Below are 268,739 nucleotides of genomic sequence, written 5' to 3'. Positions count from 1 at the left end.
GTGCTGACTGCACAGTGGTGCCAAGTTGTGGAAATGGAAAATGAGACAAAGTTAAAAGCGACAACATAAGAAATTTGTTTGTTTATAGTTAGCAGTGCTGTCTAGCAAAAAAAAACGAAATAAAATTATATTTCTATAATCGCAAATTTTTTTGAAAATTTTCTGCATATTTAAAAACATTTTAATGCACTTATTTTTTTCTGCACGAAAAAATTAAAGTTCTTTTCGAATAAACGCATTTTATTTCGAATCTCTCGCAGTTATGCAACGAAAAATTTCGGACTCCATTTTGTACAGCGCTTGGTGCGTATCGAAAACAGTGCAGACTCTTAGGGATGGAACATTTTGAGTATGCCGAATAAAATAAAATCGAACTCGAAAGCTCAAAATGAAAGACAACTGCAACAGAATAAATAACTCGATGCTGTACGAACTCAACTAACACAACTTTCAACTTTAATCTTATCAGGCGTAATAGCTGTCATGCGTTGCAAATTGTTGAAAATTATTTCCGTTGCGTTGTTTTCCAAAAAAGCGGAAGTTGTAATCCATTTGGCCACATACGTTGGACGATCTAATCATAAAGCAATATGAATTTATTTGCACGCTGGCAATGCCTCATAATGAGCCAAATGACACAGCTGTTGATTGATTGCCAATTGAGTAGAGCGAGCGAACAAGAGAGAGAGGTGGGAGTGGGAGGCGAGAGAGAGCGAGAGTGAGTGTGAGTGTGGGCTGGCCTGTTGCTCGTTAGTGGGCAGTCAGGCCAGCCAGCACTCAGTGTGAATTTGACAAATAATTACGCAAAGCAACCTGCTGTGCCAACAACAGCGAGCACCTTAAACAAACAGACAGCCGAACCAGCCGCCAACCCCCAACCCCCAACCCCTAGCTCATGGCTTTGCAGCTAACGCACAATTCAATTCAATGCCAGTGACATATGTGCGTAGTGCGACTGATGGATGTGTCTCACTCTCTCTCTCTCTCTCTCTCTGCTGTCGTGTTTTTGTCTGTGGCGCGACAAATCGCATAATTGACCCAAATTCAAAACTGCCAGCAAACTTTTTTCTGGGGTTGGGGCGGCTCTGACATTTGCTGCATTTGTCGGTTTTTAGTTTTTTTATTATGTTTAATTGGCAGAGCATGCAACAAACTTGTGGCATGTTTGATATTATAGCTAATCATGCTGCTGCCGCTGACAGCTTGTGGAATTTACAATCATTAACCTGAGACAACAGCAAGATAATTTTAAATATTTCAGCAACATTGTAACATTTTCTATTGCTTAATTAACAACACCCGCGAGGCAACTCAATTCCCAGAGCACATCAAAATTAACCAAAAATTGCAAGCGCATGCCAAATTCAATTGACAATTGTCTGTGTGTGTGCGTATGCGTGTTTCGAAAATTGCGTATACGCAAAATTTATGCAACGTGTGCAAATTAAAAGCTGCATGTCCTTTTTCGAAATCAATGCGCCGCAAATTGTTTTAGTCTAATTTAGCTTGTCAGTGCAAGTGCAAAAAGTCACTGGAATTTTAATATGAAAATTGTTGCGTCTTATGCGCCGAGCGTGTGGCATTTACATAGCTGCCCACAAAATGCCAATAAAATACGCTCGAACGAGAAAATTCCATTTGTATGGCAGCCGAAAAATGAAAAAGGCAAAAATATTTCACACTTCCGTTGTGGCGGGCAAGTGGAACAAAGCAGCCAGAGCGACCTCTTGGGCCCACCTGCGCGTCTGTCAGCAACGTCAACAGGATATGACAGACCTTACCCCCCTCGACACTTTCAACAACCCGCTTGGCTACTTGTTTGCACATATTTTCCCAGCAGCAGCAACTTCCTGCCACAGCGTGTTTCACAAATTATGTTGATGCGGCTTTGGCGGAGACCGAGACGGAGACGAAGGCAAATATGTTTATGCGTTGCCAAAGTCCTGCCAAACATAAAACAGACGTCCGCCCGCCTGTGCTCAAAAGTCTGTCTGTCTGGCTGCTTGCAACACACATAAGACTTGCAACATAAAAACCATAAAGTATATGTCCATATTTATATAAATTGAAAAACAAAAGGCGCAAACACCACGCGGCAGACGTATAAACAAATTGAAAGAACTTTTCAGCTAAGTGTAAGTGTGATGAATAAAAAACAAGCAAGTAAACTTTATAAAAAATTTAAATAAAGCGAGCATGAGCAATAATAAATAATAATAATAAAAAAATAAATACATTTTCAGCTAAAGTTCAATAAACTTGTCCACGCTTTGGTTAGCATAAATATGTTTTCCACATTAAGAGTGTTGAAAGTGAATTGAATTTTTACTTCGAACTTATATTAATTTTTAAATAAATATTATTTGCTATTAAGTATTTAAGCATTAGCTGACTAAACGAATTTAAGCTTTTCATCTATTATTATTTATTATTATTTCAATAAGCTTTTGCCCGCTTTGATTAGCATAAATTTTTTTTCAACATTAAAAGTGAAGTGTTGTGAATTTTACTTCAAACTTATATTAATTTTAAAATAAATATTATTTGATATTAAGTACTGTCTGAACAAATTTAATCTTTCTAACTTTAGTATTATTTTTTTTTTTTAATTTTAGTGTAGAATATTTTTTTAAATTAAAAAGTGACGTATACGCAATTTTTACTACATTTTTTTTGCACAAGGCACTTTTTGTGCTTCACCCTTTTTTGTGTAATAAACTGTTTAAAAAATTGCGCAAGTGTTGAAACCTGAGACAAGGTTTCGCCTATAAAATGAGGCTAAGTAATTTGCTTAAAATAAAAAGCCAAGGGAATTTCAACCCCACGCACTTGACTTCAACCCTGCGCTCAAGCCAAATTATGGTAATAACAATTTAAGACTTAAACGTTGAGGCGGCTGCAACACACACACACACACACATACATACACATATATATATATTGCAGTCTTGGTCAATTGATATGGACGTTGTATGGTTATTGATATTGATGTGAATAGCCCAGGCTTAAGTGACAACAACAAGCTCAAAGCTTGAAGCTGAAGCTGCTGGGCGGGCAACGTGGCCAATATCCGTTGTGTCTTGATAATCTTTGTCGTGAAGCAGTGAGTTGGGGCTGACTGCGTGGCATGCAGCATGCGGCAAGCTAAAAAATATGAGCATGAAAAGTCAGTACACAGGACATGGCCAGGCGGAGTAATGAACCTGGCGACTGGCGACAGCGACGATGACGTCGACTTGTTTGTGCTGGCGATCGATGCAGTCGGCCCACTGGAGTGTATTAAAAACAAAGTCACAGAGTGCGTTACACACAGTGCAGAAGCTGCACACACACATAGACACAATGTTGTGTTGTGGCTGCCAAAGTCAATGAACAGCGACAGGGACAAGGACAATGCGACAGGCGGCTCAACAAACACAGACGACACAGCAAAATGGGCAGAGCGGGGGGAGCGGGGCCAGCGTGGCTATCACAGGATATGAAGCGTGTGGCGAAACTTTGCCACAATTAGGATGCAGCAAGTGCTCGACTCTCAACTCTCGACTCCCGACTACTCCCTGAAGCAATAAAAAAGTTTAAAGTTTTACGTTTAAAAATGCATTTCATAAATTTCGAGTTTGCAAGACTGACGTCAACAGCGACGCCGGCAGCGACACGTTTCCGCCATTTTGTGTGTGTGTGTGTGTGGCAACTTGTTGCTGCTGCTGCTGCATTTGAAAAGCTTGACAACTCTGCCTGCCAAGCAAACACAGAAATTTCCGCCAGACACACACACAACTGACATTCAAAACGACGCCTCATTGCAACTGTATGCGTATGTGTGTGTGTGTGCGTCTGCAGGTGCGCAATCTATTTATATTTATGTGTGTGTGTGTAACTTTTCATTTTCAATTAGTTACAATTACATGTACAACTGACAGTTTTTAGTTAATAAATAACAAAAAAAAAAAAGCAGCAGCGCCAACTTTTGTCTAAAAATAAAAATTGTTCATTATGTTATTTTGCTTTTGTTCATCACTTTGTATGCGCCGCAGGTGTTCAGCATTGTTGTTGTTGTTGCTATTTTTGCTGCCACACCCGCTCACAGCTTCTGCCACAGTTCACATAATTCTTACCACTGTGGCTGGCTGGCTGCTGCTCTCAAAAATTTATTTTATTTATAAGCATGTCTGACTCTTGTAAATAGTTGAAATAATTGCATTCATCATAAACAAGGCACGAAATATTTTCGTATTTTCGAAATATTCAAATTAAACACAATTAACTTGATTGAGCAACAATTACTCGAATGGAAGCGTGAAGAAATTTCTTAATGCAATTATTTAACGCGTCTGCATTTTGACACAAATTGTTGAAATTGTGAAGGAAATTTGAATTTTTATTTGCCCGTCTAGAGATATAAATTTGGGAATTTATATGAGCTTTGCAATAAAAATTATCAAGATATTTTTGAAAACATTTTTAAAGAATTTAAATATTTGGAATTTTTTAGTTCTTCTAAACATATTAAATAAATAATTTGATAAATAGAAATTTCAGTATGAATACAAATTAAATAGAATAAGTACAATTAATATTTAGCATTTTTTTTTTCAAATTTAAACATAGCCTGTGTGTTGATAAATAGAAATTTATATACTCTTTGGCATTTAGTTGCAGTTTAATTATAATATGAATTTCGATCCTTTAAATGAAATTTGTAAACATTTAATATGAATTCCGTTTTATATATGAAAATCTATTTGATTTTATAAAATTATAAAATTCCAATTTATTCATATGTAAATAAATAATTGCATTAAGAATATTTAAAGCAAAAAGCTCTTTTTGTTTTTTGAATTTAAAACCAAGTTAAATCTCAACACTAGGCAAATATTTAAATCTCCGTCTGCATTTGACACAATTTGCCAGTTTAATTTCTATATCCTGTGCCAAGGACACTCTATCAGGCAGCGAGTTTAACGTTAGTTGTCAAAAAATAAAAAAAGAAGAAGCAGCAGCCAGGCCGCTAAGTGGTTTTATTTTAAATCTTTCACGTACACAACACGCAGCGGCAACAATAAATACAAAACAAAAGCATTTGGCACCCAGAAACGAAAGCAAAAAAAAGTAAATGGGGCATGGAGACTGTGGCGCCTCAGCCTTATGACAACAAGTTGCTTTTAAAAACTCAAACTGTCGCGACAAGTAGCGCAGGGAGCAATTCTGCTTCTGATTCTGATTCTGGTTTTGTTTTTCAGCTGTTTTGTTAAATGTCGTGTCAGTCTTCATTTGTCACTCCCAGACGCGAGTCCTTGTACAAATCTCGCTAAAGTTGGCTTAAGTGGCTTCGTTGTCAGAGTCGCTGCCGAGTTCATTTGTGCCACACTGTGTGGCATGAAATATGAGCGAATTTAAGCTGCGCTTTAACGTCAGCGAATCGCCATTGCCATTGCCTGCGCCTTTGCCTGCCTGCCTGCCAAGCTTATTGATGGACGTTTAAATTGCAATTGAAATTGAAAAGTTGCCAGACACGAGCTACTTGGCTTTGTATTTAGTCTACATCGAGTAACTATAAATATTTATTATGCACTTTCAAGGCCTAATGCTGATTAATTTATCAATCGATTTCGCTGCTCTGGCAGCCTTGACATGAAATGTCAGCGTTCAATTTATGATTACACCAAACAATTGGGCGCTATATCAAGTTACGTGGGGCTCAAGTTAGTTGCTAATTATTTTTTTTTTTTTTCGCTGCTGCGATTCGACACAGCAATCAATAAAAGCCAAGTTAATAGCAAAGCAGCTTGCTTGGCTTAGCTAAGGAAATGCGTCAATCTAAGTCAAAGGTGAGAGTGGAACACGAAGATGTTAGGACATGGATAGAATATAAAATAATTATTCTACAAAATTGAAGAATTTTAGCACAAATTGCACTATATAAAAAGAAATACAGGAAAAATGCTTAATAATTTGAAATTTCGCTGCCAAATTAGCAAAATTCGTTTGCTATTCAAACAAGTTTGGAACATTTGATGATAAACTGAACTGAAGTGATACATAAACTGCAAATATTATAAACAGATTACAACAAAGCTAAAGACAAAACAATACTTTCAATAAAAGTTTCATAAACGTTTAACATTTGGCTAAGCTATAAGAATTCGAAGGTTTGTATGTAGAATTAAAGGAAACACAAATTCCAAAGCATTGCTACAAAATATATAAAAAAAATATGCAAATGATCAAAATAAAAAAGGAGAAAGGCTATCAATGCAATTTTGAAGTTGAAGTTGAAGTTTGTTTAAGATTTGAGCATATTATAGAGTTGAAAACATTATTAATGAAACTTTTGGTTATAGATTCTAATACAAAATCAGCTTCAAACATAAAAATTTAAAGGTATGAAGAATTAAAGAAAACACAAATTCGAAAGCAAATGATAAATAAACACGAGTGAAGCAATCAATGCAATTTTAATAAAGTTTAAAATTTGAGCACATTTCAACTCTAATATTGTAAATGGAACTTTTGGTATAGCTTCAAACATAAAAATATATTTTTAAGCAGCATACAAAGCTATGCAAATCAGCTGGCGTCTATTCAATAAATAAAAAAACATACTAATAGCTGTATAAATAAGTTGAAGTCTTTAGTGCTAATTTTTATGCCCATACGCTGTTTAACTAGCGCTGCTTTTATCTTTAAATGACACACAAAATTAATTGTGTTTTCATTTTATTGAGCAGTACTAATTTGCCTGCTGCTTTAGCAGCTTTGGCTGTGAATTGGGGCATGCAACTGCGCTGTAGCCGTTGCCTTTGTGGTTACAACGACCTTGCCTGGGCGCCTGGTAGCTGCTGCTTGCAAATAGGAAGCCGTGGCCATCTTGTTTAATTCAAATTGGCAATTTACGGTTACATTAACCCACAATGCACAGCTCATAAATTAGCCAGCAACTCAGCACCTGGGCCATAACACTGCTTGCAATCGGCTAAAATGCAATGTGGCCCAAATGGTTTTGATATGCTTGGAATTTTCCATCACTCAACCCAGCCCGACCGACCGACCGACCACAAACAGTGCCTCTTGGCACTTTACACACACATAAACACTGCCTGCGTTTTTCAGCGTTTTCTTATTTTGCGTATTTTAATAGCTGCAGCTATTTGCAATTGAATCAGCTTTGGCTTTGGCCGCTGCCTGCGCCTGTTTAGATGAAAAGTTAATACGACGGCTGCTGCTGCTGCTTTGATGCTGCATTTGATTATATAGCGAGTGGGTGGGTGGGGGGTGGCGTTGCTGATGTAACTGCACAAATATGTGAGCGCAGGTAATTTTTCTGTTGCTAAAATGTGTATATTATTTTCTTTAAATTTTGCATTAAATTTAGCGCAACAGCTGACAAAGCTGCTGAAATTTTTATTTTTCCTAGCATAGCAAAAAAAAAAAATATAAATTAAGCGCGCATAAATAAACAGCAAGTCGGAAGAGCTGCGAAGAACTTTAACTCGCATACGATTTTCCATTTTCCGCAGCGCAACAATTAAAGTGCCATAAAAATTTTCACACGCATCAATAAACTAATCCCTACAAGTATAAACTATATATCATTAGCAAACACACACACACACACACACACATGTGTGCACTTTAAACAATAACAATGCTTAAATTAAATGTCTGTGCTGTGTAGCAACTAAAATAATTTAAATGCTAAATGTCTAAGATCCGCAGCTGCATAAATAAAATTTAGTGTCAATTTACTTTACGACTAAAATGAAATACAACAGCATAAAATTAGTTTAAACAGTCGCAGAACATTTGCTGTCTGCTTAATTTGTTTTCAATAAATAAAAACTCTAGTTATGAATTTCTACGCTAAATCAATCAGTTTGTTATTTTTATTTAACAAAAACTTTAATGCAGCATTAGCAATGTTTATTTAAATATTAAAAGAGGCCAAAAGCTCAGCAGCTAGTGCTACATAATTGAATATTATAAGTTAACTGCATTTATATAATTAAATATATATTTTAAAAAAAATTTTAAAAGAATTTTTTTTTTTAAATTTGTATATTTTATTATTATTATTATAAAATTCGCAATTTTATTTAGCTGTGTATTTTGGTGTTAATTAGTTTGTTTTAACAATGTGGCAATTTACTAAATATATTTTTTATTTTATTAAATATATAAAAATTTTTTTACGTATGTAATTATTTAATTGCAGTTATATTTGCATGTTATTTTAAAAATTTCACTTTAATTGCACTTGTGGCTCTCAAATTTATAGTTTGGTTTTATAAATCATTGAACAAATTATTTGTTTGTTTGATCATTACTTGATTTAAATTAAATAAATTTGGCGCTAGTTTTTAAATAATTTCAACAGGAATTTGCAACATACTCAAACTAATTATAATACCCAATTCACATTCATATACAGCTGCTAAATCAGCTTTATGCCACTTGCTTATACCCATAATAATGCTCATAAAATTATAATAAAAGCCTAGGCAATAAAAACTATTGCCTACTTGTAGGCGCTCAAGACGCAATTGCATATTAAACAAGCTACACATCAATATTTGTTGTATGTGCCACACATAGTAGCAGCTGCCCCCACAAAGGGCGCAAAAAAAAAACTAATAGCAATAAATGTTGGGATTTTAGGCAGTAAAAATTGCGCCCAGCCCAGCCCGTAAACTCGCTGCTGTGTGTGTTTAACAAGTTGTTAACATGTTGTGTGCATTGGTCGGTAAATCGGGCAATCGACTGTAAGCCACAGAGCAAATAAACACAGAAGCACAATTTGCGGTGCAATATTTTAACAGTTACGCTCATTTCATAATTTGGATATACAATTATTTAAGTATTTTGCATAATCAATCAAAGCGCATTTACTAATTGGCACTTGGCCCAATTCAAAATATTGCGCCTGGACAAAGAAAGATTTATGGCCAATTATAGTCGAAGCGTTTAGGCCAAAGCAGATGTTTCACATACTTTAGCACATACCTCACACACACACACACACACACAAACACACAGTCGTAATTTCATTATTTCAATGCCAATCAGACTGTGCGGCAAGAATAATTCACTGAATTTAAAATTGATTGACCATTCTTCAAAAAAAAAAAAACTCGCGCGCACATGCGGCGTATACTTAATGCGCATTTTAGTTATGCGGCATGCACAAAATACAAAGAAATGCGTACGCAGTTTTAAGCTGCTAATGTGCATAGCAAATTCCAAGAATTTATTTGCCTAAAGAACTAAATTTTTACTACGAATTTTACAAGTTTCATTTCTACGAAGTTTTTAATACAAATGTTTAGCTAAAGCAGCGTTAATTTTTATAAGAATTTAGTAGAATAAATTTAGTGAGCAGCAATAAGAGCAAACATATCTAGAAATATTCAATTGGTATAAATTTATTAAAAGATCAGGAGATCTAAACTGCAATAGCTAAAGAGCTAAAGAGACTGCGTAGCAGTTTTTGCTTGAGATTTAACCAATATAAACTTAAAGAAATGAAATTACAATTGAGTTTCATTTTAAAATTCTTTGCTAGCTTCTTTGCCTTGCAAATTCTACACTTGTCTCTAAGCTTATTTATTTATGTTTTGCTGCCTAAATATTTAATTAATTGCTATTTAAATTTTGGCATATTTTGCAATTGCTCATAATCAATAGATCAAATCTGCTATAGCTAAAATTGTTTATGAGCTAAAGAGACTTTTGCTTGAGTTTATAGCTAAAGATTTCACTTCTAAATTAAAAATGTGCTGCCTTGAATTCTACATTTATTTATTTTTGCTTTGCTGCCTAAATATTTAATTAATTGCTATTTAAATTTTAGCAACTAGTAGCGGCTTTTAATAAACTTAAGCAACATGCGCTCATATTTTAGCCTCAAATTTTTTTTTGGCGCACTTAAGCACAATTTATAAAAATGTCATTGCCTTCGTTTTGAGTTTGGCTATTGTGTCTGTCTGTCTGTCTGTCTGTCTGTCTGCTCATTATTATGCTGTTATTTATATATCAGCCACGAGTCTACGTCTTCGTCAGGGCATAGCCAATAGGGAAATTATGTTGCGTGTTGTGTGCAGTTTAAGCGAGTTTAAGAAACAAAACAAAGCAGCCTCGAGTCAAACAATTTGTTGGGTTAGGGATTTTGCCACGTAAATGATTTGTTTTGTCAATTATTTTGTTAGCCACAACATGCAATACGGGTTAACAGCAGTTAAGCGATAAGATCAAAACAATGCAGTTGGCAAGTTTTAATTGAGTGGGCGTGGAAACAGCTGCGCCTATAAACTTGTAGCTAATTATTTTTAGCTGTTATGAAACTTTAAACAAATTTCAATGCATTTTTATTTATTATTGTGTTTTTTTTTTTTTGCGACAAAGCCGCAGCATGTCATGTTAGCAATTGAATGATGGATTGTCTAACAAACAAACAGCAGCACATGTTCAATATATTTTTTAAAAATATTTTACCTCTCAGAGTTGCGCTGTTTTTTTTTTGATTTTATTTTAACACTTTGGCAGCTTCATTAGTTTAGCTAATAATTTAATTCATTGCACGCAAATTTTGCGACACTAATTGCACTTTTTTGACTTGAGCACAGCACCAAAATCGCGATAACTCAAAATAACGCAAGACACACAGACACTAAGGAAATTGTGAGCGAGTGTGTGTGTGAGTGAGAACACGTCCGTTTTGCTTAGCGTGCCGTTGCCAACTGAAACTAACGGCAAATAGCGAATGCCAAACGAAGTGCCGAACTGCTGTGCGCTTCGTTGCTTGTGGCTCGGCACGCGTCGTTAACGAAGCTGAAAAGCCGGCAAAACAAAATGTAAATAACAGGCCAACTCGATGGCTAAGAAGCCGAGTGGTGGGGCTAGAGCCGAGCAGCCGGTTGCCGGCTTGCGTTGCCTTATATCGTATACGATATTTGCTGGCAGTGCATGACGCACTAAACCAACCCAACGCAGTTAACCTCGACTGCCCCGACAAGTTGTTTTTGTGGCTTTTCGGGGTTGTTAGCATGTAAGTGTGTGTGTGTGAGTGTGTGTTCGTGTGTGTGTGTGTGTGCGTTTGTTTGTGTACACTTCGGCTTGGCCTGCAATTGGCGGGAAACTTTGTGTATTGCATGCGAGTTGTTAGCAACATTTTGTGGATGCTAAGTGAGCGCTGCCTTAAGCTTAGTCTAGCTCTAAACTAAACTTAGTGCTGTAATTTTTTAATATAACTATTAAATATCTTTTTTATTGACTCACATATTTTAAGCGCATTTATTTTGTTTTAGCTGCCTTAGCAACATTTGCGTTTTTCTTAAACTTCAACATTGCTCATGCGCCCTGTTTGACCGTCTTTGCTGCTTTGGTTGGCTTTCTTTGTTGTTTTTGCTGCTGCTGCTTATTGTGTGCGTGTGTGTGTGTTTGTGTGTGTGTCTACTCTAACCACTAAACAAAGCTTACGAACGCCTTACGCCTGCAAAAGTGACAACCTTTCAGTTTTATCGTTAGCTCAAGCCTCGTGCTTCGCTTTGCTATACACACACATACATGTGCGTCTGTCTATGTGTGTGTGTGTGTGTGTAAATAATGTAACTGTAAATTAGCGTGTTTGACACAATGTGGGCGTGGCCAATTGATGCGTTTAGTAGGGCAATCTGTTTAACATTGACTTTTGAACTTTTTAAGGCGCCAAAGCATAAACAAAAAATTTACAATTTTTTTATTGCTGCTGCTTACAACATTTTTTACATTTTATGCATTTTGTTGTAATTTGGCGCATGCCTTAAAAAATTAAATTGGCTGCGCTGCAAGCTGCTAGCTAAATAATTAAATATTTTGCATAAAACGCGCGCAGGCAGTCAAAGTTTTTTATTTAAATGTACGAAGCTTTGTTGTTGTTATTTTCTGTTAATGATGTTGCTAGCAGCTCATTTTGGCAATGAACCAAAAATAGGCAACAACAACTGATCTGTGGCAGGTGCGAAAAGACTCTGATCAGTAATCAGCGACGGATTCAGCCCCGCCCCCTTGTGGGTCACACTCGCACGCAGTGGCGGCGCCCCGCGCTTTTTATTTATATATTTGATCTGACTAACAAGCCCCAGCACCAGCAGCAGCAGCGGCAGCCACAGCGACAATTCGCCCATTATTTCCAATACGAATTTATATTTACTCGCGCACCACCCAACCACCCATCCACCCATCCGCTTGTTTATTTGCCAAGCGTCTTTTGATTTTTATTTTCCAACTGCGAGAGCCGCAATAATTGCGCGTAGTTTGCCTTTGTTCTTTAGCATTTGTTGCTGCAGTTAGCACAGCCAAGATCGATGATTGCCAGTGACGTATTAAGTAGCTATATATATATATACATATGTGTGTGTGCTTGTGTGTCAAAATTTATATTTACACTTGTGCTACATTTAGTTATGTGTTTCGAAATTTAGTGGCGTTGATCTTTTTTAATAAAAAGTTAAACTTAAAAGCTTCATTTGAATTTTTTAAAAATATTTAAATAATTGTGAAATGTTTTAATAGCTTTTTAATTTATTTCAGTAGCATTATAGCATTATATTTGCCTTTGCCGTATACTTGTTAAGTCCTAAGCATAGCTTGAATTTTACTAAAATTATGCCAAATTTTCTAAAATATATTTTAAAAATTTCTGCCTATAAAATTTGTTTAGATCTATCGATTTAGAAGCTTCGTGCATATATAAAACAAAAAGATATGTATAAAAGTTAAGCAATTTATCATCTGAATTATGTTTTTCTAATTGTAAAATTTTTTAAAATATTTTTCTTTATTTCATCTGAATTATGTTCTTCTATTTGTAAAATTTTTAAATATATTTTTTTTTATTTCATCACCTGAATTATGTTCTTCTATTTGGATATTTTTAAAATTTAATTAATAATTTAATTTAATAATTTTTAAAAATATTTTTCTTTGCATTGTTCTTTATGTATTATAAAAAAATTTAAAACAATGTATTAGCCAAAATGTTTAAATATATTTAGCAACTATTTTTGTATTATGTTGTTAGCTCTTTTATAATAAATGTAGCCTGACTCTCAAACAACTTAATAAGCAACTAGAACTGTCAGCTAAACTTGCCGAACTGGCGACGACGAATCAATCAAGCTAATTAATTTATGCGCACCCCCCCACAGCGCCTCGACAGCATTAATTGCAACTTAATTTAAGCTTATGTCGAACAAATGTAATGCGTGCCATTTTCATAAGCTACGAGCGAGACATTAACATGAAAATATACACATTTCAAGGAAAATATCACTTACGACAGTCATTCAAAATAATTGCATAATGAATGGGACTAAAGTTTTGCGCTGTGCCTTTTGCTAATCAGTACGATTAATCTAGACGTAGTTTAGTCAAAGGCGCACACGCTTAATGTTAATTTGGCGGCATCAGCAGCAGCAGCAGAGTCAGAGTCAGAGTCAGAGTCAGAGCCGAGGGCACGAGTAGTGCAATTAATTTGCTTTTGGCCACACGCTGAGCGTAACACACAAGCAGCGAAGGTGATTGTGGCAAGGATGTCCTGTGGCTACAGGATATGCGGCTCATTACCATGGTGCGTGTTTTTGTGTGCGTTTGCGTGTATTTGAGTCGCATTGTTGTCATTTATATGTCTCAGAGTCATGACGCAAGCTTCAAAGCTTTAATTGACAGTCTCGAAATATGCGAGCACACACAGTGGGTAACAACATTTGATTGACGCAAACTAAAGAATTTTTTGGCTGAGTCAGCTCTAAGCGGAAATGTTATGCGCGCTATTAAAATGTATTTTTAATCAAATTATGGCAGCTAAAAGTTGTTGAAAAATTTAAATTTTCTTTTTTGGCAATTTGCAGAGTAAAATTCTTTGTGTGTGTGGCACATTAAGCGCAACATGCCGCATACGTGCAGCTAAACAACCGTTAAATATATGCACACCCCTCTCAAGAACACACGCACACCCTTAACGCACACACACACGCACACGCACACAGCCAAAGACAATTAGTAAAAGCCAAGCGCACACGTTTACCTTTTACTCTGCCACCCACCCCACCCGCTTAGCTTACACCCCCCACAGCATATTTTTTGTCCTACTTCGTGACTTTTGTTGCTTGCTGCGGCTTCAGCTTTTCACACATGAGCTTCGCTGCTTTTTATTTCATTTTCATTTTTATTTTTATTTCCCCACTCGTCGTCGCTCTGTTTGTTTCACTAAAATGGCAAAAGGTGCGCGCGCCCATAAAGTCAAATTAAATAAAAGCCAAAGCCAAAGCGAAGAAAACCAAATTCACTCAATGCCATCCAAGCTTGTGGCTTTGAGTTCTTAGCCGCTTTATCTTACATTTGATTAAGAGCTGGGGGGGGGATTTCATTTACTTTCAGCGCATCTTTTAAAATGGGCATGCAAATGTTTTTCACATTTTGTTTTTTTTTTTTCAAACAAATGTGCTGTGTGTAATTTTGTGTGGCTAATTAAATGCATAAGTTGCAGAGACGCTAAAAAACTGATTAGCTGCAAAATTGTTATAAGCAACACACTTGAATGTGTGTGTGTGTGTGTGTGAGCCATGAAAATAAATTGGCATAAAAAACAATTGTGCTTGCGACTTTGCTTAAATATTTAAGCTAATGCTGCTTTAGTCAATGTTTAAATAGCAAACAATACTAGAGTGCGTGGCTTTTCAGCAAAAATCCTTACATATAGTTTGGCAAATGCATTAACTTCTTTACAATAATTTTAAATTCATCATTTAAAGACAAATTAAATTTATATAAAATGCTTTAATTATATAGAAAAAGTCGAAGCCTTAGAAACTAGCACTTGCTTTCTTTAGTTTTATATATTATTTTGTATAATATGTATATTCTTCAGTATATCATTCAATATAATTTAACTCTTTGAACTAAAATTTCGTGTTTCTTCAACTGATTTGTCTTTAATGTTTTACAAAAATGCATTAGCTACTTTTTAATCAAGTACAGCATTTAAAATAATTTAATTTTTTCAACTACTACACATAAAATTTCTTTACTCTTCAACTGCTTTGTCATTAAAGCGGTCATAATACTATTTAAACCAATCTAATGTTTACAAAAATGCATTAATCAAGTACAGCATTCAAAATAATTTAATTTTTTTAACTATTATTCAAGTTTCTCTGCTCTTCAGCTGCTTTGTGCTTAAAAATATTTAAACAAACTCAAGGAACCCAAAATATCACAATAAACTTTCTCAAACCTCGCTTAAAGTCAAACCTGCTGCCAAAAAGTTGCAATTAGCCATAATGTACAGGCCTAACACAATGAATGTTGCAACATTAGCAGCATCAAGTGCGCCATTGCCACATCATCTGTAGTAAATACAAAAGGCAGGCAACTACTTAATGTGGCACATGTGTGTGGCTTGAGCTTTGACTTAAATTAATGAATGCAAGCAACGCAAGACCACAAAGTGACTACAGGACACGCACCACACGCACACAAAGACACACACACACACACGCACACAGCGCTTAAAGCAAAGTCTAAGCCCTCTAATCGAATTAGTGAAATTAATTTTTGATGATATTGAAATTAGTTGCAGACAGCCAAAGAATTTAATGCCCCCCAGTACTGAAAATACTTTTAGTTGCAAGTTTGGCTGCCATGGGTGCATAAATTTAGTTTGACATTCCACTTGGGCTCTCAGGTTAACCAACAACAAGCAAGTCAAACGTATCGATAACGTTGTATACAAGAATTTTCTGTGGGGAGGGGGTGGCAGGCTGCCGCCCTCCCTTGTTGATTTTCATTGTGGCTGCCACTTGACTCGCTCTCTCTGGTGTGGCAGGCTACATTATTAATGACTCTACGACATGTGTGTCAGCTTCGCTAAGTTTTCGTTGAAAAGCAATTTTATTTACTTTTTTCGGAAGCGCCCTTGCTCTTTCTATCGCTATTGCAGTTGCTTATAAATTACTGCTGCTATGTGTCATGTTATTATTTATTGTGTGTGTGTGTGTGAGTGTGGAAATTAAATGCCAAAATATGTTAAATATTTAATAGCAATAAGAGGCGACAAAAGTGAGCAAAGTTAAACATATAGTAAATGCTTTAGTTGCGCATACTAAAATATTTAAGAGCGCAGCGCATAGAACAGTTATTGATAAAAGTCTCACTCACCCCGTTCCATTGCTCGCATTTCAATTCCATTTCTAAGTTTGCCATTTCCAATACACACAACTTTCCAATGACGCGCGCTCTCGCTCTCTTGCTCTCTTCATTGCTGCTGCTCGCTTAACAGACACTGATCGTTAACAGCGTCTTAGTCAGCTGCATAACATATTATGTTATTTAGCATTTCTTAGTGGCTGAACGTTCACTTAACAGCCACTGATCGTTAACAGCGTCTTAGTTAGTTGCATAACATATTATGTTAATTAGCATTGCAGCTGATGTTATGTTATAAGCAGACACAACTTTAACGCGGCACTGTTGTGGCTCTGTTTGCTTATTTAAAGTCCTTGGCTTAAAGTGTAGCTGCCGCTGTCTGCAGTGTCCTTGTCCTTGGCTAAAGCACCAGCGCATAGAGCAGACAACAACATTTTTTATGGGTGTTGCAGCTGGAAAGAGAGCGCAAGTGTTTGCATGTCAGCAAGTAATAAGCACAAGGGCCATAATAGTTATTCCTATATATATATATACTCTGAATTTTTCGCCTAAAATGCCGCCGCGCGATTACTTGAGAAAAGCGCCTGTGAGGCGGCAGACGTTGTTGTGGCTGCAACGGCTGTGTGGCAAGCAAAAAGTCTGCGGCCATAAATGTTGGACATTAACGGGTAATTTTCTTGCAATTTTGTAGTCGTTAGCGCTTTGTGGCAAGGACAGCGCCTCAGCGCGTCAGGCTTGCAACCGAAAATTTAATTTGCAGCAGAGACTTGCATAAATTTCAGCAGCAGCAGCAGCTAATCAGCAAAAGTTTAGTTTGCAAACTCTTAAAGCAAAAAAAGTAAATTGTCATAAAAAATAAAAGTGTTTAGTTGGGGAGCTCAACAAATTGAAATGGAAATCCATTAGCGCCGGACAAATTTGTAATTTCCGCTCTTTAATAAAAGTTTGCACACACGCACACTGGTCAACAAGGGGGGTGTGTGTGTGTGTGTGCGTCTGTCGCCCTTTGAGGTGTGTTACGGTCACTGGTAATTTCATTTACCTTACTCATTTAGCACGTTTTTTATGCTGTAACGTGTAGGAGTTGGTGGGCGGAGGGGGGCGTGTAGTTTGCCCGCCTGTTAGCATGATAAAAATCACATACACACTCCTTGAAAATTTCAACAGCACGCGATGTTGTATGATTATCCTTGAACCAAAAAATAAACCCACACCCCCCACACAACACAGAACTGGCCTTTGTCTGTTTCGTGCTGCTGCTGCTGGGCGGCAACCATAATGTCCTTTGACTTTAGCTTTTCGCCAGAAAAAAAAAAAAAAAAGAAAAGTGTATATAAAGTAAAAGAATTTGGCTCATAAATTTTTATATTATTGTCTGCTTGCGGTCGCTTTTAATTTGTACTACACATGCAAGCATCATCCTAACTTTAAGCTGCTAAATTATCAACTCAACTCATCTGAGCGCTCGCCTAATGAAATTCCCATAAATGAACAGACAAACTGGCAATCAAAAGCCAAATCAACGCCCCTGAAAAATATGTTCACATTTGTTCAGCATATTTAATAAAATTGCAGCCTGAGGGGGCGGCATAAATTATTCAATTTTACACTATGAAATGACCAGTCAACGCATTTTGACGGGCAATAGTCTCTCAGCTAAAGTTGTTGCCACAAATTTTGTAGCAAAAAAGCTTCAAAAGCATTAAAAATAATAATTCGTATGCTAAAATTATATATTTTTAAAAAATTAACTATGCAATAAGCAAAAGCTTGAAGAGCTTGATGATAAAAATAAATTAAACAAAAAGCAAAATGCACTAAAATGCAGAATTAACTGCAAGCTATAAATTTATATTGGCTTTGAGCTACTTGCTTGAGCATGAAACCAAAACAAAATTATTTTAAAAAAAATTTTGAAACAAATTAGATGCATTTTAAAACTTAATTTTATATAAAGCCATTATAAGCAGGAAAAAGTAAATGTTTTATTTTAAAATAAAAAATTAAATAGAAGCGAAAGATTCTTGTTGAAAATCTGTTAGGATAACATACAATGCACACATGTAATATGTTACTGTTAAGCTACTTATGTTAGGTGTACACTGTAGATTAACAGTCACAAGCAGTCGTTAAGTATATATGCGTTTCTCTTTCTATACAAAACTTGACCAGACATTCCTCTGACTCGGGGGAATCTACTCAGCCAACAATTCTAATTTTTAAATGTTATAATATAAAAATTGTACGTAAATTACAACAAATTATCTATTATATTATATGTTAAAGACAGAAATAGAGATAGAGCAAGTGTGAGGCCTTCAATCTGCTAATTGATGATGCTGAAAACGAAGCTCAGAACTACCAAAAATATTTGTTACTCTATTATTCTCGATGCTCTTTTCGCAGTTAGCAGCCACCGCATTAGCTCTGCCATATGCTGAAGCAGGTGCACATGCCTGCTGTGCAGAGATCTGAGTAGAGTCTCTCTGGGGTATGTCAAAAATCAACGCCAGTTAAAACGTGTGCCAGCCAGACTGGCAGTGTGTTCTGGTCTGGTGACCAAACACTGACGCAGAAGTGCGACCGTCTGCCGCCTGCCACACGCTCCAAACCCAAAACCCGAAGCTTAAACATTGTTTAATTTACATTTATCCGCACGCTTAGCCTAACGGCTAAGTTCGTTTACAGGTGTGTGTGTGTGTGCGTGTGTGCACCTCAGGGATTCACACACACACACACACATACAGTGGGTAACAGGAAGCAACTGACACTGTACAAAATGTTAAACACTTGGCAACATTTTGCTTAAAACTTTTGCAACGTTGAGGCAGCTTTGCTTGCTATTTGCGGTTGCAACTAAACAAAGAGCGTTGAGTATATGAAGCAGCTTAGATACACTTGAAAATTTATAACAAAGTCGTATTGTTTATGTGGCTAGCGTAAGGTTTTGCAGCCGTTTGAATTAATTAGAATTTAAATTGTTTGCTGCATTTGCATAAAGCGCCAAGGACTTCAAGTGAGAGTATAAAAAGTCACAATGCAACAACAACAGCAAGAAGCGCAACAACAACAACAACAACAATTGTAGTCTAGTAGTTGGGAAAAAAGGTAAACGAGCAAACAAAAGGCACGCCCGGAAATGGCAAAGCTGCTTGACTATAACAACTAAGCCAAGCCAAGCAAGCAAACCAAACAACCCAACTGCAGTTCAGGGGGGTGCGGAGTGCGGAGTGCGAGGTGCGGCGCTACTGCCTGCAGGCTCCAGCAGTTGGCCAACTCATTGTTGGGTCGTTTCGGTTGCCAGTTGGTCGTCATGGTGAATCCTCAGGTGTTTTGCGCACACAGTTTACTACGTTTTTTCATTTAACCAAACGCTGGGGTCCATGTTTAGGTCGTTTGTTCTCTCCCAGTCGCTGCTCTGCTGTTGTGTTTGGTTTGTGGTTTTTGGTCAGTGGATGCGTGTGCCACGATGCCAAGCATGTTGTTTCAGCATAATTAAAAATTCACATAAATTTAGCTTAGCGCCACACACACAGATACACGTGTGAGTGTGAAGAGCGAGACATTCTAATTGGGTTAATTATGTGTCGCCTGGACTTTAAAAATGTTAACTGCCAGGTGAGCTGCTGTATTTATGAGCTCCTCGTATGTGTGTGTCTCACAGTATATTAACAACAAATTATGTTGTTTGCCACACTCTCACATGTGTCAACAGTGCTGCTTTCGTTTTAGACAACTTCATCTTAGTCAAGCTTCATTAAGTGCAAGCGGTCAAAGCTTTAAATTAGCAATTAAAAGTTAATAAGCTTGCTAATCAACTAGCACGAAGGTAAACTTAAGAGCGTAACAAGTTATGGGCAACTAAAATAATAATAAAAAACTATAAGCTACAGTATGCCCTAAAATAAAGTCAAGCTATAAGCTTTTAGCAAATTAAATGCAGTATAAAAATATTAGATAAATAGTAATGATAAAAGAAAATAGTTGTGATATAAAAAAAATTGAGTTTGTTTTTTGAATATAATATTTGAAACTAATTGTGAAAATAGTTTTTGTTAATCAAAGACTATAAATAAAAATAGTAAATAAATATTCTACGCATAGAATATATATCTATATATGCCATAAAAGATATAAATACTCTACGCATAGAATTAACGATTGTCTATATATTCCATATAAATGTACTAAGCGTTCAGTTATAAGAGCATTATCTGTACTAGCTATAAATCATATAACAAAGCTATATCAACACTTTCATATCCAAACTTTGACTTCAACCTAAAGTGTCTTAGCCTTGTCCGCTTACTTATGAGTTAATTTTACAACAATTTGAGCCTCTTAATAATGCAACTTTTCATTTAAAAGCTTTATAACACATGCTCAGCTACGATTTGGGTCACATTTGTGCTATTTTATGGTCAATGCTATTGCATAATTTAGTCAACAATTTAATGGCCCTGAGCTTTTATGACTGCGACAACAATAAAACGGATTTGGCTTAAGAAAATTCTATACAAATAATAAAACATAATAATAATAATCATAATGCGTACGAGCAAAACCCAAAATATGTAGCGCTCGAAACGTTTTGTGACATTTAACGACAGCAAAAAGCAAAAGGCGCACAAAAGTATGCAACACAACACACACACACATACATGCATAATGGCAAATGTCAACAGCAGTCAAGAGCGGAACGAGGACGACGACGACGACTCGCTGTGGAAACCAAAGCAAGACAAAATTAATTACTCTACGTGGAAAATGTAATTACGAAAATATTTAGCCACAAGCTGAGCGGCATGTCGACCCCAACAAAATGCCATTTGTCAAGCCTTGTATATGCCAGAGCGAGCGAGAGAGAGAGTGAGCACCCCGGGTTGTCCGCTGGGATAGATTTCCTTGAGGTTTTAATGTGTGTTTAGTCTCAAAGTAAAAAAAAAAAAATAAATACTCTGCAGTCGTCTCATTGGCATCAATAATACCTATGCCGCATATAATTAATGATTTATGCCGCAATTAATCAAATTAATCAAATTTTCATTAAACTTTGACGCAGTGCAGACAAAACCGGGCCAGCTGGCTCTAAGGCCTCACCCTTTTTTTTTTAATGTACATATCTCTTGGCCAGGCTTATTTTGTGCGTGCCATATGCACATTAATTCTCCAACTTTTTACCCGCAAGCGCGTGTGTGTGTGTGTGTGTGTAAAAAGTTTGCTTTATGGCCCACTTACAAGTACCACAGTTACCACACAGAGCGCTTACCGTTACGTTCTTACCGTTTTATAGCGGTAATTATGCACTGTCAGTTTGCATACCTTGAAAATGGGCGCATGGAAATGCAAATGCAAATAAGCAATTAAACTAAGTATGAAAAGGTAAATACCACTGAGAGCGCATTCCATGCCAATTCCCAACTCTGGAGATGACTGCAGGTTTTATTTTTATTAAAGCTGCAGATAGAAATGTTATTCCATAAATTTCAATTCTTTATCAAACTGAATAACGTCTTAATCAATTCGACAAGAATTTGATAACCTTACAGTAAAATCTTTTTCAACTGAGTTTGTTTCCATTTTCCGTTGATTACAGAATGGAAGTTATTCCTGACTACAGTAAAATCTTTTAAGTCTGTGTCTGTTCCCATTTTCCTGATCTGTCCAAAAACTTTGATAAATATTTTGCCAATCGTAATATCGTAAGAATAAGATCAACGTTGAAATTTAGCAATATGATAAAAGGAAGAAAAAATCAAGAGAAGTATACAGGACCAACAAAAGATAGTTGGAAGATTGGCTTCTTGCTAAGTTAAAAGATTACAATACAAGCTTAAGCATAAACATCTTCGCTACAGACAATTATTAAATACAGAATTTCGTTTAATATTAGAGAAATTGAAGCAAATAAATTATTAGAACTATCTGCAGCTAGTTAAAGCCATTTAACTTATCAGCACTGATCATAGCAGTTGATGAGATTGTCAACGACAGGATGATAACTTGATTGTTTTAGCTGGCAGCAGCTAAACGGCGTAAATTCAATAAGCGACAAAGCTGATGAGCAAAATGCGAATAGCCGAGACTAAGGGAATGCCATGAAAGGAATATGCCGGATGACAGCAAAAGAGCAAGAGGGAGGCAGCTTGGGAGAGAGTTGAGGTTTGCAGCTCGATGACAGCCGGCGGCATAAACACGGCCAATAGTCGTTGTTGCCAGCAGAGCTCGTTGCAGCAGCAGCAGCAGCCTTGACTGCTCTACTTGCCACCACTGTGTGGTGCCGTCAGCGTTAAACCGCAAAATTTAATTCCCTTATCAAAAAGTGACAAGCGTGCGTATTTAATGCAATTTTGCAGCGCATTTAACATGACGTGTCTGCATGCCCCTCCAAACAGTAGTGAGGTTAGCTTGAAGGCACAAAGAGAGTGAGAGAGAGAGAGAGAGAGTGAGAGAGAGCAATGGCTATTTGGCCATTAACTAGCGGAAGTTGTTTACTTGCAAGCGAATATTTTTAAAAAATATTTTTCTTTATTTCTCTGCGCTCGTTTTTTTTTGTTGAACTGAAACCTCAATTTGCGCGGCCGCAACTTCCTTTTACGCTAAATTACAATTCCGTTGATTGCATAAGGCTCTGTTTAACCCACCCACGCTACTCCCACTTTTCGCCAGTGCGGTAGCTAGCTACCAGCAGCAGCAGTAGACAGCAGCTTGTCTGAGCTACATTGCTACGCGTTATTCACACTTTACGCCTAGATTTGAGCGCCATGAATCCTTTAACTGTTTTGCATATTTGCAGTGAGCCTCAGCTCAGCACCCCACTCACTCTGCTTTTTGTTTTTGTTTGCTAGTTTGCATTCATTGCGAAAGATAAAAATAATGAACATAGCAAAGCAAAAGTCGGCGGAAAAAACCAGCGCACAACTCAACAGCAGCAGCAGCAGTCAAAGTGCTGACCTCTCCCTCACTCCCCCTTGCCACCTAACGCTCTTTTGTAGCTGTCTGTGCGTGCAGGCCTCGTCTACGGATTCGGATTCGGCTTCAGCGCCACGTTTTTTGTCGGCATTGGATTTATTGTGCAGCACCCAGCTAAAGCTACCATGCACGGCTTTGTGTGTGTGTGTGTGTGTGTAAGGGGGCGTGCCTGCTAGTATCGCCGGGCAATGCATAAGGCAAATTGCTTGTAAGTTCAACTCTCGTATTTTGCATTGTGCTTCACTTCCGACAGTTAAATTAAAGCCATTGTCTGTTTGTTGCTGCTATTGCAACTTGCAACTTGTTTGTGCCACCGCCCGCTTGGCCACACTGATGTAACAATTGCCTTAGCGCAGTTTTATCTGCAACAAGCCGCAACAACAAACTTTTGGCCTCGCAAACGCTTGAAATACGACAAGTGAAAATAATTTGTTAGCCCAAAAGTGCGCTACAAATCTTCGAAAGACGTCGCTTGCCACAAAGCTTGCCACACACTTGCTGCAGCTACAGACTAAATGAAATTCTAGTTGTGTAATTGTATTTGTAAGCGCGCTGCGGCTTTAATTAGTCAAACATGCGTCAGCAAGTCGAGGAATCGCCAAATCTTGGCTAAAGCGCAGCATGAGAAGCGCTAAGAAAGACGTGAAAGCTTCTAAAGTAAAGACAAGTGCAGCGCTGTTATCAATTAAGCAAACAAATATTTTAAATAAAAATAAAACTTACCAACACATACATAAATATGTAGAGCAATATAGAGCAGCTTCAAATCCAAAGTGATGACTTTTAGAAAAATGATTATTTAAATGACGAAGTAAACAAATTAATAAAAAAGTGTTCCAATGAATCCAGTTGCCATAAACTGAAACAAAAAGAATAGAAATTATTATGAAGTTAACAAATTAATGTATTTGAATATAAATGTGCTATTAAACTATTAATTTTGAGCAGCTTAAGAGCTCAAAGCTGCAAGACTTTAAGTCTGCCAAACACAACTTTGAGCTGCTTTTCAATCTTTTCTAACTATCTATACATCTATCTAACACACGCATATTTAAGTGCTGCAGTTTGATTTCGATTAAAAATGTATGTCGTTGCTACAATAATGAAAACACACACACACACACTTGTAATATAGCGAGCATGCAAGTTGAGGGGCTTTGGTTAGTGAGCGTTGAAAAATTGCATTCATTATGTGGCTGGCAGTGGCACAAAAGCTTGGCAAAACGGAAAACAAGGCTAGAGAGAGCCTGTGGCGCAGACACCACAATGACACAGAAAGTGTGCAAATGAGGAAACAATGCAACAATATTAGTGGTGTGAAGCATGCGTGGCGAAACAAACGGCACAGTGTAAATGCAAAACGGATGTGTAAATAATTTAGACGAGTTGCCAGCACTTGCACATACTTATAAACATTTGTTGTTACTTTGTATCTTTTTTAGTTTATGTATCATTAAAAAAGCAGCTGAAGTATAATGAAAGCCATGTGTGGGGGCCAAAAGGGAAATGTGCCATTTGCCAACTGCAAAACAAACACAGGAGCGAGTAAGCGTGCGAGAAATGCAATAATTATATGCATACAAAAGATACACACACACACACACACACACAAAGCTTTTTTGACATGCTGCAAATTAAACAGAGAAACTCAACATAGAAATTACTTTTTCCTTTAGTTTTTCTTTTTCTTTTTTTTGGTTTTACTGCCAGCTGCATACAATCAAATGCAAACGGAATTAAAAAGCAAAACGTATAACGGTAACTGGTAACTGTTACAGCAAACTATTGCCACCCCACCCCCACCCCCACTGCCCGCATCTCTTGCGGCTTTGTAGCTAGCTGTTGTAAGCCTGGTAAACCTCTAACGGCATTTGCATAGAGCTACATAGTATAACCCAAAAATACAAGCAGCAAAGAAAAAAAAAAACTATGTTAATGTGTGAGCTATGCGCTTACCAGGCGTATACGTTACTGCCTTGAAGGCGCCTCTAGCACGAGGGGGGGGGAGTGTCGTGCAACCGCAGACATTGAGAGTGTCGCAAACACTGGCTGCCAACTATGTATATGTGTTTGTCTCTATAAATCTCAACGGATGTGTCGTTAACTGCCGCAGGCTAAAGGTTTTCATATGCAAAGAGCGAGCGAGCAAGCGCTAGCAAGAAAGAGAGCGCGCTAGGCAGCAGACATGAGCTCAATTTTACACGCTTCGTTATTCAATTAGACACTTGGCAGACAAACAGCCCCCGAACATAATTTTGATTGATGGCTTCATAATGACGCTGATTTATCATATTTGTATGCAAAATCAACGAGTTGACTGCACATCATAGAGAGAGAGAGAGAGCAGGCACATCTTTTTTTTTATAATTTAAAGCTAGCTGCATAAACTTTTATATATATGCATAGTTAATCTAGCATGCATATTTACGTTTGTGTAACGTTAATTGCTGTGTGTTTGGCGTTGCTTTGGCAACAATACGCATGCAGCTTGACCAAGAGTTGTCTACAGCAAGCAGCTGACTCGGCGTATACGCAATTTTTGCGCTTTGGTATTGTTCTTTTTCGACTGACTGAAATCCAGCTTAAGCCGCTGGGCTATCTGTTGTGTTGATATGTATGCAATTTCCATTGCCACGCACACACACTTGCAGACGTCGACTGCAGCAAATAAAAGAAGAATTGGGTCGTACTACTGCAGCTGAGCTGTTGGCAGTGGTACATGCGTACCTGGCTTGCGGCTTTTGCCGCTGGTAAACACTCAAATCCAATTAAATTTAATACGACTTACTTGGCTTTGTTCTGAGTATCTGTGTGTGTGTGTTTGTGCTTTTGCCATTTGCTTTGCACGCGCTCTTTTTCTCACTCTCTGCTCTTTAGCTTTGGTTTGTTTTTTTCTTTTTAATGTTATTACTACTGCAGTGGCAGTGGCGCTGCGCTGCGCTATTGTTTGCTGCTTACCTTTTAGTCGCCATACACTTGCTTGCTGCTTGGCTTAATTAAAGCTTAATTTCTCAAATAACATTTGCCGCTACAAATGAGCGCAAACAGGCTAATTGAGTTTGCTTTGCACATGTGTGTGTGCGCCTTGTCAACGTTTGTTGTTCAATAAACTTTAATTGGAACGTGTTAAAAATAAATTATATGCAAATAGCAGCAGAAACTTCACAGCACGTGCACGATAAGCAAAACAAACAGCTGTCGATAACGATCGCTGCACAACTCGTTCAATTGTAACAGATGACAGTTGCTGACTAATCTCGATATTCGCAACGATAGTTTTGCAACTTCGCTATTCCTTTCGATAGTTTTGCAACTGCAAATTCAAATTGCCAACGTCTTATGTAAATTTGCTGCTAATTTTTCAATTACAACTAGCTGAGTGGAGCAATTAAGAAAATTGGCCTGCGGCAGCGCGCTCGTTTTAATTAGCCAATTGTTGGGGCTTAACACCTTAACAACAAATACACTTGAAGCACATTGTAAATATTTGTTGGCGCCAAACACAAGCGCTGACCTTAAGCCAACAACAACAACAACAATTACAACAGTAGCAACAATAGCAATCAATTTACAGCTGAAGCGGCTTGGGGGCTGGTGCGATGAGTCGTCAAGTTCAAGCTGTTAACCCCTTTGTGGCCAAAACGGGGGGTTGGGCGCTTCAATTACTTTTTGCACGATTTGATTTTACATTTAACGATTTTTCGCACTTAATTAGAAGCGAGTGTCGATGTCAGTGGCAGCGTTCGCTATGATTTGATTAAATGTGAAGATGAATTTTAATTAAAATCTTTGCGCAACAGTCCAACAACCCAACCACAAGCCCACAAACACCACCACAGTGGTATGTATAGTATTTTTTGACACTCCAAGCCCAAAGGGGTTTATTTTGTGGGTGTTAATAGAGCAATAAAGCCGCAAGTTCATGCTGCTGCTTATGGCAGTTTCGTTGGCAAGTTTTATATTCACCCCTGCCCGCTGCTTCTATTGAGAGGGAGACTTCATCATTGTCAGCATTTAATTTATGCAAAATGAAAATTAAAGAGACTTGGCGTCAAAACTTTTCGCCAGCAAAAATATTTATGCAAATGGCTTTGTAATGAATTTTTGGTAACTACTTAACCAGTAATAGCAATTTGCCATGGCGGCCTTAGCGCTATCAATTTCAATTAAAGTCCATTTGGCAGCTTTAAACTTAATGCTGGATGGACTGACAAATGCTTGGGCAAATAATTTTGCATAATATGGCAAACAATGCGGCTTTATCTTTTGTCAATACGCAATGCATGTACAACTTTAGTCAAAGTTTTTTTACCAAAAGCCAAAACAAGCAAAAGTAAAATTTTTTTATAGAAATAAAAGCCGCACACACATTTGCCGGCAGACACGTGCAGTCTATGAATTTTAGATGTATTTAGTTTATAAACGGGAAGATATGCTTTAGTACATATAAGTTTAAAACAAACTATAAAATGTAGCTAAAACTTGCAGACAAATGAAAACATTAGTTGGACTTACCCAACCGCTCAACTATATTAATTAATTTTAAAAGAATTTTAGTTAATGCAAAGCTTTAGCACAGCAAACACCTCAAACGTTTTTACAGTGGGTAACAAAACTTTTTCGCACTGTTGCTTAGCTGGGAGTGAGTTAGCCGCCCTCTGTATGAGCGTGGGCGTGGCGAATCGTTGGGGAAGGCAGTCAGGCCTGTTGCCTGTCGCGTCCAATGGGCCATTCAAAATTACGAGCCAACAGTTTCCGCAGTGTTTTTTGTCATTTCCATGCGCTCATTGTCAGTTTTAAGTAAGCAACTTTGCCTGCATTGTTGTTCTTGTTGTTGTTGTTGTTGCTTTTGTTGGTGGCAAACTTTTTGACCAAAGCCTGCCTACAAATGCAGACAAATATGGGAAAAACGCATGAAATGCAATAAATTTTCAAATATATTTTGTGTGCGCGCGACAGAAATGTGAAGTTTTTGCTTTTTTTTTAGGCACAAACGCTTTTGTTTTTATTTTTTATGCACTGGAATTGCAAGCAAGGGTATGAAATAATAAACAAAGAGTTAGGACTACGGTGTGACGTTAGAAAGTAAATGCGCAGCTTGAAATTATTAAATTTCAAAAACTGATAATATAGCAAAAGAGTATTTAAAACTTTGGTGTTATGTTTGCAGTTTTACTTTTGCTTTGTGCCAAAAATAGATAAAGCTTCATTCAGCAAAAACAATCAGAACTGAAGTTGTATGTAGCGTAACATAAATCAAATAGTTATGGCGCAAGTCTAGCTGACAAATTTACGAGAAGCTCATAAATAGATGAAAGTTATGCATGTCGATAAGGCAAGCAAATTTGACAGAACTTGAACTTTTGAGGCGTAGAAAGTACGTTAAACAAATACTTAAAAAGTATTTCATTCAAAAAAAAAAATGCAATATAACATTGACTACTTCAGACTGCAGCCAGCTATGCAAGCTATAAATTTAAAGTTTTGTCTACTACTCATTGTAAATTTTGAGAGATTTTCTAACGAAACTCAATCGTGACATACTGACATACACAAACATAGCGTGCGCTTGATAACTGATAAAACTGATAAGAATAAACTGATTTATTTTTTTTGGGTTTTTTTATAATCAATCAGCGCAGCGCTGCTGTACATTGCGCATACGTCAAGTGTTGCGCGCTATATAAAAAGACAGCGTCGTGTGCTAAGAAACAGTTAATAGAAGCTTGCAGCTGTGAAAGCAAGTTAAGATGTTGTTGAAAGTGTTGACGCTGCTGCTGCTTTGCGCCACCTTGGGCTGGGCTAAGGAAAGCTACGAGGGGTGAGTCAGCAGCAAAAGTTATTATTTTTACAATTAAAAATATTTGCTTTATAGCTACAAGATCTACGATGTAACTGCGCGTAATAATTTTGAGAAGCAGCTACTGCTGCGTTTGGCCAACAATGTGGACTACGATTTCTTTGAAATGCCGCGTGCGCTGCATGCGCCCGCTAGAGTTATGCTAATGCCCAAGGATCAGCCTGGCTTTGAGTCGCTGCTGCAGCGTTTCAATATGGAATATCTGGTGGTTAGCGAGAACTTGGCCAGATCACTGCAGCAGCAGCAAGGCGAGCGCTTGATGAGCTCACGTGCCACCGAAACTCGCGGCATTAGCTTCACTGCTTTCCAGCGTCATGCCGACATCAACGCTTATCTGGACTCGCTAGCCAAGGCCTATCCCAGTCGCGTTAGCGTGAAGGTTGCTGGTCAGTCGTATGAGAAGCGCGATTTGAAAACTATAACCATTTCGAATGGTGATGGCCGCCAGGGAAAGAATGTCATCTTCTTGGATGCGGGCATACATGCGCGTGAGTGGATTGCTCCAGCGGGCGCGCTTTATGTCATCTATCAGCTGGTGGAGAACTTTGTTATGTATCAGGATTTGCTTAAGGATTACGATTGGGTTATACTGCCTGTCGTCAATCCCGATGGCTATGAGTACTCGCATAGCACTACACGCATGTGGCGCAAGACGCGCAAACCCGTTACCAGCACCTGCAGCGGCACCGACGCCAATCGCAACTTTGACTTCCACTGGGGTGAGGTGGGCGCCTCCAGCATCGCCTGTGCAGATACCTACAAGGGCAGCACCGCTTTCTCCGAGCCAGAAACGCAAACTGTTAGAGATTTGCTGCTGGAGCTGAAGGGACGCGGCAAGTTCTATCTGACGCTGCATTCTTATGGCAACTATCTGCTTTATCCTTGGGGCTATACTTCGTAAGTAGCGTCAATGCATAGCGCAGCCTTTATTAATTTTAACTAACTTTCAGTGATCTGCCCGCTGACTGGCGCAATATTGATGAAGTTGCTAAGGCTGGCGCTGCTGCTATTAAAAAAGCGACTGGCACTAAATACACCGTGGGCAGCTCCACCAATGTGCTCTATGCCGCCGCTGGGGGTAGCGATGATTACGCTTATGCCATGGCTAAGTTCCCCATTTCTATTACAATGGAACTGCCAGCTGGTGGCACTGGCTTTGACCCCACTCCTGCACAGATATTGCCGATGGTTTCCGAAACCTGGGAGGGTATTCATGCCATGGCCAAACAGGTCATCGACAAATACTAAGCGCCAAATAAAACGCAAACATATTTTCTATAGCCACATGCTGTTTTTGTATACTGATTAGTCACAGTCAGGTAGCTCTGCTATCGTGACCAAGTGCAGCTCTAGCAATGACACACTTTGAAGCTTTTAATTGGGTTTATCAAGTGGCGCAGACACAAGGACGTAGTCAAGTATGAAATGGCGCAAGCAATTGTTGCAAAACTAAACTAAAATTTATGAAATTGCATAGAAAATAATATACTGCCCTTAAATTAATTACGGGCTACGCCCATGACAGCTGCATAATCAACGCTAGAGTAAAGTTTGGTGCTTTCTGCAGAAATTTTGGGAATTTTCCAAAGATTGGAGTTGCATTTCAAACAAAGAATGCATTTAACAACTTAAGATTATACAATTGATTTATTGTGAACTTAAGTCAGTCAACAATAAACAAATAAAATACAACTTTTGTTTAGCAATATTCAAAAAACAAATTCTTAGAACTTGTATTTGTTTTAGGGATTAAGAGAGGAGATGCTAATGCGATAATAGTTTCAAATTTCAGTTACTGCTAATTTATGTAGCCTGCCCGACTATACAAATTGTTGAGTCTCATATACGAAATTCACCTAGCCCTGGTCAGCAACAATTTAATAATGTATGTAACATAAACAGAAGCATATAAACGATAAAAGACACTAAAGATATAGACGCCATATGAAAGTCGGCAATAGCACCAATTAGCTGATAAATATGTCGTTTAATCGAGCTGCCAAATAATATTAAATTTTTGAGCTCATAGTCTGTTCGACTACTCCGTACAGATGACAAGCTTACGCTTCATAATATTGCTGCTACAGCTGTGGACTGTTTGCGCTTGGGAGGATTACAAGGATTATAAGGTGCTGGAGCTGCAGCCACGTGACCTGGCTCAACAGCAACTGTTGCTAAATCTCGACCGCGAGCAGCCACAATGGGATTATCTAGGTGGCAGAAGAAGTGCAACAGACACAAGCAGACGTGTGCTGGTGGCGCCACAGCAGCTGCAACAGCTGCAGCAACAATTGCAGCTGCATGGCATAGAATATAAAGTGTTGCTGGAGGATTTAGCGCCACATGTGCGTGCACAGCGCGCAGAGAATCTGAGCAGCAAGGCCAAGCAGCGTACACACAGAATCGATGTCTTTGCTGCATTTTATAATCATAGCGAGATCAATGCTTATATGGAAAGCTTGGTGCAGCTTTATCCCAAGCGCGTGCAGCTGAAAACCTTCGGCTGGAGCTATGAGCAGCGAGCGCTTAAGATTTTAACCATTAGCAATGGTGATGGCAGACGCAATAAGCCTGTAATCTTTATAGATGCCACCATACATGCTAGAGAATGGATTGCACCCTCCTTTGCGCTTTATATAATACAACAGCTGCTGGAGCAGGCGGAGAATGCAGATCTTTTGCTTAACTACGACTGGGTTATCATGCCTGTGGTAAATGCTGATGGCTATGAGTTCACCCATTCGGATTCACGCTTTTGGCGCAAGACGCGCAAACCTACGCCAATTGAGGAACATATCGGCACAGATATCAATCGTAATTTTGGTTATAAATGGGGTGACGATGCGGGTTCCTCTGGTGATCCCGCTGAGGAGATTTACCGCGGTGAGCAACCCTTTGATCAGCCCGAAACTCAAGTACTACGCGACGCTTTGCTGCACTACAAAGATCGCTTGGCTTTCTATCTATCGCTGCATTCCTATGGCAACTATCTTCTATTGCCCTGGGGGCATACCAGGTATACCTCACTATAATTCAATCTATCAATGTATTTTATCGCTTAACCCTTGCAGCTCATTTCCCGACAACTATTTTTATATGATGGAGATTGCCGACGCGGGCGCTATGGCCATAATTCAATCCACAAATGGCATTTATAGCTATGGCAGCGGCTATCATCTTATGTACCCCACATCGGGTGATTCCAATGATTTCGCTGTCGCTCTAGCCAATGCTACTGTTGCCATTACAATGGAGTTGCCTGCTGGTGGTTTTCTTGGATTCGATCCTTGGGTTACACACATTGAGGGCATCGTTACTGAAAGTTGGGTGGGTGTGCGTGCTATGGCTTTGGAGGTGATAAGTCGCGGTTATCAATAAAGACGGATTAATGTTCAACAACTTTGTTTAGGGCTTAGATTAGATACTGATAGTATTACAGAGAAAGAAAACTAAGTATGTGGGAATTTCCCGAAAATACTAAGAAAAATAACCGTTGGACTTAAAGCATTTGAAAGAGATGAAACAAAAAAAAACTCTTTAGCTGCAGTTTAATTTCAGGACATTTTTCGTTCGTTAGCTTTTAAGCCAAATGTAGTTTGGACTTCTAACTATTTTGCTCAGTGTAGCAACTAATTCATTAATCTCTAATTAGCTATATATTCTTGGCTATATAAAGCTTTAGTTTTCGGCACGCGTCTGCATAAAATGTTACGTTACGGTTTGTTACTGCTGCTCGTATCCGCTTTGGCTTTGGCCAATCAGGAGCAGAGCTATAAAGGATATTATGTATATCAGTTGAAACCCACAACAGAGGCACAAGTCAAGCTGTTGCTTGAGTTAAGTCAGCAGGGCTACGACTTTACGCGCTTGAGCCGCAAGGACGCACGTGTGGTAGTGAGTCCTGAACAGCGGTCAAGCTTTCAGTTGCTGCTACAAGAGCAAGGCTTAAGCTATGAGCTGCTGAGCGATAATCTGGAGGCAGTGCTTGCCAAGGAGTTTGCCCAGCGCTCTCTAGTGCCTTTGAAGCAGTCTGGCAAGGGACGTCTGAGCACTGAGCGTTATTACAACTATGAGGAGATTATGAACTATATTGCTGATCTGGCAGCGCGTTACCCAAAGCGTGTCTATGTACGCACTGTGGGTTGGTCCTATGAGCAGCGTGCTCTTAAGACCATCACTATCACCAATGGCGATGGACGTGCCAACAAGAAAGTTGTCTTTGTGGATGGCTGCTTTCATGCACGTGAATGGATTTCACCCGCTTCGGTGCTATACATAATTGATCAGCTAGTGGAACACTTTGAGGAGAACGCTTACCTGCTGAAGGACTTTGATTGGATTATACAGCCTTTAGTGAATCCTGATGGTTATGAGCATACGCAAACTGGCAGCACAGCTCGCATGTTCCGTAAGACGCGTCAGCCATATCGCCAGCTGGGTTTAACTTGCTATGGCGCTGATCCTAATCGTAATTTCGATTACCACTGGAATGAGGAGGGCGCTTCCTCAAGCCCCTGTGTAGATAACTATGCGGGACCACATCCTTTCTCCGAGCGAGAGGCCATTGTCATTAGAGATTTGATTAATTCACTGGCAGATCGTGGTGTTATGTACTTAAGTATGCACTCCTATGGCAATTATCTGCTGTATCCTTGGGGCTGGACAAGGTAAAAACAGTATACAATAACTAAAATTATACACAACTAACTTTAATGTATATTCTACTTAGCGACTTACCCAACACTTGGCAAGATCAGGATGATGTTGCACGCGCTGGCGGCGATGCCATCAAAGCTGCTACTGGAACAGACTATACGGTGGGCAGCGCTACAAACGTTCTCTATATAGCTTCTGGTATTAGCATCGATTATGCTTTATGGGCTGGCTTTAACATATCCATAACTATGGAACTCAGCGGTGGCGGTTTGCTTGGCTTTAATCCTCCAGAAAGTTCCATTGAGGAATATGTAAGCGAGACTTGGATCGGTGTACGTGCAATGGCTGAAAAGTTAATTGAAAAATATTAAGCAAAGGACTACGCAATTCGAAAGCTATGCTAGATTATAATTGAACTTAACTGCGGCCATAAACTGTGTTATAGATTAAAAAACAATAGACCATAAAAATGTATTTGTTTTTGTTAATAAGTAAAAACTAAACAATAAGAAAAACTACGCTAAAATAATGGTATGAATGGATATGAAAGAAGCAGAGAATTCTTATCAAACATAATTTTCAAATAAATCTAAAAATTACTATACTTTGTTTTTTAAATTAGCAATAATATTTTAAGCTCAGCCCATCAGCACTAAAAGCTTAGCAATAATTATTTTTAGTCTATCTTAATATAAACGACGTTTTTGGCTTCGTATTTCTGATACAAGCAATTTCTAAGGCCGTTGAGCTGATAAGACGTAGTAATAAATAAGAACAGATTAATGTTCAACAACTTTGATTTTGTCGAATCGATTACGGCAAATGTTAATCTATGATTTACAGTTGGTATTAACTAAAGGCGTTTAGATTAGATAGTAACAGAGTCTTGCACAGAACGAAAAGTAAAAATGACTTTAACAAAAAGAACTTGTTGCTTCGAAAGCATTGAAGGAATTTATAAATGTAAAGATTTAAAATGAACTTATACATTTCGCTCAGTGTACTTTCTAATTTACTAATCTCTTGGCTTAGATAAGACTTTACTTTAGCTGCATATATGGGTCTATATAAAGCTCAAGTTTGGGGCACGCGTGTGCATAAAATGTTACGTTACGGTTTGTTGCTGCTGCTCGTGTCCGCTTTGGCTTTGGCCAATGAGGTGCAGAGCTATAAAGGATATCATGTGTATCAATTGAAGCCCACAAGCGAGGCACAGGCCAAGCTGTTGCATGAGTTGAGTCAGCAGGGCTACGACTTTACGCAAATGAGCCGCAAGGACGCACGTGTTGTAGTGAGTCCTGAGCAGCTGTCAAGCTTCAAATCGCTGCTACAAGAGCAAAACTTAATCTATGAGCTGCTGAGCGATAATCTGGAGGCAGTGCTTGCCAAGGAGTTTGCGCAACGTTCTCTAGTCCCATTGCCACAGGCTGGCAAGGGACGTCTGAGCACGGAGCGTTATTACACCCACGAGGAGATCATGAACTATATTGCTGATTTGGCAGCGCGTTTCCCCAAGCGCGTGTTTGTGCGCACTGTGGGTTGGTCCTATGAGCAGCGCGCCTTGAAGACCATTACCATCACCAATGGCGATGGACGTGCCAACAAGAAAGTTGTCTTTGTGGATGGTGGCTTCCATGCCCGTGAGTGGATCTCACCCGCAGCCGTGCTGTATATGATTGATCAGCTAGTGGAACACTTTGAGGAGAACGCTTACCTGCTGAAGGATTATGATTGGGTTATCCAGCCTATGGTGAATCCTGATGGCTATGAGCATACGCAGACTGGCACCACAGCTCGCATGTTCCGCAAAACTCGTCAGCCCTATCGCCAGCTGGGTTTAACTTGCTATGGTGCTGATCCTAATCGTAACTTTGATTTCCATTGGAATGAGGAGGGCGCTTCTTCAAGCCCCTGCATGGATACCTTTGCCGGACCACATGCTTTCTCCGAGCCAGAGACAATTGTTATAAGAGATTTGATGCATTCGCTGGCAGATCGTGGTGTTATGTATCTCACCATACACTCCTATGGCAACTATTTGCTGTATCCTTGGGGCTGGACTAGGTACAAAATTATATAAAATTTCAAAGGACATTGTACTAACTTTAAATTAAATTTGCTTAGCGACTTACCCGACACCTGGCAAGATCTGGATGATGTTGCACGCGCTGGCGGCGATGCTATCGAAGCTGCCACCGGCACTGTCTATGAGGTGGGCAGTTCCACAAATGTGCTCTATATTGCTGCTGGTGCTAGTGATGATTATGGTTTCTATGCTGGTTTTAATGTATCCATTACAATGGAACTCAGCGGTGGCGGCTCGCTGGGCTTCAATCCTCCAGAGAGCTCTATTGAGTCATTCGTAAGCGAGACCTGGATCGGTGTACGCGCCATGGCCGAAAAGCTTATTGAAAAGTATTAAACTGAAGAGTGCGCCAATTCTGAAACATTTTGTTACTCTTGACTTAGTTTCTTTTAAGAGTATTTATAACGACAACAATAAACTGTGTTCTAGATTAAAAACAACTAGACCGTAAATATATATTTATATTTGCTGTTGATCAAGTGAAACTGCACTGTTAAAAATTTATGAATCGAAGATAAGATATAAGGTGGGAAAAAACGTTATCACATTAACCTCTAATATAAGATAGAGTGTAACAAATTTCTTTGGAATTAACTTGAAAAGGGATTAGAGATAAGCTGATTATTTAGGAATTATTGAAGAGCAGAAGCTCAAAACTATCACTTTGGCTATTTTTAATTTCAGCTGTATAAATAGGTTTTTAAATTTATCATTATTGCCACTTAAGAAAATAAATCATTGCGCACTTATACAAAAATTAGATTAAGCGGCTTAGACAACATATATATAGTTTTCTTTAAGTGTACTGTGCCTTATCTTTAGCACCTTACAATAATTTTTGCACTATAATCTAAGCAAAACGTCGATTTCATTTTATAATGATTATTTTACAAGCAATTTGTAGATAAGCTAATATTTTTTAAAGTGTATTGATAGCTGAACAAGTGATTAGAAATAGTTTAGTGCTAGCCAAACGCTTGAGTTGCAAAGATGAAAGGACTGTTGCTGCTATTATTAAGCTGTTTAATATTATTTGTTACACAAGCTAAAACGAGTGTTTATGATGGGTAAGGCAGCAGTTTTTTATAAAGCTCAGTTAACTATATTAATTGTTTAGCTACAAAGTGTATGAGCTGCAAGGAAGCGAGCGTAGCTTTGATGTGAGCCAACTGCTGAAGCAACTGTCGCTAAATGAAAGTTACTATGAGCAATATGCGTCCAACGTGGTGCTAGTGCATCCTCAAGCTCAGCAGGAGCTGCAGCAGCTGTTGGCTAAGCACAAGCGAAGCTACAAGTTGCTTTGCGAGAATGTGGGTGAATCCTTGGAACGACAATACAAGCACCTTCATTTGCTGCGTCATCAATATCCTTTTGAAGAAAAACTAAGCACGGAACGCTATTATTCCCACGCGGAGATAAATCTTTATATTGAGCAACTAGCAGAAAAATATCCGCAGCGTGTGTACGTTAAAAAAGTGGGCAAAAGCTACGAGTGACGCTGGTTAAAGACCATTACTATAACCAATGGCGATGGCCGTGCCAATAAGAATGTCATACTAGTCGATGGTGGTTTCCATGCGCGCGAATGGATTTCGCCAGCAACTGCAGTTTATATAATTGGACAGCTGGTGGAGCAGTTTGATACGCATGCTGCGCTACTTTTGGATTATGATTGGGTTATTCTGCCTGTGGTGAATGCCGATGGTTATGAGTATACGCAGAGCTCGCAGGATGCGCGCATGTGGCGCAAGACGCGTCAGCCCAGCAGCGAACTTTGCATTGGCACTGATCCGAATCGTAATTTTGGTTATCATTGGAATGAAACAGGCGCCTCCGCAGATCCTTGCTCCAATACCTATGCAGGTCCCAAGGCATTTTCGGAGCCCGAAGCTATGGTGGTGCGCGATCTAATACATACTTATGGTATATCAAAGCGTGGCAAAATGTATCTTACCTTGCATTCCCATGGACAGTATCTGCTTTATCCTTGGGGCTACATAGAGTAAGTCTTTGCTATTGTATGCCAACAACAATGCTTATCCTTATTGCTAACTTGTAGTGAATTGCCTGCTACGTGGCCTGATCTTGATGAAGTAGCGCGCGCTGGTGCAGATGCTATTAAAGCTGCTACGGGCACTGTCTATCAAGTAGGCTGCTCCACTACTTTGTTGTATCCTGCTGCAGGCGCTAGCGATGATTATGCTTTCAATGGTGGCTTTCCTATAACTTATACGATGGAGTTGCCTGCAGGTGGTGAGAATTTATTCGATCCTCCAGCTGAAGATATTGATCGCCTGGTCAAGGAGAGCTGGCTGGGCATTGAAGCTATGGCACGTCGCATGATTGTCAAGTATCCGCTTATTAAGGACTAGACTTAACATAATAAACTTGTATATACTTAAAATTAAGGAACGGGGTAACAAAACACGTTAGTTAGGGTACATTGTATCTTCTGTCTCTAACTCACATTGCTACTTTATTAGCTAACAACAAGTATATTAATTAGTTAAATTAACAAATATAAATTCAAAATAATTTGCTTAAATACAGACGACTCTCTCTAATACAGACTAACATGGCGTATGAACTCCACAAAGCCGGCAAATGTCTCCTTGCAGACGTTCAGAATGTCAAAGGTCGCCACATGGAACTCTTCGCCGGGCAGCTCAAGCGTGTAGGACAAGGGTATGCCCAGTGTGCCATAGGCAAAGTCATCCAGACTGCCAGATGCCTCATACAGAATGGAGGCTGAGGTGCCGATTGTATAGCGTGTGCCGCGATATTTGCCGATTTGGTTGGCGGCGCGTAGCGCCACCGAGCGCAGCGTGTTCACAGTGGGTGGCACGGCACCTCTGCAGGGGGGTGGAGAAGTAAAGAATTTAAATGTAGCACTGGCGGAAAATATTCAGTTTTAATTGCTTTTGGCAATTAATTGAAAAGTAAATTGAATTTCTTGCTTGGACAGCGCGCGGCAACCCCAGCGGGCTGTGGGCTGGTGAAGCGCCGAGTCCAAAAAACATGACCATACACAATACACACCTCGCAAAGCCGTAGGGATAAAAAATGAATTTGCCGAATGAGTGCACATCCAGGCTGAGTTTCACACGATGACGATTGAATTCCAAATAGCGAACCACTGCCGCAGTTTCCGGCTCCGAATTGGGCTGTACACCCGAATAAACCTCCGAGCAGAGCTAAAGGGTGAGAATATGTAAAAACAAATAGTGATTTAATTGAAGGTCAAAGTCAAACGCAACAGGTGGACTTACATTCTGGCTTGCGCCCTTAGAGTTCCAGTGATTGCCAAAATTACGATTGATGTCGACGCCGGTGCAGCCATGGCCAGCATAGCGATGACGATTCTTACGCCAGAAACGATCCTGTAAAACAAGATTAAGTGAGCTTGCATGTAAAGTTGAGCTGACTTATAGAGCTTACGGTTGTATGCGTATATTCATAGCCATCGGGGTTAACCAAAGGCACAATGAACACCTCCACATCATGCAGCACACGCTGGAAAGCTCTCAGATTGGTCAGGAGCTCGTAGGCCAAGTAGAGCACCGTCTGTGTTGTAATCCACTCGCGACCATGAGTAGCTGCCTGTATGTAAGCCACTCTACGTGGACGCACGCGTTGGTTCAGGCTAATAGACAGACCAGCAATGTGGCGACCCTCATTACTGCGTCCCAAGGATTCGTAGCGACAGTGCAGAGGATAACGGTTGGCCAGTCCACTCATAAAGTTCAGAATCTCATGATAGCGTGGAAAATGCCCAAAGATGCCTCGAGACTGACGACGCTGGCGATTATGCGAACGCTGCGTATCGCAGTCACCCGACTGGCACTCCTCATACTCATCACCATAGCTGGTGCTATTGCCCTCCAAGGCAGCCATGAGCTCCATCAGCGGCTGCATTTGATACTGCACGCCAAGCTGCGATAGACGCGACTCGAATTGCGATTTAAGCTGAGGCGCCACTGTCAGCACGGACATGTTGCGTGAAAGCAGCCAGAAGTCCACATCCGTATCGGTGGTCTGCAGGTCAACCATATAGCGATAGGCAGCCTCGTCGTCATGATGTAGCGTATACTTGGTATAGCTATGAAAAAGAATTAATATTAAAGTTAAATAATGCACTTGTAAAACAATTTTAATGCTTTTGGCGCATTTGCACTCTTTAAGTGTGACCATATTCATTTTATTTTTTTTTAGCTTCATTGAAGTACTGTCGATAACAGTGCCCTATCGATAGCAGGTAAGTTCATTTTGAATATGAAAAATACTTCTGTTGAGTACTCATCGCACATATTTATAAACACATTCATATTTCTAATTACCTACAAGGTCGTGTGTAATGAGTAATTTAATTCGTTTAAAATATTGCAGCTACGGCCCTTTAAAATACAATCATTTTGAGCCAATTAAAAATTTGGGAAAATCCGCCAGTCTCAATGGCATAAATCTTAAGCTAATTGAATTACAAAAATTAATTTGCGGCGCTACGCAAAGAAATGAGTTGTTGATACACAAATTTATGCAGAAAGGCAAAGCAAAGCAGAGCAACATTGTTGTTGTTGCTGTTGCTGTTTGTCTGAGCAATTGGCGTTTTGCCACCTCGCAATGAAATTTGTGACCAATTTATCATTTTCAAAAATTCCACAACGGCAACAGACAAGACGATGAAGGCAACAAGCAGCAGCTACAAATATTGAAAATCTATGCATATTCATCAAATAGCAAAAGCAGCATGAGAGGGCGGCAAAGCTGGGGGCGGGCAGAGTACAAAACAGAAGACAAAGACGAGGCTAATCACGTGTGGCAGACAATGATATGCATGTGTATAAATAATTTAATTAAACACCCGCCAACAATGTTTAGACTCACACACGTACAGCTTGCATTTATGCTTGTGTGTGTGTGTGTGTTTAGCTTAATATGCATACAGACAGCTAAACAGCGTTCACTTTAAATGTTTAAAAAAAAACCCTAAACCAAACTGCATCGTTTTTACATAAAGAAACTGTTAACATTTGATTAGTTTAGCTTAACACCATTAATTTGTTATTTGTACTCAATTTGTAAGCTATTGTTGTAGCCGAAGCGACCTTGTCAAAAATCGTAAGCAAACAAATTATATTTTATGCATTTATGCACAATCATAAAACATATACTTATGTTGAAATCTTTACGAACAACGCCCGCTAACAACGGAAGGAAGCCAGCATTTATGGCCTGCTAATTAAAGATCAAGTTACTCATACGCCCCATGTGCCAATACTAACAATAGTTCGTTGCTCGCAACGTTTTGGCAAACATTTGCTTTGTCCAACACTTTGGCATTTACATACATGTTTGTTTGCCGCATCATGCTGCGCTGTTTAAACAACAACAAAAGCAACAACAATAATTTGCAGTCAAGTTGGCTAGAGGCGTAATTGTTTTGGTTTTTTCTTTTTTGTGGTTTTTGTGCTATGCACTTGACCTTGACATCTGGACATAGTTAGGCAAATTATATTTATTTAACTAATTTGTTATGCACTACAAATTAAATAATAGCTTACTTTTGTTATCTTGCAGTTGTCTATAAATGGATTAATTCTTTAAAAGTGCTTCAAACTTGTTTTCGTATACATAAAAATTATATAAAACTTTCCTTAAGCAGGCACTAGAAACATTTGTCATCGATTTCACATTAAAATACTTTTAAAAAACACTGACAAGACAACATGCTGAAAGAATTAAAAAAACTTGTTTTAAAAACCTCTCGCTATGGAGTGCTAGTCGCACTTTTGGCCATACCATATCTTTGGTTTAAATGTAAAACAAATGAAGTCAACACATTCGATGTATGCCTAATGTACTTTAGCATGGCTATGGGTGTCGCCAGCCTAAGCGGCGTGGTCTAAACAAATTGTAAGTAGCAGTAGCAGTGGAAGATTTAATACGCGCATAAATTACTGAACTCTGTAACTTAAAAGCCTTTATATATATTATGCTAATTTTTATTTTTGTTTTGTTAAAACCTAAAATTTAATGCATTTAATTACCCTTCATAGCCAGCCAGATTGTTGGAGCTAACCAAAGCGTTGAGGCCGAACAGCAGCAACAGCAACAAGCTGCTGTTGCACACGATTTTAAAACACATACTGCACTTGAACAATTGACTTGGCAGCTGTTGGTGGATTTAATTGTTTAAAACAAATTATGTATTAATAAATGCAGCAGCTTAACATGCAAACTGTATTTTTACACAGCACAGCAAATAAACTTTGTTTAAACTTATGTAATGCACATATATATGAATGTTTTATATAATTTTTAAAGAGCGCGCTTTAGTTAAACGCTTTGCCACGCCACGCTGCGTTCGAAGACTGTCGAGCTGCTGGAGACGCGTCTGCGCAAGAAGACACCGCTTATAGCCGAAAAACGCGCAAAGACGAGCAGCACGATAATGATATTTATGCTCATATATTGTTTAGAAAAGTGAGTGTCAAGGTCAAGTTGGCACCGACGTAAGAGCTGTCGGGCTCTAAGCTTTACTTTTGATCACTTTTTATATTTTTTTATATTTATTTTGGATTGTAGTCTTGTAAACACGTCACGCGACTCGTATGCGGAAAGCTTTTATGTGTTACCAACTATCGCGGGGGCACGCGTCTCGGCTTATTAAGAATCTTTAGCTTGATTAGAATTTATTTAAAAGCTTTGATAGATTTTTGCATAATTTATGCAATTGGCGTTTGCTTCTTTAAATTCGTTGGCTGATAACTAGTTCTTTGTTAAATTACTTTTATTTATTTTTAAACTATTTCGTTGATTCTATTTTGTGCTTTTGCATCCGCATCTGCGGGTTCTTGAAACCTATCTGAAGCCGTTACTTGTTTATTTACTGGTTTTTATAGCCCAGAACTTGTAGATACTCATAGACGTTTGTCTGTGAGTTATGCTCTGGGCAACATTTATAGCTTTGTCTGCTTAATGTCAATCGCTCCAGTTCAACGAATCGATCGATGATTCTACACGAGAAGAAAAGCATTAGCTGAACTTTCGTTTTTCAGCAAGGTTATGTTTATAATTAAAGCCGGAAGCTATAAAGCTTTAACCTATGCTGCTACACCAAAAGTTCATTAAATTATCAAGTGGCCTGTAGCTTCAATTTAATACTATAAATGGTTCATCATCAGGGCTAACATTTGCAATTAACAAACGCTAAGCTCTTCATTTTGATTTTTCCAAATTTAACTTTGGATTTAAATTTGTGCGTAATTATAACACTTGGCTGTCGCTATTGGCACTTCCGGCAAAATGCAAACAATCAACGATATTTTGATTTAACGCCGCTTCATCATAAACTATCAATATATATAACTTAACTAGCTGCAGGCAATTGAATAGATTGCTTATATTTCCGTTGCCCCCAAAAGAAGTAAAACAAAAAGCAAATTTGCATTTTAAATTCGGTTTGGTTTAACTAGCTAAGCGCTTAAGTAAGTGAGACTTAAAAGCTAGAACTTGATTCAACTAAATCATTTTTTGTTGTATACTATATAAACTAATACGCAGGCCATTCAACTTTCCTTCGCTAACGCGTGCTTGAATAATCAAATAAATATAATGAGACATAAGCTCACTTTTGTTGACTTAATCCAGAGCCTAAGGCAGAACGAGCTTATAAACTAGAAATTCATAAGCTAGACTTGAGCGAAGCTGAAATGCTCTTAAATTGATAACATGTATATGATCTCATTTTTTAATTTAATACAAGTTTATTTATCACAACTTGTTACTCAAGCATGCCAAAAATTGTGCAACTAATATTCAGAACATAACTCTTAAGCAATCGCTTATTCCCTAAGCCATATGAATGACACAATTAACATATGAAATACCCTAGAGTGAGATATCCAAAGCAAAGGTGCGACCTTAACCATGAAAATTAATCATTACCGCACAAACAAATATTGAAGCAAAGATTTCAAAACATTGATAAGACGCAAAAGTTTTGTTTATGCATAATTTTTAATGTTGTTTATGGTGGGAAACGAATATGGTTATATGATATGCAGATTGGGATCTTGCAAAATGAAAATGGATTAGTGTGCTCAATATTTTAATTAAAACAAATGCAGCTGAAAATGCTGTAGCAACCCTCGCTGCAGAGCATGCAAATCAATTAACTGAGTAGAGAGTAAATAGGCTAATAGGTCAAGTATATGTGCGGAATGCTCAGTTTGTCTGGATCGCTTGCTGAAGTTACAACAGCGCTAAGTGGAAAACTTAAACAATGGTAAGTACAAGAGAAAACTCTCTTTACCAATCTAATTACATTCTTTGCAGCTGACGTCGCTGCAGCTGCTGTTGCTATTCCCCCTGCTAACAACCGTGGGAGAAATGAAGCCAACCAACTTTTACGACACTGACTATTATCAGCCCAAAGTGCAGCTACGCTCTGAACCGTGTGCGGATAGCCTTAAATTAAATAGTTGGTTCAATGATCAGGTGACACGCAATGCCAAATTAACGCGTCTAAATCAACGTCTCAAGCAACTGCTAACAGCTTTGCACAGCAATGAGAGTCTAGAAAGAGAGCAGTGCTGCTTCTACGAGCAGCACATAATGCAACGCGTCTTTGTTCAAATCAATGCACTGGGCAAAGGAAAAACGGAAAACTTTGTTATGCCGCTGCTGCAAACTACTGGGGAAATGGGCAAGGATCTGGTTAACATAATGAAGCGCATGAAGCTAATGTCGCAAACAGCTACCAAAGATTGCTGTGAGAATACGTCGCAGGATTTGCTGAAACTGCAAGAGCAGCTCAAGCAGCAACTAGAAGAATTTGAACAATCTATAAACGCGCAAATAAAAGATTTTCCCAAAGTGCAGCACGACTTTGAGCAGCAGCTAAAAGAGCTGGCAAGCAAACAAATGCAACAACAACAGCAGCTCGAGCAATTGGAAACGCTGCAAACTAACAAAACACAAAACGCACACGAGTTTGCCAACAAGTGTTGCCGCGATATGCAAGAGCGACTGCAGCAATATAATGTGGAGCTAAAGAGCGTCAAAACACAAACGGCAAACAAAGAGAGCGAGCTGGAGCTGAAGCTCAAAGAGCTGCAAGTAAAGCAAATAGCGCAGGCGGACAGCATAAAAGACATAAAAGAGAAGCTAGCAGAGCGTGCGCAGAGCATGCAAACAGTGTTGCAAAACTGCGAAAAGAACTGCGGCAGTCAAATGCAAACAGATGCAGTGCTGGATGCACAAGTGGCGCCCAAGTTTGAGCAACTGCAGCTAAAACTTAACAAATTGCAGCTAAATATAAATAATATGCAAACAACAAATAGTGCACAACAGTGTCAAAAGTTTGAGCAGCAGCAAACTGAGCTGCAACTCAAGCTGCAGACGCTAGAAGCGAAGCTTAAAGAGCTGCAAAAGCCGCAGTCGCGCACTGAAATCAAAGTGCTGCGCAGCGACATAGACAAGCTACAAAGTAATATGCAACAGCTGCAACAGGAAACTGCCACAGCCAAAGACTGTTGCAAGCACATTGATAAAATGGAGAAGAACATGCTGGAAATGAATCTCCAAATGCAAAACATGAACAACAGCTACAATAGTCATATGCAACTTGTCAACGCTGATGTGGACAGCTTGAAGCAACGTCTCAACACAGCGCTGGAGAAGCTCAACGAGCTGCACGCCAAGGCAGCTAATGTAGCTGATAGTGCCGAGTATATAGAACTCAAACGGCGCGTCGATAACTTGGACACTAAGCTCAAAGATGCGCTTGCTGATCTGGATATAGCTAAGCTTGAGCTGAAGCAAGTTAGCAAAAAGCTGGAGGATACGCAAGCCAATGCCAACGCACAGCTACAAAAGCTGACAGCTACAACTGACGCACAGCACTTGGCAGCAAAGGAATTTAAAGCCGAAGCACGTCGTAGATTTGAAGAGCTGCAGGCGCTTTTAAAAAACCAAGTGCAAAATAATAATGCGGCAGTTAAACTCAATGAATTGCATGATTTGCTTAAAGAGATTATCAAGGATGATCCGCCAGTGAAGAAAATAAAATTACGCGTAGATAATCTCACCGAAGCTTTGGTCAATGCTACATCGAATCTACTTGAGGATCAAAAAGTCGTCGCGGACTGTTTAGCACTGTGCAATGGATTGGATGGCGTAGATGATTTAAAAAGGCGCGTGCATAAACTAGAGGTAGTAATCAAAAAGTGCCCAATAAATCCAACTCCAACAAAAGCACCCACTACTGGTGTGGGTGTCACTACACGCCAAGAACATGGAAAAAGTGTGGATTCTCTCATTGGTGATCGCGACGTGCTCAACCATAACAAATAAACTAAAAACAAACAAACAAATGAAGCTTGCTCAACTCTTTAAAGTTTTATTTTGGATTTTGTGTGTCACTGGGTTAAACGCGAAAGTTGTTTTTATTTTTCTTGTGGCCCCCAGTTTGTAATTGCTGGAATTTTATTAATTTCTAGCCTGTTTTATGACAGGCTTAACAACGGGCAGGACGAACAGCAACAATAACTAAATACCCTTTTTATTTTAGAATTATAGATTATAGCAGAAAATTTTGAGTGCACTTACTATAAAATAAAATGCAACTATTATTTAAAATAAATTGACATATTTACTTGCTTAGCTTTAAGCGTATTTTGTATTCGTTCTATTTCGATTTGCTTGCTGTAATTTTTGTGGCCCGTAGAAAAACTTGTAGCCCCTTTATTTTGGCCAACATGCTAATGACATAATGTGCATACTTCAGTACAGCTAACCCATGCCCAACAAAACTAGTAGAGCTGTCCGGGAACCCTTGCGTGTCACTGCCATGTAAAAGCAGCGCACAATTTCGGGCAAGGATTTGTCAACGAGCAACGTATCGACTGCCAAAATACGCTGTATAAAAGCAGCAGCTATAAAATTAATACATTGCATAAATAGCACATTTAAAATACATTTAAAATTTGCCTACCATTATATAGTATGTATATAAATGTTGTTAGGTGGTCTAGCAAACCCTTTCACTTTATGTTTTGTTAGCTAGACGTAAATATATGGCAGTGACTGTGTCAGGAAGTTGACTAAAAGACTGTTAAATGAAAATCAACACGAAACTCGTTCCGTATAAATCAACTGGTTGCCTTATAGGCGCAACAAAAAAAATACATATATATGTCTATCTATATATATACACATATGTCTGCTGTTAGCTCGCATTTTTGACTTTTGCGTTGACATGACGTTTGCTGAGCCAGTACAAAAATTACACTGAGCTGCAAAAGTAAAGCTTAGCACTAAGTTACTCTAAAATTTCTGAGTTCAATGCTAGTATTGCCTTTATTTCTAACAGTGTGCTAACGCTTTAAGCTGTATTTTCTAAGGCAGCACGCCAAATATTATTTCTTATGCCTTGTTTATTTGCCTGCGCTTTTGTCTGGCAAAAAGCAAACTGACATTTAGCATATTTGCGTTTTGTGGCAGTCAATTGCAGCCTGAGCGGGGGTGCCGCTACCCTTTAGTAGTTCAAGCCGGTAAAATTCAAATCCAATTCCGCATTACATGCTATATACCCATGCTCAACTTATTAAACGTTGTCGCTGTCCCAATTTAGCAAATGCGAACTCTTTTTTCTAAGTATGTATATACAAAGGATAGCGACAGGGAATCCTGCCTGCCAACCATCCCGACCAACAACACCACCCACGCTGCTATGTTGCGGCTGTGCCACTTTGTTTGCCACTTTCCTAGTTTAGTTGATAAAAAGAGTTTCCAACCAAGTGTTGCCACTGGCGGTGCGAGTTCCGCACTATGGCTGCCACTACCAAATGGTCCGCACGTCCCAGAGTGCTGCTCGTGGAGCAGCTGCTGCAGATTCAGTGCCAGGTGAGTTTCAAATAAAGCAAAGGCTAACAACAAAAATTTTACTAATTTAAAGTAAGAAGTTGCAGCAGAAATTTCTTAGCTGTAACTCTGTATTTGTGTACAATTTTGCAATGCAATTAGCTTTTGTCAGCATGCAAATTTTATGTCAGCTACAAAAATTCTGAAATTATGTCAACTAATTTGATTTTTTTTTTGTTACGCTGTTCTCAAACGTCAAAATTATGCAATAAACAATTAATTTTTTGAATTTTTTACGCTTTCTAGCTGGCCTAGAATATTTTTTCAAACTTACGCCCAAACTGTAATCCTAAATTCTCAATATTATTGTAATAACCTGTCGTGTGCGTAGAATTGATCAAAAATTTTAAGTGCTAATTTCTATTTTTATATTATTTATAATAATTTCCCATTTCTACTCACCCAACATGCTAAACGCGAAACACAAACGCAACAAGAAGACCAAAGTCCGCACCGTGGCCAGAATCAGCGGCGGCGGCGCCGGCGGCAGCAGCAGCGTTAGTGGCGCTAGTGGCTCCACATCCATTAGTTTAGCACAACGTCGCGTCATTATACCACGTCCGGATGTGCTGCATAACTATTTGGAGTACAGCCAGGTGAATCAGTATTTGGACTACATTGTGCATCGCTATCCGCATTTTGTCAAGCTTTATACGCTGGGCACAACGCACGAGAAACGCGAGGTGCGCGCACTGGAGATCAACTGGAATAATCCGGAGAATAATGAGCTGCCTTCGCTGGCACGCATGCAGGCCACAAAGCGGGATGAGGTGTTCAAGAAAACAGGCAACAAGGGTCCGCTGGTCTTGCCCGGCGATGTCAATCGGAATATTATATTTATTGAAGCCGGAACGCATGCGCGGGAATGGATTACAGTCAGCACCTGCCTTAACTGCATCTATCAGCTAACGGAGCGTTACACCAGAAATATTGAGGTGCTACGCAATTTACGCTTTATTATAGTGCCGCTGGTGAATCCTGATGGATATGAGTATTCCCGTAAAACGGTAGGTCCTGAAAATGTTGAAAAATTTAATATATATATATATATGGGTGCTACAATATTCCAAATCAAGCTCTAACCAATTACAATCCCAGATCTGTTAAAGCTTAAGATTTCTGTAGTACAAAGTTGGTTTGAAACCTGGATAAGCCTTTTGACTACTTAAGCCGATACTTTTCCTACTACCATTGCTACTGCTACTCCCACTACTATTGCTACTACTAATTTTTCCTTTCCACTTACCCAATCAGAATCGCAACTGGCGCAAGAACCGAAGACCGCACAAAGGTTCCAAGTTTGTGGGCACCGATTGCAATCGCAACTATGACATCTACTGGGAGTGCGGACCGAGCAAAACCAATCGCAATACATACAAGGGCGAGCGTCCGTTCTCGGAGCCGGAAACACGTGCCATGCGCAACATACTCGACAGTTTGGCGCCCAACTTGTTGTTCTTTTTGTCACTGCACTCGTATGGTCAGAGCATTATGTATCCCTGGGGCTACAGCCGCGATCCGCCGCATCATTGGCGCGAGCTGAGCACGTTGGCCAATACCGGACGCACCGCCATCAAATCCTACAATGGGCGTGAGTATCGCACGGGCAGCATAAGTGCGCTTACCAAGCGCACCATCAGCGGTTCAGTAGTAGATTATGTCTATGGTGTGCTGAACGCACCTTTGGCGCTGGTTATGGAGCTGCCATCGCGTGCGCTGGGCTTCCAGCCGCCCGTTGAAATGATCAGCCAAATTGGGCATGAAAGCTGGTTCGGCATACGCGAGATGTGCAAGAGCGCCTTTGATCTGCGCAACAAAATCAATCGTAGTCCGGAGTCCAACGTGTTGCCCAATCCCAAGTTGCGCCCACGTGCCGAGGCGGGCGCTGGTGATAGCAAATTAGCCAGCGACGATAGCAGCGACAAGGAGCAGCACAAGGTGGCGCAAAAGAAAAAGAAACGCACCAAGCGTTCACTAATATCGCATCATGAGCAAATCCTTGAGCTGCAAAAGCGTCGCAACGCCTTGTTGACCGCCTCAGCGCCCGTGCGTCCGGTTACGGCGCCAGCAATTGTTACGCCCGCAACAACAAGAGCGGCGGCTGCATCTGCTGCTGCGACCACGTTAAGCGGTCAGGGGCAAGGTGATGGTCCAACGAACAGTTATTTTGTTAGCCGCATCAAGGCCTATGGTGCAGGTCGGATATAGTTGATCTAGTTGATTTATTCTATCATCAATGTGTGTGTTTTGTAAATTGCTTAAATTAAATGTGTCGCCAAAATTTGGCCGGGTCTTTGGACTCGCAAACGTGCTTTAATTACGATGTATTTTTAATTTATTCGCTTTTCTCCATGACTATGGATAACTTTTTGCTTGTTAATTATGTTTGTTTTGTACATTTTATCAAATGAAATAAGGAATTGTTCAGAGTTCGGCAAACAGAGTTGCACTGTTAGTGTATGTGTATGCGTGTGTATGTATGTGTGTTGCTTAAAACTAATGCATCGATGCATGCTGTAATCGATTGTTTTTATTTCTCTGCCAGCAGCGGAACACGCGGCGCTGCGTACTTCTGTCGCAGCTTCTCATACACTTTGCGATCCTACAAAGAGAAAGAGAGAACGATTATGTTAAGCTTTAACAGCGCAATGTTAGAGCAACTGTTACTGACCTGCTCGCTAACAGAGGGACGCAGCTGCTTTAGCGCTTCCATAAAATGTTTATTGCGCACACACAGATCCTCATCAGCAGACACTTTGCCCTCGTTGAGCGCTTGACGCAAGGCAAACATGGATGCCTGCTTAACCAGTCCAGCCAGATCAGCGCCTGTATAACCTTCTGTTTGCACAGCCAGCTGCTGCAGATCAACATCCTCCGCCAACACGGGACGCTTTCCGTTCTAAAGCAAATTTATAATTAAATTTACATTCTGTTTTCAGCTGCAGTCTACGCACCTTGGTCGTTGCCTTAAGTATGTCAACGCGTTCCTGCTCTTGCGGCAAACCCACATACAGTATGGTATCCAAGCGACCTGGACGCAGTATAGCCGGATCTATAATATCCGGACGATTGGTGGCGGCCAATATATAAACACCCTTGCGCTCCTCCACACCATCCATTTCGGTCAGCAGCTGATTGACAATGCGCGTGCCCGAGTTGTTGCCATCGCCGCCATCGGAACGCTTGGGGCACAGCGAATCAAACTCATCAAAGAAGATGACGCAGGGCGAGGAGTTTCTAGCACGCTGGAAACATGCGCGCACCGCACGCTCGCTCTCGCCCACATACTAAAAAATAAATTCAATTAATAATGTTATTTGCAAGTTAAAGTTGCTACGCACCATATTCATTAGCTCAGGTCCTTTGACGGATATAAAATTAATGCCCGCCTCATTGGCAATGGCCTTGGCCAGCAGCGTCTTACCACAGCCGGGTGGACCACACAGCAGCACGCCTGAAGGCGCTTCCAGACCCAAACGCTTAAGCATTTCAGGATATTTCACAGGCGCCAACACAGCGAGCTTCAGTTCCTCACGTATGTCATGCAAGGAGCCTATATCCTCCCAGGTGGTGTCCGGTACTGTAATGAAGCCTTCACGCTTGGCTGAAGGTTGCACCACCTTAATGGCGGCCAAAAAGTCATCCATGGTTAAACAAAAGTTTGGATCAGCAAATTCCTCTGGTGGATTATCAAGAAAATTGGTCAATTCAGCAAGGGTGGGCTCATAGAACTCATCGCTGACCAAGGGTGACGCTGTTGAGCTTGTTGGCTTCGGCTCTGGTGTTGCCGCATTGGGTGGCTTGTCCACATCCATGGAATTTTCTCCATTGGTAGTATCCGCAGCGGGCTTATCGCTTTCAGAGTCTGCAGGCTTAGCCTGTTCCTGGTCCTTAGTCTCCTCTTGCACTTCTTCTTTGTCTTTATTTATCTCTGCTGGTTTCTGCTGGTCATCAGCGGGCTCATCATCATCTAGCGTCACTGTTGTCATATTCATCTCGCTAGCCGCATGTAATTCACGGAATTTTCTTAGAGATCTTCGCTTAACCGCAATAGCAGCGGCACGGGACACTAAGGCCAATAGATCAGCGCCCACAAAGCCTGGTGTTAGCTCGGCTATTTTATCATAATTAAGCTTGGGATCAATAGACAATCCCTCGCACTGTATGCGCAAAATCTCACGACGCTCCTTGCGTGAAGGTATATGAATAGCAATCTCATGATCAAAGCGACCAATGCGACGCAAGCCTGGATCCAATGTATCGGGACGCGTAGTAGCGCCTATAACCACTACAGACTGGCCGAATTCCGTAGCCTTCAGCTGGTCCAAGCTGGCGATGAGCTGTGAGACAATGCGACGCTCCATATCCTTGGCAGCATGCTGACGATTGCCGGCGATGGCATCAATTTCATCAATAAACAAAACGCAAGGCGAATTGTCAATGGCTTGCTCGAATATATCGCGCACGCGTTCCTCTGATTCACCAGAAATGCCGCCAATAAGCTCAGTGGCGGTGACTTCTAATAAAGGCATTTTGAGTTGCTATAAAAAAAAAAAGAGATAAATTAGCATGGGTTGTTATATAGTTAAAAGCATTAACTTACACCTGCTATGGCACGCGCTAGATAAGTCTTGCCACAGCCAGGTGGACCGTGCAACAGAAGACCACGTGATGGCAGCAAGCCCAATTGAAAGTAAAATTCTGGCGACTTGATATGTATAAGCATTTCGCAGAGCTCCTTGAGTGTGCTATCCATGCCGCCAATATCGCGAAAACTTTCATTTGAGCGTGCTATCTCCAATTCCTTTTTGTATTTCCGCACGCGCAATGGATAATCACGTTGGTGTTGTTGATTCTTCTGTTGTTGCGGCAGCTGTTGTTGATGTGGATGATGCTGCTGTTGCTGCTGCTGCTGTTGATGTATATGATGTAGTTGCTGCTGATAATTAGAGCTAGCAGCATGAGCCGCATGCGAGTCTTTTGGCGTCAAAACTATAAGGCAAAACAATTAATTAAAATAATCAATTAAAAACAACAAGACTCACACTTCTTGACGTTAACATTGGGACCCACATTGGCACACTCCTGACGCATGCCTATAATGTTGCCTTTGTTAATAATGGGCGCTTTCCCTAGTGTTTTTTGGTATTCTAGCTTACTTTTCTTTGCCTGTACCATGCCCCCAGAGGGCGGGGCCTCCACCATCGTGCGTTTGAGCTGTTTGCCTGGAGTTGCATTCGCTGCAGCTGAACTGCCATTTGGCTTGTTCTCATCTTCATTCTCCTCACCGCTACTTATATCAATGGGTTCACTGCTGGGCTTGGCGCTGGGCAAGGGTTTGCGTTGTGGTGTGTACAAGTCCTGCATGAGATTGTTCATAATGCTGGTGCTCTGTGGCGTTTTCGAGTCGTCACTTAAATAATCGTCGTCCTCGTCGTCTGAGCTGCTGGCCTTGTCGAGATTATAGCTATCTGAGACTATGGAAAAGGCTGCAAAATAAAACAAATTGATTACAAACTGCACCAAGCATGTGCTCTCACCGACCCCTACCCTCGGTCCGTATTAAGCTGATATGACCTTTTACTTACAATTCACAACGCTTTTTAATTAAACTTTTTTGTCATGCGCACACACATTTCATATTTTTGCTTACCTTGGTGTACAAGTTGTCTGAATGGTCCGAATTTGCGACGTGAATACTCGGGATATTTTTGCATCAACTCCTTGGTCATCTGCTTCACATCCAAGTATGTTTCGTCAATGTGCTCTTCTATGTACTGAGAAATCAAAAAGAAAAATGTCGGCAAGTATTAGTGCGTCTCTCTAACCTTGCTTTTGCTTTTTTTTTTGCAAATGCAGTTTTTACTGCCGTCACCGCCTGTTTTGCTTTTGCCGGCTTGTTGTTTTTCGTACACGAAAACCAGTACTTACCAGCTGCACGCGATTTATTATTGTGGGATCATGCAGCAGTGGCTTATTTTTCTTCATATTACGCGCCAGTTCCAGCTTGGACTTATTTTTATTTAAGAAGAAAACGCTTTAGTTATTTTATGTTATACTCAACAGTGTTCAGTGTTGCCAAATAACAACACTCATATTTTGCTCTTATGGCAACACACATATTGTGCTCATATGGCAGCACGATATTTCCTAATGTTTTGTTGATATCGATGTTGCATCGCATAGTGTTGGAAAATCATGAATTGCGCAATGCAGTGAAAAGTTCAAATTTCATTAAAAAAAAATAATTATATTTTTTTATATCAATAAGTACATGCATATTATCATATATATAAGCCCACGTATGAAATTTCTAATACTTAAGGAATGAAAACGACTTACAATTGATGCTTCAATTTGAATTTATTCGATTTTGTGCGTTCAACAAAAACGTTCTTAATACTAAATAACTTAAATAAAGTTACTTTAAAGTTTAAACGCTTAGAATTACATAATAATGCATTAAAAAGTCTTCAATAATAAAAACTATAACTGAACGGAATGAGAATTATTATAAATTGTTTAACTAAAGCTGGTTTATTTTTATGAGAAGTAATATCTGGAGAGAACTACCCGGAAGGCACTACGAGTGAATAATACAGTTTAGAGTTGCTGTAACTGGAAGAAAATAATCTTTTTGAATTAATTTTGAGAAATAAAAATTATCAGTCGTTATAAACAAATAAGTCGAAAGAGCCAAAAATAATAATTACTGGAAGCCAAATCAGAGTAATTTCTTCTCTGCTTGCGAGGATCTGGAATCGCTATTAGGCGTAACTGGTATGACATTCACATTCACACCGGCATCAACAACTGTACGCCTTCGAGGTGTAGGGCTAGTTCTAATAGGCGTGGTTGATATAACTCCTGTATTGCTAATGCTTACAGTGCTGCCCATCGAGCGATGGGAGCTGAAATATTTGGAAACTGCAGCACGAGTGCGCGTATAAACATCCTGTTCTGATTTGTTATTTACATTCAACGAAGATCTATTCGAATAAATCGATTGTATGTTGCTCTGCCAGGAGAGCTGTGTGGCCAATAAGATGCGGTCCTTGACGTAAATGACTTGACCAACAAATGATTCTATCAACGAACCAAACGTATCAAATTCATTTGGAATAATGCCGTCCACGGTGCTCTCGAAGTAACTAAACATGGGAAACCAAATGCGCGTGCGGTTGGAATCACTTTGCATGAGAGCCTAAAAGAAAGTGAAATGAATTTAAGTTAAGAGTTATGTTTAATGCATATTCTAACTCACCCTATTGTTGGCTAGCGTATGATAGTATAGAAACAATCTAGAAGTTATATAGAATGCCACAAAAACATCTATGGAATAATGCTCATGAGCCGCAAGTATAAAAAATATACCAAACATGTTTAATAACCAGGTTAACGTATGCAGAAAGTAAAGATTGCGCGGCGTATCTTTAAGAAAAGATTGAAAGTTAAAACAAATATTTTTTGAATAAACAAACACTTACATTCAGTTATAAAAAAGTTAAGCAACGTCAACGCTACCGTATGACCACTAAACATATAATCTCCACAGGTTCTGACCCCCTGTATGGACATGCCCAGACCGCTCCAAATTCTGTAAGCGCGCGTCATGCGAATAACCAAAGCACCAAACATATCAATGTTCGGATCATCGATAGCAAAGTCTTTCTGATTGCACTGCAGATGAGTGCCTGGCACACTCAGCGACGTAATCAGCATGGTGACGCAACGCAAGAGGAAGACGGTGCCCGCCAAGGCGAAGAATCTGCGCAGCAAGGCCGTTCTGTATTTGTGAAAGATGAGCACAAAGAGCCAAATGGTGAATAAGAGCGAGCCGGTTATCTCGCACATGTTGAACGCCCAGGGAATGTGGGGCACGTTGTCGAGAAAGATATCGGGCAGCGGTGGATAGCGTTTCATGTCGGGCACACGCTCGTGCACAATCACCATGACAAAGCTGGTGATCCAGGTGACGACGAATGAGTAACCTGCCAAACAAACAAACAAATAAATGGCAAGTGAATGAGTAAATATGGCAAATCGAATTACATTTTGCTAAAAATTTATTGTTTACACTGGTGTCCAGCTGCAAATGCATATTCAATTACACTAACTAAACAAAAGAAAAGCCTTTTTACTTACATAAACATGTTTATAACGTGGAAATTGGTTAAACGACTGACCCTTGGTTACGACCCTTATATAGCTTAACCTTTCCTAATAATAAACTAATTACAACAAGCCATATAAAATGTTAGTAATTTTACTTTTCTAAAAATAAAGCCCCAAATTAAATTAGGCTCGCTCTTGAACTTTCTTTAAGCTGTCGCCGCTCTCTCGCACGCTCTCAAAGTGTTTTGTAGACATTTGTTTTTGTCATTTTATGCACGCAAAGTTACACAAAACCTAAACAAAAAATTCCACAACAAATAAACAAAACAAACCCAAGCTAAGCAGTGCGTGTGAGGGAGAGGGAGAGCATGCATGCATTTACATACTGATGTAAGCATGTGTGTGTGTGTGTGTGTGTGCGCGCGTCTAACCTCCAAATAAAAATATCAATAAAGTGCCGTCACTGGCGCAATAAAACTGTAACTAATTTTTAATTAAATGACGTACGTGTATGTGTGTGCATGCAATGGGTTTGAAGTATAAAAATGATATCAAATCAAGGTTACATTTAATTGAACGATAAGACCTCTGTTGAACCTCAACGCTTTCTATCATTCTCGCTCTCTTTGTTGCGCTTACCTAAGCTAACGGCTGTCTTGAAGTATTCCGGCGACACCACTCGTCTCTTTGCTTCTATGTACGCGGCACAGTCGGATATGTCACTTGGGCACTCGCCCAGTGGGGGCGGACAGGTGCAGGGATCGATTGTTGGTGCAGCTTGCAAAGATGCAAAAGGCATAAGAATATTGCCGCCGCCGGCACCGCCTGCGCCTGGCTGAAAGGATGCTTGTGTGAGCAATACCAAAGGACCATTGGTTGTCACATTATGTGTGGATGGGCGGGTGGTGTTCTTCTCGTCAACCTGACGCTGCAGCTGCTGCACCGCTAGCCAAAACTTTTTCAGCTCGCCAAAGGTGAGCTTATAGCCCAGTTTGTAGCGCAAGTCACGCACATCTTCCTCGCTCATGGCCAGCAACACTTGGCCATCGATGGCCTCCAGGCTGATGCAGTCGTAGAGCGTGCGCGAGAACTTTTCTTTACTTTCCCTGCTGAGCCATTGTTGCAACTCAGCCACTTGCCACTGCCACACTTGCAACTGTTCTGTTGATGTTGCTTTGTTGCTGTTGGTTTTGATCTCGCTTAGATTATGCATAGCCGGCGAGGCTTGCACGGTCTCCGCCTCCTCTGACTCACAAATTTCACTGTTGTCGCACATTGTCAAAGACAAAAAATTACGAGCTTTCTTTTCTTTTGGTTTCAGCAAATCACTGCAAGTTTAAATTTGGTTCTACTTTCCAATTGTTTACGCGCGTCAGCATTTTAAACTCAAGCCAGGCGTACGCCGCACATTATTATCCTACACCTTATCATTAAATAAAAGAGCAAATCAAGACTTGTTCAATTTTGTTGCACTTGAAATTTTGGCCTGCTTAGTTTACTTGTGTTTATTTAAAATAAGTGTGAGCGAGAGAAAACTGCTGAATGGCAACAATTTGCTGTCTCTTCTTTCTCTTCTTTTTGAAAACAAATTCGCTTGCGAGTATTATCTACAATATCGAACAAAACAGTGTTGCCAGGTGGTAGTCGCCCGCACAAGCTTTATTCTGAGGGAAAAAAGCTGAAATGGGATAAAAATAATATGCTGATTTAATCTGAGTTTATTTCTTAAAAAATCATCCAATACTTCATTACTGAAACATTCATAGTTTTTATTTAAAGCTAATTTGACAGCACTGTCATGTATCTATGAGCTTGAAAGTGATGCGAATAGTGTGAATGGCAAAAAAGAAAGCGCCAGTTTAAAAGCGCCTGTGCGTCATTTTCAAGTCTCTAAAAAATTTCAATGTGCAGGCAAAAATACAACAAACTAAATCTTCTTCAATTCATCGCGATTTCTTTTTTTTTTATTTTAATATAAAAATGGCATTTCTTTTACTAATATTAAGTTTAAATTACTAATGTAAATTATGTATGTTTTGCGAAATTGAAAAATATATAGTCATTGTATACATATCGAGTGAAAATTATTTATAATGAAAAAATGAAACGTTTTCTGCCAAGCGTCTTCTGCAAGCGTTCAAGTTGACTTAAATAATATAATATATATTTTTTTTTATTATTTTTGTTTTTACTTTTTTTTTGTTTTACATATTTAAAGCAAATTGAAAATTGCAGCTGTATGTTAACAAATCTTGGATTAAAGACAAAAACAAATAAAATTGTTTTTCGTTCTTTTCTCGCTCAGTTTAGGAAAATTATTATGCAAAAATAAACTATGAAAATGATATTTCATGAGTAGTTCTTTCATCTTTAGTTTCTTCATAATTGCTATGTTGAAATACAATAGTGTTTGTTTTCTTTTGTTGATACGTTTTTTATAATATATCTTAAAAGCTAGCTATATATTATCAATATTTCTTTTCTTTTCATTTTGTTAGCATTAATTTGTTGTTTTTTTTTTTTGTTTTTACTGTAAGCTACTGTTGAGGTTTCTTTGAATTGTGTGAGTTATTTTGTATGTTATGGATTTGTTTGTTGCACCGTTATTAGCGTTGTAAGTTACATGCGTACTATATATAGAATATTTGTCATTTATATTTAGAATTTTCGTTATATGAAAACGTAGATGTAACAATGTTTAGGCATTTGCATAAACTTGGCTTAGTTTGCAGGCATTCTTTACTTTTTTTTTTCAATACATTATTTTTTATATAAGTAATGCTAGTTTTAAACTATAACTCTTTCGTATTTCAAAATATATAATAAACAAATGTAGTATGATTTGTTTGTTTTTTAAATGAGGGCTTCTATGTTGTTTTTACTCCTTGTCTACTCTCTCTCTCTTTATGGGGCCGAGAGATACCGTCGCATAAGATCTTGGTGTTTATTTTTTTTTTATTGAGGTTAATCCGTGCTGTGTGCCTTACGACAAATCTGCAAAAGATAAACATAGTTAAATAAATATTTTATTTTAAATTTAAAGTTTAGCTTACAGCTGGGCGCTGCCTCATAGCGGCGCTGTATCTGGTCATATGTGAATTTAACGAAGGCATCATATTGCTCAGCCAGCTTGGTGGTCAGAACGGACTCGTAGCGTTCGCGCAGTTGATCCTCACGCTCCTTGATCATGCCCTCGCAGATGAGCTGCACCTGTTTGAATGTAAACAATGCCTTCTCGCCATGCTGACGCAGCATAAACTGACTGGGCGGACTGTCCGGGCGATGTGGACTCTCCGGTCCCATTTCAGAGCCACTCGATTCAGAGTCCTGCATGCGTTCCAAGGCGCCACTTGTTATTGGCAGCTGCTTGCGCTTGTGCAGTCTTTTGATTTCATTGCACAAATTCTCAGCCATTTTATCTATAAATAAATAAAATTAAAAACTGTTAAGCTTAAGTTCCTTTTTATACTCACCTGAGGACATCTTGGCAAGTGTGGTCTCCAGAAATGGGCTGGGCTCGTTACTGTCTTTGGCATAACGATTTGTGGCCGTGGAGCTAGAGGCTCCATCGCGTGAGGGAGAGTTGCTGCCAGCGGCGCCTGCCTGGCCAAAAGGATTGCAGCGTCGGCGTTTTGTGGGACGCTGATTAAGGGACTCCCAGTCCAAGGCGCGTTTAAGTGTTGCACATGCCATTGCAATAATAAAAGGCTATATATAACAAATATATATTTATATGTTAGGTGCTAGGGTTGGTTTATTGCCACACTGTTAACAGAGTTAGGTTTCAGCTGCAAAGAGTAGAGAAGAGCACACAACAAAATGGTGAAATTTTTGAACTAAAAACTGGTTTTAAGGAAAACAGGATTCACCTGACACACACTCACACAAACACGCACACATATGCACAGAGAAAATGCTGCAGGCAGCAGATTTATGAGCAATGGCAGCTGCTACAAGCAACAGAGACGCTGCGTAATTAACCCTAGAATGCTGGCTTGTAAGTAAAAAAAAAAATGGTATATACCAAATAAAAATGTAATAAAAAAAATTGTATTATGCACTTTGGAAAATCTACAAAAATACATGCTATGTAATTTTATTACGATTTTAGAAAATTTAACTCCAGTTCACTAAGGGTTAAAAGGCCGTTCACACAGCTCACACTAACACACTTACTTATATACTAACATAGCCATGCACGCGGTTTAATAGCAACGCAAAAGAAAACCAACAACAAAGCTACAAACTGACAACAACAACAACAACCAGCATGCGTATCCTTTTGACCTGTACCAGCTGTTTTTACAAATGCTGAACCTCTCGCTCACACACACACGCACGCACACGGACACATTCATAACTCGCGCTGTCAATGCACCCCAGCAATAAATACATTTGCTACCTCGCAATTGCTGCTTTTGATTTACTTTGCGTTGTTTTTGTTAAGCCTTTTTCCTTTTGTCAATAATAAATGATTAGTACTTATTTACGTGACAAAAAAAAAAAAAAACAGACATTCATTTCAAATAAAACAAAATGACAGCAGCTTATGTGTGCACGCTAGTGGTCTCTTTTGCGCTCACAGCACTCGCATTCACACACACTTGCAGCTGAGTTGGAATTTAGATTTCGTGAATTTTTTTTTTAAATGGAGTGCATATCATTATCAAGAGCCAGCATAAAAAGAGAAAAACGCCCAACTTTGGCATTTTTCACGCCTTTTGCACTTACATTAATTTGTATTTCTTTTGTTTCTTTAAACTTCCGCTGCGATTTCTGCACCACTTCACACGCGCTTTATTTACTTATTTATTTTTTTTTATTGTGCGCACGAACGTTTTAGTTTCAGTTTTAGATTAGTTGTAAAAGCTATATGTATTTTCTATTGCTTATCTGGTTTTGAGCAGTATTTCAAAGGCCACTGAAATGCACTGTGCTGAATAGCGATTATTGTAACTCTACAAATCGTTTGATTTGTAAGTTTTACTGTCTTTTTGCGATTTAATTTGTCAGTTTTTCTTTCCGTCGAAAAATGGACGACGACCGATGCAAGCGTGACAATGTTATTGGCAGCACCAAAATGAGTAACCAACCAGGGCTAAGAAAAATGAACCAGATAGTTCATTTCTGTTATGGCACGTACGCAAAAATATCGCATTCCCACAATATTATAATATACATTTCAGTGTATTATGTATACGTATTTTATAACAATGTTAAATATTATGTTACTAATAATATTCAATACTTTTCATATCTTTATTTATCTATCTAACTTTTAAATTTAAGAAAAAGGAATGTTAGACAATGTTAAGTCTCTGTGTACTACAAAATTTACAATTAAAATATTGTTGCTTGCAGCTTATAATAAATTTCATAATAAATTTTTATAAAATTTGTAATAATAAAATAGACGCATGGGTCGAGTTTTAATAAAATATTTTCCTAACCAAAAACTCTTTGGAATGTATTGGCTAAAGCTCATTGTAAATAATACACATATTTATAATTCAAAGCATATTATTATTATTTGAAAATTTGTAATATTTCTACATTTTATTCTTGTTTAAAAAAAAGAAATATTTTTTTGAGTTAAATTATGATGACTATTATGATCTGACTTATTTTATATTTATTTACAATAAAAGAAATAAAATTTAAATATTTGTTAAAAGAATACAGGGTTGTCGCAGAGTCTTTTGGCATTCTCCTGCAATTCACATTAGGTCACACTGAATAGAACGTCAAAAGTAAAAAAGGGATAAAACGAAGCGAATTTGTGCAATTAATATTAAATATTTTTACACTTTTATAGAATAAACATTTTATACGCGCTTACAAACGAATTGACTGCGTTTATAGCAACGATTTGCACAGTGCGTGATTAACTAATATAACATTACGTATCTGTAGGAGCAAGTCGCTGAGAAAGCCAACACAAAAAAAGCGGAGCAAAGAAAGAAAGATCTAAAAATATTTTTGTATCGCTGTGAAAGTCGAATATAATTAATTCGCGTAATAAATTAAGCTTTAAATCGTAACAACCTTATTTCAACAAAATGGTTTTGAAAGTGTACGTCAGCGGCATGTCCGGCAACAAGGAGGTAAATAATATTAATTAATTAGTGTCCCAGGTTCTAGGCGTGGGCGTCGGGGCGGGGTTGTTAATGCATATAGTATGTGTGTGTGTGTGTGTGTGTGTGATTGTGTTTGCTAGTGTCATGTTAATGGAATGTTTGGTTAGTTAAGCATAGCATAGATAAAAAAGAAATGACAAAATGCATATTCTATTTTACACTTGTTTATTTGCGTACTCGTACTACACTCTGCAGTAGTATGTGTGTTTGATGATGTAGTGTACAAGTGTACAGTTGAAACGTCATCTCTAGCGTTTGGCGCTCTCACTCTCTCTGCATCAACGGCATAGCAAGTGGGTATTTTGATTGGCATGCGTGTGTGTGAAAGAGAGTGTGTGAGTGTGGTGGTGGCAAGAAGCAGAAGATTATGACCACAAACATTTCCTTATAAGCCTATTTTATTGTCTGTGCTCAAGCATTCATTGATCATAGTTTTTTTTTTGTATGCGTATGTGTGGGTGTATGATTCATCCGAGGCTCTTTGTGCTTTATTCGCAACGTTCTTTGTGTAAACGACAATAACTCTTATTGAGGGCGTGAGTGCAATGTGAGAGAGCGAGAACGCGCAAGCCTTTGTTTATTGTTGTAAGCTTGTTTTGTTTGGGGCGCGTCAGTGTCTAAATGCATCAAATGAAATCATTGACAGCAATTCAATATCAAGAATTAATTACAATCAAATAGTGGTAAACTACAAAGATAAGAAAAAGAAACCCGTTTAATATAACTGTATTTATCTTATCTGCCAAAGAGAGAGCAAGTTGTGCTTGTTTTTATTTATGCATGGGTGTGTGTGTGTTTGGGCTTGCCGGCAAGTGAAAACCAGGGCTGGGAAAAAAGCAATGCGCATTTACATTTCAACTAAAGTTAACTCTTTAACTAACAAACTCTTATACCAATATTTTGCTTGCTCTCTTCTTAAGGTGAAGAAACGCCAGCAGCGTGTGCTTATGATCTTGGACAGCAAGAACATACAGTATGATACTGTTGACATCACAGAGCCCGGCAAGGAGAGCGAAAAGGAGATGATGCAAAACAAATCCACTAGCAATGGCGGCACAGTAAGCGATCCAGAGCCCAGACACCCATTGCCACCCCAATTATTCAATGATGAGGAGTACTGTGGTGACTATGATGCCTTCGATATGGCCAATGAGATTGATACGCTTGAGGTGTTTCTCAAATTGGCGCCCGCTGATACTACGGCCGTGAGTAGCGCTCAAATTGAGTTGAAGCAGGAGAATGGCAACGCCAAAGAGGACGGCGAAAAGGCTCCAGCGGAGGGTGAAGCAAGCGAGGCTGCTGCTGAGGAAAAGGCAGAGGTTTGAGCGAAATTTGTACTTTTCTGTTAACTGTTATGAAGCAACAACAAGCCTGCACAGAAGCAAAAAACAACACCAGCATCAGCAATGAAAATAATAATTAATAATATTAACTGCAACTATTACTAACGCGACGCAATCAGTAATGACTTTTTTACAACAGTAGCCATAACATAAAGATGTTAGCTAACAGCATTTTGACAGACAACAGTGCTTCACAATATTTTCACCACGACTGCGGTTCTCTTTAAGTTAAGCTACCTTAATACTTACACCAACATTCATATATAATTATGACTTGCATACTACACTCACAAAAAGACACACACTAACTTAAGCGATTGTGTTCACGCTAAGAGAGAAATGACAACTTTAATCAAAACATTAAAATATATATTTATTTGTAATTTAAAACTTACACTTATTTGTCTGTTAACAAACTCGAAGCGATTTAAGTTCTGATTTAACCCTATAAAGTGATTGGTTTGTGCGGCTGGCTGAGTTATGTTAATGCGAAAACATAAAAATCCGCTGCATATTTAGATACATAATGAGAATAAAAGTGAAATATATTTGTATTTACTAAAAAATATCAACAAACGCTTTTTTAACACATTCACACACCTATACATGTATATAAAAGTTCCTTATTGCTAAGCTAAAGCGTTTACGCCGTCGTTAACAGCGCATGTTATGTAACAGCGAAAGTTTTCTAAAACAAAAGCTAACGATTTGAAATTTCAACACTTTCAAAGAATGAGGCTGACGAGAAAACGAGTGAAGAAAAGGGAGAAGTAGATGAGGCAAGCAAAGATAAGGACAAAGATGATGAGGGTTGTGAACAAAAGGTAAAACAGCGTACGTTCTGAAACTACTGCATGAGTGTATGAACTTAACCTTAGAACCTTAGCTGCCTTCAGAACGCTAATTTTGGCATGACAATTGCAATTATAGAGCAGACTTTCAACGTGAAAATAAGTTTACCATATATTTACTTAACTGTACATATACTTTCCCCACTTTCAATCACCTTGAAAAATCACATCCACCACAAAACCCACCCCACATTCCTATGCACAACAGACTGAAACTGAAACCAAAGAAGGTAATGAGGAAAGCGAATCTAAGGATGAAAAGAAGGAAGCGTCAGGTAAAGTAGATGACGAATCAATGAACAATTACTATAACTTTTCCCAAAGATGGCGAAACAGAGAAGCCGGATGAAAATGAGGAGAAGGCTGACGAAAATGAAGCGGATAAAGAAAAGTCTGCTGATGCTGAGGATTCTAAAGAAGAGAAGGCAGATGACGGCACAGCGGAAGTGGTAGATGAGGAGGCCAAAGAAAAATCAGCCGACGCTGAAGAAGAAAGCAAAGAAGAAACGAAAACTACTGAGCAGGAAAAGGAAGAAAAGTCAGAAGACTCTGAAGAAATGCCAGCCGAAGAAATTGAAAAAGAAACAAAGGAAAAGGTAGATGCGTCTGAAAAGGAAACTAAAGAAGAGGCTGATGAAGAAGCTAAAAGCCAAGAAAGCTCGTCTGAAAGTGAAGAAGAATCTGATAAAGAAGAAGAACAAAAGGCTGAAGAAGCTGAAAAGCCTGTTGAAACCGAAACTGAAGCGACAGAGGCAATTGATGTGAAAAATGATATTGATGGTGCTGAGGACGCAGAGGAAGATGCCAAGACCAAAGCTGAAACCAAAGAGGAATCAACGGAGGAGTCTGAAAAAAATGAGGAGAAGGATGAAGCCGATGATGCTAAGCAAGAAGAGGAGAGTAAAGAAGTAGATAAGCCAGAAGAAAAACCTGACGACGCTGAAAAGAAAGCTGAATCTTCTTCAGAGGAAGAGGAGGAAAGTGAAGAGGAGGAAGAAGAGTAAACACTGCATATAAAACGAATTTTAAACAAACAAACGAACGAACCCATTGACCCAAGCAAACTCACCACACCACATTGCACCTGTAGTCTATCACCTACAACTCCCACACATATTCGCACACCCATTAGCAAATAATGAAAACACACATTGTAAATATAAAAAAGTAAACGAAGCTAATTAATTAAACAACAGCTGGTGGAGGAAACAATGAATAACGCGGACAGCTGGACAATAAATAACATTAAATACACAATTTGTATAAACTTTTTATTCCCACAGCAGATCAGCCAAGCCACAGCTGAAGTGACCTCAGCCATTCCCTTCCAAAGTCATCAAGTGGATGCCACAAAGGACGCGGCAACAATGCAGCTGCTGCAAAGTGAACGCGACGCGGCAGCCCTGTAGAGAAGGAAGCGAGATTACGTTTAAAATAATAAACTAAAATATATATTTGTTTACCCTTTTTTTATTTTCAAAATTATTTATGTTTTATATTATACTTCCACGTACTGAAACATACGTTTCGCAATTTTTCCCTTTTTTTTCTCATTTTCATATCATTTTCTTTAGTTGCCTTTGTATCCAAATACAGTTAAATATATAAAGTACATTTATAATTAATTTTAGTACAGACATTTAATTGAAAATGTTGTTTGTTTATTTTGTCACTTATTTATTTACGCACTAAACGGGCTTGCCTTTTAGATACCCCAAAGTTCCGTTACAAAAACTAGTTAAAACAAAGTGAAGAAACTAAAATGCACAAACGCAATATCAAAAATATTATTTAACTAACAAAAGCTGAGAAAATCAAATTACGTTTAAGGTTTCAAAAGTAGGAATTGTATAATGGGAAGGAGCAGCAGATTGTTTGTTGTGGCGGGGGGCTTGGTAGGATGTGTATGTGTGTGTCATGAGAATCTCTCTCTCAACGAAATGATAACTAATTGCTGTCCTCCTCATCAGATGTGTCCGTTGTATAATCGCTAAGATTCTCCTGCTGATCGTTGTGCTCTGGCTCCGATTCGCTGAGATCCCATTGTGGATGATCTGTTGGTGGTGCGGGCGCCTTTTGCACATCCAATTTAAGCTCTTGCTGCTGATCCATGCCAAGATAGGAATCTAAAACAGAAACACATTTAAGCTTTATATACTTGAAAGTAGCTGCAGTCAAGTCTTACCTGATCTCAGGCACACCGTAAAGGTGTAAACACCTGGCCAACGCGGAGCTGTAAACTTCAGTTGGATCTCCTCCTTCTCTACCAGATTTGTCACATGGTAGGGCGCTGTGAGCAGCGTGCGGGACTTGCGGTCGCAGATATAAGTCCACCAGTACTCTTGCTTCTCCTCGGGGAAATAGGGACAGTGCACAGAGTGCGAGACACGTGACTTGCCCTCGAGACGTTCACGTTTGTTCAGTTTCGCCTGCAGGCGCTCCCATTCCTCATCATCATCATCATCCAGCGAGGAATTGTTCTTTTGCTTATCTTCATCTTCGCTTCCAGAGCCGGCTACAGACTCCACATCGCTATGCTCGCCAGCATCAGATTCCGCCTCAGAGTTGCCAGCTGTTTGTTCATCCGCTGTGTTGGCTGGCGGAGCTGCAGCAGCAGTAGCTGTTGCTGGCTTAACAGGTGGCTTCTTCTTTTGCTGATTGGCGGGCTTCTTGCCTCCCTTGCCTTTGCCGCCTTTGCGGGGCTTGGCCCAGGCGGAGGCTTTCTTAACGGGCACCGCAGCAGCTGCAGCAGCTTCCTCATCATCACCCGCGCCCTCTTCTTGGGCACCCTCCTCCTTGATGCCCTGCTTCTCGGGCGCCTTGCTATCGCCAAACAAGCTTCTCATATCCTTACGTTCCAAGGTAACAGTAACGGTTACAATGGCGCCTGCGGTCACCACATTGGTGTTCTCATCATCAATAACCTCACAGCGTATGGAGAAATCGATCAACGGCATCTTGCCAAGCACACGCATAATGTTCTCATACTCAAGATCGGTGAGATTCTTAAGCAGCTGACGACTCTCCTCCGGCTTGAGCTGGGCAAACTGCTGCAGATTCTTGACATGACGTTTCTTGTTCATAAAATACAAATGATCTTCGGTAAGATGCGGCAACTGCAGCAGCGGCGATTTAAATTCCCACAAGGCTTGTATAATCATGGGCGACATTTTCATGCAATTCTCAATGGTTTCAATGCTGGGTAGACGTGGCACTCGACGCGCATAGGCCATCATAACCAGCTGATGCACACAGCTAACCATTTCCTGCACCAAATAGGGACACTTCTTGGCAATAAACTGACGATCGCGCTCTAGAGTGTCTGGATTAAGTGGAATGCGTGTGAGATGAGCATGGAGTACGGCACGTGTCTTGATGGAATACATGCGACAAAGCGGATGCTCCTTGCATTTCTCGTTGAGATTAGGCAGCTGACGTATGAGCTGCAAGAAAAGTGCGTTAAAAAGAGTTTTGCACAGCAAATTATTTTAACTACTTACCGCCGGCACTTCATCATTATCCGATTGTCGTTCAATCACCTGCGAATTGTGACGCTTGTCAAATTCCAAGCTGGCTGCCAGCACCATCAAGGCACGCTTGAGCAGCATATGGGGTGTTTTGTGTATAAAATAAAAATACATTTGTGTTGTATCCAGCAAGACTTTATCGCCACTGAAGCGTATCGAGCGATACCACCAGACGCCCACAGCGGAGGGCATGGCTATCATGAAGACTAGACCATAGAGACCCAACACCCAAACGCTATTCTCCTTCTCCACAATCCAGGAGGGCAACGCAATGCCAAAGCTCATGGCACCTGGACCGTCGGGATTGCCGTACTTTTCATAGTTCTCCTTGGCGACATCGTCGGTAAGCGCTTGATACGCTTTGCTTAGCATCATAAAGCTTTTTTCATCACCTGTCTCCTTGTCAGGATGCAGGATTTTGGATAGCTTGTAATAGGCCTTTTTAATCTCCGCCTGTGTAGCTGTGGGCGGTACACTAAGTATCTCAAAGGGATCAAAGCTAGCCATCTCGTAGTCAAACTGTGAGACGCGATAGGTAAGGAAGAGCAGCAAAGCCCATCCTAGCACAATGGTTACCTTGATGGCAAAGGACCTGAGCGCACGATAAGGTTCTGCATTGGCCAAAATAATTTTTTTCTTCAAGCACTGCTCGCACTGACATTCCTCTTTTAATTTACTGGAATCTGTTAAAGAGAGAGAGAACACAAGAGTAAGACAAGCTTCAAGAGAGCGCATGTAAGATAAGCTCAGTGAGCGCAGCAGGTGTGTGTCTGGCTGTGTGTGTGTGTATGTGTGTGCAATGAGCTGGCTCAGTGTGCTCTTTTTCTTGTTGTTTTTGCTGCAGCTTTCACCAACACGCACACGTTGTTAGAATAAATTAAATGGAACGTGTCCATTTGCAGCAGTCAGGAAAATCTCTTTCTTACACATACACACACAAACAGTTACATACATACAGCGATTATAATCAGCACTAATACTAACCTTCTTTCTTTTTACGTGGCCAATAGTAAATCGTCGTTGGTATCAAAACTAATGCCAAGAACGATAACACAAAATAATAAAAAGTTCCGCCACTTTCATCATATTGAAATTTTTGCCCCGCCATTATTGTTGTTTTTTCTACACAGGCGGCACTCTAGTTATTTACAAACGTTGCTTTTGGCTCCGTCTGCTATTTTCCTTTTTTTTATTTAATTTTCACCCCTCGCACTCCTGTTGCCTTTTGCCCAGCTGATGTGGCTGGCAATGCGATATTGTGGGCGTTTGCTCTACCTGAAACGTCAAGATTTGTTTAGTCAGCTGCCTCAGGGCAACATTTGGCCGTATATTGCGTTTTTCAACTTACTTATTTCACAAATAAACCGCAAATTTAAAAAACCCGTGCGTATTTACAACCCGTCTTTTTGACACGTTTGTGCAGTGTGACCGTAGCGCGTCAAGGGCGGCATATCTAATACGAAATCGAGTAAAAGCTATCGAGCAGCTTATCGGTGGCGAGTACTTTAAAATCACTTCATTTTATTGCGCTTATTGCAATTGGCAACACTGTTTTTTACTGTTGAAAATTTTGTTGTCGCGTTTGGCAGGTCGAAAACGTTGTCGGCAGATTTATTTAAAATTATAAATAAAAGATTCGTTTTTGAATGAAAGCTGATGCTGCAGCTGCAACGTGTTTGTGCGAAATTTGAAAACGTCAGCAAAGCGGGCAAGAAACCAAAAAGTAAATCAAATAAAAGTCAAGGTTTCAAAAAGGAAAACCAGTTATGTCAAAGTGTTTCCTTTTGCTGGCAGCAAACATAATTTTATGGCGAAAAAATTTGTAATAAATGAAAGTGCTGTGCATTGTGCTGAATTATATGGCCAAATCTACCAACTTGTTAACAACAACGGCAAAATAATTGCTAAGTTTCACCAAAAAGTGAATTTCTTGCAAAAAACAAAAGTGAGTATAAAAAAATGCAGTTTTACGCTGCCGCCGCAACTACGTTTTTGTATTTGTGTGTGTACAAAAGACAGGTAGAAGAGCAAAAAGAGACTCAAGGGCAGCTAGAAATTGAACGTGTGAGTTGTTCTTGTGCTAAACAGAGAGCGAGAGCGTATGTATGTGTGTGTGCGAAGAGGTATTTATTAAACAAATACATATGTTTGCTAATTTCTTAAAAGATTGCGCATTTATATAATTGCCAAAAATTCTACATAAGCACAACAAAAACAATGCGTTGAGAGGGAAAAATCGATAAATCAGCGCCGCTGCAGCTGTTGGGAGATGCGTGGCCAACAACAGTTTGGAGCTCAGCTCAGAGCGTAATTGGGGTAGGAATTACACACACACACTGGTAATATGCATGTATATGTGTGTACTTAATTGTGTATGTATGTTAGTCAGCCGCATAAAACAAATAAGCCGCTAAGCGTACTCTTGTTGCTTATTATTATTTTTTTTTTGGCGGCAGCTGTAACCCGTTTGCTAGCCGCTATCTCTTTTACACACACTTGTGTGTGTTTTATTTGCTTGCATTTTGCCACTTATGCATTTTGTGCAAATAAGAAAAATCAATAGAAAAAAAATAGAAACTGCTGACGCTGCTTGAAAAACCAAATAAACATTGAAGAATACACACATGTTATTAACCCAATTTTTTAAATGTGAGCCACCAGCTGCAGGCAGTTTAAACGGTTAGAAAGAGGAAGATTATTGGTAGGGGGAGAAGAAATGTGCGTCGACGCTGCTGCTGCTTCTGCTGCTATGACGGCATGCTTAAAATCAAATAAATTACGTTGAAAAAAGTTAAGTGAGTCATTTGGTTTTAGCCACTTTGCCTAAAATATTTAATTTAAACAAATGTATGCAGCATTTTCGCACGCTATGACAAATTCCAATTAGAGCGTGGGTGCCAGGCAATACCTTTAAATTGATCAAAAGTCAAGTGTGTAAAGCATGCGTCAGCTTATGGTTATCTATCCCCTCGACAATATCAAACAGCAGCAATTAAAACATTATCCAATAACAACAACAATGATATCATATTTTTGTCAGTTCTGCAGAAAATAGTTTGTGTGAAAAATGTTGCTATTTATAAAACATTTCCTTTGAATTTCCGCACATCGATCAAGCTATAGAATGTGCCTGTATTACCTTATCACGGCGCCAGCAGAAATTAAACAAAAACAAACGAAAACAAAAGCAAAAGCATGCTTAAAGTGTCAATTGTCAATTGCTTTTATTTACTTATGTTTTGGGGAGACCGGTGTAAATTTGAGATGACATTGCCGCTGTGACTCCAACAAGTAAACGTGTCACGCGCTCAGCTCCAATTGCTGACCTAGAATTGTCGTTCAATGTTTCTGCCATTCTTACGCTCACTCTCTATCTCGCTCTCTTTCTCTATGTTACGCTCACGCAAAAAAGTCGTTCACTTATTTAATTGTCAACGTCCATTGTTTGTCGGCTGCCAAAGAAATGACGCCATATTCAAAGAGCTTTACTTGTATGTGTGTGTGCGTGTGTGTGTTTGTGTGATTTGCAGCTGTTAAAAGGGCAAGTGCAGTAACAGCTGACATTTAACAGCAAGCAAATTTGCAGTCGTAATTTGAAAAAGCAATTTATGAAGTAACATATGTTTTACAGTTACGTAGCTTTCTAAATTTAAATAAAAATTATGTGAAACATGTGTTTTTAATTGCTTCAATATGAATAATATTGTGGATTTATAATTAAATCTTTAAATGCGCTAGAGCTTGTCTATCAAATAGACTTTGATCTCTTTAACAAAAAAAATTGCCTGCGCAAGAGCGTTCTCTTAAGACTTAGCTTAGTCGAACTGAACTGTCTGTTTATTTTGATTGCGTTTGTTTGTGTGAAAGTGAGACAAATGCGTTTTGGACACACACACACTAATACACAAGCACTGATACGTAATCAATGCGATGCGCTCTGGCTATTGCTTTGTTGTTTTTGTTTTCTTATCAGCGGGCCGCTCTTTTATTTATTTTTGTTTAGGCTAAACGGTTCGTTGAGTTTTGGGTCATTTGTATTTTTCCATCGTAAACTACCCAGAAAAAAATATAAATTGATCGAATGTTAGATATGCTTTAAGTGCGTTTTCTTCAACATAAACTCATTTGTGCTTTTGCTGTGCAGTAAACTCTTTGCTCACTTTTATTTACAGCGCATTTTAATTAGTTTTAAATTATTGGCTAGTTTTGCTCGCTGCACGCAACAAATTAGCTGTGAAAGCAAAATTGTTTACCCTTTCGCGTTGCTAATTAATGAAATTTAATTTATTTATCACTTTGTGATATCAGTGTGCCAGTTTGGCCCATTTAAAACTTAATTAGTTTAATGGCAAGCGTTGCAAATTAAGGCGAAACAAACTATGCAATAAATGCGCATCTTTCTAAACACACACACACCCAACAACGCGGATTAGCTTACAAAGCTGGAGAGTGTGCGTGTGTGTGTTCTCTTAGGTGTGGCCTTAGGCGGGTGTGAACAATTAGCCAGCGTTGCCACTTGGCAAAACGGTCACGCATACTGCTGCGGCTCATCTGCTTCTCTCATCACGTTTCCCTAGGCAGCAGGCCCGCCGCGATGCTAATCGCTAACAATTTAAGCTATTTTTGGGCACGCTGTTTACCTTGAGGAATGCGTAGGTCCCAATTAAAAGCTATTTATGGGCTGTGTTTTATATTTGGCACAGATTCTTAGATTAGGCGTGGGCTACTGCTGCTATAGGTCAGTTCGGTATGAATGCCCACCAATTGAACCCAATTGGGTGTTTAACGAGTATTATGCAAAGTCCCGTAAAAGTGACAGGCCACAACAAAATAACAGATCCATCAATCATTTGCAGCGGCGCTCAAATTGGCAAACGCATAAATCAAGCGAGAGAAAAAAACCAATTAAGGCAATCAAAACAGTAAAAAAGTAATATTTTAATCATTTTATTAACATGAGACATTTATGCAACGAATTTAGAGTACATCCTTAGGCCTTAAAACTTTGTACTCTTTCTCTAACTATCTTTTGTCTATCTCAAACTTCAACTCGACTGTAGTTTGCCGCGTCATGTACTTGTAACTTTCAAAACATTTTTAAGTGCTTTTTGGCACTGCTGCAGCTCCAAAACAAATTTATTTTTTTGCTTCTTGCTTTTGTTGTTTTTTCTAATTTGCATACATTTTGATTTTTTTTGCACGCGAGCCAGCAGCACTCGAAAGAAATCGCATGCAAATTGTAAAAAATTGATTTTTCGTCATAATTTATTTTGCTTTTCATATTTATTTAACGCCATTGCGCAAATTGCTTTAAGGTCTTGAAGGTTGTTTATGTGCATCCCCTCTGCGTTGTTAGTGCACATAAATTTCTTCAGATTGACTATATGGCTATAGCCTAAATGTCTTGGAGTTCGTGACATACTTATAAAAAGCGTTTACGATTATTTTTAAGGTGCTTAACCTGCTTTAAAACGCAATAAAAGTTCATTTGATTGCTATTGGGTTAATAAAATTAATTTGAGCTTTTATTTGCTTACGCCTAAGTTCAATGACTAATTGATTTGATGCAGCGCAGTTTGGTATGTTTGTTATAAATCACAAAATATTATGTTAAAAATGTGGACAACAAAATAAACTCAAGCATATAACTTGCTCATCAATAAAAAAAACTACAGACAATTAATCCATTTTTGGTTGGCGGCACGACAATGTGTCGTTGCTACACTGAGAGAAGTGGCATATAGTTTGTATATTAAAGTTTATAAAATGAGCTCAGTGAAATTTGACTGCAAGTTTTAATGTTAGTGGAAAACTGATAAATTAATTTTTGTCAGTGTACTTTTTTGTGTTAAGCTCTTGATGACGCTGTCTTTCTCTTTTGGTCATTTACCCTATCGGCGATGTGTAAGCTCCTTCTTCACCCTTTGTCACAACAGCCGAAGCGAATCAAGATTAATTGTTTTTTTTTTATTCGTTGTTGCTTTTTGGGCTGGTGCTGCCAAAATTGAGTTTTCTTTGCTTATTTTTATTCTTTATTATAGTGTCACTTTGCATATGATTCACGCGACTTTTCCGGCAAACTGCTTAACTTTGTTTTGGGCGCTTTCGTGACATTTTTTGATTTGAGTTTATTTTGTGTTGCCCCCAGGGGTGCATTAGCAACTGTTTGACATGAATATTTGTCAACGTACTTATTGTTGTCTCACTCTCTTTTATTGCAACACATTTGAATTGTACAACTCTTGTAGCTTACAACATAATTTGGCAAATTACGATTAGCAAATTACACACACAGACAGACAATCGCTTTTAATTCAACGCTTCGTTTAACTGTGGCAAATTGAAAGCTCGTTGGCCCAGCCGAGAGCCGCAATTACAGTAAATTGAAAAGTATATACAACTTCATAGGCAATAAAAAAAATAAAATTGGCCAGTGAGACAAACGCTAGCTTGGCTTAGAAGTTCATTAACCTCTCGCTCTCGCTTACTTAACTTTTGTTTTATGCGCTCGTCGCTCCTCTCTGTGTTCTTTGGCGTGGCTGCTGTGTTTCAATTGTTCTAAGCCTTGCCCTGTGGCGTTTTATATTATTTTTTTTAATGTTTTATAGTGTGGGCGTTGTGCGCTCTGCTCTTTGTGTTGCCTTTTCAGCACATATATCGTTTTCTATATAATTATTAACATTTAATTGCAAATTGCTGTGGGTTGATTACTTACTTAAATGCAAGTCCCCCACCAAGTCATTACTTTGGCACTAGTCATGGCGTAACTTTCGTTAAATGCATGCAAATTATTTGTAAAGCATATCAAACAACATTTTGCGCAATTATAATAAATGTAGTGGCATTTATTTTTATTTTTTACTTTGCGCAATAAAAGTTTATTAACATTTTGCACATTTGCTTAGCAACAATAAAATAACGGACGGTAGCAGCAACAACCGCAAAGAGTTGGTTTTAGCATTAGGCTGGCTGGCTGGCTGGTTAACGGTAACTGAGCTTTACAGTGTTGAATAATGATGGCGCACACTCACACACACACACACACAGCTGAAAGATTAACAAATGAGTTTTATGCAAATATCCAATGCCACGCCCACGTGTCAGTTGAAATTTCATATTTCCTTATGTGCAATTTCCACAATACAAGAACTAGCATGGGAGGGAGGAAGAGAGAGTCGAGATAAGCGCCAGCTGAGAGCTGCGCTTAATGAGCTTTTGCTGTTGTCTTTGGCTCTGAGCTTCAACGGTTTATCTGCATCTACAACTACATAGAAAGAGAAGAGGTGCAAATGAAACAAAAAGCAAGCGCCATAACTTTAATCATAAACAATGGAAAATTTACAATATGGAAAGTTGGAAGCTAGACGTACTATCAATGTAGTACAACTCACACACACACATACATACATACATAGAGCATTGTGAGTATGCTACAACAATGAAAACAGCAACAATAACAACTTCAATTAGTCTGTGTATGTGTGTGTAGCTGCGCTCTAATAATTATTTATAATAATGACTATTTTAATAGCCAGCTGCTAACAACATGAACATTTATGTTTGTATTCTATCAAACTCAAACTTTAAAGTAGCGCATTTAACAAGTCTGCTTAGCTTAAGCCACATGCCATTCTAATCTTTAACGCTGTGCAAATTTGTTTTATGTACAACATTCAATAATTTTTTTTGGGGCCTGGCTATCTTGCTCATGTCGCTGTCTAGGCGCTCTCCCTCTCTTTTACTGTTTGCTTTTAATTAATCTCTTTGGCTACTTTGTGTCAAGCAAAAATGTTGCTGAAAAAGATCGCAATCGTGCGCTGACCTTGAACATTGTTCAATGCGCCAAAGCTTAAGCATATAAACATGTGTTTGTTTTTATTTTTGTAGTGATAGTTACTGCATGCTTGAAATTTAGCGCAAAATATTTCTTGGCACGCAGTCTGCACACTTTTTGTATCTTTTGCATTTCTCATTTATCGTCATACATGACATGGCGGCTGCTGCATTTAATGCTGTCTCTTGCTTTTTGTTGTCGCCTCGAGGTCATAAATATTTCGTTTTCATTTCAAAAGGCACAGCACATAAAATTTAAAATTTTTTGCCTTTGCCGTTTCTTGTGTATTTGAATTTGCATATGCGTATAACGTATAAGATTTTTTCTGATTGCATTACAAACTTTTGTTATTGATAATTTGACTCAACGCCAGCGCGGCGGCAGTGACATCAGCCTGTCCAAAAATTTCTATCTCTCTCTCTCACTCTGCATCGCTCTATGCATTACAAAGCTCATTAACTGCGAGTCAATGTAATCATTAACTAGAAAAGCACGTACTAAAGCTAAACAATTATTTCTGTGTGTGTGTGTGTGTATGCCATAAAAATGTGTGTGCTATATGAATTGTTTATAATAAAGGCATAAAGTTATTTGTGGGCGCTGCTGCTATTTGGTGTGTGAGATCACAATGCGTGCATTGAACTTATGTATAAAGTTATGTACTTTGCTGTATGTATATTTTGTCTATATTGAGGCAGGTTCTTCTGTCTGCTGTAAGTTGTTGCTAGGCCCCCCTTTTTTTTTTTTGTTGTTTTTCTTTAAACACAACACACTCGCTGTTGCGTATCATCAACAGCATTTATTTGTTTTTATTGTCAAACAGACTCTCGCAGTCAACTTTTATTTTTATTTTCCGCATACAAAAGCAAACACTCTTTGCTAATTTGCATAAAGTTTCACACGCCGGCAACCACACACACACACACACACACACATGCACATTGCCCACCACTCTACATATCAATGCACTTGCCAGCAACTTTACATAGACGCGCGCTCTTACGCTCCCACACGACAGGCCCCAATGTTAGCGCTAACAGCAGCAGTGAGAGTGAGAACACTTTGATCTGCCTAGCTTAACAGCGCGCTGTTAACAGTCTTTCTTTAACTCTTCGATCGTGCGGGTGCGTTGTCGCTACAGCGCTGCGCGTTTTTCGTTTTAAACGAGTTAAATAAAACAAAAAATTAAATTCTGCTTTGGCTTGCTGATACATTTGCTACGCTTTGTTGGCGCTCTTTTGATTGTTAGTTTCTATTATTATTGCTGAAATTTCAACGCACACAATTTGTGATTAAGGCTTTATCAATAGCAAAAATATATTTGTGTGTGTGTGTAGATTCAATTAATTTTTGGTTGAACAACGCTCTTGACAAAAATTGTTTAAAAAGCTTCCGCCAACGTCTGTATATGGTAAAAACAATAACAAAACAAGCAAGCGCGGATTTGCTAATAAACATACTGTAATAAATGCAAAATAGTGCTGTGTAATTAACAAAGCGTGGGTCGCACACGCTATTTGAATAAATAATAAAAAGCGATATATACAAATGTCTGTGAACAAAATCCAGTTAAAAGAAAAACTAAAGCACAGACAAACACACACACACACACGCACACACATGCAAGCTGTGTATGCTAAATACATATGCAATCCACATACGTTCCAATAAGAGCTTGGCAAGCAGCTGTGCTTTGTGTTTTCACAGTTGGCTTGGCTTATGGCTTGGAGAAGATTTGAATATATGTTTTTTTAATATAAAAAGTGCCTTCATATTTTGATGCCTGATTGAGTTACAAATATATCGAGGGCTGGCAGTTAATATTACTAAAAACAGGCTTATTAATATATATTAAAGTTGTTTATTAAATATGCGTTTAGTTTTGACATTTCGACACACTTTAGCTACATTTTTGCATATGAATTTGAATTTATTTATTCATGCTGCATGTAAATAATGATTAATGATTTGGCCTGTTCTCAAATTTGACTAATGGCGCAGCTTAGAAGCTTAAATTATTGCCAATTCTTGCAGCTTAAAGCCGCTGCTCGTATCAAGTTCATTTAAATTAATGTCTTAAATATAGTTTTCTGACAGAGCTCGTTGATTACAAGACAGCGGGTTAAACAACAACAACAACAACAAAATTTAATTATAATTTTAACACAAGTCTCTACACATAACTGTGCAATTGTTTCATACGCTTGAGTTGATGTCTCTTGTTTCCTTTTGCTTGACAAAGGTCAAGCTTAAAGTCAATGTCAGCTTGGGCTGCATTTCATTTCATTTCATGTAAGGCAATTGTTGAGTCTCTACATGCGTTACAAGCTTAAATCATAAATTTATATTTATTTAATTAGCGTGTGCTGTGGTGAGCGGTCGTTGAGTTTCGACTGTTAATTTTAAATTATTATTTCTCATGATTTATTATCAAGCAGCGTTAATTTTTGATTGTTGAGCTTGATGAGTTGCGTTCAGGGTCAGCGCTTGGGCTTTGTTTAGAGTTCTTGTGGAAACTCTAGCCACACATGCGAGATTTTTATCCAAACGTCCTTTAAACGAGCCATAAAAATCAGGGACTATTGCTGCCTGACCTCGTTAACTTAAAGGCTTAGACTTACTTTCTGTTGGCGCGAAAGTAAAATTTCTAGTGTGTGCACGTAGAGCCGTCAAAATTTATTGACAGCTATTTATCTACCATTCCGTAGCTATTTTTGGTCAAGTGTCAGTCAGTCAATAAAATATTAGCAGCTGGGGAATATAGTTAGTTCGTTTTTTGGGGAGGGATAATAAATAATATGCGTAATTAATGTGAAGTTAACTGACAACTGTTAGCCTTAAAAAGTCAGTTAAGATTTATTGTTGAATTATTAACTTTGTATAAATAAATCTTAAATTAATGTAAAGCAAACAAGAATGTTATTGAGCAACATAAGCAACTGTTTATAAACTTTTGACGTACGTCAAAAATCTTTAAAACTTCTGCTGCAGACAATTCAAATTTCAAAGAAAATATTGCTTAATGTCTCTAATGGCGCACACTTTGTGTTGAACTCTGAACTTTGTGCACAATCAACATTAAAATTGATTACTCAATGCTAAGCATATATTTTAAGCTTATCACGATCTCTTAACCCCTCACGCACATCTCTAAGCAAACACGTCCCAGGGCATAATTTGTACAACAATTTATTGTAGCACAAGCTGTCGCTCTCACTCTATCTATGTGTGTGTGTGTGCGTTGTTTGGGCGTCATTTCCAGTTGTCGCCGTTGTTGTTAAGAAAACTGAAGGCGTTTACCTGGCTAAGACGCCAAAGGCGAAATTTTGTATACACATATGTTGTCAATTTGCAAACTCATCGCGACCACGACAAGTTGTCCAGACAGTTGGAAATTTAAAACGCAGACAAAGTTCAAAATCGAGTCTTTTATAAGCTTCTCCCCTCTCTATTAAGTTTATATAAATAAATGAGCTTCTTTATATTATTTTTTTTTATAACAAACTATACAACATTAATTTTTTATCTTCGCTTCGCAACAATGTTTCGCATTTATAAGCTTATCAATTTGTCAATGCACTTTAAACACACTTGACTGTCTTCCCCCTACTTTGTCTCTTACGCTTTTAAGCAATTAATTTTATTTCTTTTTTGGCGACTACTTATAACTCCAAGCACGTTATAGAAACTGAAATTCTGTCTATAAAGAATGACCGCATTACTTTCGCTTGCGTTTAGTTTCCGCTTTCCCACTTAGCGGCCCAAATGAGTTTTCAGCTGCCCACACTTCCTTATGTCTATAATATTTCCATTGTTGTGGTTTGGTATTTATTTAATTTTTACGCTTACCACACACATATATTTATTTACAAAAAGCTTACACAAGCTGTATTACAACAATACATTTGTTTATTATTATTATTTTTTTTTGTGTGCATAAATAGTCATCATCAGCTATAATAATAACAACAACAACAACAACAATCTCATCAACGCGTCAACTTGTTACGCCCATATTTGGCAGCAAAGATTCAAATCTAACGTCTATCTCACTCTTGCACTCTCTGCTTTATCGATAATTTATAATCTTTAAAACTTAGTTTGCTTAGAAAATATTTATTGCCTGTTGATTGTCTGCGAAGTTTGTTCTGAGCAACAATAACAATAACTTTAGCGCATTACTCATGCACCACACGACCTTTGTTTAATAATTTCTTACACACACATAGAATATATATACTCAATACATATATGCATAACAAGTATCAATAATAGGCAAATGAGTTTAATATGACAAAAACGTATATATAAACATTTTTATATTTTGTTAGACATTTTATTATTGTTGCTACCATTTGGCAGCAAACTAAGTGAATTGTTTTAAATAAATGTTTATTTATAGTTAGAAATGGTTCCCCACGAATTTCTTTATAAATAGCAAAGCAGAGCAAATCGATCTTAAAAGTTTTTAATTAGGGAATAAATTAAAGAAATTTGTTTTATTTAATTTGAGTGCCTCGCCCAGTTTAAATGCAGCATAAATATTTTTAAACTGAATTTATTTACAGTTGCTTCGAAAATAAATTCCAGCTCATTTCTTAGAAATTTCGACTAATCCCAACTTATAGTTGTTCAATTTCATATCAGCTTAACATATTAAATAGATCTTCAGCTTAAAATAGACTTAAGAGTGCGGAAACCACTTAAGTGTATAATTTTTTCATAAACTAGAAATTATAAGTACCATAGCTAATATAAAAAACTAGTAAAGTCTTTAGCATTGTGAACTTAATGCGTTTATATAATTTGCATACTTCATTTAGATTTGCACGATTTTTGCATTTGATAAACACATTTTCAATTTGCAATTAACAGAGAAAATATTAAAAAAAAAGAGCTATACGCTTTATAAGGCAAGTTCGTGCTTAGATATAAAACCAACTGGCAATAGAGTTTAATTCAAGGAACGTGCAATTAGCGCTAAACAAATGTTTTGATTTCAAAGCGATGTTGTTTTTTTTTCTCTTCTGCGCACTTAATTTGCATTTATCATAAGCTATAAATTACATAATTGCAGGCATGTTTAATGGGTGTTTTTTTTTATATTTTATAGACATCATGTATCTGCAATCTGTTAACCTTTGTTTCACTTTGTGTTTAGTCAGTGTGAGCAGTGGAAAGTTGAATGAACTTGAACTGAACGTTGATAAAAGAGTTTGACGCTTGCTTGTGTAATAAATATGCAGATAGTATTATATTATATTATATTTGCAAAAATTAGTTTTAGTTGCTCAACTCTCTCTTCGCTTTTACCTCAATCCTCCGCCGTATAAATTATGCCAACACACGTTTGGTTTCATTTCGCTTTTATAACATTCTTTCTTATGCTTATACTGTATTAATTTTCAAGTTTTTTTCTATACACGTCTCTTGTCCATTTGTTCAGTTGTCAAACGTTGTGCTTTTGTATGCTAATTTCTTAACGTGACATATCATTTATAATAAGAGCCCAAGCATTTTGCTCTTTTGTTGATTATACAGTTTACTATATATACCTATTTACACATATATTTAATTCACAACGCAGACTTTATTAATTTTTTCAGCTGCTTGCCTCAGCAAACAAAACAATACGTTTTTTTTTTTAGCTTTGTTTAAGTGCAGCGCATATTTTTACTTAACTTGCGTAAATATTTATATAAAGTACGCTGACGTTTTTAAAATTCTTTTTGCCACTGATTAATTTAAGTCGAACTGAAAACAAATTTCCATATGCACTTGCACTTGGCATTTTCTCATTTCCCCCCCCTGCACATTTAATAAATTGAAATTCTAGCTGCTTACCCATGTGGCACATTGACGGCGACAAAGGAAGCTAAGCACGCATTCAACTATAAAGAGACATTGAGGCATACAGTTGCAACTACATTTGCATTCTAACAATCTGTTGAGGGTCACACTATACTATAAGGCAGTAAAAGCTTTTTGTTACTGCGGTTTTAAAGGCGTAAGATACTTAATACTTGAGCACGTTTTGGGCTTAAGGGAGTGGCCAGCGGGGCGGCGGCATTGAGATTGATTATATTGATAAGGCACTCGTCATTTATTGCACTATAAAAAGAGTTTCCTAGACTTGATAATATAGATAACTCTCATTAGGTAGCTTCAGTATGCATCCAAATATATTTAAAGCTACTACAATAGTGTGAATTATTTTAGATTCTAATATGCTTTGGATTAGCATACTAGGAAAATTATAAACATCGATGAATTATATGGAGTAGTTTACTATATCTTAGTCTCTTATTTATGAGAGAGTTTTTTGGATAACTTCGACACTACATAAATAATGTTTGGTTCAAAATAAAGGTAAAGATTAAGATTAAGATTGAAATGACAATTTAGTGTAATTGAATATTATGACAGTATAACAGATAGTTAGGATGAACAAAATATATTAGAGATAAACTGCAATTGAGAAGTAGGAATAAAAAAATTACAAAATGTGCAAATGTTAATATTGAAATTAGTTATAACAGTATAACAGATAATTTAGATGAACAAAATATATTAGAGATTACCTACAATTAAGAACTAGGAATAAATAAAATAACAAATTATGCCAAATTTAATATTATAGAAATTAGTTATAACATTTAATTGAGATATACAGTATATAATAATATATTTTGTGAATAAGCTAAAATTAAGGAAGTATATATATAAATATATTATTAAAAAAAAAGGCGTAATAAAATTAATGCATTGCTTGCAGTTATTGTTATACAAATTATGACAGTTTGTAGCAATTAAAACTGATGCATTGCATTGCAATTAATAATTAAACAAGCTGAAATATAAAACTTCCGCTTGGCTGAGTCAACTGTACTTAAAATAATAATAATGATAAAAAACGATATGATAACCTAAACATTAAAAATAACTACATACATATATTTACTTAAAGTTTGCCAAGCATTGACTTAATCAAGTTTTTTTTTCTTACAACATTTTTATTTGCAGTTTAATTGTGCAACAACAACAACGAACAGCAGAACAAGTGCAACAATTGGCACAATTGGCAATAAATCAGCAGCTAGCAACGACAACGAATAATAAATAAGCAAAGCAAAAAAAATAAAAAAGAACGAAGGAGTAGAAGCAGCAGCAGAGGAAGAAGACGCGTCTGTCTGCTATTTTTGTAGCCTAAGCTAAAAGATACTTTTTTGCTGTTGTGAGATACTTTAGCGCAAGCCCACGCCATGCGTGGCTGGCAGCCATGTAAAGGCAACAACAATTGAAAGCAGCAGAACTCTTCAGCAGACACTTGAAGCTGTCACTTAGTTATGCCAAGCAGGCGCTGCACACAGCGGAAGCCAACAACGTTGTCGATGACTTGAAAGCGCAACTGCAATCTAAGCAGCTTGCAACAACAACAACAACAACTAAGCACAACAGCAACAACATCCTTTTACCCCCTACCCCCCACTCCCACGCCCAAGATGGAACCAGCGCCTGTGGCTAGGTCATTGGACCAACCAGAGCTCAGCAATGGCGACAGTCGCGACTCGCCGCAGCATTCACACTACTCGAATCTCAGCCAGAGCAGCAGCAGCGTTAACAGTCCCATTGCCGCCAGCGACAGCAGCTCGCCCAGCACCAGCTCCAGCTCAGCGCCACACTACAGCGAAGATTTGCGTGCTGCTGCTGCAGTGCAGCTTAAGCCGCCGCTGAAGTGCGCTGCAGCGCTGCCGCCTTCCAAGGAGGAGAAGCAGCGTCAAAACGAAGAAATTGTTTGCATGGAGACGAGCACAGTTTCTACCGAAACGGGCAGCTGGGAGTCTGTTTATCCACAGGGCGGCACAGTCCTAGGCAATGGCCAGTCGGCGCCCAATGATACGCTAAGCAACAGCGCTTGCTTCATTGATGCCTCCTCGCTGCGCGATGAGGATGAAGTCAACTCGGGTTTTCCTAGTTTGGAAGCAGCAGCGCTGCCGCCGCCGCCAGAGCTGCAGCTGGCGCAGTTCCATAAAGCCTTCGCCAAGTGCAAGGCGCCGCAGTCAGCGCAGCAACTTGCCTCCAATAGCAGCTCAGATGCGGAGCAAACGCCGCTGGACGATGACGCGCAGACAGATGCACATAATCTCTCCGATGAGGAGAAGCTGTGGCAACGCGAGCAGCAGCCGGCAAAGCCAGTGCCAGTGCCACGCCCACTGCAGCAACAGTTTAGCGTGCATGCGCTTTCGAGCAGTCCCAAGTTTACGCCGCATCAGCAGCAGCAGGATCTCAGCTATACCACAGACTACTCCAGCAGCAGTCCAGCGCACAGCAGTTTGATCTGCGCGCCGCCTGCTGCTACAGAGACGCCACACAATTCGCTCATGCTGCACAATACGGGCAGCAATCATAGCTCCATACATCGGGATTACACGCTGAGCAACTCGTTGTCGCATCAGCGCGACTCTGGCGCTTATTGCAGCGATGCCACCGACTCGCCGCAGCCGCTGGCGCTGCCACGCACGCCCAAGCGTGGCTCACGCTATGATGAAGCTAATCCCATAGTCTCGGGTGGCTCAGCTATAGAGGATTATCCCAAGCAATGTGACAGTCCCAGTCTAAAGCGACGCACTGAAGCTTGTCCTATAGTGTCTGGTGGCTTTGCGCTTACGCTGCCGCAGGATGAGCAGGATGAGGAGCAGCAGGTGGAGCTGCGACGCAAAGTGCTGCCCAGCTGGGTTGTGGACATGAGCGATTGTCGCTCGGAGCGACGCAAAAGCAGCAGCAGCAGCTCCAGTCTCGAACTGCAGCAGCGCACGCGTGAGCGCAGCGACTCGAACAGTTCGCATAAGAGCGGCTGTGGCTTTTATGTTTCACTAGAGGATATGGATCGCAAGCCCAAGGAGCAGCTGAGCAAAAGCTATCAGTCGCCCAAGGCAGCAAATTTCTTTGTGAATCTCAGCGAGGCGCAGCCAGCGCCAGAGCCAGAGCCAGAGCCTGCAGCGGATAAGAAAAATATATTTAGCATGTTTATAGATTTGGGTGAGCCCAATAAGCCGCGCTCGGCACAGCGCAAGGAGCCGTTTAATTTAGCGCAGCGACTGAGCAGCTCGCTGCATGTCAAACGCGAGGAGCAGTCGCCGCTCAAGAGCAGCGCCAGCTCTACAGAAACTTTAATGGCCAAGAGTCAACAGCAGCAGCAGCAGTCGGCGCAGCAGGCAAGCAAATCTTTAGACTACAGCGTTAATCTGGAGCAGGCGCCAGCGGCATCACCTTTGGCTGCCTTAAGACGTTTGCCACGCCCACTGCAAGAGCCAAGCAAGCGCCACAGCTGGGGGCAGGAGCAGCAAGCGCCGCCACCTGCTAATGACTGCAAGCGTAGCCAAAGCATGTCCACCAATGGACCACAGCATGGCCTAATGAGCATCATAGACAAGCTGCCCATAATAAGCAAAGCGAGCAGTCTAAGTGTGGACAGCTCATTGTCACCCTATGATGAGTACAGCGGCGGCGCCTTGAGCAGCTGCTCGGATGAGGAGCAACCGCTGCGTGGAGCAAACCGACGCCATCGACGTGATGCGCAGCTCAACGAAACGTATGATAAGAGCAGCAGCATTGCTTCGGTGCTGACCGAAGCTGCGCTCAGCAAGGATCTCTCACCCGCTTCGCAAACAGATACAGAGGAGCTAACGTTCCAGCAGGATGAGCAGGCAGCGCTGCGTGAGGTGCAACAGTCGCAACCGCAGGCGCAGCCGCTGCCACTTTTGGCAGGCAACAGTCGCAGCACTATGGAAACTATACTGGAAGCTAAGGAAACAGCTTCACCCAAGAAGCTAACCAATGGTCATACCATGGCTACGCTGCAGGCGCGCATAGAGCAGCAGAAGCAGCTGCTGGAGGATGCGGGCAGCGCGCCGCCGCCAGCGCCCAGCAGCTTTGTTAAGCTTTCGGATATGGATAAGCCGCTGGTTAAGACGGAGCACATGAGTCGCAGCGCTGGACAGCGTGAGTCGCAGCTGCGTGGCGGCAGCGCACGTCCGCATAGCTGGGCCATGACGCGCTCCACGGGCAATGGCGCGGGCATACAGCAGTTCGCCAGCTCTGTGGATAATCTACGCAGTCTGAGCAGATTGTTCCCAAACTTCAGCAAGCAATGCAGCAATTCCTTGCCTGGCAATATGGTACTCGAATCGGATTATATACAAACTGATCTCAGCGCTGACTCTAGCCTTGCATCCAGTTTCAGCCGCTCTGGCTTGGATGACAGCTCGCTCAGCTGCCGGCAGCCGCGTCGCCTGGGCGAGGATTTGCTTAAAATGTTTCTGCAGGAGATTGCTACGGATATGTTGGTGGAGGTGCATGGCAGACGCATTCGCGCTCACAAGTGTATTCTACGCAGTCGCTGTCAATATTTTGCTGCCATGTTGGCGGGCGCTGGCGCCGCTAGCGCTGCTCAGAGCGTCGTCTCATTGCAAGGTTATAGCTACGCCGCTGTGCACTTTGCACTTTGTCATATTTACTCGGGTGCATCGCATCCGCCAGATGGCATCAGTCTAATGGAGCTGGCTGCTCTAGCGGATCTGCTGGGTCTCGAAGGTCTCAAGGAGGTCACGTCACATGCCTTGAAGACGAACTACTGTCATAATTTCCATAAACCCTGCTCCGGCTGCATTGATGGCATATTACAAGTGCTGCCCGTTGCGCTCAATCATGCGCTGGATGATCTCTATAGAAAATGTTTGCGCTGGACCTGCCGCCACTATTTGAAAGTGTGGCCAACGCGTCAGTTTGCGCAGCTGCCGCCGGATATACTCGGACGCTGTCGCCAGCAGATTGTAGCCTATTTGGTAAGCTTCCTATTAATCCTATGCATTATCTATATTAACACATTTCGTATTGCAGACCTCCGAGACGGTGCTGGACACGGTGCTCGACTGCGATCATCTGTTGGCGCAGCTATCGGCTTATCGTTGGGGTCACATCTGTGAGCAGCTGGTGCGCGATATTCTGGACGCTGCCTATGGCTATATGGGCGATCATTTTGCCAGCTTGATTGCTAGCGATTCGTTCCTCTCACTGGGACACGATCGTAGTCGTCATATACCGCGTCTCGAGACGCTGCTGCTGCATACAGCGGGCGCTCTCACTCCCGAACAAGCTTGTCGCAGTTATCAGCGCGTCACGCGTCTCAATACGCTGCTCCAGGCTAAGCTTATACAAATGCCAGTCAATCTGGGCGAGCTGGCCAAGGAGCTGCAGGGCTTGCAGGAGGAACAGCTGGATTGGCAGCCAGAGTACATCAGGCTGGTCAGCGCGCTGGTCTATGCGGTGGAGCAGTGTCTCATTAGGCAGTGCGCCAGAGCTATGCGCATTACCGCCTGGCAGCGCATGGACTTGGAGCTGCGCAAGAAGGTGCAAACGCTGGCGCGTCTAAGCGAACCGCTGGACGTAAAGCGCGCTCAGGCCAAGCCTGTGGGCAAAGTCAACAGCTTTGGTGCAGGCAGCACACGCAGCCAGGAGCTGGCGCAGATTAAGCTCGCCATACAGGCGCAAACAAAACGCGCCACAACGCAGCAGAGCTTGCCACATGAAGTGGAAACGCGCGAGCGTCCAGAGCAGCGTGAGACTGGCAGTGAGTAACTTAAACAATTAAATAAACTATTTATATTAACATTGCTTGCCTTGCAGACAAACTCATGAAGTCAAATACACGCGCCTATGTGCCACAGGCGCAGCGCGCCAGCTCCCAAGCTGCAACCGAGCGGCATAGCTACAATCTGCCACGACGCACACAATCTGAAGCGCCCAAGAAGTCAGCACCAGTCAATGCAACAGTTACAGTCACTACAACAGTCAAGCCTGCCGCCGTTGCGCCCGTTGCAGCTGCGCGTCTGGGTGAAGTGCGTCCACGTTACTTGGAGCCGCGCAAGCCACGCAGCGCTCAGCCTACAAATGCTGCCAGCGTTGGACCACAGCGCAGCGCCACTAGCTCCAGCATTCCAGCTGCACGCAAAGCGCAGGCGAAGAAGAATCTGCACATCTCTTCCAGCGATAGTTCGCGTCAATCCAGTCCCGCTGCTGTGCGGCGCCTGGGCAACAAATCAAGCAACATGTCTAGCGACAGTTTGGCCAAGAGCGGACGCTATGCTTCCGATTTACGCGTGGATTCGCTGCCCGAAAGCATGAAGAGCTCGATTATAACCAACAAAACTATTTCACATGAATCGCTGTCGAGCAACTCGAAGCTGGCGCGTGTGCAGCAGCTCAATGGACATGGCAGCAATGCCAAGCGCATGCCCAACAAGTCTACGCGACAGCTGAAGCAAAGCAATGGCAGCAGTCCCAGCTCAGTGCAGACCACCAAGTCGGCAACCAGTCGTCACTCGTCGGTTAGCAGCAATCTAAGCACGCGTGGTGAAATCTACAAGCGCTCCATATCCGTGCCCACAAATGCGGAGGCGCCGACCAAAACGCGCAGCTTCTTGTCAGCCAAATCACGTGAAATTCTGGCTAAGCGCGCAGAGAAAAATAAACTGCAACAACAACAACAACAGCAGCAGCAGCAGCAGCAGCAGGTGCAGCAAGAGGAGCAGCAAAGCAAACTGCTGCGTGCTTCCGCTGGCCCATTGCGCTCTTCCTCACATTCCGCCGTTAGCAGCATGCTGCGTCATAGTATGCCCTCCAATATACCCACTAGACGCCCCAATACCTTGCAGCTGCGCAAGCCCATAACAAATGGCAGCACCACAAATGGTCATGCCTATAAGAGTACAGCACAGGCGGTGAAACAAAAGCTTGATTTGCTCATTGATGCAGCTGAGACGCAGCCGCAGTCCAAGCTGGAGCGCTCTAGCACCTTCTGCAAGGACAGCGCTGATTTGGATATAAGCGAACTGCAGATTATAGAATAAATGCTGCCAACTTGGGTAAGCTGGCGAACCCCACTGCCTTTTATTCATAAATTGTTATTAACATTTGTTTTCTTTCTTTTGCAGATGTATATCAAATATGCAGCATTTTGGCTAGGAACTATACCCAACTATATAAACACACGTCCCATAAGGCAACTCTAGTCAATAATAGCATGTAGTTGCAGACGCAATATTATACAGAAATTTATAACAGTTATATGCATATAACAAAAGCAAACAAAGCGAAAATAGTTATTGTCGTTTACACACAACTTCCCTAAAAAATACTTAAACTTACAAACTTAATTCTAGTGTTAACGTTTTTGGTGATATTATTTAATGTGTGCGCGCTGCTAAGCTCTGCTTCTTTTATTAACTTTTTATAAAAAGCTGTGTGCTACCAACAATTTTTAACAGTTGCTTTATATCTGCCCTGCCCCTTAAGCTGCATTTAAGCTCCGTAATTCTCACGCGCTGTCTTTAAAACTATTGTTAACGTTTTTTTTATATACTCTTTATTTTGTAATAATTATGCGGCAATGATTTTTTTCAACTAATTTATATATTTTTTAATTATTTGATGTATCCATATACTATATCTATAAAATAAACAGCAAGAAGAATATTTTATAAGCCAAGCGATACATATATATATATATAAATATATATTAATACAATGATACTGAAGTGCAAGTTTAATAAATGTGTGTATTTATTAAAAGTTATTTGAAAACAATTGTCGTCTTTACAATTTATATTTAAAATTCAAATTGCGCGCTAAATATGTCATTTCCAATATGAGTAATTCACAACACTGTCAATTAAATTTAGCGCGCCTAGCAACACTTACAATAAGCAGCTGTTATGACGTAGCCGCAGTTTGTTTTTATTAGTGCTAAATATTTAGTTAATACCCTAAATGCGTGTTTATAGTTTACAATTAGCTATTACGTGGGCGCGTTCTGCAACGAACTCGCCCACTCAGTGAACACATTGCGACAGTGAATAACAACACATTCATTGCTACAGTATTCATCCTCCCAATCGGGATTTATAATTGCCGGCTTTGTGCATTGATCGCGTGTACATTTCTGCACAGCAGCAGCCTCAGTTAACAGTTGTATTTGCTCAGGCGCCGGCTTTAAGTCTTGATTTTCATCAGCTACGCCATGTGCTGGCAGCTGCTCTGTTAGCGGCTGTTGTTGCTGCTGCTGCTGTTCCTGTTGTGGTGGCTCTACCGTTGGCGTTTCACTTAACTGGCGTTGATAATCCCGCATTTGACGGACATACTCGCGTTTTTCCACCTCATGTCGCTGATCGTACACAAGCTTCTGCTTATCATCTAAAGACTCCCACATGTTACCCGCTATGCTGGTAATCTGCTCCAACGTACAGCTGGGATTCTGTTGCTTAATGGCCGTCATTGTGTCACGAAAGAATAAGGCATAAGGTGCTAATGGCTTGGCAGGTGCTGTAGCCTGTTGTGGTTGATGGTTGCTGCTGCTGCTGTCGAAATCGTATGGGTCCATGTGCTGCTGCTGCGGCTGTTCCTCCGGCTCCAGGCTGTTCAGTCTGCTTATGCGCCGCGACTGCAACGAAAGCAAGTATGAGGGAAATATAAGCAAACAAAACGTACAGGTTATTTATACTATTTATTATGTATTCGTATTGTATTTTATATATTTCGTATGCTCACTAATAGTTTCTTCATCACAGCTGAATTCGAAATCTAAACTAAAGTATTAATCGCTCGCCCCAAAAGCCAACCCAGTTCACATTAAACTTATGTTTGTATGCATGTGTGTGTGCGCGAGACGCAAAGAGCGCCCAGTGGCAACCTGCTGATTGCTTACGTGTTTGCATGTGTGTGTCTGTGCATGCGTGCTGTTTGTTGATAAGCATTTTGTTTTCTCATTAATTAATTGTTGTTGCCTTGTATTTGTATCGATAAACCTCATGCGCTTACACACACACATACATACACATAAAAGCAAACAAATACTAGCTCACACACATGTATGCATGTATGCATTAGGCATCATAGCTTCAGTTAAGCGTTTCCAATTGGGCGCGCCTTTTACCCCACCCCCGCCACAAACTATTATAAAACGATTATATGGCACATCAATTAATCCAAGTGCTCAGCTGTAGCCGCGACTGCATAATATAGAATAATAATAAACGCTTAGGCTTCTCCTTAGTCCTCATTGCGTTCGCTTTCCGGTGTAGCCTTTGGGCGACTTACGGCAGTTTGTTGTTGTTGTTGCTGCTGCTGCTGCTGCTGTTGTTGCGTGGCGTGCTCCATGGGTGTATCCGTATCATTAAGCTCAAACACTTCGTCGCCGAATGAGGGCGTATGAAATTGATTCATAGCTGTGGCAATTGTTGCTTTATTGAAGCTTATAAATGTTAATTTGTTAATTAATATAATTCTATCGTGCCTTTGCAAAAATGAATGTGACCAGCCTTGCGACAGCTGACATAAAATGCTGTATTTTTTGCCCTAATACAGTGTTGGTAAATAGTATCGACTGAAGTATCGGAATATGTTCAACAAGCGCCATTTTTAGCAACTGAAATTTGTTTTCTGCGTCAAAAGTGTAAAACATTTGGTTTTTAACTATGCAGTAGGCCTTTCCAGTATTTCATTAAACAGATCATTAGACTACTAACTAACTCCTTTAAATTTCTATAGATTCACGGTTATGTTTGGTTGCATGGCTTACAAATATGTTACACAGCGCACAGCTTTAAAACCATTTTTACGTTTCAGCAGTGTCTCACCAACTTTATATACCACCAATAATGGTGCTGACAAAGGAGGCGGAAGCCAGAAGCCGCCAGCCAACGAGATGCACAAGTGTACGAAGGACAATAAGAAAAACTTTGCCTGTGGTATCAATGCGGAGTATATGGAATATCTGTTTACCAAATGGGTGCGCGATCATAAATCTGTACATGAGGTAAGCAGGATTCTTTTATGTATTTTTAGTAAATTGAAATTGCACTATTTATCAGTCGTGGCATGAGTACTTCAGCGAACTCTTACTGGGAGAGAAGCATGTGATAAAAAGTTCTAAGGCGAATGCGAATACCGAATTGAAGCCTCAGGGCATTGAGGCAAAGCCGAATAATGTTAATTCCAACGTTAAAAGCATTGAGTCTATGTCAAATAATGAAAATTCCAACGTAAAAGGCATTGAGCACAAGTCCCTTGAGCCAAATAATGCTGATTCTAACGTAAAAGGGATTAAGCCCAAGGCGCCAATAGAGAAGACAATAGAATCAATAAAACCAGTTGCACCAATAGAGAAAACAATAGAATCAATAAGACCAGTTAATAAATTTGTAGGTCTCTCATCCAAGAGAAAAATGAGCTCGGAAAGTCCACAGTCAGATGTTACCTCATACTTAAAGAAAGCTAAAGACAAGTTATTAAATCCAAATAGTAATAAGAGCAGCAGCACAAAAATAAACACTATGACAGGCATGGAGCATATGAGGAAACTACAACAGGAAATGAGAGTTGTAAGAGAGAAAGATATAGACGGGATTGCAGACACAGTTCAGGTTGACAATAAAAATAAAATTGCTCAAGATCAAAATACGGAAAAACTAAAGGAACTAGTTTTAAACAATGATAAAGAGCTAAGTGCTATGCCCAAAATTATCAAGGAGGAGACACATCCGAATAGCCAAGAATCCGCCCAACTGCAGGCCGGCAGCGATATCCTTAATCCACCAGATAATGAACAGGTGTCTTTGGGCACCATAATCTTAACACCCGTGAGCAATGAAGTTACCAAACGAATGCCAGGACAACCGCCAAGCGTAACAGAACTCATAGGCAAGCTGGCTGATGACGAAGCTCAACTAATGAAGGATAATAACAAGAGCTCCAATGCAAAGCTAAGCAATGAACAACGTATCAAGAAAGCTTTCAAGTTTAATCTATTAAGTAAAGATCTCAAGAAGGAGATAACAGCTGCTCTGGAACGTATAGAGAAGCAAAAGTTGGCCAAGAACAAAAAGTAGTAATCAAATGTAACTAAAATTTCAAGCTAACCAAATTCTAAAATGTAAAATAGACTTGTAAACTCAGTATGCTCAGCTTTAATACATCAATCGTTTAAAACAAAAATCAGAATGCGATAGTCTAAATTTCAACATTTTCAATTGAAACAAATTTTATGTAAAATTTTAAAACTGGGCCACGTTAAATAGTCGTATAATTGGCATTATCCATTCGCATTCCGACCAATAAACAAGAAATTCAATTAAATGGCAAACTAAGTGTGCCCAGCAAGAAAATTCCCAAAAAGAACCAGCCCATGATCTAAAATCATTTTTAAAGACCAAGAAATCTATCAAAATTTTCAGTGGCGCTCTGCAAATTTGAATTTTAGTCTGCAAAAAAAGAATGACACTGAATCGTTCCTGTGTGGAACGTCTGATCTTGATAAGTACTCAGAGATCCGGGTTTATTATGATGCTCTTCCGCGAATACACCTTCGGCGTCAGACGGCGTGGACTACGAATTCTAACCAGACTTAATGCCAAGCAGCTACCAGAAAAAAGGGAGCCAGACGCACTAGCCAATGGCACTAATGCAGTTTTTGTGGAAAGACTTTACTCGCAATGGTCACAAAATCCCAAATCTGTAGAAGAGGTAAGTAGCAAAGCTTTAAGAATTATCTAATCTAATTATTTCTGTATTGCTTTTAGTCCTGGGATGCCTATTTCAGCGGAAAGCGCAACACCTCTAGCGTCACTGTTGACAATAAAAAGTCTTTCAAAGCTGCAGGTTCCAGCACAGCACTTGCGGCACCCAAACCATCTGCTCCGCCTGCTCGCGAAGTTGCCTCAGCTGCAGCTGCTGCGCCCGCTTCGGCGCCTGCTGATTTTAGATACATAGACGATCACTTGGTAGTGCAGGCCATCATACGTGCCTATCAATCACGAGGACATCTTGCCGCTGATCTTGATCCGTTGGGCATTGTGGGACCCACAGGTGGTTCCTCTGTTGATGGCGCCAGGCGCAATGCTACACAGGCTGTTCTTAGGCAACATTATTCCTATGTGTTTAGTGAGTTAATTTAAACGGCTTTAAGTCACTCCTAGTTAATATTTATATTTTTGTTAATAGATGATTTAAATACGTCATTTAAGCTGCCTTCGTCTACGAAAATTGGCGGCACTGAGCAGTTTTTAACACTTAAGTAAGTATAATCTATACAAATATTTCAAAGTTTTAATTGCTTTACCTATGTAGAGAAATTCTGGATCGCTTGGAGCGCATCTATTGCGGTCATATGGGCTTGGAGTACATGCAAATACTTTCATTTAACAAATGTGATTGGATACGCGAACAGTTCGAGCTGCCCAATGCTGTAAACTTTTCAGCTGATGAGAAGAAGCTTATACTTGAGCGTCTAACGCGCTCCACGGGCTTTGAAAACTTTCTGGCCAAGAAGTTTACGTCGGAGAAACGTTTCGGACTCGAGGGTTGCGACATTATGATACCCGTCATGAAGGAGATTATCGATAGATCCACCAATGAGGGCGTTGAATCATTTTTCATTGGCATGGCGCATCGTGGACGTCTCAACGTGCTGGCCAATGTGTGTCGGAAGCCCATACCCGAGCTCTTGGCGCAGTTTCATGGTCTAAAGGCGCGAGAGTCCGGCTCCGGCGATGTGAAATACCATTTGGGTGTATTTAGCGAGCGTTTGAATCGCAAAACGAATCGAAATGTGCGCATAACAGTAGTGGCAAATCCTTCGCATTTGGAGCATGTAAATCCTGTAATGCTGGGCAAGGCACGCGCGGAAATGTATCTACGTGGCGACTATCAAGGCAACAAGGTGCTGCCCATATTGATACATGGCGATGCCTCCTTCTGTGGCCAGGGCATTGTCTTCGAGTCCATACACTTGTCGGATCTGCCCGCCTACACAACCTTTGGCACCATACACATTGTGGTCAACAATCAAGTGGGCTTCACTACAGATCCACGCTTCTCACGCTCCTCTCGTTACTGCACCGATGTGGCGCGTGTTGTCAATGCGCCCATTTTGCATGTAAATGCCGATGATCCCGAGGCTTGCATACATTGTGCTCGCGTTGCTGCCGCTTGGCGTGCAAAGTACAAAAAGGATGTGGTCATTGATATTGTCGGCTATAGGCGCAATGGCCACAATGAGGCCGATGAGCCTATGTTCACACAACCGCTTATGTATCAGCGCATACGCAAGGTGAAGCCGGTGATGGTGCAGTATGCTGAGAAATTAATCCGAGAGGGCATCATTACGGATGCGGATTACAAGGAAATGCAAACCAAGTATGAAAAAATATGCAATGATGGCTTTGAGGAGTCCAAGAAGATGAAATCGTTTTCAGTAAGTTTGCTTGCCATATTTAAATGCCAAAATATAAAAACGTTATGGTCTACAGTACTCCGCTTGGATTGACTCACCCTGGTCGGGCTACTTTGAGGGACGCGATCGTCTAAAAATGTGTCCTACAGGCGTTTCCGTTAAAACGCTGGAGCACATAGGCAATGTCTATTCCTCACCACCACCATCAGAGCATAAGTTTGAGGTTCACAAGTGAGTTAAGCCAGCTGTTTTAGCATTGACATGTCTTAACACTTGTTTAATCTTGTAGAGGCATCTTGCGTATCCTGGGTCTGCGTAAGAAGATGGTCGAAGCAAAGATTGCTGATTGGTCGCTGGGTGAGGCGTTTGCCATTGGTTCGCTGCTTAAGGATGGCGTACATGTGCGCGTTTCTGGACAGGATGTAGAGCGTGGCACTTTCTCGCATCGTCATCATGTGTTGCATCATCAGACGCAGGACAAGACCTGGTACAACTCATTGCAGCATCTCTATCCCGATCAGGCGCCATATCATATATGCAATAGCTCGCTATCTGAGAATGCTGTGCTGGCCTTTGATCATGGCTACTCCATGGCCAGTCCCAACTCGGTTGTTATTTGGGAGGCGCAATTCGGCGACTTTGTTAACACTGCCCAAGCGGTTATAGATACGTTTATAGCCAGTGGTGAAACCAAATGGGTGCGCCAATCGGGCATGGTTATGTTTTTGCCACACAGCATGGAAGGCATGGGACCGGAACATTCTTCAGGACGCATTGAGCGCTTCTTGCAGCTTAGCGATGATGATCAGGATGTATTTCCCGATACCAACGATAGCGATTTCGTTGCACGTCAAATAATGAACGTCAATTGGATTGTCACCAATTTGACCACGCCTGCAAATCTATTTCATGCTTTGAGGCGTCAGGTAGCCATGGGTTTCCGCAAGCCGCTAATCAACTTCTCACCCAAATCTGTGCTGCGTCATCCCTTGGCGCGCAGTCCATTCAAGGACTTCAACGAATGCAGCGAATTCAATCGCATTATAATTGATGAAAAATGCGAACGTAATCCGGATTGTGTTAAAAAGCTTGTCTTCTGTTCCGGCAAGGTTTACTATGATCTGTTTAAGGAGCGTGAAGATCATGAGCAGGCGGAATCTGTAGCGTTGGTGCGTGTGGAGCAGGTAAGCAGCACAGCCCACAATTTATATTGTTTATCTTAATATATTTTGTATCTTTAGCTTTCGCCGTTTCCCTATGATCTTATACTGAAACAATTTCAAGTGTATAAAAACGCCGAGATCCTGTGGGCACAGGAGGAGCATAAGAATCAAGGTGGCTGGTCCTATGTGCAACCGCGCTTCGAAACGGCGCTCATCAAATGTGAAAATGAAACGTAAGTTTCAAATATATATACTTACACACTTATTATTCAGTTTGTTGCCCTGCTTAACATTTTGGCAAACGCACAGCTCGTGTACACTCTTTTTAAATGCCAAGGCGCCGCATCGCGGCCTTGTGCTGTTCGTGCCACCGCCACGTTGCCGTTGCCCAATGATTCAGTATTCGGTCTTCAGGTGCGACGCGCCTTCAATGTGTCAATCGATGTGTCGTGACGATTTTGCCCTGTCAATTGCTTAGCCATTATTCAAATTCAAAATGGCGTCGCATTGCAAAATGACGCCATATCGTATACACGGGCAATCTTTAAACGATTTTCAAATACCCCCTGTCAAACGTGTGCTAAATGAGACGTACGCAATACCCCTCACCTTTCAAAATATCGTATACTAGAGATACCTTGGGTTAAAGAAAGAGAATGTACTTTGTATTGTAAGATGAGGGATTTCGAAAAGAACAGACGATTTTATGCTCTTCTAAAAAGATCTTTAGTAAATAGTTAGTGGATAAAATCTCCAGAAATGTTTGATATCAATCTCTAACTTCTTAAGATGGCATATCTTAAACTAAAGATCTAACGATTCAATAATAATCTTTTGTACTTAAAACGAATCTACGTAAATGTTTGAATTCAACTTAAGATCTCTAATTTGCAACCATCATAAAGTTGAAATGCGCTTCCATAAAGACTATGCCATTCTCTATAGCGTATTTAAATAATCTTACGAAAATAAATCTCTTGAAGGCCGTGCCGCTGTCCGTTCAATTTATATAGTAGACAAAAGACGCGCTAGATAAAAACATAGCTGCCCCCAAAATTTAATGTTTTGTTTATTTTCTTAGCTCGCCTTGACTTGTAAGTTGCAACAGATTTTTGATTTCGCTGACCTTGCGAGAGTTCAGCAGCTTTCTCAAATTTTATTCTCATTTCCTTGATGTAATGTTGTTGTTTTCGTTGTTTGTTGTTGATTCATGCCAAAGTTATTTGTGGCTGTCGCTTTGATTGTGAATAAATTGCAGCATGCCCGCCATTTGAAGGCTCCAATAATTATTTTCAATTTGCTTTTTGCGTTGTTAGTAATTAGCTAAACACAGCGCCGCCAACCAGCCCAGCCACCCCCTTTGGCTAGAAAACTAATGCACTTTGAACAAATTACGAGGCAAATCGTGGCAATGTCCATGTCGCTGTCGCATGTGAAACTAGCGCAAGGAACTTGGCACAGTTTTTAGTCAGCGTTTGATACTAAATAAATTTAACGCCACACACAGCGACACACTTGACCCCCCAACCCAACCCCTCGGCTAACCACAAAACTGTTTTGCATTAGCGAGTAGAACTTGCTACATGAAAACATTTGTGTAGAATATTTTATTTTATATATTTTATGTTTTAAATTATATTGTGCGCTGTGCGCCTGCTCGCTAGATTTGCAGACTGATTTATGGAAAGCGTTTTTATTTTTCATAAAAGTGAGCTGAAAATGGTTTTCCTTATTTCAAAATATATAAACACTTGGCAAGCCTTAGATTAAATACTATATACAGTTTTTATATATCACAACTTCTAAAAAAAAATAAGGGATTTATTATAATGATCAGAGGGAATTCCCTCTTGTTGCTGCCCAAATATCATATCACCATCATATTATATATATATACCTGCTCTCTTCCCATCTCTTCCTCTGTTGAGAACGCATCCGCCTTTTGCCAAAAAAGAATTTGAATGAAAATTCATACATAAAAGTCGACATACTGTTAAATCTCAGGAATGTACGCTCATATAGCATATAGACAGCCAGCCCAACATATAATCTATAAGTACTATAAGTATATTGTATTGTCTCTTTGTGCACTGGCATCTGGGCAATAATTTTGGGGGATTTTCTTTAGCAAGCGCCTTGACAATCAATTAGAATAAATATTCAAGGCTTTTTTGATGTTTTTCTTCATTTTTGCAAACATATTTGCGTTAAAGTTTTATTAATGGCACGCAAGACATTGATGAGGCATTCGATCTTTGTCAGCTTTCGTTGAGTTATCAAGATAAATAGAGCACAAAAAGCAAAATAGATAAATAGCAAAAGAGAGAGAGAAAGAGAGAGCGCACAGACTGTGCCTTGTTTGTTGCCTATTTTGATTAAAATTCATTCATTTGAACACGAGAGGCCAAAAATGTATAAATAGCAATTGCCAAAAAGGCGAGGGAGGAGAATTTGAGCAAAAACAAAATATTGTCTATAGAATAAAGCACAACTTTGAAATAAACAAATTCATAAAAATTTTATGAGTAATTGAATTTGAAATGTTGTTGTTGTTGTTGTTGATGCTGTTGCTGCTGTTGATGATTGCCACAAATGGCAATGTGTTGATGTAAAGAATTTTAAAAGCGCATAGTTGAAATATTTTGTGTTTATTAAACATTAAAATATAATTGCTTAGCATAAATAAAATTGAAAAAATATAGTGGCAACGATAAATTTTATAACAAATTCGTTATCGTTGAAAAATTAAAATAGTTAAATTAAAATTAAAGAAAACTCGCTGCTTTGCTACACGTTTAACTAAAAATGAACAGCACAAAAACAGCTACACGTTACTGCACACTCGTTGCTTTACCAACGAGTTAATTCAAATTAATAGAAGGCAACTTGAAAATTTTATAACAAATTCCTTGCTTGCTTAAATAATTCCTTGATATTTACATAGATACAAAAATTAGAGCACTAAATACCTAACACTAGGATGAACTAAGACTAAGCTAACATAGAGACTAACTAAAGCGACAAGTACACACTAAAACATAACTGAATGTCAGTAAGTTTTTGAGATCCTTAAAAAATTGTCTATTTTGGCAATTTTTTAATTCCACTCAAAGTCTTTCGGGTTGGGCGACGATCACAATTTGGCGGGTTTTGGGTAGACTGCAATTAAGTTTTATACCATATTCCATATGCTATAGCTGCGCGCGCGTCGCTCCTCCTCCACTACCTGCTCATAGTCAATCTCCAGATACTCTTTGCCCACAAACTTGACCTTGCGTCCCGTATTCTTCTTCATATAGCTTATATGCGCAGCTACCTCCTTGCCCTCAATATCGAGCAAGTAGGAAATGCTGGTAATGCGCTCGAGCACGCGTCCGCGCTTCCAGCGCACTTGAGTCTTGCGATAACGCTCGGCATAGAGCACCAGGTCGCCCACTTTATATTCACGCACATGCAGGCAGGACTTGAGCATCGGTGGCTCTGGTTCAGGCTCGGGTTCCGACTCAGCCTCATCGTCAGTTACATAAGCAATGGTTTTCTCAATGGTTTCAATTTCAGGCACCTTGGGCTCCTCCACCTCTTGTTGTATAAAGAAAGTGTCGCCTATGGAGAGCTTACGCTTCTGACGCTTGATAATGACTTTCTTTTTGATTTGTCTGGGTTTCTTAGGTGCAGGCAAGGCTTCTTCAACAGCAGGCTCTATAACGAGCGGCTCATCTGGCTGTTGCTCTGCTTGCTGCTCAGGTTCTGGTGCAGCAACTGTTGCTGCTGCCGGCGCAGTCGGCTCTTTTGCCTTTTGTATTTGCTTCTTGGGCGGTGTTAATTTATTGATTCTATCAGTTAAATTGCTTATTTTATTCTTATCTCTGAGTATATTGTTAAGCTTGATGCCCTCATCCACTTCATCTTTGCTCTTGACCAGCGGCACCTTTTCCTTGCCTTTGTCTATGGAATTTTTGCGCACTAGTTTCTTCAAATGTGTCGTCGTCTTTTTCTTGACCGACAAACCACTTTCATCGTGTGGCTGCTGCTGCTCAACGGTTTCGATTTTTACGGGCTGCACCGGACCCGTCAGTACTTTCAGCTCCGGCATGGCGTTGAGACTGTTCTCGGCTGTTGATGCGTCGCTGTCTTTTGTAGCAACGACTAGTTGTTGTTGTTCTGATTGCTGTTGTTGTGGCGTTGACTTTTCATTCAATGTCGTCGCTATTTGCGGCGTTGCTGCAACGCTTGCGATTGGCGGCGCTTCAATGTCAGCTACGCCGGCGACAGCCACCTGTTGCGTTGTTGTTGTTGTTGTTGCTGTTTGCTCGCTGGCGCCTGGAGCAGCTATTGACTGATTAATGGGTTCCTTGCACGCGTTTAATGAGCTGTTAATTAAGCTGGTTGCAGTTCCTGTTGCAATATCCTGTTCGGCTGTTGTGGTTGCTGTGGGCACCACCAGCACCGTTTCACCCACTAGCTCGGCTAATTTCAGGCTGGCGCGTCTGCTTGGCTCGCTAGCTGCCGCTTGATTAGTTGCTGCTGCTGCTGCTGCAATTGGCAATTGTTGAGGCACAGCTATTGCTGCTGCTGCTGTCGCTGTAGTTGCTGCTGCTGTTGTCGCTTGGCCTGCTTCGCTGCTGATTTTGGCAATTGTCTTGGCAGTTTCATTGCTGTTGACCTTTGCAGCTACAAGTTGTTCATTTATTGCTGTTGGCGGCAACTGATTGCTGCCGGAAGCAATTGTTGTTGCTGCTGTTGCATTGGCAATGCTGCTCGTTAATTTCAGCTTCTTCTTACGCTTGATAATTGCCTCCGTATCGGAGGGTCGCCTTTGTGTTAGCGCATCAAGCTGCTCGGGCTCGATGGGCACATCAATCTTTGATGGCTCCACAGCAGCAATTGAAGCGCGTCGCGGATTACGCAGCTTGACAATTACTTTCTTCTTGCTGCCGCTAGTTTTCTTTGGCTTGCTGTCTTCACTTTCCGCAGTTGCTGTCTCTGTTTGCTTGGCTGACTCATTTGGCAATGCTGCTGTTGTTGTTGTGGCCTCTAGCCCCTCAACGGGTTGTTGCTGCTGCTGCTGCTGCAATGGCTCGTTGATTGCAGGCGTCTTTGCTTCTTTTTTCGACTTAAGCTCACTTTGCACCTTGGCTAGAAATTCCAGCTTAGCTTGCACTTTGTCCTTTTCTGTTTTGATTGCTGATTGCTGCTGCTTTGGCTGCAATGTTGCTATAGCTGGCTGCTCTTGTTTTGCTTGTGCTTCCTTAACTGATTGCTGTTGCAATTCAACTGCTTGTGGTTGCTTCTCGGCAACTGTTGCTGCCTCTGCAATATTTTCTAACGTTTTTATGGGCTGCTTTGTTTCTGCTTGCTGCAATTTTTCTGGCTGTTGCTGCTCTGGCTTTGATGCTGCTGTGGCGTTTGCTGCTTGTGCCTGGACTTCCGTTTTCGTTTCTATTTGCGCTTGATTAGTTTCTTTTTTAATATCTGCGTCAGGAGTTGTTGCTGCTGCCTGCTCCTGCTCTTTGGCTTGCTCCTCCTCCTTGGCACGCTCCTCCTCCGCCTCATCAAAGTAGCTGCGCCTGCGCACTTTCTTTACAAAACGAAATGTCACTGGTGCTGCTGCTGCTGCTGCTGGCTTCGCTTCCTCCGTTTGCTCTGCCGTTGCGTTTGTTGCTCCCTCCACTTCGCTGTCCGTGCTGTATTGCTTGATGACATTCTTAACCTCGCTAAGTGAGGCTGTGATGCGCTCCTTCAGCTTATTCAGACGCGCCAGCACTTCCTCAGGTGTTTCCTCTACAGATTCCTGCGAGCGCATGCGACGTTGCCGACGCAGACGCGTGCGCTCCGGCAGCAAAGAATCCACATCAATCGAAACATCTTCACGACTTGTAGAGCTGCGTTTTAGCTCGCCCAGCAAAGGACGCGAGCTGCTTAGTGGAGCATCGCGTATACGACTCGTTGTTGTTGCAGGCAGAGCAGCAATGGTTGCTGATACAGGTGCTACATAGGCTGTGCTGCTGGAAAGACGTTTGGGCAGCGTTTCGTTTAAAAGCGCGCTGCTTGTATGTAAATCGCGTATACGACTCGTAGGCGTTGTATTTGCTGTTACAGGAGCAACAGTTGCTGTTGTATTGGACAGTCGTCTAGGCAGCGTTTCAGTTAAAAGTGCGCTGGGTGTAATTACATCACGTATACGACTCGTGGGCGCTAATGTTGCTGATACAGGAGCAACAACAGTTGCAGTTGCTGTCGAGTTGGAAAGTCGTCGCGGCAGCGTTTCAGTTAAAAGTGCGCTGGGCATATCACGTATACGACTCGTTGGCGCAAGTGTTGCTGCTACGGGCGCAACAACAGTTGCTGCTGTTGAGTTGGAAAGTCGTCGTGGCAGCGCTTCCGTCAAATGCGCGCTGCTCTTCAACAGATCGTACTTCATCTCCTCGCTATTGTTGTTGCTGCTGCTGCTATTATCATCCGCTGTTTGCTGCTGTTCCTCAATTTGCTCGCTTAACACTTCAGCAACGCTGTTGGCTGTCGCTTCACTCTCGTCACTCACTTTACTGATGGTCATGTCCACGCATTCGCTAACCGCACGCTGCGTCACCGGCACGCTCCAATAGTTACCCGTACTTGTTGCTGCGGGCGTGGCAATCAGCTGCACCAGCTCCAACAACAAATCAATCAAATCAAGCTGACTGGCGTCAAGCAAGACAACACTCAGCGCACACTTGAGCAATTCTATTCCTGGACGCGACGCGGCCTCGTTTAGGGTTACGTGCACGTTGGCTGGGATCAAACCGTATGGCAAACTATAATCTATCTGCTGTTGCTGCTCTAGCTGCTCTAGCTGCTGACCATCCACTTGCTCTGACGACGTTTCGCGCGCGTCTGTGTAGAGCTCTTCTATTGTTTGACTTTGCTCACTGGCTAAGCATATTGACTGTAGCTGTAGCTGTTGTGGTCGCTGCTGCTCTTTAGTCATATTTAGCTCATTATGAGTGAACGTTGCCGCTAGTTTGCTTTGCTCACCGAATTTACGTTTATTTTTGGCAACATTCATGGCGTCGTGTCGCCGCCCAAAGGCGTCATTAAAATTTTCCGCCTGTTGATGCTCAATTTCCTTTAGCTCGCCAACGCCTGCCACGTTCAAGTTTAAAGCATTGAGTTCATTATCATACGCAACAATAGCTACATTGTCATGATCATCAACAACAACAGCAGCAGCAGCAGCAGCAGCATCATCATCTGTCGTAAGTTCCAGTTCCGTTTTGTGCGTCACTGTTGTTGCTACTTTGGAAAAGCCAACTAATTGGCTTTTAATTGTGGGAAATTCTTGTAGTTCTTGTTGTGCCAAACATTTAGTGCTGGCATTGCTTATAGCTTGTTTAACATTCTTGCGCTTTAATTGGCAAAGCAGCGGAAATTGTTGTGGCAAAAGCAATTGTTGCTGACGTACAGGGAATTGTTGCTGTTGCAAGGGAAATTTATGAGCAGTTGTTGTCGTTGTTTGTAAAGGAAACTTTCCAGTTGCAATGAAGCAAAATTTAGGCTGCTGCTGTTGTGCATAATGTTGCTGCTGCTGCTGCTGTGTGTAGCAGCTGTTGTGCAATGTCTTGGGATGTTGCAGCGGAAAGCGTCTTTGATCAATTGCCACTTCCGGTCTGCCAAAGCGCTGCGTTGTTGTTGCTGTTGTTGTTGACAACATGTTGACTGAGTCAGCTTTATGTTTAATAATGGCGTCAGTCGACATTTGCGAATTATGATTATTATTATTAGCTGCTGTCGTCGCCAATGACAGCAACAATAGCGACGGCAACTGTTGCTGTTGTTCTAAATGTTGCTGCTGCTGCTGCAACACGCACGTGTCTGTCAAGCTTGAGTAAACCTTATTGTTGACCCGTTTTTGTTATGTCTGCTGATTTGTGCGCCACTAAATTGCACGTTGCATTCAACGACGCGTTGCAAGCTAAACTGCAACAATCTATCAACAGCAGCAACAAATAGAGCGACAATTATTTCTTTTTAGCAACATATGTAATTACAAGCGCCAAAACGAATTCGCAATGCACTTAAAATTGTTAGCAATAGAAAAACATTGACATAAAAGAAATTTTTTAGCGCATAAGCTTCGCTCGCGTCTAGACCAAAGGGCTAGCAGCTAAATGTCTGCTCGTGGCTCGACTTTTTACAGCTCTATATGTGTATATATAGACATATATGCATTTGCTATTATATAGACTATATAAATATGTCAGCTTGCCAAATTGCTTTTTTGCAGGCCACAAGCGAGAACGTACAAAAAAGAAAACCCGCAACTCGTGCCAAATAGCGCCACAATGCTATTGTTTAAATAGAACTACAGCTAACTTATATACAATGTATATATATACAAATCTTATATGTACAAAAGTCTGCCGGCAAAGCAACAATATTTAATAAAATTCATTTTATATTATTCTCTTGCAGACGCTGCATTTCTTATCATGGACGCCAGCCCAATTCATCGCCTTCCACCGGCAACAAGGTGCAACATTACAACGAATACAAAGCGCTCATTACAAGCATCTTTGGCGAGCTGACCGAGGACAATAAGAAGCGCATGGAGCGCATTGTTAAGGAGCAGCAACAAAAAGCCAAATCGGAAACGGCAGCCAGCATGGCATCAACCAAGACTACGAAGGGCAAAGAAGCAGCTCCTGCTGCAGCTCCAGCGGGCAAGGATGCAGCTCCAGCGGGCAAGGACGCAGCTGCTGCACCAAAAGCAGCCGCAGCGCCAGCTAAAAAGGAAGCGAAGAAGGCAGCTCGTAAACCAGTGCAGTCCAAGCGTAAGCCAAACATGAAGCCCAAAAAGCAACGAGCTCCCACGCCGGCGCCAAAATCCAAATCTGAAGACAATATTCAAGGTGGCATTATGACAAAGCGAGCAGCTGGACCCATGCCACCACCGGAACCAAAGAAAGAAGCCGACGATTCGGATCCCAAGTCAAAGAAGTAAAATAAAATTGAGTAGTTTTTCCGTAAAAATTCCAGTTTAACTTTAATAAAGTTTATAAAAATGCATTGTAATTAAGTTAATCGTTACTAAATGAGTTTAGCCCTAAGATAATTAGTGTATTGACTAAAGCTATTACTTAGCAATTTTTCCAATAGTTGGGATTCTGTTCCATGCGGCGTTGGAAATTTGTATACCAAGTTTGGACTACAGAAAAAGGCACAAAGGTTTCAGGCGGTATTTCTACACTAAAACTGGACACGTAGTTGAAGAAGCTCTCCAGCATGCGTTGCGCAAATTGTTTGTTGTCATTGGCGTTGGACTGTAAGAGCAACACGTTTAATTTCATTTATAATTTATATATTTGTAGACTTACCACGGCCGGCGTTTGCTGTGCCACCGTCAGCTCTGGCTCTATGGAGATGCCGATTTGCGCTATGTGGGAAATCTCTTGCGCTCCAAATACCATCGCATGTGCATGTGACTCCAGCTCATGACTCTTCTTCAGTTGCGCTATTTTAAAGATAGCTGAGGGTTTTGCGTTGTTGATGTGCCCCATATATTGCCAGGTTGGCGCGGCATTTGCATCTGGCCAACTAAAGTAAATTGCAGCTGAGGTTCCTAATGGCAGTGGCGTTATACCCGTCAAAAACAACACAATGTAGTTAACATTTTCAATATCCGGCACATTAGCCAGCAATTTGTTTTCGTCCACAGCTACGAAATCGGTTTGAGGCTGTTAAAACAAGAGAAAAGTCAATTACATGTGTTTTATAAACTAAATTATTAATAATACTCACTAATCTACCTGAACAAATTAAACCAAACATTGTGTGCCGGGTTTCTTCTAGAAATTTCAATTGTTATTAATAAGCGATAGCTGTGAAATATTGATACGATACCTGTTTGAGTTTTACAACACTAGTAAACAGCACATTGCAGAGAGCAACACATTGTCATCCATGTGTCAGCCAGATTAAGTTGTATTTTTTTTGTTATTGCAGAGTAAAGTTATGGCCGCAGTTTTTAACTTAAGTAAATTGTGCAGTAAAAACAAGACAGTTGTACACACCTACCGCATTACATGTTACAATCAGTTTGCAGCACGAGTGCAGACACGTGTGGTAAGTAAAATCTGGTGAAATGTTGTGTCACGGCAATTTTCAAGGCCACCACATCAAAGATAAAACAAATAGACTATAGATTAAGTTCTGTGTGCTGATTAACAGCAGTGTACGGGGATGTCAGGCAACAGTTTGTGTGTGTGTTGTTTTGGCCCCTTGTCAAGCGTGTTATGCATAAATAATAATAAAAAAAACAATGCTTGCTTATTTCATTGCAGCAAGCCTAAAGTAAAGAAACGCGCCAAAACAGCACACACACCAGACTAACTGAGCAAGGGATATGGGACGCACACAGCGCCAACGAAAGCGCCACAGCAGCGCAGCAGCTAGCGATGCACTGGGTCCGCTTTATAGCGAACTACACAAGCGCGGTTGGCGCAATGAGACGCAGCTGAGTGCTACGGATTTTCCACAAACCGGACGCGGTCTATGCTCCAAGAAGCTATCGTTTGAAGCAGGCAATGAGCTTATACGCTTACCAGCTGAATGTCTTATAAGCATAGCTACAATGGAAGCGGATGAGCAGTTCAAGGCGCTATTCGATAAGGAGTTGTTTGACAAGGATGCGCGCATAAGCTGCCAAGCGCTGTTAGCCTGCTATCTGATGCATTTAAAGCATAGTTGCAGTGTTGCAAGCTCCAGCTGGTCTGCTTATTTGGAGACGCTGCCTAGCAGCTACACCACGCCTTACTTTTGTACTATACCCGAACTACAATGCTTGCCTGAAGCTTTGCTGGAGCGCATAGTGGCGCAGAATCGACAAATACGTGAATACTACGCCGTGCTCAAGCAGCTGATGTTGAACAAAAGTTGTGCGGACTGTGGGCAAAGCTTCTGCGAGCAGCTCTGGGAGTTGCCAGAGTTTAAGCTTTGCTATTTTGCTGTCAATACACGCAGCGTTTATCTCAATGCACGACTGCTGCCAGCAGCCAGCAAACATTTCCAGCAGCTGCTTAGTGGCGACTGCAACTTGGCATTGGCGCCCTTTTTGGATCTATTCAATCACACGCATCAAGTGCAAACCAAGGCACAGCTGCTGGGCCAGGATTATGTGCTGACACTGCAATCTTTGCCGCAGGCCAAGCTCAAGCCTTATGAGCAGCTCTTCATCAGCTATGGCGCTTTGACGAATTTCAAACTACTTACCGAGTATGGCTTTTATCTGGAGCAGAACTCACAGGACTACTTTGAGTTCTCGCTGCACGACATAGAGCAGCTGATAGCGCATAACAAAGAGTTTTCAACTCGCGACTATCATTGCAACATATTCAAATTTATACGCCAACATAATCTAAACGATCAGATGTTTGTGCATCTGGACGATGGTCCTTCACACAATCTGCGCGTGGTGTTGCATTTAATCTTTAAGCAGCAGGCTTATTTTCCGAATATACTTAACCAAATAGCCTTTGGTACTACCGAACAGTTTGAGCAGCTGCAGCCAGAGCTTGGCTATTTACTCAACTATAAGATAGAGGAATATAAACGCTTCCAAGTCGCGCTGCAGCGTCTGCCACAGCTGAGCGACAGTGCTGCTGTAGTTGCTGGTTATCTCAAGGAGTGTGTGCAGTATCTTTACAGCTTTATAGAGCGACATGGAGAGGCTTAGATTAAAATTTTAAATTGTAATAAAGTACAAATGTTTTTTATGCAAAATTATGTTTGTTAATTATAATTGTTATTCGACTTTCAGCACTATGCCACGGCGGCGCAAGCTAACGACGATGGCAATCATCACAACAAAACCAAGAAGATAACGCCGTTTACGCCCACGCCGGGCAGCAAGCTGCTGGGCGGTGTATTTGGCAAAAAGGCTAAAGGTATGTTAGAGCTGCTGGCAAAATCCGGAATCGCTTGCTGTAAATAATAACAACTACTTGTGAATTTGTTATTAACTTGTTAATATGCACAAGTTTTGTTTGCGTTTTGTTTGCATTTTGTTTGCCTTTTATAACTAACGAACCTTTATTTTGTTAATGAAGCACTCAGCTTGTTTATAACAAACACCTTGCTCGCTTGTTTGTTTGTTTGTGTATTTGTTGTGCTGGTTAAGGCTACAGGTTAAAGTAAATTCAATGCTGTTGCAGCAACAACGCTACAACAACGACTGCCACAACGACAACAATCACAACAACAACAGCAATCAAGACAATGTCACATTCATTTAGGCGGTGGCAACGATGGCGGCACACCCTTGGGCAAGCTGGATGCACCCGAAGTAACCTCCAAGGATATGATGCGTGCCATGATGGCGTATATATGGCCCAAGGAAGATCCGCTGGTGCGCAAGCGGTAAGTCTAATAAACAATCTGCAAGTGCAATTCATTAATTGTTCTCTATTTAGTGTGGGCATTTCACTGGGCTTGCTGGCAGGCTCCAAGCTGCTAACTGTATGTGTGCCCTTTCTGTTCAAAGGAGCTGTAGATAGCATGACGACGCTAAATATGGACACAGCGCCGGATGTAGTGCTGTCCACAGCAACAGCGCTGCTGCTGGGATGTAAGCATAGTCGCAGCATTATATTATATTATTTTTTAACGATATTCTCTTTTGCAGATGGCATTGCCAGAGCCAGTGCAGCAGGTTTCAATGAGCTGCGCAATGCGGTATTTGCTAAGGTGGCGCATCATTCCATACGCAAAATAGCCACGAATGTATTTTTGCATTTGCACAATCTGGATTTGGCTTTCCATCTCAATAAGCAAACAGGTGCGCTGTCCAAGACCATAGATCGTGGCTCGCGTGGCATTAACTTTGTGCTAACCGCCATGGTGTTCAACATAGTGCCCACAATCTTTGAGCTGACGCTGGTCAGCAGCATTCTGGGCATCAAGTGTGGTCTTGCCTTTGCAGGTGTAAGCATGGGATGCGTCGGCATTTATGCTTTATATACGCTGAGCGTAACACAATGGCGCACACGCTTTCGTGTCTATATGAATCAGGCGGAGAATGAGGCAGGCAACAAGGCAGTGGATTCGTTAATCAACTATGAAACTGTCAAGTACTTTAACAATGAAAAGTATGAGGCGGGCTGCTACAATGAGGTGCTGAAGAAGTACGAGGCAGCTAGCTTGAAAACCAGTTCTAGTCTTGCCATGCTTAACTTTGGACAAAATGCCATCTTCAGCAGCGCTTTGAGCTTGATTATGGTGCTGGCAGCCAAGGAAATAGCTGCGGGCAACATGACAGTGGGCGACTTGGTTATGGTGAATGCTTTGCTGTTTCAGCTATCCATACCTTTGGGTTTCCTCGGCAGCGTCTACCGTGAAGTGCGTCAGGCTTTGCTGGATATGCAGGCCATGTTTACGCTGATGAATGTGGATACACGCATACAGTCGGCGCCCAATGCGCAGCCAATCTTCGTGGACAACACCAACTCGTCCATTGAATTCCAAAATGTCAACTTTGAGTATGAGCCTGGCAAGCCTATCTTCAGGGATCTTAGCTTTAGCATACCAGCAGGCAAGAATATAGCCTTTGTAGGCGGCTCTGGCTCGGGTAAATCCTCCATGGTGCGTCTGCTGTTTCGTTTCTTTGAGCCCAATTCGGGTCGCATTTTGATTGGCGGTCAGGATATAGCCAACGTGGAGCTGGATAGTCTGCGCAAAAGCATTGCTGTAGTGCCGCAGGACTCAGTGCTGTTCCACAACACCATCGAGCATAATATACACTACGGCAATCTCAGCAAATCACATGAGGATGTGCAGAATGCTGCACGCATGGCTGATCTACATGAATCCATTATGAGCTGGCCCAATCAATATCGCACGCAGGTGGGTGAGCGCGGTCTCAAGCTCTCCGGCGGTGAGAAGCAGCGCGTGGCCATTGCACGTGCCATACTAAAGAACACGCCTATACTAATCTTTGATGAGGCTACGAGCAGTCTGGATTCTATAACAGAGCATGTGAGTAGCAAACGCGCAATCCCATTTACATTTACTTATTATACATTCGGCTTTAGAACATTTTACAAGCGTTAACACGCGCTACCTCAGGACGCACTAGCATCTGCATAGCTCATCGCCTGTCTACAGTCAAGGATGCGGATGAGATTCTGGTGCTGGAGAATGGACGTGTGGGTGAGCGTGGTACACATCAAGAGCTTTTGAAACAGAACGGTCTTTATGCGCGTTTGTGGGAAACGCAAACACAACAATTCGATCCGGAGCGTCATGCAGCCAAGAATACGTTGTAGCCCGTCAGCTAGCCCAGGGTTTCAAATTGTTAAAGATTGTTGTGGTTGTAGTAAGCTTTAGAAGTAATAGCGTAACATTTATAATTTGACAAAGCCACAAAGCCACAAAATTGCGCAGTAGAGTCAGATAATTTGTTAAATAACTTATAGGCTGAAAGTACATATATATAATAATAATATTGTCAAAATTGTAAATATAGTTTGTTCCGAGGTATATAGCATATTATAAATAACGTTAAACATTTATTATCAGTTTTTATCACCTAGCGGCATATAAAGAGGCCAGCATAAACAGTTAGTACATATAGTTTATATATATAGCTGTAAGTGTATAGCAGCTAACATATATAGCTTTCATTCTTAGACTCTCTCTCGTATGGCCATGTGTATGGGCACATCGTAAAGCATGTAGAGCAAACAATTGGCCACGTGTCCTAGAAACTGTTGATAATTATGCAAACGCTGCTTGAACTCCTGCCACAGTGGCAATATGCCATTCTTTCTGCCACTTTCACTGGGCGTATCTATGTTAATTTCTTGCTCCAGCATTGTACGATTCACATAGGTGTACATATAGGAAGCCGGACGTTGACCAATGGTTGTGACATCGTGCGTAACATTACTCTCCAAGCCAATGCTCTTGCCAGCCGTTAGAAAATATTCCTCCTGCTCATTGGCGCTCTTGTAGCGCACATTGCCCTCGAGTATGGTGAGCGTGCAATTGAACAGCTCGGGCGCTATAAAGTTGCTAAGCGTGAGTCCCGGAAAATCTGCTACGAACACCACATCCGAATAGTTATTCCAAGCCAGTACTTCATCAGCTATAGTCTTCAGCTTGGGACGCATGTGATTCAATTCATTAAGCAGCGGCAGCGACCAGGGCGTGCGTGTAAACGGCGACCAGGGCGCCTGCAACAAGTCCACGCGTGGATCAAATGTGCGCTGTTGGAAGCGTCGATTCATGGAGCACCAGATGTCAAAGTAAATGGATATATTGGCACTGCCCAAAGGACTCTTTGCCGGCTGCTTCAACTTATCCTCCAGTAAATTGCGCTCTATGCACTGGGCATACTGCTTGGCCATGTCTGCATATTTAGTCCAGCGATCGTATTCCGTAAAGGCATACGGATTCAAATGATGCACCTGCTGATTGTCATTGTCCACGACCTTTATAGAAGTCAGCACAGTGTCGTACGAGTGCACCATCATGTCCCAGGAGTAACCATAAAGACCATTTGTCCAATTGTTATAACCTTTGGTTATAAAATGCGAATAAGGCATAAACAATTGCAAAGCGCAATAAGTTAAAATTAAACAGCAGCGTAACTGTGCCTTATAGCCTGCTGCTGACTGCACTGCAGACGTAGCTGCTGCACTTGCTCCAGACTTCCTTAGGCGTCGTGGCCAGTCAAAGCCAAAGAAGAGTGGCACTTCCGCCAGACAGACCCATGGAAACATGCCTGTAAGACCAAAATTCATTTTTAAATAAAGTTTATATTATACACTATAAATTTTAATAAAATATAAACTTTAAAGTAAACTATTCTTAATACATTTAATTTAGGTAAGTGACTCACCTATGGAAAACAGTCGGGAGTTCATTAAATGGAAGCTAATCATAAATGGCGTAACCCACCATCTTGTCTTCTCACAGGTCATAAAGAAAGCAATAGTTAAATCAAAAATGGCCGTAAACCAGTGTATAATTAATAGATCAATAAGCTCTGCATCCAGCAATTGACGGAAAGGCGCAAAGATCCAATGATGGCTCAACGAGGACATGGCGTAACCTGAAAGCCACTCCGGCGAGAACTTCTTCAAGCCCGCATACATATAGAGTATAAAGAACTGGAATTTAATAAGAAAATAATTCCAGTAGGGCACTGGCTGACGCAGCGCTGGATTTAGCCAACAGTCCAAGGAGCTGCAGAGTAAAATTAAGTATTTATTTATAGACTTTAGCTTATAATTTGTAAGCGCGTACCAATAGCAATTAGCTTGCGTAAAGAGCAGCATGCTGCCTGTAAGTCCAAACAAATAGCTATGATTGTTCCACGCCGGCTTGTCCAGCAGAAAGATATACCAATAGCAAAGCACAAAGCTCGTGCAGCTCAAGCGAAAGCGATAGCCCAGCATTATGCCCAAGGCGCCCAGCCACAGCAGCAGATAGACGCAGCCCATTGAGGGATAATCCAGCGCACGCATTCCATTAAAAAGCGGAAAATGACAGTGTTGTGGTTCACCAAAGCGCACATCCAGCTGCCCGCCGCCGCGTTCCTCGGCTATGTCGATTAACATGGCAGCGCCAAAGAGCATGCGAAAGATGCCCAACGCAGCGCCATCTACTGGTCGTTCCAGCCAGCTTGTAACACTTTGCAAACTCTTAAAAGTCTGCAAATCGTAGCCAAAGCAGAGCTTAAAGAGCTGAGCGCGTGCGCTTAACAGTTGCGTGGGCAGCGCTTCGCTTTTCTCTTTGTTAGGGCTGCTCTCTTCTGCAGTGAGCGCTACGCTCTCTTTGGGCGCCTCAGTGGCGGCCGATGTGCTAAGCTGCTTGCGCTTAGCATTGGTCATCGTGCTGATTTATGTAAATGGGAATTGCATTAGAATTCTTAGCTTAAGATTCTCAACTAGTTTAAGCGCTGCATATGCATAAATACTAATTAAAACTCCAAAAACAAAAAAGTTCGTAATTTAAAGTGCAAGTGTTTAGTAGTGAGTGGAGTGCAGTGAAGTGAACAGTGAAATTACCTTCAAAAGAAGTGAATATGAAAATCATGGAAAATATTTCTTCACATTTGATGAGAGTGATGATCAGAAATCCTAGAAAATATTTCTACACATTTTTATAGATGGTGAGCTATTTTCATTTTATTTCAGCTCTTTTATATTCATAAGTGCCTGCAATTTCCATTACTGCTCTGAACAATTAATTTCACCCAACATAAAACTATGGTTCGATTTTCTTTGGTTTTGTTGTAGAATTTATTGAAAAAGTTGACATAAATACATGCATGCATATTGCTGTATACTAAATATATGTATATATAATATGTGTGTTTTTGTTTTAATAATATACTTGTCTTATTTGGTTTATCGTTTTTTGGTCTACGCTTTATCACATCTCCCACATTGCTTGACTAAGCCAAGGCTCGTAGCATTTATAAAAATCTACACGCGTGAAAGAGGCTGTAGACCAATTGAGAAATAAATATTGCTGACATTTTAGTATTTTTGTTGTTGTATGTGTGTGTGTATATATGTGTTTGTGTAGCGATTGCTTTTATTCGCGTACAAAAAATACTTTAATTACGAAATATATATTTATGCTATGTATGTATAATCTTGCCTTGTTTATTTTCTCTCAAAATACATGAGTCGGGTCTTATATTGCAAGCTGCATATGAAGAAAGAATACTGCCAACTATTTTAATTATGTTTGAAAAATCTTGTTGAACAGGTTCACTAGCTTTAATGCATATAGTTTATATTTTTAAAGTTTATTTTTTTTTGCTTTTGTGAATAAGTTTTGCATAAGTTTGCAAAATTTTCTAAATTTTTTTGAGAACAAGCTTTGAAAATGCCTCACACTACGCATACGAATACAATATTAGCTGAATATATAGATTACGTTTAGTTAATGTTGCGGTTTTGTCTAAACAAAATAAATAACTGACTTAAAGAAAAATTAAAAAGAAATCTGTAGGTGCTTTGCTTAAATATTTTTAAATATGTATGTAGCTTTTTTTTGGTATTGTTTAAATATTTGTTACTGTTTAATTTAAATACGACAGTATATGTGACTAATATATTTTTGTCTTGAAATTTACTTTGATTTCTTTTAGCTTCAACACATATTTAACTCTCTTGCTTTGGTTTTTGAACAGGACTGCAAAACAGCTGCCGAGAATTCAGAATGTTTTCAACTTGAAACCTCTACGAAATCTTTTGATTAATTAAAAAAAGTTTCGAAACTGTAAGTTACTAATTTTTTGCAGCCCTGGCTTGTGATTTACATATATAGACGCAACGCTAAAATATTTTAAAATGCATTTTCAAAGTTAACGCGTTAAGTACATTTAAGTGTAGTATTTTGTTCATTGCTGTTTGTTGTTAATTTAAGCAATTGAAAGTTTCTCAAGTTGTCAGTGTTGTGCTTGTTTGTTATCCAAGCCTAAAAACATTATCGAATGACAAAAAACAAAATTATTAACCGGTAAGCCAGCCCTCTCAATACACCACGCCATCGACTACACCCCCACTCAAGGCAGTGTTGAGTTTCGCTGCGCACTCTCAGTGGCGCACTCTGTCGCTCTCTCGCGCTCTCAGTTAGATGCGATTCTGGTTGAGCTGAGAGCGTGGTGTAAATGGACTAACCATAACCCCACTGGGCCAGATAGCCTCATTGAAGAGCTCATTGAAACGATAGTCCGGTATGGAAATTTTAAACTTGCAATAGCTCAGCTGCGATAAATTTGCATCGTTCTTCACCAGCTTGGTGCACTTGACCAGATTCTTATTGATCTTTAGCTCCTCGGCCAGATGCTCGATAATGTCATCCTCGCTCGTATTGGTGGCAAATTTTCCCACTTGCACCCAACGTCCATAATCACAGACCACTTGCAATCGATCCGAATTGCAATTGTTGCCCACAACAATTAGATTATTTTGCAGTTGATGCTTCTTGCCGTCAAGTTGGTTGACGGGCTGATTGCCAAATTGAAAGTACTGTTGGTACATGCGTCCCTGAATCTGGTTGACGCCGCTGCACACTTTGTTCATCTTCTCCTCAATGCTATGCAGCTTGGCGCTCAGTGCCTTGGGGGATTGATTCCGGCACTCATCACAGTTGAATGATATCATGGGATTTTGTTGTATTAAATCAAACATGGCATCGTCTATGTTCACACAGGTGCGATGGAACTTTTTTAGGCAATCGTCCGAATTGCATATAATGATTGCCTCCTTTGAGTTGATTGATTTTTTGCATTTCTGGCAAGGTTCGGCCATGTTTGCTCAGTTTTTGCTACTGTTAGTTACACTTGCTTGCTTGCGGGGGAGAGCAATGGACGAGAATGTCAAACGAATAAAAATACACACTCACACACAGAAGTATTTAGATACGCACACACACACACATAAGCAGAAAGACCCACCGACAGACAGACAGGCAGGCAGGTAGGCAAACGTTTTGTATGTGGTTTTTGTTGTTATTTATTGCTTAGAATACTTTATTTTATTTTATTTATTCTTGTTGGTATCGGTTATCGACGTTTTAGTTCAACGTTGAACTCGCTGTGGGTGTGTGTGTGAGTGTGTGAAATTTATTGAAAATTGTGGGCGAAAAGAGAAACGCGTCGACGACTTTTGCGAACCGCACGACTCGAAGTTAGCTGTTCAACTGAGAAGGAACAGCGCCGCATAGAGTAGACGAACCCTTAGATAAAGCTAAGCGAAGCAATTCACCTCGCGCACAACCCCCCCACACCCCCAACCAAGCGCTTTGAGCAACTGTTATTTTATATAGGGGTTGCTTTTTTATGCTTATCAACAGTCTGTGCTTTTTTATGATTGCTTGCCACCAGTATTTGTGCCTGCCATATGATTTTCATTTTGCTTGCCAAACCAGTATATTCTTTTATTTTTAATGCATTTTCAAAAGGGTGGCGGCGCACATTGCAGTCAGTGTTGGTAAATGCAATTAAAGCTGCGCTTAATTAAGTTTAAATTTGCGTGCATTCATTTTGCACAAAGGAAAACACTAGTCAATTGAAAGTAGTACTTAGCACTTATAAACAATTCTTAATTGTTTAACCTTTTTAGTGACTGTTTCAAACTCATAATAATATTTAAAAAATTATAATAATTTATATATAAGTACTTATTTGCTTAACGCTTGTTAAGCCTCTTTCTGCTTAATTCTTTTGTTTTGTTAAGTATGCTTTCATTTTTCAGAACAAAAACTACTTGAATTAATAACAATGTGCATAATTCAAGCAACAAAAGCGGCCTTTGTGCTTATTATAATTATCTTCTACTGAATTTGTTGCTTTTATATACATTTATATCAAATTAAAACACCCAAGCTGCCAATTGACTCCCACATGAGCTTTAATTAATCAAATTTCAACACACTCTGCTGCGCTTTCTGCATAAAATATAATTCAATGACGAAAACATAAACAAAAACAGTTGAGGCTTACCTGTTTACAATATAATTATACTCGATTTAAATTAAAGAGCGTTTGCGTTTGCACTAAGCTTCAGAGTTTGAGCAAATTTTAGGCTATTTATTTATTTTTTTTTTTTGGCAACAGTTTGCAGCATGCAACAAAAATAAGTACGCCTAACTGAAACTGTCACAGAACTTGGCAGTCAAGTCAAAAAGACAAGAGCACGAAGGACACGCAATCAACACGTTCCAGCAACTGAGACTCGATGCGCAATGCTCTGTCTTATTTATATGAGCAGATGAGATGCGCTCAGCAGCAGCCAGAAAGTCAAAAGAAGAGCAACATGGAGTGAGAGAGAGAGAGAGAGAGAGAGAGTGGGTGTTTGGCGGCTGTAAGTCGGCACAGGTGGACACGAGCTTGACGACTGCGGGGGCGTGGTGGGTGGTACACTATTTGCGCATGTCCTTGTGTTAACAACTGCGAGCAAGGCGTTAAATAAATATATATGTGCCTTGAATATTGCTGCCAGGTGGAAAGGCAGAAAATAACTGCAAATAGTCCTTAACAGCTGCGCCGTTGACTCGAGCTGGGACGACAGCTGTTTGCCAGCATTGGAGGCGTCCTCTAATTGGGTTTCATTAGGTGGTGGGCAGGCGCGCACGGGCCACGGGCCACGTTCCGATTTGCGGCCACATTTCCCGTTTCCGTTTCGTTTTAGCCTTTGCTTTGGCTTTGCACTCGCCTTGTTAGCGCGTCAATAGATTTTAATCAGGTGTGGCAAGCATAGCAAACAGGCGCCGGCCTTAGTGCTGCCTGCCACATGCCACACATCCTCCTTGCCCGCTCTCTGGCTGCAACTGATTTAAATATCTGCTTGTTTAGCGCTTTATTATTATTAGTGCGTCCGTGTGCTTGTTACCTCTGGATATTTATGTATGCAATAGGCAACTAGCAACAGGCAACAGGCACGTGTGTATGCGAGCTTATCCTGTCGTTATCCTGGTCTCTGATAAAGTGCGCAGTTTGTCTGCCTTTTGTTTGCCCAGCTGTGCATTTAATTTTGGCAACTATAGCGAGTTTGAGTGGGAGAGGAAGTTTGCCCATAAAATAGACTTGTTAACTATTTATAGGCACTCTTTGCTGTCAGTTTTCTTGGAACTTACTTGTGTTATTATTAGCACGCTATTTAGAGAGAGAGAGAGAGTGAAAGTTAATGAAGGCGTAGCTTAAATTAGTTTGCAGTCTTTACTTTGCAGTTGTGTATCAATTGCTTTAAACTTAAAATTTCAATATTATGCGTAGCACAACGTACGCTACATAAATTTGCAGCCCTTTAAGGTCGCTTTGGCATGCAAAGCATAAACTAAGTCAACTGATAAATAAGTTAGATACCCAGCTTTGATTTATAAGAGAGCTGGTCACTTAACTACAAATAAACGTGGGAGAAGTTGCAGCTGCAGCTTTTGCTGTTGTTTGTAAACTCTTTGCTACCCTTCACTTTGCATTTGTTATTAACCTTTGTCCATACCATAACATTTAATATCGTTTCTTTGCATGCATGCAAATTCTTCTTCAGTTGCGCAACTTTGCGCGACTTGCAATTATTTTCATGTGATACGTGGCGTATGTGTAACAAGCCTCTTGAGGCCAAAATCCCAAACACAAAAATTCAAACACAAATCAACGTAAAACTTACAGCTGACAGTTCAACGTCTCATTTACGCATATAAAAGTCGTAGAGTGGCAGCTAAAGCTAAATGCGACAATTTCAAGTTCAAATTCAATACAATTTAAGCATAGCACTCATACGCCCCGTATGACGACCTTCCGACAATTAAACAAACAATGTGGCAGGCAACCAATTATGGCGCGTAGCAAGCAAGCACCAGCTGCAGCAGCAGCGGCAACAACAAACATTGTTTTTGGATTTTGGCTATTGAAATGCGCGTGCCACACACACGCACCACAGGTTGACAGAGCAGCAGCAACAACAACAAGTATAACAAAAAAAAAGTGTTAAATGGTGTCGACAATTTGTTGACGAGTGCATCAATGGAGTAAGTGCAGTGTGAGAAAAGTATCAATTAAAGTTATAAAATGTACTAATAAACTAAATTTTTAATTTCATTCTAAAACATTGCAGCTTGCACGAGAAAATTGCTTGGCTTAACTAAAAATTGGTAAGTAAATCGATCTTACACATTTAACTTGACTAACTCACTTATTTCTTGCAGTGCTTTAGCAATTTCTAGGCCTGTGCATCACCAAATGCAATGCCTTTAATTGTAGAACTGGGGCAGCAGTCGCCGCAGCAGCTCATCCCTAAACAGGGTGTTGTAGCTCGCGTGGCGCAGCTCAGTTGAGCGGGTCAAGCTGACATTGACACTGATACGGGAGCGTTTTCAGCTAACAATGCGAACTTCTCAACGTATAAATATGCGACGCATGCGCCGTAGTTTGTCACACAGCGAAACGCGTTCAAACGTGCGCGTTAAAGACAGAAACTAGAGCAGGCGCAACTGAAACAACAGCAGGAGCTTAAAGGAGCAGCATGACGAGTCCAACGCTGTGCTTGCTGCTGACGTTGGTGGTGGCCACGCAAGCAGCCACACATGTAAACATATCCATAGCACAGCAGCCAGCTACAAATCCGGCCGATGTGAGCTATGTTGATGGTTCCGCTGGCGAACTGCGTGCAGGACCGCAGCAACACTTTGAGCGGCTGCAGGAGCGACCAGCACAACAGCAGCAGATGCAACAGCAACAACAGACACAGCAGCAACAGATGCCCATGCAGCAGCAGCAGCAGCAGCAACAATCAGCACAGGTGGCGCCACAGCAAAATTTGTCGCCGCGTCAGGGTTTGGGCTTGCAGCCTGTGTCCATGAATACGGGACGCATGCCACAGCGTCGTCGCCAGCATAACAGACGCCCCTCGTTGCAGCAGCTGCCGCCACATAGTGGACAATTCAGACAGCGCAGTCAGCAGCATCGTCAGAATCAGGAATTTGAGCGTTATATACAATCCTATCATAGTCATGGACCCTCCGTGGAAACAGTGAGTGCAACAACAAGCGCATAAGCACTTTTTTAATTTATATTCCTTTGCTTGCAGGTATATGAATCCTCAAATCCCACGCCGCAACGCTACACGCAGTCTGGCTCCAGCTCAAGCTCTAGCGTCAGCTCAAGCAACTTGGCTGCTGCCTCGCCAGCTGATGATGTTGTGTCCATTGGTGCTGGCAGTGGCGCCAGCAAATCCGCGCAGCTGCGCATGTTTGAACGCCAAGTGGCGGCGCCTGTAGCTCAGAGCGCCAATGTGGAGCAAGCGCAGGACAGCAAACCCATTTATGAAGCGCCTGCACCATCGCCTAGTTCGGCAGCAACTTCAAGCGTCAGCGTGTCCAGCGGCTCCAGCAGCTCAGCAGGCGGCGCACCAGCTGTTGCTGAATCCTCTTTCAACATTGATCAATCGTACAATCGTCCTAGCTATGAGCCCAACAGCTACAACTATGAGGATGCGCAGGAGTCAGACTACCAAGATCAATATCCACCCGCTGTAGATGAAAACGCTGGTAGCTATGATGACTACTCGGATCAGAACAATGGTTACTTGCCGCCAGCACGTGGTTATGGAGCGCATGCGCCACCACGCCCACTGGTGACCAAGACCATTCAGATTGCGCAGCCCGCTTTGAAGGCCAAGAAGTACGAAGTGCGTCATCCGGCCATACAAAAGGAGTTCTATGACATTGAGGAGCGTGTGGTCATCAAGCCCGCTGGCACTTTGGTTGTGGAGCTGGATCATCCTGTAGCTAAAATACCCAAGGGAGAGACACTGCTGCCGCTAGGACATCCACATCCTGCTGTGGCCGCTGCCTACAGCAACAATGGTCAAGTGGAAACACAAAACTACAACAACAATGAGTATAGACCACAGGTCTCGCCAGCCAAGGAGCAGTCTCAGGTCACCACCATTGGCTCCAGCGTAACCACTATGCCCAGCTATGAAACAGCGCCCAAACAAGAATTTGTGGAGCAACAGCTGCAGTCTCAAGATGTGCCCGATGCGCCACAGGAAGACACACTCAGCGCCAGCGATAGCCAAGGCAATCAGTATCAGATTAACAAGAAGCACTTGTCGCCCAAGATGTTGACACGCCAGGAGCCCGACTACGGACGCAGTGAGGCCAGCTTCCCAGCTGTGTCTGCCCAGCGTGGCTATCAACGCAACAGCTACAATCGCCAGGCCTATCAGCCAGCCAGCAATGATGACTACTTCAGTGGCGAGTACTTGCCCAATGCCAATGCAGCCAATATGGAATCAAAGCCAGCGCGTCTGGAGCAGCAGCCGCCACGCCCACAAATCATCAAGCATGAGCATAATTTGCATTTGCCGCCCTCGCAGCATAATATCTATTTGGGACGCAGTCGCCAGCCACCACCAAAGGAACTGGAGCTGCCCGCACATGTAGCTGAGGTCAAGCCTTATCTGCGCCAGCATGTTGGTCCAACTGTTGTCTATGGCAAGGCCACAGCGCGTGCAATGCCAGCGGCAACTAGAAGCTATAACTATGCCCAAAGCTCACATCAGCGCAGTCCTTTGGCTGAGGAGCTAGAATACAGCGCGCCCTACTCACGCATGCGTATGGAGCCCATGGAACATCATCAGCAGCAGCATCATCACTCCGCGCGTCTGCAGGAGTCACCCAAAATGATGGTGGAGCAGGAGCAAAAGTCAGCTGCCAAGGCGCAAATACATTTGCAAATTCCACATGAACACGACAAGGATCAGTCTATTGTAGCTACAGCTACCATAAGTCCTGCGCCCGCCAAGCCCGACTGTGACCAACTGCAGCAGACGCAGACACAAATGAATGTTTCTCCGGCACGTCTGCGCCAGCATCAACATCAACATTTCCAGCGTCTGGTCGAGGCACCCACTTCAGTTGCGCCCACCACCCAGGCCACGCCTACGCCCACACAGCAGGCATTGGATGTGGATGTCTCGTTGAACGGCGCCGCTGGCCATCTCAATCGTCACCTGCAGCCCAATGAGCGTGTCATCTCTGCCACCGCTGCGCCTACAGATGCCGCCGCCACCAGAGAAACTTTCCACACGCGCCGCATTGTAGTCAATCATCCATTCCAGACGGTGCGCGAGGTTGTCGAGCATGAGCCCATCACCAACTATCATCACATTCAAGTGAATGAGCCCGCTTCACCGCAGCTTTACCATCAGGCCGCTTACTATCAGCAGCCGCTGCAGACGCATGGCAATCTGGTCGTAGTGCACCAGACTACCCCACCTTATGGACCAGTTTTTGGTTAGACGCATCAGACGCTCCGATTAGTTGTAGACCTGGATTTGTTTAGTGGACAACGATTTAGCATTTTTTATATATAATTTAAAATTATTAAGCATTCCATTTTGGTGGTAGGGCCCTTACCATGATCTGTTTGTTGTAGACGTAATACCTGTATTTTAGACCTAGCCCTTATTTGTAAGCCCAGTTTTACTTGCCAAGCAATAAAATGCATTCAAAAATGCTACGAAAATAAATTAAAATTGTTTATACCAATCAGCTTTTGATTGGTAGCATTCAGCTTTTAGTGGCGCGCTGCTGCTCAGCTCAAAGCTGGCTGATATGGCTTGTCCCTCGCGTTTTCTATTGAAACCAGCGAGCGCCATTTTTCCAGGCCTGAGCACGCAAAATTTTGGCAAAAATCACAAAATGCTTATTTACTCAGGAACTACAAGGACTACAAGGATGTCCTTTACCCAGCCGATAGTCCTCTTAACTGCGCATCGTTTGGCACTAATTTCGTCCTGATCCTGCAAAGGATTCCAGAGTTACAGCCACTTTTCTGTATAGGAAAAAAGCTCCGCTTTTCTCCGCTCCTGTAAGGACATTCGTCCTGTGAGTGGTATATTCTGAAAGGTATCACTGAGCACTATTTTAGCACCAAAGGACATCCTTATAGTCCTTTTAGTTTCCGAGAAAAGGAGCATTTTGTGTTTTTTGGCCAATTTTTGCGACCTCTTAGTCGCATTTTTTTCAATAATATTTTTGGTGCAATTTTGAAAATTCTTGAATGCAGATCGATGTATTTGATGCCCAGGAATTCAAAAATATATGTCCTTTTTATATGCGAAGGATACTTATGGAGCAGGAGCTTAAAAAGTAATTTAAATTGGCTATAGCAGTTACACTGGGGATTTAAATGTAATTTGACCAGTTAATAATTCACAACAATTGATTTTTACATATAGAATAATATATATTTATTGTTTTTGTTTTTTACGAAAATTATATTTAAGAATAAGTATACAACGAACAAACTTACAGTTACATTTTATAATGCAATTAAAACATTGACTTTATATAATAATAATAATAATTGTTTATACTTTTTTCTTACTCATTTCGCTTGAAGACACATTTTAAAAATACATTTTTGCGTTTTTAGTTTATTTCATACAGCATTTGTTTTGTTTTTATCGAATTTTTGTGGGTTAAATATTAAATATTTATGTATATATAAAAAATACAAAAACAATTGACGACAATTGTTTACAAATTTTGCTTGTTAAGTTAGAAGCCGGAAGGTTGGCGGGTGCAAGGCTGTCACTGAACATTACTGTGGCGGCGTTTGACTGTTGCGGCGTTTATCCTTCTCCTTCTCCTTGTCGCCCTTGCGTCCAAATATGCGGAACATGCCGCTGCGACGCTCATCCTTGCTCTTGCTGCTGCCCTTGACACCGGAGACCGAGGAAATGGACTGGGCTTCGCTCTCGCTGGAACTTTCCGCAGAGACGCGTGTAAAGCTGATGGAGTCGGGTTGCAGCGAGACGGGACGATTGCCTTCAAAGCGACTGTTGCCCCAACCTACAGAAAAGCAAAAGAAGACAAGTATAAATATAAAATAGTACAAATAAATAAAGCGTATGTTGTTTGAAGCGCATGCATAACATAAGAAGACATAAAATGTTAAGGTGTTAACATAAAAATGTTAAAAGTGTGCATGCAGCTAGCTTGATTAAGTAAAGAGCGAAGAGATAAATTTTGTAGAATACTTTGCAAACTGTTGCGTAGATAAGAACGACGCGATAGTTTCACCGTTTTAACAATTGTTGTTTCTGTTTATAGTATAAAGTTAACATGCCATGCCAAAGATAGAAAGAGAAGATAAAAGGCTCAAGTTAAGTTAAGAAACAGTCAAGCCTTATAGCTAAGTTATAGTTTATATATGTAGTAGTAGAGTAGAGGCGAGTTGATCTAGCATGCTCATGGACGTATGTATGTATGTAATGATGTATGTATATGTAGCTAACCACCGTTTCCATCGTTAAGACCCATGTAGCTTGGATTACTGATGGCATTGTTATGTTCAACATAGCTGGATGATGATGATTTGGTGGATGACGTGGGTGAGCTCGTTAAATGCCAAACCGTGCGACTGCTTGTCGCTTGCTGTTGTTGCTGATGTGTGGTTGTTGTTGTTATCGTTGTTGTTGAATTGTTGCTTATCGTAGTTGCAATTGTTGTTGTTTTTGTTGAGCTTTTTTGCATAATATTACCATTGCCATTGCTGCTCGCTGTGCTGCTCGAATAGCTAATGGTGCGCTTGTTGGGCGAATTGTTGTTACTGCTGCTGTGTCCATTGTTGTTGTAGCTGTTGTTGGGCGACTGTATCTCCATCTCTATAAACTTGCGCGTTGTATCAAAGCGTCCAGCGCCATGCGCAGGCGGCACACGCTGTGGTGATCCACCCATTAACTGTTGCTGTTGTTGTCTAATCACGTTGTTGTTGTAGTAATCGGGTGATTGCTGATTGGCAACAGCATTGAATGCATTGATGCGCTGTTGCACTTGCGCTGTCTGTTGCTGCTGCTGCAGTTGCTGATGATGCTGCTGGCTGCCTACGGGCGGCATGGTGGTGGGCAATGGTGGCGGATTTTCTTTATTTTATTTAATGGATTTACACATTTTACACAAATGATTTGCACATGTTTTTTTTGTTTGTTTGGGTGATAAATAAAAGGTGTATGTCAGTGTATATGTGTGTGTTGTGTGTGAGGAACAAATACAAATAGCTGAAGGCACAGTGACTACAAATTTTGATTGATTATGGCATAACTGAGAGCAAAAGAATTCTAATCAATGAAGCTACAAATGACATAAAACCAATCTAACCTTATATGTATGTCTTATTTTTACAATTACCATAAGTAAGGCTCATTAGACACTTTTTTTCAAACTATTAAAGCTATTCTCCAAATAAGAACATTTTATTTATTTTGCACGTGGTCACGTAGCTTCAGTGCTTCTTTTCTTTTGTAGCTTTTGCTCGTTTTCTAGCTGCAGTCAAAACTAACTGTAAACTGAGCGTAAGCGCTCTCTTAGCAACAAAGCAGCGACGCTTGCATTTAGTCGAAAGAGACGTGCAAGTCAAAACAGCGCCACCTACGTCGTACGATGGGCGCTCTCTAAGCAACCAAAACAGCGACGCTCTGGTCGCAGCAGCTGAGAGCGATCGACTGCATACGCTCTCGCTCTCATAAGCAAGCCTACGGGCTGTTAACACAAGCCTTTGCCTGTCACTCACGTGCTCTGAGCAGCTTGCGCTCTCACCCTCTGTTATTGCACTGTCTAAGAAATGTGTGTGAGTTTGGGAGGTCAGTCTGTAAGCCAGTGCCATGCAGTTCACTTGTGCGCGGACTGTTGGCGGCTAAATAAGCAGTGAGTGAAGTGCCAGAATAAAACTAATAAACTAATACTATGCATAGCTCTTTATAATTTATCACTTGTGAGTGGTATATTTTTTAAACTTGTTGAATAATTCATAATTAAATAAGCTTTAACTGCTGTGTATTGCATTCAAATCTATCAATATGTTCTCAGCATATAGTCTAACTCGCTTTGTTGCCTAATCTAACTTTATGCTTCCTACTCGTCATACCATAATCCTGTGGACAAAACAAATCTTAATGGCTGCCTAGCTTACCTGATTGTCTGGACTCGCTGTTGCGCTTCATCACCACGCTGTCATCCTTGCTGTTGCCATTGAGACCAGCGGGCAGCGTAGCTGCTTGCCGTCCATCAGTTAAGTCTAAACAAAGTAAGCATTAATATTTCATTTAAATTATAATTTAATTGCAGTTACCATTGCTGCTGCTTTGACGCTGTCGCAGCACCACCAAGTTCTCTTGGCTCTGGCGCTGATTGGCAACTGGTGGCGCACCACGGGGTGGAATTGGTGGCTTCTGATCGAAGCCTGACGTGGGTGAACTGGGCTGGGAGGTTTGTTGTTGCTGCTGTTGCATTTGACGCTGCAGGAAGGCCATCTGGGGCGTGGCGCTGCTGTCTAGGGTGTTGCCGCCGCTGCTGCGACGCTGCGAGTCTGGCGAGGAGTTGCGTGAGCTAACAGGCGATTCCAAATTGGCGGTGACTTTAATGTCTGGGGAGCTGCTGCTTTGTTGCTGTTAAAAGAATTAATACATTAATATTTTACATGTTATAAAGACTTGTGGTCTTACCTTCATGGACTCATCGTAGCTCAGCAGCTGTAGATTTGGCGGCAGACTGGCATGGAAGCTGATCTTGCGCACCCAATCGTTCATAATATCCAGCGATGGTGCCTCGAACAGAAATTCGCTGCCGTCGGGCAGCTTTAGACGGAACACATACTTCTTCTTGGTATAATCATCGGCACGCTCGCACTTGGCGCCCAAAATGTTCACTGGAGCATTCGCTGTCTTCTGCTGCAGAAAGTCGTTCTCATCCTTGAAGAAGCAAACGAGCTGGCCACAGAGCACGGTATGGAATTGCTTCCAGCTGCGCACGGGCGCCTTCTTGCCACCCGACTGCAGTCCATGCTTGCGTTCCAGCATGCCTTGGATTTCAACAGGCGGCAGATCAAAGCCCTCGCCCTTTTGATTCTTGCGGAAGGACTGAGCACGACGTCTGGTGGTGAAGGAGGGAGTACGCTTGGGCTGCTTGGGTTGCACCTTCATGCTCTCGGCACGCTTGACATTGGCGTCCGCCGAGCCGCGACGCAGGCGATCGCCGAACATGCCGCTGGAGCTGCTCTTCTGCAGCGCCAGAGCATCCTCCTGCGAGGAGGACTCGGGATAAGTGGGACGCAGCTGGGTTTGGGAAATGGCAGGACTGCTGGGCTGGCTGTTGCCGCTTATGGTCACCATAGGCGTGCTGAAGATCGGCGTCTTCTCTTGCGCGGCAGCATTGCGATGCTCTTGCTGCTTCTCGGCGCGACGACGCTCTTCGTTGAGACGCTGCAGCTCGCGTTGCTTGAGCTGCTCCAGGCGTTCGCGTTCCAGACGCTCCTTCTCTTTCAACTTGGCCTGCTTCTCATGCTCCAGCTGCTTGCGGAAACGTTGCTCCAGCAGCGTAATGCGCTTGATAGCCTGGAATTTCTCCTCCTGGGCAGCAACAGTTTTCTCAAAGTCCTCATGGCGTCGCAGCAGATCCTCCACTTGTGGTATAGAGTCACCCAGCTTGGCATCCTTGAGCTGTGGCTCGCGACTGCTAATCCATTGCTCCAATATCTCAGCATCCTTCAGGAACAGCTGTGTATCCAGATTCAGCTCATAGATCTCCTTGCGCTGCTGCAGTGTATGCTCCAGCAGTTCATGGCGCGCCTGCAGTACTTTGATCTTATCCTCCACCTCCTGGGCGAGGAAATGCTTCTCCTTGATCAGCTGCTGTCCATTGCTGGTAAAGTTGGCAAAGGTTTCATCGCGTGCGCGTATCTCTGTGTGATGCTCCTTGATGGAGGCCAGCAGCAGCTCTGCGCCTGCAACGCTCGTGGCCAGCTCGGGTGCTGTAATCTTGGCCAGCATTTCGTTGATCCAGGCAATCAAATCGCGATACTCATCGAAGTAAGATTGCAGCTGCTCCGCTTGGGTAAGTTTGCCCTTGCGCGCCTGCGTCTTCTGCTGCAAATCTGTCCAGGATTCGACGGTTTCATCGCGTTTTACTTCGATGTGCTCACGTGCATCGGGATAGATCTCGCCCAGCTTTTGCGCTTCGACGAGCACAGAGTCCACTTGCTCCTTAATAGCAATCAGCTCGCTTTCGAAAACTTGATGCTTGCGTCCTAGCGCTTGTATGCTCTCCAAATCCTGGCCATAGTCCTCGGATATAAGTGAAGCATCCTTTTCATTGATCAGACCAATAGTTTCATCTGCTACACGATCGTAGACGTGCACCTGCTTGGCGCCCGCCAGTGCATCCTGACGCGCATGCACCAGATCCTTAAGCTCATCCCAGAGCTGTTTGGTTTCATCACGCTTGGACTTGATGGAGCTGCGATAAGGATTGTTCTCCTGTATCAAACGATCGCCACGCTCCAGGCAAGCCTCAACACGCGCTTCATTGGCATTCAAATTGTTGACAAAGGATTCAAAGGCTAACATAAGCTGCTCCACATGCTCCACATCCTCGCCATAATCCTCGCTAGCAGTGACTGTCATTTGATCGCCTATCCATTCATGCAGCTCGGCAGTTTCTCTAAGATATTCAAACAGCTTTTTGCATTCGGTCAAGCGCTGCTCACGCTCCTTGGCCAGACGCAGCAGCTCCACATGCTGCTGATTGACAGTGCCGTTCTTCTCCTGAATATTGGCGCTGTCAAAGTGATGGCGTTCGATCAAGCCCGTGGCCAGCTTGTTGACCTTGTCGATGGAAGGCTTAAAGGCGGCCAGCTCGCGTTGCAGCACCTCCAGCTTCTTCTGATGCGTCTGCACGGACATTTCATCGCGGCCATAGTCACTGCTGGTTAGTATAGGACGCTTTTCACGCATCCAGGCATCCGCTTCGTTGGCCTCCACATAGAACAGTTGACTCTCCACAGCATCGAGCAGACGCAGTCTTCTAATCGAAGTCAAATCCTTGAGCTGCGCCAGCTGCTGCTGCAGCAGCTCCGACTTGTACTGCAGCTGCTCACTAGCGAAATGATTATCGCGTATCATCTGCTGGCCACGCTGCAGCAGCGCTTGGATAAGCGGCTCCTGTGACGTCAGCTCCGCTTCCAGTGCATTGTGCTTCTTTTGCAAACCCTGCACAGCCAACAAACTGCTGCCCAAATCCTGTGAGCCTGCCACCAGCTGCTTCTCTGCCAGCCACTGCAGCTCATCCTCTGCATCGCGCAGGAACTGCTGCAAGCTGAGCGAATCCTCCAGGTTCTCACGCCGTATAGCCAGCGGCTCATGCAGTGAATTGTAGCGCTTGATGGCCGCCATGGCGCGCTCGTGTATTTCCTCACGCAGGAAATGCTGCGCCTGGAAGTAGTGCTCATCCTTTTGCTTCAGCTGCTCCGCCAGCTCATTGTGATGCGCTACATCCACTTCCAGACGTTCGTGCTTCTTCAGCAGATTGCTTACAGTAGTCAAATCCTTGCCGTAATCTTCGCTGGACAGCTGCAGCTCAACCTCATCCATCCAGTTGTTGAACTCGTCCACGCTGCGATTGAAGGCCAAAGCTTCGTACGCTTGTTGCAGCTTCTCCTTTTTGGTCTGCGATGCGGCCTTGAGCTTGGACCAGTCGCCAGCCAGGAGGGAAACCTAGAAGAGCCAAAGAATTTTAGTTTGATACTCTTTTGTATAGTAAATTAACATTTCAGTCTGTATGATCAAAAAGATCTCAGCTCTTATAAAAACTAGGACTGCTAACTTGTTATGAAGATAATCCTATATCCAAAGCGTATATAGTTGGTGTTCGATTATTTTAAATTAGGTAAGAAAAACGATTTAGTACACAATTCTGTTTTAGATTTTGATAAACTCTTGATCAATGCTAAAAATCTTATCGCATATTCAACAATGTTTAAAGTGCATTACCAAGTTGGATACGTTTATTTTTAACTTATTACTTAATTAGTTTTTGCTATCAATAAACAACGATTATTAAGATGTTCGAGACTCAAGACAATAAATAACTTTGGCAATGTTTAAATATGCTGCTCAAAGTGCATAACAAGTTGGCTGCGTCTAATTTTAACTGATTTATTTATAGCTTGCCTACCTGTTGTGCTATTTCCTCCTTGGCATAATGCTCGGCCTTGATCAACTGCTCGCCTTCCTGTATCACCGCCTGCACTCGCGGTGAGTTGCTCAGCAGCTCCGCATCGTAGGCTTGATGCTTCTGAATCTTGCTCTGCAGATTGCTGGGCTCGCGATAGTTTTCATCATGTGCCACTTGCAGTTTCTGCACCAGCCAGCGATCGATCTCGTAGAGACTGCGCAGAAATTCTTGCAGCTGCAGCGATTGTTGCAGACGCGCCTTGCGCTCCGCGCTCAAGTCCAGCAGCTTCTGCTTGCGACGCGCCACATAAGCCAGCTGCTGTATAATGGCATCCGCATCCTTGGGCTCGCTTTCTAAAATGCTGTTGCCAAACTTTTGTAGAGCAACAACATGCTCGGCATCCAGCAGCTTCTCAAAGGCATCGTGTTTCTTGAGCAGACGCTCCACAGCTGTGTAGCTATCACCCAGATCATCGTTGTTGAGGAAGGCTTCCTTGTTGGCCAGCCAAATCTCCACCTGCTCGAGCTGCGCCTTGAAAAGCTGCAGCTGATGTGCTTCGGTTAAGTCGCGTGCGCGTTCGGTCCAAGCCTCGAGTAGCGTGGCATGCAGATCGGAGAGCACTTGCAGCTGCTGCTTCACTTGCTTGGGCTGTTTGGTCTGCGCCTGCAGCTGCTCGCCTTGCTGCTTCAAAGCAACAAATGCCTGCTCACGTCCTTCGATTTCCACTTTGCGTTCCTGATGCAGCTCCAGCTGCGTCTCGCAATCGTTGATAGTTGCTGGCGACTGCGTGGCGTGCATCTTCTTAACCATATCGTTGACCCAAAGCTCCAGCTCACGCACATCCGACACAAACTTGTGTATCAGATACGCTTCGTTCAGCAGCTGCTGGCGCTGCGTGCAGAGACTTTGCAGCTCCGCCCAGCTCTTGTGCAGCTCCTGCAGCTTGCGTTCGATCACCTGAGCGCCACGCTCGGGATACTTTTGTGCCAACTCCACAGCGGCAGCTTCATGCTCGGCAATCTTTTGCTTCACAGCAGACATGTCACGCTCCAGCGCTTCCTCGCGTCTGATGAGCGCTTCAACCGCAGCCAAATCGCGTCCCGTATCCGCTGAGCTCATAGCCAAAGCCTTCTCAGCAATGCGCTCCGCAGTGTCGTCCACATCGCGATTGAACACGTGTATCTCATTGGCGCCGCTGAGCAAAGCGCGATAGGCATTGAGTGCACCTTGCAGCTGCCGCCAGTTGTGATTGAAGTCACGACGTCGCTTGTCCACACTTTGCGTATCCGCTGGCGTTTGCGTTTGATTGATGAGCTTGTCGGCCAGCTGATTGATGTGCCTGACGCGCTGATCATCCACACGCATGTCCGAGTCCACATCGTCCAGCTTGCGCATCAGCGCATTGCAGTGCTCCAGATCGCGTCCAGTGTCGCTTGCTTGCACCATCATTTCCTTGTCTCTGATCCAGGCAGCCAGCTTGTCCAGCTGATTATTGAACTCGAGTATGTCCTGCGCTTCCTCCAAGCCGCGTCCACGCTGCTCCAGCTCGGCAAGCAAACCCTGCCAGGCAGCCAGCACACGTTCTATGTTCTGCTTAATCTCTGGCGAGCTCTCATGCTGCTTGCTTAGCAAGATGACGCCCGTTTGTTGTATCTCCTGTATGCGTCCTTGATTGGCAGCCACTTCAGCTTGGAACGCTTGATGCTTCTGCAGCTTCTTAATCTTCTCATCCAGCTTCGTAACCTCCGCATAGCTGGCAGCATCTGCCTCCAGTTTCTTTTGCTTCTCCGCTATCCAGGACTCGGCCTCAGCGCAGTCGCGCACAAACTTCGCATAGAGCAGCGCATCCTCCAGCTTATAGCGCCGGACTGCACACAGATCCTTGACCTTTTGTCTGCGCTCCAGCACGCCTTGCAGTATGCTCTGTATATTGGCGCTGTCGTAGTGACGCTGCTCGATTAGCTTGCGCCCATGATCCTGCAGCAGCGCTACCTTCTCCTCCTGCGTTTGTATCAGTCGCTCGAATTCGTCGTGCTTTTTGATTTGGTTCTGCACATCCTCGACGGTCTGGCCAAAGTCGGAGCTGCTGAGTGCCGCCTGCTGACTGCTGGACAGATTATCGATTTGCTTGGCATCGCGCAGGAAGCAGAACAAATCGATTTTCTGCTCCAGCATAATCTTCTTCTTGTTCCAGGCGGCGTGCAGCTTCTGGCGTTCATCCAACATGGCAGCGCATTTCTCCTCCACATCGGCGGCGGCATAGTGTCCAGTTTGCACCATCGAATCGCTCAGCTCGTTCAGATAGCGGAACTTGTCCTCGCGTGCTTCGATCTCGCCATAGATGGCATCGTGTTGTATCTTCAAGGCGGTGGCGCCAGCTGCATCGCTTACATGCTCCTCTGCTTGCAGCGCTGCACGCAGATTGGCCGACCAGCTGACTATATCCCTAACATCTGTAAGGAATGTCTGCAAATCGGAGCTGGCAGCCAAACGATCGCCACGTGCTGTCGAGCGCTCCTTTAGATCATTCCATGCGGCCACCACTTTGTCCTGTTGCTGCGCTATGGCTGTGGCATTCGATGGATATTTTGCCTGCAGACGCACTGAATCCTCCACCAGCACCTGCAGTTGCGCCTCCAGCGCTACCAAATCATTCTCGAAACCTTCGTGTTTACGCAGCAGCGCCAGCGCAGAGTTCAAATCCTTGCCCAGCTCGCTGGACAGCGCTGCGTTCTTATCTTGAATGCGGAACAGCGCCTCGGCCACATCACGATGGAAGCGATGGATTTCACCAGCGGCATGCAACTTCTGTTCGCGTTGGTTCAACAGCTGCAAGAGGTTCTCCCAAGACGTTCTGTAAGCAAAATAAATTTTAATTAATTAAATATACAAATATTTCTAATTTAATAATTATAAGTAAAAAGCTTCCTAACTTGAAAATTACTTAAATTTTTTTGTAGATAAACTTTGTAGATCAATTTAAATCAATTTTAAAATTACAACAATAGTTTCATTTAATTACAAAATATATTTAAAGCAAGAACAAAAACATCTTAAAATGTTAGAAACAATTTTTTAAATTAACTTTCGAGCTTAGCAAATGTTTTCTAATTTGTTGCTTAGTATTTTTTATGGACTCACCTTAGTTGTTCCTGTCTCTTTTCCACCTCATTGGCATATGTGCTCTCGGAGTCGATGAGCTTCTTGGCCAGCAGCTCGCACTGATCCACACGATCGGCGCCAACCTCAACACGATGCTTCAGATCATCAAACTTGTTCTGCAGCAGCTGCAGATGCTCAAAGTCCTGTCCGTAGTCTTCGGACGAGGCAGTCTGCTCTTGTTCTCTGATCCACTGCTGCACTTCATCCGCTTCGAGGAAGTACTCATGCTTGGACAGACTCTCCATGAGACGCAGCTGACGCTGTGAGGCCAATTTATGCAGAGATTTGAGCATTTGCTCTATGAGCTGCTGCTTGGCGGCCAACACTTTGCTATCCGGATGATGGGCGCTGATCATGGCGGCGCAGGTGTGTCCCATTTCGGTGACAATGCTCGAATATGTGTCCAACTCCAGCTCGATGGTCTTGTGTTTGGTCAGCAACTTGGCTGCCGAGTCACGATCGCGACCGTGCTCAGTGGAACGCAGCGCATTGTTGCGTTCACCCAACCAGGACTCAATCTCGCCGGCATCGAACAGATATTGCTGCGCCTTGAGCGACATTTCCAGCTTGCGCGAGCGTTCGCTGCAGTGCTGATCCAACTGCTGCCAAGCTTGCTGCAGCTCAGCGCAGAGTGCGGCCACTTGCTGCTGCTCGGGATGCTCCAGAGCAATGAGCGCTTGTCCAGCCTGCAGCGCTTTGTTGATCATGGGCTGATGTCCTTTGATTTCCGCCTCCAGCTTCTTGTGTTTCTTGTAGAGAGACTGCGCTTGATGCAAATTCTGTCCCAGCTCATTGGACTTGGCTGCGGGCATATGATCGTTGATCCAATGGAACTCTGCATCCAGCTCAAAGACAAACTTGTGGAAGTTTAAGCTCTCCTCTAGCTTATCGCGACGCATTTGCGTGGGCGTGCGCAGATCCTTGAAGCGTTGCTGCAGTTCCTTTGTTTCATCTTCGATGTGCTTGGCATTGAAGTGTCCCTCATGCGCCATATCATCGCCAGTGGACACCAGCTCGGCAACCTTTTGATCCCAAATAGTGATTTCCGACTCAAGTATTTGCTGCTTGTTAATCAGATCCTTGCAGCTGCGCAAATCAGTGCCCACATCCTTGGACTTCAAAGCAGAGTCAAGCTCTTCTACCTTCTTCTTGGCATCCTCAATAGCGCGATTGTGTTCACGCTGCGACGCCGCCTGCTCCAGCTTGCGTCCCTTGTCCTCAGACAGTGTAAGCAGATCCTTCCACTTTTTGTTCAAGTCGGCAACGCGGCGCTCGACCTCAACCACACGATTCTCTGCTTGTATAAGCGCCTCGCCATCCTTGTTCACATTGCGCAGTTGTCCTTCGTTGGCGCGCAGCTCACGCTCAAAGGCTTTGTGCTTTTGCAGCTTGCGCGGCAGATTGCTCAAGTCTCTGTAGCTCTCATCGCCGGCGATTTTGGTTTTATCCTGCAGCCAAACCTTGAGGTCATCCGCTTCGGCGGCAAACTTGTGATAGTCCTTCGAGGCCTGCAGCAGACGCTTGCGCTCAAAAGCGCGATCCTTAACAGCCTTGCGCTTGCCCAGCACTTGCTTGCGACGCTCTCCAATGCTAAAAAGAGAGCAGAGATTAGCAAAGCTTTGAGTTTGTATAAGCAAAAACTTACTACTTGGCATCGTAGTGATCATTGGCTATGAGCTTGTCCGCATTATCCGAAAAGCCTTTGAGTATTTTATCCTGAGCCATTAGGCTCTTCTCAAAGTCCAAATGACGCTTCAGTATGGCTTCCACTTCATCCAGCGAGGACTACAATCAAAAAATGTAAGTTTAAGTTGCGAACTTGGCTGCTCATACTTACGCCCAGATTATTGTACTCCAGGAATGCTTCATGACTCTTGGTAGTAGCATCGATTTTATCCGCTTCGCGATTGAACATTTGCAGCTCGACGCACTGCAGCAGCCACTTTTGCTTCTCAGCCCAGCCGCGATGTATGGCATCCTGCTCAGCCTTTAAGCGCTCGATCAGCTGCACAGTCTCTGCCATGTTGGGTTTGCCATCGGACAGCTGCTTGCCCAGCTGTATGACCTCCTGGAATTCGTTGTCATGCGCCTTGATGTCCTCACCCAGATCATTGTGTTTCTTTAGCAGATTGTTGGCAGTTTCTACATCGCGCGCTGATTCATCTGCATTGAGCTGATCCTTGACAGAGTCAATCCACGCCAGCAGCGTCTTGGCGCTGTTGTTGAAGATCTGTTGACCCACCTCGGACTCAATGCGTGCGCGCAGTTCGCTGCCACGTTGCTGCACCTGCTGCCACATGTCTTGTACCTCCTGCTGACGCGCATTGACATTGTCACGCTCGGCGGGATAAGCGTTCTTCACAGAGTTGCCCAAATAGGTGACGCGGTTGACCTTTTCCTCCACCGGCGCCAGTTCGCGCTCCAGATTTTGATGACGTCGCTGCAGCGCCTGCACTGTTTTCAAATCTGGTGTAATCACAGCTGTATCCAGCTGCAGCATCTTCTCGCTCATCCAGACCTTGGCCTCGTCGCAGGTGCGATTGAACAGCTCCACGCTGGAGGCGCCCTCCAGACTCTTTTCACGCTGTGCCTTGGCATTGTTGAGGCGCTGCCATATCTGATGTATTTGCCGCTGTCTGGCTATGATCTTGTCCAGCTGCGAGTGTCCCTGACGCCGGAAAGTGTCTACAGCGCCATCAATTTGCTCCACACGCTTGGAGGCCGCAGACAAATCGGTTATGAATTTTTCAAATTTGCGCTTGGCATTGTCCACACCATCGTCCACATCCTCCGACTTGACCATGCGCTCCTTCTCCTTCATCCATTTCTCAAAGTCATCGCACTCGCGATAGAAGCCAAAGAGATGTATCGAATCCTCAAGCAGCGCATGACGCTTCTGCGCCATTTCCTGCAGCTCATCATAGGTGGCATTGATGCGTTGCTGTCGCTTCTCCACGCTATCCGCATTGTCCTGTATGCTTTGGCTGCTGCTGCGACGCTGCACCAAAGGCTTGGGCGCCACACTCACTGGCTTAATGCGCTTCACGGGCACCACTTGGCGCACTAGTATAGTCTTCTTTACCTTTTGCAGACTCTTGACCTTCTCCGCCTTGGGCACAATGCAGGCCACAGGACGTGCCTCAATCTCACGCACATAGTTGGCGGGCACGAAGCCCTCATGGCCATTGTCCTTGCGCACACACCACCAGTCATCGTTGGTCTTCGACTTGAGCAGCATCACTTCACCCTTTTCCATTTTCATGCCCTGACCCTCGAATGGGAACAACGAGCGCACATGGGGCAGCATTTTGGTTTCGGTTACTTTCTTGTGCTCCAGCTTTTCCACCCATTCATCCTCCCACACTTCCTTGGGCACCAGCCGCGTTTCATTCACCCACTCCTCCTGCTCCAGCTCCGCCAGCTCTGGCTCCGCCGCAGTCAACTCAAGCGTGCAAATGCCCGCCTTGATTAGCTTGTCCGCCTGCTGATTGAGATTGAGTATATCGCCGCTGTAGGCATTGAGTTCGCCCTGCAGATCGCGATGACGCTGCAGCAACGCCTGCGCCGAGGGCTCATCACTGCCATAATCCTTGGAGTTCACAAGCGCCATTTTCTCATTCAGCCATGACTCTGCCTCATTGGCATCCGTATAGAACTGATACGCCTCAGCAGCATCCTCCAGCTGACGACGGCGCAGCTCCACTAGCGACTCCAGCGCCTGCCAATGCTCTGCCAGCGAATCCATGCGGCTTGTTATTTCACTCGAGCGTGGATGCTGTTCGTTAATCAGGCGCTTGCCTGCCTCCGACATTTGTGTGGACTTGGGCTTGCGTGATTTGATTTCATCCTCCAGCGCTTTATGCTTCTGCTGCAGCGAGAGCACAGCGCGCAAATCCTTGGCGGTTATGCCCGTTTTACAAATGCGCTGCTTGTCCACCAGCCAGCTCTCCTCATTGTCGTAATCCTCCATAAAGTGATGGAAGTTGCGCGCTTCTTCGAGTCTCGCGCGTCTGGCGGCGCTCAGCTTCAGCAGCTCTGCGTAGGCTTCTTCCAGCTGCGCTAATCTTTGCGCCAGCAACGCTGCATCCTTGTGCTCTGAGCTCTTGTAGGGCAGCGCCTGACGATTGAAACGCTTTAGCGTTTCGCCATAGGTGTTCACTTGCAGCTCTTGGAGTGAATGCGCTTGCAGCAGCTCCTCCACGCCCAGCAGATGCGGACCTACATCCTCGGAGGCAAACTGCTGCTGCAGCTCACGCACCGACTCTGTGGTGCTGCCAATTTCACGCAACAAATTCATCAAGTTGCTCATTTGTGACAGATTGAGACGCTGATTTTCGAGCAGCTCCAGCAGCTTGCGCCATTTGTCCATCACTTCCTGCTCGCGACGCTGCACACGCTCCTTGCCATGATAGTTCTCCTTGGCCAGCTCATTGGCCATGGCAGTCAAGTCATTGAAACGTTCGACGCGCGCCAAAATATCAGCGGAAATGGCCTCATGCTTCTTCAGCGTAGCATCCACTTGGCGCAGATAACGCGGATCTGAGAGCACTTGTATCATTTCCTTCAGATAACCCTCGCGCAGCACAGACTTCTTCTCAAACTTGTAGTTCAGCTGCTCGAGCTTCTCCTGGCGCAGCAGCTCCTCACGCAACGCAACCTCGCGATTGTGCTCGGCATACTCGAGAATCTGCCAGGCTTTCTCTATATCATTCACCAGCTGTCCCTCCTGCGGATTAAAGTGCGGCTGATTCAAAGCCTTCAGCAGCGTATTGATGGTAAAGTAAAGCGCTTCAATTTCACTGCGTTCCTTGTATCTGCAAAAAGGTAAAAGTTAGTGCAGTTCAGCAGCATTAGATTTGTTTAAAATAAACGCACTTGGGTGGCTTCTCTATGGTGCGATATTCCTTAAACGCTAGCAGCTCACGCTGTATGCCCTCAAGCGAATTGGGAAAGTCGCGCTGCTGCAGCTCCAACGTCTTTTGTCTTATCCAGCTCAGCAGATTTGTGGTCAGACGTTCGTACTGTATCTTCTTGCGATCCGCATCCATCAACTGGCCCACAATCTACAAAAACAAAAAGAAAGAGGGTTAGACTTTCTAGTGCGCCCAGCCCAGTTCAATGCGTATTGATCTGCAATCGTTTGACTGAAGTAGAGCGTGTTAAGTCGTCACGCTGCAGCAGCTGCTGCCAGTCAGTCAACCAGCCGAGACCCTGACTGTCACCCATTGTAGGCACATTCCATTCGATTCGATTGCTACTCACATTCGCAATACGCTTGCCGCTCTTCTGTTCGTTCTTCATGCGCGCAAACGTGTGATAATATGAAGCTACATAGGTCAAGATCGATTTCTCATCCGGTCGCGCCGAGTCAATATCCTCAGCATCCAGCAGACTATAACAAAATAAAGCGTCACATATCTGACTTGGTTGTATTAAGACTCTCTACTTACCTTGGTATGCCCAATTCATTGGCTGCCGTGTCGAAGGCATGATTCAAGTTATCCAAATTGGAATTCTTTGAATTAACAATGGTGGTGTAGTCGAATAGATCGGGTCGGTGTGAGTGTATGAGTGCATTGAAGCCCAAACCAGAACGCCATGAAGATGTAAAGTCCGTTATATTAACACCTGGATAACCATGCGTCTTACGCTGACACCACAAGAGCAGCGCATCTTTGGCTGAACGCTTCTCACTTGATTCGTTTTCTTCGTCCTGCAAGCAGAAATAACTTTTAGTATTTAACAGTATTTTTTAACAAGTGTCGGCTTACCACATCAATGACGATTTCTTGAATTTGGAAACGCAAAATGATGGTCCAAATAAGACCCAAGATCAATCTGGGATTGCCATCGACAATGTCCTCAGCACCAATGGACTCCAAGCGTACCTGCAATTGAGCATAGAGTAAATAAATAATTCTATAAAATATGAGAACATTCCCTACTACAAATTGTCATAACAGCAACTGGTTTGCCCCAAGTCTTAGCTGCTAAGCTGAGTATTGAATTACGACAGAGACAAAAGAGTGGAAAACTAGCGACAAGTGAACCCCACGCATTATCAAAGCGTCTCTATCTCGTGTTTTGTGTTGTGTGCCCTCCACACTGCTTAGCAGGTGCTTGACCTGCAGACTGAGGTTCATTTGAATTAATAGTAGGTCATGGCATAGCAGACAGCAAGACTAGGCCGAGCCTAGAAAACTGCAGCTTGATTAATTTCCAAGCTTCTTCAAGCTGAAAAACCAATTAAAATGCAATAAATGACAAATGAAAAAAAACTTTCACTAGTGTCATTTGTTGTTGTTGCAACATTTAGCTGCATTTAATGTGCATTCAAATAAACGCCATTGTTTCTAATTAGATTAGGCTTAAAGCAAAGCGTACTAGCTGATAGATAGACCTCAAGTGAAACTATGTCGCACGCTATATAGCTATATAGTATATAGTTGAGGCCGAGAGACTCAGAGACTTGCTGGCTACATCTATGGATTCCACACACATACAATTAAAATCAAATTCAAGCAAAGAAAGTCGGCAGAAAATGTGCCGACACGGAATGGCAAAATAAAATTTATAACAAACAATGTTGAGCGTATGCAGAATAATAATGAAAATTGGAAAAAACCACATAATATATAAAGGTGTTAGTTGGGACTACGAAATACTCTACTAAGCAGCTGAAAAGCATTAAAAACAAGTAAATGCAATAAAATTAATGCATTCTACAATCTGAGTTCTAAAATAATGCGTGATATTATTGACTCTCTGAATATTTTCAAAAAATTAATTTTATTTTTTGATTTAAATACGATTCTGCTTATATCTTTCTGAATTATTTGTATTTCATAATTATCTGTTTTATATCTATTATCTTTATATATATAAGCTATCATCTATTTATCCATCCATTCATCATTCACTGCCTTTTAACTTTAGTATGCTGCCAAAATGACCTATCAAATGTTATCCAAAGTGTATCTGCAGTCCGCTATACCCTTAAAAGCTTTAATTACTGCACTGTCAGCGCATTTTGCAGCGCGTTGTGCATTAGAAAGTATGCAAATGTTTAAGAAATTGCTCGCCAAGCCAAAGGTAATTAAATTTATATTTATGTACGTAAATAAAGTGTCGTTTTTTATCTGCGCAGACAAAAGTAAACATACATAAATTTATATATACACATATATATATGGTTTATATGCTGTTGCAGTCCCATAACTCTTTGTCGTCTTTCGTCTGTGGCCTCATGTGGCAAACAAAGCACGCAACGCTGCCACGCGCAACTGCGCAACATCGACTTGCACTTTCTACAAAATGCGTAGGCCTCTCACTCATGCGCTACACCGCTCACAACGCTCCGACTAGCGCTATCTCGCTCTTTAAGTGCCACTTACCTTGGTGTGCAAGAATGCCAGACTCTTGTTGACATTTTCAATTTTGTGTACGCGCATGCGTCCACTGTTCGGCTTGCCCAGTTTCTCCGACGATATAATCTCAAGCAGCTTCAGCAGCTTGATGCCATCGGCTAGATCTGTGAATAGGTCTTCGACCTCCATTTTGGCCTGTTCGAGCAGCAGCAGCAGAAAAGAGTCAACAAATATGAATTGATTATTATTTTGGACACACTCACCTTGATCAGAAACGAATTCATCCATTTTGTAAAGGTTTTCTTCTGGATGTGTAGACGTTCCTCCTGCAGCGTCTTAATGCGCTCATTCTCGAATTTAATAATCCCATCGCGCTGCGTCATATTGGCTGTGGATCCACGACTGTTGGATGACGCCTGCAGCGTGGAATACCCGCCAGGTTCATATTGTGATGCTGAAAGTACAGGCAAGCGATTAGTTAAGCAGCCACACAAGTGCCTAAACCTAAACGCTTTTGTTTTGATTTAACACCCCAACGTTAAATCAATAGTTCGATGAGTGCTGTTTGCACTACAAAGAGCTTACGAATAGTAGTAGAAACCCCAAGTCCACTCGTTTCCGCTTGAGTTGCTATTGCAACATAATTTAACGATAAGCTATGCCCAATGAGTTCAACAGATTTATTGCCTAGGCCTAAATTTTATAGCTGCTAACGAGTCAATCACTATAAATGAAATAGAAAAATGCATCAGCGCCTCAATTAATCAATCTAGATCACAAGGTCACATGACTGTAAAGTCAATTTATGAAAATCAATTTTATATAGAGCAATAAGTTTAAATTTAAATAAATTAAGCCAATCTTTAGCATAATTCTCTAGCTTATATTATACAATCTACTATATACATCAAAACTTAACTCTCTCTACTGCCTCAATTATAATATAATATTATTGTTTGTATTCTTTATCTCTGACAGCTCTATAAAAGCTTTTTTCTTTATTGTTATGAATAAAATTCCAATTTCTTTTCATTTTAACCAACAGTTGAAGCGTCAAAAAGACACAAGATCAACATGATAATAACTCTAGCAATCAAATTTCCAAATTTGATTGCCTGCCATACGTCATGTCTATTTTAAAGCCACAACTCAAGTTATACTAATCATTAGTCAAGCGTTTATTTTGGCCAAGTGACATAAACATAGGCGTAGATTAAGGGAACCACCATCTAAAATATAAAAGAGTTTAGTTCTAAATAACAAAGTCTACTGCTGTATGCCGTAATGCTCGTGGGGCCCTTATCAGCAATTACCTTTTTTTATATCACATACATATATTTTTGTTTCTTTTTAGTTATCAACAGTTGACAGTTCAGTCGCTTACGTAACCTATTTAGGCAATAAGTTAAATATTTCAAACAAATCATATACTAAATATATTTAGCACAGGGATAAAATATGAACTTGTGTTGAATTTCACAAATATTTGTGTGCTTATCAGCACTTGATTATAGATAAGCGCATTAATAGGATTGGCCTTCGCATTGAGGTTGTGTAATTTGCGCTGACTATAAAAAAAATAATAGTAAAACTCTCTAGCTCGAGTTCAAAACCTACCCAATGACTGACGCTCATATGATATATAGCGTTTATATTCATTGCGTGAAAAATTCGAACGCAATATGCTGTTATATTCCATTATAGCTTTCGGATATTCAAAGCTAATCAAGTTTGGTTTGGGATTTAATACACTGCACTGCAAATTTTGTTTAGAAGCCAAAACATTTGTAATTTATAAACAAAAGTTTTGCTTTAGCACACTTTGTTTCGTTAAATCGTATATTTAATGAATTTATTAAATTTAGTTACGCGCGCTAATTAATTTCGGGGCAGTTGTTCGCACTGCTCGCGCCGCTTGGACACTGCTGCAAACGATCGTGTTGCCAACATTTTTTTTTGGGCCCTAACAAGCGCTCTCTTTACTGATATACCCTGTAGTTTATATGAATGGGTTTAGTTCATATCTAAGTGAGCTTAATCAAAGCTAAAGTCTTAAAATATAATTACAAACAGCATAAAAAATAGCTGTAGCTTAATATTTTAGCTTAAAACTGACACAATCTCAGGATTGCAAGTTTGGAACCCTTAGGGAATTTCTAAAAATTTGCATGCTTTACATTTCGATAAACTGTAAACATAGTTTTAAACTAAGCTAGTTATACATACTAACTATATACAGGGTATATCAAAATTACAACTTTAAGCATTAAAAACTTAACATTTTTGGTTTCTTATCAGCAATTGAAATGTTTGTTAAAACAAATACAAAAACTGTGTATGAAAAACAAAAAAAAACGAAAGTGGCAAAAAAGCGTTAAAATTCTTGAGAGTCTCTATGGTGAATTCCATGCAACGTTATCATTATTAACTGTTGTATTAAAGCTTCCAGCAGATAAGGCAAAATACGCACATAGAGGGAGCGCACAGTTCGCTTGAAAAAAGAGCCGCAGAGACAAATAGTGGATATGACGGAGCTTTATATATAAACGAGGACATTATCTTATCGATCGCATACCTAGCACATATGTCAGCAGACCCCAAATAATAATAATACATACATATCATGACTAAATTCAAAGCTGCAATTAATATATCATAAATTCAATATGTGTGACATGTGTTTTGCCATATTTGGTTAAACAATATGATAATACATCAAAGCTTGACTGTATGATATCATTTGAAAGCTGAGGTCAACTTAACAAATAGAACTTTGTTTGCATATGTAAAGAAAAGTAGAAAAATCAATTAAGTGGAGACAAAAACAACATCAAGGCGAAAAGCAAACAACAAAATCAGCAACAAATAACAAGCGACAATAAAACTTTGCCATATGCCGATAACAGGTGAACGCGTAAACTTTGTTATCTATGCCGCTCTTTGGGTTCAATGAAGAGCAAACTTTGTATATATATAGAGAGAGAGAGAGAGGGGTGTGCAGTATGCGGGGGTGTTGAAATAATTGAAAAGAATTGTGGCATAAGTTTAGGCTTTGGTTGCTAGCATAAGAATAAGAATATGAACTAAGAATAATATTATTAGAATATTAATAATATAATTAGTATATAAGACTATATAATAATATTATTAAAATAAGATTCTATAGTTTTTATAGCATGATTCTATATACAATAGATCATTATTCTAGTCTTTGATATAAATGATGCCAAGTTTTATATTTCAAATATATTATTTGTGACTATTTTTATGACAAAGTCAAGCCAGCTGCCTACAGATCTTCAAACAAAACTTCAAATAGTCCTAATAATACCTTTTCCAACTTCTGCTATTTATTCTTGCACATGCCTTTGCAGCTGGCCACGTTTAAACTATTTTTAGTAGCTGTGCAAACTGGCAAGCAACATCCCCAGCAGAGTCATAAAACATTTAAATAGACAACTGTGCACACATCCTTATATACAAAGTGTAGCATCCTGTTTACAAAATTAAACATGCGAGAGCTGCGCAGCCGCAATAAACTGAAAGAGAGAGGAAGCGAGGGATGCGGGGGTGAGGCAACTGGCACATGCGTGCCACATGTGTCTACATAAAATTATTTAAAACTTCTATTTTATTTATAAACAGCACGACACTTTGTGCTAAAAGGGAGAGCTACTAGCCATATATCGCACAGATCTTTATCTATATAGCTGCTGATTAGGCGTGCAATAACCTCAAAAGCTTAAAGCAGCCTCTGCGATTTACATAAATCAATAAACATAAGCCAATTTTCAAACAAACCATATATTTATATTAATAAATACGCACAGCAAAAAAAAAAAAAAAAAATTCGTATATTTCTGCTCAAGCATTTTAATTAAAAAAGCTAATTTTATGTTCATTTCTTTTTAAGTTGTGCTCTTTTTTTTTATCCATGCATAAAATTACCTCATCACTTGCCGAAAATTTAAAATTCAGCTTTAGCTTCATCCACAACAAAAACAAAGTACACTAAGCTATAGTCAGTCAGAACTGAGTTCCAATAACAATGTTATAAATTCTTTTGTTTGTGCCCGGAATGCTAAACAATTTACAAAACAAAAAGAGAAAATCGTCATTGAAAAAGTGGGCGAGTGTGTTTTTTTTTTGGTCTGTAGTCTGTAGATAGTTAGTCTTAGATAGAGCTAAATTCTTAAGTTATTTATTATGAATTTTTATCATGCAGACAGTCGACTAACGGTCGCACTTGTTTACAACATTTTCAAAGCCATAAATATCGAAAAAGAAAAATGCGTTGAAATTATAGTAATAAAATGCATAATAAATTGAAGTTTTTCTAAAGATAAAAAAGGTGTTGAAAAAATAGTTGAGTGAAGAGATGAGTTAGAAGAGCTATTAAAAAACATAGTAAGAGCTTGCTTTCGAAACTATTATTTATAAAGATTTACAGCTCTAGTAGAACTTGCATAGCTGCGCTTAAAATATTTTAATCTAAGCATATTTTTTTATAGTTAAACTAATTTAAACCACTTGCACAATTTCTATTATTTCTAATTTATTAATTACAGTCATTAGCGTCTGTCTGTTTTCTGTCTGTCTGTCTGGCATTTCCCTTTTGTTAACTAATGACAAGCACTAAAAGGAAATCAATTAGTTTGGTAAAGAACTCTGCAGCAAAAACCAGTTAAAAGTGGCAACACGGCTAACACATAAGGCGTGCAGATTAATGAGCATAAGCCTAAGTGTATATATATCCGGGCATATCCATAACGAATTTTAATTAAACAATTTTTTGAAAAAAAAAAAAACATTTAGGCGCGTGCTTTGAACCACATAATTAATCAATATTTGCTGAGAGCGAGAGCCATAGTTTGATTAAAACTAATAGCAATGAAATATGCAAGCAACGCCTTCAACTTTAAAAGTTAAAATTTCACTTTTAATTGATTTTTATTGTGCCAGCAGCTTTATGTTCTCTCTGTCTAACTAGTTTGCAAAATTAATGATGTCATCATTTGTAAATTTAATTGTTTTTATTTAAGCGCACTCAGGCTTAACTAAACAACATTTTCCCAAGCTTACTGTAAAATAAATCGTCAATTGTAATTGATTAATGAATAACTTGAAAACCGTTTGAGTTTGAATTTGTTGTTGATGATGCGGCGCCCCCACATAAATTCCATTTGCATGCCAAATGAACAAACAACAAAAATAGTCGAAAAATTCATGTATAAGTAGAAAAAAAAAAACAGTAGCTGGCTTGGCTTTTGGACTTTTGGGCGCTGCGCGCATGCGCAGAATATGACCACAAAGAAATACGCAGATACTTTTGTATCTCGCAGCTAGCTAATGATGAAGTTCAAGCTGTTGGCTGTTGGCTGATGATGATGATGTCATGGTGTTTGTCTCCTGCTTGGAACGCCCCTGCTGCGGGGGAGCAAGCCATAGCAAATGCCAAGCGCACAGATACAGATACATGGAGCTTATAAGCAAAGGCAATCAGCAAACTGGGGGGAAGGGAGAGGAGTGCGCGGTTTGGACTAAGACAGCTGTCCATTGACTAATTTTTGCACATAACTTTTTGAAGCGAGGCGCACAATAATAAAGCAAAGCTGCCATAAAAATGAAGACAAGACACACATACACACACACACACACACACACCCATACACTTGTTTTGAAGTCAAGCACTAAAAGTATTACGAATAGACATCAAGACACAATAATGAGCCAAAATGTTTGGTAATCATTTTTAAAGACTTGGCTCGCAGACATTTATTGGATTGCAGCGCGTATCAAAATAGAGTTTCAAAAGCGTCTAAAAGCTTGAAGTGTGTTGTAGATTTTATAATATAGTTTAATTGATCAGTGCTTGAAGCTTGAAATATGTTTAGCTCACTTTGGCATTTGGAAACTTGCACTTAACTGAAAACCAGTTGGTTAGTAGAATTTATTCTATTTAAATTGCATTCAAATGCAAATCAAAACTTTTGGGCTTATCCCCCATCTATGCAATTAATGTTGATTTTATTTTTTGCATACTTCGCATATTTAAATTTAAGTTTTCAAGTTTACTTAATTTTAGTATTCGTTGCATAGGTTGTTAGTCAATAAAATAAACTTCTATTCACTTTTAGTAAAGCTTTCTAGTCGTATTTACTTTATTAATATAAATAAATAGTATAAACTCTATCAGCAGCACTCTTGGTATCTTATGCTAACCCAACTCTTATACTTCGAGCCTATTTGTTCAACTAATTTATGCAAAAACTAAAACCCAAACCGTGTGAAAATTGAAAATCTCTTAACACATAACACAATCAAACCAAACTTCCTACTTAAGCCAAAGGGTTTTTGGCTTAGGTAGCGCACATGACTTAATCGAAGACAGACAGAAATGATATAATACCCGAAACTATTGATTTGCATATGGAACACGTGTGTAACCAAATTTGGTGAGCTCAAAAGCTAAAGCTGAAGACTGAGTCACGACAAATGACAAACAGATAATATTTGTGGGTGAGTGTTAAGTCTTTAAGCAAATAGCAAACAAGCTACAAGCTCATGCAATGGAGATTTCCGTTTCGACTATTTTGCAGGAAGTTGCCAAAGCAAATTTTTTGTTATCTACACTAAAAGTTTTGTTTATCAGCCCAATGGCAGCTGCTAGAGCGAAGAGCAAGAGCATCGTGTGCTTTAGTTTCTAATTAAAATGTAACAAGCGTCGCACAATCAGATGCGTGACTGCAACATGAAACAATTTAATTTCAAATTTTTGAACAGCAGCTGCTACAGCAGTAACAACAAAATATATATAACAACTTATAGTAGGCTGATATCTTGAGTTACACACACAGACGCTGCTAATTGAAATTGAAATTGTGTGTATTGTACGAAAAGCGCTTGAGATCTTACAGTTGAGGTTAAGCTCTCTGCCAACCCCTTGCTGACTCATTCCCCAGCTACAAGGGGTTAGTTCTTCGAGCTGTTTACTCAACTGTCATAAACAATTCTTTGCTATTCATAACTCGCTTCGCTTATTTGTAAATCGTTTGTCCATTGCCATTAATAAATATTTAAAGTAACATTTTCAAGTACATTTTATAGCCTTGCTGATCGCTTTTTGGGGTTAACTATATTGATAAGACAGCAAAGTTATGGATTTTAAATGACTTTCAAATGCTTTCAATGCGTTTTTGATGAGACAGACACATTAAAGTCGAAAAGACACTCATAAGGGGTTTGTTATTACAGCCAAGCCCAAAAAATATGAAGAAAGACCAAAGTAATAATGTAAAATAATAATAAATATATTTATGTGCAACGTCAATTACATTTTGAACATAAAAGAAAACACGTTGCGCAAAGCTCAGCTATGTTAACAATATATTCAAATATTCATTTGCACTTTTTTAATAAACTTAATAATTAATAATGACGAATTGCGAATGCGCTAAGCATAGAGTTAATGCTGTATATTAGTAAAAAGCTTAGCTAATTTTTTAAGTATTTTAATTCGTGACTTAAGCTATTCTATTTTGCTAGCTATATAGCTTATATAACATTGGTATGCCAATCCAAATTTCTACACTAGGTCACGTATTTAATAAATTATTCAACTATAACTTTTTCAATTGACAATTCCGCTTGACATTAGAGCAAACCGCAGCGTTTAAATTCCTCGTAGAATTTATTTTGCGGTTTGTTTTCTTCTCTAAGCGTTTTGCGCATAAATTAATTGTCTGCTTTGGTAGTTTTGATAGCCTCATTATGCTAGACAGTAGCTTTGTGTTGGTGCTTTATGCTTTAATTGCAGCAATTTAAGTTATCTAAGCTTATCACACAAACTGTTATTAGCCTAAGCAGCTTAAAGTAGTTTTTGAGGCCTTTGCCTGTCACCCCCTAGAGGCTACGAAGAGTGCAAAACGTGTTTTACATATTTTGGCCAATGCTATGCAAATTGACAGTGAGTCGCATTCGATGTTCAGTTCATATAAAGACAACGCTGTTCCGCATCAAAAAATAATAAAGTAAGGCCCAGAGGGGGGAGCGCATTCAAATAACTTCACGCTACGCTGCTAAACAGACGCAACAATCTTACGAAGAAACAAAAACAAACAAAATAATATTAAACCGGTAAAGAATGCTGAATGCTGTTTTTTTATTTTTTTCGAAAGCTAACGAATTTAGCTTTAACTTCAAGGCACGAGCTTCGAGTCTAATTCTCCGCACTCTCCCTACATTCTCTACAGCAGTCTCTTCTGCAGCTGGCAATTATTGCCTGATGTCAGCGCTTAAACAAATATTTAGTTATTTAACCATGTAATTATACAACGACGACGCGAGGCGAGACTTGTGCATATTATCAGGCGATTTGTCACACCTAAGGGGGAAGAACTTCCAATGAACGACTGTCTACTGTAGTAAAATTAACGGCATTTTAAATTTATATAGATACTAATGTTGACTACATTTGAAAAATATTACTAACTGTATAAATATTTGAAAATAACTTGCTTATATCGATACTATCGATAACAAGCAATTGCAACAAGCAATTTATATATGCTATAAGTTGCTTAATTAATAGAACAACTTGCTTTTATCGATAACAAAGCAGCAATGCATTCCTTAGTTTATATTAGTTGTTAATCTACAAAATGCCATAAACTCTAATAATAAACTTTGCGTAACACTAATTTTGCAGCAAGGTTTAAGTGCATTAAGATTTCGTCGTGCTTATGAGAGCTTAAAGTGCTCGCATATTTTACGCCTTATTTTATTTATACTGCTACAATAACAAATACTAAAAGTACTATTAACATATTGTTATTTTTGCAAGAGAGAGCGAGTGAGAGATAAAAGCTCTCTAGAACCTGTCGTTCAAGGTTATAGCGTATTAGCTGAAGAGTCAACGTGATTTGCATGCAAAATGCCAAAACATTTGTTTAATGTCGAGTTTTATTGTTAAGACGAGAGAGCGCTGCTGTTGTTGTTGTTGTTATATGATGAGCCGGCAATATCATCATCATGATCATCAGCATTAGCGTCTAAGCTGTTGACTAAAGAGAGTGACAGAGCGACAGAGCGACAACAACAAAGAGAGCGCGTGTTCCCAGCTAATTAATCAAAGACTGAGGGCTACAACTATAGAATTATAATGGTATGTGTATATATAGAGAGACAGTTGTGCAGCTTTTATCCATGACTAGTTTATACAGCTATTTATGACTCACATGATTTTAAAAGCTGAGCTCTGACATCATAACGTTAACAACGATTTTAACGTGTTATAAATATAACTATTCTGCAATTTGTGCAGTTGCTTGCACTCGAGTTTGTGCGGCGATAAGTTAAGACACACTATCTATTGGTTATAGATAGGCTCGACAGTGTTGATGAGGGGGAAATAAACTCATAAATTGCTGAACTGAAATTACTTGAGCTAAGTTACTTTTTCCGCTTTGCCGCTGACTGCTAGATAACGTTAATAGAAATTATATTTGTCTAATATTTATGGCTAGACGTTTTACACGCGAAAAAAGCTTTTGTTGTGTATATCTCAAAATCTTTTTTATGTTTTCTCAGCGCTCAACTCACGCCAAATGTACGCCCAAGAATGCCGCAATTGAAGTAGGCGCATAAACAACCTAAAAACCAAAAAAAAAAAACAGAGCAACCGGCAAGGTAAGCGCCCCGCTTTGAGGCTTGGCTTTTAGCTTCAATTCTTCTTCATCAACTACGTTTCACAGCTGAGCAGCAGCAGCAGCAGCAGCAGAATTTTTGGTATTTCTGTTTTGTTGTTACGCTTTTTGATTTCGATCGATGGTCGGACTATGCTTAGGGCATAATTTATGTGCCAGCACATATGAGAACACACACACATATAAACAAATGCATGTAAATAAGTACGTGGAAAGCGTATGCAAAAAAAAAAACGAAGAAAGAATGTAAAAAGCAGCTGAAGACAAAAAGGGGGCCAACAATTTACAAGTACCGCACAAATGCGCATTGTTCTTGCTTCGCTTACTCGTCTTTCAACATACACTTGGATCTGTGTGTGTGTGTTTGTGTGTGTGGGGCTATAAGCATGTAAACTTTGCTGATCTTGAGCAAAAAGCAATAACATTGGAAAGCTGTTTACGCTTAAAAGATGTGTTAAGAGCATGCTTAGTGCTGATTTGTGTAGCAAATTAGTAAAAGGCTGAAAAAACAGCTATTTATCGATACTATCGATAGTCATATAGCGCAGAAAAATAAGCAGCGTCTACGTTAGACATTGTGTAGCAATTTAATAACAAATTCTAAGGCCTTGAAAACGTTGTGTACTTAAAGAAATCAATTTAACCAATTATCGATACCACCGATGAACATATATCTAACAAAAAAAAGGCCAGGAACAACTTTAGACGTTACTTATTAGTTTACTAACAAATTTTAAGGCCTTAAAAACATTGTTTACTTAAAGAAATTTAGTTTAAGTAATTTATCGATTAAAGCTGAATAAGCAATAATTGAAATGTATTAACTTCTGATGCGTTTAGAGCATACCAAGTTCGTAGTTGAGCGTTTTACATTTTCTGCAAGCATTTTAAATCAATGCCCTCGCCATGCCATACGGCATTAGTAAGGTAAGCTAAAGAGGCAGAGCAAGCGGGCAGGCAGGCTGGTGGGGGGTGTTCCGGGTTGCTTGGCCATATCATCAACACCTTCCTTGGGCAGCTGCACAAACACAAAAGCCAAAACGTTCTATACAGTAGCGAGTCGAGTAGGGGAAACCGGCAACGGCAGTTTTATGGCTTCATCTTTGTCTCTTTTTAGACTCGCAACATTTAGTCTTTAGTCTTCGGTGTGTGTGTGTGTGTGTGTTAGGCTCTAGTACTTGGAAAATAATTGCAAAACAACGAAAATTCTGCAAAGCGGAAATAAAGTGCGCAAAATGTAATTAATTGCCAACGGGCAGTAGCGGTACCAAGCGGCGTATGCTTAATGTGCTACAGTCGCGTCGGCGCAGACAACTTTGTTGTGTGTGTTGTGTTTGTTTGCCTGCAAGCTCTCACGTTGGACTTTTGTTTGTTGACTCTTTTCTGTTGCTTTTGCTTGAATCTGCAACGAAGCTAAATATTTTGATTGAGCTCGCCCTCTCAGTTTGCGAGTCGAGGCGAAAAACTTGAAGGCAAAGGCAATTTATGCGCGCCAGACGCTTATTAATAATTTTTGTGCTTTTATTGTTTTCTGGGGCAGCCTCAGATTGCCAGTAATTTGGCAAAATTACGCGAGTTTCCAAGGCTACAAATTTGTAGTTTAGTTATCTCTTTCTAGAGAATTTGATTGCTGATAAGCTAAATTTCTCAAAATACTTCCGCTGCAGCTGTTACCAAGACATAAATTAAATTTTTGTTGCTACGTAAATTTCTTTGTAAATATGCATCAGCTTGAACTAAATTATTTCAGTTGCTTGAACTTGATTAGCCAAATTCCATAAGACAGCAAAAACTCAACAGCTACATAATAAATTTACAAACAAAAATAAAAACAAGTTGAAATTATTTATGGTGCGACTATACAAACTTGAAAGCCAAAACAACAAACGCAGACTTAACAAGTCAAGAGAGTAAAAGCGCCAGAGAGTAAAGCGGGGCAATTAGGGGAGGGGCGGTGGCTGAACGGTCATTAGCAAGTTTTTTTTTTTTTTTGGTGAGAAATTTCACTCAGTCAGCAGCGGAAGGCAAAGCCAGTTTCAAGGTTGCCCAACTGATTTTTCTATGATAATGGACAGCGCACAGGTGGAATTAAATTCAAAAAAAAAATAATAGTAAAGCTAGTTTGGCTAGCCTTCCTTTTTTTTTTGGTTTGTAAACAGCTGTAAGCAGCAAAATAATAAGCTGGGCTTTGACTGCGAGTTGCGTTTGAATTTGTTGGTTAAGAAGCAACATTTTTTGATTATTAGATTGGCTACAAAAATTATTGTTATTAAATGAAGATCAGTTGTAAGTTGGGCTTTCACTTTGGTTTAGCTTGTTATTCAACAAGGGTAAGATTTTTGAAAGAAAGTTAGATAAAGTTTTGTTAGAAATAAGCTAAGCAATGGAAAGCTAAGCTTAAAATTAATTGAAACTCATGAATATTGTTTGAAGATAGCCAAGAAACATATATGAAGCGTTTAAAGATTCAATGCTAATTGCAGATCATGAATATTGATGAAAGCTCTGTAAGAAAATTCTATGCAAACTTCAAACTTGCGCTGCAAAATCTTTAAAAAATTCAATTCTTGCTGCTTGTCAAGTTAAAAAGTTCAATGCTTTTTTTATTCGCACAAATGTCTATCAATTTCGCTCTCTTTGCTGCCTTTAATTTAATTTTTCGCTGATTGACTAAATGTTGATCAGCGTATGCAAATTGTTTATAAAGTCAACAGTCTCCCATACCTACACATATCTTTAGCTTTATTTAAACTGCATTTCCTGTCTGCTCTTTAATAAATTTTGTCGTTGTTGTTGTTGCTGCATTATGAGCTTAGCATATTTTTTGGATACTGTAGGTAAAAAAAAAAAAAAAAGAAAGCAAACTTCAGATGCATAAAACCAGTTTTGGCGCAGAGCCAGTTGTAGCCTTGAATGTGCATTTATTGCTGTTGCTCTTTGACTGTCGCTGCTTGTTTTTGGCGCGCGTCTCAAAACTGAGTCGAGAGAGAAAGAGAGAGCAAAGCGTTGAATTCAATGTATAGTATAACTGATTATTAAACTAGGCATGTGCTTTATAAGATATTGCTGTAATAAAGATAAATGCAAAGCTATAAAAATCGTAGTAAAACTTATTACAGATTTTCAAATCTCAGATTTCAACTTTGGTTGGCCTAAATAATTAAACTAGCCGACCGCAATTGTTGCTAAGACAAGTGAAATTACACACACAGTCTCTCTCTCTCACTCTCTCTCAGTCTAGTCGCTGCTCCTAGTACTAGTTGCAGTCTAGCTCTTAAAGCTGTTTTTGCACTTGAGCTCTCAACGCTTACGGTTATTTCTAATTGCTTGACACACTTGGCAAGCAGCTATGCCAAGTCAATTGGAACTATCTAGCATATATACTAACTATTGCAAGTGCTGCTGAACTTTGGAATGCAAATTGCAAATTCTAACTCACCTGCGATAAAATATAATATATTAAGCTATAGTCTATTTATATTAATGTTGCCATCACAATCTTAAAAATGTCATTCAAAATCAACGTGAACCACTCGCTTTATCAATTAGAAAAAAAAGAAGAAGAAAAATATTGTCAAGCCTTTTAGTGTCGCATGACATAAATATATATTAAATTTATATGGTATATATATTGTATGTGCTTGGCAATCATTAATATTTTTAAAATGCTATTTTGTTTATAATATATACAGCAACTGATAATGAGACATGCATCAATGTGAAAAATATCATTGAACTAAATTTGTCACAGTTCGAGCTTTCAGTTGGGTGGTCGTACCTATTATATATATAATATATAAATATTGCTAGAGATAATGTAAATTATGTAATCTTTGGCTTAACAATGTGGGCACATTTGTTGCTTCAGTGATGCTTAACAATGTATTAAATATTCAGTTTAATGCAAAGCAAAGATAAGCTGAATTGGAATATTCTAAGGCTGTTTTTATTTATAGAATTAATGTCTTAATTCCATGCAAATTTAAAGCAACAGCCCACAGCTTATTTACAACTGTTTTTTTTTTTAACAATTAATTAAACTTTCTCTACGCTGCTGAGTTCATAGTTTTAGTATTTACAAAATTAATTAATAGACAGCTCCCACACACACATACACAGACACACGCACACTCAATTATAAGCTCGACAAAAATGTTTATCATTAATTGCTTTGGAGTCGCGACTTTTTTGACTATGTATGTCATAGGCAAAGTTTTAACTAATTTTTATAAATTTTTTTTGGCTTCCAGCTTGATTGATTGGTAAACTCAATAAACTCGCTATTGATTGATTGACTGAAACTGAAAATTGAGAAATGGAATTTCAATTGAAAAGCATTTTTTTTGCTTCACGTATTATTGTTGGGGATTACGTGCGGCCAACTTTCAATGCTGTCTGAAAATCTCTGCATGTGTGTGTGTGTGTGTACAGTAGAGCGCACAAATTGCGCAGAACGCTTAAAGAATGTCCAACAGCAACAAGATCAAAAGGAACGTGGAGTAACAAACAGCAGCCAACAGACCAGCTGCAAGACAAAAGCAACAACAAACCACAACAAAAGGCATCAAATGCATCAAGTTGGCTTTTCCAATTGGAATATGTATACACATAAACATTATATTGCATTGCTGAGCTAGCAAAATGCAAATTAAATTCTCAACTTGAAACATTTAATACAATAGCATATTAAAAAAAAATTAGCTGCATTTAAATAATATTTTTGTTTAGCATTTTAAGCGCTGACTGACTGCAGTTAAAAAAGTCAAAACATGTACAGACATGTTTATACATACGTACATATGTCTGCAATTATGCACATGTGTCTGTGTGTGTATTTTGTCTGAGGCGTGGGCAATGCACTTCATCACTTGAACTCCACAACTCGCTGTAAATATTCGCTTGCTCTTTCTTGCGCTGCACAAATTGTTGTTGGCCTTTAGCCTTGTTGGCCCGCTGCTGTTAAGCGTAATTTAATTAAATGCAATTGCAATTGCTCGCGGCAGCTCTCAATGTAATTGTCTTTTAAGAATCACAACGGTCAAATGCAACTGCAACTTAACGGTGCAGCTATTTACATGTGTCAGTGTCTCTCTCTCTCACACACACACATACACACTCCATCTGTGTGTTTGTGTTTGTGGCCACACGGAATGCGGTTTAAAAATAAACCAAGCCCAAGCTATAAAAGCATAAAGTCAAAGCGATCGCTCGGGCAGTGAGCGAAGCGAAAACGTGCTTTGGCTGCTAGACCCTATTTAGCCTAGTTTACAGCTATAAGCCTTGCTTAATGACGTACACCTGTCTCTCTCACTCTTGCGCTCTCTCTCTCTCTCTCTCTCTCCTGCCATTTTTATGAGCACACAACACGCAATTTACGCCCTAACTTGAATCCAATTGGATTATGCAACAAGTTTACAACTCGACTGTTATACAATTGTTATTATTATAATAAACTGCCATTCAAGCTTTACTGCTGTTTTGTTTACTTACCTTTGACAGCCTCGTAGTATCCTAAATCCAGCGTGAATGATTTATTTTACAAATCCTGTGCACAAATATGTATTACGCCCTCTCTCGCTCGCACTCCCACACACACGCTGTAACACGCGCGCGCTCTCTTCGCACTCACAAACAAAACTCACTGTTAACGACGGCGTTTTCTCTTTGCTTTCTTGCTTTTCCTTTTGCTTCCTTTTTGACTGCTTTGTTGATCTAGCGGTGTTGTCGTTGTTGTTGTTGTTGTTGCACTGTTTGAATTAAATATGAAATTTACTTTTTTTGCTTGCTTGAATTTTCACTAAAACGCGATCTCTTCTTCTAGCTGAGAACATACAAAAAACGCATAAGCCACGCATAGATCGATAAAAACACGAAAGCATAGAAGAAGTAGAGAGAAAACCGGAAAAATTGTTGCTTTTGCTGCTGCTGCTGCTGCTGTTGTTGTTGATGTTGCTGGCAACCGAAATACAAAATTGGGATTGAAAAGCAGCCGCGTATCTTTTTTTTTTAACTTTTGTTTTACATCTTGTTTGCTTCTCAACTTTTTTTTGTTGTTGTTGTAATAAGCCGTTAATTTATGCTTAGAACTTCTGTAGCTTGTCACTTGTTGCTTCTGACCTTAATACGCTCGCGTTTTAACAAATTCCAATGCACACAGACACACTCACACACACACACAGCACACAGCACAAGTCTCTCACACACACGTACAGCGCTGCGCAAAAAACCAGCTTTGCCGCTTTTTTTTTTTGTTTTTTGGGCCAACAATTAGATAGCAGCCGCGTTCTAAAACGCCGGCGCAGCAGTTGTTGCTGCAAATCTCTTTCTAATTATCAAAGCACAACAACAAGAACAGCGCAGGCAACAACAATACAAATCTTACATTAATTCTTTTTCAAGTTGTGTTTAGCAGTGTGATCACGGCGTTATTCTTATTTAGATTTTATGTACATTTAACAGAATTAGTGGTTGGCACTTTTGTTGCAATATTTCTTATTTATCTTTTTAACAACACCGTCGCGTTTTCCTATTGTTAAGAAATTTTTTCTTCAAACACCCGCTCAGAAATCCGGCACAACCTTCCCCTTCAACAACTTTTTCGATATTGTTAATATAAACTCTTGAAATATGGCAACACTCATATTGCTAACTAGCGCCACCTATGGGTTTTTATACCCATGCGTTGGTTGATATCGATGTTGAGGGATGCATCGTGTTGGATGTTGCCATGTTGCTAAAACTTAATACGCGCAATGCAGCATAATGTTTAAATATCTTTAAAAAAGTATATATGCATAACTACTCGATAATAGAGTTGTATTTTAAATTTTTAAAAGGTGCCCTGCAGCTAAAATTACCATTAACTTCCAGTTGCAATCTGCAAATATAAAAAGAATTCAAATACGTGCAAACTGGAAAACCTCAAACATTTTAAGAATAATAGGCGCTTTTTTATAGATGTCTGTCTTCAGTTGCTGAACTGTTTAATTGATTTATGTTCGTCAAATATAGCTTCTTATTTAAATTAACGTACATAACATAAAGTCTTAGAAGCAAGCTGAGTGCAACTGGAACTTGTTCTTCAGCAATTGAGTCGAGTTCGAAAAACTTGATAATACTCTCAAGGGGATTTGGATGATGTGTGCAATAATTCAAACGAACATCGGACCTCTCGCTTCACTTGGTATTGCTGCACTCATGTTGCAACTCGTTTGGCCGATAGTAACTGTAACGAATAGATACTTTATACTGATAAATACTTGCAATCGTGAATGAAAAAGCAAAGAAGAAGAGAAGAAAAAAATTGTTTTTAAAAAATTTTCGTTGGCGGACGACGTGTTGTGTCCGTCGATCGCGGATAAATTGTTGAATTATTTTTTAGCAACGACTTGCAGAAACCGGAACTTGGTGAAAAGAGAAAAAACCTTTAAGCGCTTTGTGTGATAAGCGTGTAAAAGGAAATTAAATGCAAGTTGGTAGCAAGTGAAAAGAAAAAAAAAATAAGCGAGCAGCAGATTTTTTCATATATGTACCTACACTTTGAAATCTATATGTATGTGAATTTGTGTGTGTATGTGTAGGAAGAGGAGTGCTATAAACGAAATTTTGCGTGTTTAAATAGATAGAAAATAAAAAAGTAACAGTGCTGAAAATTAAAAAAGAAATAAAATCAGTGCTAAAAAGTGCAAACCGCGCCCGTTGTGGCAAAAAAACACACACTCACATACAAATATACACACATATGTATGTATATGTATGCATAAGCTCTCGCATAAACGAACAAAAGAGAAAAGTTGTTTGTTAGCCAAAATAGAATTTTTAATAGAATTTATATTGTTAATTGTCAATTTAACAGGAATGCGCGCTTGATGCAATAAATTTAATAATTAAATTCAAGTTATAAACAATAACGAGCAAGCAGCAACAACAACAAAACGCAAGTGCTTTTGCTTGCGAGTGTGTGTTTGTGCGCGTGTGTATGTGTGAGTGTGTGCTATGTGCAGCGAATGCAGCATATAAATAAAAAGAAGAAAAAAGTATTTTAAAAAATCAACAAGAAATAAATCAAAATGGCGCACCAGCAGCAGCAGCAACAACAGCAACTGGCACAATCTGTGAATTGTTCATTGGATGATATTGATTTGACAGCACTTAAGGTAAATTATATATCCCCCTTCACTGCCCCTGTCATGGCTTTAACAGCTGCAACTAACATGTGTGTGTGTGTTTGAGGTGTGGCTGGAACGTTGTACGCTTTTTTTACTATTTCTATTTATTATTATTTTTATGTTCAAGCAATTTCCGGCTTAGTTAACATAAACTGTTAGGCTGCAGTTAACAGCTCTGCTAATGTTAACAATTATAAACAAATGTTTGCAAATTTTTGCAATTTTATCCTGTCATGGCAACTATTTAATTTTATTCAAATAAATGTCCAGGCAATAAACACACCCCCACACACACTCACATACACACACACCCAGGCTTAACTCACCACACAAGCAACCACTAAGCTGACCGGCCGGTCTTGGCGTCTTTGCCTTAGTCTTATTTAGCGAGCTTATTGTTGTTGTGGCGTTTTCTTTACATTTGTTTTTTGAATGAAACACAAACGCACGCACACTCACGCACTCACTCACTTACAAAGACAGCGCAGCGCCTTTCTCTTTCAGCAAACATTCACCACAACGCGACGGCAGGCAGGCAAAACGATTTTCACCACGAACTCCGCCCGCCCCATAACGATTTGATGGGCATAGAGAGCAGCAGCAACAGCAGCAGCGGCAGCGGCGCTGTTATGTCCGTTTGTTGACTCTGCTTGAGTTGGTGTTGGAGTTGGAGTTGGCGTTAGGCTTGTGGGGTGGAGTAGAGTCTGTCTGTGTGTGTGTGTGTGTGTGTGTGTGTGAAGACGAGACAAAAACGAGACAAGAATGAAAATTGTTTAGTTTACTTTATTAAAAGCAACAGCGACATATGCGTCTGTGTGATGATGACGATGATGATGAAGCAGCAAACTGCAAAACTTGAGCCAAAGCAAAAATATATAAAAAGAAAAAAAATGTCAGGCGCATGACGAACTGCGTGTATGACTGCAACTGTTGTTGTTGCTGTTGATGCTCTTGCTGTTGGCCTTCGCACCATCATCGCAGCAGCAGAGACGCGTGGGTGACGCGTCTGCGTTTGGCTTTTAAAGGTCATTAAACAATGAAATACGTGCACTAAAATAGACAAAATGTTAACTGTCGTTGTTGGCAACACACTTCAGACGCTTCAACAAAAGGTCACAGTCCTTAAAGCTGTCGACGGCTGCTGCCACTGTTCGCTGCTCTGCTGACGCCCTCATTTGCTGCTTTAGTTAGCTGATAAGCCACCACAACTGATAAGATACTGCAAGCCAACACATGCTTAAATACAAATGCAGTTTCATTAATTATTATTGTTTTTTTTTTTTTTAGAAATTTCTTTTTTTTTCTTCGCTTTGTGTTGTTGCAGTTTGATAAGTGACTCGCTTTTCTACTTTTTCCTTTGCTCAACTCTTTGTCGCTCTTTGGGCTGTATGCATTTATTTTTAATCAACATTTATTCCATTTGCTGCGATAAAAACGTGTTCGCCCACATTTGCTCACTGTGCGTATGGCTTTGTGTATGTGTGCGTGTGTGTGTGCGTGTGTGTGTGTGTGTTTGCGTTGAGTGCTGCAATTTGTGCAGTTTGGGAAAGAAAAAAATCAAACACATGTTTGGTTTTTGGTCAGATTGTGGGTTAAGTCAATATGGCCTGCGTAAATACACTGAGAAAAACCCATAACGAAAACAAACAATGCTTAATATATATTTTCTGTTTGTGTGCATCTGTGCAAATAAAGAGTGAGGAGGGGGATGCTGTTGGCAAGCAAGAGTGCACTTATATAATGTTAACAACAAATTTTTGAGTAAAATTTCAATTATATAATATGTTATTAAGGCTAAAAGAAAGCAATAACTAATAGCACTAATTTTTGATTAAATTTTACAAGCTAACGATATATAATATATATATAATTGTTGCTGATTATTTTAACATTAATTGAGATTATAGTGCGTACTAATTTTTGATAGCTTTCAATCACAAAAGGAACTGCAGCTAAATATAGTTTGTTAACTAAAATGACTAATTCCTTATAGATTAGATAGCTGCAGCAACTAGCCAAAGTTCAAAGCAGCAACAGCACCCTGTATTTAGCTATTTAATGTGAATTTGTGTTGTTTTTGGAGTTTTTGTTAGCTCTGGTAGTATCATTTGCACTGCTAATCGAATTGCTAGCTGCCCACACACACACAGATAGACAGACAGACATTAAATTTACATACAAAACAAACTAAGCATGGCTTACGTGCATATAAAAGTTATGCACATACATCCCCCCTCTACCTCTCTTGCTCTGCTTAGTTTATTTTTTAGCATGGGCGTTGCAGTCAGTCCTGTCAGTCCACAACTCCTTAATGTATGTACATATTTTAGTTGTGCGCTTGTATGTGTATGTGTGTGTGTGTTTGCACATTAACTGGGCCAAGCCTCGAATGCAACACACACACACAAAAAAAATAAAATATATAAAAGAAAATCCAGTTTTGTCAGACGAGACTTTGTTTAGCTTTAGTTTTTAGCAACAGCAACTAACACAAAGAAACAAGAAAGCAAGCGAGAGAGTGAGTGAGTGAGTGAGCGAAAGAGAGAGCGAGAGAGCAGCTTAGAACAGCTGTAATGCACAGCGGCGAATTCTAATAACTGTAAAGCGCAGCTTTAGTTTACAGCAGCTTGTATTACGTCCCCGCTTCAGCTTTGTTTGTCTTTAAGCTTAGCATGTTAACGCTAATGAGTCATTCAAGTGCCACGAATAATTTGTTCAAATTTTTGTGCATTTTTTAATTGATTCTTTTTTGTTTTACAACGTGAAGTAATCAGCCATAAATAGCAGTAATTACTGCCTACACTTAAGCTCTCTGGCTTTTCTCTCTCTTTCCTACACGCTTTGACACACTTTGCCTGGCAAAACAATCGTAATGAACCTTCCCCACTATCGCGTCACACTTTGTCTTTAAGGCAACGCCATAAATCTACTTAAGACTGCTTTCAATAGTTCTCTCTCACACATACACACACACACACACACATGCACTCATTGCTGCATTTTTTCACTTTTTATTTTTATTTTGATGTTTTTTTCTTTTTGTTTTTGGTTCTGTGTCTTTGTCTCGTCAGTAATTCCTCTACCGTTATGCGCTGAGAGCTCTGCTAAGTCTTTGTTTTAGTTAAAGGCTGTGTGTGTGGTGGGGGGAAGTGAGAGGTGAACGGTACTTGGTGGCAAGCTTTTAAGGCTCTCTGTGTAGTCTCTGTGTGGGGTTGGAAAATATTTTACAACTTGAGGGAATCTCATAAGTAGTTAGTACATAGTAATCACTTGAATCTTAGTAAGCTTAACTGTCGTTGACTTTAAGCATTGCATAACTTTAGAAAACAAAGCGAATTCCTAAGAAACTTGAGTGTATTTTTTATTTATAGCGCTACTCATGTGGCATAAATTTAGCTTGAATGCGAAGACAAAACTTGATTAGAAGCACAATTTATATATACAAAGTTGTTTCACATATATTTTTTATTTAAACAGGCGTTTTAAACTTTGAGCGATGGTCAGCAGATAAAGGAAAAGGTGTAATTAGTAAACAAATTATATCAAATAAAATTAAAACTCAAGTTCATCTTATAGATAAAATGTATGAGTCTTCAAATTAATGCAAATTAAATTGGTTAAGTATTTAAATATATTGTAGATAAATATGCTTGAAATTTAAGTTCGGCAGTTTTATTTTAATTTATTTGTTAGCATTTTAGTTAGTTCAGCTGTTTCTTTAACTGTTATGCATTTCATCTCTAACATATTCCAATCCCAGCTCTTGTCTAAAACTTGCATGTCTTCTCCATTAGGCGAATGCATGTGCGCAGCTCTCTTGTGCCCTTTGACCCCTTTTGGAGTACTGACATAAACAGAAATTGGAGCAACTGGGCGGCCTAGCTACGCCCCCACTATGGCCTAACAACTGTCAAAAAAATGTCAGTTACCTGTTGAAAATTCGTTGTTTGGGTTTTGTTGTTATTTTAATTGGCGTTTTTCCTTTAGTGCCAGTCTCTCAACTCAAACCCATCAGGCAAACACTTTACTCTTGTGCCTCTGCTCCACTTATAGTTACGGCACCCCACCCCACCTGCCTCCACACTCGCTCTACCTGGTGCTGCTTGCGTGTCAATGAACTCTCGCATGCAATTTGTTTTTATTGTTGTTGTTCTTATACTTGTATGGCTTGTCATGATGAGAGAATCGAATTCAAATTGAAGATTTGTTTGTTGTTGTATTTTTAGCGTTGACTGCAGCGCGCATTGTGTCTCTTTTAGCCTTATTTGTATTTATGCCTTTTTAATAATTTGTTTACAGCTAAATAAACAAAGCTAAAATAAGCATGTTACTTATAGCTCTATCTACAGCGCTCTCAATCTCTATTCCTGTCTCGCTCTGGGGTTTTCTCAACTCGTCTCGACGACCTTTTCTTTGTTTGTTTATGAGTTTTTGTGCCTAAGGATTAACTTTTCGGGCGTTTCCCTTTAGCTTTCTCGCGCTCTCTGTTATTGTTGCATATTTCTAACTAATTTGTTTTTCTTTTTACAGGATCCGGCAGGCATCTTTGAGCTCATCGAGGTCGTTGGCAATGGCACCTACGGCCAGGTCTATAAGGTAAGTTCAAGTACTATAATTAAAAGTCAACAGCAGAAAGGATTGGGAAATTCTAACACAGCTAAGCTAATTAGCTCTCGCTCTAACGCATTACTTTGTATATAATAAACAAACAATGTTGCTTATTTACACTTTTTTTCTAAGCCAACTAAGTCACGTTCCATAGCAGACCAAAATTTACTTTATATAAACTGTTTGCGCTTTGAAAAAAAAACAAAACACTATCTAAAAATCAATTTGCCTGCGCTTTGATTTAAATGCTTTTGCGGTTATGTTGGGCGGGCATTTGAATGTTTTTTTTTCCATAGCTCTTGAGCTTTCTATTGTGGCTAACTGGCAATTTGGTTACGGCGCAATGGAGCTAACAAATCCCGTTTCAGTGCTCGAGACAAGTCGCTGCTGCTGCTGCTGCTGCTTCTTCTTCTTCACGTAATTAGCAATCATTAGACTTAATGCTTGAATGCGTTGCAGTTCAGCAACTTGGCTGGCGTTGCCTGTTGATGAGCTGCTGCATTATGTAGATACAATTGTATCTCGAATTCAAAAACAAGCTGCGTCATTTGACGCTTTTGCTTTAATTAGTTGCAAAAAACAAAATACAAAAAAAGAACCGCTAGGAATAGCATGGAATTGAAACAGCAGCAGCTGCTCTCACACACATTAGCACATTGCTTTAGATTTTTAGTTTCTTCTCAAAAGACAATGCCAAGACTTTGTATTTAAATTATAAAAACTTAAAAAATTGTAGCTGCAAGAATAACAACAACAACAACAAGCAGTCGCCAGCAGCAGCAGCAGACTACAAAAATAGAAATTGTTGCTCTGGCATTAACCGTTAGCATTTGTTGCTCCATCTATCTTTCACTTGTGCGTTTCGTGCGCGCTCTCTCATTCTAACTGCTTGTGCTTGTTCTTGTTCTTGTTGTGTGTGTGTGTGTTCTGCTGGAAGTTCTGCTGGCATGCGCTGCTGCGCTGCTGCTGCTGGCAGGCCAACGGCAAGTTGTTCCTCAGCTCTCGCCCCACTTCTTACCCTTTGCTATGATTTTGTTATTCCATACAACACTTTGTAGGGGACTGAGGGCGTTTGCTATGCAGTTGCACCTCGCTCTCTCTCTCTCTCAGTCTCTCGCTCTCTTGGCATCGCATGCTTATGCTTTTGCTTATGTAAACAGCGTGTGTATCTTTGGAGTTCATTGGCGCCCCTCTTAAAATAAAAGTTTGTTTAATATAAATACCAATAAAATAAATAAACTGGGATTTTTCAAATATTTTTTAAGCAATTGAGCAGCTCTTAGCTGTTTAGTTTGTAGAGATAAGCAGCTGTTAAACTGTTAAATTGATTCAATAAGCTATTAATTAACATTGCCCTATACATAATTGATGCCATACCATAAATCAAATTAACAGTTTAACAACTTCTTATCTTCGACTTAATCAATACTTTCAAAATTGTGATTCATTTATTAAGTAATTTGTAATAATTTCACAATTTTAAGCAATTTACATGATTGACAAGGCTTTAAATATTTCGCGGCTTAGCAATGCGGCCAAATTGGCAATAAACAAAAGGCAAGCAAAAAAAAAATAAAGGAGCTGCCCACGCCAGCTAGACAACGACCTCATTGTGTTGCTACCACGCTAAGCTGCAAGTGGCACGTGGTAACAGAGACAACATTTTGCAGCAGCAACAATAGCGTAACATATGTAATCCAAGTACATAACCATTATAAGTAGCTTTTTGCCCACTGTGCGGCGGCAGCAACAGCAGCAGCGTCGACAACTTGTTTCCGTACGCTGCGTTTGCTGTAAAGTTTGCCGTCGCCACTTAAGTAGTTCATTATACTGTCCCCCACACACACACAAAGAGAGCGTGTGTGCATATGTGTATGTGTGTGAAATTAGCATGAGTAATGCGCTGCTGCTGCGCGTTGCTTTTGTATGCATGTAACTCGGGCTAGAACAACACTAAGAGCAACAACAACAACAACAACACTGCATTAGCAAAGTAACGGACTGTTGTTGTTGTTGTTGCTGTTGTCATTCTCTTCTCGTTATGTTGTCCACTTGTTGGACAACGTTCGTTAGCTTCTTGGCTCTGACTGTGTCTCATTTCTTAGGCATTTTCTTAACGTATTTTTTTTGGTTTTATTGACTGACAAGTTAACCGGTTTAGCTTGATCTCTCTGCGCGCGCGCTCTCTCTCTCTCTTTCTGTTCTGACCGTTTGGCAAACGCATTTTTAGCAGCTTATCAGAAATTAAATCGCGTCATGTTGTCGCTTATTCATAAACTCGCTTCAATTTCATCTTTAGCTAGCCTTAGGTTCATTTATTTGTGCACATTGTGACGTCATTGCAAATTTCAACAGAAATTTAATTTCTGTGTGCTACGCTACGTTTAATGCAGCTTTGATTTATGCCACTCATTTGGGCATTTTTTTTCTTCTTTTTATCAGCTAATGTATAAGAAATGTTGCTTTGCACTTCCGGCTTTAAGCTTATTGATAAATTTCTTTTTTATTAATTGCTACTGCGCAACAGCTTATCAACATTGCATGATTCAACAAACTGACAGTTAATAATATATTAATGTTAATAGTGAACTGCTTGAGTTAGTTCTTAAATAGCCAATTAAGCTGAGCTTACGATATGCACAAGTTCCATAACGAGACGCATGTCTCGCTCTTTCGCTCTCTCGCTGTTAAGTTATGCAAATATTATGACTCCAGCGACCTTTGTTAATTTATGCTGAAGCCAGACAGTGCCGGATTTTGCAAAAATTTCACACGCTGCATTTGAAAGTTATAGTGAATTTTTCCAACACACTTAATTAATGCTCGAAAAGAAAGAAGCAGCATAAAAAACTGCATAACTGAGCGAAAATTGTTAAAGCAAAGCATAAAGAAACGATAACATTGTAAAATCAACGCTTTGCTTCCCAAGGTCGCTGTTTTGCGTGTCTTACCGCAACTGCCAACTGCTGCCTCCCCCCACGCGCTTTACTACCCAAAAAAAAACCCCAAGCGTGTGGCGCATTGACTTTTCCCCAATCAGCGAAAAGCAAAGCTCGCAAAAATGTAGACAACAACAAGAAATTTATTTGTTGTGCTTTTTTGGCTATTTACGTTAGCCAGTTGGGGAAGCGCCTTGTCAATGAAAAAAGTGTCATGGCTAGAGATTTAATTAAGCGAACAACAAAACAATTGCATAGCTATAAATAGCAGCTAAAAGCTTTATTAGCTCTTGTTAACTGCAACTGCTACTCAATGCATTACGCGTGGCTTAATTGTTGGCCAAAAAGCTAATTAAAAGCTATTAACTGCACACCCACTGCATTAGCAGCAGACAGACAGACAAGCGGCTAATCGAACTGCTAAAGAACATAATTAGCTATTTAACAGCTGCTGCTGTGTGCAAGCGAGAGCGCGCTATTAACAGTCGCATTGTTAGTCATGCTAAGGTTCTCTCATTCGCTATTTTTTATGCTCACATGTCAATGACTTTGTGTTGTTTTTATACGCTACAAATACAACAAAAAACAAATTTGCGTAATAATTAGTTGCTAGCTGTTTACATAGCTTAGCTTAAGCTTTTTTTTGTTTTTTTTTTTGATTTGTGTGCGACATTGAGCGTGAATTTTTTTTTAGCTGTGCGTGCTTTGTGCCGAGTACTTAAGCACTGGCTAATTGCAATTTTAGTTTTATATGTTTTGTTGTTAGTTAGTTGTCTTCCAATTTAAAATTTTATGAGACGTTGTTTGCTACTTTTTTTTTTCTTGTTGTTGTTGTCATGTTATTTTTGTCTGTGTGTGTTTCCTGCTTGATTTGTTTATTGCCTTTAATGTGTTTCGCATGTTGGACTTTTGAGTGGCATTTTATTAGTCTCTCTCTTACGCTCTCTCTCTCTCTCCACTGAGTCTCTGTCGCTGATGCTGCCTGTGCGTTGGTCTCATTGTCTTAGCGGCGACTCCTCTTTGTCTGCTTGCAAGTCTCAGTCTCCCTTGCTCTCTCTCTCTCTTTCGCTCGCCGACGCGCACTTGCAGTTCAAATGAAGTCGTATATAAAAAAAAAAGCTTTGCATTGCTTTTGCTGCTTTTATGTTTATTGTTGTTGTTGTTGTCTGTGCGTGTGTTTGTGTGTGTGTCGCTTAAATTATGCGTAATTGGGTCAAAGTTCGCAGCTATGTTTGTAGAATGTTAATTATACAACGTGTACTCACATAGCAGACAATGTGGGCTCAGTTTAATGTGTAGGCGAGAAAGTTTTAATTTTTTAGTAAATGTAAAAGATTTTCAAAGCTATCGTATAACCTATCGAAGTTCACAAGTCAATGCTATTGATATAGCTTAGGTTGCTGTATGGCTGCTATTTTGTTTATTTCAAGTTTTAACTCATTAGTCATTGACTTTTCTTCTTGACCCACTTTCATCCGCCACACTCGACTACACCGCACATCAGTCAAATTGCCGCCCCCACAAGAGCGTAACGCAATCGATAAACACGCATAACACATGCGTCGATTAAACTGTCAATCGCCAATCGATTTGCAAACTAAACGCTTCAAGGTTGAAATTTTACAAATATTTCAGTTTACTCTTTGATTTCATATTTAGCCGCTACACTTTGGGGCATTTCTTTCTGTTGTCTTGTGTGCGCGCTTTTCTTTAACAATTAATTTATGAGTGAAAGCTGCGCATCTTTTGTTGAAGGTTATCTAACTAACTGCTGGTCCCTTATCTGCATATTGGCTTACAACAATAAAAAATTAAATGTCGCCGCTATTATAATGGAGGAGTGTGCCATGCCCCATGTAATTGCAATTTGTTGCATTGCATTTGCAAGGGAAATCAATTCCCACAGCAACTGCTTTAACTCCTTGTGGTTGACCCGCAGTTCTAACAACTGCATACGCTTCAATTATCTGAAGTTCAGCAGTTTTAGCGGCAGCACTTAATTCATTTAATTTCAATTTCACTCGGACACACACTTGTGCATTGAAAAAGCGCACAACAGGGCATACTGTAGATTTATAAACAATTTGAATTGCAGACTTATGCAGCGCTACTAGTAACTCTTAATTCTATCAATCAATTACACAAATTGTACTTTATTCAAAAAATGTGCTGTTGACAAAGTGTATTTGCTAGTTGGTGCGCGCTTCATTAGTTTAATTTTTTAGTGCTGTCAGTGCGTTTTGTGCTCTCAATTAATTAAGCATACAGGAAGTGCTCTCACACCCCTATATGTATTTTGTTATATGCTTGTTTTTGGGGTGTATATGTTGATTGCTGTGACGTCATCAGCAGCACACACAGTCAATATTGCGTATATTGAACTTCAGTGCCGCTAAATATAAACAATTTATATAAACACATATACACACACACACACACACACCCCATTTAGCACACTGCAAATTATCTTTTGACACAATTTACTTATCGCAAGCAATCCAAGCAAAAAATATATTTCCTATATAGCCATGTGCTGGCTTTGCAGCTATTGAATCAACAATGAAAATAGCACTCAATGAGTCAAAGAAGTTACTGATAAGCTATGGGAACAACTGATTAGAATTTACTACTATTGCTGTTAGCTAAAAGGGCCAAAAGAGAAACTGTGCATGTTTTCATTTTGATTTAGCTCAAGCTGCAATAAATCAGTTGCAATGTTCGTTTGATTCTCAAGTGAAATGCGCAACAATTTGCATATAGAAAGCAACAACAATGCAACTTCGACTGTGCCACAAGCTACAAACTGAGCTCGACACCTTCACAATGGGGCAGCAGCTTAGGTAATCGAAACGCCCGCAATGCTGCAGCTGCTATCAAAGCTGCAAACGCATAAGCGCAAGTAAACCGCAGCTGAAGCATGCCACTTGCACAGCAGACAGACTTGCAACATGCGCTTGAACCGCAGGCCAAACTCCCACAATAGAGACACAACAGACAGAGAAAGATACAGCGAGCTAGATAGAGAAAGAAAAACCGCAATTCAATTTACAACACTTGGCCCCAAAAACAAATGAAGTATATGAAGCTCATATGTTAACTCACACACACGACGACCACGCCCAAGTGGGGGCTGATTGCTATTAGTTACACGTTTGCCACACAGTGCACCACTTGTGCGACTTGTGGTGGCAAGTACGCAGCTGCTGCTGCCACATTTCGCAAGCTAGAGCAAGTCTCGCTGCCTCCTTCGCAACAGACGCACGCAACGTGCTGCAAATTTTATGCTTCAAATTCAGCAAAACAAATAAACGCGAGGACACCTTGAGTATAAGACGACTAAGCAATACGCTTTGCTGAAATATTTGAGGATACTTTAAGGGACTAGGCGAATCGCTTTGCTGAGTCTTTTAGAGAACTATGCGAAACACTGCTGAGACTTGCTTACGGCTTCAGATATGCGAGGACAATTTGAGGCATGAACGAGTAGGCCATACGCTTTGCTGAGATTTTGTTAAGGCTTAAAATAACTGAGGATACTTTGAGGGCTACACGACTAATCGATAACTAAGACTTTCTTAAGGCTTTAAGTATACGAGCAGATTTTGCTGTTTACACAACTATTCGATACGCTTTGCTGCGACTTTCTTAACTACACAACAAAATCGTAGCACCCCAAACTAATCATTAAAATCTAAAGTGTACACTAACGTGATTACACACTGAAATTTCAGAGAGCTCGTAGAGCATCAATTACCAATTGTTGCTATTGTTGTTGGGCTGCTGTTAATTAACCCAGAAATCCAAGTTTTATTATTTTTTTTTTCTGCTTTTCAACTGCATTCAATTTCAAAACGCGCAACAACAATTGAACTTTGAGTGCGCTCAACGCCCAACACAACCCCCCAAGGCACACACATAAAACAACAATTTAGTGTAGAATATAATATAAAAATGAAAAAATTAGCTTGCAATAAAAACTTTAAACTATGCATGAAATAACTTGAAGAGTCGCGCTGTTAAAATGCGCATAAAAAATAAATGTTGAATCATAGAGAGCTTGCGTCGTTTTATTAAATTAAATTTCAATTTAACAGCAGCAGGCACCACGTCTGTGTGTTTCAAGTGCCAACATTATTATTGGCAACTCCAGCGCCAAGAGTTGAACCCATTTGCAACTCCCTCCTAAGCTCAGACTTCGTTACCTGTGTGCTGGGCTGTGGGTTAACCTAGTTAGCGCCGACGTTTTGTTTGATGTGCCACTTAGCTCAGCTACAGCAACTAAATGTGTTGAACTCTGACTTCAATAAGCAAACATAGCGTTATATATAGCGCTCATTAGCCTGGCATTATGCAAGTCATTAAAGCGTTCAGCAGTATCGAATAAACAATTATGATTTGTTTAGCATGAGTCAAGTTAGTTATGCAGCTTGCTGAAAATAAACTTTATCTACAATTTGCTTAACTGATTCATGTCAAGTGCGCTGCTCTCTGCATTTCTCTAATTCTATTACACTCAGCGCTCACTTTAATTCACTTTAGCTCGCTTGGCCTCCTGTGTTATCGGAAATACACAAGTTACCACACAAATTTCCATATTTACTCTGCATCTGGTTTTTGCGCTCTTAGTTTTCTATTTATTCAGTGGGATTTGCGTAGTCGAGTCGACGCGACTTGTCGTCGGCTTGCTGCAACTCAAAACATGTCCAAGTTAATCTTTCAAGCATTTTTTTTCTGCGCTAACTATGTGTGAGCAGAGAGTGGTCACTGTACTGGCCACCAAGCGGTAGTGGTGGGGAGTGTTACTTTGGTGGAACTCGAGCTACAGCAATTTGCTGCTGTGTGGGCAACTTGATTGCATTTTTTATTTAGCTACAGTTTTTTTTTTGTCTGTCCTTATATAAGCAGCAGCAGTTTTTTGCTATTTTTATGCAACTTTATGATAAAGAATATTTGATGTTATTACACACATGAAATTAAAACTTAGCTTAGCTTTGATTTCATTTACAGCGTAACTTGCTAGTCTTGACTCGCTATTTGTTTATTGTTTATTTCACACAGCTTATTGTTCAGTTATTGCACATATATTTGTTTGTATCTCGCTGTATATAAGCGTTGAGAATCGCGTAGAAATATTATAGTAAGCTTTACAAATCAGCTTTTGTTATTAAGAAGCTATTCATTGTTATGTTGCTGCTGCTGCTGCTGCAGTTTTCTTTTCAAGTATATATAGCATACAAACATTTATAAATATTTGTATAAAACGTTCGAATGTTTACGTAAAGCGCTGCCATGTGTTTTACATTGTTTAAAGTGCAGCGCTAAAAGTTGCATGCATTTAAGTTTAGAATCTATATGTAAACAAATTTGAAACCTGCACAACTTGCTTGCTATTGAAAAGTTTGAAAACTGCTGCATAACTTTTTAATTAAACCTTTGCCTTGGGCAAGCAAAGCCTAAAAAGGTTTATTTCCAAGAATTACGCATACAAAAACCCTCGATTTTATGTTTTCTATTTAGCAAGCAGCTCGCTTAGCTATTTTTATATTTTTCCTTGGCTTTCAAGCTTCAAGGCTTCGAAACAAGCTTGTAGCAATTTTTAGCAAGTTTTATTATCGCTGCATATAATTTTGACGCCTGCTGCATTGTCATACACCTGCCAGAAATATTTATGTATATAAAACTTGTACTGCAACTGAATACGGAATACCGAAAACTCGAAAAAAAAAACACAATAACAATTTGCATTGGTAAGCAAAAGCAGCAGCAGCTGCGATTTGATTGCCATTGTTTACTTCATACCTTTTAAATATATTTATTTAAAACTTCGTGTTGGGGTTTTGTTTTCATTATGCGATTATGAGCATGTATATATATAAAGCTCTACCTCTATATGATATGTTACTGCTGCTGCTGCTGCTGTGTTTTGTATTTTTTTTTTTTGATTATTTTACGTGTTCAGCGATTTGAACGCTTTTTTATATGGAAAAAGGCTTGTCGCTGTCTTTCAGCAAGAGCCAGTTGTTATAACTTTTTGTTTGTTTGGTTTTTTAAGCTCTATTTGCGTTCTCTCTCTCTCCCTCTCTGTTCTCTCATTTGGCGCATGATTCACAAATATTTCTGCTTTATGCATATTTGTTTTGATTATTGCCGCAATCGACAAACGCTTTTCACGCGAAATGCTTTTAAGCCAAGTTAGCAGCACAGTTCCTGCTGCTTAAATTTACATAAAATTTATAGTTAACCGTTAGAATATGACAACGTCAACGTGGCCACAAATTGTTGCTTTAATCGCATTTGCTGCCTGCGAGACACTCAACGGTTTATTCTCATCAACTATCAACAGCCTGTTATCAGCAGCAGCAGCAGCTCACCTTAGTCACTTGATTTATGTATCTGCCAGCTGCCTCTAGCTTCATGCAAGAAAAACTTGCCTCAATTAAAACTGTATTAAAATGTTAAATGGCTTTTGAAGCGGCGCTGCTTCAATCTCTTAAGGACTCCCAAGAACCGGTCAGGACAGCTCAATCACGTTGACTGGCAGCAGAAAATCAATTTATGAGTTGGATGTTGATTAAAGTCAAGCTGCCTAATTGAAATACATTTTTACGCCTCAATCGAGAGAGAACGTTGCTGCTGATCGATTAAACTTGCTGCTGCTTGCTGCTGTTGCAAATGCAATTTTCCAGTCACGTTTATTATCAATTTAAGCATTGGAAATATTTTAAACTGTTTGCCGCATTTGCTTTATGGTTATCATGTCTAGTTTGGCCACGCATTGTTGACCACTTGAGCAGTGGGGACAGCTACAGATACATAGCGATGAGATTTGCGACTGTACTTGCTATGTGAAGAGAGATTTATCTATGTTGACTTTGTGCTAGAGCTTATGGGGTAAAAGTGGGGTGGAGAGCAATAATAATAGTCATACTTTTGATAGTTTTATTATCACATTCCAATAAAAATTATTGATTCAGTTTGAAGATAATTTTAGCCAATAGTCGTCTCTTCTTCCTTTTCCCCTATTTACCCCTATTGCAAAAAGTAGTGTGATATTTATTTCAGAATAGCAATGATTTCCATACTATTCTATCAAGTTCTACTTATCGAGAAAAGATTATATATGTTTTCTAACTATTCAAGATAACTTTGAGCTCAACCACGCAACTACATAAACTCCCACTGCTTTCTTCTCCCTATGCCCATTACTATCTACAACACCCAACCACTTCCCCATTGTATTCAATGCATTGCCTTCGAGTTCAAGCTCACATTGTATAAATGTCTCTGCACTCGCACTCAATGTCAACTGATAAACAACTCGAGCTGCAATAATAAAATGTTTACTTTATTTTTTTATTGTGCAATTGCAGGGCCGTCATACAAAAACTGGTCAGTTGGCTGCCATAAAGGTGATGGATGTCACCGAGGATGAGGAGGAGGAAATTAAGCTGGAGATCAATGTGCTTAAGAAATACTCAAATCATCGCAATATTGCGACCTATTATGGTGCATTTATTAAGAAATCGCCAGCGGGCAAAGATGATCAGCTCTGGCTGGTGATGGAATATTGCGGCGCTGGTTCCGTAACCGATCTGGTCAAATCGACAAAAGGTCAAAGCCTCAAAGAGGAATGGATTGCCTATATATGTCGTGAAATTCTACGCGGTCTAAGCTATTTGCATTCTAAGAAAGTCATACATCGTGACATCAAAGGACAAAATGTGCTGCTCACAGATAATGCGGAGGTGAAGCTTGTCGACTTTGGTGTCTCCGCTCAGTTGGATCGCACGATAGGCAGACGCAATACATTTATTGGTGAGTTAGCTATATAAATTCTGTTAGTTTATTATTATTTAACCCTTTTCTTTTCAGGCACACCCTATTGGATGGCACCCGAGGTCATTGCCTGCGATGAGAATCCCGATGCTACATATGACAATCGCTCGGATCTGTGGTCGCTGGGCATTACCTCATTGGAAATGGCTGAGTCACAGCCGCCACTATGCGATCTGCATCCGATGCGTGCTTTGTTCTTGATACCACGCAACTCACCACCGCGTCTCAAATCCAAGAAGTGGTCCAAGAAGTTTCACAGCTTCATTGATGTGGTGCTAGGTAATTAACGCTTAAATATATAATAATAACATATTTATATTATATTTGCTTTATAGTGAAAGACTATCATCAGCGGCCTTATACCGAAAATCTGCTAAAGCATCCGTTTATCAAGGATCAGCCGACAGATCGACAGGTGCGCATACAGCTGAAGGATCACATTGATCGCTGCAAGAAGCGCAAGCAGGAGAAGGATCGCGAAGACTATCGCTACTCGGGCTCCGACAACGATGACGATGAGCCGCAGCTGGCTGGCGAGCCCAGCTCCATTATACAAGCGCCAGGCGGCGACACTTTGCGTCGCAATTTCCAACAGATACAAGAGGGACGCATGGCTGCCGAACAGCAGCAGCAACATCATCAGCTAATGGCTCAGGCTCAAGCACAGGCGCAGGCACAGGCACATGCTGCTGCTCAGGCGCAACTGCATCAGCAGCAACAAGCAGCTGCCGCTGCGGCAGCGGCGCATGCAGCGCAGCAGGCACAGGTGGCGCAACAACAGGCACAGGCCGCACAACCGCAGGCCAATCGTCAGCAGAAACCGCCTTCGGTTAGTCATCAAAATCGATTGTAATAAATTAACATGGTTAACTTATTTTCTTGGTTTGCAGCGTCAACAGGTTGAGGAACCCGGACCGCCACGTCCACAGCTGCCACAACGTTTGATTGTGGTGCCAGATCCACCGCACGCCAATCGCCCGTTGCCACCCACACCCAAGTGCGGCGAGCCTGCGGTTCAGACGGCCTCACAACAATCGCGTAGCTCGCAAAGCAACAACTTCAAGCCATCGGTGCGTAACTTATTGCTGATAAACCGCCAGCTAATAGCCTAGCAGTTCCATAGAGAGAACATTGTCTTTGTAAAGATATAGAAAAGCTAGAGGCCAGTCTCTAGGCTACTATTAGTGCAGCTTTTAAGATAAGCTTACTGAAAAGTAGTTTCATTCATTTATTGTTTGCATAGAAAGAAAGAAAGATATGAAGTTCATTCGAACCTATAACTTTGTTATAGATATTTAAAAACGTTTCAGTAAATGTTTGAGATAAGTGCAAGACTGTTAGATCAAGTTAAATTGTATAATGGCTAGCGTATATATCTAATAGCGATATTAAGCTCAGAACTCTTAAGAGTTTAAATGTTTTGCGTCATTTAGCTTGAGTAATCAAATTGAAAAAGTTTATCATAAACTCTACGTTATATTCCAGCTACTTTTAGCCCCCACATATTGCTGACTATTACGTAGTCCCCTGTTATAATAACTGTTATAATTTTAACCCGTAATTGTCCTACATATATATATATATTGTAAACGTGCATACTTATATTTATATGATTTCTTTTTCAACTCTTCTTTTATTTTCATGTTTTGTGCGCCTACCAACCATAAAATAATCTATATATAACATATATGCATATATCTGTGTAAACGTATATCGAACTTATAATTTCGCTCATATGTATAATGTTGTTATCATTGCCCCCGTTGCGTCAAATCCAAAACAAATTTAAACATTTAAAAACACACACTCAATCATACAACAGTTACCACCAAGGAGACCTGAGGTATGTTTTCTTTTGTTTTTAATTTCAAAATCATCTTTTATGTTTAAACCTGCTCGCTACATGTTCTATGCTCTCTATACTGTCTAAAATGTATACCATATATTATTTGTTTATGCGTATGAAATTGCTTGTTTCATGTAACCATTGTGAATGTTGAGTTTTTCGAAAATCCTTGTCCGAAATTTTTTGTATATGTACCAGCTTAACGGAGGAACACACACGCTACACTTACACAATAAAAATAAAAGAGAAAACATTTTAACTAGAGATGGAAATGTTAAAAATATTTAAGTTTAGATCAGTAAAGAAAATAACTGCTGAGAATTACTTCGAACACGTTCTCTTATACAGTTCAGCTGCGTTATAGCAAATTACAGTTCTGTTAAACTACAGCTCTGTTAAACTACATTTCTGTTATTCTACTGCAGTTCTGTTCTGTTATACTGAAGTTTCTTTATAAGAGCTTTGCTACTTTCCCATCGCTAGTTATAAAAGATGTTACCCTCACATGCACGTGCCCGCCCACTAAAACCCAATAAAATTTAAATTTTTTACATGCAACTAATCCCGAGTAAATAAAACAAATAATACCAAGATATACTTCTATACAGCAGCAACGTTAACTAATCCCAAAGTGCTTCAGTTTTTTAAACTAACCCAGGCTTGTGCTAATATTTGAACCCTGCTCTGTTCTATTTTTTGTTGTTTGTATATCTATAAGCAGAGAAAGGTGAACACCAGTCTAATGATCTCTTACTTTTTGTTCCAAATTCCCTACCAAAATACAAAAAACGAATTGCAACATCTTTTGGGTACCACGTGCAACACACACACACACACACACAACACAACACACATACACTACACTCTACACTTTTGTATAAATTACAACAAACAAAATCCTCCGTTGCCCCAAACATTTTGGGAATTTCTTGTATAAATACGAAAAATGTGTAGGATCATTTGGATGTGTTAGCTGCACAATTAAATGAATTGGGCGTGGTCTCCTCTCAACAGCCGCAGCCACAGACCGCCGCCATTGGACAGCAGGCACAGCCGGAGGCGCCGCCACGCAATCGACAATCCGGCTCCTCAGCCGGCAATGGAGCCATTTGCGTCTCTGCCTCATCGAGCAACAAGCCAGCCGCTGCACTTCCGCAGTCGAACAATCATCTGGGACAGCCGGTCAATCCATTGGATCCACTCGACAGCAGCGATTCGGACAGCGAACCGGATGAGCCCAACGATCGGGCGCGCAATGATGGGACACTGCTTGCCAGCGATCCGCCCAAGCCGCTGTAAGTACCAAGCAAAGATTAAGAAGAGAGAGCGAAAAACAAAACATAGTAAGCACAAAGCGGAAAGGCGTGGCAGCTTGGTAGTTAGCGCTAAAGCAAGGACACAGTCACTTCCCCCCACGTGCAAATCAAACAAAAATATTTTGAAAATTTAACACCAAACTCTTTTTCACCTTTTCAACTCACCTTACGTTTCACCATTGATTTTTAATTGCCGCCCCGTTTTTCATATTTAATTTTATTTGCCACTTGTGTTTTGTTTTCGACTTTTGCTTTGTTGTTCGTTCGTTTTGTTCTTTGCTTATGTTCAGACCCGAATTTTCATATAGGCCTGGCTTGGGACCCGTGTCCGAGGATGCAACAACGACCACTCCGCTTAGCCATGGCAGCGGTGGTCCACCGAATCGACCCTTGCCACCGACTCCGGATGACGATGATCAGGCCGGCGATCGTACGCTGATCATGAAGCGCGTAAGTACCGCCATTAAAAGCTTTCAAATTTTCAAAATATTTAAGTTAAAGTCTAGTTTTCTTCAGTGTATTTCTTTTAGTTTAGTCTTTAGTTTAAATGCTATCTATATTTTCAACTTGAGTTTTATATTTTTTTTCTAACTAAATAGTACAGAGATATCTTGAGCAGTGTTAGGTTTACTTTTGATGTGAGGCCGCTGTACAAATTGTAATTAGCTTGCCGTAGGGTTAAAGGTTAAACCAAAAAGACAAAACAATTAAAACTTGGCTGGTTGTGGTTATTACTCTATATACATACATATATTTTAGGCAACTTAAGTATTTATAACTCTTAACCAACCAACAAGTTAATTTTGAGCCTAGCTTAAACTATTTCTATAAACTATAAACTATATTTCTATACTAAATGAACTATTATTTTAATGATTGCTGATTGATGAGAGTATGAAATGTTTTTTCGTGAAAAACCATATGATTTATTTTATAAAATGTGCCATGTTTTTCATTTTTATTTTGAGTTAAAGCAGTAAAATTAAATGCAATATCTATAAGCACTTGTCATGCATTCAAACAAACTATAAGTTAAGTTTGAAAGCCATTTTGTATATACGAAACATTCATAACTTTGAGTTGCTTGACAACTTGATTATAAGGCACTACTTTATGATATATATACTATATAAGTATGTATTGCACCTTGGCACAGTGTGCATTAAATACCAAAAGAAAATACATCACATACAAAAAAATACCAAACACTTGTTCATATGGAATGCAATGAAAATTTCATGTTAAAAACTTTCATCAGCTGGTTGTAGACAACGATAAAAGCAACAACAAATACAATAAACAAAAAGCTTAGAATGTAGTTAAATAATACAACAAACAACCCTAACAACAATTCTTCTCTTGCGCAACAACAACAACAACAACTGTATACAGAAATTAGAACAAAACATAAATCGCTTACAAAAATCCGCCTCCACCTCGCACGCGCCCATGAAACGCGCCGAAGACGCCAAGCTTTTGCACGAATGGAACTTTGATAAATTCTTTTCTAAACCCACTCACAATAAATCGAGCAGCAGCAGCAGCGCCAGCAGTGGCAGCGAGTCGATGCTACGTGCCACACTCAGCCGCCTGCCCTCAGATCAGAGCACACTCAAAGTGGATGCCAAACTGCAGCGCGCCAGCGTTGCGGAGGCCATAGCACGACCCGTGCCCAAGGGCTATCAGCCATTGAAGGGCAGCAGCTCCTCCAAAGAACGCAGCGGCATCAGCAGCAGTCAGCAGCCGACGTTGCAGGCGCAGCATAAGCGTCAAGAGTCTGACTCTAAGCTGCCAAGCTTTGTGCGTGGCTTTAGGCGTGAGAATTCGGATTTCTTTCCAATGAGCAAACGTCACTCGGCCGTGCTGCTGGGCAGCGAGAAAAGCAGCGCAGTGGCTGCGCAGTCGCCGCGACAAGCGTCTATGTACCAAAGGAACAGCATTTACAACAACAACAACAGTAATAGCAGCACCAGCAGCAGCAGCAAAGAGAGCAGCAGCGTCGCTGCTAAGAGCAAAGCTGTTGGCAGTACAACAGCAAAAGCAACAACAACAACAAAAGCTACAGCAACGGTAACGCCTACAACATCAACTGCCGCCGCCGCCGTCGCGCCCGCACCTACAAAATCGAGTTGGGCTAATTTAGATTTTCTGCGTTTGCGTCGCGAAAAGACTGAATCCGTTATTGTGCTGCAAAATGCAGCGGCGCGTGCGCAGGCGCAGCAGCAGCCAGCACAGCAACAGCAACAACAACAACAACTTCCACAGCAGCAGCAGCAGGTAAACGTTCTCAGCTCGCACGCATCTCAGTACAAACAGCGACATCAACAATTCCAAATATCGTTCATTCTTGTGTTTTGTCTTGGCGCCAGCAAATGTAAACCAAACCAAACAAATAAAAAAAAAAACAAAACAAAAGCATCAAGCGTAATGCAAATACAAATTTACCATTTGGCTAAACAAATTCCCATACTCACCGCAACAACAACAACATGCAAAAACTACAACACACCCACACACACACATACGCATCATACACTCTCTCATACTCTCTCTCTATGTTGTGCGCTCTGTTCATCTTGCATCTGCTATGCTGTTAACATACTGTTAATAAACCACTTAACACTAACAGCTCGCCTCGCTCTTGCTCTTGCTGTTGAGCATTGCTACGATTTGATATAACATTGCTTTTGCTTTAACCTGTGTACCCCCAGCATGTTTATTACTAAGTACTATTATTAACATTACATTGTAACATATATATATAGGCAATATGCTTTGACAGTCACTAATTGCTTGCTAGCAAATAAACAGAAATTAGGCATTGCTTTCTACTTAATTGTTAATCGGTTCAGTCTACATACAATATGTTGCTAAGTATCTCAAATAACTGTACATTTTATAATTTTATTGTATCTAGCAAATTGTATCTCTAAGCTGATGAGTTGCTAAACAGAACAAGGGATTAACTTATAATATCTGTAAATAATATTCATCATATGCATATTGGCAATATTGGAATTTATTAATGTGAATATGTATATAAAAATATGTATAAATAACATTTCAAAGGGCACATTTCAACAAAATTTTACACTTTGCTAAGCTATAGAGCAGTGTATTTTAGGTTCGCTTAGCTTTTGCAAAAACAAACAAAGTTTATTTCATTTCATATGCTCAAAATTGTTTTAAAGCTTGCTGTAGCATTTGTTGGTTTGGTTTGTTATTGCACAACAAATTAATGTTTATAGATGTTTTGGTATAAAATTGTGCGAGTTACGTTTTTGCCTGCTGCTGAGGCTGTGCAATTGTTTTTGAGCCCCAACCCAACCCTAAACTAAACTAAATTAATATTAAGTGCCATAATATTGTAAAAATAGAAAACAGTGCTAGCTTTAAAACAATTTTGCAGCCGTATATAAATGTTATTTTTTAGACTGTAAGCTTTTATCCATGTTAAAATTAAGGGAAACTTACCATTCTTCTTTTCTTTAGTAACTCATTAGCATACATTTTGCTATCACTTTATTATCTTGTTCTAATATCTCGCCTCTCTGACTCTTTCTCACTCTCTCTGACTTTATCAATTTGTTTTCGTTATTCATTACTTAACTGTTATTCTTAACGTTTTCAAAGCATTTTATAACCCATATACGTTTTCTATATTCATTTTATATTTGAAATTGTTTTGTTTGATTTTTTCACCACCAAATTTATTGCTACCAATTTAAAACTTTTGATTGCTAACTTTGCACTCTCGTGTGTGTTCCTCTCTCTCTCTCACACACTCTTGACTTATGTGCAGAATCGCGCTGGAGCTGGCAGCGGCGTTGGCGGAGACAACAGCGGCCTTGGCACTCCCGGCACTCGCACCAGCAGCGTTCTACCCGATTTACTCAGCCAGGCATCCCCAGCAACGCCTCCGCGTCATGATAAATCATCCAGTGAGGAGGTGAGTAAACAAATTTCCGTACCTAATCAACTCTCATATCACATTTTGTTATCGATTGTTTCATTGTGTGTTTTGTGCGTTCGCCGAATTCGACTCACCGAGTTCTCGGTCATTTTTGTTATAAATATTGTTACTTGTTTTTCTTATTATTGTGATAATAATAACTTGAGTTACTGTGCCGATTGAAATTGAATCATTGTCCTTTGTCATTCATTACGATTCATAATAACATTCAAGTATTTCTTGCACAGTGGGTCACTGTCAATTATACTATTTGCACAGTCTCGACATTTCTTAAACTCTAAGCTTTATTTACGTTCCATTTATTCTGCTATCATGAGCAAACCTATTCAAAATTTCCTAACTCTGTCCCTCATAATTGTGACTAATCGTTAAGCAGCAAATTTTTAGCATAAACATATTTCTTTGACGTGGAGCAAAGTTCATCATTATGAAGAGCGCGTAACAATAAAAATATTTAATAAAATTGGTTGACAAATTTGAATAAAAATTAAATCATTTTGCATGCAATACGCCGCTTTTATTAAATATAAAATGCATGAAGTATTATAATGAGAACCAAATTTAAAAAAGTAAAATATCAAACGTTACAAACAATTTCTTCTTCTTAATTGTGCTTTGTCTTTCCGCAACGTTTGAGCTGATGGCCACTACGATATATTCTAACAAATTACAAAAATACAAATCAATTACAAACAAACCAAAATTTACAATAGTAAGTATAAACAACAAAAATCAAAAGAACATCAACAACAAATGCAAAAAATATCAAAAATACTCTATTATAGTTTGCTCTAATAAACCAACTCCCAAACAACTATCAAACAAATATTAAATTCTTTTGTGTATAGCATTTCATATTTCAAAATAAAAAATCTTCACTTCATTTATTGAAATTTGATGTGTTCATGTGTATATATATATTTTTTATGTTCAATGTGCAGGGCTGTCACAATTGTATACAAACATATTTTTTGCACTTTTCTGTTTTATTCTGCTGTAAATAAATACATTTAATTTTAAATGCAAGTTTCGTGCCTGTTTCTTCAACTTTTCCAAAGCAGACAGCTTGCTGTCATGTCTACACTACTCTCCTTATATTATATGCATAGCAGACAGCTTACTGTCACTCACTTTGGCAGACAGCTTCATGTCTGCCAACTGTCACTAACATTTTTACAGCGCTGCACTGTTAAGCTTCTGTTATCCTTACAGCAAGCGCTATTCATTTGCATTTCAATTGGTTTCCAACACACACAAACACAATATACACACCTACACACACACAAACAAACAAACATATAAAACATGTCTTCAATGTTTGTTTAATATTATATATTTATATCATTGGCCTTTGGGGAAAGACTAATCACATTTTATTTTAACAACTTTTATATTTGTATATTTTTTGGCTTTAGCTTTAATTTATAAGCTGCACTTAATAATTTTAATCACACACACACTACACAAACACACACACACCCAACCCTAATTGCTTCCTAGCATGTTTAATTTATTAATTAATTTGATTTTGTTGACAACTTAAGACTAATTTCGATTTTTTCTGCACTTTTTCTATTTTCTTTTCTCTTTAAAATATATATATCAAAACCAAACAAACAAAACGCGAACATATGTATAAAAACAAACAAACAAACTATCAATCAATCAATCAAACAATAAAGTATCAAGCGGCCATTAGTTCATCCGTGCATTCCACGCCATCGAAATCGTTTATCGCTAGCAGCGGCAGCGCCACTAACGTCAGCGTCGGCAGCGGCGGCCATGGCCTGGGCGGCGGCAGCAGCGTTGTCAGTGGCCTTATTATTAGCAATAATAATTCACCACAGTCAACCATATCGCTGGCCTCATCCACATCGAATTCGCGACAAAATTCACCAAAGAATTCGATTAGTAAAACGCGTTCTACCAGCAGTATTACTAATTTATTGCATAAATCTACTTCTTCCTCCTCTGCCAACATTTTGCATCTCTCCCCCTCCACATCCAATGCCTGTGCCACCGGATCCCCCTCGCTGCCACCGCACGCCTATGCGCTACAACAGAAACAACGCAGTTTTCTCACCTTTGGATTTGGCGCCGGCGGCTCGTGCCCGACGCGTCGTGAGTCCACTGTCAATGTCAATGTGACGCCCACATCCCATGAGGCAACTAACGATACGCCCGAGATACGTAAGTATAAGAAGCGTTTCAATTCGGAAATACTATGCGCTGCTCTATGGGGCGTGAATCTATTGATTGGCACCGAGAATGGACTCATGCTGTTGGATCGCTCGGGACAGGGCAAGGTAAATCACTGATCTAAACATTTTCAAATGGCAGTAACTCAACACACTTCTTATTCACCACAGGTCTATCAGCTCATATCGCGTCGCCGCTTCCAGCAAATGGAAGTGCTGGAGGGACAGAATATCTTGGTTACCATATCGGGCAAAAAGAATCGCGTGCGCGTCTATTACTTATCCTGGTTAAAATCCAAAATCTTGCGCACCGATGGATTATCCGATGTAAGAGCAACACGATTTCAATTGAAATACATAAACTCATCTTTGCTTTTTATATTTTAGCAAGTGGAACGTCGCAATGGCTGGATTAATGTTGGTGATCTACAAGGTGCTGTACATTTTAAGATTGTCAAATATGAGAGGATTAAGTTCCTAGTGATTGCATTAAAAGACTCCATTGAAATCTATGCATGGGCGCCCAAACCATATCACAAATTTATGGCATTTAAGGTGAATTTTTAAACATGTAATTTAATATGAATGAAGTATTAATAACTTTTGCTTAGAATTTTGGTGAACTGGAGCATCGCCCACTTTTGGTGGATCTTACAATTGAAGATCAGTCTAGACTGAAAGTGATTTATGGCTCCGCTGAGGGTTTCCATGCGGTTGACTTGGACTCCGCTGAAGTATACGACATATATCTTCCTAAGCATGTAAGTCGCCACGAGATCTTATATATTTTAGCCTCTATATAAATATATTGTTTAACTTGTAGACTCAGGGTGCTATCATTCCACATTGCATTGTGGCGCTTCCAAATTCAAATGGTATGCAATTGTTGCTGTGCTATGACAATGAAGGTGTCTATGTAAACACTGCCGGTCGTGTATCCAAGAACATTGTGCTGCAGGCAAGTTTCAATTATGCACACAGTCAAGACTGAATAGCGCTCTAATGAAATCTAATTTTATTCTACAGTGGGGCGAGATGCCCACATCTGTGGCCTATATTGGCACTGGACAAATTATGGGCTGGGGCAATAAAGCAATAGAGGTATGTACTAAATTTCTGCTTGCCATATAACAAGTTATAATCAATTCTATTTCTAGATACGTTCCGTTGAGAGCGGCCATTTGGATGGTGTTTTTATGCACAAGAAGGCGCAGCGCTTGAAATTCCTTTGCGAGCGCAATGACAAAGTATTCTTCAGCAGTGCCAAAGGTGCTTCATCGTGTCAAATCTATTTTATGACGCTCAATAAGCCAGGCATGGCCAACTGGTAATTCACCTCCGCCCGCCCCCACACACACACATAAAACACACAACACGTATACTTCTTATACTATCATCTGGGCAACTTTAACGTGCAACATCAACAGCAAGAACATTTTCATTTTTATTTACAACTACAAGAAGCAAGGATATACATAGACACAAACTTAGCTCGTTTAAGTAAAAAGTGCATAAATATTAAGTGAAAGCATCCTAAAACTCAACACGAAAACACACACTAATACACACCCACGTCAATATGTGAAAACGTTTCAATTAGTAAAATGTGCTATAGCAAGCTACAAATACTCGTGCAACATACAAGCGAGCGTTAATTAATTATTGTATTTAAAAAAGAAAGAAAGCAAAGAAAACAACAATGTTCACATATTTTCGATAGCGCGCTCACTCGTCGAGGTTTTTTACACCACAGCAAACGAGCAATGAAAAAATATCGATAAGCGTAACAAAAGCATCGATGCCTCTTACACATACATACGACATACATAACTACATATGTATATTGCAGTTTAATAACGTAAAAATGAAAGAATATGCACACACAGCCCTTCCGCAGTTTATTCACATTTATGAATTATTATTAATTTGCCCACAAGTTATATATTAAGTTTATAAAGAAGAGAAAGCCAACACGCAACGCAGCAAAAAGTGAGAAGAGTGTGAGAAAAAATTTAAACGAAGCAACTAAACGAATTAGTTTACTTTGATTTGTTTCAAAACGGCAACATTTACATATACATTGCTATATATATAGAAATATAAATATATAAATTAATTGGTCGATATGCTCATTTTAATACGAAGAAAAAAGAGAATGTTTAAACAAAAGCGCCATTGTAAAAACTAAGTGATAAACTGAGGTAAATAATATGATTGAGGATTTAAAGATTATTGTGTAAAATAAACAATAAACAAACAAATATGAAAGCAAATGCTAAGACAAAGATAAATTCATGCTAAATAACATTTTTCGCAAAACTAATTACATACATACATACTTACCTTGGAAAACAAGATCGACGTCTTATATATACACTGAGAGAATTAACTAGTTAAGCTGCATTTTTTACTGAACTTTTTATACAGAACTAAAACTGAAGAAAAATTTAAAAATGAGAAAACTTAAATGAAAATTAATTGAAAAGTACGCTTGTGTGCTGTGCATTTGTTTAGCCCCCCCAAACGTTTTGTTTGTATTTGTTTGTTTTATGCAAACGTTTCTCTTAAGCTTAATTATTAAATGACTTATGTTGCAATATACACACACACACAATCTACAACATTCTATGCCCAATCAATGTCAAATTATAATGCACTATATGCAAATTAATATTTAAATACTTATTTGTTTTGTGTTGTTTTTCTTATGTGCATAAACAGAAGCAAAAGCAAAAAAAAAAAATTGTAACCGTCGTAATGCAAAATATTTAAAATATTGTTTGTTTATTTGTGTTATAAAAAAAAGCAATGTCCCCCACGTATTTAATAATGTGCTGCACTAAAAATGCAATTAAAAAACACAACCACAAAAAAACCGTATTAGTAATAAAAATGCTTACTTTATTTCTAAAATAAAACAAGTAAATTGATGATGAAATGTATGTAAATCGTAAAAACAAAAATTATTATATATATATAATCTCAAAATTAAAAAGCATAAAATAAAAAAAATCAACTGCAATTTCAAATGTGATTTAATCGACAAAAGAAAGCGCGCATTTGCCAGGTTGATAACAAATATACTTATTGTTATTGTTATTGCGGATGAACGCGAAGTTGGCTGTGCTCACCAGCTGTTGTTTGTTTATGGCTCCGATATTTTACAAACACTTATCGGCTAGTGTTGTGAAATACCAGGGCTGGATACTAGGTATCGAGTACGTGTTGTAGTCGGAACATGGCTGTTTGCCCACCACTATTTCCTCTTCTTTCTTTTCTTTTTACCCGAGCATCGGTAGGTGTCTACTGCGTTAATGTTAATCGTAAAAATTAACAAACTAAATAAACCATCCAAGTTAAATAATAAACAAAATGTGAAGCATGAATGCTAATTATGCGCATGCCAAAGTTATTTATCACAATTGGATAAGGCATATGAAAATAAAATGACTTGGCAAAGTGCGAGTGTTGTGTTTTGTGCATAAAAAGTTAAAGTTGTGTATTTTCTTGCATTGCAGTAATGGGTCGTGTAATTCGTGCACAGCGTAAGGGCGCCGGTTCCGTCTTCAAGGCGCACGTCAAGAAGCGCAAGGGAGCCGCCAAGTTGCGTTCCCTGGACTTCGCTGAGCGCTCCGGCTACATTCGTGGCGTAGTTAAGGTGAGTAATAACTAGCTGTGAATTACTTAAAGATATGCTAACTTTTTGTTATTGTAGGATATTGTGCACGATCCTGGTCGTGGTGCACCCTTGGCTTGCGTCCACTTCCGCGATCCCTATCGCTACAAGGTCCGCAAGGAGCTGTTCATCGCCCCCGAGGGCATGCACACCGGCCAATTCGTCTACTGCGGACGCAAGGCTACTCTGCAGATTGGCAATGTTATGCCCCTGAGCCAGATGCCCGAGGGTACCATCATCTGCAATCTGGAGGAGAAGACCGGTGATCGCGGCCGTTTGGCGCGTACTTCCGGCAACTACGCAACAGTCATTGCCCACAACCCCGACACCAAGAAGACCCGTGTCAAGCTGCCCTCAGGCGCCAAGAAGGTTGTGCCCTCGGCTAACCGCGCTATGGTCGGCATTGTTGCCGGTGGCGGTCGTATTGACAAGCCCATCCTGAAGGCCGGTCGTGCCTACCACAAGTACAAGGTGAAGCGTAACAGCTGGCCTAAGGTGCGTGGTGTTGCCATGAACCCTGTGGAGCATCCTCACGGTGGTGGTAACCATCAACATATTGGTAAGGCGTCGACAGTCAAGCGTGGCACATCCGCTGGTCGCAAGGTCGGTCTCATCGCTGCCCGTCGTACTGGTAGGATTCGTGGTGGCAAGGGCGACAGCAAGGACAAATAAGCTGGATGAGAAATTAGAGGAGTATATTCCGTGGATGGCGCTCTTTTTTAATATTATGCTACTGTATATGGAAATGGTGTGTGTTCATAACATGCAATTGACACTACGGAATAAAATTTATTTCTAAACAAAATAAGTTTCATTTAAGTTATATCAAATTAGTTCCATTTAAATTTATGAAATATTAAATTCTTATTAGCATTTATTACGATTGGTCGATAATTTCATAGTCCTGCTCGATAGCTTCAGACTGTAAAGCGATACTTCTTATGCGATAACGATTAGCACTTGCTTAGTTTGACGCTCATCTCTAGGAAAAGAATAAGCGAAAGCAAAACAATAATTATAGCTGCTGCTTTATTTAAAACATAAATGTAGTTTAATTTGTGTGCTAATGCGTAAATACCGATAAGAGCATTGCTAAAAATATAAGAGTGTTATTTTTAATGTGATAAATAGTTTACGCTCTATTGTTTATTGTTCTTCAAAGTTTTTTTCTTAAATACGAATTGCTGCATATTAATTACAATTGTGGTGCAAGAGCGAGTGAAACGCGAGTGCATTTGAGAGAAAACGTGCCGACAAACGCATTATAAATGCAAAAGTATTAAGAAAAATTGTAAGTCTGGCTGTGTGTGTGTGTGTGGCAATTGCAAACAAAGTGTGAACAAAGAGAGAAAGGATAATGGATAGCACATTCCATGAAGGATGGCTGATCAAATCACCGCCCACCAAACGCATTTGGCGTGCAGTAAGTACATGTATAAGTATAAGTATATAAAGAGTTTTAGGCTAAAGGTGTGCAAAGCAACAAGCAGTACATTTAACTGTTCATTTTGCGCTGTTTGCTTTGGTACACTGAGTCATGCTAAGTAACGCACCAAGCACTGGCATTCTTTTTTCATAAATATTTGTATGTACATCTATGCCATGATCTCTTCATATGTGTGCGTGTGTGTGTGTACATGTTTGTTGTTGTTGCTGTAGCGATAATCATTTTTAATTCATTAATAAGCGCTAGCTGTGTGTGTGTGTGTGCGTCTGATATGGACAATATTGTTGTTCTTGCTGATGTTTGAAAAAAAGTCTTAGAGAAATTATTGGAAATGCAAACAAGCGCAAAACCACAAACAACAACAAACTTTTCTGTTAAGTCTTTCTGCATCTGGCAAACTGTGAATGAACTTTTTACGTTAACTGTATGTTTGTACATACAAACATAAATACGTGAGTGTGTGTGTGAGTGTGTTTGTACTCTTTGGCGTGGGAACATTTTTCTGACGCAAACGCTTGAAACTTTTACGCTCAATTGGCTGTTTACCGTTCAATATTGAATTACAAGCAACTATTTTGATGTTAAATCAAATTACGTACTTTGCAATAACCACAAATAGAGATATATACATATGTATCTCTATATACATATATCTGCAGACGATAAGCAATGACGCACTTGTCATTATTATTATTATTTACAAACGTTTATTCATTTATATTACGACGTTGGTAAACCTTATATAGAGGCTGGGCAGGGGGCTACAGTAATCCGTCTTATTCATATTTATGACAATACACACATACATACATGCATAAATATTTATTTATATGTATTTGTTGTGTGCCAAAGCTATGCGAGAAAACAAACTTCAGGCTTAGAATTAACTTTATGCAGTCCAAAGGCTAACAAAAAATGTTGTTGATAAAATTGTGTACGTTTCTTATTCAAGTTAAGTAATATATTAAAATGCTGTCTGCTGCTTTCATATTTAACTGTAAACGGCACTCACTGCTCATACATAGCCTAATAAATTCCAGAATTTCTTTTTGTTTTATATTAAGCCCCCCGGGTTGCCAATTTCTCTGCGCTCTCAGCGTGTGTGTTTGTTTATTGTTTATAATTCAATTAGGCATGCGAAAAAGAACAGACAACAATGCCAAACTGCTCTGCTTTATGAAATTAAACATGTAGCGTTAATTAAAGCAAATAATTACTAAGCGCAAATAATAAATGAAATATATTGTTGGTATTTTGTCACTGTCAAAAGTACAATTTATAGCAAAGCTAAAAGCTGCAAATAGAAAATATGATAAACAAACAATTTAGTTGCAGCACGAGCCATCCACAATGTACATAAATAAACTAAATAACAACAAAATGCACTTACAGACTGCAACGTCAGCTGTTTGTCTGTCTGTCTGTGTGGGTGTGCCTGTGTGTGTAAGCTGCTGATTACTTAAGAAAATATCAATGTAAAAAGCGTTTCGCGGAAAAGTAAAATACCAGCGTTAACGCTGCTTACTCATTTGCCCAGCCAAAGCGCAGCTGATAGTTGCTGCCAGCGTCGCAGTCGACAGCGACAACATAGCTTTATTTGCATGCCATATGCTGCTGCTGGTGCTGGTGCTGCCGCTGCTGGTGCGCTGCCTGCTGTGCTGCTTTATCGTCGTGAAATTGATTTTAAATTTTCCTTTCTTTCATTATTAGCGCTGGCGTCGTCGCTGGTTTACACTGAAGCAGGGCGAGATACCGGAGCAGTTCTGCCTTGAATATTATACGGATCAGTTTTGCCGCAAGCTGAAGGGCGTCATCGATTTGGATCAATGCGAGCAAGTTGACTGCGGTCTACGCTTGGAGAATCGCAAGCAAAAGTTTCAGTTCATGTTTGATATTAAAACCCCAAAGCGCACTTATTACCTGGCCGCGGAGACAGAGGCAAGCATGCGTGATTGGGTAAACTGCATTTGTCAGGTGTGTCATCTGCATGATACGAAGCAGTCCAATGAACTGCAATTGGGTGCAATGGCGGCAACAGCGGCGGGCGCAGCAGCGCCAGCGGGTGGTAAGTTCAACAGTTTGTAGCAGCATAAACAGTTTATGACAACAACGTTTTTTATACAGATGAGAATCGCAGTGGACAGCAGCACACAAGCTCCAGCGGTGGCTTAAGCAACTCAACACAAAACACAACAACAACATCGCTGCACTCCTCAGCTGGCTCCAGCGCACAGCTGCGACGTCCTGTCGTCATCGATCAGCAACCACAAAGTCTTCACAACAACAACAACAATAACAACAACAATTCGGACTCGGTGTATGTTAATACGGACTACAACAATCGCGAAACTTTACTATGCGATGCACACTTTGATCAGCAACAATTGCTGCCTGCCGCACAGCAGCAACCGCCGCCGTCGCCCGCCACAGCGCTCTATCTCAATCAGAGCGCGCTCATACAGGCGCAGGCACAGGCACAAGCTGCGGAGCAAGCACAGGCAGCCTCGCGTCTTGCAGTTAGCGCAAATGGCGTTGTGCGCAAGCTGCCCGAGCATTTGGTGCTCACGCAACAGAATCTAGCGCAACAGCAGCAGCAGCAGCAGCAACAACACAACAGCAGCAGCAGCGTACAAGCTTCGCCCGCATTGAGTACCGCTTCTGGGCCGTATATACCGCTCAGCGAGTGCTTTACAGGCAGCCCCAAGTTGCTGCTGGACAGCCACGCTGCTGCAGCGGGTGCTTTGAACAATTTGGATGATACGCCGCGTAGCCACAACAACATTTGCTTAAACCTGACCAACGCGCAGTCCTACTCACCCAAGATAACCAACTGCAGCTCGGTAAGCTGGACAAACAAACTCTGCTGCAAGCTTTCTAAGCTTTGTTTTAATTATAGCAATTGGCCACAGCTGTGGGCAAGCAATGCAGTCAGCGCTCTGACTCGGACTCTGAGGGCGTCTTTACGGATGATGAATGGGCGCATCCTTTACCGCTGCGTGAGAATGTCGGTAAGTCAGCAAAGCAAATGGGAAAACTTCGTATAAACATTCGCAGAATTCCGGTTGAATTCCATTTAATTACGTATTTTTGCCACTATAAGCCAATAATTGCGTAAAAGATTTAAAATTTGATAAAATGTGTTTGTGAATGAATTATTTTTTATTTCGATTTACGCAGAACTACAGCATACGGGAGCCCTTATAGCAATTTTATCGCCTGCTGTTTTTATAGTCGAACTGCTACTGATAATTAAATTATAACGTAAACAACTTTGTATTTTATTTATAGATCGCAGCACGCGTCCCTCTGATAGTTCCATTGAGAACGAATCCTTTGTGCTAACATTTTCGCAACGTTTCTCCAAAATGCCCGAAGATGGTGTTGCCTTGGTGCCCACAGGCGCAGATAAGGAGCTAGCTGGTGCCGCTGATGCTGCAGGGCAATTCACGCTCGAAAAGCTCGCCAAGGTGCTGAAGAACAAAAATAATCTCATACTAGACTTTAAGGACAACGAAAAGTAAGTGCAACGCTAGTTTGTTTTATTAAAATCCATTGCTTTACTCATTTTGTTTACATATTTAATAGAATATCACGCGAACTGCCGCAGCTGTCGGATACGGAGAACACATCGCCCGCAATTATAGCGTCGCGTCATTTAAATTCATCGTTGATCGAGGAGAGCTATGACATTCCACGTTCCCATCAGCTGCCCTATTGCAACATAGATCAACTGCAAGGCGAACGCCAGTCGGTGACCAGTCCGCACAACTCCAATCCCATAGCTGCCTCCACGCCGAATCTAATGGCCGAGGCCAGCATTAATCCCAGCCTGATGACGCACAGCAAAACAATGGCGGCCATTAATTCGCCCAATAGCGCTAAGACATTGCCACGTCAGCATTGTTATACCAACGCTTGTCCCTCCAAAATGGAAGGGAACGTATTTCGTTATGACTTCATAGAACAAACCGATTGTCCGCCAGTAAACCGCAAGCTCAAGCCGAAGCCAGCGGAGCACAAACCCACGCTGGAGGACAAGCCGCCAGAGGAGTTTCCGGCGAAGCCGCCTGTGGGCGTATTGGATCAGCTAAGCAGCAAGCTGCAGGCAACCAAACTGCCGCCCAGCGTGGATCGCAAGTGTAAACCAAATGCCAATAAGGTAGCTACTCCAGTTCTACTAGCTTAGCTTGAAGTTTTTATAACTAATATTTGTATTCTCTGCCAGCTTGGCTTGGGCAGCATGTCGCCTGGCTCGCGTCGCTCCACGGGCGCACCGCTCTCTGTGCTGCTGCCTTCGGATACAGACGTGCACTCGCTGCGTTTCCATGAGACACGCACGCTGCCGCGCCAGCCCACCCGGCAGCATCCCAACAGTCCAGGCGCACACTCGGTGCAGCATCAACGCACTGCCAGCGCTAGCGTAGCCATGACATTGCGCCAACAGCAGCAGCAACAGCAGCAGCAACAACAGCAACATAAGCTGCAGTATCTGGAGCTAGATGTGGCCAACAAGCCGCCGCTGCTGCATGCCCAAAGCATGAGCATGGATCATCTGCCCAGCCAGGGTTCCAGCACAGGCAAACGTACTTGCCCCGCCGGCGCTCAAGCGACTACTACAGTCTACAAATCCGTGGACTTTGTCAAGACCGAGGCCTTCAAGCGGGTGCGCGAGAAACGCAATCAGGAGAATAGCAGCCAGGACTGCGCCAACAGTAGCAACAACAAATGAAAAACGTTTGTAACTCTAATGTGCAATATGCAACATGCTGCATCGCTGCATGCCACATGTAGTGCCTTCGACATTCGTCTTCATATTGACACATTTCATATACATATATACATTTATCGGTTTTATATACATGCATTAGTCTATAAGTTAAGCTTAGCATTTTTTATGTACGCCGTGTGTCTTTTCGAAACGTGCTTCCAACATTTCCCCTCCTTTTCCTTCATAACTCACAACTGCTTGAGAAATCAAAATAATATTTCAGATTTAGTGCTATTTTTTATAAATATATATTATATACTATACATACAAACAAAAACAAACGCATAAACTATTTATATACAAACACGAATTTTATATGATAACAAATTTTTATATACAAAAAAATATACGCGTGTGCTTTAATAAATCAATTAATAATATTAAAAGTATCATCTTTTTGAAGATCCTGCTCCTCCGTTATCCTTTCAATCCTTAAAGCCAATGCATTTTTGTACTCCTGCACATTAAATCTATCGATCTGCATTCAAGGATATTAAAAATCGTTCAAAAAAATTCAGCGAAAAAATTTGCAGGGGTAGGTCGCAAAATTTGATACAAAAACATAAATTGTCCTTTTTCTCGGAAATTGTATTGACTACACTGATGTCCTTTGGCAGGCAAGTAGTGCTCTTTAAGACCTTTCAGAATTTACCACTCGAAGGACGAATATCCTTACAGGAGCTGAGAAAAACGGCATTTTCCGTATACAGAAAAATGGCTATATCTCCCGTATCCTTTGCAGGATTAGGACGAAATTAGTGCCAAACGATTCTTATCTAAAAGGACTATTAATTGACCAAAGGACATCGGAATTGTCCTGGTGGTTTCGGAGATATTGCGCATTTTCTGTTTTTGGCCACTTTTCTTAAGTCCTCAGGCTGTAAAATTTTAAGTGTTGGGATATTATGATGACCCCATAATCCTTCAATGCAGTTCGATAGAGTTCGATCCTGTGAGTGTCGTGAGCCATAAATTTTTGAAATGCGCCAGGACATGGCCGCGTTATAGCCAATTTAAGTTATAGAATTGCACCTGCAAAGCAACTATAAAGTGTAGCATACTTTTGAGCTGAACTATAAATGTGCTTGCACTTAAGCAATGAGAGGAGCAAATCTAGCCTTCTGCGATCCACGTGTTGTCATAGTTATCCTCTAGGGGGGACATAAATAAAATTAAAAAACTTTTAAATTCTATAGCTGTTAGGTTAGCATAGCAACCTTAAATGTTTTTCAGTTCGTTGTAGCAACCTGGCTGCGAAGCTTGGCAACAACAACAAAGCAAACAAACTTAAAATCAGAGTACCTTATAATAGCTTAAACAAACTTTCGAAAAACAATTTACAGACTATATATATTTTACACAGAGAGAGAGACAAGGCCTTAGACATGTCGTTGGTTTATATAACGTATCACGATGAGAACATCTTTGATGTGGAGCGCGAGACGGAGAGGACGCAAACGACAACGCAAGTTCATGGTAAGTGGTAGATAAGAATGATGCACTGCATCTAACGTAAGGTTGAATTTCAGACACCGCCAAGAAGGCAGCTGAGTTTTCCAGGCAGCTGCGCAATCGCCTGGACATGGAGTACAAGAAGCAGTCGGTGGTGCTGCAAAAGGATGGCGTGCGTCTGCTAACGGATGCCAAGAAGTGCTTGCATCGTTCCATGGGCTGTGCCAATGTGCCGCTGGATCCGCCGTGCGCCTTTCTACGCAAGAATCATGGCGTTCGCTGGAAACGAGAGAATCTACACGTTTGTCCACCGCCGCGTCACATGCCGCCGCTGCCGCCCATTGGCAAAAAGGAGCAAAAGAGCAATATGGTGCCGAACTTTATAGTCAGGAACATACGCTGTGCTCGCAACACCAACAGGTGTCCGCCCCCGCCACGCATTGTGGATACTCCCGTGGGTGCGCGTCAGAATCTGTTGAATTCTGGGCTAGTGCCGCAGTATGTGTGCCGCAAAGACTTTGGCCAGGTGCCGGTGTACATACACAAGACCAAGAAGATGCTGGGCCAGCTGCGTGACATTTGCTGCAAGGAGCAGGCGCGTCTCATGGAGCTCTGTGGTGGCAAAAAAGGTGCAGACGCTGCTGCGGGCGGTTCTAAGCAGGTGCTGACCAAGGTAGATGGCGTGGCGCCAGATATGCCCGGCATGCGCATTATGGATTCGCCTGAGCGTAATGAGCTGCTGTCAGGTCTGCGTCAGCATTTGAATGAGATGACCAAGCAGTATCAGTCCATGTCCTTGCTTATCGATAATGAGTCCAAGCGCTTGCGTAAGGGTAAGCTCGAGTCCGATCTGCGTCAAGTGGAGCAGGATATTCTTATGTTGGAGACCAGTCCCATTATTTATGTTTCACTGTATTAAGCTTATGTTTCGTTGCACTTACACTCACACACGCACTCCTAGACACACGCACAGCTTAAGTCAGCTTAATAAAATTGATGCAGGCAGCCTCTAAATTCCGCAATTGCTTTCAAAGTATTTCCGTGTTGGCGCTTACGGAATTCAGAGCTGCGCTGCTAGAAGTTCATGCATCACAGATTTCCAAAGTGTAGCGTCCATGGCAGCAAGGACAGAGCAGCATGCGTCCGGGTGGATAAAGCTGCTGCAGTTCCTCGACCTGCAGCCAGGCCTGGCGACCGCACAGTGTGCAGTAGTGACGCGATAGGGAGAACGTCAGCTGTACGATAAGAATATTTTGTTATTTCCTTATTAATGTTAATGTTTTAAACTTACCGGAAGATAGGAAATGCTACAAAGCTCTGCATCTTCTGGCAGCTCAGTCGTTGTCTCAGTAATGCGCTGCTTTAGCAGCTGTTCTTCCAGCGTTTCAAAATGCAGCTCCATATGTGCCAGCAGCATGGCTACAATCACATTAAACGCTGGTTCTGGTAAGGAATGCTCAGCCAATTTGTTTTTAATGTTGCCAGCTGCAGTCAGCTGAGCAGATGCTGCTCTGGTCTGGAATGCTGTTAGTGTCGACAAGCTGTTCAGATACTGCAGACGCAGGCGTATGTGGGTTAAGCTGAGCATGACCAGCAACAGCTCCAGCTCATGCTGCGTATTGCGCAACATTAACGCATGCAACGATTGTTGAGCTTGCAGCTGTCTGAGTGCCTGCAGCACATGATATTTAAGCTGTAGTTGATGCAGTTGCTCCACCGTAGCCAAGTCTTCAAAGTTAAAGCTGTCCAAGGGCGCATAGTTGACATAGAATTCCAGCTGCTGCTCATTGAATATGTGCATGCGTATGTCTGCCAGTAGATCGGGATACATATTGATGGGCTCCAGCGGATTCATAAGCTTGGTTAGCTGTTGCAGCGGTGAGCTGTCATAGAGCTTGCCCACACTAGCAATCACCTGCACACGAAGATGCGCCGTATTCACCAGATACTCCTTAGTACGTGTGAGCAGCACGGTTAGGAAATTGCGATGTAAACTGTTGACCAGGCCAATGATATTAAAGTTCTCACTATCTTCGTAGCTTATGCGCTGCATTGAGGTGCCCAGCTGGCCAGAATGTTGGCTGAGATTTATGCTGTAGAGCTGACCGCGTGCGGTGGCCACTGCAAAGTTATTATATTCCAATTCACAAAGAGCTGCAAGAATTTGCTCGCGTTACAAAGTTCGATTAATTAACAAGAAGCAGCCTTACCTGTTATTTTAATGCCGCCCACATGCAGACGCGTCTCCAACCAACTGTTATTATCCTTCAGGCACCAGCAAAGCAGATGCGCCGCTTTGCAGCAAACTATATAGTGGCATTGTTCCAGTGGATCGTATGTTATACACGCTGCTTGCAGACCTAAACGATCCGCTTTTTGCCAAAGCTGCTTAATCAAGCAAAAGCCTTCTTCCAAGCTGAACTTATACAAGTTAAGCCGTCCCTCCTGATCCGCTACAAGCAGCAGCTCTTCTTTTATACGCATCAGACTAATGCGGTCAAGATCCGTGTTCAATGTGGCATGTCCTAACAATTGTTTCGCCTCCGCATCCAGCTTTAATAACCATAAGCTGCCCGCAGCAGTGCCCAGCAATAGTTCCAAGCTACCATCGGTATTGTTAGTTGGCCGCCAGACGCACATGGTAATCCAACAGCGGTGCATAAACTCTTGATAACTCTTAAAGCTTCCAATCTTGGCAGCGGACTTAGAAAAAGGCGGCAGCAGCGTTTCCATCAGGCACGCATTAATATCCAAGCCTTGCTTATAAGGCTGCCAATTAACTAACTCTTCTCCTTTGCACAGCAGCTCCAGGCTACCATAACTATTTAGGCTCGCCAGCAGCGCTTTCCCGTTCGGTAGATTTCTGGGCGCCCAGCTCGCAGTAATTTCCTTGGCCGCAGGCACTTCCAGCGAGCATACACCTGAATAAACCGATTCCAAACTCAACTGTTGCAGTTCCAGCACATTACTGCGCTCATAGATGCCTTGCAAGTCCACTTGCTCAGCTAGTTTATCCAGCGGGCGCAGCTGGCTGGTTAGCCTAGTGCTAATTACATAAGGAAAGTTCTTGTTAATACTCAATTTACTAGTTAATTCCAATGTTATTAGTTCGGTCTTGCTGCCCAGCATCGCTATCTGTTGGCCATTAACGCTTTGGCAGATAAAATCGTGTATAGCATCCTGCCTTAGTTCATCCTTGCTTAACTGTTGAAATATAATCGTCTGTCCAGCTATAAGATAAGATACCAATATATTTAATATAAAACGGTTGTTTAATCTCTTATTGAACCTTGTACAGGCCAGCTTATCGCCTTACCTTTACTACCGGCACCGCATGGATTTGTATCAGTCGCTTCTTTCATTTTATATCAAACAGTCACTATGGCGGATGAACGTGGTTTGCCAAGGCTTAAGCAGATAGCCGAATATATGTGCAAGTCCGAAAGCTTTGATCGCGTCGCAGGAATGGTAGGTTTTCATTCAAATTCAACACCACGCATTTATTTTGTTAATAAAATAAGCGTCGCCACAGACAGCTGTTTTACATTTCGATTACACTGAATGTGATATCGATGTAAATATACCAAGTCTTCGCCTCTACTGTATAAGATAATTACATTTCGTAGCACACGCTTCTTTAAGCCTTTTCTGTTTCGCAATGTCGGGCAAACGTGGTGTGGAAATGCTTAAGCAGATGGCAGAGTTTATGTCCAAATCCAAAAGCTTTGACCGCGTCGTTGGAATGGCAAGTTTTTATTTAAGTGTAACACCAAACACATTTTCTTGCATTTGCTAAAGGAAGCGTCGCAATAAACAGCTGTTTTATATAAACGATTACGTAAGGGCTTGCAACTATCGATAACGCGCTTGTATTTGAATTTTACAGGTCAAAATCACAAACGGCGGCGATGGACGTTGTGTGGGTGAATTTACTGTTGGCCCGGAGCACTTAAATAGAGGCGGTACTTTACATGGAGGCTTAACTGCTACCATACTAGACAACGTTACCACATATGCGCTCATGTCCAAGAGCTCACATCCTGGTGTATCGTCCAGCTTGAATGTTAATTACTTGGCTGCAGCCAAACCGGGCGATGTCATTGAAGTTGATGCCAATACAGTGCATGCGGGACGCAAAATGGCTTATATAGAGTGTGTGCTACGAAATAAGGCAACTGGACGTGTTATTGCCTCTGGCGGGCAAACAAAATTTGTAGATTTTGAAAAGAAAGAGACAAGCGACAAATAAGTGTTGTAATCGATAAGTTTTGCTGTGCAATAAATTCGGTATTTTGTAGCTATTGGTATATTTTAGTGCCTTTTTTCGCACGGCTGTTGCGCTTTGTTTTTGTTATTGCTTGCTTTGACTTATGTTTCGTAACAAATAGAATACAGATGGGGACGCGTAAAAAGGGCTTGGAGTTTGCCAAGCATATAAAAGAAATAATAACTAAGGCTACGGGTTTTGAGCGACATTTGGAAAAGGTATGCATGTGCAGCAATTGAAATTGGTTTACAATAAGCTTAATTTTAGGTGGCAATAACAGGCGGGGGCGATGGCGTTTGCACAGCAGAATTTACAGTGTCGAAGGAACTACTGAATAAAGGCGGCACCTTGCATGGCGGCTATACGGCTACCTTAGTGGACATGGTGACAACTTATGCACTCATGTCCAAGCCATGTCATCCTGGCGTATCCTCCAGCATTAATGTAAGCTACTTGGCAGCGGCCAGGGAGGGGGATGTTATTGAAATTGCAGCAAAGCTGCAGCATGGCGGACGCAAAATGGCGTACATAGATTGTGTGCTGAAGCATAAAGCAAGTGGCAAGATGATAGCCAAAGGTGGACAAACCAAGTATGTGGACTTTGTATGAAGCGCGTGAACAAAATTTCGAGTAGAGGCTTTTGCTAATAATGTGCTTTATTGTTACATGGTGTAGCATTTTAATTAAACTTGTAGTTGTAATTGTTATTGTTTATTTATGTGCTTGATTGATTAGATTTATCGGATTTTGTTTAAATTGCCACCAAATTGTAATTGAATGCTTTGCTAACATAGCTTTGGTTTTAAGATTTTATTTGGTTTAAGCGATGAATGTACTTGGCTCACTTCAACTGCGGGCAATGCGGGCAGCAGGCCTCAGGTGGAGTTAGAGGATCGACGCCTGGCGGGCAGCTTACCTCGCCGCACTGCTGACGCAGACAGTTGACCTGACCATGGAAGCAGTTACACTTGGTGCAGACGTCCGGCGACCAGACTTCATTGTTCAGACGCGTGGTGCCCTTGTCATCAACGCAGTGACTGCGCCTGGGTTTAGTGGACACTGCCGGCACAGGCTCTGGCTCTACACCGTTGCAAGCATCCTCCATCTTGCGTATTTTCTTGTGGAGCTTCTTCAGCTCCTTTTGGAAACTGCCAACGAGCTCCTCCAGGCCGCTGACACGCTCCTCGTTTACTTCATACAGCGACTCCAAGGGGCTGTCATAACTCTCGGCAGTGGCCACTTCACGCTTGCGACGTTTAATGTAAGTTTGTGGCACATAGCTGTCGAAAAGAGTTGGCTTATCATGGCAGCTGCCACACTCTTGCCACAAATACAAATTAATGCCATTGATATCCTCGCACTGTTTGTAGCCACCTTGATGTTTGGCTAATACAAAGACATTCTCGTTAATTTCCTGGAAATTGTCGCCCACATCGCATAGCACACGCGCCAGACTGGCCTGCTTGAGCTGCTGCAGTTGCTCCGGTTGGAAGACGCCAGGATTTTCATAGTAGAAACGATCGCCATCGCGCAGACGACGGAATTGTTCCACCAACAGGCACTGGAAAAGCGGACCCACCTTGCCACCCTCTACCTGATCCTCCAAAATGCCGCCCAGCCACACATCAATGTTATCTGGATGACCATAGAGCTCGCTCAGCTTGTCCCTAATCGGCTTGCTGCTAATTTCACCTGCCAGATCCTCAAAGTCTTGTGCTACGCTCAGATTACACAACTTGCGATAGACATTATAGCCGGGTATGCCATGATCACGACCACGTTGTATATTGATAGCTGCCAAATCCAAAGCCACAGCATGCGCGGTATGGAAAAGCTTCTCAGTGAGCTCCGTATTTAAATTCTCGTTGGGCTTCTTGAGCTTGGCAGGCACAGCCAACATGCCGCGCAGCAAAGGATCCACACCTCCTTCATAGGCCAAGCGCCAGGGAGCAAAGAAGGCCTTATGCAGAGGCAAGTGTCCTTGTGGAATGGGCATGAAACTGGAGTTCAGACGATGCAGCACGGGATTAATGATGGTATGACCAAAACGCAAAGCAGCTGTGGCAAACTCATTGGCAATGCTGGGATTCAGCTGAGGATTATAGCCAGTATAGTCGCCCAGGAGCTGCATGCCGCTGTCACCAACGATGAGAGGTAGCCACTGCTTAAACGTTATATGCTGCATCTGAGCTCCGACTATCTTTCTAGCCTCCTGGTAAAGAGTATCGCCGGACCAGTGGGGATTGATGAGCTTCAGCTTGCTGGCAATTCGATTATGTTCGCGCATCCAAATGGTGTGCATGGCCAGCAGACCCACCTGCTCGTTGACTCTAATATCGCCGGAGACAAAGCAGTTCATTTGATTCTCATCCAGGTTACGGCGACAGTCCATGCCGTCCTGTGGCGCTGCAAAGGGCAGCATGTCCTTTTGTCCAGGGAAATGCACACCAACGCGCAGCAGACCCGACTCCGTGCTCAGATTACGCAGCTCCTGCGCAAACGGCTTGCTATAGCCGTACATCTGGGAAGCGTCTATGTAGGAGGTGAGCTGATTAATCTGCTCGCGATGCTGCACACCATCGAAGAAAAGAGAAGTCATGCCGGAGCCGCAAATGGCGCTGGAGCGCACGACATCAATGCAGCGACGATTCTTGACACGTGGATCACCGGCTGGCACCTCAATGGGATAACAAGGTGGCGCCAGATCGCAAGTCTTCTTGCAGTCGACACCATCCCAGCTCTCCGAACTTACCGAGGGTATAGCATGATCCAGATCGTGATCCAAAAATTGTCCCCACTGCATAACCATGTGGGTAATGCGCGCATCTGGCGTAATATCCTTCGTAGCCACCAGGCTGGTGGACACCAATCTAGCACTGGGCTTGACATAGCCCGCATAGAGTCTGCCCTTGGTCCAGCCAATGGGCATGCTGAAGCCGTTTTCATAAATGGGTGCTGCTAATCTTCTGAAAGCCGTCAAGCTGGCGCCCCAGGTGGGATGATTCAGATTGTTGCAAGTGCCATCGATGGCACGATAACGCGAGTGATAACACATGTCCGTGCAGTTGGGCATCTCGCGATGCTCCATGCAGCCGGAAAGCTCCGCCACCAGATGCAGATGCTCACGCGAAAGCAAATCCCTAAACTCATACTCCTCGCTGGCCATGCTCAGATTATCGCCACGCTGCACATGCTTGCGTATGTTGACCAGTGTGCGCTCGTAGATTTCCGCAGCACGCGCCAACTGACGAGCTTGACCCGTGGGAAAACGAAAAACGCGCAGCAGTTCACCAAAGTTGGGCGGCGTGCCTGTGGAACGATTGGAGAAGAGCGTATCCAGTGTATTGTTGATGGCCAAATCAATCTCCTTGGCAGCCTCGGCAAAAGCAATGCGCACATAACGATCTCCAGGAGCCAAGTCTACATTGTTTCTGTGGAGCAGGCAGAGGGAGAGAAAGAAATAAAGTTCAGATGAGTCCAATTTCAATATACATGGATTTAAATACAAGTCCTTGACTTTAATTAATCATACGGATTATAAGCTTAGTTAACAACTTTATTTTGCACAACAATTTGACTCTGTCTGTGTCTCTCGAACTTCCATTTAATGCTTTAGTTACTAAATTAAAGTCACAACTTCTACACTTTTAATTGGCATTAATTTTTGTTGCAAACTAAAATAGAACTTAAACTAGCATTCTTTTTATTTAGCTGCTATTTTTATTGGTTGTTGTTGTGGCTGCTGCTGCCGCTGCTTTGTTTTTTACTTGTTGTCCGCACATTTTCTTTTCGCTTGTTTGCCTCCTTTTGTGGCACAACAGAATCCGCGCCAAGCCAGCTGGCCGGCAACAACAATTCAACCCACACACACACACACCCACAACCACCCACCCACACACACCCGCTTACAACTCGTCGTGGCATTCTCAGTGGCGTTAAAGGAATTTCCCTTTTGGAAACTTTTGCGCTCTGTAAACTTTGCCATTGTCGGCGTGGTAGGTAATAACTTAACGACCATAATACACACTGTTGCACCACAGGCAACTGGCACTGCCACTGCCACTGCTCACCACTTACCACTCGCCACTTTACCACTATCAACTAACCTACAAACAGCAGCAGCAGCAGCAGCTCCTACTACGACTACGACTAGGACGAGTCCCTTGCACATTAAACCGCTGTGACTGCGCTTTTGGCCAGGAAGGCAGAGCAGAAGGCAAGGCAAGGCAAATACCCTTAAGGCTACTCTCCGACTTTGCTCTCTATTCAAATTGTCAAGCAGTTTGCAATGAGTTTTTAATGGGCAGTGAAGGGGAAGACAAGACAAAAAATAAATGCATATAAGATAATTATCTGTCATAATTCTTTACAATGAATGTGAAGAAAATTCCAAGATACGTTTGCAAAAAGAAATCTTTCTTAAGATAAGTTGATTTAGTTAATTTTGAAAATTGCTGAGCAGTCCTTAGGATATTCCTATAATTTAATGTTATTTTTTATAATTAAAATAGTATACCCTAAGGCTCAAATTAACCGAATATTACTTTGTATAACCGAATATGCTTTTTAGCTGACATCTTATATATTTTCTAATGAAAGTGGCTAACTAAACTTGCTCAGAAACTAATTAATAGAGTTTGCTTTTATTGTGGCTCTATTTTTATCTAACATCTTGCATATTTTTTAATTAAAGTGTATCACATTGTTGGCTAGCTAAACTTGCTTAGCTGTTCAAATTTTTTCAGCGCTTTCTTAGCTTCACTGGCTGCCTCTGCCGCTCAAGCGTGTTGTCCCTGCCACATGCTGCGGCCATGGAGCTAACGTATTTCCGTGGCCAGCGCTATCCGTCCACACACACACACACACACGCGCGGACTCTCTTCCTCTCGATTCTTTCGTTTGTCTCGTAACAGGATAAGCTTTTGTTTTACGCCAGCATTACCCACAACTTAGGCGGATTTTAGTTGCCGTTGCCTTTTGTTGTTGTCGCTTTCAGCGGTTTTGACTGCATTTATACCTCCCTCTCGCTCTCTCACTCTTTCTTTTACGCACACACACACACACACACATACTAAGCTTTGCTTGGCACTGTGACTCAGCAGAGTTTTTCACTTTTAACGCTGTGCCTGCTTGATTTTTTTTTAGTAGTTAGTTTTGTTTTTCAATTTTCATTCCATTGGCTGACGCTTTGCTGCGGTCTGGCGGCTGAGGTTGGCAGCGCCCGTAATGAGTAAAGTTTCTAATGCTGCTGGCGCTGCAGCTTCCTCAACGCAGCAGAAGCAGCAGCAGCAGCAGCAGCAAACTAAATGATGCGTGCACAAACAAGCACAACGTATGATAGAGAGAGAGAGAGAACGCATAAAATAAACGAGAAGCAGGTCATATGGAAGCCGGAAGACTGCAGCTGCCACGCCCACAGCAGCGGGCACTACGCCTCTTGCATTATGCATTTAAAAATCGCTGCGTAAGCAACGCCTTTTCCTTCGCTTTACGTCTCAGTCTCAGTCGCAGTCGCAGTCGCCGTCGCTGCCAGTGCTCTCAACTGCTCAGCTTGCATTTTGTGGGCTTGCTTTGGTTTACCGTTTTGTGTGCGGTTTTTGCCTTATCATTGGCGCTCGCTGCTCCAAATTGATTTAAGGCAGCGCTCCATTTGCTAGCAAATGCATGAAAACCACATTAACAACAACAACAACAACAGTAAGAAGAAGAAGAAGGTGGAGCAGCAGCAGCAGGCTCTACTAAAAACTGTAAACTGGTAAAGTTCGCATTCCCTTGAACAACTTGTCAACTCAATTTCAATTTGGGCAATTTGGACAACATTGAGAGTCGGTTAATAATCGTGCACACACTCAGTTCATTCGACACTTTGGATGCATGCACTACTTACGATCTGAACCCCTCATCATAGCATTCTCATGATTGCGTTCTTCCTCTGCTGTTGCTCGGTAGTGTGAGGCTGTTGTCTGTCTCCACCGCCTTCTTATGGTTCTCTCTGATCTATCTCCTGTTCTTCTCGGCACAGGCTGTTACATATAGCCGGAAATTATACCAAAGCAGGGAAAGGACAACTAAGAGACATACATGTCATGGACTTGTCTGCGCGTATTCACCTAGTTCTGCTTGGCGTCCAGAGTCAGGCACTTAGGCTCGAGTTGACCTTAGTTCCTACGCGCGTATTACGTCTCGCCACATGCTCGGAGACATGCCTGACCCTGAGCAGTCTATTCCTAGGGCCGCTCGATTACTCCATTGAGATTTATAGAACGCGCAATTGCGTCGACGTATTGCGAGCTCCTCACTGACATGTTACAGCCACAGATCTCTCGTATTAGCCCCACCCTATACTGTGTGTGTTGTCCTTCTCCTTGCCCTGTTATACGCACTAACTCCCATTTATGCAGGCATTTAAATAACATACATATCATTTGCAGCCTTAGAGTGCTGTAGATTGCATAATTAGTCGCAGCTATAAGGACTTTTGATTAGCCGATTAGATAGCTTGTATTGCTAGACTTGAGCAGAATCAGCAGCCTTTGGATTAATATATCTCATGTTATTAAATCTAAAGTAAATTTATTCGCACCGCTAAGTTACGGCTTTGTCTGAGGAGAACTGTCGCCGTATCGTTATATCTGAGACAGACTGGCTCCGACTACACTATTTAGCGTCTATCGGTCTACCGGGACATCACGAGTGCGCATATGGCTAAATCTTAGACTATATTGATATTATAGTATGTCAACTCGTTATGCGTTGTGATTGGCTCATCCCATTCTGCGACATCTCTACAGTCTTTTAGTAATTCATTTAGCCATCCGCAATCGTAGCCGCTCCAACACTTGCGCGCCGCATCGATTATATCATCCGAAAACTACAGTCCAGGCACAAGCAATCAACATCACTGGCAGCCTTTGCTTTTTGCGTTGTTAGTAATTAGCTAAACACAGCGCCGCACCACTGTTTAATTTGTCCATTGTAACAATCACGCTAGCACACACACACACAACCACACAACTAGGAGCGACATACAGTGCCGGGCTTTTGGCTTGATCTCATCTTCTCGCGCGGTACTAAGATCTTATTTTTGGTCCGCTCTTTGTATAGCGTCTCAGACGTTTGAGGAGGCTACGAACCAGTCTCGATATGTCGACCTCTATACGATCTGAGCTCGCAGCCTCTGAGCCATCACATCGGTTCGTCTCCTCGGCGTCTCTTCTGTTCGTCTGACCATATTTGCGTTCGAGCAGCCTTGCGCAACTCATTTTGAGGTACTATAGAGAGTCAGACTGAGCGCATATATATGTGACAACGCGACCTTAAAAGTCGGATCAGTACGATAGTGCGAGTCGGCGCGACGCTGAGTGTCCTGTGCGCGCGATTTCTAATTAGCGCAGCGATAGTTGTGGTGTACCAACGCATAGGCAACCCGACATCATAGCAGTGCTCATGCGAGCACGATGGCGTGTGAGCCTATTAATGCTTTGCCTAATGAGACTGAGAAGGGAGTATCTCTTGTGCCTTGAGTGCCAAGGTCCACGGCAGCGCCTTTCAAGGTGCAGAGAATTCTTGCGCAATGAATATTGTGACTATCTGCCTGTCTCGACATATCAACGATATCAGTCGACCATAATGCAGGAGAGCAGAGGAGAATAGAGAAGAGAGTCACACACACGCCCCGCGCTCATAACCGCCCGCAGCAACCACACAGGTAGTGCATATAAACATTAAAGTGTCGGCCAGGCTCTCCGGCTAAGTCGAGTATTGGGTCCGACACAACTACAGAGCGCTCTACGAGAGGCCTGCTCTCGAAGCCTCGCGGCATTTAGATTCGCGCAGCTGGTCAACTTGATAGTTTACTAAAGCCTCGGCTTCAAGCGCCATACGCAAAAACGAAAATCGAAGAAACTTATAAGCATCATGCATAAATCTGTTTAAGGCTAAAACAAATTCTAAGAAACTTGGCACCACACTAAATTAGGTAGCATATGCAGCATAATACACATACATAAGTCGTGGCGGTTAGAGTTTCGGGCTCTTGCGTCAATTGAGAGAGCTTACAATAACTTCAGCAGAGTATTCTCCAGCCACGACCCTCACTCACCCGCGAGTCACACGCGCATCTAGACGCTTGCGAGGTATGTAGGCTGCAAGCGCGCGCAAGCAGACCGTACTTGCCTCAAGACTGTCGTAACGTACACAGAACGTCGAGCACAGCACATCTAACTCTTATCTGCAGTTTGCGACGTGATCTCATCGCCGCATCGGCTGACCTCGGCGTCGTCAGGCAGGTGTGCTAAAAAGTTATCAAAGGTCAAATTCGAGCATAAAATATGAGGCAAAGTTGAGATTTGGACACGGCAAGAGAGGAGCGATACAGACGATCACGAGCATGCCGCAGGCACTCGCTTCTCCATCGGCTCAAGCCGGACTGTGTCAACAGCGAACTTCGAATGACGCTGCTTCTTCGGAGCGCACTATGAGCCCCCGCGTGACATTATCAACTCACAATCTGTTGATTAGGGCCGCGTGACTGCTAGGTTATAGTAGGGTAAGTTCAGCGTTCGTGTCAAATAATTGAGAGACACTCTGGCGGCCACCAGCGGTGATCTCCGCTGGTAGGAACGAACATCATGGCATTTAAAAACAAGCCTTCCTTCAACTTTGGACTTGGTGACATATAGGTTATTTAATAAGAGCACGCGACCGCCAGCGCCATATCACTAACTCAGAGCGCAACAACTCTGACAATCGAAGATGAATCAAATCAGTCATAAGCTCTTGAGAGATCGGAAATAGCCAGTTTGCGATTCCAGATCTGAGAAGTCGACGTCATAGCAAAATATGCTCCACAACGAAATTTTATTATCATACACCAGCTTAAGCAACGCAGAGGCGGCTTTCGGCCAGCGTAATAGGTCAAGAAGAGTAAATAGAAAAGCTAAGTTGATTCTGATCGATTCTATTATGAGAGCGTTTGCGTCCCAGACACATGAGAGATATGCCTAAATATAATACTAAGAGCAGCCACTTTGTCCTGCTAAGCTTGTGCTGCTATAGAGGCTAACTACACACTTGTCTCGAACTTGACATTTTATTCAGTTGCCAATTTCGAGCGACACAAACTTGCCATTGCCACATAGCTGGCGTAGCACACCTCCGGCTGCGCCTGTGTTTCGGCTGTCGCGTGCGGTTTTCACATTCGCCTGCAAAGAAGCCCCGTGGTATCAAAAATTTGGCTTTAAATATAATATCAGCCTTAAAGCCAATTGCACCGGTCAGATACCCCGTCGTTCTGCTATGTTCGTTACCATTCAATTTCTATGTGCTCGTAACGACAACATCGAATCAGCCTATGGTCATCATACTGTCTAAATACTAACATTCGTCTCATAGCATACTGCCATTACTTTTTCGGGCACTGGCCACACTCGACCAACAACATAAGCAACAAAAACGCACATTCTTGTTTGCCACTTGCCCGATGCGAGACGAGTTTCTCTTTGATGTTTGTGCATTGTTGGATAAATTATATTGTGTATGTTGTGAACTCGAGGGGTGCTATCGACTTAATCCTTGACGCGAGGACTGCACCAACGCTCGATCGTGCCCTCTTAATATCAAACGCAGACATTTCTACATCCCAAGCTGTCCACACAAGCTTGTTCAACCCACCCATTAATTCCTCTCGCACCTCGGCTTTTAAACACACCTTCCCTTCTATAACTACTTGATATCTACTTTTACTCGTAACATACTTCTCACAGCCACCCTGATATACTTTTATATGAGGCATGGTCTAGTGTATTATTGATATGCTCGATACTGAACTCTGCGGCTTAATTTATAATAAATATTGGCTTTTAGTTTAAGATCATGAACTGCTTGCTTAATTTTTGTTTCAGCTGCTGTAATGTGCACAATTCGCACTTCATTTTATGCTGTGACCACAAATTATAATGAGCGCCATTGTAATTAAGCCAATTGACTGTATAACAGCTAAACCACCAACACGACCCATCAGCCCACACTACCTCTCGAATGCTCCTATATATCATCTAATTAAAACAAAACGCCTAACCGGTATCTAGGACTCGACTTGCTAGATTAAAAATGCCACAGTCAGCGTTTGCTCTATATATACGAGAACTGCATTTGCAGTAATAAAGTCACAAAGCATGCTTGAGAGACCATATTATCAATAATTTTATTAATTGGTTCTTATAAGCCCAATTGCTACCTATCATAATAGGCACTTAAGAATAAAATAGAATGCTTCATTTATGCATTCTATATTCGATGCAGAGCTCGAGACATCTGCCTCAAAAATGCTTTTCTACTCGAGTATCTAAACACACACTCACCACTGTGAGTAGATGACAAGCGTACGTCGAGCAGCCGAATAACAATTAAAATTGATCTTTATTGGCCTTCACGCACTTCTCTCAGTAGGCCAAATGGATAGTATGAATATAAATAAAGCATAATTAACACACAGGAGACCAGAACGAGTGCACAAAATTGCATTGCAATATTATAGTGCCTGTGGCCACTTTTATCATATCACTGAGCACATAAACATATCCATCATTACAGTAGGAAACACTCGTGGTGTCCATGCGCTCGTCCCAGTTGATCGCTAATAGAAATAATGATATAACCCTATCTCACTAATTAAGTATCTTATAAGTAAATTGAGTTGTCAACTTCATCTAAGTGCCCACCACTATTATATCATTATAGTCTAATACTCCCAGCTATGTACTCTTATTCATTAGTGCTATACTGCGTTATAACCACTAAGAAATAATAACTTTCTGCAATTATATGTTATATATTTTTTAAATCAGAATTAACATAGAGAAATCAAACACAATACTCAACTTGCTAATGAACAATAATGGCATAGCTAAGAACAAACATACTTAATCTCCAATTACAAACTTAAAAATGTATATGTAGTCAACGCACACAAATAGAATAAATTCTTTAAATTCACTATGCTTTGCAACAAATCGAGCGAGCGAGCACAAATATATAGCACTGTAATTTAATCAACGACCAGCAAAGCGAGCAAGATCAAACAGTACTATAGTATAAAACAATCAAGCGAGACTATTTGATAAGAGACCGCAGAGGGAGTTAATTAGCATTTAGGAGATAGCCTGACACTCACTGCACGGTTACCTGGAAAACTGATCGAGGAGAGCAAGATGGGAGCTATACAAACAACACGCAGTCATATACGAAGAAAGATTAGTAAGTTGCACAGTTGGCAAGTCTCAGCTCAATCACTTGTGCGTTAGTGAACAATTCCGGACAGTAGAATAATTTCCCTGCTGAACTCATGCATAAACAGTATAAGTTGTAATCAATGCGAGAGGGTTGGTTACAGCGGATGTGGAGTATAATACAATATGTCGCCGAGTCTGAGACTTCAGAGTCTGTAAAGAGAACTAAAACAAAACATCACACTACGAATATTTCCTAAAATAACTAACAGGAGACGCCGGGTTGAACCGTTCATGCTTTTAGCTGTAAGACTACCGCCGTTAGGATATCTCATGCGAATTGCTGGTAGCACTGGAAAGCACATAAAAGAGCCCAAAAAAAAAAAACCATCACAACAGAGACATCGTGTCGAGCCACTCAGACAGAACTCACACACTCTGCCCCAGCTGCGAGCAATCAGGTGTCGGTGCCGCAAAAGCGCACATTAAAAGGTTTCACAATGAAGCAACAGCGGCCCAATGGGCAAAACAAATAATAAAGCAAACAAGCAACAACAGCAGCAAAGATGTATGAGGCACTCAAAAACTTTTGTATGTCACAACAAACACAGACGAACCTAACGACACGCGATTGTCGCCACACTGCCAGTCTGCAGACGCATGCAAACCACTTTAAGAGAGTATTGTATGTATGATCAACGATGTCAACTGTCGTCCATTCACATACCATTGTATCTCGGGCTGGGGCCAGCCGGCAGCGGCGCAATCTAACAGCACGTGCTCGACGCCATGCAGCGCCACAATTTGGTCATGAGGCTGCTGCACGAAGCGCGGCGCTGTTGGCGTTGGAGTTGCATCCGCAGCCGCATCTACATTCGCCGCCCACTGCTGCTGCTGCTGCTGACCATCTAGACTGTTCAGACTGTTGTCCACACTGTTGACCAACAGGCGTACGGGCTGCGATTTGATTTCGCCCATTTCATTGCGCGCTATGCACTCGTAGATGCCAATGTCATTTGTTTCCACGCCATTGATTCGCAGCGTGCCGCTCGACAGAATCTGCAGCCGTGGCGCCAGTTCAACGCCTACTTCATTGGTGTTCTGCATCCAGATGAGCTCCGGCTGCGGCTGTCCGCTCACCTCGCACTCCAAGTCCACAACATCGCCGCTGACAGCGTGCATATCATGCGGACCCAACAACAGTTGCGGTTTAGCTGACGAATACGAATCATATATAAAAGTAAATATCTTAATCAATGCGCTTATGCTTACCACACTGAAAATGCTGTTCCTTGAGATCGTTGAAACTGTAGCCCTGCCGAGCAGCAGGCTCCTGGCAGTTAAGTGTAATGCTGACCAGTTGACGCTGCGTATCCAGTTGCCAGCGACGCCATAAAGCGCCCACCGCGCAGTTGCAATCAATGGGATTGCCATCGAGTCGCAAACGCTTCAGGCTATGCAATTTACTGAAGCCATCCAGTGGCAACGTTGTCAGCTTGTTGTTGTGCAAAAACCTGCAATTGAAATATTAACCCCAAAGCTTCAATCAACTTTATATAGTTGTGGACTTACAGTCGATTCAAGCGCGGCAAATTGTCAAAGATGCCAACAGGCAGTTGCCAAATATCATTGTCCTCCAGATAGCTGATGGTGATGATGATGATGATGTCGTAGTAGTGGATAAAAGTCGTGGTAAATTTAATTAAAAGTCTGTTTGAGCATAGTTTTGTACTTACAGTGCCTCCAAGTTGCTCAAACGCTGAAAGCTGTTGGCTGGTAAGCGGCTTAGGCGATTCTTGTTTAAATAGAGAAAGCGCAATGCCGGCAATCCCTTGAAGGCATCCGTCTGCACGTTGGCCAGTTCGTTGTCGTTGAGGAAGAGCGTCGCCAATTGATGCAAGCCATTGAAGGCATTCGCCGGCAGCTCCACCAAGTGATTGAAACGCAAATCTCTGCAGCAAGCACATCAAATCACAAAACGTTTAGTTATGCGGTCAAATGGTGGTAGTGAAAGAAAGTGTGGGTCAGTGTGAGTCGAGTGGGTGGAGTTTGTGTACATGTGTTGCATAATGCTGGCGCTCCTTGCTCTTGGTTTTTTTGCAATTTCCCTTTTGCTTGCCACAATTTGCAGCAAGTTGTCCATGGAACGTGGCACCAACACACACAGCCACACAGCAGCAATTGCCATATGCAATTAGTGCGTTAGTCGAGCACACAATCAACATGTTGAGGGCGTGCCACACACAGTGTGGATGCTGCCAAATGCAAATTGCTTGCTTGCCAATTGCAAATACGGGCCAAGGCTTTGGCCAACTTGTTAAAGCAATTCGCATTGCGAGCTATAAGATGCTGCTAAGATATTTAATGGCAGCGATTAATAGCTCAAGCACATTTGCAATTTATGCTGAAGTAGTTTAGCTCTTAATAAAATTTATATGATAATGGATGATAGCCGCAAGTTACAGATCGATTGCAAGCTCGATAAATGTTAAATTAGCATAAATGTACAGATCGATGTAGTGCGGCAGCTTTGCTGTAAGCTTAACATAACATAGCAATAAGTTAACATAAATGGAATTTATTTATGTATTGAATTTAAATTTGCATAAAATCAGTAAATTTTACGCAAATAATTTTCTTTATGTGCTTAGCTATATTTAGCTATTGAATAATTTGTTTATTGCTTGCGACATTTCTTTGTTGCAATCAACATAAATATTAATTACATATCAAAAGCAGCCGACATCAATGCTACACTCTAAGCCGCTTATACGAGCATTAAACTATCTTGTCAATGCGCTATTTCATACACGAAAACTATGCAAAAATGTTGTGGTAAAATTTACAAAACATTTTGCACACATTAAAAATTAATTAGTAAAAGTTGCATGCCGCATACGCAGAGAGAAAGAGAGAGTGAGAGAGTTTTTATGCTCAACGACAGTGCAGTCAAGCGATAAGCCAACATACACAACAAACACGCAAACACACGCACACACTGGGGAGCTAACACACTCATACACACACATACACACACACATATGTTTTTTTTGCAATTCGCGAGTTGCTAAAGTTGCCGCCTAATGGAAACAAGCGGCAGCTGAAAAAACTTTCTAATCAACTCTAGGAGTTTGCAACCACAACAACAGCTGCAGCTCGTTAGCTTGCAAATATAAAACAACAAACTATATATATGCAAGCCTATGTGCCGGTAAATTGGAAAGTCCATGACTAAAGACTTAAATGGGCAGCTGAAAAGTATGCTATAAAAATGCAATGACAACTCAAGTCGGTTGAATAAACTAAAATGTTATTTAACAATGCTTAAAGCCGTCGTATATAGTTTCAACCAAGCACTGCCTCATAATTATGCAAAACTTTGTCTAATGAGTATTTACTGTGGCAAGCATAAAGTGAAAATGATGCCCAAGCTGGCAAAATGTTCTACCTGAGCTCTAGCTAGAATTACAGTTAGTGGTAAAGCAAGTTGTTGTTGTTGTTGTTCGGTATGCCAAGGATAATTATGGCGCAGCTTAGCAGCAAAAACCGGACTACAGCAGCTGGGCAGCTACAGACAAAAGCGGGTGAAAATGCCAGCGAGCTTAGAGTGCGCGGAGGGAGAGCAGGGAGTTCAACAATTTAGAGTTCGTTTTGTGTAAAGTTGTCTAAACAAAAATTATGCTTTGTGGCTACTGTAAACAAGCAACAACAACTACAAATAAAGCTAAACCTAATTGGTGTCAGCGTTCAGTGCGTCTAACGCTAGCTCAAGCTAACTCTATGTGTGTGTGTGTGTGTTTTATTTAAGTGCATATGTCTTTGGCAAAGTCTAAAAAAAGCAGCATGTCTACTTAAAAAGAAGAGAGAAGAGAAGAAAAACACAAACAACGCACGACAACGAAAACAACTTAAAAATCCAGAACAACACTAAAACCACTCACACGTACAGCTTGAGGGCAACAGCAACAGCAACAACAACAACACATACATATAAACACCCAAAGTTACCAATACACATAAGCGACTATCACACACATGCATACAATGTTGGCATATAAACAAACGCTGCTGAATGCGGCTGCACTTTGACCCCCCATACGTTACTCTTGCTCTAGCTGCTGCTTGCTACAGTGCGAGGCACATAGACCTGCGGCACTGCTACGCTGCTGCTGCTGCTGCTGTGGCAGTCAGTCTTTGCAACTTGCTGCAAACCACATGCACATTTGTGGCCAAGCGTGCAAGCAAAAAGGCTCGCGGCATGTATTGCGAGTGGGCGTAACGACAGAGAGAGAGAGAGAGAGAGAGAGAGAAAGAGAGAGGCCCATGCCATGGCAACGATTTGTAAGTTGCCACTTGCATATCCAAGTCCGAGTCCGAATCCTTTGTGCGTCTGCATGTGGGCCTGTAACCATTTCCTACTTTTTTCGTTTTCATGTTTCTCGCTCTCGCTCTCTGGTTCGCTTTGTGCTGTGTACTCTTTTGCAACTCCATTAGCTCACAGCTCAGCGACAGACAAATAAGTACGGGGCGGGGTGACTGGGCGTGAGTTACGTTTACTAGCTTTGGCTAAGAAAGTAGATCAAGCTAAAGTCAAGCGCCGTTGAGTTCTTTATTTTTCAGAGCGAGTCCAAATGTCAATCTTGTGCGCACTTGAGAGTTGCCGAGAGCAAGTTGGCAAATGTTGCTTTAGTTGTGGTTTAATATTTTATCAAGCGGCATAAGATATTTCATGAGCTAATAGAATCGAAAGCCCAAAACACAAATAAGCGCGAAATTGAGTTGCGAAAAGAAGGAACTCGTATAAGTATTAGCCTACCTTACAGATTTATGACAGAACTTCAATTTCTTAATAAAGGCTATACAATTGTCTTATGGAATCGAAGATTAACCCAACTTAAATTTGACTTCGCTTTAACAATTTCATGCATGGGCACATTCGGCTGCAATTTGCACAGCTGATTGGCTTTGCACTAAATCCAGTTAATTAACTATAAATTCACATGTCAGATCAACTTGCAAATTGCAATGCAAAAGACCATGTCGATTGGATTTGTAGGCTCTACTTAATGTTTTTTCAACCTTTACTATCTACTCTTCTCTGTAAGCTGTCTTTAACTACGCATCTGTAGTCTCAACTTGACGTGTGACAAAAGGCAGCTCGAGTTGCCTGCTTCACCTTGCTGTGTGGCAGCTGCAAGCTTTGCATAGTTTGCGTGTCAGTTGTGCAACTATTTGTGCCAAAAAAAAAATAGAGAAGAAAAAAGTAAAAACTGGCATACAGCCTCACAGGCTTTTAGGCAGAGCAACTTTGGCTGTCTGTCCAGCGCACTTCAATCAATAGAGCAGGCGAGCTATTGGTCATCGCTCTCTCCATCTCTCTCTCTCTCTCTCTCTCGCTCTGCCACAACACCTGCAAGGACTTCAAGTTGCAAGTACATGTGTTGGCAAGGAAATTGCATTTTTTTTCTTTTGCATAAGTTTTGTTTCCGTTTCCGTGCTGCCTGACAGCGTTGATTTTGATAATATGCAAGCACATTTGGAGTTCCAATTTCCAATTAAATTTATACGCAGCAAACAAAAACACGTATACGCCATGTCGTGCTGCATTTCCGGACAACCTCATATGTCTGCACTTAATTAATGCATATTATTGACAATAGCAGTGAACGTGTTTGTCTATGCATGCATGGCTGCCCACACACACACACAGAGACGCTTACATGCATGCAATTATTACGTATACGCCTTGTATGTCCATGTGTAAAATTTATGGTTAGCCCCAAAACTAAAGCCAAGCCAAACGCAGCGCTCAGAGAGGTGGAGAGAAGTTCACCACAGCTAGACTGTGAATTCAATGCAAACAATTATCAATTGTGCAACTAACGCTTTGGCTAACAATTTGATCTATTCACATGCAGTTATCCATTTGTGTGTGTGTGTGTGCGTGTGTGGGTGCGGCTGACAACGCGCTCAACATTCTACTCTCAACTGTTTTAGTGGCTTTTGGCTAAAATTTTGATTTCAATTAGTTGCCAAAATTAGTGCAGCGCAACCGCAACAAGTAAATTTTGCGTGCTTTGAGTGCGACAGATAGAGAGAGAGAGAGAGAGAGAGAGAGAGTTGGCATGTTTGGTCTGCTTGTTAAGCTCATAAGCCAGCATTAGCCTTTAACTATGCGCTGTTCAATGCACAGCTGCTGTCATTGTCTCTTTAGCTGCAGCAGCATAAAAAATAAAATCGCAGCAGTTGGTTTTATCATTAAGTCGTTAGTGCTTGCCACACGCTGCGCTTGCTTTTCATTATGCATATTCGTTTTGTCAGAAGTTTTAACCGAAGCGCTGAAGCATGCCACAAATTTATATATGTATACAAAAAATAGCTGCAGCCAAACGCATAACTTAGCTAAAGCCACGCCCATTTAAAGGTCTTATCGCAGCCAACTCGTTTTTTTTTTTTTGCCTGTTGTTAAGGTAAATTTGTCGCCTGTCGTTCGTTCGTTGCTGCTGCTGCAGCCCGCCTGGCTGTTGTCTCTGATTATGATTTGTCTGTGTGTGCACACACACACACACAGCTGCAGCAGCTTAGGCTGCATCTTGTGTTGTTCTCTCAGCGTGCTACGTGTTGTCTTTATGGCAAATGCGACAATAAAAACAAGATTTAACTTTGGCTTCGCACACACACACACAGACACACACACAAGTGCACACATTATTGTAATAACATGGCTTTGAAACACGCAAATAACAACAGTGTCACAACAAGCACAATAATAACAACATTTGAGTGCAGACAGTTCTTAAGCAGGCTGTCAAATACCCTCTGCATTTAACAAACTATCAATAAACGTAACTGGATTTATTTCATACGCATTTATGCATTTGCAATACCCCAGCTAAAGCTCTTGGCTTGCAGCTTATGACAGCCATAACGATAAACAAGCGACAAAGGCACTTTGCTGCAAGCCAAGCCCAAAGCATATCCTGTCGCAAACGCCGTCACGCGCTACGTTAACGTTATATGTTGTCGTTATGCCGTTGCCCAGGTGATACCAAAGGCAAATAGTCAGACGGAAAGCTGAAGACTCATGACAATTGCAAACAGCAGCAATGTGCTTACATATTGCATATGCGTTTATGTGTGTGTGTGTGTATCTGTGTGATTGGTTTAAGCTGCAACAGCGGCTACAGCAGCTGCAGACACTTGGTAATGTAATTCCACCCGCTTACAGTTGTGTCTGCTTAACTTGCCCAGCGTGTCGTTTATATTGTTTATACCCTGTATGTCATAAAGATTTAAATCAATTGCTTAAAATTGCTTCAAAAACATTTCGCTGTTAAGTCTTAACATTTAACATGCGTTGAACAGTGAAGCAGTTAAGTTGACAGCGGATTCGCAGCAAGCAGTGCAACTAAAGCAAGCAGTGCTTGCTGCCTACAAATTTGAAGCTGCAGGGTAATTCTTGAGTCGTGCTTTAGCAATGTAGTTGCTATTGTTTTTATATATGCTGACATTTTATTATTATTAAACAAAAGACCACAGCTGGGGCAGCACTTAAGACACGCCCACAGCTGCTTGACATTGTTTACCTGCTTTTGTTAGTTTTGTTGGCAAAAGTTGAGCCTGTCAGTCAGCACGTCAGTCAGTCACTTTGCCACTTTGTCCAGCAGCAGCAGCATACACTACTCATTTTCTTTGTTGATATTTTAAGACTAGACATAGTTCGTTTAGTTACTGTTGCCTGGTGCTCTGTGCTCTGAACTAATTTTTGCAGCAGTAGCCAAAGCTGCTTTGATTTAATTTGCCTTTGTTTGCTTAAGAGCGAGCTACAGTTAGAGCGAGATAGCAGCAGTTAGTTAAGCTTCGCTTGGCCATTGTTGTATATATGTTGTGTAGCTGCTTTGTTTGTCTGTCTGTGTACTAAACAGTTAATGTAATTGTGTCCAGTTAGCATTGTTGTTGTTTGCTATTTTGGCTACTTAGAGCACTTTGCGTAATTGCCTTGGAGATGCTGCATGCATAAAACTCTTTGCAATTGCAATGCACTCATTTGTGTCTGCTATAAATACTAATTTAAAGCCATATTATCGTATTAACTATTATCTATGGGCAGTCTGTTAAGACCTTTCATCTCTGTGGCTTTCAAGGAGCAAAGCTTTGCAGACACTTGCAGCGCCAAACTTTTGCCAAAACATTAATCTTACTTGAACCACAATGGCACTTAGTAATTACTTGCCACTGCAACATTTGTTTGCCATTTGTTTCAACTTTTAAAGTTTCTCTACGCTGCGCTGTTTTTAAAGTCAGCATGAAATCAATTGGAAAATTGCAAAAAAAAAAAAATATACCAGATTGTGTTTTCACAATGAAAGCGCCTTTTATACGCATATTAAACAGTTTCCAATTGAATTGTGCGCTGATTTCGCTGCATTCACTCATTTAAGTTCACGCACACACACACACACACACACACACACACAAGCGCACACACATAGACCTATGATGTGGCACATAAGTATGCTACATATATGCACATGCAGAAAGTTTTGGCTGCAAACGTTGCCCCAAGTTCGACATATAAATCCAGCTGTATAATTGAATTTCACACGTTACAATTTATAACAAATCGAAAAAATAAAATAACTGATGTGTGTGTAAAAAATACTGCATTTGGCAAATATACGAGATGAAAGTTTAAATAAAATTTATTTCAACAAAAATAGCAGTACACACACACATGCAGCAATAACTACGTGCCAGCATTTCAAACGTGAAAATTATTACCGAGCATACATGAGGAATGAAGCTAACTTACAACTGTTGAAGCTTAAATACTCTAGTAGCTGAATTTGATTATTAATATGCACAAAAATTCATCAGAAAATTGTGCTAGAGAAATTTATAATAATAAGTTATTCAGCTGAGAATGAAATACGCACAGAATTTTAATCACTCAGCTAAGGGTATTAAACACAAATAGTTTTTGCAGTGTGCGTCGCTTGCAGTTTTAACTTTGTAGCAGTTGGTCAAACAATTGTTGGGGGCAGCTCAAAAAGCAGCTTAGAGGCAACTACCAAACAATCACACACACACACATACATATGAGTGCATGTGAGCTGGGCATTTGTGCCGCTTACACCTGTAGCAATGGCTTAAAAATATAGAACCAATGCAAGCTACAAAAAAACTGCAAAAGAGCGTGTTAAAGAGCAAGACAGAGAGAGATAGAGCGAGAGAGTGTGCGTGTGTGTGTGGGAGCAAAAACATTAGCAGCTAAGAAAACAGCAAAGTGACGCTGAGCCGCAGGCGATAAGAGCCATGCCAGTTAGTAAAGAGAGTTTGGGAGAGAGAGAGACAGAGACAGACAATTTAAGCTTAGCAGTTGCATTTGTTGGCTTTTTTGTCTACTTTGTGCTATTTCTTTTTATTAAGTACTTGCAGTTGGCTGTGAGGCTCTCAACCCTATGCTTCGTAGCTTGCCACTGCACGTGGCTTAACTTTTGCACTGTGTTGAGTCGTTCGCATGCCAGCAGCTTTATGCTTACCCAATCTCAATTGAAAGCCGCGCGCGTTTGTTTCTTTTGTAAGCAGACTGAGCCCGCTACGACCCCCCACCCCACCAACAATAATTTTCCATTGCACGCTTTTAACGCAACTAGGAAAGCCAAAGGCATTCAGGAAGGATATGCCATGTCGTCGCTAAAACTGGGTTAGCTTACATAACCAGCAACATTAACGACAACGGTTTTCCTTCCTGCAGGAGCAACCAGTCAGCGAAACAGCCACAGGAACTCTGAGCACGTTTATGCGCGCCTTTACGCTTCGTCGCTTATTGGACATAATTACTGAAAATAACAATTTACGCTGGTCAAAAGAGGAGGACCAGCGATGCAGGCAGGCTGTTGCACTACACTGTGGCCACTTGTGCGTAGCCACAGCGACAACGTTGAGATAAGTGCAACAATGCAATGCAGCAGCCCAGGACGAACAGGCAACGAACCACAACGACATACATATCAATTCCATGTGAATGAATTCTGATATTTTCTACTTGCTTGATGTGCCATTATTGTTGTTGTTGTTGTTGTTGTTGTTATTATGTTTATACTTGTTGTTGGTCAGTTACAAAAACAGTTGAGTGTGATTGCCACTACAAGTGTGTGTAAGCAGCAAGAGCGAAGGAAAGAGAGAAAGTTGTTGCACTTGTTGTCTTAAGCAGCTTTATTTAATGAAATTAACTGCAATTTGAGCACAATTGCTATCAAAAGACTGTAAAAACTTATTGCTTTCAGTTAAGAGTTGGAAAAAGTTTCTTAGACATTTGACAAAGTTAGCTGATTTCAAGAAAATAAATTAAATTAAATGAGTAAGCAGCTAAAGCAGCAAATATTACTCATACGCACAGCTTTATACTTAAGCCTGTCTGTTATGCTTCTCCTTTCGCTGTACTTGCACAAATAATTGTCAATACACAACTTGCTTTAAGTTTAAGCTGCTGCATTTGCATAATCCGCTTACTCAAGCTTACATTTGCTTGCATAAATATTGGCAATAAGGCCATTGGCTCATTAATAATATAACTTATACGCACTGTTGCCTGCAATTGAGTAAGCACAAAAAATTGCACTGCCAAAGCGCGTCAATTGCCATGCCAGCAAAGCTGCACCGCAAATCACTCAGCGCTGTCCACTCTCTCCATCCATCTCTTGGACTCTCGCACTCTGTCTGGTTACTCAACTGCAGCTGGCTCTACATTAACATGATTATGCGTCTGTCTATCACATTTCGAAATGGCATTGGAATCAGGCAAACGTGGTGCGCCACTTTGGCTTAGTTACTTAGTTTGCCGCTCCAACTATCTGCGTGTCTCTCTCCCTCTTCTCGCTTTAGCTACTACGCTTTGAAGCACATCTGCTGTTGACTTTACCTATGCCGTGTTGGCATCTGTAGCATCTGCTCAAGTTGCAGGCGCCCCGTTCTCTTTCTCTTTTTACGTTGCCATAGCATACTTATGGGTCTGCTGCTTCCTTATGCTTGACCAGCTTCAGCTCTTGCCCACCCCTTCCCTCCTGCGCTTTCTGCTGGCCTGCAGCGCTGTCCAGCACATGCCGATTGCTCCACTTTGACATGTTTCTACGTCTGCTGTTGCTATCAGCATTTGCGCCCTGCCACGCCCCACCCCACCCCGCCCACTCTCTTCGCTGCGCTACAAAAATAACTTTGCTTATAAATTGTGGCATGTGTTTGTGACTACTTGTTGTTGTTATCTTGGCAACAACTACTTTGCATTCTCTGCTGTGTACACTAACGAGCATGCAAAACGACAAAGCTGGTGGGCGTGGTCCAGCCTGGCTCGATTGCCACAGCAAATCCACTTGTGAGTGCACAAAAAATAAAAAAAAACAAGAAGAAAATATGAAAAGTAAGATTGTTTTTTGTAAAACATGCAACTCGAAAAAGTCTACAAATATTTTTAAATATTTATTTCAGCAGCTATATGGCATTCTTTTAATAAAATCTTTTGCTCACAAATTAATTTATACTCTGCCAATAGAAAATCCCACAAAGGCAAACTTTAAATGCAAATTGCTCAACGTGTCGAAAGTAGACATGCCCAGAAAAAATTCCCAAAAAAAAAGCAAAATAAATGTAAAGACAAAGCCAAGCAAACTTGCACTCAAAGGAAATACTTCTATATATATATGTATATATAGCTGCCAGCAAAATCAATAGCAGATTTTTCTATGTCAAAGTAAAACGCTTGGCACGTTTCCACAGTTTTCTTCTATTTTTTCTTGCTGGGAGAATTAAAAATGCATACGCTGTGATTGGCAGCAAGTTGCATGTGGCATCAAAGGCGTCACAGAGAAGTCACAAAACTGGAACACTTTAGTCTAAATGCTAAATGCCACTTTAACTAATTTTGTGGTAGCTGGAATTGCCCCAACATTTGCATAATTACAAATCATATTACAAATTGAGTGGCAACTTTGAATAGACCCATGGCAATATATATAGTTTGGATATATATGTATATGTATGTGTGTTGACTTTTTGACATTTGCATGCAGATGTCAAAATGTTCAACAATTGAAAAAGTCCAGCTTAACAAAAACAACTGCAAAAAATGTGCAATAAATGCATCAGCTTGATGCAATGTATCAAATGCAGAGTACATGCAACATATATAGCAAAAAGTCAAGTGTATTTATATCATATTTACCAAAGCTTAAAAAATATATGAACTTTTGATGCACAAACTATTTAAATTGATATTCCCACTTTAACTTTTAAGAAGAAACACAGCTATTTAAATTGATATTCTCACTACAGCTGTTTAACACTTACTGCTGTAAGAAGATGCAGCAGTTAACAGCACTGTTACTATAACAGCTGCGATCATTCACACAAAAGGCGCTAAATGTTAAATAATTGAGCTTTTGATAAAATTTAGAAATCACATTTATAATTAATGCAAAATTCATCATCAAAACTATAAATAGTTAATTTTTTTAGTACTTAATTTATTTACATATAATAAGCTGACTACTTTTGTGAATAACAATAAATATTATTTAAGGCAGCTTTATGCACGTCAAAATTTCATTAAATTTTAACAGCTGATTACAATTTATGCAACATATATTTTAATAAATGAAAGCAATTGCTACAAAAGTTCACAGCACCAGTCGCAGCGGCGGCGGCGGCGGCATCTGTGCGCTTTACTGTGCTGTCAACAGTTTTCACTGTTTTTCCATTTGTGTGTGTGTGTGTGTTGTTTTTCTTTTTGGGCAACATTTTCAATATTTGCACGGGCAAATAAACAGGCAAATGTAAATGCAAAAACTGCAGTCGTTGCAAAATACAGGAGCAAAAAACGTAACGTAAATTTATGCATATTTAATAACAACATGCAATATTTTTCTGCCCAGACTGTGGAGCTGGAGAGCTGGGAGAGAGAGAGAGAGCGAGTTTCGAGGAACAAGGCATTTCTCACGCATAAATGCTTCGTAATAGAAAGAAGCAGTAGCAGTAGCTATGGAAGGCGAAGGCGAAACAACATTTTTGCCAGAGCAAAAATAGTTTTTGCAAATAGTTTTGTACGCCAGTGCAAAGCGAAAATATGCTGCCATATTGTCTGACAAGTGGGCGTGGGCGTCGTTGCTCAGGCGGACGACTCTTGGACTGTTGGTCCAGCATGCAAGCAGTAGTGCACTCAACTGGGCACTAATCAAACTTTTTAATATGCCGAGCATGCAACGTGTGGCGACTTTTGTTTTGACAGCGCACACACTCTGCGAGCGATAGAGAGAGCCCAACTTATAGTTAGAGTGGGCGAGACAGAGAGAGGGAATAGTGTGGCTGCTGCTTAAAGTAGTTGATATGAGTATTATGAGATATTCTATGTATATATAATAAGCTCTGGCAGTTATTAGATTGCGCTTTATAGCTCAGCTGACTTACATACATATAGTATATGCTTACAAGTGTGCGTGTGTGTGTGTGTTTGTGTTAGTGTGTGTGAGGTCATAGCTATATAATATTTAGCTCATGTGCCTCGGCTCCATCTGCATTTTATGCGCCGGCTACGGCGCAAACCTCTTGCTTTAATGACAAAGCAACGAGAAGCCGTAGTCGTGGCTCCAAGCTTAAGCTATATATCGTACATGTGCTTGCCTCTTAGCTCAAACTGCATCATCATCAAATGAAATCAAAATGCATTTATTTAGCGCAAAGGCTTTGAGAAAAAATGCAGATACAATTTTAAGCCAGACTATAAGATGCGGTAGCTTAAAAAAGTTTTCAAATAATTATTGAGCAAAAAAATAAATAAAGTAGAAATAATCTTTGTATTAAGTGCATTATGACAAAGTTAAAGTCCAAGCAGCTGTATCTTTTTATTTACAACAACATTTAGCTAGCTTGCCTTTGAATTGTTTGTTTAATTTAAATTGTCAACTCTTTGCTTTTGCTTTTCCTTTAACAATCACATGCTACATTACATTCTCAAATTTCTGCCATTTCCCATCTGAATATTCTTGTTTTTCACTCTGGTCTTTTTCTCTCTGGCGCTATCTTTGGCTTAATTTGGTTAATAGCGTCAATTTGTTTACAGTTTGTGCCACACATGTAGTATGTGTGTCTATGTGGCACATACAACTGATGAAAGCTTGAATGGCAAGTGCAAAGCAGAATAAAGAAAAATTTACCACACAGCAGCAGGCAAAAGAAAAAAATTACAGATGAAAGCAAAAATGCAAAAAATGCTAACACATGTACTAAGAGCAGAAAAACTAGAATTCTAAAAAAATATTAGATTGAATAGAGCTGTATGGACGAGTAGCTAGATAACTTAAACGGGGCAAGTAGTTTACGCTGCTATGAATCTTAACGGAACTTTTAGTAAGTTTTTTTTTATTTTTTGAACAACTAGACTTTTACTTTTTGCACTGACTGTTGCTGTATGCTCGGGGGAAATGTCAAGGCTCATGTTAGAGTGTTGCTAACCAACACTTGCGCTTTTCACACACACACACACACCCACGCAGTGCTGTGTTGTATGCGTGTTCAGCACTTAGAAAGCCAAAAGCGCAAAACATTTTGACTTTTTGCCGTTGCGCGTATTTAAACTTGCAACCAAATGCAGGCACACTAGTTTATTTTTTTTTTTTTGTAAGCTCTATGTACACTAAAGATACAGAGCAGCAGTTGTGCAATTGCTTTTTGGCCTTTAGAAAACTTTGTCAAAGGTTAGTAAAATGTGAATTTGGGCCAAAAAGCAAAGCTACACGTTCATATTAGTAAAATAGTAAAGTGCGTTTAGAATTGATTGGAAGTTTATTAAATATGTTAAGTTGAAGCTTAACTGACTGTATATAGCTATAGAGATATTACGATTTGCATTTTAAAGTTTATAATTATGCAAAAAAATAGTCAAATCGGAATAAAAGCTAATTTACCAAATATACAAAAGACTACAATTTTTTATTGGCAACAATTTTGCACATGTCGATTTGTTACCTTTGCGTATACTTAATTTCAAAATAAATCTTCCTAATGTCAAAATAAACGCTGACAACTTGAAAATTTCCATGTGCTTAACATATTGTGTTAAAAACATTTAAAAATAAGTTTATATGCCGTACTAACACATACTTATACACGAAAAGTTTGCGTAGTTGAATGCAACAAATGAATTAAAAGTGCCACAAAATAAATGTAATAAAAAATGCAATGCCAACGAATTGAAATGAAATGCGAGTGAAAACTTTATATGCAATGAAATGTTCTATTGTTGTGGCGTTATCGGAGCGGGTGGAATGGGATGGGGTGTGGTGGCATATTAAATTATGCAGGCAACACCTTATCTCAAATTAAGATTGATTCGACTATAAATGTGGCAAGCAATTTGTATTGTGTGTTTTATTTCATTTTTGCTATTTATTTTCACTTTTGTTGTGGGTTAAACAATTGTAATTGTAAATTTCAACAGCACTGTGGCTAAAAATTTTAATTACAATGTTAAATTTAATAGAAATATTATTTGTTACAGCTTGTGGTAAGCGCTAATTGATTTTGACTCTTTAGCATTTATATTCTGTTGCAATATCTTTAACCATCCTAACTTTTGCTAGCTTATCAAAAGTTTTAAGTAAAACTTTACAATTAGTTGCACACACATAGCGACGCAGCTGCCTTTATTTACCTGTGAGGCACGCCCAAGTCTTTTTCGATAAAATCTTGCAGAAGCTGCCGCCGCAAATTGAATTCCTCATGAATATAGAAATCCCAAGCGCTAAGACCATAAATATGCATATGCGCCACAAACATTTGTCAAGACACACACGCACACACACACACATAAACATAAAATTGTGTGTGTGTGTGTGCCATAAAACTTGAGCCGAAATTCATGTGAACGCAGCTGACAGTTTGAAAATAAATGCAACGTCAGTTGAATGCAAATCGCGATGTGATAAATATACAGATATATAGTGAGATATATGTACAGCATTTAATTGAGAGATAGTGGCAGGATAAGCCAAAGGCAAGTGCATGTGTGTTGGGGTAGTGTGGGCTCAACGACAGCATTAAAAACTAATTTATGGATTTGTGTGAATAAAGTCAAAGGTTGTGGGAGTTGTACTTACAGCACTTGCGTATCCTGTGGCACTTGCGGCACCTGACTGAGGCGAGCGCGTAAGCAGCGCACAGTGCGTGCCAGACAGGTGCAGCCAAGGGGGCAACGGACCCATTGCTGTTGTCCGCTGGCCAGTTGCAGGAGCAGCAGTGGCAGCAGCAACACAACGCGCCACAGCATTTTGGCGCTTACTGACTTAACTTTTTGCCAATTAAACTCAAATTTATGGTCACGCTTCAAAAACAGGAAGCAGCTTACTTAAGATACCGTTATCGCGTTCTGTTTATCGCGCAACCGCAACCCCGAAAATACTTTGACTACAAATTTCGAAACTACACGTGGTTTTTAATTCAGAGCGCCTTTGCTGCCGGTTTGCGAACTGCACGCGCCAAATGCCAACGAGCATCTGAAAACTGAAAATTCATGCACGAGTATCTTGCCGAGCAGCCGAAGCTTGCTGCAATCGCTGCCCCCGAGTCCATGCTGATGAGATGCTGCCCACCCAGCCACACGCACGCCCCCTCGCCGAGCTATTGCTGACGCCGCCGGATGCAGTTTGTGATAACATTTTCCTGCGGCGTTTACGCCTTGCCTTTGCTACATTTCTTTTTCTTTAGGTTTTGATTTGAGTTTACTTCTTTTTTTCTTGGTATTGTGTGTGCTCCGCCTTTGCCTATGATACGCTGCTATATCATAAAATAAATACAAATATGTTTATCATTTGCGTTAAGTCAAGGCCTTCTTTAAACATTGCTAATCTTTGCTAGCAACATTCTAACGGTTGTCAAAGTGTTTACATTCGAATTGTTTTCGCAAAAATGTGCTCAAAGAAACTTTCTAATCAAATAGTTTCCCTTCTATATCAAAGCTTTGAACTAATGGCTTATAAAATTCTGTTGAATAGCATAATAGCGAATACCCCTCGCTGCAATTTCGATGTGTAGTGTATTTAAAAAAAAAACAAGCATACGCCGCGCTGCACTTCAGAGCTGATGTTGCTGCGCTCCTGCCTCATGTTACTGTTGTTGCCGCCACATAAAATGTTTTGCGTTGCTCATTTTAAATGCAACATCAACAGAGAGAGAGAGAGAGTCAGAGAAAGAGAGAGAGAGAGAGAGAGAGAGAGAGAGCAATTGATGCACTTGTAGTTTACAGCATGGGGGCTGTGGGTGTGTGTGTAAGGGTCTGCTTGTGTACACTCCATTTGGGCCTGTCGAAGTTGTCGCTGTCGGTGATAAGACGCGAAATCAAATTTAAAAGCTATCAATTTGATATTAGTTGAGGGAGTTGCGCGTTATGGGAACGCTTGTGAGATTTAAGCGCGTGCCACAATGCAGCATGCGGCACTCAAATCACGGAAAACGTACAGTTAGTAGTTGAACTCTTTTCTTTTATTTTTACCTTTTTTTCGTGAGGGCAACATATGTGCTAGCTAGCATCAATAGTGGACGTTAGCTCATAATATGTGAGTGTTGGTTTTGCCGTCGAAAGTTTTGAAATCAATTTACAGATGATTTATTATGTTGCCGTAGGTTGGGCGCCGCGAAGCCACTGCATGCGACAACTGGCGGACATTGATGAATGCTGCAGTGTATTGTTGGCGCTGTCAGCTTTGATCAAAATTCGTTTTGGGGCTTCGAATTGCAGGTGAAGTGGAAAATTTGCAAGTTATGCGACAGTTTTATGGAATTCTTTTTTTCCTCGTGTTTCCATTTTTTACAGGCAGCAAATTGATGGCATAGTTGTGAGAGCAAAGGGATTTATTGCAGCTGATTGAAAATAGGACAAATTGAATTAAATATGTTGGCTGTAATTGAAGCATTATAGCTACATATATATTTTATTTACTTCAATAAAACAACAAAAGCGTTAAAGCAAATAGTCAACATCGCTACATGCACCTGGACATCTTGAAAATGTGTTTCAGCAAAATCCTGCCACAAATGCATTAACAATACCAACATTTACAAGTGACTCTCAGCTTCAACAAGAGCCAATGGAATTTCGCCCAAAACGAAATCGCACACATCATCAAAAATTGAAAAAGTCACCAGGCTTCGATCAAATAACGCCAAAAATGATTATTGATCTCCCATATAGTGCAGTTTGTCCTTGCGCAACTTAGTTAGGTTTACTTAGCGTTCGCATGGTTAACAGTAGCTTAAAATTTTAAATTGCGCGGCAGTTTATGTTAACAGAAACTGCTATCTACAGTTTTCGCTTAGCCTCCACAGTATGCCATATCGAACTCTGAAGCAACATCGACCTATCGATATATAGTCGGACTATTGTTTCAGTTCTAGTGCAAACGCGAATTCGCCAACATTTACTTTAATTTTCACTAAAATTAACGTTTAGTGCTAGTTCATCGTAGTCTGTGTTAGTTTTCTTTAGTTTTCGTTAAAATACCTGCAAATTTCGCTGTAAAATTAGAATTCAGCTACATATAACAAAGGCAATAGGCACGCAACACACTGTCATCTATGCGGTGAATAAAGCAAGCAACTAAAAGCGGCAATCAAAATAGAAAAGCCGAAAGTGAGACAAACGTGAAAAGCGTTCAATAAGTTTTGTTTTTGTGTTTAAGTTTGCTATGTCCAAGCACAACAAATTAACTTACATCAAGCAGAATCCTAGTTTCTTGGCAAAGCTAAAGGCAGAGATCGGCTACAAGGAAGGACCCACTGTTGAGACAAAGGTAAGTGCAAATCAAAACATATTGTTTTTGATTGCCTGACTTTAATATACATATTTGCAACAAAACTTTATAGCGCCAGCGTCTTGAGGACAACGACAACGAGCAGCAGGAGAACGATTGTTGTGAGGAACGGCCAGAGCGTGAGGACGAAAAGCCCCAGATAGTGGTGCTAGGAAGTGGGGATCTTACGGCCGAAGAGGTGGCAATCGAGCAGCAGCGCATAGAAAAAGGTATGTATAAAATATATATGTATGTATGTATGTCTGTAAATGTATGCAAGCGTGTGTGTGTGTGTAATGTATATGTAACGCATAGGTAGGATTTTCAGTAGTGTTGAGTCAGAATCGAGCGTCGGTTGTCCACGCTTTTTTTTCACGCTGCTACAACAGCGTATATATTGTATGTTTGTGTGTGTGTGTGTGTGTGTGTGTATATATATATAAATGTGTTTTTGCAATTGATATTTGAAAAATTTAAATAAAACATAAACAAGACGTCGAAAGTGCAGTGCGAAAAAAACAACGTCGCCTCTTTTAAACAATTTCAAATAATTGCGCGCAGTCTTAACGGCTCTAACGAAAATTCAAAAACATTTAATTTGTGCATTGCGCTTATAGAATTTCGCGAAAAATTGGCTTTAATGCTAAGTTTCAGTTCTAACCTAGAAAGTGTTGCCAGCCACGCCCGCCCCTACGCAACGCCCACCAACTCGTAGCTATGGCAATGCACACAAAAGTCTTTAGATTCCCCTTCCCCTTTAGAATGCCCTTCCTCGCCCACCGTTTGTTTCTAGCCCATGAGCCTTCTGGCCAGCGGAGCACCCCTCATGCCAAGCACGCAAAGCATACACACTGACATTTTCAATTGGGGGCTCCGCTAAAGCGTAGCTGGTGATGAAAATCATGATCAAAGCGCAGTGCACGATGAACCAGCCGGTCACAAGCGAACGAAGTTAACAAATAACGACCATGCCCACAATCGAAACCAACAACAGCTGCCGCTCTCGGTTGTTGTTGTTGTTGTAGTTGCTGCTGCTGCTGATGACGACGACAGCAGCAGCAGCGCCCCGCCACCCCCGCTACCGTCTTTGTTGCTGCTGTTGTCAGAAGGCCCGCGCAGAAAATCGGGTGAAAACGTGTGAAAGAATGAACGAAGCAGCAATGCGGGAGAGACAATGATGAACGAAACTGGCGAGCAAAGAGAGCCATAGCAAGTGGCTTGACGACGAATATATATATATATACATACATATATATATGGACAGATGTACATATATATAGGCAACCATACATACATACGCATGTTTGTATGTAAGGCTAAGAGTATGGTGCGGGGCAGGCGGCGTTGGAGGCGACTTTCCACTGTTTTGTCCGTCCGTTGGGTTTGCGAATTGAAAGGTGGAGCAAGTGCAACACGCTATGCTGCAAACTAGGCAAACGCCTCACTAAAATATCTTTTGCTCTCTAAATTGCGGCAAGCTGTTGTTTATGTTGTATGTTGGGGGCGTCCTATGTGGCATACTTTATGACGATTATTATTTAGCTAATTTAAACTAGTCTACTCCATAATTTACTAGTTTAAATAAACTAATCAAATTTTACTTTATTTTTTGTAGAGGAAGCTGAAAAGCCCGCGGATCTAAGCCAACCCATCGTTTTTAAGCAACGCGCCAAGCAGTCCAAGGCGGACGATAAGACTGCAGTTGAAACAGCAAAGAAATCTGGCGTAAAGCGTAAAAGGTCAAAGGCCAGCGCTGGTACAAGCAAACTGTCATTTAACGAGGACGAGGAAGACGCTGAAGCTGTCCAAGATTAAAGCTCTTAAAAGGAGGCTGCCATCCACCAAACATACAGCGAATGGTTTAGGTAAGCAATAATACATTAGGCACATATTTTTATTTGTATTTTCAAAAAATTACAAATTGTTTACTTAGTTGTCAATACGCTTGTATCTGTATGTATGTATCTAAAATACTGCGCACTGCATTTATCTTTGTACATAGTACTTACATTTAACAAACGAACGATTTTCATCATTTCAGTATTGAATACTACATTAGCTTATCACTATTTTGTAACTCTCAAGTAACTTTAATTAATGTGAATTATGATTAATTCATAATTCCATTAAAAATCTGATTCCAATTTAATTGGCTTAGCTGACTAATTCGATTTTTCAATACTCTATGTACATTTGTCAGACCCACTTATATTTTTAGTTTACTGGAATTCAAGGTTACAGTAAAATTTAGTTAATTAACAGCAATCCGAACTACTAGAAATCATAATCACAGAGCTTAAGTGTCCTATAATCGAGATTGTAAATGTAAATTAATTTTAAAATCCTAAAAGTTATTGGCCTTGGCCTTTCAAAGGATAAAAAGATACATTTGTATCTACAATTAAACTTTTATTTACTTCTAACGCCTCTACGACCCTCAGGTTTCAATTTAACATGCATCTTATTCAAGATTTAACGCCAGTCCTAAAAATTCGCTTGACAACATGGCCATTAAACAGACAATCCAAGATACTATGACACAACAGAAAAGGTCACGTGTATGTATAACATAAAATATTGTTATCATACCCATAATATGTATAGATGTATGTATGTATGTATGTATCTATATTATGACAATAGTTGCTGGGACTTAATGAAGCACGGGGCAAAGCGGGAGGCGAGTTTCAACTTCTACCAGTTGCCGATCAACGGGGGTGAGAAGGCGGGTTACTTTCAAATTTGTACTTGCATACAAACTGATTTGTATGTATACTCGAATGATGTATGTATGTATGTTTGAATTATATTATTGGCCAATGGGAGGGCATGAGTGCGACAGAGAGGCATATAGCGTAATCTGAAATAAGTTGGGCAAGAAGAAGAAGCAGCAGCAGCAAAAGTATCGTGATGATATAGCTTTTAAACCTTGTGGGATGTTGAAGGGGGGGTGGGCGAGAGCCGAACTAGAGAGGGAAATAAGTAAATGGTCTATGCTTGGCTAAACTACATCTGTATTAGTGTGTATGTGTGCAGCATTTTGGCCTGGTTAATTGATGCAGACATATGTATGTATGCAAAAACATAAAATATAAAATTACAGTCATACAGACAGATATTCTAAGTTCAATTTGATTTGAATTTGCGCGCGTTACACAGAGATACAAATGTGACAAAACATAAATACAAAAAGCAAAAAAAAATAAATGTGCGAAAAAAATCCATCAAATACACCGGCAACAAGCGACAGCGCCGCCAGCAGAGGCCTCAGCAATGCCGTTTCACTTTTTGTTTTGTTCATTTCGTTCGTGGCGCGCATACAATTGTCAATTTTCCATTCACACATGGGCTGTACGCTTCACATTGCCATTCGCTACTTTTGAGCGTAAAACCTGACAAGTTGCTTGCTCTCTTTCTCGTCCATACAGCTGTTAAGGTCTGCAAATTAGTTTTGCTCATTTTTACATTTAGATTTCCATAATTTACATATAATTATTAATGTTTTTACATAGAAACATTAGCATAATTAGTTACATGCTTGGTTTTTGCTAATTATCGACGTGCTCGATAACTTTATTGCGCTGTGCAACCCTGCAGCCCGGCTGCCGCCCAAATGCAACTCTGCGATTTCCAGTTTTGCGTTTTTTTGATCCCCCTTCACACGGCGTTCTTTTTCTTTGCGCTCTCTTTCTCCGTGTGTGTGCCGTGGTTTCTGTGCTGCAAAATTAATAAAATTTGTGTTGTTTTGTGCGGCTTAGTGTCCTTTAAACGTTTTATAAAAACAATAACAACAACGTCAATAACAATAACAACCACCTGCCAGTGCCAAGCAAAAACTATGTAAATTGTAAGTTTGTGGCGGCTGATTCAAAGTGTTTATGTTGTGCTCTGTTTTTTGTTTTATTATTTATTATTGTTATTGTTGCGGTTTAAACTGGCCAAAAACAAAAATTGCCACATTAGAATTAGCTTTTGGAAAAAAGTATATACATATCTACAGTCATAAAAAATTACCCACACACATGTGCATACATATATACAAAACTAATACACGCATGCATTACACACACACACATACATATATAGAGACATGGCAGACACAAGCGCAAAACACGCTCCTGTACCTCCACCCCCGTACTCCACAACACATTTCCACACCGCCGTCGCCGACGCCAAGCTACAGCTACATCAGCTAGTCTGTCAGCTTGGCTGTCCCAGCGTCTGCGTGTCCGTTTGTATCTATGTGCTTGTATGTGTGTTTGGATGTATATATATAGCTTGTACATATGTATGTATGTGTGTTGTGTGCTCGTTTTGTTGGTGGGCTTTGTATGTATGTATGTAAATGTGTGTGTGTGTGTGTCTGTTTGTATGTCAGTCGTGCAGTTTACTGTATGTGTGAGCGCTCGGCAACTGTATATATGTATGTAACAAATATACATATATATATATATGTACATACATATGTACATATGTAAATATGTATGTATATATATAATAATGAATGTTTGTTTATGCTATTTGTATGTAACAGCAATTCGCACAGATTTACGTTTACGTTGTTTTATATAATTAAAATATAACAACATACATATATAGTTAGTATACATAACTGCCAGCCAAGTTACATACAGACATACATAAGTACGTATGTATGTATTAAACTGACTTATAGTTTTAAAACCAATATGGCAGCCATTTTGTTGTAATTAACCGTTTTTTTGGCGCCACAACTCCCCCTCTCACCTAGTTTCCATTTTTTTAAAACTTTTTGGCAGTTGTTAATTTAGCGTTGATTAATTTTCTGCATTATTCGCAGATTATACTTTTTCTTAGCATTTCCGCTTTACTCTGCTGTTTCGCTGCTTAGTTTGCTTTTATTTTCTAGTTTTTGTTTGTTTAGTGTGAACTACAAATCTTTTCCAACTTGAAGCTTATATCGATTTTATAACTTATCGATCAGTTGCTAACAATTTCATTTCTCCAACAGGTATCCTCTGAGAGCGCAAGAGAGAGAAAGAGAGCAAGAGCAACCCAGTTGTTAACATTCCACAAAACATAGAAGACCCAAGACCACGAAGAACAACAACAAATGACTGAAGTTGATGTCGTGCTGCCGGAGGGCGTTGCCGAGCCCACAAACAAGCTACTCGCCAAAGGTGCCACGACGACAGTGACAACAAAGGAGCAGGAAGAAGATAATAGCAGCAGCGAGGAGCAGCCAGAATCAGAACAACTTGAGAAAGCAGAGCCAGAGCATGAGTTAGAGGCTGAGCCAGACGAGGTGCTAGAGGCGGTAGAATTGGCTACAGGGAAGCAGCAAGCTGAGGCGGATGCAGCGCTGCTAGCGAAAAAAGCCAATATACTTGGAGATGAATCAGTGGCAATAGATGATGATGTAGTTGATGAGCCGACAAAGCCTGAAGCTGCAGAGGAGGAGGAGGATGAGGCCATGGAAGTAGATGAAGCAGACGCTCAATTGGAGGCTAAGACAACAGACGAATCAGAGGAGTGTGACTCACAGCTAACCAGCGACAGTAGCACAGAGAATGGCACCAGTACCAGTAAAGGTACGCCAGTTGAAGGCGAAGGTGATACAGAGGAAGATGATGAGGAATCGGAGGAGGCGACTACTAATGGTGATCATGATGAGCTCGATGCAGAGAAAATAGGCAGCACGGCGGAAAACAGTTGTGATGCTGAGGATCCTTTGGGTGCAGTCACGCAGCCAGATACAGAGTCTGAGGAGTCATTACTAAAGCAAAAGTCTAGCCCAGTAGAAGAAGAAGAGCCAGAAGAGGAAACCAACACGGCCAAGACACTGAGTGACTCTGAGCCCGAAGCAGAGCCCGTGAAACAACAAAATGGCTTTACTCCCAGTCCAGCGACAGACGAAGATGAGCAGCAGCAACAGAATACAGCGGCAGTGCCGGAGATGGCCAAGTCCAATGGTCTGGCCAATGCGGCTGAGGAGGCTAACAATACTAAACCCATGTCTGTATCTGAGGGTGTGGTAAATCTGGATGAAGACAGCGATGAGGATATGCCCGAGGCTAAGCAAAAAGTCAGCGGCACTGAGTCTTCCGATGATGCTGTGCTCATACCCTCAGACTCCGAGTCTGAGGCAGCAGCGCCACCGTCGGCGAGCAAAAAGGTTGCACCCACACCAATTGCCGCTGCACCACCTGCTCCTGCTCCTGCCCTCGATGATGATGATGACGACGATGATGATTGTGTGGTCATTGAGGATGATACACCGCCCAACAGTTCGCCATCCTTGCACAAGCGTAAAGGTGATTTCGATGATATGCAGCACAATAGCAAACGTCAGCGCAGTGGCACGCCCTCCGGCTTGATCATTGGCGGCGGAGGTCTGGGTCAGCTGACCATTAAAGATGCGCGCTCATTGATGCCACAGGATCTGGCGACAGCTGGTGGCGCTGGCATCTACCCTGTAACCATAACAAATGCCGTCACCGGCCTAGCCACCAATTTGGGCAACGTGCCGCCCAAGCTGGTGCCGATGGCAGGCTTAAATGCTGCTGTATTAACGCAACCGCTGAATCCACCTACACTTGGTCTGCCCAGCATGACGAACAATGCAAATCTGTTGCCCGGACTCACGGACGACATGTTCGTGCTGGAGGCGCCCTCGTTCATAGTGCCCTACATCTATGAGAAGCCGCCGAATGAGAATATACGCGAAGTCATCAAGTCTATAGAGACAACGTATGGCTTATCGCCAGAGGATTTGGCTGCCACAGATAGAGTGGACGAGTTTGACATGATGACAGAGCAGAATAAGGAGGGCAAGCCGAATGCAGGCGACGAGCAGTCGGGTAAGAAGAAGAAAAAGCGTGGTGATGATGAATCCTGGTCGGAGCAATCAGATGACGACGATGACGATGAGGACGACGAGGATTCAGAAGGCGGTGTGCGCACCAAAGTTCTCATCAAGGAAGCCAACGATGATCTAACCGCGCTCAAAGGTGCCATCAAGCCTGCCGCCGCCTTGGCCGCCAGCACCAATGCCGTATCCAAGCCTGGCCAGGAGAACTACTTTGAGAGTCCCCTTGGCAAATTTTTCATGGACATTGGTGTCGGCCTGGTGCAGGAGTATGTGCAGGCAGATCTCTTGCGTTTGCAAAAACGCAAAATGCGTAAATCTCTGACGCGCGATCCCAAGGATTTCGAAATGGCCATCAACGCGCTCAGTGGCAATCTGCAGGCCTCAAAGACAAAGAATGCACCCTTCAAGTTCACCATGAAACGCTGTGAGTTCTGTAACTTCAAGTCCGAATCGGCCCTGTCCATGGCCAATCACTACGAGACGCCGCATATGAACGGCGTGCTCTACAAGTGCAACTTCTGCACCTTTGAGATACGCAACGCCACTGAGATTGTCTACCACATGGAGGCGGTGCATAACATCAAGGCGCGCTTGATCAAGCCGCTGCCGTATCATCAGTGCCCCAACTGTGGCTTCGAGGACAACGGCAAGGCCAAGCTGGCGCGCCATCAACCTGTCTGCGCCAAGAAGTTTCGACCCGAGCTCAATCTGGCGCCGCCCAATGACTGGGAAGCGCCCGCCAAAATACCGCGCATCAAGCCCAGGCATGGCTTGGTCGGCACAGCGACTGCTTACCAGGTAAGAAAGCATTCACTCAAGCATACTTGGCTGTTACTAATTGCATTTGTTGCATTTTTCTAGGCCATGGCTGCGCAGGCTGCTGCCCAGAAGGCCGCTTTGGCCACCATCCAACAACAGCAGGCCGCCGCCCAGGCGCGTAATTTGCAAGCTGCTGCTTTGGCCGCACAGAATGCGGCCAAGATGCGTCAACGTGCCCCACAGCTGCCCAAGGTTCAACTGCCCACTGCCAATAGCATGCTAAGAAATCCGTCGCCAGTGCGTGGCGCCAACAATGCGTCACTTGCACTGCCCAACAGCTATCAGCTGGCGGCGGGACAGTTGGTGCAGGTGAGTGCGCTCTAAATTTGCCTAAAGTCAGCCGCTCATTCTCCATCCACTCTCTTTGTTTACAGCAAGCATCGAAGAAGCCGATTGCTGGTCAGCCGAGCATCTCCATAACGCCACTACCTCGTCAAAGTGCTAGCGTCAGCGGTGCTGGCGCTGGTGCCTCGTCTAGCAAAATGCCACAAACGGCGCCAGCGGGCATGAAGCCCGGACAAAATCCCAGCGGCGGCAACAACAAGGCGCAGTTTGTTATATGCGAAATATGCGATGGCTACATCAAGGACCTTGAGCAGCTGCGCAATCACATGCAGTGGATGCACAAAGTGAAGGTGAGTCTCTACCCCTGAAATAAATAAAGCGCATAACTTATTAATAGCTTATTTTTATTTTTACAGATACATCCCAAAATGATCTACAATCGTCCGCCATTGAATTGCCAAAAGTGTCAGTTCCGCTTCTTTACGGATCAGGGACTCGAAAGACATTTGCTTGGCTCACATGGCTTGGTTACAAGCTCCATGCAGGAGGCAGCCAACAAGGGCAAAGACGCCGGCCGTTGTCCAGTTTGCGGACGCGTAAGTTTCAATCATCGTCTGACCAATTGCAAGTCTTACTTAAGCTCTTGTTCTGTTTGTTAATAGATGTACCAATGGAAGCTGCTGAACCACGTATCGCGCGATCATCATATGACCCTGAAGCCCGCACATTTATCCTACAAATGCACCGTCTGCACGGCTACCTTTGGCATGTACAAACAATTTGAGACGCATGTGTATACGGCGCATAGCACGGTGGCGCGCAAGGCCATGGACAGCAAGAAGAACAGCGCAGCACAGTCGAGCAGCAGTGGCAGCAATCGCAGTGCGCTAAGCAGCGCCAACGATTCGCTGTTAAAGCCGCTGAAGATCAATGATGAGATCACTATTATACCACAGCCCGCATCGAAGCCACGCATCACAAATATGGAGAGTCATGTTATAGGTAAGCGTGAGAACTTCCCCATACACATAAATAAATTCTCTAATATGCGTTTCTTATCAATTGCAGATTAAATGGCGCGCCTTTTGCTGGATTCAACCAAAAAACCTAATCTCGCATAGTTTTTGGTTTAAGTTTTAGTTTAATGTGTCGACACACCGATACATGCGTATTTAGAATTGCTAGTTAAGGACCCCAGCAGAGCAGAGATCTATTTGTATAGAAAAACAACAAAATCCAACAAAAAAACAAAAAAAAAAAAAAGAATATAAACAACAACACTCGCAGCAAGCGAAAAGTATAAACTAAAACGTAATAAGCAGAAAGAGAATAAACCCACACAAATATTGTTGTTGATTAAAACGCAAACTTAAGGATCAGACATAACTACATACGATCTATGATTATAATTACGATTACGTTTAATGATATATAAACAGTTGAATAAATCGCGGTACTAGTTACGTTTTAGTTGATCTACGTTGAAATTGTAGCTACTACTAAACTAAATTTAAAGCAACACCATAACTTAAATACACAAACACACACACACACACACCTACTATAACATAAATATATATTTGTAAAAGAAAAAAGTAAAAAAAAAATGAGATGAAAAAGCCGCTAGAGCGCATTGTCTGCATGACTATGTAAATTAGTTAAAAACTAAATAATATTTATATAAAAATACAAGTATCTACATGTGCGTTGCAGTATGTACATATTTTTACACACACACACACATACACGAATACAAACAAATTTTGGTCTGCCGCATGCCACAGCAAGAGCAAAATAATGGAAATCTCACAGCTTTTTGCTTTTTTGCATATGTCTGTGGCCTGCAGTGGTGTTTTGGGTCTGGGCGGGGCAGTTAAGTGTTTTTAGTGTGGGATTTTATTTGTATTTTGACGAATTTGTGGTATCGTAATAACTGATGGGATGTTCAATCTTTTTTATATAATTTTTCGTGTACAAGTTTAAACATATATTTATATTAATATATAAATTACATATATCTATTAATATACAAATATATCATCTAATAGCGCCTAAGAACCCATGTACTACAGTTAAAAAAAACAACAACAACACAACACAAACAAATGAAAATAAGAATTAAAATCTTAGTTAATACAAAATGAAATAACTTTTATATTTAATTTTAAAGAATGAAAATCCCACTGCATGGACCGTCAGTCATCTGAGCTTGGTTTATACTAATTGCAAGCTTAGCGAGTCGAGCTGTGCTAAAAACCTTTTAGCAGCTAGAAAGAAAAGTCACAAGACATTTTTTAGCGTTGCCTCTAGCAATCACTTGGTGTAAATTTTATTTTATAGCATATTATTATTATAAAAAACAAATGTATGTAGTTTAGGTGACTAAGGGTGTAAACTAGGCTAGGTCCTCATCCAGTCTTTTCTAACACTGCAGCTACTACTTAGACTAATGAACTTAAGTTTCTAAGGGTTGCCCCCAATGCACTGCTAATGTCTCTAACTAGTTCTCCAGCTCGTTGGTGGCATCGCTGGCAGCAGCCAAGGACTGACCTATGCTGCTGCTGGGTGGAAACAGTTCCGCAGCATGCGTCAACTTGGCCAAGGCGTCCTCGCTGAGCAGCTGTGGCTTCTCAAAGCCGCTGGTATTGGACTTGGTCAGCTGATAGAAAGCCGTATCGCTGTGCGTAATATTGACAATGCTGCCAGTGAGTGGCAGCGTCTGCAGCAGCTCCTGTGGACTGCTGAAGGCGCCAATATTGATGGGCGCAATGCCAGTGAGCACCTGACCCGAAACATTTGTCTGAATGGGCAGCGGTATGTTGCCCAGATCAATGTGGCTTTGATTTGTATGCGCATCATAGAAGGTCAAGTCCACGCGTTCCTGGCTCTCGAAATCCGTGTCATTGTCGCCCACCTCAGTGAGTATGCCAATCTCATAGACCACTGCCTTGACTACGTAGCTATAAGAAAAGTGGAAGCTTAGCTTTTTGTAATGCTTTGAAGCTGTCGCTACTTACAGATTCTTGGGCGTATCATTGCCTTGTGCTTGCAGCTGCTCCAGCGTAGCATTGTCTACGCCTGAGCTTATGTCCAGCACGGGCAGCGAGCTACCTATGGCCAACAGCATGCCCAGCACGCCGGCTGCCAGTATCGCCTGATGTATCTGCATCTTAGCAAAATTTGTTATTTCAGTTAATAAACTGCTGCTAAGCTCTCAGCCTCTGTCTGGCTAGTTCTGCGCGTGTTTTGGCGTCTAATTAGTGCAAAGCAGCGGCTTATATAGGCGCAAAAGCTTTCCGCGTAATTATTCACAGCTGTTAATTGGCTGACAGGTTTGGCCTACAGGCTCTAATTAATTGTGTTATTGTATCAACTTCAATACGAGAAAGGTCTACGCAAATCTCAGCTTGGTGTCAAGTCCAAGTTTGCCAAGTCACACAACTTGCTGACGCTGACGCTACAGTCTACAGCTTGGCTTGTTGACAGCCCGAAAATAGGCTTGTAAACATTGCACGCGTTCATTTGACGCACTGGGAATGCAGCAGACTGCGACACGAGCCTGCCAATTACGCATACGCAGCGTGTGACTTGGTTCAACAACTTCTGCTCACATGCAGTGGCACTTCAAAGCTTTGCCGCTTATTTAAGCAACTTTGGCTCTCATTTTGTTTTTAAACCAAGTCACACGCATTAATTTTAGTCATCATAAATAACACTCATACGCCGCATGCGCCGCCAGCAGCCTAAATATTTAGCAAAAATGAATAATTTGGCATAAACAACTGTTAGTCAGCTGAGCAGCTACTAATTGCTTAATCTACAAATAAAACATAAATAACACATACGCCGCATGTGCCAAGTTTTATTTTTAAACACTTTGTTTAAAATTATAAAATTTTAAAGCCGCTTTTTTCAGGTCTACAGAGATAAAGCTTTTAGATATTTATAATTTAAATAATAAAATTAACAATTAATAGCGCTCTATATCCGGCAGCGCCTTTTTTCGTTAAAATTGGCTTTACACAAGCTGCAACTGCTTTAAGCCGCTTTTTGGCAATTGCCAACCAGTCAAATCTTGAGATTTCATTCATAAGTGGTACCAGCTCCAACTTGTTTCAATCAACTGCTAAATGATCTGTAAAAGTTTCTAACTTTTTATGATCTTGATTTATGCTAGAAATTTTATACAAATCAAACTGAAACGAAAAACTGATCAATCAAAGAATTCATTAAATGGATAAGCCTAAGCGAAGTTGGATTAATTGGACTTTCACGATATGACTCTAATATTCAATTTGTTTTCGCTTATTAAAGTTTGTCAGTTCCGAGAATTAATTGAACATTTTTGTAAATCACCCAAATATTGATTTTAGCTTAAAATAAAATTCTTGGAAATAGCTCCAAATACGCAAATAAACATGTAGCTAATCAATGTTAATTTGTAAACAGAAAACAAGCTTAGCTATGTATTACATATATAGTTCCTTAAGTTTGAGGCATCCTTGAATAACATTTAAAGCTTGCAGCTGCCTTGCCGAAGGTTAAATTTATTACCATTAATTTTTCCGAAAAAAAACTGATTGAGGAGTAACTCGGCGCAATATTTGCTCGTGGCTAAAACAAGTTATTAGCATTAAGCTTCTTCTTATTTGTTGTTGTTTTTGTTGATTGAAAGCTTGCGTCTCGAACGTGGTGGAACTTTTATGGGATAGCGCTGCTTAAAAACTCGCACATTTCTCAGCTGCGAACTTATTATCAAGCTGAGCTTTGTGGTGCCAACAACTGGGAAAATTCTATAGCTTAAAGTCAACCATGAAGTGCGCTTTGATTTTCACGGTGAGTTAACAGAAAATAAATTAAATGCAAATTAAATAACTAAAGTAAATTTGTTTAATTTGTAGCTGTTAGCGGCTGTGTTATCCTGCAGCTTGGCTGCACCCTTGGAGTTCAACGATCTGTTTTCCGGACTTTTCCGCAGTGCGCCTAATGCAGCGGACCAGCCTCAGCAGGATGTGGTCAAGCGCCAGGTGCTGGCCAATAACGATGGCGAACTCAAGCAGATCTCGTTCCAATCACTCATAGGCGATCTGGAGAACAGTTTGTTCCAATCCGCTTTGAGTGTGAATGGAGCTAGTGAGTCTGACACGTTGGTGCCTGAAATAACGCCAGAGCCATCAATTCAGTCCGAGGCTGTGCACAGCGTTAACAAGCGCTCAGAGGAAGTGCCCAAGGCTCAGCCTGAGGAACGCAAGATCTTGCTGCAAACCACCAAGAAAGTGCCAGAGGGCGAGTATAGCGGACCAGCGCATCTGCTCATTGATCGCGTCTCAGTGTTGCCACATTTGAGTGGCTCAGTGCCACTGATACCCACGTTCCAGGTGCACCACACCAAGATCACGCAGGCTACCATCAAGGAGGAGGCCAATATTGACAATGGCGATGGCAAACAGACCAAGATCAGCATCACCAAGACATCCATAACAAGCACATCGCCTGTGGAAACGCTGGAAACACAAAGCACCAGCGCTAATCCAGAGCTGAGCAGCAGCACCGCCAGCAGCACCACTAGTGCGGCCGCCGGCAGCACCACCACCGAGCAGCTGCCGAGCTCCACCACAGCTGGCAGCACTACAGAGACAGCCATTGTCAAGCTCAAGAAAGTGGAGGAGAAGCTCAAGGAAAAGGTCGCCGAAGTGGAGGCCGAGCCCATAATCTTGTCCGCACGCGTCTAAGCCTTAGCCTAAGCTCTAACTTAAACACTAACTTAGTCATACTCACAGTGTGAGACTCACACATACATTTTACATATATACATATTTATGTCACGTTCAATTAAAGTCATGTGATCTGAACTGATCTGATCTGTAGTTCCAGCAAAATTCAGAAATGCAGCTTTATTTAGTTTAAAAATTCACACAACAGCAAAATGTTGAGTACAAATCTCACACGCTTACAAAGTGTTGGAGAGAGAGAGATGAAGAGAGAGTCGGGGGAGTTGCCAAATTTGAGGCTCTAATTGTTAAAGCAACAACTGCGCAGATAATGCAAATAAATCTAAACAGTATCGTTGAATTAGTCAAGCATGGCAATTTTTCACAGTGAGAGAGCAAAAGCAAAGGAAATGCAGCGCTCGCTCTCTCGCTCCCTCACTTTGCATAGAATTTTGCAGTAGCAAACGCATTTGTTACACAAATAAAAAAAGCTGGCTTTTATTTAAACATACAAAAAGTAAATACAAGTACAGTAGATACATGCTAAATGCAGCTGTAAAATGTAACAAATAAAGTGCTTCTTCTCTTCAATATAGTTTATTGTATGATAGTATCCTTATTGCTTTCAAGTGTTTTCTTTAAGCAATTACCACTGTAATGCCCAATAAACTTGCAAACTATTTCGAAACAGCTTTAGTTGCTAACAACAATTGGGTTAGTTCAATATATGACTTACTCGGCATTTGTTGCTCTTCAATTTATGTGAAATTATTATTTTCATTATTATTGTGTGTTAAAGGTGTTAATAAATATTTAACTTTGATCCATTCATGCGGCTATTTGTTTATGTAATCAGGTTAAATTAACTGCAAAAAACTATAAACTATGATTCAGCGGAGAAACTCTTCAAGCTTAAGGGTGAAGCATGTTTGAGGTAAATACAATTGGCAAACATTTATCTTAACTAACTTTTAATGATAAATGTACATTTGAGTGATCACCCGCTATGATAGCTAATCAAATTGTTGATGAATTTGTAAAAACTGGAAAGCAATAAGTTTTGTTTGCTTAGGTGTTTGAAAATACACTGAGAAAATAAAGTAACAGCTTAAAATTAAAACTACTACTACTGCTGCTTATTTGCTTAATAAGTTTTATTTGCTTTTAACTTATTTATTTCCACAATGTTACACTTCCTACTGCTTATTTATTTATTTTCGCATTCTTGTAATTAGCTCATTTGTGGTCTTATCAACAAAACACACTTGATACGACTGCCTGGCAAATACAAAATTTGTGTATCTTGTTACAATCTCTCTTATTGCGCACATTGCTCCGCTACGGTCGCTGAGTCATCTCTAGGCGAATCTAAATACCCCCAGCCAAAGTTCCAGAGAATCTTGCACTCCGCCGCACCCGTACGTGCACCTAAATTAGAACCACGCGTATCGAGCAGTGGACTGATAAAGGCCTGAGAGTGAGGGAGGCATACAAAAGACATCAAGTATACGCAATGTGAGTGCAACAACCAGGCAAACATGGCACTCAATTAAATCAAAATTGATAAGCGTCTATTTATTGCACACTTTACAATTCATTCTGCTTGGAAGTAGTTAGTTTGTTATTTTTGGCATCAAGAAATATATTATATATCCGTAATGCTGAATTTAGTAACAATTCTTATTGTTTGTTTATATAATTCATGTGCTAATATTAAGTGCGTGCGCTAGATAACGAATTGCTTGAATCTATTGATAAGCTGACAACAAGCAGGCAGTGCTGGCACGTAGGTATACCCTAGAAATAATTTATAAACCTATTCAAATAAGAAAGTGTTAACAATCTAGAAGTAAGTTATTTAAAGACAATCAAGCCACCCAATACGACATTAAGTAATGCGTATGCTAATCAAAATATTTGCAGGCTGAGAGTGTTAAGACTGCCCCTGGCCTAGTCATACCTACATTGTTGTTGCCACAATCGTTACCCTTCACATTTCATAGGCTTTATCTTATCGCAGTGCCAAAAAAAAAAAAACAGTTGAAACAAAAGAGTAATTGACGATGGCTATTGAATGGGTTGCCGGTTGCCCAGCTGAGCAGCGTAGGGTTGTCGTCTGGTGTGCCTCGATAGAGAACCAAGCGCGTGGGAGCTCAGTTCCAAGGAGGCAGTTGGTGAATACGCTTCGCACCTGCTGTCTATATTTCAAATAAATATTCTAACGGTAAGCGCGATAAGAAATAACAATTTGAGTAAGAAGAAGCGTTGTTTATGATCGTTTGCGGGGAAAAAACACGCTATTTATAAAGTATTTGTGACAGTGTAGTTCTTCTTCAAGTGCAGCAATCAATGAATCATTCTAATTGTGACAACAATGTGAAATATAAACTGATATGTGTATATAAAAATTATGCAAAAAGTCCCATAACTCATTAAACTGATTAGATATCTTTTAGTTTCAGCTAACCTTTTGTAATTTCCAATTGATTTTCTCACTTAAGGCTTATATGGGAGCTATCTTATCGGCCAGCACGCAAAGTCTCTTATAAAAGCAAGCAATAGATCACAGGTTTGGCAAATTCCTTCAATTTTGCTTTGGATCAGTAACGCCAGGCTTGAGGATATAGCCAAGCTAACAAGATGGCTAGTTTCAGCGTGGGATTCGCAAAATGTTTTATGCTCTTTATGGCTGTGGTCATATTGGTAAGTTAAAATGTTCATTCTCTATCACAAAATTGTCTTTAAATATTAAAGATTAAAGATTTTTTTGTCTTCTTGTTTATATGCTCATGTCTACATTAACCATTGTATTTAATAACAAATTTTATTTATACACGCACAGGTGCAAGGTCTTGCTTTCTTGGGTCTATCATTATGGGGTCTAACCCACAGCGGTTGCGAAGCGACAACGCAAATCGAAAACAACCCACTGAGATTTGCTATGGATTTGATATACTTTGCGGGTAAGTAAGAAGTAAACCTTATAGTAAAACAGTTGAATAATAAAAGATCCATTACAGATAAAGAATGTGGCGATCCAAAGCTCAATATACAGGGCAACACAATCGAGCTGCAGATGAACTGGGACAAGTCTTACGAGATAACGCACAGAGAATATATATTTATGATGACCTATGCAGTGGTTAGCGGTTGTTGGATTGCCTCATCGGTGTTTATCATACGTAAGTGCATAGGCTAAATTTAAAAGCAGATAAAATATAATTAATTTTATTTGCGTAGTGACACTTTGCTTTGCCACCACCAAGCTAATCACTGGGGTTGTCTACTGGCCCTGGTTCCTCTCCGTGCTGGCGGGCTGCATCTTGGATGTGGTGGCCACAGTATTTCATGCTATAGATTTGAGCAATACTTTAGTAAGTTGAGTTAAATGAGCAAGTCAACTAAAAATTTACACTAATTCACTTGCAGAGCCTAGAAGACGCTTTTAATTATGTGGGCGTTGAAAATACTGACTCGTTGCCCAACGCGGTTATGGTCTTCTTTCAAAACCTTGGCATTTACTTCTCAACGCCTGCTGTCATTATGCTCTGCATCAGCTGCCGTGTGGTGGTCATCTGGCTGTTGAATCTGATAGGCGGCATTTTCTGCCTGACGCTGGCCAACAATTTGGCAAAACAAACGGCAGCCAAGACACCGGCGTATAGAAACCAAGAGCCACCAACGCGTCAGGCCACACCACAGCCTATGCCTGTAATGACGCAAGCGGTGGTCTTTGAGCAGGTGCAGCCGGAGCCCACGGCGCCCATGTCCGTCACACCGCAGTCTATGCAGGAGGAGCTTCAGTATCCGGAGCAAATACGTCCCAGACCCTTGTCTATTGTAGTGCCAGCCACCAATCCTGAGCTGTTGCAACATCAGGACTCACGTCAGTATCAAGCCAACGATCGCACCACGCTGCAATCTCCAGTCATGGTGCTGCCACCCATTGTGCCCCAACAGCAGCCTGCGCAAGAGTTGAACAGCTATCGCAATACTACAACGCATCCAGATCAGCTTAACTATCCTGCTGATGAGCGTCCCACATCGCCAGCGGTGCAGCAGCTAGCCACCGGATCTGCTTTGAACAGTCGTTACTCGGAACTGTATCCCACGCCGCCTGCAAATCCACGCATTAGCGAGGAGCTAAGAAACCAAATGCCTTGGTCGTATACTAGTGCCGTAAACAAGCCACCACCGCCGCCACGCAAGCCACAGCAACAGGTGCAAATTTATCCACAAATACCTGAGCCAGACTATGGGGAGCATTAGTATTTTTTGTTTGTTATAATTTTGCGTTATTGTTAACTTTATTGCATAAAGCTAATGCACATGACCAAGTCTTTGTTGTAAATCTTGCTCTTTCGTTTTAATTGTGCCTTGCAGCAACTGCTGCTTGTGTTCCACATGCGCCTGCACCATGCGTAGCACCTCTGGCAGCTCCAGCTCTTGAGGTTCCTCACCACACATGTGCAGCTCTAGCTTGGGCGCCTTGGCGCCTACCACAATTATCAAAGGATGTCCCAGTCGCTTGGCATCCATTAAACGTTTGCCTATGGTCAGCTCCTTGCGCTCATCATGCAGCAGCTCCTGTGCGCCACATATTGCTGACAGCTGTTCCAACAACTGCAATTCCAGTTGCTCTGTTTTAAGCTGTTCCTTGCTGCCCTGCTTGGCGCCTATCAAACAAACATCATAGGGCGCTAAGAGCTTAGGCCAACGTAGCTGCTGCTCCGTGGATTGCACTTCCAACGCTGCGGCTATGACTCGCGTAAGTCCAATGCCAAAGCAGCCCATTGTTAAGGCGTCTGGCTTGCCAGCGTTGTTAAGATAGGTGGCGCCCAATGGCTTGGAATACTTATCGCCCAACAGAAAGGTGTGTGCCACTTCTACGCCACGCACTTGACTTAGACTCGTGCTCTGACAGCTAGGACAAGTCTGAGTTTCTGTGTCTAGCACCTCTAAATTGCCCGCATAGCCGCATTGACTGCACTGCAGCAACGTATCCTCGCCCACAGCAGATACATAATGGTATTCATGTGATAAGCTACCGCCCATTATGCCTGTGGCCGCTTGTACTATAAAGATTTTAGTTTAATTAGCTGTTAAAAATGCTTGCAAGCCTTACCTTTGACATAGGGCACCTCCAGCTGTGCAAAGAAGCGCTCATAGGCTGCACTAACTGCCGCATAGCTCTCCTTGGCTGTGCTCTCGCTTACGTCGAATGTATACATGTCCTTCATTAGAAACTCCTTGGCGCGCATAAGTCCAAAACGTGATTTCAGCTCATCCCGAAACTTGGGACCAATCTGATAAAGTCTCAAAGGTAGCTGACGATAGGAAATAGGCGCTGTGCTAGCCAGCATTGCAGTAACCGCCTCCTCATGCGTCTGTTTAAAACAAGAAACAAGTAAGTTTAGTTTAAACTAATTATGTAACAAGTACAGCCAACTCACTTACTGGACTCATTAGAAACTGTTTGCCACTGCGATCTCGCACCATATAGAACTCTGAGATATCACCCTCCAGCCGTCCGGTCTTTTTCCATAGCTGTGTGGGTGTTAGCACAGGTAAACTGATCTTCTGCCCACCGGCAATTTGCATATTCTGCTGCACCAAGTTAATGCATTTGTCCAAAGCGCGTTGCGCTATGGGCAGCAGCTGATAGGTACCATTGCTACCAGATTTAATTAGGCCAAGTTCAGTTAACAACTGTTATATATAAATATTATCAATTTCAATCTGCTTTCGTAACAATTTGTGGTGCTTACTTTTTGACTGCGTGATAGCTGCTCTGTTTGTTTAACAACTGCATTTTTCGGCGTCACTAGAACTGGCCAGAAAAGACGTGAGGCTTTATTCATAACTTAAATTATTTATTTTTGTATATATTTAAAATTAAAAAATATACAAAACAATGCCGGTAAAAGTAAATGCGATCAGCTGTTTAGCTTGTCCCATGCGTGTGAATGCTCAACATGTTAAATAACAGAATGTTAAGTGTAACAGCCCACTGCCATCCATTATAATTGTGTGAATTGTAAGCCGGTGGTTTGTGCGAAATTGTTGAAAATAAAACTTTTGATTAACGCACAATGGCCAGTAGTAGTAAGAGTGGCAGTAATTACAAAGAATTGTACAAACTAAGTGTGGATCTTGGCGAGCACCAAAAGCAACGTCAGTTACAACTTCTGAACGAACAAAAACAGCGACGACAATTGCAACAAGACGAATTCCGTGATGTGACGGGCGAAGAGGAGGAGAAAGAAAAGCTGCCTCCAAAACAACAGCAGAGTAAGCAACCCAAGCCGAAATCTGATAAAAACAACACAAATAGGGGACACCAGCATAAGCTCCAACTCTCGGAGTGGCTACGTCAGCGTCCTGAAAATCTTTGCGATTGGTTTCTACTGCCATGTCCCGTGGGCAAACGCTGTCTTGTGGTGGCCACCTATGGAAAAACGAGGGTGTACAATAAGGCGGGCCGCACGATAATGCGTCTACGCACGCAACTGCCAGGTGATTGGTCAGCTCAGAGATCACGAACCGTATTGGATTGTGTGTACGTGCAGGAGCTGGATACCTTCTATGTTCTGGATGCGCTGGCATTTGGTCAGCAGCGTTTGCAGGAATGTGAAGCCAGCTTTAGATTCTACTGGCTGCAGTCACGTTTTGCAGAGAGTGTTTACCTTAATGAAGTAAGCGAACACAACGATAAAGCGTTCAAGCTGCTGCCCTACTATGACTTTGAGGATGCAGTGGCTATAGATCAGGCGCTGCAACGCTATCCACTCTGGGACAACAATCAGCCGCGGCTGGATGGAATGCTTTTCTATCACAAGGAGGCCAGCTATGTGTACGGTAACACGCCCTTGGTTTGTTGGTTGTTTGCCTTCATGCTGCCCGATGTGCTAGGTCTCCCAGTCAGCAGTGAATACAAGAGGCCAGAGGAATATAATGGTCAGGCAGTGTTGAAATACATGAATGAGTTCGACAAGAAGCTGCAGACACAGCGCATGGCTTATCGCAAGCAAAGCTGGCGCAGAACGGAGCAAACGGCACAGTCCAAGTCAGACGCAACTGTAGATGCAGCTGTGGAGCACATGGATGAAGCTGTAGAGCACATGGATGCAGCGGAGGAAGAGGAGGAAGAGGATGAGTTTCTTGAGCTGCGCGACCTGATAGACCGTGAACGTCGCCTGGAGCTGGGCGAACTAGACATGGACTGCAGCCCAGACATAAAAACAGCAACAACAACCACCACCAGCACAATAACAACAGTACCAGCAACAGCTGTGCCGCACAGCAACTGTTAAGCTGTCTTTGGGGGCGCCTCGCCCGCGGCTGCGCAGTGCGCAGCTGCAGCTCTGAGCCCTGGAAAAATTAACAGTTTGCAAAATCAGCGCATCAACTACACAAACAGAATTTGAGGAACAGAAAAATTATAGAAATGGTTATTCAACGCAGCTGGAAAATACTCAGCGATGCGGCGAGCACGGCGCATAATGCCACAACTAGCGAAAGTCAACAGCGGTCGCCCGCTGTGCTGCAAGCAAACAACAACAGTTCCAGCGATGACTCGGATTGCTCGAATCAAACCACACATTCAATGGACACACGCGTCGCCAGTCCGGCCAAGCAATTGGAAACAGAGAAGCCTGCAGAGACAAATATTTTGGATAATTCAGTAAGTGGTTATGGATAAGTGTTAAGTTAGCCTGACTAATGCATACTTGTGCCCTACAGAAATTTGTAACCAACACAGAGATGGCGGAGACCATGCTGCAGCGCATTAAGCAACGCTATAGTGGTGCACATAATTTGGAAAGCGGCGGCAGCGCGGAGTCAGCTATGCGTGCCTTGGAGTTGTTGAGAATCAGCGTTCAGCAGTCTTTTGATTCGGAGATCAATGCCATCATTAAACGATACATGACTGTAACTATTTTTTAATATTGAATTGCATTTATAATTTATGACAATAATTTCTTGCAGAATTATTTTAAGCCCGCTTTTGGCAACATTAAGGAGAATCTAGGCCAACATGCCATCAATGAGGAAGCCCTACAAAAAATGAGCTCCTGTGCGCTGTTGGAAAACGCCAAGGCACAGTACACAAACTTTGTGCTACGACAACAACGTCCAACAGCCAGTGTTGCCATGAACACAACTATCACGGAGCAGCAGCGTCTGGGGCTTAAACGACAAGCAAAGGCAAGTGATTTTGTGCCGAACAAGCAATATGCCAACAACTTTGCTTATGCCATGGGGAAGTCTATAGCGCAGCTGCCAAACGAGCAGCAGCAGCAGCAACAATTACCACTGGCACAGCAACAACAACAGCAACAGCTGCAACGTCCGCCGTTAAGTGGAATGTTGCCGACGCCAGTACGTCGTCAAATCTTTTGGAACACTGCGCAAATCACCACCAGCACCAAATTCGTGTTAGATGTGCAAGCAAACCTTGCGTTTGGTTTTAGCATTGATGGCAAGGAAATGGGCGGCGCCAGACTGGCCAGCAAACATCCTGAGATTATACGTTATTTGCCCGATGCAGAGGATCGAGAATGGCTGTCTAATCGTGGCATTATACCAGCTGATAGTCGCAGCTCACGTTTCCTCTTTCTGATTTATGACGAAGTCTGTCGACTGCAGCAGACTCACGAACTCTATCGCAACCAGACTAATATTGATCTCAGCATGATGTTAACATTTAGTGTGACCGAGACGATGATACAGAAGATGAAACTTTTTTTCGTGGATTTGAATATCAAAAGTCGTGGACTGATAACCAACTCCTTCATCGTTGCCACCAATCAACAACAATTGCATCAACAACAACAACCTCCACCACCACCACCACTACTACAGCAGCAACAATTGCCCAGCAGTAACAATAGTCACCTCAGAAATGCGCTCCTCCAAGGTGCACCCGTACAGCAGTCTACAAGCACACCAAATTCAACTGCTGTCGTTGCTACAACTGACGAAACTGTCAATGTGCCCAAGGAGTTGCCTCCGCCTGCTGCTTCACCCTGTCTGCAAGGCACTGTTGTCGGCAGCAGCACGACAACGCCTCAAGTCATCAATAAACTGATTGTTGGCAATTCAACGCTAAGTTCTTCACATGCCACGCTCACGGCGCTGCTGAATCAGAGTGGCACTCCAGCGGCGCCTTCCGCTACTAACGCCAAATTTCGTAATTAAGATTCTAGTCAAGTAGTATAACTTTTTGCTTAAGCTGTTCTCATATCTGTTAGACTTACATTTATCCTGGTCAAATTATATTCTAAGAGTATTTGAAATATACTATGCATATATATATATACTATATATGAATAAATATAATCTTAATCGAAACAAAAAGTGTTATTTGCAGAAAGATTTATTTGCTCTTTTGTTCTTCACGCGAGCACACTTGCTGCTATCTCGGCAATCCAAAGAGAACTAGATCGTCTCAATTTCATGTTTGCGATTTCACTCCTGGTACAACCCAATTGTTATTATTATATTACAATATGGAAAAATATTATTTTAAAGAAGTTTTTATAGAATTTCTAGATTTTTTTTATTAAAGTTTTATGATTAATGAACTTTTCTTTCCATGTAGAGGTATTTAGTTTTGTTGCCTATACATATGCCGTCTGATTTTGAGTGTAGTGTATCACATATATGTACATGTTTCTATACAGATGTATGCGTTGTCTAGCGCATGGTTCACTGGGGCATTTCTCCATACCAATGCTGTACTTGTCTTGCAGTATCTTTATATATCCACACGCATACAGCCATTTGATTGTAATACAACTGTGTACAATACGTATGTATATATATATATATATTGTATATATATATATTGTGTGTATATAGCTGCTCTCATACATGCAGTCTACCAGGCCCTCCTCCTCACACCCCATCCCATCCACTGTTGCTCCTGTTCGTGTCGGGTGTTTGGGGTCTGGGTGATCGTGCTGTGATTGCTGCAAGTTGTGTCTGCTGGCAAACCACTATACGGCTCACATTTGCCTGCTCATAGAAGTCCGTCTGTGTTGGACGGAGATCGTTTTAATTTTGTTTTTGATCGCACATTTACAGTTCTTTCTAAAAAACAATAAAATTCTGGCATCTCGCGTGGAAAAGTGCTACAATATGTTCGGTTCGTCTACTTGTCTGTGTAAATGTGTGTGTGTGACAGTCGATCTGAAATTTTTGCGCTATATTTTGGAAAACACAGCCGTGAGGCTTTGTAGTAGGCACGAATACTCCGTGGTGATCGGTTCGCAAATCTTTGAGATCAATACAAATTTTGGAATTAAACATTATACAAAATGAGCAGCGTTGTAAGTGCAACTGTGTGCCAAATTCCAATTGCGGATTGTGAAAATAAAATATGAATTTTGTTAAACAGGATGAGGATCTCACACCCGAGCAAATTGCTGTGCTCCAGAAGGCGTTCAACAGCTTTGATCACCAGAAAACCGGCAGCATTCCCACTGAGATGGTGGCTGATATTCTGCGTCTGATGGGTCAACCCTTCGACAAGAAGATCCTGGAAGAGCTGATCGAGGAGGTTGATGAGGACAGTAAGTAAAATCAATTACTTTTTGTTGAACCGGAAATAAGGTTGTCATTCATTACTTACAATAAACTAATTTAGTTTTGCAGCTACTTAACCATGATTATTAATTATTCCAGAGTCTGGTCGTTTGGAGTTTGGTGAGTTCGTGCAACTGGCTGCCAAATTCATTGTGGAAGAGGATGCTGAAGCCATGCAGAAGGAGCTGCGTGAAGCTTTCCGTCTCTATGACAAGCAGGGCAATGGTTTCATCCCCACCACCTGCCTGAAGGAGATCCTGAAGGAGCTTGATGATCAGCTGACCGAGCAGGAATTGGATATCATGATTGAGGAAATCGATAGTGATGGTTCCGGTACAGTTGATTTCGATGGTAAGTTGGAAAAGCTAGAAAAACAAATTGTAGCTGTTTGCAAAACATCATTAGTGGCCGCCCCCACATAAAATCAGATACATAAACATAAACATTGGGTGTGTACATATATGTCTGGTTGTTTGTGCTTTCGCTGTTGATCTTGAGATTTCGATTATGACAAATTATAACTTTTTGGAGCATAGTGAAACCTATTTTTGGCAACGCACGCGACAGTGCACATTAAATTTAAAAATATGTACATATATTATTTATGGCATATTATTAAAATTCATTATTTTAATTTTCAGAATTCATGGAGATGATGACTGGCGAGTAAGCAAAAGTAGCAGATCCACATTTAAACACACACTTACACTTCTACACACACACACACACACACGTATACATGGCAGCACACCTGTTTGGGACACACGTTCATTTGTTTACATTTGTTTCATCTTATAAGCAATGGATAGCCTCCAACTTAAACACACGCACGCGCACACAAACAAAAAGAAAACAATTAGTATTAACTTTTTTCTACTACTTTTTATACAACAAAAAACTATCAAAATTATAAAAGATAAAATAAAAGGTTTACTTAAAACTGTGCACTATGGGAAAAATGACCAGTTTATGAGACCAATACCCATTTTTCAAAAGTCGGAAAATACAAATTTTTCTAATATGTTTATTTGGTATCTCATGAGTAAAGTAAGCCTAAAAACACTTTTGTGCGATTTTTTTGGCTGAGATATAGCTTCTCAAAATTAGAAAGTGATAAGAAATGAGGACGGCATCATTTTTGTCAAAAATTTACAGGGGTTACATCACGATTTTTGCAAAAATATCGAAAATCGTAGACTTTCCAAGTATGAATGCAGTTTTATTCTTATGCATCTCACGTTTTTTGCCAAAATATCGAAAGTCTTAGACTTTCCAAGTTTGAATGCAGTTTCATGCGTCTCATGAGTCTAACAAGGCATGAAACTCTGCAAGCGGATGCAATTTCGCTGAATTACGGCTTATCAAAGTGCATTGGTTTTGTTGCCATAACTATGACAAACATGAAACTCTTAAATCAAACGACTTTTCGCTAAGTTACAGCCTATCACAGTTTAATTATCCACAGAAATTTTGCTTTTGTTTACTACTATTTTGTTTATAACTTAGCCAAAGAATTATTAAAACCATACAAATTTGAACTCATTTTAATTGTGCTCATAACGCCGACATATACTGGTATAAAACAGTTCAGTCGGATTTATTCCCGCTGAATTACGGCCATTTAAAGGTTGGATAACGCAACGATATGTTATTGATGTAACAATCTGTTGCCATTAATGTAACTATTTTAAGAGCGGCGATCGTTGCTGTCTGCCAATGAACATATACTTACCTTACTTACTCCGTCTGTCCACCGTACTTACTTATAACTATCATCCAATTTTTAGTTATACCCAGTTTAAATTAAACATTGTTTGCATTGTTTTTTATTATTGTACATCAACAACCAATGGTTGCTTGTTTTGTACATCAGCAACCAATGGTTGTTTGTTTTGTACATCAACAACTAAAGGTTGTTTGTTTGTACATCAGCAACCAAATGTTGCCTGATTTGTTTTGTACATCAGCAACCATTGGTAGCTTGTTCTATGGTGCCTCTTTGTACCAATGAACTCTCAAAGTATGCAGCACATTTCTGCACTGCATGATCGATGGTCTCTCTTTGTACCAATGCACCCTAAAGGTATGCAGCACTTTTCTGTAGTGCATGATCGATAGTCTCTCTTTGTACCAATGAACCTTTGAATTAATACACGGCAGCAAACAACGATTATTGGACTGCACGGCCAGCAACCATTGATTAGTGGTCTGCACGGCAGCAACCATTGATTATTGGAATGCACGGCAGCAACCAACGATTATTGGAATGCGCGGCAAAAACCATGATTATTGAATGCGCGACAAAAACCATTGATTATTGGAATGCGCGGCAAGAACCATTGATTATTGGAATGCGTCGGCAAAAAAACCATTGAGTATTCGGAATGCGCGGAAGAACCATTGATTATTAGAATGCGCGGCACAACCATTGATTATTGGAATGCGCGGCAAAAATCCCATTGATTATTGGAAATGCGCGGCATACAACCAATGATTATTGGATGGCGCGGCAAAACCATTGATTATTGGTAAATGCCGCGGCAAAACCAATGTGGATTATTGGTCTGCAAACGGCAGCAACCATTTGGATATGGATGCGCGGCAAAACCATTGAGTATGGAATGGCGCTGAAAAAAATTCATGATTATTGGAATGCGCGCCAAAACCAATTGATTATTGAATGCGCGGCAAAACCATTGATTTTTTGGAGGGCGCGGCAAAACCATTGATTATTGTTCTGCAACGGCTGCAACCAACGATTATTGGAATGCGGCAAAACCAATTGATTATTGGAATGCCGCGGCAGCAACCAATGATTATTGGAATGCGCGGCAAAACCATTGATTTTGGAATGCGCGGCAAAACCTTGATTATTGGTCTGCACGCCAGCAACCAACGATTATTGGAATGCGCGGCCAAAACATTGATTATTGGAAATGCGGGGCTTGATTATTGGATATTGGAATGCGCGGCAAAACCATTGATATTTGGTCTGCACGGCTGCAACCAACGATTATTGGAATGCGCGCAAAAACCATTGATTATTGGTCTGACGGCGCAACGCATTGATTATTGGAATAATGCACGGCAGCAACCATTGATTATAGGACTGCCACGGCAGCAACCAATGATTATTGAAATGCGCGGCAAAAATTGATTATTGGAATGGCCGGCAAAACCATTGATTATTGGCCTGCACGGCAGCAACAACCATTAATTATTGGAATGCGCGGCAGAAAACATTGATTATTGGAATGCGCGGCAAAACCATTGATTATGGCCTGCATGACGCTTGCAACCATTGATTAATTTTTTTTGAATGCACCGGCAGCAACCAAAATATTATTGGAATGCGCGGGCAAAAACCATTGATTATTGGGAATGCGCGGCAAAACCATTGATATTGGCCTGCACGGCTGCCAACCAACGATTATTGAAATGCGCGCAAAACCATGAATTATTGGTTGCACGGCAGCAACCATTGATTATGGAATGCGCCGGCAACACCATTGATTATAGGACTGCACGGCAGCAACCAATGAATATTGAATGCGCGGCAAAAACCCATTGATTATTGGAACGCGGCAAAAAACATTGATTATTGGCCTGCACGGCAGCAACCAACGATTAATTGGAATGCGCGGCAAAAACAATTGATTATTGATGCGCGCAAAACCTTGATTATGGCCTGCACGGCTGCAACCATTGTTTTGGAATGCACGGCAAGCAACCCAATGATTATTGGAATGCGCGGCAAAACCATTGATATTGGAATGCGCGGCAAACCATTGATTATTGGCCTGCAACGGCAACAACCAACGATTATTGGAAATGCGCGCAAAAACCATGATTATGGAATGCGCGCAAACCATTGAATTATTGGGCCTGCACGGCCTGCAACCATTGATTATTGGAATGCACGGCAGCAACCAATGATTATTGAATGCGCGGCAAAAACCATTGATTTTTGGAATGCGCGGCAAAACAATTTGATTATTGGTCTGCACGGCAGCAAACATTGATTATCAGGATGCACGGCAGCAACCAATGATATTGAATGCGCGGCAAACCCATTGATTATTGGAAATTGGAATGCGCTGATTATTGCCTGCAACGGCAGCAACCAACGATTATTGGAATGCGCGGCCAAAAAACCATTGATTATTGGATGCGCGGCAAAACCATTGATTATTGGCCTGCACGGCTGCAACCCATTGATTATTGGAATTGCACGGCAGCAACCAATGATTATTGGAATGCGCGGCAAAACCATTGGATTATTGGCCTGCACGGCTGCAACAACGATTAATTGAGATACGCGGGCAAAACCATTGATTTGTTGGAATGCGCGGCAAAAACCATTGATTATTGGTCTGCACGGCAGCAACCCAACAGATTAATTGGAAATGCGCGGCTAAAACCATTGATTATTGGAATTGCGCGGCAAAACCATTGATTATTGGACTGCACGGCAGCAACCCATGATTATTGGAATGCACGGCAGCAACCAAAATGATTATTGGAATGCGCGGGCAAACCATTGATATTTGAATGCGCGGCAACAACCATGATTATTGGTCTGCACGGCAGCAACCAACGATTTTTGGACATGCGCGGCAAAAACCATTGATTATTGGAATGCGCGGCAAAACATTGATTATGGCCTGCACGGCTGCAAACCAACGATATTGGAATGCGCGGGCAAAAACCATTTGATTTTTGGAATGCGCGGCAAAACCAATTGATTATGGAATGCGCGGCAAACCATTGATTTATTGGAATGCGCGGCAAAACCATGAGTAACATTGGAATGCGCGCAACAACCAATGATTATTGGAATGCGCGGCAAAACCAATTGATTATTGGTTGGCACGGCAGCAACCATTGATTCTTGGAATGAGATGCACGGCACAAACCATTGATTATTGGACTGGAAATGCGCGGCAAAACCAATGATTATTGGAATGCGCGGCAAAACCATTGAGTATTGGAATGCGCACGGCCAGCAACCACGATTATTGGAATGCGCGGGCAAAAAAACCATTGTTATTGGAATGCGCGGCAAAGCCATTGATTATTGGAAAGCGCGGCAAAACCATTGATTATTGGTCTGCACGGCTGCAACCAACGATTATTGGAATCGGCAAAACCATTGATTATGGGAATGCGCGGCAAAAACCATTGATTATTGGTCTGCACGGCAGCAACCAATAATTATTGGAATGCACTCCAGCAACCAATTGATTATTGGAATGCGCGGCAGCAACCAATGATTATTGCAATGCGCGGCAAACCATTGATTATTGGACTGCACGGCAGCAACCAATGATTATTGGAATGCGCGGCAAAACCATTGATTATTGGAATGCGCGGCAAAACCATTGATTATTGGTCTGCACGGCAGCAACCATTGATTATTGGAATGCGCGGCAAAACCTTTGAATTATTGGAATGCGCGGCAAAACCATTGATTTTGGAATGCGCGCGAAACAATTGATTATTGGAAAGTGCGCCAAAACCATTGATTATTGGGTCGCAACGGAGCACCATTGATTATTGGGAATAAATGCTACGGCAGCAACATTGATTATTGGGAATAATGCACGGCAAGCAACCATTGATTATGGACTGCACGGGCCAAAAAGCCAAAAAAAAAAAACCAATGATTATTGAATGCGCGGCAAAACCATTGATTTTGGAAATGCGCGGCAAAACCATTGAGTATTGGACTGCACGGCAGCAACCATTGGATCTATTGGTCCTGCATAGGCGCAACCATTGATTATTGGAATAATGCACGCAGCAACCATTGATTATAGGACTGCACGGCAGCCACCAATGATTAATGGAATGCGGCGGCAAAAACAATTGATTTTGGAATGCGCGGCAAAACATTGAGTATTGGAATGCGCGGCAACAACCAATGATTATGAATGCGCGGCAAAAACCTTGATATTGGTCTGCACGGCAGCAACCATTGATTATTGGAATAATGCGGCAAAAACAATTGATTATAGGACTGCACGGCAGCAACCAATGATATTTGGAATGCGCGGCAAATCCATTAATTATTGGTGCGCGGCAAAACCAATTGAGTATTGAATGCCGCGCAACCACCCAAATGATTATTTGGAATGCGTCGGGCAAAACCATTGATTATTGGTCTGCACGGCAGCAACCATTGATTATTGGAATAAGGTTCAAAGGTTCATTGGTACAAAGATTTATAGGACTGCACGAGCAAACCCAATGATTATTGAAATGCGCGGCAAATACCATTGTGTATTGGAATGCGCGGCCACAAACCAATGATTATTGGAAGCGCGGCAAAACCAATTGATATTGGTCTGCACGGCTGCAACCAACGTTATTGGAATGCGCCGCAAAAACATTGATTATTGGAAAGGCGCGCAAAACCCATTGATTATTGGAATGCGCGCAAAACCATTAATTATTGGAATGCCGCGGCTAAATTATTGATTATAGGGATGCACGCCAGCAACCATTGATTATTGGAATGCGCGCAAAAACCATTGATTATTAGGGATGCACGGCAGCAACCATTGATTATTGGAATAATGCACGCAGCAACCATTGATTATAGGACTGCACGCCAGCCACCAATGATTATTGGAATGCGCGACAAAACATTGATTATTGGAATTGCGCGGCAAAAACTATTGATTAATTGGATGCGCGGCAACATTGAATTATTGGAAATGCACGGCATAGCAACCAACGATTATTGGAAATGCGCGGCAAAACCATTGATTATTGGAATGCGCGGCAAAACCATATATTATTTTAATGCGCGGCAAAACAATTGAGTATTGGAATGCGTGGCAAAATCATTGATTTTTGGAATGCGCGGCAACAACCATTGATTATTGAATGCGCGGCAAAGGCAAACATGATTAATTGGAATGCGCGGCAAAACCATTGAGTATTGGAATGCGCGCAACCAACCAATGATATTGGAATGCGCGCAAACCATTGATTAATTGGTCTGCACGCCTGAGAACCAACACGGATTATTGAATGCGCGGCAAACCATGATTATTGGAATCGCGCAAAACCATTGATAATTGTCTGAACAGCAGCAAACCAACGATTATGGGAATGCCGCAAAAAAACCATTGATTATTGGAATGCGCGTTGCAAAACCATTGATTATTGGTCTGCACGCAAGCAACCAACGATTATTGGAATGCGGCGGCAAAAATTGATTATTGGGATGCGCGGCAAAACCATTGATTATTGGAAAGCGCGGCAAACCATTGATTATTGTACTGCAACGGCTACAACCAACGATTATTGGAAGCGACGGCAAAAACCATTGAATTATTGGAATGCGCGGCAAAACCAATTGATTATTGGAATGACGGCAGCAACCAACGATTATTGGAATGCGCGGCAAAACCATTGATTATTGGAATGGGCGGCAAAAACCATTGATTTTTGGTCTGCACGGCAGCAACCAACGATTATTGAATGCGCGGCAAAACCATTGATTATATGGAATGCGCGCAAAACCATTGATTATTGGAATGCGCGGCAAAACCATTGATTTTGGAATGCGCGGAAAAACCATTGATTAAAGGCCTGCCCGGCAGCAACCAATGATTATTGGAATTGCGCGGCAAAACCATTGATTATTGGAATGCGCGGCAAAACCATTGATTATTGGTCTGCCCGGCAGCAACCAACATTATTGAATCGCGGCCACAACCATTGATTATTGAATGCGCGGCAAAACCATTGATTATTGGTCTGCACAGCAGCAACCATTGATTATTGGAATGCGCGGCAAAAACCCATTGATTATTGGAATGCGCGGCAAAACCATTGATTATTGGTCTGCACGGCTACAACCAAGGATTATTGGAATGCCGGCAAAACCCATTGATTATTGGAAGGCGCGCAAAACCATTGATTATTGGTCTGCAGGGCAGCCACCCACGAATTATTGGAATGCGCGGCTAACAACGATTATTGGAATGCGCGCAAAAACCATTTGATTATTGAATGCGCGGCAAAACCATTAATTATTGGAATGCGCGGCAAAAACCATGGATTATTGGACTGCACGACAGCAACCATTGATTATGGAACGCACGGCAGCAACCAATGATTATTGAATGCGCGGCAAACCATTGATTATTGGCTGCACGGCAGCCAACATTGATTATTGGGATGCGCGGCAAAAACCATTAATTATTGGAAAGCGCGGCAAAACCATTTGATTATTGGACTGCACGACAGCAACCATTGATTATGGACATGCCGGCAGCAACCAAACGATTATTGGAAATGCGCGGCAAAAACCCTGATTATGTCTGCACGGCAGCAACCATTGATAATTGGAATGCGCGGCAAAAACCATTGATATTGAATTCGCGCAAACCATTGATTAATTGGACTGCACGACAGCAGCCATTGATTATTGAAATGCACGGCAAGCAACCAACGATTAATTGGCATGCCGCGGCAAACCCTTGATTATTGGTCTTCACGGCAGCAACCACGTTATTGGAATGCGCGGCAAAAACCTTGATTATTGGATATTCGCGGCAAACTATTGATTATGACTGCACGACAGCAACATGATTATTGAATGCACGGCAGCAACCAACGATTATTGGAATCACGGCAGCCACCATTGATTATTGGAATGCCGCAAAACAATTGATTATTGGACTGCACGACAGCAACCATTGATTATTGGAACGCACGGCAGCAACCCCTGTAAATTTTTGACAAAAATGATGCTGTCTTCATTTCTTATCACTTTCTAACTTTGCGAAGCTATATCGCCAAAAAACATCGCACAGAAGTGTTTTTAGGCTTAATTTTCTCATGAGATACTAAAATAAACATATGCTGTTGTGTTCGATTATAAAAAAATTGTTTAACAAAGTTATGGCAAGACAACCAATGCTGAAGAGTAACTTTTTGTTTAATTTCAGACTTTGCATAGCTATTACTCAGCTAAAAAAAACCCAATCCAAATGCTTTGTACGTCAAAATGTTGGCGTGGAAAGCACAATTAAAATGAGTATAAGAGTGTATGAAATAAAAATTATTTGGCGAAGTTATGAACAAAATAGTCAACAAACAAGACAAATTTCTATAAAATATCGCACTTTGATAAGTCGTAATTCAGCAACTACAAATCTGAGTGCATACTTTACTGGTCAGTCAGTGTGAAAACATTGCATACTTTAGAGATCATAAAACTTTATTAAACCCAGTTGAAGTGTGCAGTTCGCTAAAATACTTACTATCTTGAACATTACAATAATGGAGTTAGGTATTGTATACGGCAAGTATAAGAACATGTTTTCGTTAATACTCTTATATAAATATATATAAGGCCCCTAAATTACATTCTGGCCAATGTTCGTATTTTTCGATTTATTTCAGCTGCTGAGTACAAATAAATTGTATGAATTCACAAATTTTACAAACGTATTTTAATGACTAAAATTCGATCGCAGAGCTCACGTAAGTGGACTCGGGTACATTTTTATAATTAAATATTAAATAAATTTAAAGTTAATTACAATTATTCAATATCATAAATTCCTATGGGCACCGAGAGGAAATCGTGTCAATTAATTAGTGATAACCAGGCTGAGCATAGAGTTTAATAATTAAAAGCGATTGCTGGCGTAGGGTAGGAGTATCCCTCGCTCTTCGGTGCTGGCAGGTACTGTGTACTGGGTACTGGGAACGGAATCGCAGGCTTGGGATAATCATAACCACGCGTGGGCTGTGGTGGAGGCAAGTATTGTGGGACTACTTTTGGAGCTGGTGGAGGGAATGGAATCGCTGGCTTTGGATAGCTATAACCAATCTTGGGCTGTGGTGGATTCGTTGGCTTGGGGGGCAAGTACTGCTGTGGCTGAGGCACAATTTTTGGTGCCGGAGGAGGGAACGGAATAGCTGGCTTTGGATAGCTATAGCCCTTTGTAGGCTGTGGTGGAGGCAAGTATTGTGGTGGGCTTGTTGGCTTCACTGGAGGCAGGTATTGTGGGATTACTTTTGGAGCAGGTGGGGGGAATGGAATTGCTGGCTTTGGATAATCATAACCAATTTTAGCCGGTGGCAGGTGGAGGGAATGGAATCGCTGGCTTTGGATAGCTATAACCGGACTTAGGCTGTGGTGGGTGGCAAGTATTGTGGCTTGGGTGGGCTTGTTGGCTTTCACTGGAGGCAAGTATTGTGGGACTACTTTTGGTGCTGGTGGAGGGAATGGAATCGCTGGCTTTGGATAGCTATAACCAATCTTAGGCTGTGGTGGATTCGTTGGCTTGGGTGGCAAGTATTCTATGTGCACTTTTGGAGTTGGGGGTGGGAATGGTATAACCGGCTTGGGATACGAGTAGCCACTTGGCTTTGGTGGTGCTGGTGGTGGCGGCAAGTATTTTGGCTGCTCTGGAAACGGAATTGCTGGGCGAGGATACACATAACCATCTGAGAATGGCACTTTAGGCTGTGGATAGACATAGCCACCCTCAAGATCCTGAAAATATGCAGATATTAAACAAAAGCACTAAGCGCAATAGCTTGTTTCACTTACCTGAAGTCCATCTTCCTGTGTAGAGTAAGGCGAGTAAGCCTGGACACTCAGCGCTGCCAGCGCGAGACACAAAACACGAAGTTGCTGCAATGCAAATAAATTTGATAGCAAATTAGTCACGTTGAACAGAAAAGGGCACTGTTTGAGATAAGCGTTTGACAGTTGTCAAACGCCATCAACATAAACAACAGAGTCAATATATGGCAATTTGAGCAGACTGTTGCTTAAACAAAAGTTTCCGCATATAATTAAGCTCTGCGAATTGAGTAAACGTTTGAAAAATGTGCTTTTGACACACGGCCAGCACAAATGTTATGCTATAACAAGTCTATAAATTGGGTCAGGCGTCTTTAGGCGTAATTGTTTTTGGATTAAACAAGCTAAAAAGCAATTAGCCGCATATTTCAATCGCATGCTGGCGCTAATGACAGGCAGTTTTCATTAATAACGAGCCTATGCCAGCCCGCCCGTCTCTAGCTTAACCCCGCTTAGTCGCAACTTGTAGCTCAAACTAGTAGCTGCTGCCTAGTGCTGCTTCAAGGTCATTCACAGAGCATCTGCAATTAGCATATAGAATAGTTTTGAGCAGCCGTAAAATGTTCTAAATATACAAGTGCTAATGGAGCTAGCTACAAAACACTATTTATCAGCAAAGCCTTAATTAAGCAACAGCTGCTTTGATTTATTTAAATTCGAATTTGAATCCAGTTTTCGTGTTGACCTTGAGAGAAAACAATTTGTTGTCATTAAAACTGAATAGATTTGTCATTAAGTTTGTAATGCTAACTGCTCTGCATGGCATATAAAGTAAGACACGCAATGGAGTCGCGGCATGACTTTTGCTAGGCAGGAGTATATTGAACCCCTGGGCTTTGATAGCGAGCCATTAAAGTGATCTATCATTTTGAGTTTGGCATTAAACTAACCCGGAATTCAAGTGCTTAAATTGAAGCACATAAATTGCAAAAGCAAAATAATTATAAGAAATCAAAAGTCTTAAGCAGCTTCTACTTCAAACTCAGTACGACAAGTGACTGTGATTGGCGCGCCAACAAAAGAACACATCTAAGCAAACAAACATGGCTATAAAAATATTTAAAGTCACCCACGCAACGACAACATGTTGCCAGCATAGCTTTTGATTAATTGTAATAAAATATTTAACGTGTTACAAAAAAAAAAAACAACAATAAACTGCCACTCTGCAGTTAAGTCGTCAGCACTCATTACTTTACGCCAAGTACTTGTCAGCTGTCAAGTCAAAAGTCGCAAAAGCATCTTTAGTTGCAACTAGCCCAAGTCATAAAACAACGCAGCTGTGGACATTTGTGCTGTTTATATATTATAGTTTTATGGCTGTTATAATTTAGCGTCTGCTTTTAGCAGCTTTAGCCAGCGTCCAATTAAGTTGCCGCATAATATTTATATGGTGTTGCCAGCAAATAAATTCTCGACTAGCTGCGAGTTAGAAGGCGTAGCGCGCATGTTGATGCTTTAATAAAATTTGCTACATTTGGCCATGTTGACAAGCAAATGTTTTTGGACAGTTATGTGCAACTGGATTAGGCTAATAAAAGCTTAGCTTAAGCTGCGTGTCTGAGCTGAGTGTAAAAAGATATGTTATTATGGCATTTACGACGGCATCAGCGCCGAAGTTGCAGCGTCATAATGCTGCACCCACAAATTGGGGCAACAGTTTTGTCAAGTCACAATGCGTACAATGGAGCTCGTAGCTCTCGCCTTAATTGTCACAATATGTGGCGTGTGGAATTCCGCTCAATAAAAAAATATATGTGTATAGATGCGATTGTGTAAGTGTATGTGTGTGTGTGGACGACCTTGAAGAAAATCCGTTTGTTGAGGTTAGCATTGCTGGCTTTAATTACAATTGCTCAACTTGACAACATTTGTTCTGCGATATAAAAAAAAGTATTATATTTATTGCGCATACGCAGTGTTGGCCAACTGGTTGGCGTTATGTGGCCAAGAACTTACATGAGCGTGAAGCGCGTTAAGAGCTAAAAGCTTGTAAATTAGCAGAGCACCAAAAGCACATTTATGAGTGCTTCCGGTACAGTAAACTTTCCATGTGTGTCCATCAGCAGCGTACTCAAGCGATTTTTATGCGCTTTGTTTTTGTTTTTGTTTTTCATTCGGCCCGTTGACTCAGGCATTGAGCTTAGGGCTTGGCAGCTGTGCGGCACTTTGCTGTTTTCTATTTTGGCTCTTGCAGCGATTTTCTACAATTGTAGCGCCATTTATGCAAATTTAGCATGCGAATAGTCGAACTCGTAAGTTGTTTGTTTTTGCTGTACAGCTGTTCAGCTTGTGCTGTCGCTTGTGTTGAGCAATTTTGTTTGACAGACAAATGCATTGGCGTTTGCAGCTTGCAACTTGCAGCTTGCCACTTGCAACTGCACCTCAGCAGCGCGAAAAAAGTGTGAACTCTACGCCTGGCATTCTAGCTTATTATAGAGCTAACTCATATTGCTATTGTTATTGTTATCGGTTGATTGTTGTTCACTTGTTGTTCAAACTCACCATCTTCATTCTAGAGTCGTGTTGCAACAACGACGTGCGTAACGAACTCAATACGTATAACTTGCGTCAGCAGCTAAAAATATATGAATGAGTGTTCTATATAGCATTTACACTGTTTATCTGTTTATGGCAATAGCTACCCACTCGTAAGCACTAAACACCAACAGACGGAGCTGCAGCAGACACAGAACACACAGAGCACACGATTAACTCTTTGAAGACGCGCGCGATACGCTAGCGACAAACGCAACGACAGCTGCTGGCGGTGCGAACTCGAGCAGATTTGAAGTTCAAATAACAAAAACTGCGCCAACGCATGCCTTATTTATAAGAGCGACAACAACTACAACAACATGAAATGTTCGTGCCAGCCGTCGCCGTCGTCGACGTAGAGTCGACGTGGTCGTCATCATCATCGTCGTCGTCGGCTACGCATGCGCAGACGTGCAGCTACTGGTTACTTGGTTGGGCGTGCTTGGTTTTGCCCAGGGCGGCGAAGAATTTCAAGATCAACTTTCCACCTGCTCTAACCGATTGCTGCTGAGTTTCAAGCAAATTGCTGTCATTACGCTTCTAATAGTGACAAAATTATTTGCTGCTCTTTTTGGTGGTGGCTTCTTGGCCTTGAGTGCAATGTAGTATCAAAAGTAATTTTTATAGCCCGCAGTTTTTCCTTTTTGCCAACCAGTTTCTGTATAGCGACCTTAGCTGGCAGTTTGTGCTAAAGAGTTTGCCAAATGTGCGACAGATAAATCATTTGGGGTTTGGCTTGCCAAGTTGCTCAATCAAATTTATTAGACTCGATTTCATCAATCATGAGCTTAACTATTACAGCAACTGCACCCCATTCATAGACAATGCAGTACACAAAAGAAAAAAATGATTCTAAAAACCTTGCTCCTCTGAACTTTTGTTTGTTAATTAATGTAGCAAGCATTCATTAGTACCTTGGCGCTGACAAATAATGTGCGCTTGTAATCGATCATTTAATGGACTTCATTTAATCAAAATGCCCTAAGTTATAACAAAGCAAAGATGCTGGTTACTTGCAGCGGCAGCGGCATTAATAACTAAAAATAACAATTACTATGCATACCGGAAGATAACTCGAAGATTTAAAACAATTTTCGTTAATATCGTCAAGCCTCAAGTATTTCAACTTTCAAACATGCGCCGTTATACAGCAAACAGCAAATATTGCTATAAGCAACAAACAAAACACTGACATCGTCAATTTTGAGTTGTATTCATCTCTCAACAGGCAGATGAGTCTAGCGTATTGATTGAAAATTTATTTAGACGTAAATGTTCTACATAAGAATAGCGAAAACCAGTATTGAAAGTAACTTAGCGAACTAAGTAAGCTCACACTGGACTGAGTTCATATCGATTTAAGAGTATTAAATATTTATAAAAAATATATAGAGAAAACACTTAAAGCTACAGGCAATTAATTACACAATTTATTTGTCAGCAGCTTTAAGTGAACAGGTTCTAAGCTTATTTGTATGCCCAGCTTAAAGCCAAAGCTGCCAGGATATAGCACCAACTAGAACTAGTTGGCATGCGCAGCGGCCAGCTCGTTAATAATAAATAAATACGCATAATTTTTATGCATTTCGACACTTGCGACAATTTCGCCAGCGGCATACAAACAAAACATGAAGCTGACAATGTAAACTTGAAACTCTGTATGTAATGAATCAGCAATTTAATGATTTTCACCCACTGCAAATCCGTGTGTAGTTCGTTAAACTTCAATAAATATATAAAATAAATAAACAAATTAGCTTGACAGTTAAAGAAATCTGACAAGAGAAGGTCGCTATACTTAATACACTTGTTAAATAATATTGAAACGAATCATTTTTCGTATAATTAAAATTATATGCGACAGCTAATTGTATAAAAAAAATGTGTAAGCAAACAAATGACAAAAGTGTTAAGCTTTTGGCAATTTGATGTGTGTTTGATTTATAACGCATACATACACATGTTTTCATTTAAAGCCTTTGCATTTTATAAAGACACAATAACAAGTTCAAGTTAATTACATCCTATATGGTACGCGGCAACAACAACAATAAGAATGAACAATGCAAAAAAATCTTACACTCTGTATTCAAGGTCAAGAAAGCGAGATAAGAGTCATCTTCATAGCTTCATAATGAGCTTGATTCAGCTGCTCCTGTTACAGTTAAAGGAAGCAGAACTTGTTCGCATTGTGCAAGGTCAGATTGGGGCAGACAGGATTTCGCTTAAGCTGCGACTTTCTAAAGTTGCTGGAGCAGCTAGAGCTTGGCCATAATTCAGCGCTAACTTCCCGTCGTCAAAATTAATATTAGAATGTAGCTGTGCATGAGTCAGAGCTGTTTCCTTCATAGAGTGCACAGACTAAATTAAAGCTGAAACTGATTAAAAGCATCAGACAGCTCTAAACGCTTAAATTAAACCCATAATAGTTTCACAAATCAAATATTTATGCATATTTCGTCGGCTTCATAAATCACTTGGCTAGAACGCACCCACAACAAGCTACAAGCTACAGATAGAGCAAAGGCAGAGCCATAACTAAAGCGGCTTGTAGTTATAAATAAGACAGCCCAACAGACTACAACAACAACAACAAGCAATAAATAGTTTGTTCTGTTGCAAATGTTGCGGAAGTTAAAATCTAATTAAAGCGCTTGACTTTTTGGCTGGTAATAAAATTACGCGCAAAGCTCAGAGCTTTGTTTTTGTTTTGGGCGAGTTTCTGCTCGGATGCATTTAGCGCCAAGACTGAGGCTGGGCGCAGACAATTGATTGCCCTTGCTTTTGCCAACTCGAGCATGGGACACGCAGGTGATTAAGACGCTTGTTGTTGTTGTTGTTGCTCTGGCGAGAGCGAGGGCGAGGGCGGCGCTGCGCCCTGTGGTGTGCCATTCACACATGAAGATCAGCGCTCAAGGTTAGCGGCAAAAACTGAAATGCCTTTGACTTGACCAAGCGGCCAAGCGACCACAGCGTACAGGTCTTGGCCAGCTTGATTCTGGGCTGCAGCAGTTGCCAAAATTGACCGCAACATGAGGCAAGCCGCAAACAAGTTTTGTGGCCAGTTCAATGGCCCGTTTTGAGGGACAGG

The 268,739-nt window shown here is 41.0% G+C and overlaps 42 protein-coding genes across 65 annotated transcripts; 26 read left to right on the top strand and 16 right to left on the bottom strand.

The window, feature by feature from the left end:
• Window positions 1-28,789: 28,789 nt before the first annotated feature.
• LOC108598479 (carboxypeptidase B) lies at window positions 28,790-30,295 on the top strand. Its single transcript, XM_017985129.2, has 3 exons — window positions 28,790-28,972; window positions 29,027-29,908; window positions 29,962-30,295. Exons 1-3 carry the CDS (start codon window positions 28,902-28,904, stop codon window positions 30,257-30,259), a joined length of 1,251 nt encoding a protein of 416 aa, XP_017840618.1. The 5' UTR covers window positions 28,790-28,901; the 3' UTR covers window positions 30,260-30,295.
• Window positions 30,296-31,055: 760 nt separating this feature from the next.
• Window positions 31,056-32,389, top strand: LOC108597992 (carboxypeptidase B). Its single transcript, XM_017984608.1, has 2 exons — window positions 31,056-32,027; window positions 32,083-32,389. Exons 1-2 carry the CDS (start codon window positions 31,063-31,065, stop codon window positions 32,387-32,389), a joined length of 1,272 nt encoding a protein of 423 aa, XP_017840097.1. The 5' UTR covers window positions 31,056-31,062.
• Window positions 32,390-32,716: 327 nt separating this feature from the next.
• Window positions 32,717-34,055, top strand: LOC108597993 (carboxypeptidase B-like). Its single transcript, XM_017984609.1, has 2 exons — window positions 32,717-33,678; window positions 33,741-34,055. The coding sequence occupies exons 1-2, from the start codon at window positions 32,717-32,719 to the stop codon at window positions 34,036-34,038; spliced, it is 1,260 nt and encodes a 419-aa protein (XP_017840098.1). The 3' UTR covers window positions 34,039-34,055.
• Window positions 34,056-34,840: 785 nt separating this feature from the next.
• LOC108598723 (carboxypeptidase B) lies at window positions 34,841-36,193 on the top strand. The gene is made up of 2 exons (XM_017985453.2): window positions 34,841-35,731; window positions 35,792-36,193. Exons 1-2 carry the CDS (start codon window positions 34,932-34,934, stop codon window positions 36,087-36,089), a joined length of 1,098 nt encoding a protein of 365 aa, XP_017840942.1. The 5' UTR covers window positions 34,841-34,931; the 3' UTR covers window positions 36,090-36,193.
• Window positions 36,194-36,743: 550 nt separating this feature from the next.
• Window positions 36,744-37,783, top strand: LOC108597995 (carboxypeptidase B-like). Its single transcript, XM_033293465.1, is given in 2 exon segments — window positions 36,744-36,820; window positions 36,871-37,783. Coding segments are annotated over 2 exon segments (966 nt in total). The 3' UTR covers window positions 37,760-37,783.
• A 32-nt stretch (window positions 37,784-37,815) lies between these two features.
• On the bottom strand, window positions 37,816-42,038 carry LOC108600998 (carboxypeptidase B). Its single transcript, XM_017988863.2, has 5 exons — window positions 41,801-42,038; window positions 39,192-39,852; window positions 39,023-39,133; window positions 38,793-38,947; window positions 37,816-38,605 (listed from the first exon to the last, which is right to left on the bottom strand). The coding sequence occupies exons 1-5, from the start codon at window positions 41,896-41,898 to the stop codon at window positions 38,314-38,316; spliced, it is 1,317 nt and encodes a 438-aa protein (XP_017844352.1). The 5' UTR covers window positions 41,899-42,038; the 3' UTR covers window positions 37,816-38,313.
• A 2,106-nt stretch (window positions 42,039-44,144) lies between these two features.
• On the top strand, window positions 44,145-46,114 carry LOC108597996 (coiled-coil domain-containing protein 57). The gene is made up of 3 exons (XM_017984611.1): window positions 44,145-44,630; window positions 44,760-45,028; window positions 45,098-46,114. The coding sequence occupies exons 1-3, from the start codon at window positions 44,145-44,147 to the stop codon at window positions 46,107-46,109; spliced, it is 1,767 nt and encodes a 588-aa protein (XP_017840100.1). The 3' UTR covers window positions 46,110-46,114.
• Window positions 46,115-48,011: 1,897 nt separating this feature from the next.
• On the top strand, window positions 48,012-49,995 carry LOC108599943 (carboxypeptidase B). Its single transcript, XM_017987167.1, has 2 exons — window positions 48,012-48,685; window positions 48,933-49,995. The coding sequence occupies exons 1-2, from the start codon at window positions 48,086-48,088 to the stop codon at window positions 49,884-49,886; spliced, it is 1,554 nt and encodes a 517-aa protein (XP_017842656.1). The 5' UTR covers window positions 48,012-48,085; the 3' UTR covers window positions 49,887-49,995.
• Window positions 49,996-50,076: 81 nt separating this feature from the next.
• LOC108599941 (nuclear valosin-containing protein-like) lies at window positions 50,077-53,760 on the bottom strand. Its single transcript, XM_017987165.2, has 9 exons — window positions 53,610-53,760; window positions 53,332-53,455; window positions 52,838-53,167; window positions 52,724-52,774; window positions 52,282-52,670; window positions 51,020-52,219; window positions 50,633-50,965; window positions 50,350-50,577; window positions 50,077-50,280 (listed from the first exon to the last, which is right to left on the bottom strand). Exons 1-9 carry the CDS (start codon window positions 53,664-53,666, stop codon window positions 50,209-50,211), a joined length of 2,784 nt encoding a protein of 927 aa, XP_017842654.1. The 5' UTR covers window positions 53,667-53,760; the 3' UTR covers window positions 50,077-50,208.
• A 436-nt stretch (window positions 53,761-54,196) lies between these two features.
• LOC108599942 (sphingomyelin synthase-related 1) lies at window positions 54,197-57,302 on the bottom strand. The gene is made up of 4 exons (XM_017987166.2): window positions 56,433-57,302; window positions 55,166-55,669; window positions 54,943-55,109; window positions 54,197-54,882 (listed from the first exon to the last, which is right to left on the bottom strand). Exons 1-4 carry the CDS (start codon window positions 57,067-57,069, stop codon window positions 54,403-54,405), a joined length of 1,788 nt encoding a protein of 595 aa, XP_017842655.1. The 5' UTR covers window positions 57,070-57,302; the 3' UTR covers window positions 54,197-54,402.
• A 1,015-nt stretch (window positions 57,303-58,317) lies between these two features.
• On the bottom strand, window positions 58,318-60,855 carry LOC108599944 (akirin). The gene is made up of 4 exons (XM_017987168.2): window positions 60,525-60,855; window positions 59,267-59,581; window positions 58,847-59,212; window positions 58,318-58,787 (listed from the first exon to the last, which is right to left on the bottom strand). The coding sequence occupies exons 2-4, from the start codon at window positions 59,484-59,486 to the stop codon at window positions 58,777-58,779; spliced, it is 597 nt and encodes a 198-aa protein (XP_017842657.1). The 5' UTR covers window positions 59,487-59,581; window positions 60,525-60,855; the 3' UTR covers window positions 58,318-58,776.
• A 675-nt stretch (window positions 60,856-61,530) lies between these two features.
• LOC108599774 (SH3 domain-binding glutamic acid-rich protein homolog) lies at window positions 61,531-65,618 on the top strand. 2 transcript variants are annotated; one of them, XM_017986821.1, is made up of 5 exons: window positions 61,531-61,897; window positions 62,851-63,249; window positions 64,005-64,097; window positions 64,333-64,399; window positions 64,449-65,398. In XM_017986821.1, exons 1-5 carry the CDS (start codon window positions 61,853-61,855, stop codon window positions 65,126-65,128), a joined length of 1,284 nt encoding a protein of 427 aa, XP_017842310.1. In that variant the 5' UTR covers window positions 61,531-61,852; the 3' UTR covers window positions 65,129-65,398. The 2 variants fall into 2 exon arrangements, with proteins under 2 accessions (XP_017842310.1, XP_017842311.1); XM_017986822.2 differs by lacking the exons at window positions 64,333-64,399; window positions 64,449-65,398 and adding an exon at window positions 65,408-65,618.
• Window positions 65,619-65,751: 133 nt separating this feature from the next.
• LOC108599773 (translocation protein SEC63 homolog) lies at window positions 65,752-69,105 on the bottom strand. Its single transcript, XM_017986820.2, has 5 exons — window positions 69,000-69,105; window positions 68,636-68,926; window positions 67,625-68,334; window positions 66,310-67,567; window positions 65,752-66,250 (listed from the first exon to the last, which is right to left on the bottom strand). The coding sequence occupies exons 2-5, from the start codon at window positions 68,757-68,759 to the stop codon at window positions 66,072-66,074; spliced, it is 2,271 nt and encodes a 756-aa protein (XP_017842309.1). The 5' UTR covers window positions 68,760-68,926; window positions 69,000-69,105; the 3' UTR covers window positions 65,752-66,071.
• Window positions 69,106-69,183: 78 nt separating this feature from the next.
• On the top strand, window positions 69,184-88,937 carry LOC108599772. 3 transcript variants are annotated; one of them, XM_017986818.2, is made up of 5 exons: window positions 69,184-69,596; window positions 82,509-86,329; window positions 86,385-87,114; window positions 87,171-88,408; window positions 88,478-88,937. In XM_017986818.2, the coding sequence occupies exons 2-4, from the start codon at window positions 82,988-82,990 to the stop codon at window positions 88,391-88,393; spliced, it is 5,295 nt and encodes a 1,764-aa protein (XP_017842307.1). In that variant the 5' UTR covers window positions 69,184-69,596; window positions 82,509-82,987; the 3' UTR covers window positions 88,394-88,408; window positions 88,478-88,937. The 3 variants fall into 3 exon arrangements, with proteins under 3 accessions (XP_017842307.1, XP_017842306.1, XP_017842308.1); XM_017986817.1 differs by lacking the exon at window positions 69,184-69,596 and adding an exon at window positions 76,601-76,729; XM_017986819.1 differs by lacking the exon at window positions 69,184-69,596 and adding an exon at window positions 81,751-81,854.
• A 183-nt stretch (window positions 88,938-89,120) lies between these two features.
• On the bottom strand, window positions 89,121-90,840 carry LOC108599525 (TOX high mobility group box family member 4). Of its 3 annotated transcripts, none has more exons than XM_017986399.2 (2): window positions 90,639-90,840; window positions 89,121-89,982 (listed from the first exon to the last, which is right to left on the bottom strand). In XM_017986399.2, the coding sequence occupies exons 1-2, from the start codon at window positions 90,762-90,764 to the stop codon at window positions 89,341-89,343; spliced, it is 768 nt and encodes a 255-aa protein (XP_017841888.1). In that variant the 5' UTR covers window positions 90,765-90,840; the 3' UTR covers window positions 89,121-89,340. The 3 variants fall into 3 exon arrangements, with proteins under 3 accessions (XP_017841888.1, XP_017841890.1, XP_017841889.1); XM_017986401.1 differs by lacking the exon at window positions 90,639-90,840 and adding an exon at window positions 90,043-90,578; XM_017986400.1 differs by lacking the exon at window positions 90,639-90,840 and adding an exon at window positions 90,090-90,578.
• A 184-nt stretch (window positions 90,841-91,024) lies between these two features.
• Window positions 91,025-92,495, top strand: LOC108599524. Its single transcript, XM_017986398.2, has 2 exons — window positions 91,025-91,356; window positions 91,412-92,495. Exons 1-2 carry the CDS (start codon window positions 91,099-91,101, stop codon window positions 92,426-92,428), a joined length of 1,275 nt encoding a protein of 424 aa, XP_017841887.1. The 5' UTR covers window positions 91,025-91,098; the 3' UTR covers window positions 92,429-92,495.
• A 50-nt stretch (window positions 92,496-92,545) lies between these two features.
• Window positions 92,546-104,991, top strand: LOC108599520 (2-oxoglutarate dehydrogenase, mitochondrial). Its single transcript, XM_017986391.2, has 8 exons — window positions 92,546-93,062; window positions 93,119-93,479; window positions 93,540-93,612; window positions 93,666-94,791; window positions 94,847-95,001; window positions 95,060-95,954; window positions 96,012-96,166; window positions 104,385-104,991. The coding sequence occupies exons 1-8, from the start codon at window positions 92,814-92,816 to the stop codon at window positions 104,911-104,913; spliced, it is 3,543 nt and encodes a 1,180-aa protein (XP_017841880.1). The 5' UTR covers window positions 92,546-92,813; the 3' UTR covers window positions 104,914-104,991.
• LOC108599519 (flocculation protein FLO11) lies at window positions 98,645-102,915 on the bottom strand. Its single transcript, XM_017986390.2, has one exon. It carries the CDS (start codon window positions 102,898-102,900, stop codon window positions 99,106-99,108), a length of 3,795 nt encoding a protein of 1,264 aa, XP_017841879.1. The 5' UTR covers window positions 102,901-102,915; the 3' UTR covers window positions 98,645-99,105.
• Window positions 104,967-105,857, bottom strand: LOC108599528 (protein OPI10 homolog). Its single transcript, XM_017986403.2, has 4 exons — window positions 105,813-105,857; window positions 105,711-105,757; window positions 105,287-105,646; window positions 104,967-105,232 (listed from the first exon to the last, which is right to left on the bottom strand). The coding sequence occupies exons 2-4, from the start codon at window positions 105,738-105,740 to the stop codon at window positions 105,050-105,052; spliced, it is 573 nt and encodes a 190-aa protein (XP_017841892.1). The 5' UTR covers window positions 105,741-105,757; window positions 105,813-105,857; the 3' UTR covers window positions 104,967-105,049.
• A 1-nt stretch (window position 105,858) lies between these two features.
• LOC108599521 (ATP-binding cassette sub-family B member 7, mitochondrial) lies at window positions 105,859-110,400 on the top strand. Of its 2 annotated transcripts, none has more exons than XM_017986392.2 (6): window positions 105,859-106,034; window positions 107,728-107,854; window positions 108,122-108,326; window positions 108,380-108,534; window positions 108,592-109,940; window positions 109,997-110,400. In XM_017986392.2, the coding sequence occupies exons 1-6, from the start codon at window positions 105,924-105,926 to the stop codon at window positions 110,228-110,230; spliced, it is 2,181 nt and encodes a 726-aa protein (XP_017841881.1). In that variant the 5' UTR covers window positions 105,859-105,923; the 3' UTR covers window positions 110,231-110,400. The 2 variants fall into 2 exon arrangements, with proteins under 2 accessions (XP_017841881.1, XP_017841883.1); XM_017986394.2 differs by having other exon boundaries at window positions 105,860-106,034; window positions 108,203-108,326; window positions 109,997-110,398.
• On the top strand, window positions 105,945-107,818 carry LOC108599523 (SET domain-containing protein 4). The gene is made up of 3 exons (XM_017986397.1): window positions 105,945-106,034; window positions 106,253-107,659; window positions 107,728-107,818. The coding sequence occupies exon 2, from the start codon at window positions 106,315-106,317 to the stop codon at window positions 107,641-107,643; it is 1,329 nt and encodes a 442-aa protein (XP_017841886.1). The 5' UTR covers window positions 105,945-106,034; window positions 106,253-106,314; the 3' UTR covers window positions 107,644-107,659; window positions 107,728-107,818.
• A 132-nt stretch (window positions 110,401-110,532) lies between the features above and the next one.
• On the bottom strand, window positions 110,533-116,665 carry LOC108599522 (vitamin K-dependent gamma-carboxylase). Of its 2 annotated transcripts, XM_017986395.2 has the most exons (4): window positions 116,431-116,665; window positions 112,215-112,805; window positions 111,808-112,154; window positions 110,533-111,690 (listed from the first exon to the last, which is right to left on the bottom strand). In XM_017986395.2, exons 2-4 carry the CDS (start codon window positions 112,799-112,801, stop codon window positions 110,591-110,593), a joined length of 2,034 nt encoding a protein of 677 aa, XP_017841884.1. In that variant the 5' UTR covers window positions 112,802-112,805; window positions 116,431-116,665; the 3' UTR covers window positions 110,533-110,590. The 2 variants fall into 2 exon arrangements, with proteins under 2 accessions (XP_017841884.1, XP_017841885.1); XM_017986396.2 differs by lacking the exon at window positions 116,431-116,665 and having other exon boundaries at window positions 112,215-112,817.
• Window positions 113,977-115,388, bottom strand: LOC108599527. The gene has a single exon (XM_017986402.2). The coding sequence runs from the start codon at window positions 115,235-115,237 to the stop codon at window positions 114,557-114,559; it is 681 nt and encodes a 226-aa protein (XP_017841891.1). The 5' UTR covers window positions 115,238-115,388; the 3' UTR covers window positions 113,977-114,556.
• Window positions 116,666-117,868: 1,203 nt separating the features above from the next.
• On the top strand, window positions 117,869-121,977 carry LOC108599529 (mediator of RNA polymerase II transcription subunit 15). Of its 2 annotated transcripts, XM_017986404.2 has the most exons (4): window positions 117,869-118,457; window positions 118,544-118,580; window positions 118,635-119,458; window positions 119,516-121,977. In XM_017986404.2, exons 3-4 carry the CDS (start codon window positions 118,952-118,954, stop codon window positions 121,730-121,732), a joined length of 2,724 nt encoding a protein of 907 aa, XP_017841893.1. In that variant the 5' UTR covers window positions 117,869-118,457; window positions 118,544-118,580; window positions 118,635-118,951; the 3' UTR covers window positions 121,733-121,977. The 2 variants fall into 2 exon arrangements, with proteins under 2 accessions (XP_017841893.1, XP_017841894.1); XM_017986405.2 differs by lacking the exon at window positions 117,869-118,457 and having other exon boundaries at window positions 118,528-118,580.
• A 933-nt stretch (window positions 121,978-122,910) lies between these two features.
• On the bottom strand, window positions 122,911-156,252 carry LOC108599734 (spectrin beta chain, non-erythrocytic 5). Of its 6 annotated transcripts, none has more exons than XM_017986741.1 (17): window positions 156,062-156,252; window positions 155,170-155,500; window positions 140,239-140,429; window positions 140,003-140,170; window positions 138,380-138,496; window positions 138,059-138,321; window positions 137,871-138,000; window positions 137,484-137,671; window positions 134,446-137,422; window positions 134,254-134,393; window positions 132,588-134,198; window positions 129,447-132,300; window positions 125,942-128,986; window positions 125,569-125,884; window positions 125,410-125,514; window positions 123,983-124,363; window positions 122,911-123,290 (listed from the first exon to the last, which is right to left on the bottom strand). In XM_017986741.1, the coding sequence occupies exons 3-17, from the start codon at window positions 140,356-140,358 to the stop codon at window positions 123,040-123,042; spliced, it is 12,666 nt and encodes a 4,221-aa protein (XP_017842230.1). In that variant the 5' UTR covers window positions 140,359-140,429; window positions 155,170-155,500; window positions 156,062-156,252; the 3' UTR covers window positions 122,911-123,039. The 6 variants fall into 6 exon arrangements, with proteins under 6 accessions (XP_017842230.1, XP_017842229.1, XP_017842226.1 ...); XM_017986740.1 differs by having other exon boundaries at window positions 155,170-155,426; XM_017986737.2 differs by lacking the exons at window positions 155,170-155,500; window positions 156,062-156,252 and adding an exon at window positions 141,593-141,713 and having other exon boundaries at window positions 123,737-124,363.
• Window positions 156,253-157,714: 1,462 nt separating this feature from the next.
• Window positions 157,715-184,676, top strand: LOC108600014 (serine/threonine-protein kinase mig-15). 7 transcript variants are annotated; one of them, XM_017987324.2, is made up of 18 exons: window positions 157,715-157,835; window positions 162,378-162,443; window positions 172,765-173,209; window positions 173,267-173,509; window positions 173,566-174,059; window positions 174,121-174,300; window positions 175,053-175,073; window positions 176,091-176,371; window positions 176,701-176,842; window positions 177,785-178,669; window positions 180,195-180,341; window positions 182,048-182,671; window positions 182,735-182,890; window positions 182,951-183,118; window positions 183,175-183,324; window positions 183,387-183,521; window positions 183,590-183,664; window positions 183,721-184,676. In XM_017987324.2, the coding sequence occupies exons 1-18, from the start codon at window positions 157,749-157,751 to the stop codon at window positions 183,892-183,894; spliced, it is 4,473 nt and encodes a 1,490-aa protein (XP_017842813.1). In that variant the 5' UTR covers window positions 157,715-157,748; the 3' UTR covers window positions 183,895-184,676. The 7 variants fall into 7 exon arrangements, with proteins under 7 accessions (XP_017842813.1, XP_017842820.1, XP_017842816.1 ...); XM_017987331.1 differs by having other exon boundaries at window positions 176,031-176,371; window positions 182,429-182,671; XM_017987327.2 differs by lacking the exon at window positions 177,785-178,669 and having other exon boundaries at window positions 176,031-176,371; window positions 176,683-176,842; window positions 183,721-184,673.
• A 1,167-nt stretch (window positions 184,677-185,843) lies between these two features.
• Window positions 185,844-187,047, top strand: LOC108598556 (60S ribosomal protein L8). The gene is made up of 3 exons (XM_017985242.2): window positions 185,844-185,858; window positions 186,082-186,221; window positions 186,279-187,047. The coding sequence occupies exons 2-3, from the start codon at window positions 186,084-186,086 to the stop codon at window positions 186,909-186,911; spliced, it is 771 nt and encodes a 256-aa protein (XP_017840731.1). The 5' UTR covers window positions 185,844-185,858; window positions 186,082-186,083; the 3' UTR covers window positions 186,912-187,047.
• Window positions 187,048-187,220: 173 nt separating this feature from the next.
• On the top strand, window positions 187,221-192,716 carry LOC108599834 (protein daughter of sevenless). The gene is made up of 7 exons (XM_017986942.2): window positions 187,221-187,662; window positions 189,397-189,751; window positions 189,811-190,526; window positions 190,583-190,694; window positions 190,975-191,203; window positions 191,272-191,845; window positions 191,912-192,716. The coding sequence occupies exons 1-7, from the start codon at window positions 187,597-187,599 to the stop codon at window positions 192,413-192,415; spliced, it is 2,556 nt and encodes an 851-aa protein (XP_017842431.1). The 5' UTR covers window positions 187,221-187,596; the 3' UTR covers window positions 192,416-192,716.
• Window positions 192,717-193,676: 960 nt separating this feature from the next.
• Window positions 193,677-194,923, top strand: LOC108599835 (enkurin). The gene is made up of 2 exons (XM_017986943.2): window positions 193,677-193,930; window positions 193,984-194,923. The coding sequence occupies exons 1-2, from the start codon at window positions 193,840-193,842 to the stop codon at window positions 194,823-194,825; spliced, it is 933 nt and encodes a 310-aa protein (XP_017842432.1). The 5' UTR covers window positions 193,677-193,839; the 3' UTR covers window positions 194,826-194,923.
• Window positions 194,924-194,970: 47 nt separating this feature from the next.
• On the bottom strand, window positions 194,971-197,314 carry LOC108599838. Its single transcript, XM_017986948.1, has 4 exons — window positions 197,223-197,314; window positions 196,117-197,136; window positions 195,198-196,060; window positions 194,971-195,141 (listed from the first exon to the last, which is right to left on the bottom strand). Exons 1-4 carry the CDS (start codon window positions 197,266-197,268, stop codon window positions 194,989-194,991), a joined length of 2,082 nt encoding a protein of 693 aa, XP_017842437.1. The 5' UTR covers window positions 197,269-197,314; the 3' UTR covers window positions 194,971-194,988.
• LOC108599836 (acyl-coenzyme A thioesterase 13) lies at window positions 197,274-198,210 on the top strand. Of its 2 annotated transcripts, none has more exons than XM_017986946.2 (2): window positions 197,274-197,374; window positions 197,793-198,210. In XM_017986946.2, exons 1-2 carry the CDS (start codon window positions 197,288-197,290, stop codon window positions 198,153-198,155), a joined length of 450 nt encoding a protein of 149 aa, XP_017842435.1. In that variant the 5' UTR covers window positions 197,274-197,287; the 3' UTR covers window positions 198,156-198,210. The 2 variants fall into 2 exon arrangements, with proteins under 2 accessions (XP_017842435.1, XP_017842433.1); XM_017986944.2 differs by lacking the exon at window positions 197,274-197,374 and adding an exon at window positions 197,494-197,651.
• Window positions 198,211-198,261: 51 nt separating this feature from the next.
• On the top strand, window positions 198,262-198,801 carry LOC108599837 (acyl-coenzyme A thioesterase 13). Its single transcript, XM_017986947.2, has 2 exons — window positions 198,262-198,391; window positions 198,441-198,801. The coding sequence occupies exons 1-2, from the start codon at window positions 198,302-198,304 to the stop codon at window positions 198,780-198,782; spliced, it is 432 nt and encodes a 143-aa protein (XP_017842436.1). The 5' UTR covers window positions 198,262-198,301; the 3' UTR covers window positions 198,783-198,801.
• A 198-nt stretch (window positions 198,802-198,999) lies between these two features.
• LOC108599832 (peroxidasin) lies at window positions 199,000-226,143 on the bottom strand. Its single transcript, XM_033293464.1, has 7 exons — window positions 225,550-226,143; window positions 211,138-211,353; window positions 210,974-211,045; window positions 210,674-210,915; window positions 210,111-210,615; window positions 210,019-210,071; window positions 199,000-201,689 (listed from the first exon to the last, which is right to left on the bottom strand). Exons 1-7 carry the CDS (start codon window positions 225,717-225,719, stop codon window positions 199,015-199,017), a joined length of 3,933 nt encoding a protein of 1,310 aa, XP_033149355.1. The 5' UTR covers window positions 225,720-226,143; the 3' UTR covers window positions 199,000-199,014.
• Window positions 226,144-231,945: 5,802 nt separating this feature from the next.
• On the top strand, window positions 231,946-237,439 carry LOC108600315. Its single transcript, XM_017987813.2, has 7 exons — window positions 231,946-232,084; window positions 233,228-235,885; window positions 235,949-236,215; window positions 236,281-236,541; window positions 236,608-236,787; window positions 236,854-237,193; window positions 237,260-237,439. Exons 2-7 carry the CDS (start codon window positions 233,330-233,332, stop codon window positions 237,262-237,264), a joined length of 3,609 nt encoding a protein of 1,202 aa, XP_017843302.1. The 5' UTR covers window positions 231,946-232,084; window positions 233,228-233,329; the 3' UTR covers window positions 237,265-237,439.
• A 1,057-nt stretch (window positions 237,440-238,496) lies between these two features.
• Window positions 238,497-239,429, bottom strand: LOC108600316. The gene is made up of 2 exons (XM_017987814.2): window positions 239,209-239,429; window positions 238,497-239,151 (listed from the first exon to the last, which is right to left on the bottom strand). The coding sequence occupies exons 1-2, from the start codon at window positions 239,358-239,360 to the stop codon at window positions 238,692-238,694; spliced, it is 612 nt and encodes a 203-aa protein (XP_017843303.1). The 5' UTR covers window positions 239,361-239,429; the 3' UTR covers window positions 238,497-238,691.
• A 1,510-nt stretch (window positions 239,430-240,939) lies between these two features.
• Window positions 240,940-242,043, top strand: LOC108598951. The gene is made up of 2 exons (XM_017985722.1): window positions 240,940-241,027; window positions 241,093-242,043. Exons 1-2 carry the CDS (start codon window positions 241,004-241,006, stop codon window positions 241,921-241,923), a joined length of 855 nt encoding a protein of 284 aa, XP_017841211.1. The 5' UTR covers window positions 240,940-241,003; the 3' UTR covers window positions 241,924-242,043.
• A 1,977-nt stretch (window positions 242,044-244,020) lies between these two features.
• On the top strand, window positions 244,021-246,248 carry LOC108600278. 2 transcript variants are annotated; one of them, XM_017987746.1, is made up of 6 exons: window positions 244,021-244,126; window positions 244,359-244,605; window positions 244,745-244,865; window positions 244,923-245,084; window positions 245,143-245,276; window positions 245,332-246,248. In XM_017987746.1, exons 2-6 carry the CDS (start codon window positions 244,543-244,545, stop codon window positions 246,169-246,171), a joined length of 1,320 nt encoding a protein of 439 aa, XP_017843235.1. In that variant the 5' UTR covers window positions 244,021-244,126; window positions 244,359-244,542; the 3' UTR covers window positions 246,172-246,248. The 2 variants fall into 2 exon arrangements, with proteins under 2 accessions (XP_017843235.1, XP_017843234.1); XM_017987745.2 differs by having other exon boundaries at window positions 244,404-244,605; window positions 245,332-246,171.
• On the bottom strand, window positions 246,198-247,785 carry LOC108600277 (probable proline--tRNA ligase, mitochondrial). 3 transcript variants are annotated; one of them, XM_017987741.2, is made up of 4 exons: window positions 247,671-247,785; window positions 247,360-247,611; window positions 247,028-247,289; window positions 246,198-246,977 (listed from the first exon to the last, which is right to left on the bottom strand). In XM_017987741.2, the coding sequence occupies exons 1-4, from the start codon at window positions 247,761-247,763 to the stop codon at window positions 246,223-246,225; spliced, it is 1,362 nt and encodes a 453-aa protein (XP_017843230.1). In that variant the 5' UTR covers window positions 247,764-247,785; the 3' UTR covers window positions 246,198-246,222. The 3 variants fall into 3 exon arrangements, with proteins under 3 accessions (XP_017843230.1, XP_017843232.1, XP_017843233.1); XM_017987743.2 differs by lacking the exon at window positions 247,671-247,785 and having other exon boundaries at window positions 247,356-247,392; XM_017987744.1 differs by lacking the exon at window positions 246,198-246,977 and having other exon boundaries at window positions 247,218-247,289; window positions 247,356-247,611.
• A 164-nt stretch (window positions 247,786-247,949) lies between these two features.
• Window positions 247,950-249,236, top strand: LOC108600279 (snurportin-1). Its single transcript, XM_017987747.1, has one exon. It carries the CDS (start codon window positions 247,995-247,997, stop codon window positions 249,213-249,215), a length of 1,221 nt encoding a protein of 406 aa, XP_017843236.1. The 5' UTR covers window positions 247,950-247,994; the 3' UTR covers window positions 249,216-249,236.
• A 103-nt stretch (window positions 249,237-249,339) lies between these two features.
• On the top strand, window positions 249,340-251,169 carry LOC108600276. Its single transcript, XM_017987740.2, has 3 exons — window positions 249,340-249,586; window positions 249,646-249,834; window positions 249,892-251,169. Exons 1-3 carry the CDS (start codon window positions 249,350-249,352, stop codon window positions 251,101-251,103), a joined length of 1,638 nt encoding a protein of 545 aa, XP_017843229.1. The 5' UTR covers window positions 249,340-249,349; the 3' UTR covers window positions 251,104-251,169.
• Window positions 251,170-252,132: 963 nt separating this feature from the next.
• On the top strand, window positions 252,133-253,163 carry LOC108600280 (troponin C). The gene is made up of 4 exons (XM_017987748.2): window positions 252,133-252,236; window positions 252,305-252,479; window positions 252,592-252,843; window positions 253,134-253,163. Exons 1-4 carry the CDS (start codon window positions 252,225-252,227, stop codon window positions 253,160-253,162), a joined length of 468 nt encoding a protein of 155 aa, XP_017843237.1. The 5' UTR covers window positions 252,133-252,224; the 3' UTR covers window position 253,163.
• Window positions 253,164-262,138: 8,975 nt separating this feature from the next.
• LOC108601103 (leucine-rich repeat extensin-like protein 3) lies at window positions 262,139-265,898 on the bottom strand. The gene is made up of 4 exons (XM_017989017.2): window positions 265,756-265,898; window positions 265,616-265,688; window positions 263,075-263,158; window positions 262,139-263,017 (listed from the first exon to the last, which is right to left on the bottom strand). The coding sequence occupies exons 2-4, from the start codon at window positions 265,622-265,624 to the stop codon at window positions 262,139-262,141; spliced, it is 972 nt and encodes a 323-aa protein (XP_017844506.2). The 5' UTR covers window positions 265,625-265,688; window positions 265,756-265,898.
• Window positions 265,899-268,739: the final 2,841 nt, after the last annotated feature.

Source organism: Drosophila busckii, chromosome 3L (genome assembly GCF_011750605.1).
Source record: "Drosophila busckii strain San Diego stock center, stock number 13000-0081.31 chromosome 3L, ASM1175060v1, whole genome shotgun sequence".
In the NCBI taxonomy this organism is placed as follows: domain Eukaryota; kingdom Metazoa; phylum Arthropoda; class Insecta; order Diptera; family Drosophilidae; genus Drosophila; species Drosophila busckii.
Note: the sequence above shows the minus strand (reverse complement) of the source record. Positions and strands in the feature narration are given on the sequence as shown.

Bases quoted from the DNA above. Each gene is read 5' to 3' on its own strand.
- LOC108598479 (XM_017985129.2), top strand. From the start codon at position 28,902: ATGTTGTTGAAAGTGTTGACGCTGCTGCTGCTTTGCGCCACCTTGGGC. The intron at 28,973-29,026 runs GTGAGTCAGCAG...TTTGCTTTATAG, and splicing joins GCTAAGGAAAGCTACGAGGG to CTACAAGATCTACGATGTAA. The intron at 29,909-29,961 runs GTAAGTAGCGTC...ACTAACTTTCAG, and splicing joins TATCCTTGGGGCTATACTTC to TGATCTGCCCGCTGACTGGC.
- LOC108597992 (XM_017984608.1), top strand. From the start codon at position 31,063: ATGACAAGCTTACGCTTCATAATATTGCTGCTACAGCTGTGGACTGTT. The intron at 32,028-32,082 runs GTATACCTCACT...TAACCCTTGCAG, and splicing joins TTGCCCTGGGGGCATACCAG to CTCATTTCCCGACAACTATT.
- LOC108597993 (XM_017984609.1), top strand. From the start codon at position 32,717: ATGTTACGTTACGGTTTGTTACTGCTGCTCGTATCCGCTTTGGCTTTG. The intron at 33,679-33,740 runs GTAAAAACAGTA...TATTCTACTTAG, and splicing joins TATCCTTGGGGCTGGACAAG to CGACTTACCCAACACTTGGC.
- LOC108598723 (XM_017985453.2), top strand. From the start codon at position 34,932: ATGAGCCGCAAGGACGCACGTGTTGTAGTGAGTCCTGAGCAGCTGTCA. The intron at 35,732-35,791 runs GTACAAAATTAT...AAATTTGCTTAG, and splicing joins TATCCTTGGGGCTGGACTAG to CGACTTACCCGACACCTGGC.
- LOC108600998 (XM_017988863.2), bottom strand. From the start codon at position 41,898: ATGTGTTTTAAAATCGTGTGCAACAGCAGCTTGTTGCTGTTGCTGCTG. The intron at 39,134-39,191 runs GTAAGCTCTATA...CTTGTTTTACAG, and splicing joins ATGAATATACGCATACAACC to GATCGTTTCTGGCGTAAGAA. The intron at 38,948-39,022 runs GTAAGTCCACCT...CTCACCCTTTAG, and splicing joins CTAAGGGCGCAAGCCAGAAT to CTCTGCTCGGAGGTTTATTC.
- LOC108597996 (XM_017984611.1), top strand. From the start codon at position 44,145: ATGAAGCCAACCAACTTTTACGACACTGACTATTATCAGCCCAAAGTG. The intron at 44,631-44,759 runs GTGCAGCACGAC...TTTGCCAACAAG, and splicing joins AAATAAAAGATTTTCCCAAA to TGTTGCCGCGATATGCAAGA. The intron at 45,029-45,097 runs GTTTGAGCAACT...AACAACAAATAG, and splicing joins GATGCACAAGTGGCGCCCAA to TGCACAACAGTGTCAAAAGT.
- LOC108599943 (XM_017987167.1), top strand. From the start codon at position 48,086: ATGCTAAACGCGAAACACAAACGCAACAAGAAGACCAAAGTCCGCACC. The intron at 48,686-48,932 runs GTAGGTCCTGAA...TTACCCAATCAG, and splicing joins ATGAGTATTCCCGTAAAACG to AATCGCAACTGGCGCAAGAA.
- LOC108599941 (XM_017987165.2), bottom strand. From the start codon at position 53,666: ATGAAGAAAAATAAGCCACTGCTGCATGATCCCACAATAATAAATCGC. The intron at 50,578-50,632 runs GTGCGTAGACTG...AATTTGCTTTAG, and splicing joins TACTTAAGGCAACGACCAAG to AACGGAAAGCGTCCCGTGTT. The intron at 50,281-50,349 runs GTCAGTAACAGT...TTCTCTTTGTAG, and splicing joins GTCCCTCTGTTAGCGAGCAG to GATCGCAAAGTGTATGAGAA.
- LOC108599942 (XM_017987166.2), bottom strand. From the start codon at position 57,069: ATGTGCGACAACAGTGAAATTTGTGAGTCAGAGGAGGCGGAGACCGTG. The intron at 55,110-55,165 runs GTAAGTGTTTGT...CTTTTCTTAAAG, and splicing joins TAACTTTTTTATAACTGAAT to ATACGCCGCGCAATCTTTAC. The intron at 54,883-54,942 runs GTGAGTTAGAAT...ACTTTCTTTTAG, and splicing joins ATACGCTAGCCAACAATAGG to GCTCTCATGCAAAGTGATTC.
- LOC108599944 (XM_017987168.2), bottom strand. From the start codon at position 59,486: ATGGCATGTGCAACACTTAAACGCGCCTTGGACTGGGAGTCCCTTAAT. The intron at 59,213-59,266 runs GTGAGTATAAAA...ATTTATTTATAG, and splicing joins ACTTGCCAAGATGTCCTCAG to ATAAAATGGCTGAGAATTTG.
- LOC108599774 (XM_017986821.1), top strand. From the start codon at position 61,853: ATGGTTTTGAAAGTGTACGTCAGCGGCATGTCCGGCAACAAGGAG. The intron at 64,098-64,332 runs GTAAAACAGCGT...TATGCACAACAG, and splicing joins ATGAGGGTTGTGAACAAAAG to ACTGAAACTGAAACCAAAGA. The intron at 64,400-64,448 runs GTAAAGTAGATG...CTTTTCCCAAAG, and splicing joins TGAAAAGAAGGAAGCGTCAG to ATGGCGAAACAGAGAAGCCG.
- LOC108599773 (XM_017986820.2), bottom strand. From the start codon at position 68,759: ATGGCGGGGCAAAAATTTCAATATGATGAAAGTGGCGGAACTTTTTAT. The intron at 68,335-68,635 runs GTTAGTATTAGT...TCTCTTTAACAG, and splicing joins GCCACGTAAAAAGAAAGAAG to ATTCCAGTAAATTAAAAGAG. The intron at 66,251-66,309 runs GTAAGACTTGAC...TTTCTGTTTTAG, and splicing joins TACGGTGTGCCTGAGATCAG to ATTCCTATCTTGGCATGGAT.
- LOC108599772 (XM_017986818.2), top strand. From the start codon at position 82,988: ATGGAACCAGCGCCTGTGGCTAGGTCATTGGACCAACCAGAGCTCAGC. The intron at 86,330-86,384 runs GTAAGCTTCCTA...TTCGTATTGCAG, and splicing joins AGCAGATTGTAGCCTATTTG to ACCTCCGAGACGGTGCTGGA. The intron at 87,115-87,170 runs GTGAGTAACTTA...CTTGCCTTGCAG, and splicing joins AGAGCAGCGTGAGACTGGCA to ACAAACTCATGAAGTCAAAT.
- LOC108599525 (XM_017986399.2), bottom strand. From the start codon at position 90,764: ATGAATCAATTTCATACGCCCTCATTCGGCGACGAAGTGTTTGAGCTT. The intron at 89,983-90,638 runs GTAAGTCGCCCA...CTTTCGTTGCAG, and splicing joins AACAACAACAACAAACTGCC to TCGCGGCGCATAAGCAGACT.
- LOC108599524 (XM_017986398.2), top strand. From the start codon at position 91,099: ATGTTTGGTTGCATGGCTTACAAATATGTTACACAGCGCACAGCTTTA. The intron at 91,357-91,411 runs GTAAGCAGGATT...ACTATTTATCAG, and splicing joins ATCATAAATCTGTACATGAG to TCGTGGCATGAGTACTTCAG.
- LOC108599520 (XM_017986391.2), top strand. From the start codon at position 92,814: ATGACACTGAATCGTTCCTGTGTGGAACGTCTGATCTTGATAAGTACT. The intron at 93,613-93,665 runs GTAAGTATAATC...TTACCTATGTAG, and splicing joins GAGCAGTTTTTAACACTTAA to AGAAATTCTGGATCGCTTGG. The intron at 96,167-104,384 runs GTAAGTTTCAAA...ATTCTCTTGCAG, and splicing joins ATCAAATGTGAAAATGAAAC to ACGCTGCATTTCTTATCATG.
- LOC108599519 (XM_017986390.2), bottom strand. From the start codon at position 102,900: ATGACTAAAGAGCAGCAGCGACCACAACAGCTACAGCTACAGTCAATA.
- LOC108599528 (XM_017986403.2), bottom strand. From the start codon at position 105,740: ATGTTTGGTTTAATTTGTTCAGGTAGATTA. The intron at 105,647-105,710 runs GTGAGTATTATT...TTGTTTTAACAG, and splicing joins TAATTTGTTCAGGTAGATTA to CCTCAAACCGATTTCGTAGC. The intron at 105,233-105,286 runs GTAAGTCTACAA...TTGCTCTTACAG, and splicing joins CACAGCAAACGCCGGCCGTG to TCCAACGCCAATGACAACAA.
- LOC108599521 (XM_017986392.2), top strand. From the start codon at position 105,924: ATGGCCGCAGTTTTTAACTTAAGTAAATTGTGCAGTAAAAACAAGACA. The intron at 106,035-107,727 runs GTAAGTAAAATC...TTCGACTTTCAG, and splicing joins CACGAGTGCAGACACGTGTG to CACTATGCCACGGCGGCGCA. The intron at 108,535-108,591 runs GTAAGCATAGTC...TCTCTTTTGCAG, and splicing joins AACAGCGCTGCTGCTGGGAT to ATGGCATTGCCAGAGCCAGT.
- LOC108599523 (XM_017986397.1), top strand. From the start codon at position 106,315: ATGGGACGCACACAGCGCCAACGAAAGCGCCACAGCAGCGCAGCAGCT.
- LOC108599522 (XM_017986395.2), bottom strand. From the start codon at position 112,801: ATGACCAATGCTAAGCGCAAGCAGCTTAGCACATCGGCCGCCACTGAG. The intron at 112,155-112,214 runs GTACGCGCTTAC...TTTACTCTGCAG, and splicing joins ACGCAAGCTAATTGCTATTG to CTCCTTGGACTGTTGGCTAA. The intron at 111,691-111,807 runs GTGAGTCACTTA...TTGGTCTTACAG, and splicing joins CTCCCGACTGTTTTCCATAG to GCATGTTTCCATGGGTCTGT.
- LOC108599527 (XM_017986402.2), bottom strand. From the start codon at position 115,237: ATGGCCGAACCTTGCCAGAAATGCAAAAAATCAATCAACTCAAAGGAG.
- LOC108599529 (XM_017986404.2), top strand. From the start codon at position 118,952: ATGACGAGTCCAACGCTGTGCTTGCTGCTGACGTTGGTGGTGGCCACG. The intron at 119,459-119,515 runs GTGAGTGCAACA...CTTTGCTTGCAG, and splicing joins ATGGACCCTCCGTGGAAACA to GTATATGAATCCTCAAATCC.
- LOC108599734 (XM_017986737.2), bottom strand. From the start codon at position 141,674: ATGGAATATAACAGCATATTGCGTTCGAATTTTTCACGCAATGAATAT. The intron at 138,497-140,002 runs GTAAGTGGCACT...GCTCAATTGCAG, and splicing joins TGGCATTCTTGCACACCAAG to GTACGCTTGGAGTCCATTGG. The intron at 125,885-125,941 runs GTAAGACCACAA...TTCTTTTAACAG, and splicing joins GCTACGATGAGTCCATGAAG to CAACAAAGCAGCAGCTCCCC.
- LOC108600014 (XM_017987324.2), top strand. From the start codon at position 157,749: ATGGCGCACCAGCAGCAGCAGCAACAACAGCAACTGGCACAATCTGTG. The intron at 174,060-174,120 runs GTTAGTCATCAA...CTTGGTTTGCAG, and splicing joins GTCAGCAGAAACCGCCTTCG to CGTCAACAGGTTGAGGAACC. The intron at 180,342-182,047 runs GTGAGTAAACAA...CAAACAATAAAG, and splicing joins ATAAATCATCCAGTGAGGAG to TATCAAGCGGCCATTAGTTC.
- LOC108598556 (XM_017985242.2), top strand. From the start codon at position 186,084: ATGGGTCGTGTAATTCGTGCACAGCGTAAGGGCGCCGGTTCCGTCTTC. The intron at 186,222-186,278 runs GTGAGTAATAAC...TTGTTATTGTAG, and splicing joins ACATTCGTGGCGTAGTTAAG to GATATTGTGCACGATCCTGG.
- LOC108599834 (XM_017986942.2), top strand. From the start codon at position 187,597: ATGGATAGCACATTCCATGAAGGATGGCTGATCAAATCACCGCCCACC. The intron at 189,752-189,810 runs GTAAGTTCAACA...TTTTTTATACAG, and splicing joins CGCAGCAGCGCCAGCGGGTG to ATGAGAATCGCAGTGGACAG. The intron at 190,695-190,974 runs GTAAGTCAGCAA...TTTTATTTATAG, and splicing joins ACCGCTGCGTGAGAATGTCG to ATCGCAGCACGCGTCCCTCT.
- LOC108599835 (XM_017986943.2), top strand. From the start codon at position 193,840: ATGTCGTTGGTTTATATAACGTATCACGATGAGAACATCTTTGATGTG. The intron at 193,931-193,983 runs GTAAGTGGTAGA...GTTGAATTTCAG, and splicing joins AACGACAACGCAAGTTCATG to ACACCGCCAAGAAGGCAGCT.
- LOC108599838 (XM_017986948.1), bottom strand. From the start codon at position 197,268: ATGAAAGAAGCGACTGATACAAATCCATGCGGTGCCGGTAGTAAAG. The intron at 197,137-197,222 runs GTAAGGCGATAA...CTTATCTTATAG, and splicing joins ATGCGGTGCCGGTAGTAAAG to CTGGACAGACGATTATATTT. The intron at 195,142-195,197 runs GTAAGTTTAAAA...CTTATCGTACAG, and splicing joins GTAGCATTTCCTATCTTCCG to CTGACGTTCTCCCTATCGCG.
- LOC108599836 (XM_017986946.2), top strand. From the start codon at position 197,288: ATGGCGGATGAACGTGGTTTGCCAAGGCTTAAGCAGATAGCCGAATAT. The intron at 197,375-197,792 runs GTAGGTTTTCAT...TGAATTTTACAG, and splicing joins TTGATCGCGTCGCAGGAATG to GTCAAAATCACAAACGGCGG.
- LOC108599837 (XM_017986947.2), top strand. From the start codon at position 198,302: ATGGGGACGCGTAAAAAGGGCTTGGAGTTTGCCAAGCATATAAAAGAA. The intron at 198,392-198,440 runs GTATGCATGTGC...GCTTAATTTTAG, and splicing joins TTGAGCGACATTTGGAAAAG to GTGGCAATAACAGGCGGGGG.
- LOC108599832 (XM_033293464.1), bottom strand. From the start codon at position 225,719: ATGCTGTGGCGCGTTGTGTTGCTGCTGCCACTGCTGCTCCTGCAACTG. The intron at 210,916-210,973 runs GTAAGTCCACAA...TTTCAATTGCAG, and splicing joins TTGCCGCGCTTGAATCGACT to GTTTTTGCACAACAACAAGC. The intron at 210,072-210,110 runs GTTGACATCGTT...ACTCTCTTAAAG, and splicing joins TGGTATGTGAATGGACGACA to TGGTTTGCATGCGTCTGCAG.
- LOC108600315 (XM_017987813.2), top strand. From the start codon at position 233,330: ATGACTGAAGTTGATGTCGTGCTGCCGGAGGGCGTTGCCGAGCCCACA. The intron at 235,886-235,948 runs GTAAGAAAGCAT...GCATTTTTCTAG, and splicing joins GCACAGCGACTGCTTACCAG to GCCATGGCTGCGCAGGCTGC. The intron at 236,788-236,853 runs GTAAGTTTCAAT...GTTTGTTAATAG, and splicing joins GTTGTCCAGTTTGCGGACGC to ATGTACCAATGGAAGCTGCT.
- LOC108600316 (XM_017987814.2), bottom strand. From the start codon at position 239,360: ATGCAGATACATCAGGCGATACTGGCAGCCGGCGTGCTGGGCATGCTG. The intron at 239,152-239,208 runs GTAAGTAGCGAC...CTTTTCTTATAG, and splicing joins AATGATACGCCCAAGAATCT to CTACGTAGTCAAGGCAGTGG.
- LOC108598951 (XM_017985722.1), top strand. From the start codon at position 241,004: ATGAAGTGCGCTTTGATTTTCACG. The intron at 241,028-241,092 runs GTGAGTTAACAG...TTTAATTTGTAG, and splicing joins AGTGCGCTTTGATTTTCACG to CTGTTAGCGGCTGTGTTATC.
- LOC108600278 (XM_017987746.1), top strand. From the start codon at position 244,543: ATGGCTAGTTTCAGCGTGGGATTCGCAAAATGTTTTATGCTCTTTATG. The intron at 244,866-244,922 runs GTAAGTAAGAAG...GATCCATTACAG, and splicing joins GGATTTGATATACTTTGCGG to ATAAAGAATGTGGCGATCCA. The intron at 245,277-245,331 runs GTAAGTTGAGTT...ATTCACTTGCAG, and splicing joins TAGATTTGAGCAATACTTTA to AGCCTAGAAGACGCTTTTAA.
- LOC108600277 (XM_017987741.2), bottom strand. From the start codon at position 247,763: ATGAATAAAGCCTCACGTCTTTTCTGGCCAGTTCTAGTGACGCCGAAA. The intron at 247,612-247,670 runs GTAAGCACCACA...TATATATAACAG, and splicing joins AGCTATCACGCAGTCAAAAA to TTGTTAACTGAACTTGGCCT. The intron at 247,290-247,359 runs GTAAGTGAGTTG...TGTTTTAAACAG, and splicing joins AACAGTTTCTAATGAGTCCA to ACGCATGAGGAGGCGGTTAC.
- LOC108600279 (XM_017987747.1), top strand. From the start codon at position 247,995: ATGGCCAGTAGTAGTAAGAGTGGCAGTAATTACAAAGAATTGTACAAA.
- LOC108600276 (XM_017987740.2), top strand. From the start codon at position 249,350: ATGGTTATTCAACGCAGCTGGAAAATACTCAGCGATGCGGCGAGCACG. The intron at 249,587-249,645 runs GTAAGTGGTTAT...TGTGCCCTACAG, and splicing joins CAAATATTTTGGATAATTCA to AAATTTGTAACCAACACAGA. The intron at 249,835-249,891 runs GTAACTATTTTT...AATTTCTTGCAG, and splicing joins TCATTAAACGATACATGACT to AATTATTTTAAGCCCGCTTT.
- LOC108600280 (XM_017987748.2), top strand. The intron at 252,480-252,591 runs GTAAGTAAAATC...TAATTATTCCAG, and splicing joins CGAGGAGGTTGATGAGGACA to AGTCTGGTCGTTTGGAGTTT. The intron at 252,844-253,133 runs GTAAGTTGGAAA...TTTAATTTTCAG, and splicing joins CGGTACAGTTGATTTCGATG to AATTCATGGAGATGATGACT.
- LOC108601103 (XM_017989017.2), bottom strand. The intron at 263,018-263,074 runs GTAAGTGAAACA...GCATATTTTCAG, and splicing joins CACAGGAAGATGGACTTCAG to GATCTTGAGGGTGGCTATGT.